Genomic DNA, 212,990 nt, shown 5'->3' with positions numbered 1-212,990 from the left:
ACGACATACGATCTTTGTTTAAATTGAGCTATTTCCACAGGCAAAGAAACGAAGTGTCTTGTTTCAGTAGATGTCTTTAATCATCAGAGATTGAATGCCTTTCGTGTATTTATTTCCTTCTTTCTTACTTACTTTTTCTTTTCTTAAAAATTTCAAATAACTTTTATTTATTGCTTGTCTGTTTTTTATTATTATTGCCAGGACTTCACCAACTCCAGGTCTACTTTTTCAGCTAGGAAAAGAGAGAAGAGACAGAGAAAAAAATAAATAAAACAAGATAAAAAAAAAATACTACAACATTCAAATTTCCCTCAGTGAGCTGGGGCCAGACTTGAACCTGGGTCACTCAACAATGCAGACACCTTCCAAGTGAGTTGTCATTTTGCCAGCCCTATTTTTCTTTTTTTAATTGAAACATTTGACATTCAAAATGTTATTTGTATTTCTTCTTTTGTAACTTTTTTTTATATCCTTCACCCACTTATTTTTCCAATGGCAGAATTATTAATTCAGTGAAAAATCTAGAAAAGTAAATTAACCAATTTATGGTGTACAGATTCATCTTGGAGCTTGTGAGTTCTGTTTCAGACCTTCACAATGAAACAGATATTTAGAGGGGGAAAATAACAGTCACATGAAAATATTTGCTTCCCAATGCACTTATGCCATAGTTTATTAACCAAGGGTTAGTGCAGTAGCATGACAGTGGAATAGTCCACAGTCCACACTTTAACGAAATGTTATATGGAGTCATGAAGTGAACAAATGCTATTAGAAAAATGCTGCCATGCAGGGATAGTTTCCACAATTTGTAAAAATCATCAGTTTGTAGGGGGCTGGGTAGTAGCGCAGCGGGTTAAGCGCACATGGTGCAAAGGGCAGGGACCGGCATAAGGATCCCGCTTCGAGCCTCTGGTTTTCCACCTACAGGGTGGTCACTTCACAAGCGGTGAAACAGGTCTGCAGGTGTCTATCTATCTCTCTCCCCCCTCTGTCTTCCCCTCCTCTTTCGATTTCTCTCTGTCCTATCCAACATTGACAGCAATAACAAAAATAATAATAACAACGATAAACAACAAGGACAACAAAAGGGAAAAAAATGACCTCCAGGAACAGTGGATTCATAGTGCAGGCACCGAGCCCCAGCAATAATCCTGGAGGCAAAAAAAAAAAAAGGAAAGGAAAGGTAGTAGCAACAAATACTGGAGAAGTTGTAGGGTCAAAGAAACTCTCCTGCACTGCTGGTGGGAATGTCAGTGGGTCCAACGTCTGTGGAGAGCAGTCTGGAAAACTCTCAGAAGGCTACAAATGGATCTACCCTATGATCCCGCAATTCCTCTCCTGGGGATATACCCTAAGGAACCCAACACACCCATCCAAAAAGATCTGTGTACACATATGTTCATAGCAGCACAGTTTGTAATAGCCAAAACCTGGAAGCAACCCAGGTGTCCAACAACAGATGAGTGGCAGAGCAAGTTGTGGCATATATACACAATGGAATAAAAATGGTGATTTAACAGTTTTCAGCCCACCTTGGATGGAGCTTGAAGAAATCATGTTAAGTGAGGTAAGTCAGAAACAGAAGGATGAATATGGGATGATCTCACTCTCAGGCAGAAGTTGAAAAACAAGATCAGAAGGGAAAACACAAGGCAGAACTTGGACTGGGTTTGCTGTACTGCACCAAAGTGAAAGAGTCTGGGGTGGGGAGAGGGTTCAGGTCCTGGAACAGGATGGCAGAGGAGGATCTAGTGGGGGGTGAATTGTTATGTGGAAAACCGAGAAATGTTATGCATGTACAGATTATTGTATTTTATATCAACTGTAAACCATTACTCCCCCAATAAAGAATTATTTTTAAAAAGGGTGTGTGTGTGCCTGAATACAGTCAGATTCAACAATATGAGTGTCAGGTGACTCAGTGAAGTGTGTTATTATTGAAAAGTCAGGAGAATGTCTAAATAGAAATACGGTTTTTCGTGAAATAACATTATGTGGGAAAAAAAAGCCTAGGAGATAATATAATAGTTATGCAAAAGGCCTTGATGCCTGGCATGACACTCCAAAGTCACAGGTTCAGCCCCCAACACCACCACAAGCCAGAGCTGAGCATTGTTCTGGTTAAAAGATAATATAATAAAAATAAATAAAAAACAAAATTGAATGTGATGTATAGGTTCATACGTGCAGTTTTAAGGGATCTAAATAGAATTTGATTTATCTAACTATTGAAAATGTTGTGATCTTTACAATTTCTTAATAAAATAATTGAGGTAGGAGAAATCATTATACCAGAAATTTGGAGTGATAAAATCTAACACCAAAACTTGGCCCTCAGTTTCTTGATCATTAAAACAAAACAAACAAATAAAAATCTATGACTATTTACATGGATTCTGTTTACTGACCAAAGAGAGTTAAGCATTTTACCAGGGAAGAACAAGATTCTTTCTGGCAGTAAGTTCTGTTTATTTTCCTTCTGGGATTTTATGTAAGAGTCGGAGTTTGTGAACACATTGGCTTAAAGTTCACAGAAGATGGGGCTGGACTTCTAAGAAGTCCCATTTGAGGAGTTAAAAATGGAGAGCCCCCCCCCCACACACACACACACACATCACCACCTCCATCTGAACCCCAGGTCCAGGACAAGATGACACACACACCCCCTGAGGTCCTGCTCCAAACAGGAAGTCATTCATTATGTCCCACGGTGACAGTCCACAGTTTTCTCCTATCCAGAAAGCGGAGCAACTGGTTGCTTCCCCCCATAACAAATAGCTCTCCCGTTGTTTGAAAAGCCTTTGTTGGCCTCCATGGACTGTTTTTCTCCAAGTCACAAAATAAATGATCCTGTGGTTCTTGGATGTGGTGCTTGAAACCCTGGGTGGTTGGCTGTTGGCCCACCCTTCAGACACACCTCAGTCACACATCCCTCTCCCCTCACTAATGGCAAGCCAAGCCCTTCCACAACACCAAGAACACATGAGCAATCTCCTCTCCCTCCCTGCCTCTCTGCTCAGCTGCTTCCAGCCTGTCAGTCAGGTTTGGGCCTGGATGCAACCTCTCCAGAAAGTTTTTCCTGCCCAGTGTGCCAACAGGAATGCCAGGCCTTAGTTTTCTCCTTGTGGAGGGTCCATCAACTTTATGAACTGTTTCTCTCCTCGTGCTCCTTTATTTCTCTGTCCTGGCTTTTTCTCCTGCTATTAGACTGAGGGCAAGGCCGTGTCTGTTCATTTTTGGTGCTCAATTAATGCTCGATGGGTGTGAATAGAGATATTGGCAGTGTCAGCTGCTGGACGTGAAGAATGGCAGAACACTGTCACCACTGAGAGGCACCTTCCCTTTCCACATGATGGCTGAGTGGATCATAGGCTGGGAAGGTGGCAGAATAGGGCCCACGAGTCCAGCAAGTCCCTGACAGCTCGCTACCCCCTGTAGGCCAAGAGCCCACTCATCATCCCTTCCACTCCTACTCTAAGGACCACTGTGTGACTAGGGTGACATGTGTAAAGAGAATTCTGTGCCTTCAAGTGGGCTGCTGAAATATCAAAGATTCCATTCTAGGCCACATGCATAAAACATGGAGACACCTGGTTCTTGAAATCTTCCGTAAGGCTCTGCTCAGATCCCTACAGCCTTGAATCTGTGAACCCACTCTGCTCAATGCACAGGAGGTGGATATGAAGTGGTCAGGTGGCTCAAACACACCTCCTCCTGCCTGAGACCTCTCTACAGGCAGTGACAGCCCCATGTCAGCAGGGACTCCCTATCAAGGACCTTTACACGTCTGTCTTAATTAAGTTAATATTGTGTGTCCAGAGCCCTGATCTCATAACTTCCTTTCACACAGCACAGCAAGAAGACAGGCTCTCCCCACTATGTGACCCATGTCACAGTGACAGAAACAGGGTCATAACAGAGGAAACTATCAGCCTCACATGGACCAGAGGCAGAGTCAAGATGCCACCAAGGCACACCTGTTTCAGGTACGTTTCTCACCATCTTCTGGTGTCCACTCAGTACACTAGCAGATGAGTACCTAATGCTAGAGACTCGAACCACCTCCCCCAGTTCACTCCCACAGTTCTCCCTTCCTCTGAATTCACATGTTAAAGTCCAAACTCCCAATCCCAAAGAATGTGACTGTACTTGGAGAGAAAGTCTTTTTTTTTTTCTTCCCCCTCCAGGGTTATTGCTGGGGCTTTGTGCCTGCACTACAAATCCACCGCTCCTGGGGGGTATTTTTTCCCCTTTGTTGCAATTGTTATTTATCATCATCGTTGTTGTTGTTGCTGCTGTTATCATTGCTGTTAGACAGGACAGACAGAAATCAAGAGAGAGGAGGGGATGACAGAGAGGGGGAGAGAAAGACAGACACCAGAAGACCTGCTTCACCGCCTGTGAAGTGACTCCCCTGCAGGTGGAGAGCCGGCCGGGGGCTCGAACAAGGATCCTTATGCCAGTTCTTGAGTTTCACACTATGTGCGCTTAACCCACTGCACTGCCGCCACCCCCCAGGGAGGAAGTCTTTACAGAGGTGATTTGGGTGAAAAGAGGTCACTGGGGCCAACCAGTCAGACAAATGTTTTTTTTTTTTCTTTCCCTCCAGGGTTATTGCTGGGCTCAGTGCCTGCACCATGAATCCACTGCTCCTGGAGGCCATTTTTCCCCCTTTTGTTGCCCTTGTTGTTGTAGCCTCCTTGTGGTTATTATTATTACCATTGTTGATATTGTTCGTTGTTGGATAGGACAGAGAGAAATGGAGAGAGGAGGGGAAGATAGAGAGGGGGAGAGAAAGATAGACACCTGCAGACCTGCTTTACCGCCTGTGAAGCGACTTTCCTGCAGGTGGGGAGCTGGGGGCTCGAACCGGGATCCCTACGCCGGTCCTTGCGCTTTGCACCACGTGCGCTCAACCCACTGCGCCACCGCCCGACCCCCAGACAAATATTATATAAGAAGGGGAGATCAGGGCACAGAAATGCAGAGGGGATGACCACAGGAGGCCTTAGGGAAAAGATGGCGCCAGCAAGCCAAGAGAGACCTTGGGAGGAACTCAGCCTTGATCATATCTGGGTCTCTGACTCCAGTCTGCAGACTCTACGAGGGTAACTTTCTTTTGGTTAAACTACCCAGCCTGTGGGCACTTTGTCACGCAGATGTGGACTAATCCAGGTAGAAAGAAGAGAGAGATGAATGGTGTGTGTGTCTGTGGTCTGGGACACCAGAAAATAGGTAGTGAAATCAAGGAAAGAGTGATCTGGGGGGTGGTGCAGTGGGTAAAGTGCTCGACTCTGAAGCACGAGCTCTCACGTTCCATCCCTAGCATCATCAGTGCTAGAAGAGTCCTCTGATTCTCTTCCACAAATAAATATTTTACTAAAAAAAAAATCAAGGAAGGAGAGGAAAGAGAGAAAATAAACCATCCCAGGGCATTCTAGAACCTTGGTTATCCTGAGATTCCCTATAGAAGAAGACATTTTTAATTATCAGTACATACTCAAAACCACATATATTCTTCAGTGCTAACAGCTAGTTCTTGGTGGATGGGTGGAGAATGTTCTCTGCTTCGAACTGTACTTTGGCACTCCCGAACCTTCCACACAGCAGTCCAGCAGACAAAAAGGCAGGATGGGATTCTAACTTTTGGTAGATGGGGCATGATATTTGGTTAACTAAGAGCAGTTAAGTAATTGCCCGATGAAGAATTTTTTTTTTTTCAAAAGAGCAGTTAAATAGCCAGGGAAAAGTGATTGTAAAAAGATTACAAGAGGGAGCCAGGCAGTGGTGCACCTGGTTAAGTACTCACATTACAGTGCACAAGGATACAGCGTTCGAAGCTTCATGAGTGGTGAGGTAAGGCTGCAGGTGTCTCTCTAGCCTCTCTATCTCTCCCCTCCCCTCAATTTCTCTCTGTCTTTATCCAGTAAATTAATAAATAAAATATTTTTTAAAAGATTACAGTGGTCCGGGAGGTGGCACAGTGGATAAAGCACTGGATCCTCAACCATGAGGTCCTGAGTTCGGTCCCTGGCAGCACATGTACCAGAGTGATGTCTGCTTCTTTCTCTCTTATCTCTTCATGAATAAATAAATTTAAAAAAATTACAAATGTTGAAGCATACATGATTATTAAAATAAGGGAGGGAGGAAGCAGCCTTTCCCTAGCTGGAAGCAAATGTAATTTTATTTTGATAAAGTCAGAGAACTCTTAGTCCACGTTGCAGAAGAGTGAATTCTCATAGTGAGTACCTACCCTTTTCCAGGGAATTTTTTTTTTTTTTTTTTAAGGAGTGGGACATTAAGCTGCTTCTTTTTTCCCTCCATGGAATCTCATCCCTGGATGCTCCCATGTCAGCCTTCCTTGAAGCAAGAAACTGGTCTTTGACTTAAGTGAGTTGATCCCATGGTCCCAGTCTTTGTAAGAGGAACTGGAAAGAAGCAGTATTGGCAACAAGTCAATTTTGGTGGCCATGAGAAGCAGCAGCAGCAGCAGCAGCAGCAGCAGCAGCAGAAACATGAAACTGTTGGGCTTGGGACTGGCAACAAAAGAAGCCATTCATCCAGGCATATGTGGGGGGACGGGCGGGGGTGGGGGGAAAGCAGTGACATCACCTGATGGGTTTATGGTCTGAATGTGGCTTCCGTCCTAACTTTACAAGTGTCTGTGCTCTTGTTCATTCTAGGTTTGATGTGTGTTCCTGGAGATTCTATGGCCTGCCCAACACCAAATCTATCAATCTCTATTTATCCCAGTAACAGTCAGTCTCCAAGGCAACTTAGAGTCATGACGTATCCTGGGACTGTTATCAGAATTAGAAGAGGCCTGAACTTTGCTCTAAAGGCAGTGAATAGACAGTGAGAACAGTGGCACTAAATTCATTGCTTCTGGGTCTTCCCCCCCCCTTTTTTTTTACTTATAAAATGGAAACACTGACAAGTCCATAGGATAAGAGGGGTACAATTCCACACAATTCCCACCACCAGAACTCCAGATCCCATCCCCTCCCTGATAGCCCTTCTTTATCCCTCTGGGAGTATGGACCCAGGGTCATTATGGGGTGCAGAAGGTGGAAGGTCTGGCTTCTGTAATTGCTTCCCTGCTGAACATGGGTGTTGATAGGTCGATCCATACTCCCAGCCTGTCTCTTTCCCTAGTGGGGCAGATCACTATTCAGCTCTGGCTATTGTAGTGCAGAGGATTGAACCTGGGACCTTAGAGCCTAAGGCATGAGAGTCTTTTGCATAGCCATTATGCTGTCTCCCTCACCCCTTCATAGTGTCTGAGCTTGACTCCCAGGAAGAGGGTTGAGAAGTTACTAACTTGGTAGCTGCATGTGAGATAGTTGAATTCATACAAGCTGTGCCAGGGGAACTCCACGGTTGATGAAGTGGTGCTTTGGTGTCTCTTTCTTTTTGCCTCTCTGCATTTCCCCCAAAATAAATATAGAATTAAAAAAAAAAATTGAGCTGAGAAAGTTACTTAGCACTATCACACAGAAAGAGAGGAAAGGAAGGAAGGAAGGAAGGAAGGAAGGAAGGAAGGAAGGAAGGAAGGAAAAAATGGGAGAAGGGAGAGAAGGAAGGAGGAGGAGAAGGAAAGCAGAACTTAAACATATACTAGGCATTCTTAAAATGTAGATAAACACGAAGAAATACTGTTTTTAAAGAAAGAACTTTTCATTAGTGACACTTGTAAATCTTTCTGCATTGAATATTATTTTACTCCTAAGTGTTTTTGATAAAGCATAAAATCTAAAGTAGGTAATACTGGTGGTTCTGCTGAATTTTTTTCAAATGAAGTCAGAAGTTCTATCACACCCTGAGGAAAGCTAGCTATTGTTGGCTCTTTCATTGTTAGGCTTGTGGTATACTTTAACTATAACCACACTGCAGAAACTGGGAAAGGAGAAAAAAAAAAAAAAAACAACTCTGCTCTTTATGTCATCTTCTTGCAGTGTATTGCTTTTCAGTGTTTTACACACCCAGTTTGCATAGTTTATCTCAGGGTGTGTGGTTTAGTGACCTGGTTTGTTTAATCACAGTTTTACCATCAACAGGCTCTGTGCTGTTGTGAAGACTTCCCTGCCGTCCCTTGGGGCAGTGGAGTGGGCAGTAAACAACACAGACGTGGGAGATATTGTCAACTCATTCCTCTGTTTGATAGTCGGGCCAGTTCCATTTTCTCTGCTATTACAAACAATACTGCAAAGGTACTTGATTTCTCCATGAGCTTTCCATATTTGGGTTTATTTCTTTAGGACAGATGCCCAGAAGTCAGATGAACAGGTCACAGGGTCCTCCTGCTCTAATGAGCTCCTCTGTCTAAGGGGGCCCAGCCACCTGCCGGTCTCTGGAAGGACAAATGGTTCTAATTAAGGACGAGAAGTTTCTCATAGCTTGCAGCTGCATGTGTCAGGGCAACACTGGGGTCTCTGCAATCAGAGCCAACTTGCTAAATTGTCAGGGGGTGGGGGTGTAGTCTCCATCAAAGGTGTTTTTCTAAAAGAACTCAACAATCTTTTGTATTGAGTCATGCTTTCAGAAAACCTTTATGAGGCCACAAGCTTAAAAGTGTTTAGCAAGGAACAGGTCAGCTAGGCTTCCCCATCCAGGCTTGGGACCACAGCCCCTTCTTGACACCCTCCTCTCCTCTTTTCTTCACCTCCTCCTTCTCCTCGTCCTCCTTCTCCTCCTCCTCCTTCTCCTTCCTCTTCCTCCTTTTCCTCCTCTTCCTCCTTCTTCTCTTCTCTCTCCCCCCCCCCCCCGAGTATGTGCCTGGCCTAGAGTTAAGCATGAGTTTCAAGAAGTGGGAAAAGATTTGTTTTAATTACAGAAAAACTCAGTCCAATCCCTAGGAATCCAGAGACACTTCAGAATGAATCCACATAGCTGAGACACACACTTCATGAATGCTGAGAACAGTCCGCTTCCTGCATGGCCACTGTTTCAGTCCCAGGAGAACTGTGTAATCTTTGCGTGGGGGGAGCTGCCTACCCCTCCCCTGCCCCCTGCCTGGCATGGAGCAAGGGCTTCTCACTGCCACCCGGCAGACATGTGCAGGAGGGTAGGGAAACAAGGGGGAAACACACAAGACTGTGCCTGGTGCGTTGATGCTGGGTTGAGGATGGGGAGGGTGTTTGCAAGCCTGAGTCTTCATTTCTAGAAACCAGTTCTCTGTCTCTCAGGTGGAGACAAGTGTGTAAAATAAAGTTGAAAGGAAACTGATCTGTGCCCACACAGAAAGCCAAAGGGCCATGGTAAAGGCCATTTCTCCTAATGACTAGGAGCAAGCTTAGTGTGCAGACCTGAGTTGGAATGCTACCTCTGCCCCTCACTGCTGGGTGTCTACAGGTCACTTACCTGAGTCATAGTGGATTCTTTTATTTCAAAGAGTACTAAGAAGAGGAGAAGTAATGGAAGGCCAGGATAGATGATAGCTTACCCAACAGGGCGCTCATTTTACCATGTGCAGGGACCCAAGTTCAAGTCCCCAGGCACCCCATGGGAGCATCACACAAAAGGGAATCTTCCCAAGTAATGAAGTAGTGTTATGATGTCTCTTTCCTTTTCCTGTCTTTTACCCATTACCTGAAGAAAAGGAAAAGAAAAAAAGTTCAATGGTACCAGTAGAATCACGCACACACAAAATCCCAGCAAACACTGGAAAAAGAAAAAAAAGAAAGAAAGAAGGAAAGAAAGAAAAAAGAGGTAATGTCACCTTCCTACAGTGTCAAGAGGACTAAATTGGATCACACATATGAAACTTCTCAACGCAGGCTGAGCACAAAAAAGCAAACATACAAACAAATCCTCTTTGATAAATGTCCCTGGGGAAGGAGGAAGATGAAGTGTGGGGAGGGAGCCTGAGATCTGATCTGGGAGGAGCCGGGAGGGGAGAGGTGTCCCAGGCAGACACAGGTCTGGAGTAGGGCTGTGATGCTCCCGGTGGCCTGGCCTTGTCATTGTTGTTTTGTGGAGCCATGGTCCAGGTGTGGCTGAAAAAAGCCGGGCCCACAAAAGGCACCAGGCAGGTCCCTGGGCTGTCCCAGAGGCTGTGCCGTTTGTGGCAGTGGCAATACTTGGGGCCTCCCAGTGCTGCACCCACCCCTCCTTCCTAGAGTGCCAGGGACTGTTGGGTCACAGGAAAGGGTTCCTGCTACCTCTCTGCTGGTGTCCCGTTGTCTGCAGCCCTATCCAGGGTGTCAGGTTGTCACAGGAAGCCCCTCTTCCTGCCTGTTTCCTTCAGTTTCCTTCCTGGACTCTCCTCTCTGTACACCCAAAGACTGTTCATACATCCACCTATTCAGTGGGTATTTTGCTAAGCACTTACTTTGTGGCAGGCATCGTTCAAGCTACCCAGTGAACCAACAAACAAACCCTGCTTCCACGGGGTTGACACTGGGGGACAGAGTGTCTGTATAAATGTGTGATACCTTTTATCACCTCCCTTCTGTTCCTGGGGCTGCCTCATGCCCCACCACCACCACCAAGGCTCACCCTCCTTTTGCCTCTCCTCATAGAATTGTTTGCCTACTACCCCTCTACCCTGATCACAAACAGAAGCTTCCAGATCTGAGAGGCACAGCTGGTGGGGGGGTGGGGGGTGGGAGTGGTTACATCTTGCCCCAGAATGGGGCTCCCACTTTATCTTTGGTTTTAGTTTCAACCTAAACATAAAATGTGCCGTGTTTATAGAAGAGTCAGCCTGTGCCTTGGTTTTCATGGTTTATGAGGCTGACTTCATTTATAACGGTATTTTGTGTGTTCTTGTGTTTCAGACCACCAGACTTCTCTTTCTCTCCCTGGAGCTTAGTGGGTTTGACACTGAGTTCAGATTGGGTGGTCTTCAGAGTTTGTTGGGCTGCAGACTTCCATCCCTCACCATCTTCTGAGGTCCCCTGGGTCCTTCTCCCCGGGTGGGGGCCACTCTCTGTTCTTCTCAGTTTCCCAGCTCAGAGCATGGGGGGTGGGGAGGGAGATACAAAACAATGGAAGGTACTTTGTTCAAAGGGGAATCAGGGAAAAAAAATCTAATTGACTTTTTAAAAATTAAAAAAAAAAAGTGAAAAACTTTGAGGGAAGATCTAACAAGAGACCAAGGCACATTGTCAGTGTGGGAAATGCATGCATGCATTGTCAGCCGGCATTGCCTCCAGTGTGATCAGCCATGCATGTGCCCCTCAGCCACTGACCGGCCTGCTCACACCTCTGCCATCACCAGCTGCTTGGACCTGTGTGCTCCATGGCTCAGATGGAGACTCAGCTGAGTTCTGGCAAGTGGCACGTGCGTGACCCTGAGTCCTCTCACATCATGTGAGATGGAAATACCATTGTCCTTGACAAAGGGAGGGATACTAGGTTCAGGAAGCTCAACAGAAGATATGCAGCCCATTAGAGGCTAGTGCCTTCCCTTCCCTGGCTGCCCGGCTTCTGACAGGAACCCCAAAGGGGTCAGCCTGGTTAAATCTCCTCAACTTTTGTGGGACTCTCTGAAAGAGGAAATCACTAGGTGGGATTCAGAATAGGCAGAGTGGGGTCACAGTGGCCCGTTTATAAGAACCCAGGTCTACAGGAGGAACTGTACAGCCAAGCCTAGGTTTCCAACTTGATGTTTTTGAAGATTCCACAAGCCACATTTTAATCAGATTAAGAAAAATCAAAAGCATGAAGAAAAAAACCCCAACGATTTCACCATCCCAACACATTAGGCTCATTTTTCCATGTTTCTCTCCAGTTTTTATTTACTTGCATCAAGAGTTTTTGCAGCTGTAATCATGTGTAGGTACAACTGTACATTTAATCTTTTCATGTAAACATGATATATTTTTCAAAAGCAAATACATGGAAAAACCCTGTCGGAAACATTCCTTTCCTGCTTCTTAAATTGAAGTAAGTAGATCATTGCAAGTCAAACGTTTTAGCGCATCAATTAGAAAGGGCTGGGTAAATTGCAAAAAGCATATTTTAAAAGGCACCAGAAAGCTGCCAAGGGGCCAGGAAGGTAGCTCAGCCGTACAACTCATGCTGCCTGTGACTGAGGACTGGGTTCAGCCCCAGGTTCCTCATAAAAGCAAACAAGGGGAAAAATGTGGAGTCTTGTAAACATTGGAGCCTTGTGCTGTTTCTGCTTTTCCCTACCCTACCCTCTCCCCCGCTTCCCCTCTCTCTCTGTCTCTCTGTGAGCAGTGAAACTTCTCTATTAGAGTGAACTCTAACGTTGAGAGACCCCAGGGATTGCTGATCATCTCCAGTCACTGCTTTTCAAATATTTATTTATTTGTTTGTTTATTTTTGCCACCAGGGTTATTGCTATGGCTTAGTGGTGGCTACATGATGAATTCACAGCTCCTGGTGGCCAATCTTTCCTTTTTTTTTTTTTTTCTTTTTGGAAAAGACAGACAGAAATTGAGAGTGGAAGGGAGATAGAGAGGGAGAGAGACAGAGAGATACCTATAGTCCTCGCTTCACTGCTCATGAAGCCCCTCCCTTCAAGAGAGGCTTGAACCCAGGTCTTTGCACACCGTAGTGTGTGCGTTCAGTCGAGTGTACCACCACACAGCCACACCACTGCTTTTTTTTTTTTTTTTTTTGAGGATTGTCTCAGGCTGCTCCTGGCTGGGAGCCTTTGACAGGGGAAAGAAGCCAGGAGATCCTGGAATGGGTACAGGAACGAGGGTAGAAGGTGGTGAAATTGAGTCTACATGCCCCGCTCATTTCTCCCGGAGATGCATTTACTCGGTGCTATGAGAGCTGGGGAGTGAGGAGTCTTCCTAAGGGCTGAGCGGGGCTGTGAGTCCAAGGCACAGGCATAGAGGAGATCTGCCTCAAACTCCCCATTTCACATGCTTGCCAGGTGTTGGAGCTACTTAGGCAGAAGTTAGGAGGGTTAGGCTGGCACTACCGGGGTTTGTCAGACCTGAAGGGATGAAGTCCCACCAGGTTCTCAGTCAAATGCCTACAAAGTCATAAGCTGGGGGTCTAGCGGTCGCGCAGCAGGTGAAGCGCACATGGCACAAAGCACAAGGACCGGCGTAAGTATCCCGGCTAGAGCCCCCCGGCTCCCCACCTGCAGGGGAGTCACTTCACAGGCGGTGAAGCAGGTCTGCAGGTGTCTATCTTTCTCTCCCAGTCACTGTCTCCCCTCCTCTCTCGATTTCTCTTTGTCCTATCCAACAATAACAGCAATGACAATAATAATAATAATAAGAGGGGGTCGGGCAGTGGCGCAGTGGGTCAAGCGCATGTGGCGCAAAGTGCAGGGACCGGCGGTAGGATCCCGGTTCGAGCCCCCGGCTCCCCACCTGCAGGGGAGTCGCTTCACAGGCGGTGAAGCGGGTGTGCAGGTGTCTGTCTTTCTCTCCCTCTCTGTCTTCCCCTCCTCTCTCCATTTCTCTCTGTCCTATTCAACAACAAACAACATCAACAATGGCAATAATAATAACCACAGCAAGGGCAACAAAAAGGGGGGAAAATGGCCTCCAGGAGCGGTGGATTCATGGTGCAGGCACCGAGCCCAGCAATAACCCGGGAGGGGAAAATAATAATAATAATAATAATAATAATAATGGTAACAACAACAACAACAAAAAAGGGAAAACTGTCTTCCAGGAGCAGTGGATTTGTAGTGCAGGCACTGACCCAGCAATAACCCTGGAGGCAAAAAAAAAAAAAAGGCAAATAATATAAAAACAGGAACACTCAGTATGATTAAAATGACAACCCAGCCCCTTCTCTGCTCAATTCCTGTCAGATTGAAGTGCAAAATTTCTCTTACTACTTATCCAAGAGTCAGTTTTGTCCCTCTTCATTCAAACATATATTTTCTAGGAGGTGAAGAGAAATCTACAATAGAGGAGAAAAAAAAAAAAACACCTGGAGTTTTCTGGCTTTCTTTAATATTGCATTTCATTAAAAATTTTAGACAAAAAGAGGAAAGAGTAGGGCCAGATGGTGGCATACCTGCTTAATTGCACATGTTACCATGTGCAAGGACCCAGGTTTGAACCTCCACTCCCCACTTGCAGAGTGGGCACTTCATATTCTGCAAGTGTCTTTCTCTTTTCCTCTCTATCTCCCCTCCCCTCTCAATTTCTCTCTGTCCTATCAAGTATAATAGAAAGAAGGGAAAAAAGAATGAAAGAAAGAAAGAAAGAAAGAAAGGAGGAAAGAAAGGAAAGGAAGAAAGAAAGCAAAAGGAATAAATGGCTGCCAGGAGCAGTGGATTCATAGTGTTGGCATTGAGCCCCAGCAATAACCCTGGTGGCAATAAAATAAAAGAGAGAGACAGAGGGAGAGAGGGAGACAGAGAAAAACAGAGAAAGACACACACACACACACACACACACAGAGAGAAGAGAATAAGACTAAGAATGTAGTGAAAATAAAGGCAGAAGATGCATAACCACAGTTGATCCAGCTATTGAAGTTAGTTGGCAAGAACTTTAAAATTGTGATTTACATGTCAAAAAAAATAATAAAGACAAAACCATGAAAAATAGATTTTTAACAGAAAAGTGGATTATTTTTTAAAGAAAGAAGAACCTAATTACCTTTCTAAAAATTAAGAATTCAGAAGGAAAGCGTAACCACAAACACAACAGGATAGAAGAAAAATGAAGTCAAAAACAAGACCATAGAAAAAGCAGACATTGAAACAAGGGAGGGGGTGGGGGGGGGAGAAAGAAAGAAAGAACAAGAAGAACGGATTGAAAACAGAGAGTAAAAGACTCATGGGGCAGAGTCAAAAGGTCTAACTAGCATGTAATTGTAGCTTCAGAAAGAAAGAGACAAATGCAATACAAATAACAGAGCCAAGAATTCCCCCCCCCCCAAACAATGAAAGATGCCAGCTCACAAAAAGAAAACCACATTCTGAGCACCGCCAGTCAAACTATTGGAAAACAAAGACCAAGAAATATCTTAGAGGCAGGAGGGATAGAATAGAAAGGGGTGGAAAGGAAGATACATTATCTTCAAAAGAACTTTGGTCAATTTGGTTAACAGCAGAGGTGAGCTTCACAGATCACTCTTTGTTGGCGGAGGAGACCCAAAGATACATCCAACATGGCCCCACCCAGAGCTTCTCACAGGTGGGGGCCCGAGGGGGGGGCGTGGTAATATTGTGTGATTTACTTGTGCTGATGGATGCACAGGAGGAGAGAAGACCAGTAACCCAGACCAGGCTTCCCAGAGAGAGCACTTCCAACTGCAGCTTGGAATAGCTAAGAATCACCTAGAGTTCTGGTAAGAAGCCACCAGCCAATCCTAGATAGGGCTGCCCCACCCCATAGTCTTGGCCTCTCCAACAATGTGAGAGCCTCCCCCCCACACACCTTTCAGGATTCACCAGAACAAACACCTCATCACAGACCCCTGCGAGCGTCAACCCGGCTTTGACCTAGCACGTTATGATTGGGCCCTCCTCAATCGCTATTGAACAGGCCATGGCCGGTGCGCCGCTATGTTCCATCGCTGGGGAGCCAGAGACGACCCGAACTGCCCCTGCGGCTCCAGACAGACTATGACCCACATGGTCAATGACTGCCACCTCTCCAGATTCAAAGGAGGTCTCGAAACTTGACGTCAGGCTCAACCTGACGCTGTTGACTGGCTACGGAAGAAGGGCAAACGCAAGAAGAAGAAGAAGGATTCACCAGAGCTCATTCTGGGAGTCCCTTACTCTTGGCTCTTTCTGAAGCAGGCACAGGGAGCTGGGCATATGCCCTTGGCAAGAACTAGAGAAGTCATACTCACCCCATCTCTCTGTCCCCTCTCCAGAGTCTCTCCCTTCAGACAAAGCAGCTTCTTGAAATTCAGGCTAGGGCCTCTGCTTGGTGGCCCCAAAGTCCATTTTAGAAGTGAAAAGCATTGCTGTTTTTGTTTTGTTTTTTTACCAGAGCACTGCTCAGCTCTGGTTTAGCATGGCATGGGAGATTGAACCTGGGACTTTGGAGCCTCAGGCATGAGGTCTCTTTGCATAACCATTATGCTATCTACCCCAGCCCAGCATTGCTGTTCTTTCAAAGTTAAATTGTTGAGTCTCTAGGGATCTGTCCATTTAACACAGATCTTATCAAGAATTTTCCTTCTTTCCTTTCTTCCTTTCTTTTTCTTTTCTTTTTTTTTTAAGGAACCTATTTTTTTATTCTTTTTTTTTTTTAATTTAAGAAAGGATTAATGAACAAAACCATAGGGTAGGAGGGGTACAACTCCACACAATTCCCACCACCCAATCTCCATAACCCACCCCCTCCCCTGATAGCTTTCCCATTCTCTATCCCTCTGGGAGCATGGACCCAGGGTCGTTGAGGGTTGTGGAAGGTCTGGCTTCTGTAATTGCTTCCCCGCTGAACATGGGCGTTGACTGGTCGGTCCATACTCCCAATCTGCCTCTCTCTTTCCCTAGTAAGGTGTGTCTCTGGGGAAGCAGAGCTCCAGGACACATTGGTGAGGTCTTCAATCCAGGGAAGCCTGGCCAGCATCCTGGTGGCATCTGGAACCTGGTGATTGAAAAGAGAGTTAACATACGAAGTCAAACAATCTGTTGAGCAATCATGGATCCCAAGCTTGGAATAGTGGAGAGGAAGTATTAGGGAGGTACTCACTGCAAACTCTAGTGTACTTCTGCTTTCAGGTATATATTTTGCAGTAGTTTATGGATAGGTGTGAACATAAGCTCTCTCTCACAGAAACTGGTGTATATCTAGGTTATGGGACTTTGTTAGAAAGTGAACCACCTGAGATGAAATTAGAGTGTACTATAAAAGGAAAGGTCTCACCCGAGTAATGAAGCTGAAGTGTTGTCATTCCACACGTGAAGTCTCTGGACACAATCTGAGGTGAAGCATGTTGAGGTGGCAATCGTTGTGTTGGTTAGGTTGTGATCGGCGGATGCAATATTATTTGGTTTGAATTGGGAGACGCATACGGGAAAGTGGGCCCTGTCCAAGGGTTCCAGGACTGGGGGAAGTAGGGGCTCTATAGTGGAGATGTGAGGTTCCTGCTATCTTAGGGTTCAAAAAGACAATCGATAGTTAATGTTATCATCACATTATTTGGTAATTGGGTTAACTTTGAGAAGTCCCTTTGTTATGGTTTGCTGTACAGTATCCAGTATCTTGTATATAGCTGTGCTATTGGTTGCTTCTAATCTACTTGGTCTAGGCTTTTGAGAGAGTCCGCATATCAAATACACAGCCTATATATTAAAAAGATTCAGTTTGTGTTTTGAGAAACTTTGAGACATACAACTGATTTTCCCCCTCTCATATTAATTAACTACTGATTTATATGTCTACATTTTGCTAGGAGTGTACATAAACACCATTCCCACCACCAAAAGACTGTGACCCATCCCTCCCGCCCACTCCCACCCCCACTGGCCCAGGAAGCTGCATGTCTACCCCTCACCACTGGGTTTTTACTTTGTGCCCTACCTTCCTTCCTTTCTTCCTTCCTTCCTCTCTTCATTTCTTTCTCTTTCTTTTGAAATCCCACTGTTCCCAAAGAACTCTCCCTCCCCCCCTTTTAAAATTTCAGATAGAGACTGAAAAGGATAAAGACTCAACAGCACTGCTCCATCAATCGTGAAGCTTCTCTTCATGCCTTGCGTGGCATTCCTGTGTGTTATCTAGGACTCAGACCTGGGTCCTCGAGCATTGGTAAAGTATGCACTCTACTGGGTGGACCCTTTTTCACACCCTCCCACCTCTTCTTTTGACTCCAGCCCAACCTCCTCTCCTCAGGTAACCTCAGTTCTGTTGTCAGTGTCCACTGGTGTGTGAGTGTCCATTAATTTTGTTTCACTTTATCCCCAATATAAGTGAAGTAATCCAACACTTGTCTTTTCCCTTCTGATATATTTTGCCTCACATAAGCTGCTTGAGCTCCTTCCAGTTTGTTTTAGATGGCGAATTTCCATCTTTTTTTTCCTAAATAGCTGAACTGTATTCTATTGTACTAATGTCCCTTGTCTCCTTATTCCATCAGAGGGCACCAAGGTTGTTACTTCTTACCTATTAGGAATAACACTGCAGTGAACACTGAGGTGTATCTTCAAGCTGATATTTTTGTCCTTTTGGCGTCTTGCACAGAAAGGCCATTGCTGGGTCTCAAATGGTAGGTTCTAGTTTGTGTGAGTGGGGGTGGGGGTGGAGGCAGGGGGGAGTTTGGTATTGCTTTCCAAAATGGTTGCACCAATTTCATATTCAGCAACTGGGCATGGGGGTTCCCTTTTCAGCACACCCTTCCTAGCAATATGTTGTTTTTGATGTAAGTCTTCTAAAAGGTGTGTGTGTGTGTGTGTGTGTGTGTGTGTGAGAGAGAGAGAGAGAGAGAGAGAAAAGACTGCAAATTATCCATGCAGCCAGTAAGTATTAAATGCCCAGCATTGCTGGACACTGAGCTAAGGGCTAAAATTAAAGAGGTGTGCTGAATCTGCCCTGGGGAAGATAGTAAATGAGAATCATTTGGGGGTCAGCTGAGGGGTTAACTGCTTTGAAGTTAACTTGCTGCAAGGCTGTTTCTTTCTGTCCTCTAATGGGTTAGCTTTGGAAGTGTGCTTGGCAAGCACTTTAACAACCTATGCTGTTCTCAGCATGGAGTCATTATTGGCCCAGAAGAACACTGAGACCACGACCATCCAAAATTCACGGAAAAAAAAAAAGGAGGTGAATGAAACCTCATAAATGTGTGTTTAATCTCCAGGGCCAGTTTTACAGGTTTAAATGTGAATGATTTAGAGTCATAGTGAGAATGGAGACAAAGCAAACAAAACAGACAAAACTCAAACTCAAAGAGAAAGAAGAAGAAAGGAAAGGGAGGGGTCACTGCACAGGCGGTGAAGCAGGTCTGCAGGTGTCTATCTTTCTTTCTCCCTCTCTGTCTTCCCCTTCCCTCTCAATTTCTCTCTGTCTTATTAAAAAAATAATAATAATAAAAGAAAAGCCACAGGAGCAGTGGATTCATAGTGCAGGCACTGAGCTCTGGCAATAACCCTGGAGGCAAAAAAAAAAAAAAAAAAGAAAAAAGAAAAAGAAAGAAAGAAAGAAAGAAAGAAAGGAAAAAGACATAAAGGAAAAAAAGAAAGCGATATGAATATATGTGAGTGAAAACTATATCTGTGGACCCTGGAATCAAACCCTGAGGTGTTTGCTAGAGAGCTGTGTACTTTTTATGGCATATTCTTCTGGATGCCAAATAATTTTCTACACACACATCATTTCAATAAACCCACCCCCCCACTCCCATACACACATACACATATTCACCTTCTAGAAAGAGCATCTGTAGGTAATTTTGAGGTCACGTGATTTCGTTCTGAAGCCAGGGGTAATATATTTTTTAAATTTTCATGGAAAATGAAACAGACCATAAAGCTATAAGCTCTACTTCAGAGAGACAAGTAAGAACTTGTTCATAATGGCAAGGCTTCATAAGACTTTAGGACTGAGCTCTCCACCAAACTGTGATGCTGACCTCACCACTTAGACTCATAAGACTGAACCACTGGTCTGATCCCCTGTTACAACAGAATAACATTTTAACACATCCACCCCACCCCTTAAACACCATGATGCAGTCAGGGCACACTGATGAAGAAATTTCAGAAGAAAAAGTCAGATACACATGAAGAATCCTATACTGAAGGATGTCTCTTCCAATGAAAAACCTTTGCTTTTTTTTCACTATGAAAGTTTTGACTGGGAAGATTCCCAACACTGAAACAAAGTACAAGCTTGTCTTACTGTGCTTTTCTTTGTTGGTTCCTGGTTATCACGGAGCTGGAACTCAATCCTGAGTCTTCCTGGACAGGGCTGTGTTGGTTCATACCTGAGTGTCCAGCCTACGTCCCAGCCCAAGACAAGCAAGAAGAGATGTTCCGATATGGCCGTTCTCTGTGTGAGACTCAGAAGAGGAGGATGCAGGGAGAGGGACTTCTGTAGAAAGGGAAGAAAGATGAGAATGAAATGATTCCTCAAACCCCGGGGGATACATGCAGAAGCTATCAGGACAACTTGGAGACAGAAAGGGAGTGAGAGAGAATTCCACTGTGTGCAGCTTTGACTTGCCAGCCAGAAAATGTTCCTGAATATGGTGCATTGCCGTAGAGAACTTGAGCCTCACCAGCCTTTTTCTGTTTGCCTGAACCTTTGGGTTACAGGTAGATGCTTAGTCTCTTCCTAAGCAGCTAATGCATCATTAGAAAAGTTCATTAGAACTATCAAATACTTAGAGGACAATATTGGCAGAACTCTTTCCCACATAAATTTTAAAGACATCTTCAATGAAATGAATCCAATTACAAAGAAGATTAAGGCAAGAATATACCATTGGGACTCAAATTAAAAAGCTTCTGCACAGCAAAAGAAACCACCACCCAAACAAAAAGACCTCTCACAGAATGGGAGAAGATGTTTACATGCCATACATCAGACAAGAGGCTAATAACCAAAATAAAGAGCTCGCCAAACTCAACAAGAAAACAAATAGGGGGTCGGCGGTAGCGCAGTGGACTAAGCACACGTGTCGCAAAGGGCAAGGACGTAAGAGTCCTGGTTCGAGCCCCCGGCTCCCCACCTGCAGGGGAGTTGCTTCATAGGTGGTGAAGCAGGTATCTTTCTCTTACCCTCTCTGTCTTCCCCTCCTCTCTCCATTTCTCTGTCCTATCTAACAACGAACGACATGAACAACAACAATAATAACCACAACAAGGCTACAAGAAGGGCAACAAAAGGGGGAAAAAATGGCCTCCAGGAGCAGTGGATTCATGGTGCAGGCACTGAGCCCCAGTAATAACCCTGGAGACAGAAAAAGAAAGAAAGAAAACAACTCCATCCAAAAATGAGGAGAGGACATGAACAGAATACTCACAACAGAAGAGATCCGAGGGGGCCGAGCGATAGCACATGGTGTGAAGCACGGGTGCAAGGATCCTGGTTCTAGTCCCCACCTGCAGGGTTTAAAAGCGGTGAAGCAGGTCTGCAGGTGTCTTTCTTTCTTTCTTTCTTTCTTTCTTTCTTTCTTTCTTTCTTTCTTTCTTTTTTTCACATTTTTACTGGATAAGACAGAGAGAATTTGAGAGAGGATGGGAAGATGGGGGGGGGGAGATAAAGATAGACACCTGTAGACCTGCTTTGCTGCTTGTGAAGCACTGCCCCGCCCCCTGCTGCCCCACAGGTTCAAACTGGGATCCTTGTGCTGGACTGTGTGCTTCTTTTTTTTTTTTTAATTTTTATTTATAAAAAGGAAACACTGACAAAAACAATAGGTTAAGAGGGGTACAACTCCAAACAATTCCCACCACCAGAACTCTGTATCCCATCCCCTCCCCGATCCGATAGCTTTCCTATTCTTTAACCCTCTGGGAGCATGGACCAAGGAACATTATGGGGTGCAGAAGGTGGAAGGTCTGGCTTCTGTAATTGCTTCCCTGCTGAACATGGGCGTTGGCAGGTCTATCCATACTCCCAGCCTTTCTCTCTTGTTCCCTAGTTGGGTGCGGTTCTGGGGAAGCAGGGCTCTAGGACACATTGGTGGGGTCATCTGTTCAGGCAAGTCCAGTTGGTATCATGTTAGCACCTGTAACCTGGTGGCTGAAAAAAGAGTTAACATATAGTGCCAAAAATGTTGTTGACTAATCATGAACCTAAAGGTTAGAGAAATTCATATATAAAGAGTTGGGGGGAGGTCTATGTTTTGTAGATAGTTAGTAGTTCTACTTTAGTCATATTCCAAAGGGCCCATACTAGTTTTTTTTTTCCTGAGCCTGACATCTGATATGCAGGTGGATCTAAGTTATTGTCTGGAGAAATGATGTCATGGCTGGAAAAAAGACCAGAAAGCTGGATCAGGGAAGAGAGTAGCTCCCACATATGGGAAAAGTGTATAAATATTGTTGACTGTAAACCCCATCAATTTGATCTGATCTGGGCCCCAGGCTTAGGAGCCTATGTGACCTCTGCATCCCTGTAGATCTATCTGAGCTCACATTCTGTGGTCATGAGTAGGATCCTTCCAAGCTACCCCAATTTCAGGACCCATCTTCCTCACATGGAATAGAGAGTATGTTGTTCAGCCTCCCTTCAGAGGATGGAACATTCTCTACCATTGTTGGTCCACATTGAGGGCAAGGTCTATGGGGGCCCACAAAGGGGTCTATTGTGTTGTTCCTGATAGAGATGACCAGTAATAATGGAGAGAGGGATTTATTTGAGGTCTAGGCTCATCATGTCTGTTTGGGAATCTCAAGACTCCCCGACTAGGACCCCAGCTGATGGGGTGGCCTGATAGTGACTAAAGAGTCATCGTTAAATTATGCCAGTCTCTTGCCCTTATTCAGCTTTTGTAGTCCTTGCTTTGATAAGGTTAGCTTTGGAGTGACTGAGGGAAGTATAATAGGAAGTAGGTGAGGAGGGTATCTAAGTAGACATTATTTCATTAGGAACTTTATGGTGTGTTTTTAGGTCTTTCTACTTGCTTGCAGCTTATATTAACTCACTGCAGACTATTGTGCACTTTTGCTTTCAGGTATATATTTTGCCCTAATTTATGGATATATGTGAACATATGCCCTATCTCATGGGACCTGGTCTATATCTAGGTTTTGGGACTTCGTTAGGAAGTGAACCACCTGAAATGGAATTAGAGAATCCTATCAAAGGAAAGGTTTCACCTGAGTAATGAGCCTGAAGGGTGAACATTCCACACCTGATATCTCTGGACACAGTCTGAAGTGAAGCGTGCTGAGGTGGTACTCGTTGTGTTGATTAGGTTGGGATCAGCAGATGCAATATCATTAGTATGAATTGACAGAGGCATGCAGGAAGTGAGCCCCACACTAGAGGTTCCAGGACTGGGGGAAATATAGGCTCTATAGAGGAAGCGGGAGGTTCCTGCTATCTTAGGGTTTAAGAAGGCAATAGATAGTTATTGCTGTAATCAAATTATTTGGCAATTGGATTAACTTTGAAAATCCCTTTGTTAGGATTTTCTGTATCATATACAACATCACCATAATTTATGTCCTTTGACATTATTTGTATATAGCTGTGTCTTATAGAGTAATGCCACCGGTTGCTTCTGTTCTCCCTGGTCTAAGCTTTTAAGAGAGTCAACATTTCAAAGACTCAGCCTATGGTCTGTGCATTAAAAAGTTTGAGACATTCAATCAGTTTTACCCCTAAATAGTGATTTATATGACTATAAGTTAATAGGAGTGTACATAAACAACATTACCACCACCAAAAGACCGTGTCCCATCCCATCTTCCCCCCTCACCCCCAGTGAAGCCAAACATTCACCCTCACCCTCCACCCAGAGATTTTTACTTTGGTGCCCTACTTGGTGTCTATCTTTCTCTCCCCCTCTCTGTCTTCCCCTCTTCTCTTGATTTCTGTCCTATCCAACAACAATGACAGCAACAACAACAACAATAATAATAACAACAACAATGATAAACAACAAGGGCAAAAAAAGGGAAAAATGGCCCCCAGGAGCAGTGGATTCGTAGTGCAGGCACAGAGCCCCAGCAATAACCCTGGAAGAAAAAAAAAAAAGAGAGAGAGTTCCAAAAGACTGAGAAATATATGAAAAAATGCTCTAAGTCATTGATTGTCAGAGAAATGCAGATAAAGACAACAATGACATACCACCTCACTCCTGTGAGAATGTCACACATCAGAAAAGGTAGCAGCAACAAATGCTGGAGAGGTTGTGGGGACAAAGGAACACTCCTGCACTACTGTTGGGAATGTCACTGGGTCCAACCCCTGTGGAGAGCAGTCTGGAGAACTCTCAGAAGGCTAGAAATGGACCTACCCTATGATCCTTCAATTCCTCTCCTGGGGATATATCCTAAGGAACACAACACACCCATCCAAAAGGATTTGTGTAAATCTATGTTCATAACAGCACAATTTGTAATAGCCAAAACCTAGAAGCAACACAGGTGTCCAACAACAGATGAGTGGCTGAGCAAGTGGTGGTCTATATACACAATGGAATACCACCCAACTATCAAAACAGTGATTTCACCGTTTTCAGCCCATCTTGGATGGAGCTTAAAGAAATCATGTTAAGTGAGATACGTCAGATAGAGAAAGATAAATATGGGATGATCTCACTCACAGGCAGAAGTTGAAAAACAAGATCAGAAGAGAAAACACTAAGCAGATCTTGGACTGGAGCTGGTGTGTTGCACCAAAGTCAAAGTCTCTGGGGAAGGTGGGTGGGAGGCTCAGGTCCTGGAACATGATGGCAGAGGAGGATCTAGAGAGAGTTGTGTTGTTATGTGGAAACCTGGGAAATGTGACACATGTACAAACTACTATGTTTGCTGTCAACTATAAAACATTAATCCCCCAATAAAGAAGTAAAAAAAAGAAAAGAAAAGTTGCCTAGCTCAGTGAATAAGATTGAAGGAGAAGTAAGGTGGTGGGGAGGGTACATTAATGTGGAGAAAGCGAGACATAGGCCCATGCAAACCTATTTTTAACTTCTGAAAATGATGGGGTTCATAAAACGTCCTCTCGTCTCCTTGTCATAATAAAACATGAACGTGCAGTTGTTTTTCAGGGTTGTGTCCCAAAGATCTGTATGCAAGATCCACAGAGAAGTTGATTGTTTAAATGTTTAGTTTTGCATGCTTTGCTCTCTAGCCTCCCTCTTATGTAGATTTAACTGTCGGATCTATTTATGTTAGGGAACCAGCCTTAGACCCATTTGAACTTGGCAAGCCTTGATCTGGAAGCAAAAATTCATTCATGTCACTGGTATCCAGAAGCTAACAGCTTTAGTAGAGGAACTGAGGGCTAAAGGTAAGATTCAAAAATTAATAGGTAGGTGTAGGAGAGATAGTATAATGGTTATACAAACAGATTTTCATGCCTGAGGCTCTGAAGTCCCAGGTTTAATCTCCTAGACTACCACAAACCAGAACTGAGCTGGTAAAAAAAAAAAAAAAAAAAAGAAAAGAATGGACTGGCATAAGGATCCCGGTTCATGCCCCCGGCTCCCCACCTGCAGGGGAGTCGCTTCACAAGTGGTGAAGCAGGTCTGCAGGTGTCTATCTTTCTCTCCCCCTTTCTGTCTTCCCCTCCTCTCTCCATGTCTCTCTGTCCTATCCAACAACAATGACACCAGTAACAACAACAATAAAACAATAAAGGCAACTACAGGGAATAAATAAATATTTAAAAATAGAAAATAGTAATTGGTGGATTATAACACACATTTCAGAAAAAAAAAGTTATGCAAATCCTTTCAGAAAATAAAAGAGGAGAGAGTACTTTGCAAGCCATTTTCTAAGGCCAGTGTTATTCTTTTACCAAAACTAGACAGAGATACTGGTAGAAAAGAAAACTTAGGACTGGGGAGACCTAACCACATGGTTCTGCAAAAGACTCTCCTGCCTGTGGCTCTGAGGTCCCAGGTTCATTCCCCAGAACCACCATAAGCCAGAGCTGAGCAATGCTCTAGTCTCCCTCTATCTTTCTGTATCTCTTGTTAAAATAAATATTTTAAAAAAAGAAAGAAAAGTGTATCTTAATTTCACACATGAATAGAGACAATTATTTATTTTTTTAAATATTTATTTATTCACTTTTGTTGCCCTTGTTGTTTTATTGTTGTAGTTATTATTGATGTAGTTGTTTTTGGATGGAACAGACAGAAATGGAGAGAGGAGGGGAAGACAGAGGGGGGCAGAGAAAGATAGATACCTGCAGACTTGCTTCACTGCCTGTGAAGCGACTCCCTTGCAGGTGGGGAGCTGGGGGGAGCTGGGGGCTCGAACCAGGAGCCTTACTCAGGTCCTTGCCCGACTCCCAATTTTTTATTTTTTTAAAAAACAACCTGGGAATTGGGCTGTAGCACAGCGGGTTCAGTGCAGGTGGTGCAAAGAGCAAGGACCGGCGTGTAAAGATCCAGGTTCGAGCCCTGGCTCACTACCTGCGGGCGAGTCGCTTCGCAAGCGGTGAAGTAGGTCTGCAGGTGTCTTTCTCTATCTCTCTGTCTTCCCCTCCTCTCTCCATTTCTCTCTGTCCTATCCAACAATGACGACAACAATAATAACTACAACAATAAAAGGGCAACAAAAGGGAATAAATAAATAAAATAGATATTTTTTAAAAAACCAACCTAAAGGGAGTCGTGCTGTAGCACAGCGGGCTAAGCGCAGGTGGCGCTAAGCTCAAGGACCGGCATCAGGATCCAGGTTCGAGCCCCGGGCTCCCCACCTGCAGGCGGATCCCTTCACAGGCAGTGAAGCAGGTCTGCAGGTGTCTGTCTTTCTCTCCCCCTCTCTGTCTTCCCCTCCTCTCTCCATTTCTCTCTGTCCTATCCAACAACAGTGACAAAAATAATAACTACAACAATAAAACAACAAGAGCAACAAAAGGGAATAAATAAATTAAATAAATATTTTTTTAAAAAACCAACCTAATGTACTGAGGAAATGGTGACTTCTAAGACAGCTGTTGTCTCATGGCAGGCGGCTAGGGGTGTGGGGGGTGAGCTGTACAGTTTCATTTCTCCCCAAGATGAACATCAACACACTTCGCCCACCAGCAAATTCTCACCTCCCTCCACCAGAGGACATTGGACCCCTCGGTTCCCCCCAGTTTCCTGCAACCTCCTGCTTTGGAGTTCTTGCATCTGTTGCAATAAATCACAGTTTCTGAAAGTTTCATCCTGTATTTTCCCTGAATTTGTTTCATATATCCCACCTATAAGTGAGATCACCCTTCCCCTTCTGCTTTATTTCACCTAGCATGATTCACTCCATTCCCTCCACAGATGGAGAAAAAAAGAGATTTGTTTTATAAGAAACTGCCAAGTTCTTTTCCAGAGTGACTGTACTATTTTATAATTCCATCAGCGACGTGGGTGTGAGACTATTGGTCCACACTCTCAGAGTTTTTGGTGTGTCACTACTTTCTTTTCTTTTTTTTTTTTTTTCTTTCTTTTTTTAACCAGAGCACTGCTCAGCTCTGGCTGATGGTGGTACAGGGTATTGAACTTGGGACTTTAGAGCCTCAGGCATGAGAGTCTCTTTGCAGAACCATTATGCTATCTACCCCTATCACTAGTTTTTTTTTTTTTTTAAGGGTACTAAAAGGTCTTTATTGTCCACCAGCCACCAACAGTTTCCCAGCAACCTGCTGAGCCCGCTGAGTCTCTCCAGTCAATTCTTACGACCCATAAAATTCACCCACCACCCAGCTGTCTCCTTCTGGGGGCCCAAAGTGCTCTCTGAAGCAGACAACACAGCAGAGACAGGGGCAGGAGGACTGAGCAGCATTTCCTGTGGGGGACAGGATCGAGGGACCCTCTGGGCCTCTCCCATATGGAGTGAGGAACGGGTAGAGTGAAAGGGGTGCCCTAAGTTGGGGTGGCACCAGTGGCAAGAAAGCACAATGAAGAGAATGATGATGGACAATATGGCATGGAGAAGGACAATCGTTCTCACATTCTCCCGCCAGAACTTCTGAGACAGCTTCTGCAGTGTGGTCTTGAAGTGTTCAGATATAGCTTCCAGATCTGGCCTTTGAGTCATTCTGATAGATGGGTAATTAACCACCCCACCAGGCCTAATTTACTAAATCATGCTTACTAGTGCTGTGTTGAGAATTTTTGCAGCTGTATTCAAGAAGGAGATTGATGTTTATTATTTGTTTCTTTATATTGCTTTGATGTCATAAAACATAAAAGCTTAAATAATATATAATAATAAAAATAAAATAAAAGGAAAAGAAAAGGTTTCTTTTTTTTAAGAGATAGAGTAGGATTCATGTGAATTCTTCTTTAAATCTTTGGTAGAATTCTTAGTAAAAACCATCTGGGTCTGGAAACTTTTTTTTAAATTTCTTTATTGGGGGAGTAATGGTTTACATTCGACAGTGAAATACAATAGTTTGTACATGCAGATCATTTCCACATAACAATACAATCCCCACTAGATCCTCCTCTGCCATCATGCTCCAGGACCTGAACGCTCCCCATCCCTGCCCCCAGCACACTGGAAACTTCTTGCCTGGGAACTTTAACTTAATGATTCAAGGACCCAGATGTGACTCAGCTGTGAGCACCTACCGTGAGCACAAGAGGCAAACGAAGACAAAGCAAGTGGAATGACATGGGCACTCTGTTTCTGCCTCTTTGTCTCTGTCTCTCTCTCTCAGCAAAGAAAAAGAGAACATTTATTTTCAAAATTATAAACTCAATGTCCTCAGAAGTTAAAGGACTGCATTTCAGAATGATTATGCTGTGATATTCTGTTGTTTTTTTTTTAAGTATTTATTTGTTCCCTTTTGTTGCCCTTGTTGTTTTATTGTTGTTGTAGTTATTATGGTTGTTGTTATTGATGTCATTGTTAGATAGGTCAGAGAGAAATGGAGAGAGGAGGGGAAGACAGAGAGGAGGAGAGAAAGACAGACACCTGCAGACCTGCTTCACCGCTTGTGAAGCGACTCCCCTGCAGGTGGGGAGCTGGGGGCTCGAACTGGGATCCCTACACCGGTCCTTGCGCTTTGTGCCATGTACGTGTAACCCGCTGCACTACCACCACCACCACCCTTTTTTAAGGTGACCCATTTCACCTAATGTGTCAAGTCTGTATGGGGAGACTTGCTCGTAGAATTTTTATTACGATTTGTATGTCTGCAGAATCTGCAGTGATATTTATTCCCTTGCACTTTGCACCATGTGTGCTTAACCCACTGTGCTACTACCCAACTCCCCCTCCATTGATTTATATATATATATATATATTTATTTTATTTATTTATTCCCTTTTGTTGCCCTTGTTGTTTTATTGTTGTAGTTATTATTGTTGTTGTCGTTGTTGGATAGGACAGAGAGAAATGGAGAGAGGAGGGGAAGACAGAGAGGGGGAGAGAAAGAGAGACACCTGCAGACCTGTTTCACCGCCTGTGAAGCGACTCCCCTGCAGGTGGGGAGCTGGGGTTCGAACCGGGATCCTTATGCCGGTCCTTGAGCTTAGCGCCACCTGCGCTTAGCCCGCTGTGCTACAGCCCGACTCCCTCCATTGATTTTTAAAGAAGTTTTTTTTTTTTTTTAGAAATTTACATTTAGGGGCCAGGTGGTGGCGCACCTGGTTGAGCGCTCGTATTACAATGTGCAAGGACCTGGGTTTCAGCCCCTGGTCCCGTGCTGCAGGTGTCTGTCTGTCTCTCTCCCTCTCTATCACCCCCTTCCCTCTGGATTTCTAGCTGTCTTTATCCAATAAATAAAGATAATAAAAATTTATTTTAAAGAAATTTACATTTATTTATTTATTTATTTATTTACCTCCAGGGTTATCACTGGGGCTCAGTGCCTACACTATGAATCCACTGCTCCTAGAGGCTGTTTTCCCCATTTTTGTTGCCCTTGTTGTTGTTACTGTTATTATTGTCGTTGTTGGACAGGACAGAGAGAAATCGAGAGTAGAGGAAGACAGGGGGAGAGAAAGATAGATACCTGCAGACCTATCTCACCGCCTGCAAAGTGAACTCCTGCAGGTGGGGAGCTGGGAGCTCAAACTGGAATCCTTATGCAGGTCCCTGTGCTTTGTGCCATGTGTGCTTAACCCAATGCACTACTGCCCGGCCCCTAAAGATTTTTTTTTTTTTTACAGTGTTATAGAGACAGTTGGCTTTATTTCTTCACAACAGAAAGTGTCTGTTGATTATGATGATTACTTATTAAATATTTTAGAGTTCCCCTTGCAACCAGAGCTGCCCGTGATCATGACATCTCCTTTCTTTCTTTCTTTCTTTCTTTCTTTCTTTCTTTCTTTCTTTCTTTCTTTTTTCTTTCTTTCATTTTCCCCCTTTATTGGGGAACTAATGTTTTACAGTTGACAGTAGATACAATAGTTTTCCACATAACAACAACCCCCACTAGGTCCTCTGTCAGCCTTCTCCAGGACATGTACTCCCCCTGCCACCCCGCCCCAGAGTCTTTTACTTTGGTGCAATACACCAACCCTAAAGAATTTTTTTTTAAAAAATTTATATTACTGGGAGTCGGGCTGTAGCGCAGCGGGTTAAGCGCAGGTGGCGCAAAGCACAAGGACTGGCAGCGTAAGGATCCCGACTGGAAGCGCGGCTTCCCACCTGCAGGGGAGTCGCTTCACAGGCGGTGAAGCAGGTCTGCAGGTGTCTGTCTTTCTCTCCTCCTGTCTGTCTTCCCCGCCTCTATCCATTTCTCTCTGTCCTATCCAACAACGACAACAACAGTAATAACTACAACAATAAAAACAACAAGGGCAACAAAAGGGAATCAATAAATAAAATAAAATAATATTTATATTACTGTTTTCTCTCTCCTATCATTCTGTGGGTCACCTGAATTTTTCTTAGAATTCCTTTTTGATTTGTCTATAATAGTTCTTTCTTAGATTTATTTATTTATTTATCAGAAAGACGAAGAGGGAGTTGGGTGGTAGCGCAGCGGGTTAAGCGCAGGTGGCGCAAAGCACAAGGACCGGCCGCGTAAGGATCCCGACTCCAAGCACGGCTTCCCACCTGCAGGGGAGTCGCTTCACAGGCGGTGAAGCAGGTCTGCAGGTGTCTGTCTTTCTCTCCTCCTCTCTGTCTTCCCCTCCTCTCTCCGTTTCTCTCTGTCCTATCCAACAACAATGACATCAATAAAAACAATAACTACAACATTAAAAAAAGAGAGAGGAAAAAAGGGAAAGAGTAAAACAGAAAGAAGGAGAGACACCATAGTGCCACTCCACCACTCATGAAGCTTCCCTTGCAGGGCCCCCATATGGTGACTGGGGGGTGGGGAGGCTTCATACCTTGGCCCCAGGTCCTTGTGGATGATGAAGTGTGTGCCCTACCTGGTGCCACCAGTATTTTTCACATGTTTGCATAATGGCTTTAAAAATTGCTGTAGATGTTTCATGATATATACATAACATCACAGTCAACTGGTGTCATTTTACCAGTTGGGGTGAAGTATTAGAATCATTTCTCCATTTCTATTTATAACTGACTTAAATATTTTTCAACTATGATTAGAACCATATCACTGTTATAATTGTTGCTTCAATGTCGGAATAACTTCAAACACTCAAGAAGAAGAGGAAGACCCCATAGTTCCTGCTTACTTTCCCAGTGTTCCAAGTCTCTTTGTTTTGTTGTTAAATTTCTAGTCCTTTGACTAGAGTGTCAGTTTTTGTTAGGTCTTTTTTGAAATTTTTATTTATTTATTTGATAGAGACAGAGAGAAATCAAATGAAGGGGAGATAGAGAGGGAAACAGACACCTGTAGCACTGCTTCACCGCTTGCAAAGTTCCTCACCTGCAGTTGAGAATGGGGGGGAGGGGCCTGAACCCAGGTCCTTTAACACTGTAACATCTGTGCTCAACCAGGTGTGCCATCACCTGGTCCCTTTCGTTAAGCTTTTTTTTTTTTAATTTATAATAAGGAAACATTGGCAAAACCATAGAATAAGAGGTGGCACAACTCCACACAATTCCCACCATCAGAACTCTGTATCCCATCCCATCCCCTGATAGCTTTCCTATTCTTTATCCCTCTGGGAGTATGGACCCAAGGTCATTATGAGATGCAGAAGGTTGAAGGTCTGGCTTCTGTAATTGCTTCCCCGCTGAACATGGGCATTGACAGGTCGATCCATACTCCCAGCCTCTCTCTCTCTTTCCTTAGTGGGGCAGGGCTCTGGGGAAGCAGGTCTCCAGGACACATTGGTGGGGTTGTCCAGGGAAGTCTGGTTTGCATCGTGCTGGCATCTGGAACCTGGTGGCTGAAAAGAGAGTTAACATATAAAGCCAAACAAGTTGTTGACTAATCATGAGCCTAAAGGCTGGAATAGTTCAGATAAAGAGTTGGGGGGGGGGGTCCTCTGTTTTGTAGATAGCTAGTAGTCCTATTTTAGTTATATTCCAAAGGGCCCATGGCTATACTCGTTTTTCCCCCCTGAGCCTGAAATCTGATATGCAGGTGGATCCAAGTTACTGTTAAGCTTTTAAACATCTGAGCCTGTTGCCATTTCCTTTTTTTTTTTTTCCTCCAGGGTTATCACTGAGTGCCTGCACTATGAATTCACTGTTCTTGGGGGCCATTCTTTCCATTTTATTGAATAGGACAGAGAGAAATTGAGAGGGGGAGGGGGAATTAGAGAAGGAAGGAGAAGAGAAACACCTGCAGACCAGCTTGACTGCTTGTGAAACGTCTCCCCTGCAGGTAAGGAGCCGGTGGCTTGAACCTGGATCCTTGTGTGGATCCTTGCAATTTAACCAGGTGCACCAGCGCCTGGTCCCCAGGTGGCCATTTCCAATGCTGGTTTCCTTACTTTCTATTTCAAGTAGATGGGGCAAAGAAAACTCACCACTGCACTGTTCCTTGAGTCTTGGGGTGCTTGCCAATACATGTGCTGCTTCTCACCTTTCCAAATCTCTTTGACTGGGCTCTCAGTCAAATGCACAGCATCCTTAACTGCACTTAGCAGAGAGAACAGGGAAAGCATCCATCTGCTCTGTCCTCTCAGAACCAAAGGTGTCTGTTTGGGCAGCTTCCTGAGAATCTGTATTGGTTGTAAAATAAAAGGTTAAATAATTCCCTAGCTCATTTGGGTAGTGTGCTGATTAACCATGTGTAGGACCCTGAGCCGGGTCCCTACCACATTAAAGGAGGCTTCAGTGCTATGGTATCTCTCTCTCTCTAATAATAATAATAATAATAAAGAATTTTTTAAACAAATTCCCACATGGGAATACATCAACCACTTTAAGCATCAGAAGCCAACAAAGAGTGAATTCAATAAGATGATGCGTAGTCATCAATTCAAGTCAGTGTGTGCTGAGTTCCAAGGATGGCATCTCAGAGGCAGAAGGAGGACAGAGGCTGACCTAACGAATAATGTCAGCAGGGCACAAGGCTGTGAGCAGTGCCCAGGGAGATAGCATTGACTTGTGTGGGACAATGTCTTTGAAGACAGTGAAGCACTTTTCACATTAAAGGCATCATTACTGCTCCCCCATGGGCGTACTTGAACATCTGACTTTGATTCTGAGAACTCTGCCAGCCCAAGGGGTGCACAGTTATAAAATGGTAGAGTCAGAAGGGTCCTGGGGGACCTGGCCTTCCTCTAGCAGGAAAGGCGGTCACAGTCACACAGCTGGAGCCAGGCGACAAGGATGCTGGCCCCAAAGAGGGCCGTCTGGCTTTGAGGGAAGCTGGACTGCAGGAGGAGCTCACAGCAGAGACCCAGCTGGCCAGCCGGACTTCTGGATGGAGATGGAAGCATCTGGAAAATATCATTCATGTCAACCAATCAGTGTTTAAAGACAAACAAAGCACAGTGAGCCCAGTTGTGTGTGTGTCTCTGTGTGTGTGTGTGTGTGTGTGTGTCCTTCTTTCTTCTTCTTTTTTACTCTTCCAAGTAGAGCAGCAAGCCCAACTGTTTCATTACAGCCTGCCAGCGTTTGCCATGGACTTGTCCTGGGGCGGGCCAGAGTCTCTGGTGATCAAAGGACATCTTTACCCATCTTTGACTCCCAGAGAGTAGGCGGCTTTTATGAAAACAGAAATCCACAACTTCTTGGGAGAAAAACCAGGAATGATTATTTCCATATTTTATATTTGACGGTTGCGGTAAGGTCTGGGGACCAGGCCAGTCTGCTCCAGGTTGCCCACCACTCTGTTGGTGGCGTGAAGCAGAATGTATACCAGGTAAAAACCGAGGCATCACCCTCCGCACGAGGGTGCCCCAGCAGTGACCCCTCCTTCACTGTCACAGCAGTTTCCTCACTGGGGGTCCCTTCTGTGAGTCCAGCCTCCACTGAACCTTCTCCTGTCCCGACAGCCATAGCTTCCACCCACACTTGCCTTCTCCAGTCTCCCTTCCTCTCTCTCCTAGGGCCACTCCTACAGGACTGTGTCTCCACTGACCATCCCCCTGTCTCTCACACCTGGACTCACAGCCCCAGTCAAATCCCGCCTTCAACCCAGACATATGCAGCCAATGCCAGGCTGTGCTCAGGGTGCCGAGGTCGGTCCCATGATCCCTCAGTAGCAGTGCCTGTCTCCCATGGCCTGCTGTCAACTGCAGGTGGATGCCAGGTGTCCCATGACTATTCTGGGGGGAACAGCAGGACCCAGAGTAAGAGAAGTTGTTCTTGAAAAGAGATCCAGGGATGGGAGTAGATAGCATAATGGTTAAAGAAACTCTCATGCCTGAGGCTCCAAGGTCCCAGGTTCAATCTCCTACACCACCATAAGCCAGAGCTGAACAGTGCTCTGGTTAAAAAAACGCAACGAGTGCCACCCCAGCACGCTTCACTTCAGACTGTGTCCAGAGACTTCAGGTGTGGAACGACAACCCTTCAGCTTCATCACTCAGGTGAGACCTTTCCTTTCATAGTATTCTTTAATTCCATCCCAGGTGGTTCACTTCCTAACAAAGTCCCAAAACCTAGATATAGACCAGGTTCCAGGAGATAGAACATATGTTCACAGGTATCCATAAACTAGGGCAAATATATACCTGAAAGCAGTAGTACACTAGAGTTTGCAGTGAGTGCCCCCCCAACACTTCATCTCCACTGTTCCAACCTTTGGGTCCATGATTCTTCAACAATTTGTTTGTATGTTAACAATTTGTTTGTATGTTAACTCTCTTTTCAGCCACCAGGTTCCAGATGCCATCAGGATGCCGGCCAGGCTTCCCTGGACTGAAGACCCCAACAATGTGTCCCGGAGCCCTGCTTCCCCAGAGACTCACCCTTCTAGGGAAAGAGAGAGGCAGACTGGGAGTATGGATCGACCAGTCAATGCCCAGTTTCAGCGGGGAAGCAATTACAGAAACCAGACCTCCCACCTTCTGCAACCCACAACGACCTTGGGACCATGCTCCCAGAGGGACAGAGAATGGGAAAGCTATCAGGGGAGAGGGTGGGTTATGGAGACTGGGTGGCGGGAATTGTGTGGAGTTGTACCCCCCCCATCCTATGATTTTGTTAATGTCTCCTTTCTTAAATAAATAAATAAATAAATTTAAAAACAAACAAACAAACAAACAAAAGCCCTCTTATTCTAAGAAAAGAGATCCAGGGCTGGGTGGTGGCACACCTGGTTGAACACACATGTTACAGTGTGCAAGGACCCAAGTTTGAGTCCCCCATCCCCACCTGCAGGAGGAAAGGTTTGTGAGTGGTGAAGCAATGTTGCAGCTCTCTCTCTCCTTCTCTCTCTCTCCCTCTCCCTCTCCCTCCCTCTCTCTCTCTCTCTCTCTCTCACACACACACACACACACTCTCCCTCTCTATATCCCCTACCCTCTCAATTTCCAGCTGTCTCTATCCAATAAGATAATAAAATTTAAAAAAGAAAAGAGAAGGAAGAGGAGAGGAGAGGGACATATGAAGGAAGTAATGTCAGGAGTGGCTTGGAGGGGAAGAGAGGATCAGATCAGGAACAAAAAGGGAGCAATTATGTATAAATGTAGACAGATAACTGTAGAGATGATGGTTGGCCCATGTCTATAGCCTTAGGGGAATTGTGGTGGCTTGCAGTGGGGAGATTAAAGATTCAGAATTCTTGTGGTGGCATGGTGTGGATTTAAACCCTGCTGACATATAATTCTGTAAACTAAAAAATTAATAAAAAATTAAAAACTAAAAAAAGAAAAAGAGATCCAAATGCCCGGGTTTCACAGATTGACAGCGTCAGATTTATTTTGAAAATGAGTCCCACCCCTTGGTCCCTCTAGTCTCAAAGGACAACTACAGTTTCCCTATCTGTTGATGGGGGATCATAACGGAACTCACATCATCGGGAAGTTCAGATTCAACAACTTAACACAACAGAAAGTGCTGAGCCCAGTGCCTGGTGCATATGGGGTGCCCTGTCAGGAGGACCTGTGCTGTGGTCCCCATTGTCCTCATTCATTAGATGGCAAGTTCTGGGAAGTGTGGCCTGAGTCCTGTGGTTGCCAGCCTCCTTGCCGAGAGGAGGGAGGTCTGCGGGGTGATGCTGCTTGTTGCACACGGTGCCAGGCCAACAGGGGCAGCAGGGCCTGGATGCCGCCCTCTGTTGGTCTGCTTCTAAAACCCCTTCTGTTTCATTGATTTAATCCCCCCTGTTTAACACTGTATTCTATTTACATAAACCACTGTTAACTAAGCACCGCCCTGCCTGCAGGGCATTGGTTTAATCCCCATTGGTTCATGATGTCTTTTTGCTCCGCCCCCTCTCCTAGTACACCCTGATTTCCACCAGTCTTTTTTCACTCCACCCTCTCTATGTCACATCTTGTTTCCACCCTACTTGGCGAGTATATATAAGGACAGGATTGTGATTAGCTTAGCTTAGATTGCTCTGCATTCCACACGAATAAAGACTGAACGGCGTACCACTCAGCCATGAGTCCCTGGTCGTCTCTCTCTCCCACCTGTGAAGCTTGCCGGGCAACCCTCTGCAAGCTGGTCAAGCTGTATGAGAGGTGAGGGACATGCCCACCCAGGCAGCAAGCACTTCTTTCAATTTGCCAAGGCCCCCAGAGGGCGAGAGGGCTGAGGGTGAGGCTTCCTAATCCAAGCATGAATTTCAGGGGCCCCTGGGAGCATAGAAGAGGACTCCATTGTCACTTCTATCTGGAGGTGTGGACTTCTGAGTGTTGGGGGGTAAGGCATGAATTAAGAGGACAGCCCTCTGTAGAGCCCACCTCTCTGCACAGAAGTGAGATGTCCTGCAGAATGCCACATTAAAAAGAAATCTCCAGGGGGCTGGGCAGTGATGTCATTAAGCACGCAAATTATCAAGCTTGAGGACCCAGGTTCCAGCACCCCCTCCCCTCCTGCAGGTGGGGAGAAGCTTCATGAATGGTAATTCAGGTCTGCAGCTCTCTTCCTTTCCTTCTCCCTCCTCTATCCAGCCCTCCCCTATCAATTTATATCTGTCTTATCAATTATTAAAAAAAAAATCTCCAGAGTAGCTGGGGTGGTGGCTCAGTAGGAAAAGCACTTACCCTGCACACCTGAGGTCCTGAGTTTGATTCCTACCACTGCACCTGGTCAGAGCACTGCTTGGTTTCATATTTACATAAAAGAGTCTAAACATAAAGGTCTGGGGAGACAGCACAAATCACTAATAAATAAGGTAATTCAAAAGTCGAAAAGACTTTCATGCCTGAGGCTCCAAAGTCTTAATCACTCCCAAAAGCTAGATCTGAGCAAATAAATACATAATACATACAACAAAAGTCAATGAGTAAAGTGAAACCTGTGGGAATTTAGAGGTCAATTCACCCCTCACCCCTACCCCTACCCCCAGCCTCCAATCTGAGCATGCTGTTACAACATAGCTCACAGTCAAGTCAGACTGGACTCAGATCTGTTTCCCTGCTGTGGGGCAGTGGCTGCCCTCATCCTCCACCCCCCTCCCAATTTCCTTTTCTTATCTGGGATAAGATGACAACTCCCACGGTCCAGCAGACCAGAGCCTGGACTGGGCGAGCATGGGCTGGCAATTGCCTTGGTGCCTGGCAGAACAGACACCCCAGAAAGATCTGCTAGCAGCTGTCTGTCTGAAGAGGGGAAAACATTCTCCAATCCTTTCCACCAACACCTCAAAATACATTAGAAGGTCATACTTTGGCCAGAGCTTGCATTAATTAGCCAGTAGTGGGGGGTGGGGGGTTTGATTCAGGAATGTGCGACTTGATGATCTTCCCAGGTGGAGGAAAAAATATTAAATGACAAAAACAAACCGAGAAACATTCTTGAGGGGAAAAAAGAGAGTCCTGTTAATAGCGCTGCCTAAATATAGCAGTGGGTATTTTTGTAGATGGCAGAAGCAGTGCCCAAGCTAAGGACAGATAGACTGCTTCTTCCCAAATGTTCCCATCTAACTCTTTTCTGGAGTCCAGGTGCCCAGCCCCTTCTGGACATGTGCAGCTGAGTATCAACTCCATAGATCTGGGTGCTGAACTCAGTCCATGTGGAGGGGTAGGGTTTAGCAATATTCCAGCTCTTCCCCTTTTATATCTGTTCTGTGAGCCACTGAAGAAGATATTGCACATTCTCACCCCCTTCAGGGGGCTTTTGCTCCTGCTTGTGTTTTTCAAAGGAAGAGAGAACTGCAGTTCCACAGAGGCCCCTAGAGCTTTGCAAACAAAAGCAAGGCCCTGACTGCTCCCCACACCCTAATAGGGAACAGGTTAAAGGAGGCATCTGAAGGGAGTCAGTCATGGGGGCCAACAGCGGCTTCCCCACTGAAGTATTTTGTTCTAATTGCAACATAGACCAGACCAGCACCATGCCGAATCGATTAAGCCTCATGCTTCATGGAGAAGGCCCCGACTCCAGGAAGGGAGGGCTGGACAGGGACACAAGAGAAAGGCCTCCTCTTCAAGCCAAGGGTCCACCCCACTGATTCTGTGGCCCCCTTTGCCCACAGCCTGTACCTGCCTTCCCAAAGGAAAACCACAAATGGCTTCTTGGGAGTTCACTGCAGCATCTGAACCTGTTGTGGGCAGGCAACAAATCGCGAGCCACCACGGCGCTGACCACTGACTGCAGGAGCCACAGTGCCATTAACATTTGGAAAGGGTGGGTGGGTCCATGCTTATTAAGTGAATGGGGAGTGAGGCTCCCCCTCTCAGATAATAATTTACAGCTGCCCAAGAACTTTCAGTAGCAGAATCCAAGAGGGACTCTGTCTTAGAGGGGTCTGGCTTGGAGGGAGGCAGTGGAAGCTTTGCTGTAGTGTGTGCAACACCCCTCTCTTTCTGCGCTCACAGCTCCCAGGGTCAGTGTGACCTGTGCAGGGAGAGGGCAGAGAAGGCAAATGCACAAGACATGTGCTAGGCAAGTCTGTGCAATGGTAGCATCACCTGTAACTTGGGGGCTGCTGGCTTTCTGGTATGGGACTGCTCTGGGCAGTGACTTCGTCGCCCTCAACCTGGGCTTCTCATTCACTAGTGGGCACAGTCAGTGTGTAGCTCGCTGGTTCCTGTCAGGACTGCAGGAGACAATTCAAGCTCGGGCTTTATAGGGGCCCCATGAGCAAGAGCCGTCATTCTGCTGGAGAGCTCACCAAGCTACCGCATGCTAGCTTTGTCCCCTCACCCTTGCCCCCCCAGTGTCTCAGGGAAGGTGGGTCTCAGAATGATTTTAGAAGCAGAGACACTAAGCATTCATCCTAAACACTTTTATTTCTTGGTTTCTTTCTCCTTTTCCTCTGCTTCCTTCTCCTTCTCTTCCAACTTTTCCTTCTGCCTGAATGGCTATTGCTGGGGCCTGGTGCATGCATGAACCCACCTCTCCCAGTGGCCATTTTTCCCCTTTTATATTTTCCTCCTTTATTTGATAGGATTCAGACAAACTGAGAAGTAAAGGAAAGACAGAAAAAGAGAGAGAAAAAGAGAGATACCTGCAGCACTGCTTCACCACTCACGAAGCTTCCCCCTACCTGCAGGTTCTTCCTACTGTAATGTGTACCCTCAACTTGGTGTACCACCACCCAACTGACGTTTCCTTTTGAATGTACTGTTCAAGTGGAAAAATCAGTGGTTCAAGTCCCAACTCAGTTCTCACAATAATCTGCAGTCAGGTGGGGGCTGGGGTTTTCCAAAGATGATTCTGGCTGGAGATGAGCTTGGAGGAGTCATTAGCTAGCTGGTGGGGGCAGAAAAGAAGAGACGATTTCCATAGCCCAGACTCCAAAGGAAGATCCCAAGCCAGGTCAGGGGCCAGGGCGTGGGGGCAAAAGGACCAAGTTAAAGGAGGCCAGCACTTGCTCCTGTGGGAGCAGCCTGTGCAATGGAGGGGGAGTCTGAGAATGACGTCAGGATTTCTTGCTCAGAACCAGGTGGTTTCTCCCCATCAATGTGGGACTTGTGGAGAGGAAGAGCAGGGTTTTTTGGGGGGTGATGGGTGCGGTCTGGACATGCTGAGTTTGAGACGCCTGTGGGGCATGCAGGTGGAGAGTTCTAGTAGCTGGAAAGGAAGAAGCTCGGAGAAGAGCTGGGGGCTGGAGGTTTAATTTATTACCAGCTGGTGGATGCTTGCCTGGGACTCTTCCCCGCCTTCCTGGTGAGGCCTGGAGAGGGGGTGAGGCCGTAGGCCCCAGTGTCGCAACATCCTGAGGGATTTATAGAGAAAGCGTCTTGTGTGTTTGTTTCTCGGCTCTGCCTGCCAACAGGGAATCTAAAACCTCACATTCTGATCTTACGTGTCATTTCCAGTCATTTCCACCGGCAACATTTGGTTCTTATTATCAAAAGATACACACACACACACACACACACACACACACACACACACACACACACACATTAAAATCTTGGCTTTTGTGGGTAAAGAAAACAAGATAATCTCAAGTGTTGCAGCAATCCTTATTTATGATTCCAAGAAACAAATGGTTGTTGGATAGGTCTTTGAGAATCTCCATTTTCCAGAGTGTTCCTATGTGGAAGAAAGCCAGTCATTGGGTCAGTTTTAGATTATTCATCTGAACTTTTGGCTGGAAGGTGCAGAGACCTCAGACAGTCAGCTCCTCAGAGACAGAGACTGAGGTATTTTCTCCTGGCATTCCCGACCAGGCACCTAGATCGTGCTCAATAAGGGTTTGTTGAGGTGTGTGTGTGTGTGTGTGTGTGTGTGTGTGTGTGTGTGTGTGTGATGGTATCTGAATACCACAACTCCAAACAGTTTTTCTTTTTATTTATTTATTTGATAGGACAGAGAGAAATTACAAACAAATTGTTGAACAACCATGGGCCTAAAGACTGGAATAGTGCAGATGAAGTGTTGGGGGGTACTCACTATAGACTATTGTGTACTTTTGCTTTCAGGTATATATTTGGCCCTAGTTTATGGATACATATGAACATATGCTCTCTCAAATTTAACTTTAAATGATAGTACACAAGCTTAGGCTAGGGAGAACAGAAGCAACTGGTGGCAAAGCTATATACAAATAATGTCAAAGGACATAAATTATGGTGATGCTGGGTATTATACAGCAAATCCTAACAAACGGATTTTTCAAAGTTAACCCAATTGCCAAACAATGTGATTATAATAATAACTATCTATTGTCTTCTTGAATCCTAAGACAGCAGGAACCTCACATTTCCACTATAGAGCCTATATTTCCCCCAGTCCTGAAACCTTAGGGTGGGGTGCACTTTCCTGCATGCTTCTCTCAATTCATATCAAATAACATTGCATCCACCGATTCCAACTTAATCAACACAACAAGTACCACCTCAGCATGCTTCACTTCAGACTGTGTCCAGAGACTTCAGGTGTGGAACGACAACCCTTCAGCTTCATTACTTGGGTGAGACCTTTCCTTTTCATAGTATTCTCTAACTCCATCCCAGGTGGTTCACTTCCTAACAAAGTCTCAAAACCTAGATATAGACCGGTCCCGTGAGATAGAGCATAGGTTCTTCTCTTCTTTTCTTTCCCTTTCCTTTCTCTTCTTTTCTCTTCTTTCTTTCTTTCTTTTTCCTTCAGGGTTATTGCTGGGGCTCGGTAACTACACTATGAATCCACTGCTCCTGGTAGTCATTTATCTCTTTCTATTGGATAGGACAGAGAGAAATTGAGAGGGGAAGGGGAGATAGAGAGGGAGAGAGAGAAAGAGAAATACCAGCAGCCCTGCTTCACCACTCGTGAAGTTTTCCCCTGCAGGTAGAGAGCAGGGATTCAACCCTGGATCCTTGCACATGGCCTTGTACTTTGCGCTATGTGCACTTAACCAAGTGCACCACCGCTCAGCCCTCTGGACCAAAATTCTTTACGGAGTGTAGAAGGTGGGAGGTCTGGCTTCTGTAATTGCTTCTTTGCAGGACATGGACATTGGCAGGTTGATCCCAGCCTGTTTCTGTCTTTCCCTAGTGGGGTTAGGGCTCTGGAGAGGTGGGGTTCTGGAGTACACTGGTGAGGTTGTCTGCCTAGGGTGGTCAGGATGGTGTTATAGCAGTGTCTGCAACTTGGTGGCTGAAAGGCGGTAAGATATAAAGCAACTGTTCAATAAACAGGAATACAAAGGTAGGAATAGAGCAGATGAAACTAGAAGTTTTTGTGAGAGGAGAAGCTAGGATGCCTATTTTAGGTCTGTTCCATGTGGCCCATGACTTTAGTAATTCTTGCCTGAGCCTGACAGCTAACATGCAGGTGGACTAAAAGTATAGTCTGGGAAGATGGTATTAGAGTTGAGAATAGGACTAGAAAGCTGGATTAGAGCAGAGAAGAGTAGCTCCCAAATATGAGAAAAGTATATAAATTCCTGCCGTAGGGCCCATGTCTGTTCATATTCAGTACAGGAGTCTGTGTGACCTCTGAGTCCCTGTTGGTCTGAGCTCACAGTCCATGGTCACAGCTGGGAACATTCTAGGCTGCACTCATTTCAGGACCCGTCTTCCTTGAGTGGCAGAGTAGGCTGACCCAGCCTCCCTTTGGAGAGTGAGGCTGTCCGACCATCGCTGCTCTACAGTGAGGACAAGGTCCTGGAGAGGCCCACCAAAGGCCTGATGATGTTCCCGATGGCAGTGGCCGGTGACGGTGGAGAAGAGGTCTACTAGAGATCTAGAATACATAGTACTCATGAAGTTCATCCTGTGTGTCCAAGGACCTTAGCAAATCTTGTCTAATCCTCCCGACAATTCTGGAAGGATGGTATTGTCTTACTGCTCTCATTCCATAGCTGCAAAAGTGTGGTCTGGAGAGTTGGGTGGTAGCGCAGGGGGTTAAGTGCACGTGGCACCACACACAAGGACCAGCTTAAGGATCCCGGTTCGAAACCCCAGTTCCCCACCTGCAGGGGAGTCACTTCACAGGTGGTGAAGCGGTCTGCAGGTGTCTTTCTCTCCCCTCTCTCCATTTCTCTCTGTTCTACTCAATGATGACATCTATAACAACAACAATAATAGCTACAACAACAATAAAAAACAACAAAGGCAACAAAAGGGGAAATAAATAAATAAATATAAAAAAATTTTTTAAAGTGTGGTCTTCTGTTGCTGAGGAGTTATTCTGATGCAGTCTCCGCCCCCAGGTTTTACTTCGCCCCGTGAAATCCTAGCAGTGCCCCCTACAACCAATCCTGGCCCTACACATCACCCCTGGTTGTTGCCCTATAAAAAGCCCCCTCACCCCCCCCCTCTGGGCTCTCAGCTCTCCCTCTCTGAGGTCTCGCTCCCTGCTCTCCCCCCGTGGTCAGGTAGTGGGGACGGCCGTTGCCGGCTGGCTCCACGTGGTCTGAACCAAACCCCCCCCCCATCCTATAATAAAGATTTGTGTACCCCTTTGCTCTGGACGTCCGCTCTCTTCTCCGCGGTGCAGCCCCCAGACCGCCACAACAACAGTCTTCTTCCCCCAGGGGGAAGAAGGGCTAGTGAGAGATGAAAGAATGGATATTTTAACCCAAAGAATGTGACTCCACAGCCCACTCATCCACCATCTCTGGTGCTTTGAGGGTCAGTTTTGAGCCAGGGTAGGTGCATGCACTTCCCCTATATTCACCTGCTTATTCTTCTAAGTGACCCTACCAGATAGGTCAGTGCTCACATCCCATTTGGCATCTGGGGAAACTGAGCCTCATAGTGGAAATCTGTTTGTCTGGGCTAGGGGTATGGAATGACCAGCCAATGTCCATGTCTAGCAGAGAAGCAATCATAGAAGCCAGAACTTCTTCCTTCTGCACCCCAAAAGGAATTTTGGTCCACAATCCCAAGGGGAAAATGTTAGCAGAAGATGACCAGAGGGCTCTGAACCCCCAGTTCCACTGGAAACTGAAACTTTTTTGACAAGCAACCATCAATGAGAGGGAAGAGCTCCACACCTGAGGAAATCAGGTGCTGTTTCACTAATCTGAGAGGAACGAGGAAAAAAGAACAACTAACTATGGGATGATTTCACTCATAAGTGGCATATAAAGAATTGAAATATATCAACTTAAAAAGAAAATATATAGTCAACCCATCAGTATGATCTTGGGAGAGCTATGGCAGTTACTGTTGGGGGACACACACACAGAATTTTGGTGGTAGGAGTGGTGTGGAATTATACTATCATTTTATAATCTTGTAGTCACTGTTAGATCACTCATAAAAATAAGATAGAAAGAAAAGCCACTTGTTTGAAGTCATGTGAGCTGACGGAGCCAGAGCGCCGCTCTGAGTGATGCCACCTCGCTCCCACATCTTCCCATAGGCACCAGATCTCTTGCTTCTCTCTTCAGCCTCAGACTCCCTATGTACAGAATGGGCCCCATTAGCTCCTCTGGGACTGAGAGGGGACTGCAGGGAACCTTCAGGACTACCTGTGGTCTCGGTGTAATTGGATCTCTTCAGGCGTCAAGTGGAGGGTGAAAGAGACACAATGCCAACTGCTGATTCTGTGTGAAGCAAGCCCAGATCCAAGTACCTCTGCTTTCCTGCTGATACCTTCCAGCACTTGTTCATACACACAACCAGCTAGAGAAAAGAAAGACTGGTCCATTTCTGCCCTTCTTCTGGGGCTTCTTAGCCAAGCAGGTTTGCAGTACAGTTTGTATGTAAACCACTCTCTTCCTCCTTTTTACATTTTTTTTTATTGGGGGGTTAATGTTTTACAATCGACAGTTTGTAAATTTCCCAGTTTTCCACATAACAATACAACCCCCACTAGGTCCTTTTTTTAAAAATAAAATTTTTAATTAGTGATTTAATAAAGATGAACAAGATTGTAGGATAACTTGAGAAAATGTCTTTTTAGGAAAATGTAGTGGTCAGGAGTCCCTGCTCCATACTCCCATCTATATTCCCAGGTAACCAGGCATGGGGATGAGTCACCTCACTGCACCAACACTCTGAAGTGGCCTCCACATCACTTGCTTCTGGCCAGGGAGACCAAAGAGACGCCTAGAAACAGACCCGGGGAACTCTGAAGCCTGGCAGGGGGCTGGTGCCACCTGCTGGTAGACTTCACAGGCGGTAAAGCAGGTCTGCAGATGTCTGTCTTTCTCTCCCCGTCTTCCCCTCCTCTCTCCATTTCTCTCTGTCCTATCCAACAGCAATGACATCAATAACAACAAAAATGGCAGCAACAAAGGAAATAAGATGGCCACCAGGAGCAGTGGATTCATAGTGCAGGCACCGAGCCCCAGCGATAACCCTGGAGGCAAAAACAAAACCAAACAAACTAAAAACAGTCAGGGCAAGGTAATGAAGCAGATACATCAAAATACTGGTTGCAGAATCTAGGTACTGGGTCTATACTTTGAAAAGTATAGACCTAATACCAGGTCTATAGTTTGAAAGTTTTCAATAATAAACTATTAGGGGGAAACTGGTACATAGACTTCTTGACTGCATCTGGAGCAAGGTCCCTGCCTGAATCCTTACTCTCTTCTCATGTTCTCTCTCTTTCTCTGTCTCTCTGTCTCTCCTCCCTTGGAGCTGGGCTCACACATTCATGAATTTATTGCTTTATTGCTCTGGGCCACAGTTTTATTCAGACAGAGATACGGAGAGACATCCCCAGTACTGAGGGTCCCTTAGCACTACAGCCCCTCCCATAGGGCACACTGGGACATGACCCTGGGCTGCAAGCTTGGCAAGGCACACACACAGTACCCAGTGAGCTACATCTCAGGCCCCCCTGCCTTCTAGGGGGAAGCTGGGTACTTAACCTTTACGACAATATTCACCAGGGATTACTGAGAGAACCTGAGGGAATAGGCTTGCAGCTGGTCACCAGAAGAGGGTGCGATTTAATGCAAGCAAGGATCCTCAGTTGTCAAACCTGACCTCCCATCCTGATGATGCTTACTTCAGAACTCCAGTGTGCCTGGCCATGTTGAGCCCACAATTCTAGACACGTGGTCACTACTGGTGGCTGCAGTGGGTTCGGAGGCTTGTATGACCTCACTTTGTAACACTCTGTAAAGATCTAATTTTTTTTTTTTTTGCCTCCAGAGTTATTGCTGGGCTCAGTGCCTGCACCATGAATCCACTGCTCATGGAGGCCATTTTCCCCCCTTTTGTTGCCCTTGTTGTTGTAGCCTTGTGGTTATTATTGTTATTGTTGATGTCGTTCATTGTTGGATAGGACAGAGAGAAATGGAGAGAGGAGGGGAAGACAGAGAGGGGGAGAGAAAGACAGACACCTGCAGACCTGCTTCACCGCCTGTGAAGCGACTCCCCTGCAGGTGGGGAGTTGGGGGCTCTAACCGGGATCCTTACGCCAGTTCTTGCGCTTTATGCCACGTGCGCTTAACCCACTGCGCTACTGTCCGACCTCCAAGATCTACTAATTGATCTGTATTCCCCCATCAGACTGTGGGAGCATCCAGGACTTCAATGTAGCCTGAGTGAAGGGAACAGGCCTCTGGGGGAGGGGCATCTCTGTATGCTTCCTGTCTCTATGGGTCTCACTCAGAGTAGCACCTGGTGTGGAAGTTGCCTCCGAGCCTCTTGGTTCCCTCGGCAACGGGAACACTGCACACCAGGCAGGTCTGGGTTTGGAGGGTTTGCAATGGAGAGAAAGCCATTTGGTAGGAAATGTACTTGCCATGGGGGCATCCCTACCACTTCCCCTGCAGCCAGGAGTTAAGTCTTAGAGGGTTCCTAGCTGCCAAGAGGTGGTAGCAAGTCCAAGGACATCCCAGAAGCAACTGTGTGAGGAGGCCCCACACTCCCCAGCCAAGCCTGTAATGGAGCAGGTGTCCGTGCGATCTTCTACCTGGGCCAGGTACCGACAAAGCCGCGTGTCCGCGCTCCCTCTCTGGCAGAGAATCCCAGCATCTCCATCCAGCCCCTGCTAGCAGCACCTAGCCTGCCCCACCTCAGTGCAGGTGGCTGCAGGACCCAGTTAGTTCTGGGATTGAACGGGGGATTAGTTCCGTCACCAGTTCAGATCCTCTGGCTTTCTGGGAGCGACTGGTGAGGTTGGGCAGTTCCTGTGTAACCGCCTCCAGTCAACTTGGGGATCCCATTGCAAAACATGTACACTTGAGCCTTGAGTTCTTGGCTTCTTGAGTGTTCTTGGTTCAAGTCTAAGGCCTCTTCAATCTGGCCTTGGGTCTCAGACACCCCTGTGCTTTCCCCAGAGCAGATGTTGTCTCATGCCCGTGTTCTTGTTTATTCCAGCTAAAAGGCCAGTACCAACTGAGCCACCCAGGAGCCCTCACCAATCCTCAGGCTCTAGGTAGCATTGACCAGTGAAGGGCTGTGTGCTTGGGGAGAACAGAGTTGTGCTCGGATCAAGACAGGAGGTGAGCTAAGCAGTGTGGGCATCTAGTTCTATAAAATGCCACCAAGAGAAGCACTGTCACTGGTCCCAGGCATGTCCTCCGCTCACGAAAGAGGGAGAGGTAACTGGGAGAATTCAGCCATCCTGGGCCACAGAGCTGCAATGCCCATTACCGTTAGACACAGCTTCCCCAGTGTAGCGCCTCCTACTACCTCCTTCCCCTGCCCCTTGCTGTCAACATTTTATTTTTGTAATTGCCTCCAGGGTTATTGCTGGGGTTTGGTGCCAGCACTATGAATCCACCACTCCTGGTGGCCACCGCCCTGATCCCGTTTTTAGAACAGAGAGAAATCGAGAGAGGATGGGGAGATAGAGGGAGAGAAAGTTAGACACCTGCAGACCTGCTTCACCAGTCATGAAGTGGACCCCCTGCATGTGGGGAGCGGGGGGCTCCAACCCAGGTCTTTGTGTTTGGTAATATGTGCACTTAACCAGGTGCACCACCGCCTGCCCACACCTCACCCTCTGCCAAATTTCAAGTCACTCTCCAGGACTCTGGCAGAATGCTGGTTGTCTTCTATTAGTTTTTTTTTTTCCCATTTTTACACAAGTGTAAAATTATTGGCAGTTCAAGTTAGTCAGCCCAGCTCCCAGCAACCACTAACTGCCAGCCAACTGGATGTGAGCAGAGGTGAAATATACACTGCCATGGGGCCAGATGGTGGCATACCTGGCTGAGTGTGCTGGGAAACTGTGCAACACATTACAGTATGCAAGGACCCTGGTTCAAGCCATGGGTCCAAGCCCCAGGCCCCCACTTGCAGGAGGGAAGCTTCATAAGCGGTGAAGCAGGGCTGCAGGTCTCTTTCCCTCCCTCCCTCTCTCCCCCTTCCTTCTTGATTTCTCTATTTCTATCCAAGATAGGTAAGATAAGTGTACCCCGCCCTTGACAGGCATCACGACAAGGAGTATGCTATCCCCGCCTTTCTGCGCAGAACGTGGCTGACGTAGGAGGTGGTAGAGCAAGCCAGCAGAGCCTCAGCCTCAAGCACTGCTCAGCATGGGCTTGCAGACAGGGCACCATCGCACACTGTGCGAACCAACAGGAGGGAGGAAAAAGAAGGGCCAGGCAGCGGCACATCCGGTTAAGTACACATAGTACCAAGTGCAAGGACCCGCACAAGGATTCAGGTTCAAGCCCTTGGCTCCCCACCTGCGGGGGGTGGGGGGCACCTCACAAGTGGTGAAGGAGGTCTGCGGGTGTCTGTCTTTGTCTGTCTCCACCTTCCCTCTCAATTTCTCTGTCCTGTCCAATAAAATGGAAAAGTGGCCACCAGGAGCAGTGGATCCATAGTGCTGGCCCTGAGCCCCAGTGGTGACCGTGCTGGCAACATAAAATAAGCTTCCATCTTGCTGAAGCCACTTTTGTTTGCCTGGAACCTTGCCAGGGACCCAAGCTCCACCCCGGTTCTGCCATGTCCATCAGCATGACCTCGGTCAGGCGAGCGTCTGGATCTCAGGCTCTGCACGGGGAAGCTATGAGCGACAAGAACACCCACACTTGCTAGTGTGAGCATCAGAGCAGTGAACTCCGCGAGCAGCATTCAAAGCGACACTCAGCACACAGCACTTGTGAAGGTAACAGCAGTGGGGTCCAGAGCCTAAGTGAGGCTGAGTCCCCCCTCCTGTGTCATTCTCCCTTTTGAAACCTCTTTAGCAGAGTCCTATCCAGCTACGTTCTACTCCACAGCATGCCCTCTGTGCAGACCTGAACAGAAACCAATTCTCCTAGAAATCTGGGGGAAGGGGCTTTCACAGGCACTCAGTCCAGAGTGTGAAAAGGAAGTCGAAGGGCATTTCTGGAACTGGAGCAAGTGTATTATTATTATTTTAATAAATGTGATTTTTTTCCAAGATCACCACACTTTACACATAAATGATTTTGGAGAAGAGAGGTGCCTGGTGTTAGCGACTTTTTGTATTAAACTGTGAGAAATAATCTTCGGTGTGATGATTTGTATAGAGTTCTTTCAGAGACTTTTCCCTGATAATAGAACAAAAGAAAAAGGTCAGAAAACACATGATGCCCTAAATATTCTAATATATATATATATGTCAAAGCCCATGAAATTTCTGTCATTATCTCCAGGACACAGAGCATATCCCAGTCCTAATGGACTCCAAGGTAAGGGAGGGGGCATTGTATCATTGCCAGGTGGTTATACTAGGATGTGCCAACTAGAGGAATTGGGGGAGGGGAGCTGCATTAAAATTAAACCTCCATAGAGGTGGTAGTAAAAGACCTCATCCCAGCTCCTTTGATAGCTGTCAACTTCTTTTTAAATGTTTTTTTTAAATATTTATTTATTCCCTTTTGTTGCCCTTGTTGTTTTATTGTTGTAGTTATGATTGATGTCATTGTTGTTGGATAGGACAGAGAGAAATGGAGAGAGGAGGGGAAGACAGAGAGGAGGAGAGAAAGATAGACACCTGCAGACCTGCTTCACCACTTGTGAAGCGACTCCCCTGCAGGCGGGGAGCCCGGGGGCTCAAACCGGGATCCTTACCCTGGTCCTTGCGCTTTGCGCCATGTGCGCTTAACCCGCTGCGCTACCGCCCAACTCTCAACTCGTCAACTTCTTAATGTCCTTCTAGGCCCCCCAACAAGGTTACAAACCAATGATGGACCCTTTGGAGAAAAATACTGATGGGCCCCTTCTGAGTTCAGACCGAGGTCTTGATGAGCGGGTAAAGAGGGAAAGGTGGGGAAATAGTTTGTCGATTCCAAGTTCTCTAGCTAGTCTAGATTTGACCTTTCTGTAGCTGAAACTATGAACTACTCTAACGGACTCTATAACAAAGACTCCCAAGCTTGTTCTTGGTAACCTGGGACCCTCCTCCCACCTGAAGAGCCTCCTTGTGGTGGGTGGCTGGCCTATCATCTGAGTCTGGGCATGACGCCTCCTCCTGGAAGCTCTCCCGACTCCCCCAGGTGCACTCAATGACCCCCTACCCCAGAGCACCCAACACTCAAGCCACTAGCACCCTTTTCTGAGCCTGTTGGTAGGTGCCAGTGCCCAGCTAAAGACCGCTCAGGGGAGGGTGACTCCAGGAGGTGGCATGACAGAATGTGCCATGTGGCCTGTGTGGAGTCAGTGGTTTCCAAGCACTAAGATTCTGGTCTCCTGGCTCTGAGCGCTTCTCCCCTTTCTGTGTGAATTCAGGGGCCATGGACAAGGCAAACCACAGTTGCAAAGAGGCTTCTGGTGAACTATGAACCAAGGGTGTTGAGCCCTTAGCAGGGACAGATCTGGGGAGGGAAGGAAACCTTACTCTGTGAGCCCTGCAGTCAGCCCTTGTCCTCTGACTGACACCCTTTCTCTGTCTAGCACCCCAGCCCCCTGCTCCCCCTTCCTAGCCCCCAACTTGTAGCTCATCCCTGCTGGGCACTCACCGCAGAAGATGCTCCTCGGCCAGTCTGAGGTTGTTGCAGTCCAGGGCCTTGCGCAGCTCTCGCTGCTGCCGCTGCTGCTGCCGCTGCTGGAGTAGGGTTGCATGGGCATTCTGAACCCTCTGCCGGTCCCAGTCCAGGTCTCTCTGGCGTGCTTCCTCCTGGAGTCTCTGGAAGGAGAGAGGGAAGGAGGGAGACAGACTCATCACCACCTGTCCTGAGTGCAGAAGAGCCCGTCATCTAGGACTGGCCTCTCAGTACTTGTGGGGGAACTGAGGCTCAGTCAGGTGCAGGAAGAAGAGTGGCATCACTGTAAGAGGGCAAAGGAGACCCCTCTCTCCCCCCAGACGTACGCTAGCTGCTTCCCACTATCAGGAGTCACTGGCTAGTCCTCTGGGGCTTGAAGGAACAGTAGAGATTTGATTCCAGTAGTGAGTCCCAGTCTGGGGCCCCAGACGCAGGGTTTGCTCCAATCAGGACTTGTACATTTGGGGTGCTGCTCTCCCTGGCAAGGGAGCCAGCTGGTCACTTCCAGCACAGTGGCTGCAGCAGCCCCACCCAGGGACGGAGGGGCATGCTTGTCTTTGTCCCGAGCACTCACTACCCCAAGCTACCTTATAGGCCCAGAAAGGTTGTCTCCTGTCTTCCTGCTAGAATGGCTCCCCCTTGGGGGTGGTTTTAGGGCAAGAAGTTGACTGTCACTGGCTGTACTCAGGAGGTGGCACTGAGCTGCCTGTGGGCCCAGGAGGGGACGAAGCCGGCAGGGCACATACTATCTTTTCCTGGATTTGCTGCTTCTGAACCAGGCGGATCTGTTCCAGCTGTGCCTGGCTCATGCCCTTCCAGCGGTCAGGGGTCACGCGGTGAGGCCCGAAAGAGCTGGCTGCCTGGTTTGGATTCTCAGAGAGCAGGTCCCCATGAAGCAGGTTGGATATCTCAGTCAGGTTGTCCTCTTGCTCTTGTTTTTTCTCATGAATTTTCCTATCAATTGACTCTGCAGCCTACACAGAAAAGATACTCAGGAAGATGCTTTGAGTGAGTGCAAGAGAACTGAGGCAGAAGCTGGCAGATCTTTCCGGGAACTTTGAAGCTAAGAGGGCACCAGAGGTGCCACGGAAGGGTGGGTGGGAGCGGTCTCTCTGTCAATTGCTGAACATGGTGACTGAAACACGCAGCTAATGGTTGCTGAGAGGAACGATAACAGCTATTGTTGACGAGTCCTGACATTGTGTCTAGTGCGGTGCTTTACCGAGAGCAGTCCCACAGTGACCTCCATGTGAGTGTATAAAGGTCATGCCTGCCAGTCAACAACTATGGTCGGTACTTTCTGGGCTTATAGCAGAATTACGCTTCCCTGCCTCCTCCATGTGTGAACAGGGAAATGCGAGCTAAGGTGACGAGGGCACTTTTAGAAGAAACCAGGGCTGGGGTGTTGGATGAGGAGGGGACGGCGAGCTACATGCATTCTGTGTTGTGATTCCAGAGTCTCCAGGTTGGTAGCTACTCCGTTCAGGGGGCCTGGGTTCCAGAGTGAGGCCAAGAAAGAACCGAACCCTTCACCGCCTACCCCCGTGCCCAGTACCAACCGAAGGTGGACACCAAGCTCAATGAATGTGCTCAGCTTTGTGGTGTTCTCATCCGAGTGGCCTGGAAGGTATCACTATCCCTGTTTTCCAGATGGTAACCCTGAAAGTCGTAATTGACTTCCCAAAGCTTTAGAGAAGAGCCTGGTCTTGCATACTGAAACCCAACTCCACGTCTCCAAAGAAAGGAGCACCCCTCAGCAGAGATGGGGACTCCCTCCTCCTACTAAACAGACTGCCTGGTTGGAATTCTCTTGAGGACGGATCTTTAGATCCATGTATAAATTAACTAGGCTGGGGCCAGGCGGTGGTGGACCTGGTTAAGCACCCACACCACAGTGCCTAAGGACCCAGGTTTAAGCCCCAGGTCCCTAACTGCAAGGGGAAAGCTTCACGAGCGGTGCAGCAGTGCTGCAGGTGTCTCTCTGTCTCTCTCTCTCTCTCCCTCTTTATCTCCCCCTTTCAGTTTCTCTGTCTCTATACAATAATAAATAAAAATATTTTTTAAATGAACTAGGCTAACAAAGTTTGTTTCTAGTAAAGAATAGAGTACCCAAAGCCAAAAGTGACTTTCCCAGCACTGGGGACATTTATTATGACACTTTTCAGTGCTCCCGTGGCAAAACAGGGGACCTGGAGGTGTTAGCAACTTATAGTAGCCCCTTCAACTGTATTATGATCAATGACTGCAGAAAGACTGATTTAACAAACTTAAACTGGGCTTGAGCAGAAGGACCAATAAATATCTATTAAAGCATCTAGATGGTGATGAACCAATAATTCACTAAGAATCAAGAGCCCTATTCATGCCATTAACTCAGACAATTGATTTTTTTTTATTGCCTCAGGTTATCACCAAGGCTCGCTGCTTCCACAACAAATCCACTGCTTCTAGCAGCCCTTTTTTTTTTTTTTTCCTTTTTGATAGTGACAGAGGAAAACTGAGTGGGAAGGGGAAAATAGAAAGTGAGAAAGACAGACACCTGATGCACTGCTTTATTTCTCATGAAGCATCCCCCATAGGGAGAGGCTTGAACCCTGGCCCATGCACACAGTAATGAGTGCGCTCTACCACCCAGTCCCATGTCGCTGCATCAGAAAAACAGCCTGAAGAGGGTGTCTTATTTTTTTTTAGCTTGAAGCCACCTCAGCATCAGGCTGGCAGGGCGGGGAGCATCTGCAAGGAGGAAGTGGGGCAGAGTGGAGAGAGAAGGGAGCTATCAGAAGAGAAAGAAGAAGAGAAGAAGTTCAGAAGAAGCTATCAGAAGTTGAGAGAGAAGGAGGCTTCCGACGTTTGCACTAATCACCAATATGGTAGTTACTCTTATTAAAGATAGTCCCTGGGTGTGGGAGATAGCAGAAAGGTTATGCCTGAGGATCCAAGGTTCAGTCTCCCATATTACCATATACCAGAGGTAAGCAGTGCTCTGGGGGAAAAGAAAGAAAGAAAAAGATGAGAAAGGAACAGAAGGAAAAGGAAGGGGAGGGAAGGGAAGGGAAAAGAAGGGAACGAAGGGGAAGTCGAGTTGAGTCTCTGGACTGTTCTTGGTAAAGAGAAATGCTGAAATTAGAACCCAGACCAGGCATCAGAGCAGCTCTGAATAGGACCCAACCAGGTGTGTGTGTGTGTGTGTGTGTGTGTGTGTGTGTGTGTGTGTCCACGTCTGGAGATCACATGCACTCTTACGCCTTCCCTGCCTCACTTAGGACACAGAAGCGGGGATACACATCCTTTCTGGCCAAAAACAACTCCAGGGGTTACCTGGCATTTGTTGAATTCCTTCACAGCTGCACACACAGCCTTTCTGGTGGCACTTTCCAGATTCTGAATGTGCTGGGCTGTGCTGTCAAACTGAAGTCTTGTCTTTGTGTGGAGGTCCTCTGAAAGAAGTGAAACAGTCAGACAGAGCGAGCCCGGCCACAGTTCCTGCTGAGCTGCGCAGGCGCCCTCCGTGCGCGCCCACCCACCCACCCACTTCCTTTCTTTTATGTTTCCTTTCTTTTTATTTGACAGGACAGAGAGAAACTGAGAGTGGAAGAGGAGAGATCTAAGGAGAGTGAGTGAAAGAGACCTGCAGCATCATTTCACCACTCATAAAGCTTCCTCCAGCAGGTGAAGTCCAGGGGACTCGAGCCCAGGACTCTGCATAATGTGTGCACTCAACCAGTGCACTAAGGCCCACCTACTTCTTTTTTTTTTTTTAAATTATTTCCTTTTTTGTTGCCCTTGTTGTTTTTTATCATTGTTGTGGTTATTATTATTGTTGTTATTGATGCCAAATAGGACAGTGAGAAATGGAGAAAGGAAGGAAAGACAGAGAGGGGGAGAGAAAGACAGACATCTGCAGGCCTGCTTCACTGCTTGTGAAGTCATACCCCCTACAGGTGGGGAGCCGGGGGCTCGAAACGGGACTCTTACGCAGGTCCTTGCATTTTGCACCATATGCGCTTAATCTGCTGTGCTACTGCAGGACTCCCAGCCCACCCACTTCTTATGGACCTCTCACCTCACACAACTATGATGCCTCTGGGGGATGATGGAAGAGTTCACTGGTTAATTCAGATGGAGTTCTTAGGGGCCATGAAGTGATTGCACTTGGTTGCACACACACATTACTGTGTGTAAGGACCCAGGTTCAAGCCCTTACTCCTCCCTCTGGGCAGAAAGGAAACTTCATGAGTGGAGAAGCAGGTCAGCAGTGATGACCTTCTATGACTCCATTACTATTGGAACTATTCAGCTCGTCAACGTATATAAGCCTCCCAGTGCCTCATGGGATAATGAGGTCCTGCCTAGCCCAAATCACCCAGCCGTTTACGTTGGAGACTTTAATAGTCATCACCAAGACTGGGGATATTCCTCCACTCGTGCTGATGGCTCTATCTTAGCCGACTGGGCTTCAGCGAATGACCTCTCCCTATTATACAATCCCAAACAGCCAGGCTCTTTTCACAGTGCTAGATGGAATAAAGACTCGTCACCCGACCTGTGCTGGATTAGCACAGTCAACGGCCAAGCCTTTCCCGCTATGAGACAAGTTCTCAAGATCTTTCCGCACAGTCATCACCGCCCAGCTATCATCCACATTGGTCTCCAGCTCCCACTGATTCTGTGCTCGGAAAAACTAAGATGGAACTTTCGGAAAGCAAACTGGCGTCTGTTCAGTGATCTTACCAACAAATCTATTCCTGCAATTCCAATTAACTCTATCCCCTCTGAAGATTCCTACAGGCGCTTCCGCCAAGCCATCCTCAAGGCAGCTTCCCAAGCCATTCCTCGTGGGAGACGTGCTAACTATACGCCTTGTCTTGATGCTGAATGCGAGCAACTACTAAAGCAGTATGATGAGTCGGGCGACCCAGATGTGGCCAACCATCTCATTGCCTCCCTGGATGCAGCACGCCAAGCCCGCTGGCAACAACTCACGGAAAGTCTGAACTTCACCCACTCAAGTAGGAAGGCCTGGAGGCTTCTTCACAGTCTGGGTGCCGGTAGCCAACCCCCTCCCGTCTCCCATCCTCCCGTGTCTCCAAACTCAGTGGCCAGTCACCTAATTCAAGTTGGATGTGCTAAGATCGACCCAGTCTGGAAAAGAGAAATTTCCCATGAGTGGTCATCCCACTTCTGGTTATCTTGTCCATCTCCAAAACTCTCTCCCTTTACACTGTCTGAACTGGAAGACGCTTTGAAGAGGGTTAAACTGGGAACAGCTGCTGGCTATGATAACATCACCCCAGAACTCATTCTTAACCTGGGTCCCGTGGCAAAGAAGTGGCTCGCTTCATTCCTGTCCCACATCTTGGAATCTGAGTCTATGCCCAAAGTTTGGCATCGTGCGAAGATAATAGCGGTTTTGAAAACAAAGAAAGACCCAACACTGGCCGCCAGCTATAGACCAATTTCTCTCCTCTCCGTGTGTTACAAACTGCTTGAGAGGCTGCTTCTGTCACGTATTTCTCCTCTTACAGAGAAATTCCTATCACCCGCCCAAGCTGGTTTCCACCCAGGAAGATCTACCTGCGAACAAGCCCTGGCCCTCTCAACTTACATTGAACATGGATTCCAGAAGAATTTAAAGACGGGTGCTGTCTTTGTTGATCTCACAGCAGCCTATGACATGGTCTGGCACCGTGGTCTCCTAGTCAAGATCTCAAGATGCCTGCCTCCATGGGTGGCCAACACTATATCGTTTCTTCTCCAAAACAGAAGATTCCGGGTGCATCTGGGTGACAAGTCTAGCAGATGGAGACTTGTCTCAAGTGGCCTCCCCCAGGGCTCTGTTCTGGCTCCTACGCTATTTAATATTTACATCAATGACCTCCCAGAAACTTCTTCAAGGAAGTTCATCTACGCCGATGACATCTGCCGTGCAACTCAGGCATCCAAGTTCGACATCCTCGAGGAAACACTCACGAAAGACATGTCTCTGATATCTGATTACTGTAAAAAATGGCGACTAATCCCTAGCACTGCAAAAACGGTATCATCTGTTTTCCATCTACACCATGCCTCGGCCTCGCGTGAGCTTAATGTGCAGCTTGGCGATACGAGAATCCGGCATGAAGCCCAGCCAGTCTATCTTGGCATTACTCTCAATCGCACCCTGTCATTTCACGAACATCTCATAAAAACTGCAGCAAAGGTGGGCGCGAGGAATAACATCACTGCAAGACTGGCCAGCTCCTCATGGGGCGCGAGCGTTTCCACACTACGATCATCATCTCTGGCATTATGCTATTCCACTGCAGAATACTGTGCCCCAGTATGGTTCTGTAGCCCCCATGCCCACTTGGTCGATTCCAAATTATATTCCTCCATGAGGATAATTTCTGGAACCATCCGTTCCACCCCGGTTCCATGGCTGCCAGTTCTTAGCAACATCGCCCTGCCAGATATTCGTCGGGATGCAGCATCATCTAAGTTCATTTCCCACCTCTATGCTCGACCGGACCTGCCAATATATGCGGATATCTTCGCCCACCCTGTCCAACGCTTGATGTCTCGTCACCCAATCTGGTCCCCTATGCCTACACTGAACTTCTCTGTTCCAGTCTCTTGGAAACAGAGTTGGCAGTCAGCTGAGGTAAAGAACAAACAACTCATCACAGACCCCTGCAAGCATCAACCCGGCTTTGACCTAGCACGTTATGATTGGGCCCTCCTCAATCGCTATCGAACAGGCCATGGCCGGTGTGCCGCTATGTTCCATCGCTGGGGAGCCAGAGCCAACCCGAACTGCCCCTGCGGCTCCAGACAGACTATGACCCACATAGTCAATGACTGCCACCTCTCCAGATTCAAAGGAGGTCTCAAAACTTTACATCAGGCTCAACCTGACGCTGCTGACTGGCTATGGAAGATGGGCAAACGCTAGAAGAAGAAGCAGTGATGAAGCAGTGTCTATTGCTCTCCCTCCCTCTCTGTTTCCTCCTCCTCCTCTCTCATAAAACAAAAACAAAAAGAACAACAACAACAACAAAACAGAAAGGAAAAAATGGTTGTGGGGAATTCTGGATTCCCCACACTGAGTAACAGCAATGACCCTATTGACAATAAAATACGAACACTAATACTAATACTAACACTAATACTAATGCTAATAGTTCTTAGATGGGTGCAGAAATACTGATCCTCAGTTGAGTCTGCACTTTCTGCTAGGAGAGAGGGGTTGTTTCATGCCTTGGAGTCTTTGCTGAGATGCTGCCTTGTTGGGCAGTATGCCAGCTCCCCCCTGCTTAAAGCTGTGGTCTATTTACATAATCACTGTTTTACCTGAGAACCGCCCTGCCTGCAGGGCACTGGTTTAATCCCACTGGTTTGCACTCTCTTTTCGCTCTGCCCCCTCTCCTAGTCACACCCTGTTTTACACCCTACCACTTCCTTCCTGGAGAGTACAAATGCAGATGAATAAAGCCAGCATGGCACTGCATTGCATCCCAGCTCAGCCATGAGTCCCTGGTCATCTGTCTCCCGCCTGTGAAGCTAGCCTGGCATCTGGCACCTGAACAGAGACCGGCACTGCCTGGCTCTGTAGACTCACAGTTCGCAGGGTACTTGACTGGACCTATGAATTAATTTCCCACTGAACACACTATGGGAAGGGATTGCTTCTGAGTTACTCTGGCTCTGGGACCTAGAGTTTCCCTGAGTGACTGACACGCAGAAGATATTTCACTCTGAGGATGCAGTCCCTGGTGTCTCTTTCCCCACACAGTCAATGTGGTAAATCAGGAGGATGGATAAACAAGAGGAGATGATGAAAAATAAGGTGAGGGGGGGACTACTTGTTAGAGAAAGTATTGAAACCGATCTGCCTGCTCTGTCCATCACCTGCACACTTCTGCTGGGCAAGGGCATCCTTCCACTCCTGCTGCTGCTGCAAGGACCATTCTCGGTTTTGTTCCTCTTGGAATTTCTTCCTCTTGTGGAAGTTTAAATCCTCTCCCATGAATTTCTGCATTCCCGATATTGTATTCCGAATATCATTATCTGACTGCCGGGCTGGAAGAGCCTTCCTAAGGGCCAGAGGGTCAGACAGATCAAACTCACGGCGAGTTTCCGGCCTCTGGACGCTCTGCTGGAAGTCATTTATAGCCCTGCAGAGATTTCTCCTGTCTCTCCTGTCCCGCTCTTCTAATATGCACAGGATCTTGTCATTTTGCCTCATTTCAGAAGCTGAAAGAAACGGGGCATATCCGTAAGTGTCTTCATACGTGTTAAAATTCATAGCCGCAATAAGCAAGTTTGGACACATTTGTGGGAGATGCAGCTTCCCCAGCCTGGGCAGAGGCCTGTCACTTCTGCATTGAGTCTTGAGGAAGCCTGGCTGAAAGGCACATCCCTCCTCAACTCTGTAGGCTGAGCTGGCACCGAGCTCAGGGACAAGGGAGCCGCCTCCTTACACAACATACCCTAAAGGTTCCCATTTCTCGTGCGTGACCTGTACGTGACCTCCCTTTATAAAGCTATAACTTGGGTCCTTAGAGGCTGGTGACTTGCCTTTGAGCCCAAGCTGGATATGAGAAGTGGGTGTGACCTAAGAACACGAATGAGGTGCACCTGGGGGTAATTGACATGGAGTGAGTGTCACGGGCTTTCCTCGTTGGGTCCTCCATGCTTCCCCTGTGTTCCTATTGGATGGTGATCAGTATATCTAACCCTGTGTATGAACAATAAATGAGCTGTCTCTCTGAAGCCCTGCAGGAAGTGGGTCCTTTCCTCCTCACCTCACCCTCACCGCTGGTTCCCAGTTCCCTGTGTTGCTGACACTTCTCCGCTGGCCACATTTTAAAAAGTTAGTTGGGGGGAGGGGGGTGGAGCGATAGCTCAGCTGTGGGGCAGCTGCATTCTTAGGTGTGCAGCCTATGTGTGAGCCCCTGCACACTGCTTAGCAGCACAATGGTTCCGGGGTGGGTTCTGGGGCTGTGCTGTCTGTCCCTGTCCACCTGTCTCTCTTTCTGAAGCTGAAAACATTGGCCTGAAGTGGCTGCTCATGTACAAGGCTCCAGTATTGTCAGATGAAAATTTTGGTCACCAAGAAATAGTTCATCTGGTGGAACATATGCCTAGCTGAGGGTGAGGCCTTGAGTTCAAGTCCCATCACCACATAGGAGCATGATGGTAGCACGGATGGAGCACCATGGATGGTGGGGCAGGGCTATGATGGTTCTCGTGTGTGTGTGTGTGTGTGTGTGTGTGTGTGTCTTCCTCTTGCTCAAAAGATTTTTAACCAATTGAGCTGGGAAGCTTGCCCCGTGATGATGGCATTTAGGTGTGAGCCTCTGGGTTCACTCCCTGGCACAATAAATAAGAAATTCAGTGACTGTAAAAGTATTACAACCCTCCAAAAAGATTTGAATCTAACCTCATGCATGGCAGTGCATGCACATTACACAACAAGCTGTCTGACCTAAAAAAGATTAATTTTTTTTATGTGTATATACCTATGTTTGTAGCAGCACAGCCGAGAAAGTTGTGGTCTATATACACAATGGAATACTGCTCAGCTGTGAAAACTGATGAATCCATCTTCTTCACCTCATCTTGGATGGAGTGTGAAGGGATTATGTTAAGGGAGGTAAGTCAGAAAGAGATGGATGAATATGGGAGGATCTCACTCATAGACAGTTGTTGAGAAATAAGAACAGAAAGAGGAAACACAAAGCAGAACTTGGACTGGGTTTGACGTATTGCACCAAAGTAAAGGACTCTGGTGGGGTGTGGGTTCAGGTCCTGGTGCACAGTGGTGGAAGAGGACCTAGGTGGTGGGTTAAAGAGTTTTACAGGAAACTGAGAAATGTTACATATGTACCAACCACTGTATTTACTGTTGACTATAAACCATGAATCCTCCCAATAAAAATTCTTTTTTTTTTTTCCTCCTCCAGGGTTATTACTGGGCTCGGTGCCTGCACCATGAATCCACCGCTCCTGGAGGCCATTTTTCCCCCCTTTTGTTGCCCTTGTTGTAGCTTCGTTGTGGTTATTATTATTGCCCTTGTTGATGCAATTCGTTGTTGGATAGGACAGAGAGAAATGGAGAGAGGAGGGGAAGACAGAGAGGGGGAGAGAAAGACAGACACCTGCAGACCTGCTTCACCGCCTGTGAAGCGACTCCCCTGCAGGTGGGGAGCCGGGGGCTCGAACCGGGATCCTCACGCCGGTCCCTGTGCTTTGCGCCACGTGCGCTTAACCCACTGCGCCACCGCCCGACCCCCATAAAAATTCTTAAAAGGTTGACTTTAAAAAATGAAAAGAAAAAAGAAAAAAAATGAAATGAATATATTCTAATGTGGATCAGTAATTTATTTAAAAATATGATGGGTCTACAATAGATTCTAGCAGAGAAGCAATTACAGAGAAGCCAGAACTCCCACCTTCTGCACCCCAGAAAAGAACTTTGGTCTGTAATCCCATAGGGGTAAAGGAGAGGGAAAGTAAACCAGAGGGCTCTGTACCCCCAATTCCACCAGAACCTGAAGCACTGGTCACCAGGAATCTTGTTTTTATACTTCTAGTGAAAGGGAAGCGGATCTGGAAAACACCACAGCAAGCCAGGTACAGTTTTGCTTATCAGAAAAAGGAGAGAAAGAAAGGAAAGACACTCAGAAGTAGTAATAGGTATAGGGGTGAATTAGAAAGGAAGTGAAGGCAGGGATGTTGAAAAAATGAAGGCAAAATATTTATAAATACATACATATAGACAGACAGATAGACAGACAGATAGATAGATAGATAGATAGCTTTAGAATCAGCCTGTACCAGTGACCTTGGGAGAATTACTACAGTTTCCAATGGAGGGGATGGGACACAGAACTCTGGCTGTGGGAACTGTATAAAATTATGCTCTTACTACCTTACAATTTTGTAAATCAATATTACAACCACTAATATAAAATAAAATAAACGTTGACCTGGTTCAGCGAAGCCCCCTGAAATAACACAGAAGGAGGAGGAGGATGAAAAGGAAGGAAAGCAAGATAATAAAAAAAAAATGGGAAAAAAATATAAAAATGGAGACAGACAACAATAATAGTCAACTCATATCTGTGATCTTGGCAGAACTAATGCAGTTTCCAATGGAAGAAATGAGGACACAGAACTCTGGCGGTGGGAAAGGTGTGGAATTGGACCCCTTTAAATTTTGTAAATCAGTATTAACTCACTAACAACTTCTTCAAATGAAGGATGGGGACCATACTGAAGGTTTGGCATGCCCCAAAATGTTCATTTTCCAACATGTCCAGAGTAGACTTTTTTCATTATATGCCATCTTAGTATGTGAAAGTGAGGCCGATGAAGTCCTATGGGCCTTGAAAGAAACTGTTACTACAAATTTAAAGAATACAGATATCCCCCTAGATTTGGGGGAAAGGGAATTATTTCTGTGGAAATAATACTTTCTGTTGGAGAAACCTATCTTAAGGTAGTAAAAACGTGGGGGGGGGCAAGGTTTTGTCACTGAAGTCATACTCTCTTCATCACTTAGACTGCTTCCTCTCTGCTTTTGCTTGGGGGCCTTGGTCCCTATTCCATTCCTTATCACAAGATACAAAACCCAGGCTTCTCCCATTTACATAAAATTGGCAGCCTTGTAAATTCTCCATGTGTATTAGTAATTTTTTTTAATACTTAAAAACAGAGAGATGTCCATTATACGCTGTTAGAAACACATGTATAGGGGCCAGGTGGTGGTGCACTGGGTTGAGCACACACATTACAGTACACAAGGACCCAGGTTCAAATCCCTGGGTCCCCCTAAGGGAGGCAGCTTCATAAGTTCTGAAGCAGGGCTGCAGTTGTCCCTCTGTCTCTCTCCCTTTTTATGACTTCCTCCCTATTCAATTTCTCTCTGTCTCTATGCAATAATAAATCAATAAAAATTAATAAAAGAAACACATGTATAACTAGTAAAGTACTAAAGCTTTCAAGAACTATATATAATGGAAAACTTCAGCTACAAGAGACGAAACTGTGTTATTTGCAAACAAACAAACAAAAAAAAAAAACTTTCAGGGGATTTTGTTGCACAAACTAAACCAGGAGACCTAGTTTCACTGGCCCAGAAATCATATACTTACCCTTAAATATATTTCCAACAGAGCTTCCTTAAAATTCAATAGTTGACTGAAGAGAAAGTTAATTGAGCACCAGGAATTGTGGACCTTTAAAAGGAGGAAGATCTTGAAAACTAGATTCTACTTATGTGAGGCAAGCAAGACTGGGTTTTGAAACCCTACACCCCTAAACCACTAGATAGGATGGTCAGGAAACACTCACCGAAACTTTCGTGTCGAGCTTTGTCAGTGGCATCTTTAATCTTCTGGTCATGAACCTGAATATCCCAGGCTTTTGTGTCTCCCTGGGAATGAGAAACAAGAGGAGTTAAGAGCCAAGGTAAGTTTATTTGGTTAAAAAGAATCCTACTTATCCTTTTTAGACATCGCTCACTATTAATGAGTAGTCTTATGTACACACAGTGTCTTCCTATTTGCACGCTTTGTTTACTAGGTGGCTCTTCAGCTGGCCTCTCATCCTCTTAGTTACCAAACACTTCTTGGGCACTGCCTTCTCTGGGAAGCCACACATTTTCCTGTCTGCCTCTCCTTCACGGGACTACGAACCCTGTAGGGACAGCAGGGATTTTGCCTTATTCCTCATCTCTTGGGCCTCGCTCCAGCCTGCCACAAAACAGGAATTCCAGGGTGAAGGCGATAGGACAGTAGTTATGCAAAATGACTTTCATGCTCCAACTCTGAAGTCCCAAGTTCAGTCCCTAGTATCTGCATAAACCAGAGCTGAGCAGTACTCAGAAACAAAGGAATGAAAAGACAAGGAAAAGGAAAGAAAAGAGAAGAAGAAGAAAAAAAAAAAAAGAAAATAACCTTTAAGGAGATAGCACAGTGGCTATGCAAACAACTTGTCTGCCTGAGGCTCTGAGGTCCCAGATTCTATACTTAGTGCCATCAGCCAGAGCTGAACAGTGCTCTTAAGAAAGAAAGAAAGAAAGGAGAGAGGGAGGAAGGGGGAGGAAGGAAGAAAGGGAGGGAAAGAAAAATTTTAAAAAGAGAAAGAAGCAAACATAATCCAGTAGCTGTGCCAACTGAATCAACTGAAAGCAACAGCCAGCAGTATAAAATAAAACCCAGGATGGGGGGTGAAGGGGTAGATAGCATAATGGTTATGCAAACAAACACTCATGCTGGAGGCTCCATAGTCTCAGCTTCAATCCCCCACTCTGGTAACATAAAATAAAATTAAATTAAAATAAGTAAAAGCAGGTGCAGAGGAAGGTAAAAAAAAAAAAAAAAAAAAAGAACCACCGGGTTTGAGTTGGTGACTCCTTCAAGACTCGTGTCTGGCAGGTGGAAGATCTATTAAGGTTCTTTCTCTCTCTCTCTCTCTCTCTCTCTCTCTCTCTCTCTCTCTTTGCCTCCAGGGCTATCACTGGGGCTCGGTGCCTGCACTGCAAACCCACAGCTCCTGGAGGCTATTCCCCCCCCCCTTTTTTTTGCCCTTGTTATTATTGTTCTTTTTGCTGTCGTTGTTGGATAGGACAGAGAAATCAAGAGAGATGGGAAAGACAAAGAGGGGGAGAGAAAGATAGACACCTACAGACCTGCTTCACCGCCAGTGAAGCCCCCTCCCCCGCCACTGCAGGTGGAAAGCCCGGGGGCTCGAACCGGGATCCTTAGGTTGGTCCTTGCGCTTGGCGCCACGTGCGCTTACCCCTCTAGGCTGCCGCCGGCCCTGCTCTGGTAAGGTCTTTGGCCCCCAGCGAAGACAAGTGCACCGAGCTACTCTGCAGCTGCACCCAGACCAGAGGTTTGCCTGCAGGCTCTGGCCCCTGTGGGACCCTTCCCGCCCCGCACCCCGCACCCCCCACCCCCACCCGCGCCCCCCACCCTCCCCACGCCCACATCCCCCCGCCCGCACCCCGATGATCCTGTCCCGGGCGTTGAAGACCCGGCTCCTCCTGCACAGCTCCGCATGCGACCTGTTGGCCAGCGCCAAGTGCTGCTTCAGGTCCTTTGGCTGCGCCACCTCCATGACTGGCAGCTGCTCAAAACCCCAAGAGGCCTTTAAACAGGAGACAGGAAAAAAAAAAAAAAAAGACAGCAGAAAGGAGACCAGTCCCAGCCTAGGAGAAGCGGGCTGGGGCTGAGGAATCCGAACGGGCTGCGCCACCAGGGTCCAGCCGCGCAGCCCGACCGCCCGCGCAGGCGCAGTAGCCTAGGCGTGGATTCAACGGTTACTATGTAAACAGCTCCGGTTGCTAAGGGACGGCGGGTGGGTGTGTGTGTGTGGGGGGGGGGTTGCCCCGCGCTCTCGCGAGACTTGGCGAAGCCCTTCCCGCCTTTTCCCGGCGGCGTGTGAGGCCGGACTCTGAGGCGCAGAGGCCGCCGCCATGGGCCTCCTGCAGCTGTTGGAGGTGGAGAACTTCAAGTCCTGGCGAGGCCGCCAGATGATCGGCCCCTTCCGAAGGTTTACCTGTATCATTGGCCCCAATGGCTCCGGTAATTGGGACGCTCCCCACCCCCACCCTCACGCCCCCCCACGCGCCGGGTCGGCGCCTCGCTGAACCTGAGGGGACGTGGGGGCGGCCATGCTGCGCAGATGCCGGGTTGGCGCCCCGGGGCCACCCCACCCGTGTCCTGCGCGGCTGAGCACCCTCCCCACCGTCACCCCCACCCCCGGGCGCCCCCAGACTCAGCCCTGCACCGCAGCTCCAGGTCCTCAGACGGCCGCGGCCAGACCCGGGCGGCCCTCGTGTCGCGCAGTGGGTCGCAGCTCCCACACCGCGCCCAGGCCTCTCCCACAGACCCCGCCCTCGGGCCTGAGGGGTCCGCTGCTGCCCCCAGTGCTAGCGACACCCCAAGACCCACAGACACCCACCAGGACCCACAGACACCCCACCAGGATCCACAGACACCCCCCAAGACCCACAGACACCCCCAAGACCCACAGTCACCCCCAAGACCGACAGACGCCCACCAGGACCCACAGACGCCCACCAGGACCCACAGACACCCACCAGGACCCACAGTCACCCCCAAGACCCACAGACACCCCCAAGACCCACAGACACCCCCAAGACCTACAGACACCCCACCAGGACCCACAGACACCCCAAGACCCACAGACACCCCCAAGACCCACAGACACCCACCAGGACCTACAGACACCACCAGGACCCACAGTCACCCCCAAGACCCACAGACACCTCCAAGACCCACAGACACCCCGCAAGACCCACAGACACTTACCAGGACCCACAGACACCACCAGGACCCACAGTCACCCCCAAGACCCACAGACACCTCCAAGACCCACAGACACCCCGCAAGACCCACAGACACCCACCAGGACCTACAGATACCCCGCAAGACCCACAGACACCTACCAGGACCCACAGACACCCCTCAAGACCCACAGACACTCACCAGGACCCACAGACACCCCGCAAGACCCACAGACACCCCGCAAGACCCACAGACCTCAGTGGGGTGAGGCCCGGAGGAAGGACGGGCTGGGGGCCTTCTGCACAGGTGCCTTCCCCTGGGACGGGGTTTACTTATTTATTTACATATTCAGTATGGGGGGACTTAATGGCTTACAGTCAGCAGGAAATACCGTAGTTGGTTCATGTGTGAAATGTCTCAGTTTTCTTGTTTTTTAAATTAATTTATTTATCTGACAGAGTCAGTGAGGAAGAGAGGGTTGGATCAGGAAGGAAAAGGGGGCGATTGTGTGTAGATGTAGACAGACCGCTGTAGAGGCGATGGCTGGCCTGTGGGGTGGCTTGCAGTGGGGCGACTGAAGATCCAGAACCCTAGGGTGGGAATGGAGTGGATATAGACCTCCGACGACCTGTGATTTTGTCAGTCAATATTAAAGCACTAACAAAAATTCAAAAAGAAACTGAGAAATGGAGAGCAGATGACACAGACACCTGCAGCCCTGCTGCACCACTTGTGAAGCTCTCCCCTGTAGGTGGGGACCAGGGGCTTGAACCTAGGTCCTTGCGCACTGTGATGTGAGAGCTTAGCTAGGTGCGCCACCGCCTGGCCCCAGATTTCTCCGTTTTCTGCTAAACATTAACACACACACACACACACACACACACACACACACACCACCACCACCACCACCACCACCACCTAGGTCTTCCTTCACCATCGTGCACCAATTTCCTGTAGGCACTGACACCACAAAGCAGGTGATCTGAAACTAAAACATGTTAGATCAGAACAATTGAGACCTGGGATCATGAGAAAGCTGGGGGGAAGCTTTGCAAGTGGTGGAGCAGTGTTGCAAGTGTCTCTCCATCTCACACTTTCTCTATCACCTTCTTCCCTCTTGACTTCTGGCTGTCTCTATCCAATACATACGTACGTACATACATACATACATACATGAATTTGCAAAAAAAAAGGAAAGGAGAGAGACAGACACCTGCAGACCTGCTTGACTGGAAGTGACAACCCTGCAGGTAGTGAGCTGGAGGCTTCAATTGGGGTCCTTGTGCAGGTCCTTTCTCTTCCTGCTCTGTGCGCTTAAGCCAGCGCACTACCTCCCAGCCCCCTCAGGCCTGATTTCTTTACTCAGTTCAGAATCCATATCTGAGTTCAAAGCTGACTGCCTCAGTTAAATTATTTGCCAGAACCGAGCCCCAGCAATAACCCAGGGGGCAGGAAAGAAAAAAAAAAAAGATTTGCCAGGTAGGAAAGGGGCACTTAACTAGGTGCCTTCCGGGGGCTGAGCGGTGGCACATCTGGTTGAGCACACATTCCCATCTGCAGGGGCCCAGGACGGAGCCCTCAGGCCCCACCTGCAAAGGGGAAAGCTTCACAGAGGTGTAGCAGCGGGTGTCTCTCTTCCCGTGTCTCCTCCCCTCCCGATTTCTCTGTCTCTGTCCAACAAATAAAATATTAAAAAAAAAAATAGGTGCCTTCCCACCATACCAAATGTGGAACGTAGTTCTTTCAGTGTGGGAACTTTTGTGAGATTTCTGTGGCCTCCTGGAAAAAAAAAAAAAAAAAAAGCTGCTGCTTAAAGATAGTTACTGTGAGTACAAACTATTGTATTTACTGTCGGCTGTAAAACATTAATCCTCCAATAAAGTAATTTAAAAAAAAGATAGTTACTGTGAAATACCAGAGTTCAGAAGTGTTCACCTATCTAAAGAGCTCCTTGCCTCTTCTATGTAATGCATTTCTTTATTCACACTTTATTCACTTATCAAAAAACAACAACAACAACAACACAATTAGCATGATTGTTTTCTTGTCCTGGATAGCCTCCACTCTCTTATCAGATCACTGGGCTAGTGACCATGCCGAGGGTTGCTAATTACAGTTGACCAGTGGACAACACGGGCACTCACCCTTCTTCCTGGATAAGGGCTAGGAGACAACTCACCTGAGAATGCACACCTCTCCAGTGAGGCACTGGGCTTCAGGAAGCCTGCCACCACGTGAGAGCTCTATGGACAGCACTAGAGGATTGGATGATGGAGTAGTTGGTACTCTCGTCTCTCTCCCTCCCACCCTCTTCAATAATGAAAATATTGGCAAGGCAGTTAGTTGTATATCCCATGGGGAGAAAAACTTGCCTCCCCCCCAAAAAAAAATTAACTCTTAGTACCCTGCTTTTGATCAGAAGCCTTATTGATAACATACTCAACTAATGTGCTTATTTGACATGTTATATGCATCATGCATTGTGTTCTAACAATAAAGTAAAATAGAGAAAATGCATTTACTGTACTGTGTCATTACCCAAGTTCACATGGGATCTATTTGCAAGAAAGTCCAAATACACCTGGGCCGTTGAAGTGTCGTTCAAAGTGTTGAGGGTTCAGCTGTTTAGTTTGTAATTCTGACAAGGCAGTATTCAGAATAAGTGTCTGCAAGCTCTTGAGCTTAAAGTACATGCCCGTTATCATTCAAGATCTTGTTACAGTAGTACTTTTAACTTAAAAAATTGTTTTTGTTCTTTTTATCAATATTTTGATAAGAGAAATTGAGAGAGGAGAGGAAGATAGAGATAGGGAGATAGATATATAGAGAGAGACCTATAGCACTGATTTGACATTTGTGATGCTTCCTCCTGCAGGTGGGGACCGGGGGCTTGAACCTGGGTTCTTGCTCATGATAATGTATGTGCTTAGTTGGGAACACCACTGTCTGGCTTCTCTGAACTTTTTAAAGCACTCCAACTTGTCTCAAAATAGTCTTGTTTTTCTCTTGATTTGAAAAATGCATATTATGCAGACAGGAAGAGAGGGGACCAGAACATTACTTTGGCACATAGGGTGCCTGGGATTGAACTTGGGACCTCATGCTTCCAAGGCTTCCACTGTCCTACCTCCTGGGCTCCATAGAATTTTTTTTTAAAGATTTTATTTATTTATTAATGAGAAAGATAGGAGAGAGAGAAAGAACCAGACATCACTCTGGTACATGTGCTGCCAGGGATTGAACTCGGGACCTCATGCTTGAGAGTCTAGTTCCTTAGCCACTGCGCCACCTCCCAGACCACTCCATAGAATTTTTTATAATCAAAGGAAATTGGAAAAAATGGATCTGTTCAATATTGAAGATTGCTTTAGTAAACAGAATGTCCCTTCTATGGAATACTGAACAGTTGTTTTAAGTGAGACCTAAATAACAGATTTCTTTATGGCACTGGGAAGTGTGCGATATAGCAAAAAATAGATCAGCAGCGCAAGTTAAATAATAACCAAAGTCATACAGTGTGTTCTCAAAATATAAATGCATAGAAAACTGAGATGGCATATAATATTCTAAATGTTAAGAATGTTGTTCCTTCTAGGAAGCAGAATCATGTGAATGCATTGTTCTGTTAGTCAAAGAAAAAAGAGAAAATGCATATTGTGATTAAGAGCATCTCTCTCAGAAGGTTATTGTGAGCATGTCTTTACAATTCCTGCCACCCCTCCCTTATCTATCTGTCCTAGAAATTCACACCCCCTCTTGAAACTGGCTGGCTGCCTAGCAGATAAGTTTTGAACTACCTAAAGTCAGTTCTGAATTACTTCATCATTGCTTTTTTGCCATCAGGTTATCACTGAGACTCCGTGAGAGATCATTATGGAGTTTTGCTGTTCCCAGTGGTGCTGGAGATTGAACCCAGAGCCTCACACATGTGAGAAGGCACTCCATCAGGAGCTGGCTCCTGGTCACTACTATTTTCTTACTGAGATATAATGGAAATACCATCAAAATCATCCTTTTAAAGTATACATTTCAGTGATGTTAAATATATACAGAGTTGTAAACTGCCATCATTTTTAAATTTCAGAACTTGAGGTCACCCCCGCCAAAAAAAAAAAAACCCTTTTGTAACCACTAGCAGTCATTCTAACTCTTGGCAGCTTCTAATGTACTTTCCATTTCAGTGGATTAATGGGTTTGACATTTTATATAAAAAGAATTTGTAAACTACGTGACCTTTGTGTCTAAATTTTTTTATTTAGTTAGCACAGTTAAGTAAACAACCATGCTATTTATAGTGTGTAGTACTTAGTTCTTTTATTTTTTCTTAGTTCTTATTGACAAATAGCATTCTATCATAATCAATACATATCACATTTTGTTTATCCATTTATCCATTGATAGAAATGTGGGATTTTGCAACTGTGTGCTTATTTTGAATAATGCCACATTAACATTTAGATAGACTAGTAAGATACAGGAGAATGAATAACCCTTTCCCTTTTCTCTTCTCCAGGGAAATCTAATGTGATGGATGCACTTAGTTTTGTAATGGGAGAGAAACCATCTACTTTGAGAGTGAAAAATATTCAGGAACTTATTCATGGAGCACATATTGGAAAACCTGTTTCATCTTCTGCAAGTGTAAAAATTGTTTATGTGGAGGAAAGTGAAGAAGAGAAGACATTTGCAAGGATTATTCGAGGTAGTTTTTTGTAGATGTTTGCTTATTATTTGACTTTTCAAGTATTAAGTCAGATTATAGTTTTGTTCCTTTTTTGAAGGGTGTGATTTATTCATTGGCATTGTTAGTTCTAGAAATTCTTTTTTAAATGTTTATTTATTTTATTATTTATTCCCTTTTGTTGCCCTTGTTTTATTGTTGTAGTTATTATTGTTGATGTCGCTGTTGTTGGTTAGGACAGAAATGGAGCAAGGAGGGGAAGACAGAGGGGGAGAGAAGGATAGACACCTACAGACCTGCTTCACCACCTGTGAAGTGACCCCGCCCCCCCGCAGGTGGGGAGCCAGGGGCTTGAACCAGGATCCTTACTCTGGTCCTTGTGCTTCGCCACCTGTGCTTAACCCGCTGCGCGGTCCAGGCACAAGCATGCTGGGCCTAGAACTCAGGACCATATGCTTCAGATTCAGCGGTTTATTCACTGCACCACTACCAGACTCCTAGAAATTCCTTTTTGTTCCCTCTTGGATAGAAAATATCAGAATCTATTATTATTATTCTATAATAGAATAGGTAATATTCTGTTATTATAAGAGTATTAGTATAACTGTATAGTAAATTATGATTAATATATAATATAATATAATAATATAGTATAATATAATAATATGATATAATATAATACAATACAATATAATATAATAGGTATAGAACATGTTTGATGCTTTACTTTTTCCTCTTGTCTTTTACCTGCTGTGGGGCTGGGGTTGGGTGGCAAGAACTCACTGGAAGTTATAGAGTTATGTCTGCACAAAGCTGCCATGAAGTCCGGGCAGAAAAAAATTGCAGTGTCAGAGATTAGGGAAATGATTCAGGTCATGAGGGCCCAAGATTGTGCACCTTAGAAGGAATGTAACTACTTTGGTTAATTAATAGTTACATTCCTTCTAAGGTGCACAATCTTGGGCCCTCATGACCTGAATCATTTCCCTAATCTCTGACACTGCAATTAATTAATTAATTAATTACTGCATAGAAACAGAGAAATTGAGAGGAAAGGGGGAGGTAGAGAGGGAAAGAGACAGAGAGACACCTGCAGCCCCGCTTTACTGCTTATGAAGCTTTCCCCCTGCAGGTGGGAACTGGGGGCTTGAACCTGGGTCCTTGCACACTGTAATGTGTGTAATCAACCAGGTGTGCCACTACCCAGCCTCCTGCTTTGTATGTGTGCTCTCTTCTATAAAAGGAAACAAAATAAAATTGAACCATGGAGGTATCTCAAAAGTCCATACTTAAGACCCTGGACCCAGCCTTTTGTCTGTATAGAATCACTTTGCCTGTTACTCTGTACAGAACTTCTGTGTCCCCTCTCCAGTTTTGTTGTACTCCTTAGCACTGAACACTATCTCACATATTTCTTTTATTTACATAACTCAACTTTGTCTATCTATAAGACTTGAGATCAGATTTTTAAAAAATACTTATTTTCCCTTTTAAAATTATTATTGTTGTAATTGATGTCATCATTGTTAGCACAGAAAGAGAAATGGAGAGAGGAAGGGAAGACGGGGAGAGAAAGATAGACACCTACAGACCTGCTTCACTACCTGTGAAATGACTGCCCTGCAGATGGGGAACTGGGGGCTCGAACCAGGATCCTTACAGTGATCCTTGCGCTTTGCACTATGTGCACTTAACCTGCTGATCAGACTTTTTTGTCTGTTTTGTTCATCGATGTTGAATTCTTCTTCACATATGGGAGCTACTCAGTATTGGTTAGCTGATAAGGTGAATTAATTAACATGTATATTGCATAGCTGGTTGCCTCAATAGGAAAATAATTTTATTCAACTGTTTATAGTTGTTGATGTATGTATGGTATTTATTATTTTTATAATGGTCTTAATTCTTTTAGGAGGATGCTCAGAATATCGGTTTAATGATAATCTTGTGAGTCGTTCTGTTTACATATCAGAATTGGAAAAGATAGGCATAATAGTCAAAGCACAAAACTGTCTAGTTTTTCAGGTAAGTAACTGTAGCTTATTTGACTGATGATCATGAAAATCCATAACTACATTTTATGTGTTGTATGCTTTATTGTTTTTAAAAGGGGACTGTAGAGTCAATTTCAATGAAAAAACCTAAAGAAAGAACCCAGTTTTTTGAGGAAATCAGCACTTCAGGAGAACTTATAGGAGAATATGAAGACAAGAAAAGAAAGCTACAGAAAGCTGAAGAGGATGCACAGTTTAATTTCAATAAGAAAAAAAATGTAGCTGCAGAGCGCAAACATGCAAAATTAGAGAAAGAAGAGGTAGGTATCATAAAGATTTAACTAAATTTTGGATACAGAAACTCGATCTTACTAGGTATTTGGCTTTGAGTTAGAGAATATTTTAATAATTTAAGACAAATCATGCTCAACATTCATTAAAGGTAAGTTTTTTGACATATTTCCACTACAGAAATGCCTGCTTCTCCCCAACTAAAAATAACGTCAAGATCCTGTATGTCAAAGCCTCTCAAGCTTTGGATCTTGTCCCATTATACTCTGCAAACTTACTAAGGATGCCAAAGAGGTTTTTTTTTAATGTGTATTATAGCCTATCAATATTAAAATTGAGAAATGTAAAGAATATTTTTAATGTTAACTAAAGTTAAAAATTGCAATAATGGGAGGTGAGAGGCAATTTTCAGGTCCTGATGTACTGTGGCGGAGAAAGACATAGGCTGGGGGAGGGTGTGAGATTGTTTTGCAGAAAATTGAGAAATTTTGCACATGTATCAAAAACTATATACTGTAAACTATTAATTTAACTCCCAATTAAATTTTAAAGCTGAAAGGAAAAATGACAATAGAATTAAGTGAGTATAAAACTGATAAAAAGGACAGATAAGAACACTGAAGAAACTAGTAGTATTGCATTTGCTAATTAAAAACCACTCCAGCTGCCCTGCTGAGCAGAAGCAGTACTGCAGATAACACTAACTAGAAAATATAACTAGTGAGATCTGAGATCAACTAGAAAAGTTCAGAATTATTTCTGGTTCCAGCTTAGGATAGAGAAAAGGAATACAACAGCAAAAATCAACATTGGGATGACAAAAATGTACTGAAGTCAAAAATCAGTGACTTGTTTATCATGTGTAAATTTTATGTGAAATAGGACCCAGGCAGTGGCACACCTAGTTAAGTGCTCACATCACAGTGCACAAGGACCCGGGTTCAAGCCCCTGGTCCCCACATACAGGGGGTAAGCTTCGCAAGTGGTAAAGCAGGTCTGCAGTTGTCTCTCTGTCTCTCTCCAATTCTATCTCCCCCATCCTTCTCAATTTCTCTCTGTCTCTATCCAACAATAAATAAATAAAAGCATTTAAAAAATTATAGGCCAACAAAATTGTTGCCAAAAAGTAAATCTTCCTAGGGTAAAAAAAAATGCAGTTAATAAACTACATATTAACATAAAAACATTTTATGAAAAATAGCTGCATTTTCTAAAAGAATTAGAAGGTTGACATTGGTTCAATTGTTTTTTTTTTGTTTGTTTGATTTCAGTTGATTGGATAATGATTGACAAGATAATAGGATAAGAGGGGTACAAGTCCCACCACCAGAGTTCTATATCCCATCCCCTCCATTGGAAGATTCCCTGTTATTTATCCCTCTGGAAGTATAGACCCAGGATCATTATGGGGTGTAGAAGGTGGGAGGTCTGGCTTCTGTAATTGTTTCTCCACTGGACATGGGTGTTGGCAGGTGAATCCATATGCCCATCCTGTTTCTATCTTTCCCTAGTGGGGTAGGGCTCTAGAGAGGTGGGGTTCCAGGACACATTGGTGAGGTTGTCTGTCCAGGGATGTCAAGTTGGTGTCATGGTAGCAATTGCAGCTCGGTAGCTGAAAAGCATTAAGATATAAAGCAGAACAAATTGTTTAGTAATAATCAGGAATCTAAAGGTAAAGATAGCAGATGAGATTTAGAGTCTCCATTTTGTAAAAAGCTAGGAAGTCTATTTTATGTATATTCCAAAGGGTCCGTGACTTTATTGATTTTTGCCCGAGCCTGACAGTTACCATGCAGGTGGGCCAAACGTTATTGTCTAGGGACATGGTGACAGAGTTGGAAATAACATCTGACTTAATATAAGCAGATTCTTGTATCTATTTTTGTATTAAATATCATTTGCGCTAAGGCCTAGCAGTTATACTCACCATTGTACTTTGTACCATCAGTGCAGATGTCAACACAATAAAGAAACCAAATAATAGGTGGGGAAGACAGCGTAGTGGTTATGCAGCCAGACTCTCATGCTTGATGTTCTGAGGTCCCAGGTTCAGTCCTCTGCATAAGCCAGAGCTGAGCAGTGTTCTGAAAAATAAAATAGATAAGTAAATTTTAGAAGACAAATAAAAAGTCTTAATTAATGTGAAGATAGATAGTTTTAATTTTAGTGACTCTGAAAAGGAGTATTGGGAGACCATACCATGACCACACTTTGCAAATGCTATTTTGTGTGTGTGTGTGTGTGTGTGTGTGTATCCTTCACAATACCTAGTATGTTGCCTTATATGTGGGTGATTATATTTGCCTTTAGAGTGTTCTTTGTTAAGCTCAACTGATCCACTCTTTCTTTACATACCACTGTACTGAGAATCTAGTCTCCCTATACAGCCTATTTATCTGATTCCCTTATTGAATTCTCTAACTTTGATTTCCTCTCTCTCATACTACAGTGACTGTTACTATTTGTTAAACATACCAAGATAAATTTGCTGTTTATCTGCTGAATAGCTAGATGCCTCATTTTTTTCAGAATAGATTTTTTCTTCATATTTTCTTTAAAAAGCCATTTCTTAAGCAGGCAATTTCTTCCCAGGCCTTCTGTAGAAGTCAGCACCCCCTTTTTGTATTACGGCACTGATCTCTGTGTTTTTTAATAGCATATAAAAGAAACTGTATGAGATCTCACTGTCTGCAGTTATCTTAGTATCTGCTTTCTTGGACTCTCTGACTTTTCTTCTTTTGCCCCTATCAGAATAACTAGATAACACACTTGTAGAAAACAGACGGTCTCTGTTTTGCTTTCTACCATATTTCTCGCACATAGAACACATAGTGGGCAATCAATAAATATTTGAATAAGCTAGTGCAAGGTAGATTTGTTCCATGCTGCTGGTGATACTTTTTTCTTCTTTGTCTTTTCTGTGTGTATTTGTCCTCAATTTTGTCAGTGAACAAAAAATGTTACCTGGATATCAAACAAACTGTAATATTCATGATATAATGAAACCATTTACAGAAATACAGAATTGTAGGCTAAAGAGATAACTGACTGGTAGAACACAGGACTGGTATGCATGAGGTTCCAGGTCTGATCCACTGTGATGCATTTATGGGAACTGAGCAGCGCTCTTTTGTCAGAAAGAAAGAAAGAAAGAAAGAAAGAAAGAAAGAAAGAAAGAAAGAAAGGAAGGAAGGAAGGAAGGAAGGAAGGAAGAATTGTGGAATTTTTTTTAACATAAGGACAGTTAGAATAGTCATTATTTTTATGTCATCCTGACATGTAACTGTTTACTTTGTCACTTGGAATGCTTTATTGATTATAAATTTATGACAGCCCATTTCTTTATTAGTTCACTAATAATAGTATAAATACTAAAGAAAATTCATCTTCACAGTTGCATCCTTTAACAGGCATTGATCTAGAATTACTGATTTTAAACTTGCTAGGGCCCTTTCAAGTCATAATTTCCTTGAGTTTACAATGAGACTACTTATATCAGATAGCTAATGAACTTGCCAGACTCTCATATATAAACAGAAATGGGACAGACTCTGGCAAGTGGATATAGCTTCAATATTTTTACCACCATAACACTTAAGTCTTTGAATACAAAATCAGTTCCTGGGATGGGAAGATAGCACAATGATTATATAAGACTTTTATGCCCAAGGGTCTGAGATCCCAGGTTCCCAGCACTACCAAAAACCAAAGCTAAGTAGTGCTCTAGTCTTTAAAAAAAAAAGAAAGAAAGAAAAAAGAAAGGAAAGAAAGAAAGGAAGAGAAAGAAAGGGAGGAAGAAAGAAAGAGAAACAGTGGTCCGGGAGGTGGCACAATGGTAAAGTTTTGGACTCTCAAGCATGAGGTCCCGAGTTCGATCCCCAGCAGCACATGTGCCAGAGTGATGTCTGGTTCTTTCTCTCTCTCCTATCTTTCTCATAAATAAATAAAATATTTAAAAACAAAAAAAACAAAGGTTACCAGTTTACTGATTTATTTTAGAAGTAGATCCAGAAACCTTCTTAAAGTACTGCTGCTTTAGTCTAGAATATTATTATTTTTTAAAATTTCTTTATTGGAGGGATTAATGGTTTACAGTCAAAAGTAAAATACAGCAGTTTGTACTTGTTTAACATTTTCCAGTTTTCCACTTAACAATTAAACCCCCACTACATCCTCCTCTGCCATCATGTTCCAGGACCTGAAACCCTCCCCCCAGTCTTTTACTTTGGTGAATACAAGAGACTATTATTTTTAAGGGTACTTTAGTTAAGGTAGAGAGACAGCAAGGCAGAGAGACAAAGTAAAACACCACAGCACCAAAGCTTCCTTCAGTGTGATGGGAACTAGACATGAACTTGGGTGCTGCACATGACAAAGCACTGTACTAGCCAATTGAGTTATTTTGCTGGTTCTAAAGATATAATTTTTAAATAAGAGCAAGCTAGAAAGATCAGAGCACCATTCTGGCATATGTAGTTCCAGGGATCACACATGAAAAAGACCTGCATTCTACGTGCCTAGCCACCTCCCCTGCTACAAGAATAGTTTTTCTTTTTTTTTAAATTTTTTTTATTTTTTATGTTTTTTATTCCCTTTTGTTGCCCTTGTTGTTTTATTGTTGTAGTTGTCGTTGTTGGATAGGACAGAGAGAAATGGAGACAGGAGGGGAAGACAGAGAGGAGGAGAGAAAGATAGACACCTGCAGACCTGCTTCACCGCCTGTGAAGTGACTCCCCTACAGGTGGGGAGTCGGGGCTCGAACCGGGATCCTTATGCCGGTCCTTGTGCTTTGCGCCACCTGCACTTAACCCGCTGCGCTACAGCCCGACTCCCCCCAAGAATAGTTTTTCTTAATGACACAAGTGAAAATTTAGGGGCCAGGAGAGAGCTTACACAGTAAAGCATAAACTGCCATTTGTGAGGACACAAGTTAGAGCTCCCATACCACATGGGAGCACCTGCACCAGCTTCATAAATGATCTGAGATTGAAAAGGGATAAAAAGACTCCTGCAGGAGTGGTGGAATCGTGCAGACTCAAAAGCCCTAGCAAGGAAGGAGAGATGGAGGAAGGCAGGGGTGATAGATCACTACAAATGATCTGTTGGTGTGACGGTTGAGTTTTTGAAGGATCAGTATAAATATATTCCCTTTCGATTACTGCTAATTATCAACCACTTTACTGAATTGTACTGTTTTATAGGCAGAACGTTATCAAAGTCTCCTTGAAGAGCTGAAAGTAAAAAAAATACAACTGCAGCTTTTCCAACTATATCATAATGAGAAAAAAATTGATTTTCTGAACACTGAGTTAGAGCATGTACATAGGGACTTAAATGTCAGAAAAGAGTCCCTTATTCATCATGAAGACATCATTAAAGCCAAGAAAAAGGAAAATGGAGTGCTAACCAGACAACTACAACAAACAGAAAAAGAATTAAAGTGAGTTTTTATTTATTTTCTTTGTAATTTTTATTAGTGATGTAACAGTTGTTTATAAAATTATAATATTTCAAGGTGCAGTATCATACCAATATATGTAAGTACCATCCCCATCCCCAATCATTACCATAGTTCTAAGGGGGAGTTTTTCAAAATAAATATTAATAATTGGATTTTATATAGATTGAAAGAGAAGTAAAAATGCTAATGACACTTCGGAAAGTTTATTTTTAAAACTTTTTATTCTATAATATTTTTATAGATAATAGCATTGTATAGATGATACAGAGTTCCCATATTTATAATACTCATTTTCTCTTGTTGTATAACATTATTGATACATTTGTCAGAATTAATGAACCAAGACTGATGCTAAAGTTCATGCTTTATTCATATTTCTTAGATTTTACCTAATTCTTTTTCTAGTCCAAAATGCCATCTTGAATTAGTCATCCTTTCTTCTTAGGTTTCACTCAACTGTGGTAGCTCCTCAGACTTTCTCTGATTTTGATGATCTTAAAAGTTTGGTAGTGTATTGGTTAAGATTTCTGTGGAATATCCCTCAGTTGGGATTTATCTTATAGTTTTTGTATAATTAAACAGTTTGAGTTTTGAGGTGGAAGATTACAGAGGTCATTACTCATCATGTTGTATCAGAAATGCCAGCATACCGTAAATATTATACAGCACGATCATCTAATATATCATGATATCACTGCTGGTCTTTACCGTAATCATCTGAGATGTGTTTGTCAGTTTTTTCTACTTTAAAGTGGTGATTTTTTTTATTCCTTTCCACACTTAACTCTTTGGAAAGAAGTCTCTGTCATGATGCATGTATTTCTTTCTTTTTTACTTGATAGAACTGAGAGAAATTGGGTGGGGGAATTAGAGAGGGAGAGAGAAGCAGAGACACCTGCAACACTGCTTTGCCACTCATGAAGCTTCCCATGAAGAGTCCTTGCACATGATAATATGTGTGCTCCATTGTGTACACCACAGCCCAGCCCCTTGTGGCCCATACTTAAGTGGTGGGGAGAATATCTACATAAATTATTTGGAATTCTTTCGCAGAGGAGATTTGACTCTTTTTTTTATTATTATTTGATTAGCCCAATCTTTTTTTTTTATTTAAGAAAGGATTAATTAACAAAACCATAAGGTAGGAGGGGTACAACTCCACACAATTCCCACCACCCAATCTCCATAACCCACCCCCTCCCCTGATAGCTTTCCCATTCTCTATCCCTCTGGGAGCATGGACCCAGGGTCATTGAGGGGTGCAGAAGGTAGAAGGTCTGGCTTCTGTAATTGCTTCCCCGCTGAACATGGGCGTTGACTGGTCGGTCCATACTCCCAGTCTGCCTCTCTCTTTCCCTAGTAGGGTGTGTCTCTGGGGAAGTTGAGCTCCAGGACACATTGGTGGGGTCTGTTTGGCTTCGTATGTTAACTCTCTTTTCAATCACCAGGTTCCAGATGCCACCAGGATGCTGGCCAGGCTTCCCTGGATTGAAGACTCTTTTCTTTATTTACAATTATTGGATTATTATTTATGTTACTTTGAAATTAGAGTTTTTTTCAATTTTATTTATGATTAATAGTGGATTACAAGATTGGAAGTGTACCCACCATCAAAGTTCTATATCCTCACCCTCCCACTGACCAAAGATAACAGATAAGCACCATAGTTCTCACAGAGTCTTAGAAACAATTTGTCTTTTTTTTCTCTTCTTTTTTACAAGTTTATGTATCTTTTCAGTTATCTAGATACATGAGTGAAACCATCTGGTTGTTGCCTTTAATCTCTACTTATTTTATTAAAAATAATCAATTCCAATTCCATCCATTTTGTCCCAAAGAACACAATATCATCTTTCTTGATAGCAGAGTAGTAGTCCATGGAGTAGATATCTCATAACTTCTTGGCCAGTCATCTGTTGGTGGGTATTTAGCCTGCTTCCACTCTAGCTGTTGTGAATAATGCACACAGGCGTGCATGTGTCTCTTTGAATTAGTGATTGGGTGTCTTTTGGATAAATGCCCAAGAGTGGTATTACTAGGCCATAAGGTAATTCTATCTATTAGTTTAAGGGCTCTCTCTATACAATTTTCCAATTGACTGTACCAGTTTGCATGCCTGCCAACAGAGTCCTCTTCTCTACAGCCTGTCATTTTTCATTTTGTTGCTGTAAGCTATTATCACAGGTGTGAAATAGAATCTCTGTGTGGTTTTAATTTGCATTTCTATAATCATAAGTGAAGTGGAGTATTTGTTGATGTCTATGGGCCATGCCCATGTCTTCTTTAGAAAACTGTCTAGTTCTTTGGCCCACTTTTTTTATTGGATTGTTTTTCTTCTTTTGTTGAGCTGTACCAGTTTCTTTTTTATATATACTTTTAAAAAATATTTATTTACTTTTTGTTGCCCTTGTTTTTATTGTTGTTGTTGATGTCATTGTTGGATAGGACAGAGAGAAATGGAGAGAGGAGGGGAAGACAGAGAGGGGGAGAGAAAGATAGATACCTGCAGACCTGCTTCACTACCTGTGAAGTAACTCCCCTGCAGGTGGGGAGCTGGGGGCTCAAACCAGGATCCTTGCTCCGGTCCTTGTGCTTTGCGCCACGGGCGCTTAACCTGCTGCGCTACCGCCTGACTCCCATACCAGTTTCTTATAGATGGTTGATGTCAGTCGCTTGTTGGATGTGCAAATATCTTCTCTAAGGGGATGTTTTTACTTGTAGTTCTAATATACATTATGTTATTCAGATTGTTTCAACTATATCTATTGAGAGCTCTTGAGTCTTGAGTTGGCTTTTGAGTTGCTCTGGCATTCCTGTCATTGTGATTTGGGCAGGGGATACTTCCTTACTTTCCTAGCTCATCTTGCTTATATAAGGCAGCCCTAGAATCAACCTGCCTCAGACTTAGAATCATCTATTTCTCCCAAGACTCCTGGTTCCTTTTATTTGAAGATGTTGTTAGAAGCCTAGATCTGAATGCTAGATGTACTCACTTCTGAGGCATCTTTGCTTCTAGGATTTCTCAACAGACAGAATAAGGAACTATGTATGTTTATATACTAACCTTTGTACACACATATCTATAAATACTTCTATTGTAATCATTTGCATATTAAGTAACCATGAGTTCACACTAGTTTATTACAGCATGGGTTGTTATAGTCCTTTGCTTATCTGTAACCTCCCAGAATAGTTTATCTGTCTCAAAAAATCTTACTATGCTTCATCCATATGGTCCCTCCTCCAATTGTGCCCATCTTCTGCCAATTACATATCTGTTTATAGTTTCTAAAAATCAATCTTTATGTGTCATCAGGGAATGCCTTATACAGTACTCTGAGTCCATTTTTTCTCACTTTTTATTTAGAGACAGAATAGAGACATGGAATCACTCTCCCCTCTCTTTTTCACTCATGGGACTCTCACATTACTGTTCATGACACCTTCATGTGCCAGGGACTGAAACCAGTGTCTCGTGCATAGTAAAGCATGAGGCAAGTTGTCTTCCAACCCCTGAGAGTCAGTTTTTAACTTAATTTTAAATGTATGATCTAACCCAAAGGAATTCATTTTTTTAAAATTTATTTTATTTATTTATTCCCTTTTGTTGCCCTTGTTGTTTTATTGTTGTAGTTATTATTGTTGTTGTCGTTGTTGGGTAGGACAGAGGGAAATGGAGAGAGGAGGGGAAGACAGAGAGGAGGAGAGAAAGATAGACACCTGCAGACCTGCTCCACCGCCTGTGAAGCGACTCCCCTGCAGGTGGGGAGCCGGGGTTCGAACCGGGATCCTTATGCCGGTCCTTGTGCTTTGCGCCACCTGCACTTAACCCGCTGCGCTACAGCCCGACTCCCCTAGGAATTCATTTTTATAAATTATAAAATGTAGTTTCCTTTAAAGCACATTTCCTTTCTCTTTTTAGATCTATCGAAGCACTTTTAAATCAGAAGAGGCCTCAGTATATTAAAGCCAAAGAGAATACTTCTTACCACTTCAAGAAGTTAGATATGACTAAGAAATCAATGAAGGACAGTGAAAAGCAATGTTCTAAACAAGAAGAAGATATCAAAGCCCTGGAAACAGAGCTGGCTGATTTAGATGGTGCATGGAGAAGTTTTGAAAAGCAAACTGAGGAAGAACTTTTATATAAAGGAAAAGACATTGAACTAGAAGCCAGTCAGGTGAAAAAGTCAATGTAGAGGAGATCTTTGCTCTACTGTTTCAGTTTCCCCTATTAATTAGAACAAAATAGAAATAAATGCATCTTATATTGATACTTTAAGATCTTGTCTTCAGTCTAAATTTAGGGATTTAAACTATTTAGCCTGTATATGAATCTCAATGTAGTCTTTATGGCCTATTTTTCTTTAAAATGATTAGATGGCATTGTAGCATTTATGCATTAAAGTGATAGAAAATATCTTTAAGATGCCATGGTACCATTTTTATAATAAAAGTTAGGTAATTACATTTTATTTTTAAGGCATCATTTTCTCTCATGGGTTTTATGAAAGCTATTAAAAATTATTTGCTGATTTTGATTAGAGAAGAGAGAAACAAAGCATGATCCTGGTATATGCAATAGTGGAACTTGGACCTCCTGCTTGCCGGCCTGGTGCTTTATCCACTGTGCCAACTCCTAGGTCACAGTGGGTGAATCTTTTTTTATTTTAATTTCCACCAGGATTCTTTCTAGGGCTCAGTGCTGACACTATGAATCCACTGCTCCTGGAGGGCATTTTTATTCCTTCTTCCTTTTTAAAAATTCTTTCTAATTTATTAGGGCAGAAAGAAATTGAGGGGGGATGGACACCTGCACACCTGTTTCACCACTCATGAGTGGCCCCACTATAGGTGGGGAGAAGGGGCTGGAACCTGGGTCCTTGCACATGTTAATGTATGTACTTAACCAGGTGCATCACCAACCAACCCCTAGTGAATATTTTTAGTTTTTTTTTTTATTAATAGGGGATATTAGGTGGGAGAAAACCAGAGAATCACTATCACATTTAGTGCCTGGGATTGTGGGACTGAACTCAGGAACTCACTGCCATATCTACTATGCCACCTTCTAGTCCAGAAAAGATGGAGAGAGAGAACCAGAGACTCACTCTGGTACATTAAACTCCAGGAATTGAACTCAACACTTCTTGTAAGCCCAGCACTTTAATCAACTGCACCACTTCCCAGGCCTCATAAAAACTTCTAATTTGGGGGTCAGGCTGTAGCACAGCGGGTTGGTTAAGTGCACATGATGCAAAACTCGAGGACCAGCATAAGGATCCCAGTTCGAGCCCCCAGATTCCCACCTGCAGGGGAGTTGCTTCACAAGCAGTGAGGCAGGTCTGCAGGTGTCTGTCTTTCTCTCCCCCTCTCTGTCTTCCCCTCCTTTCTCCATTTCTCTCTGTCCTATCTGGCAACAACAGCATCAATAACAACAATAATAATAACCACAACAATGATAAAAACAGCAAGGACAACAAAAAAGGAAAATAAATAAAATATTTATAAAAAAGCAAAAAAAACCCTTTTAAGTGACATAATCACTTGACAAGAGGTGACTGTGTATTTGACATGAAATTGTTAAGATAATTGGATGTTAATATCCAATTAAGTATCTGAGTTTAACTATAAAAGTGATAGGTATCCATAAATGTATATATAATTCAGAGTTTTCACTCAGTGAAATTTTTATTATTTATCTCTTTTATTAATTTTATATTATCTTAAATCACACCATATATTCTACAATGATTAAGGTTACATAAATAGGAACACTGTAATTTCCTGTGAGTTGTTCTTACTTCTGAACTGTTCATGAGTTTCAGTGACCTTTTTCTTTCAGGAGTTTCTTACAGAGGACTTAGAGAACTAGTTTTGAATACTTAGTTGATCAACATAGACAGTTTTAAATAAGGAGGTAATTCACTTTATGTTCATATGATTTTACCTAAATATGGCCAATTATAATTTAATTTATATAAAACAATTTTGATGCAGTTATCAAGTAAGGTAATTTCCTTTGTTCACTACTGAGTCAGCAATAATTTAAGTGTTCTTTATACAGATGGAACATTATAAAGAACTTAAGGAGCAAGTTAGAAAGAAAGTGGCTTTAATGAACCAGCAACTAGAAAAGCTACAGTGGGAACAGAAGGCTGATGAAGAAAGACTGGCATTTGAAAAGAGAAGGCATGGAGAAGTGAAGGTATCATATTTTGTGCCATAATGACCTAGAATCATATTGAGTGAGATTTGCTTCATTTCTTCTTTTTAATCATTTCTACTGGGCAGTTAGTGGTTTATAGTGCAGTTGTTGACACTAAATTTTTCATCTCCCTGTGAGAAAGTTCTTTGTGAAACACTCTCATCCACTTCTATATTAAATTTTTAAGATATAAATGGATCTATATCAGAAATCATCGATAAAAATTATATGAATTGTTCTTATGCTGTGTAGTGTCTTTTAGGTGTTCCTTCATGTCTCAGGTATTGACAGTGCTTTCATACATGCATCCAATAAGCCTGTCTCTCTCTGTATGGATAGGGATGAGGAGATGAGTCTCTGTTCCCTATGTACTCTATAGTCCAGAGTGTATATGAAGAAAATAGATAGAGAAGACAAATAAGTATAGAAGAGTTGAATGCAAAGCCATTGGCAACATTTTACCCAGAGAGGAATGTAATGGTTTATATCAGAAGTGACCATCAGCATTAAAACATTTTGCCGTAGAATAAAGGCAGATGTGGTTTCTAGCTGGTCTTATTTTGTTACTGGTCTGTGTAGTATTGTTAAATAACTAAGTTATTTAACTTTACTGTATTTTGAGTTATTTGTACATTGAGAATATGATGTATGTCTACGTCATAGTGATAGTCAAAATGAGAGAGAGAAAACCAAGTGTGATGATACTCCAAGCATCTGCGCCTCTTGTTTTCTGCTTCTTGGTTTTAATGACCTATTATCATAGCCTTGAGTTACATCTGCTAATGCTCCCCAAGTTGTATTTCTAGTCATACCTTCTACCAACATAATGTATCCTGCTGCTTCATCAGCATCTCTTCTGGATGTTGAGTGGACTTCTCAAACTGAAATCTCAAATTGACGCTGTGATTTTTACACCTCAGTGTGCCTCGCACATACTCTTTCCCACCTCAGATGACAGCAATTCAATCTTACTGATAGCCCAGGAAACCTTGGTGTTTACCTTTCTTTCCCCCCTCCCTCTCTCACTCTTTCTTTCTCTATCCTTTTGGTACAGGGGATTGAACCTGAGACTGCACAGCCTCAGACATGAAAGATTTTTGCATAACCATTATACTGTCTCGCTGGACTAATATTTACCTTTAACTCTTTTAAGAGTTATGCTGGTTTCATTTAATATGTAATATTATATATATACCAGAGCAGTGCTCAGCTCTGGCTATGGTGGTGCAAGGAATTTGAACCTGGAACTTAGGAACCTCAGGAGTGAGAGTCTCTTTGCATAACCATTATGCTATCTACCCTAGAATTTTCAAAATATATATTTTTTAAATCCCATCACTGTTCAGTGGAGAAGCAATTACAGACCTTCTTCACAAGTGGTGAAGCAGGTCTGCAGGTGTCTGTCTTTCTCTCCCCCTCTATCTTCCCCTCCTCTCTCCGTTTCTCTCTGTCCTATTCAACAACAACAGCATCAATAAACACAACAGTGTTAAACAATAAGGGAAACGAAAGGGAAAACAAACAAATAAATATAAAAAAAGAAGCCAGACCTTCTACCTTCTGCACCCCATAATGACCCTGGGTCCATGCTCCCAGAGAAATAAAGAATAGGAAAGCTTTCAAGGGAGGGAATGGGATATGAAACTGGTGGTAGGAACTGTGTTGAATTTTACCCCTCTTATCTTATGGTCTTGTCAATATTTTTTATTTTATAAATAAATTTTAAAAATCCCATCACTGGGAGTCAGGTGGTAGCACAGCGGGTTAAGCGCACGTGGCTCAAAGCATAAGGACCGGCGTAAGGATCCTTGTTCGAGCCCTTGGCTCCCCACCTGCAGGGGAATCGCTTCATAAGCGGTGAAGCAGGTTTACAGGTGTCTTCCTCTCCCCCCTCAGTCTTCCCCTCCTCTCTCCATTTCTCTCTGACCTATCCAACAACAATGACATCAATAACAATAAAACAACAAGGAGAATAAAACAAAAGGAAATAAATATTTTTTTAAAAATCCCATTACTTCTTTCCACTTCTATTACTGCCAACTTGGTCCAAGTCATTATTATTTTTATTATTATTTTGCTTGTTTAGAGCCATGTAGTAGATTTCTCTTCTACTCTTAACCTCCTTCACAGTAGTCTAGCACAGCAGTCAAAATGATGCTTTTTAATATCTAGGACATTCACTAAACATGCTCTTTTTTAAGTCCTCCAGTGACTTCCCATTGCATATAAAGTTTGTCAGAGTTCTTAAATTCTCTGCATAAGTCTACCTATTGTGCTTACCCCTTCCACTGCAATTTAACATTCAAATTTCTTCTTTTTCTTTTCTCCTTCTTACGCTCTAACCTAGCTATATTGGCCTCCTGGAATATATCAGATATGTTTCTACCTTAGGGATGGTGCACTGGTTATTTTCTGCCTGGAAGAGATTGTCCTTACTTTTTTTTTTCCATGCAGAAACTCCTTCTGTTCCTGAGGGTCTTTGCACAGATGTTACCTTTATGATAAGGCCTACACTGAGTACCCTATTTAAAATTATAATTTTGAGAGGTTGGGACAAGATGACTGACTGGTAGTCTGTTTTCCTTTGCCTCCATAATAGCAAAACCAAAGCATACATGGGAAAATCCCACATAGAAACAAACTGTACATTAGACATGCTTCTGTAGTAAAGGGCTAAAAGTTAGCATCCAGGTAACAAGGACCCATTTATCAGTGATAAAAGGAAAGCTGCTGTGAGTCACCTTCAGCCACAGTTGATAAAAGATACACAAAATACAGAACTTTAATCAGATGAGCAGAGAACAGGTTAAACTGAAATCCTGGCTCCCTAATCCTACTAGCTTCGTGCCTGTAATTTTTACAACAGTGGGAAATGGGAAGTAAAAGCTGTAAACCATGTGAGAGTTTCAACAGTAACCTTCCCAACTACCAAAACAACTGAGAAACAGCTATTGGAACTTGGCTTTCATAGCAACGACCTTGGGAGCAAAGTTAGGGAGAAGCCCACTGTTTACAGCACAAAGCCTATAAAAATTGGTTCTTCCACCAGCCTATGGTGCACCTATAACCTCAAACTTCTGATCACTGTCCAGGTTGGTACATTCTCAGTTCTACAGCCTCAGCCAAGCATTTGACTGCAAATCCTTGATCACTGCTAAGAACTGCTCAAACACAGACCCCTGGTTCTTGTCCCCATAGAATATATAACATAATAGGAAAACAAATCACCCTCAATGATAAACCAGGACACTAGCCCGAAGAAAACCCCAAGTTCAGCAGAGCTATATGCACTTCCTAAATATTCCAAAGCTATAGGGCAGATAGTATAATGTTTATGCAAAAAGTCTCTCATGCCTGAGGCTCCAAAGTCCCCAGGTTCAATCTTCCATACCACCATTAGCCAGAGCTGAGCAGTACACTGGTTAAAAATTCTTTTTCCAAAGTTGTGGTATTTAAATATACTCATCAAATGAAAAATTCAAAGGAAGAAATTTTGATCAAAGCAGAGAAAGTATGAAAGAAATCCTAACAAGAATCAGCAAAGAATACAGTAACTGATTACATACATATGAAAGATAGAAGCCAGTGGTCGAAGTGGTAAGCTGGAAGATATGGTAGAGGAAGCCATCAAAAATAATTAAAACAAATGAAGATAATAGAAAGTTATGGAGCAACACCAAGAAAACAATGTTTGCATCATTGGATTGCCAGATGGAAAAGAGAAAAGAAGGAAATAGAATTATTTGAAGTATTACTAGTTGAGAATTTCTCCAAATGAAGGAAGGAGGCAGACAGACACTATGATCTAGGAAACTCAAAGAGTTCCAAACAAAATCAACCCAAATAGGCACACTACAAAACACATTATACTTAAAATAGAAAGAAAAAGAAAAGAAAAACATACAGCCTGAGAGGTTATACAGTAGCTAAAACACCAAACTGACAGGCATGAGATCCCAACACATGCCAGAGTGAGACCCTGGTTTTCCTTTATCTCTCATTAATAAATCAACCAACCTTGGGGTCAGGTGGTATCACATGCAGTAGAGCACACGTTACCTTGGGTAAGGACCAGGGCTCAAGCCCCTTGCTCCCACCTACAGGAGGGAAGATTCGTGCTCAGTGGAGCGCTATTGCAGGTGTTTCTCTGTGTCTCACCCTTGTCAAAAAGACCACCAGGAGCAGTAGAGTTGTTGTGCCAGCACAGAGCTCCAGCAATACCCCTTTTGGTGAGAATCCTAAAAGCAACTGGAGAAAAGTAAAGAGTTATCTGTTAGGAAACTCCCATGACTCTCATCTAACTTCTCAACAGAAACTCAAAAGTGTGGAAAGGACTGGCATGATATATTTATAAAGGTTCTAGTGGAAAAACCCTTCAATGAACCATGAGTACTATATCCAGCTAAATTACCAATCAGGTTTGAGTAAGGGATGAAGAGCTTTTCAGACAAACAACAGTCAAAGGAATTCAGTATTATCAAGCCAGCCTTATAGTAAACACTAAGGGGTTTATATAAAAGAGTAAGACTGAATAATCTCACTTATGTGAGTTATATAGAGAAACAAAGCAAGGTAATAAACAAAGTCAAAGGAAAACAGATCTTTAATTGCAAACTGCCAAACTGAAGTTGAGGTTATCAGAAGGTTAGTGGGCTACAAGGGATATGGGTAGTTTAGTGGTAGATGGGTTGGCAGTGTACTCTGAAGGGATATAAAATTGTACTTTTTTATCGCTTCTTGGCCTTTTGGCTAAGATCAAGTGTAGTATCTGTTCTTATCAGTTTAATATCTATTACGCCCTCTATCCGAGGACAATATATTAAATAGATTTTTAGAATTAGGAGATGGGATGGGGGCTTGCTCCATCCACTCCACGCATCGACCTGGTATTGCAGTACTTCCAGGAACAGTGCATCAAAAATAAATAATAAATAATAATAAATAATAAATAAATAAATAATAATAATAAATTAAATAAATAAAATTGTACTTGTAGAACATGTAGCCTTGTAAGGCAGTGTTACCACAAAAACAAACTATTAAAAAGTAGTTTTAAGAAACCATTTAAGGAGTTGGCAAAATAGCTCATTGGGTAGTGTACTGATCTGCCATGCCTACAACCCAGGCTTGAACCAGGCCCCCACCGCATTGAAGGAAGCTTTGGTGCTCCCATGTGAAACTGGGACTTGAACCTAGGCCCTCATGTATGACATGTGTGTTCTGCTAGGCAAAGGATCTCCTAGCCCCCATGTGTAGAATTCTGATGTGAGGCAGTAAGACTTTAATATGGGAATCATAATTTCTGAATCTGAATTCCTTCAGAAAAGGATCTGCATCTTGCTCATTTTTATGACTGTAGCATTTAGCATTGTAGCTATTTATGTTCAGTGAATTTGCCTGATAAATGAGTAAAATGAGCCCACTGTGTTCATATAATAAATCCTTCCACTTGAAAACTGGTGTTTCTTTTTCTGGGTGTTCCATATTGAAGTAGAAATGTGTTTTACTTTTGCTTTGGACACTCTTGTTTTTAAATATTATAGAATCACAAGTAAAGGAATAAAACATTAATTTTACTATACTACACAGGGTGAAATAGGGATAGGGTAAAGACATGAGACCAATGGAAAACTACCATGGTACTTGATTTAGTGATAACATGAGTGGAGCAAGACTGAGTGAGTTCTTCTTCCTACAAGGCTTTTGTTGCCTGCAAAGTTCTGTACTATTACAACACTAAGCAGCTCTACTGATATTAGGTACTTGTTTCTCATCAGACCTTAGTCCTGGTAGGCAGGGACTGAACTAATTATTTTTATTTTTATTTATTTTTAAAGATTTTATTTATTAATGAGAAAGATAGGGAGAGAGAGAGAGAAAGAACCAGACATCACTCTGGTACATGTGCTGTGGGGAACTGAACTCAGGACCTCATGCTTGAGAGTCTAGTGCCTTAGCCACTGTGCCACCTCCCAGACCACCTAATTATTTTTATATCTTGCCTAGCATGTGATTGTTGCCAGTGAAGAAATAGTGTATGAATTCATTTGAGGGGGAAGTCAGAACTGTATATAGGTATTTGAAATTCTGATAAGAGTTTGAAGTTTTTACAATAAATAGCAACCAGGATTTGACCTGATTCTTACACTAGGGTTCATAAAGCCTTATACTACACTGCTTTTTTCCAGATTAAAATGTAATTTTGATTACTTTTATATTGTCATATTTTATGTTTTTTAACAGTTTACAATATAATAAGTTTAGATTTATAGTGAAAATAATTGCATTGGTTCAGAATAACTGTAATTGAATTCAGGTTTAATTTCCTACTTTAGGAAAATCTGAAACAAATAAAAGAACAAATAGAAGATCATAAAAAGAGAATAGAGAAGTTGGAGGAGTATACAGAATCATGCATGTAGGTATAGTTGTAAAAATAGTCTTCAGATTTCTTATATATCTTTAGGGTCTTTTATAGTTCTGGTGTGTTCAGTAAATGAATGTTCCTACTGTAGCATAATGTTCTTATTCTCTGTTGTTGGTTTTTGCTTTTGTTTTTTTTCATTTCAGTGTAGATAGTTAAAAATTATACCGAGGGTGGTCTGGGAGGTGGTTCTGTGGATAAAGCATTAGTCTGGACTCTCAAGCATAAGGTACCGAGTTCAACCTCTGGCAGCACACGTACCAGGTTCTTTCTCTTTCTCTCCTCCTATCTTGTTCATGAATAAATGAATAAAATCTTTTTTAAAAATTATACCGAGGACCAGGTGATGGCAAGATTGGTTGAGGACCCAGGTTCAAGCCCCGGGCCCCTACCTATAGGGGGAAGCTTTATTTATAATTGGTGAAGCAGTGCTAATGGGTGTCTCTCTCTTCCTAGCTTCCCCTTCAACCTTAGTGTCTCTCTGTCTCTGTCCAATGGATGAATAACTAAGTAAAATATCTAAAATTATACCTCATCATGTAATAAATACATTTTGAAAATTGAACATTTACCAGTTGTGAAAATTAAAGACTCTTGACATTAATATTTAGTAATAAAATTTATGTCATGAGAACTATGTAATTTAAACATTCGACCACTATTATTAAGTTCATGATAATTACTTTTATTATAGAGAACTAATGTTTTCTTTTTCACTATTCAGAAATATATATTATTTGAACTAACAGAGAATGACCAAAAGCTTTTCTGCCCATGTTTAATGTTGTTTATTTTGTGTATTTTTAATCATTTAATATTAAAATGAGTTCTCTTTTCTCCTGAAATGCCAGATGAGACCATATATTGTGTATTGCAATCCCTAAAGCTTGCTTTTACTTTTTACTATTTAATATTGTTGTTGGTGTTGATGGTGGTGCTGTTATTTAGGGATTGTTTGAAAGAGAAAAAACAGCAAGAGGAAACCCTAGTGGATGAAATTAAGAAAACAAAATCAAGAATGTCTGAAGTTAATGAAGAGTTGAACCTTCTTAGAAGTGAATTGCAGAATGCTGGGATTGATCATCACGAGGGCAAACGTCAGCAAAAGAGAGCAGAGGTTCTGGAAAACCTTAAAAGACTTTACCCAGACTCAGTGGTAATTAGAAATTAATGTTTACTTATAAAAGGGCTAATATTTTATATGAGATTTAAAATTTTACCATTACTAAGAAGTAAGATTACCTTTGAAATATTTTATGTTTTATGTTTGATCATTTTATCTTTACTTAAAGCATGAAAATAAGAGTAAAATGCAAATAGCTGCCAGTAGTATCTATAGATAAGTAGTATACTATGTAAGTATACTGTAGATAAGTAGTATACTATGTAAGTATACTATAGATAAGTAGTTATTTGGGAGAAATAGTCCATGAACTCATTACCCAGAAAATCCAAGCTGTGGTCAGTATTCCCAAAGTCCCTGGGTGCCATGGAGAAGTTGGAGTCTCAAGACTCACAGCTTTAAACTTCATGTTTTTTGTAGTATTAAAATATTTAAGTATCTTTTAGTAGATATCATGGACATACCAATGGATTTTTACTTTCTTTATATGACTGCATCCAGGGTTGCTAGTGCATTTTATTAACAGAAATGCAAACTAAAAAAATAGAAGCAAACAAATTGTCTCTAAATCTTGATGAGAACTGTGGTGGTTATGGTGGTTATGGTTGGGGAGGTGAGGGCATAGAACTTTGGTGGTGGGTGTGGTGTTAACTATACTCTAATCTGAGAATCTTGTAAACCATAGAGAGCTATCAGGGGAGGGGATGGTGGTGGGAATTGTGTGGAGTATACTGTATACCCTCTTATCCTGTGTTTTTTTTTTAAATATTTATTTACTTATTTTTCCTTTTGTTGCCCTTGTTTTTTTATTGTTGTTATTGATGTCATTGTTAGGAAGGACAGAGAGAAATGGAGAGAGGAGGGAAAGAGTGTACCTTGAACTTCTTTTTTTTTAAGTTTTTTTTTTTAAATATTTTATTTATTAATGAGAAAGGAGGAGGAGAGAGAAAGAACCAGACATCACTCTGGTACATGTGCTGCCGGGGATCGAACTCAGGACCTCATGCTTGAGAGTCCGATGCTTTATCCACTGCGCCACCTCCCGGACCACAGAAGTAAAAATTCTGAGGCGCAGTCACTGCTCTGGGCAGGCTTCTTTTACTTTATTTTTCAACTGAGAAAAACAGAGAAACAAAACAAGAGAGAAGTAGACACCATAGCACTGCCCTGCGGCTGGTAAAAAGCTTTGCTTGTGCTGAGTGGTTCTTCCATATGGTTCTGGGGCCTTGAATCCAGGTCACTCTGGTACATGTGCTGCCAGGGATCGAACTCAGGACCACATGCTCTAGAGTCCGATGCCTTATCCACTGCGCCACCTCCCGGGCCACAGAAGTAAAAATTCTGAGGCGCCTTAAGTTTATTTTTGCTTGTTTGTGTGGTTCTGGGGAACAAAACCAGAGTTTCATGCATACAAGGCATAGCTACTGCTTACCCACCTGATCAAACCTACCTGCTAAAATTAGAGCTCAATTTAAAGTCCTCTCCCTAAAATGGTATTGGTCCCAAGATGGATAAACTTTGATATATTAATAATAATTTTTACAAGCTCAGGTGGTCTAGTGGGGTGGATAAAGTACTGAACTTAACAAGCTTAAGGTCTGAGTTCCGTTCCTAGCATTGCATGTGCTAGCGTAATGTCCCCAACCACCAGGGGCTGGGAGATAGCTCACCAGGTAGGGCATGCACATTAGCAAGCTCCAGAACCCTACCACCGTGCTTCAGAGCTCAGCAAGAATAACAGTTGTTTGTGGGCAGCCTGGTCACGTTATATACTCAGAGAATCTACTCTGTCCCCTGCGTGTGCCTGTTGATTATTTCAGGCTTTCTTCCCTATTACACTTAAAGCTCTGTGAGATCTATTCTGTTTAGTGACATTTACTTTGTTTTTTTTTTTTAAATGCATATATACTTATTTTTTATTCAGTTTTTTAACCAGAGCATTGTTCAGTTCTGGCTGATGGTGGTGCAGGGGATTGAACTTGGGACTTCAGAGCCTCAGGCATGAAAGTCTCTTTGTATAACCATTATGCTATCTACCCCTGCCCGACATTTACCCTATTTAAGCTCAGTACTTGCCTGTAGTAGGTATTCATATGTTCTATTTAATAAAAAGAATGGGTAGGTAACATTACTGTAACTTTATAGAAATATCTTGATAGGACTAGTCTGTGTATCTATATTTGTGTGAGAGCAAATATGATCTAGCACCCACAGGTTTCTACTCATTTTGTTTCTCACTCTCATATGGTACCAAGGATTTAACCTAAGGCCTCAGTTCATACAAGGTGGGCACTCTACTACTGAGCCACCTATCTGGTCCCCTCATTACTCTTACTAGATGAAGTGTGATACACTTAGGTGGACAACATATAATTAAAGTGAGAGACATTTGAATGTGCTTTGTTAGGTTGTGTTTATAATTTTTTTTAAAAAAAATAGGTTTTGATGTCGCTTCTTTGTTACAATTAGAATGGAATGAATTGGGAGTCGGGTGGTAGCGCAGCGGATTAAGTGCATGTGGCACAAAGTGCAAGGACCGGCATAAGGATTCTGGTTCAAGTCCCTGGCTCCCTGCCTGCAGGGGAATCGCTTCACAAACGGTGAAGCAGGTCTTCAGGTGTCTGTCTTTCTCTCCCCCTCTCTGTCGTCCCGTCCTGTCTCCATTTCTCTCTGTCCTATCCAACAACGACAACAACAACAATAACTACAGCAATAAAACAACAAGGGCAACAAAAGGGAATAAATAAATAAAATTAAATTAAAAAGACATCTCAAATTAAAAAAAAAAAAAAAAAGAAGAAGAATGGAATGAATTCTGTCTTCCGTACTAATGTATTTTCTTTTCTCTCCTTTTTTGAACCATGCCAAGTTTGGACGGCTGCTTGACCTGTGTCATCCGATCCATAAGAAATACCAGCTGGCTGTTACTAAACTTTTTGGCCGGTACATGGTTGCCATTGTTGTATCTTCTGAAAAGGTAGCAAGAGATTGCATTCGACTTCTGAAGGAAGAAAGAGCTGAACCTGAAACATTTCTGGCTCTGGATTACCTTGATGTAAGACATTTGTAATGTTTAGTATTTAGCTATGCTAGTCACTTGCCTTTAAAGTATACCTTTAGTGCCTAAAAAATGGAGGCCAGGAGAAAGAAGAACTAGGAAGAGATTGTTTTTCTTTTACAAAAATAACATCATACTTGCTCCTTTTCAGTAATACATTGAACTGTTTTTATCTATTTATAGGTCCAACTTAAAAATCATGTCAGAGAAGGTCTGAAGGCTTTCCTGATCACTTAACCCTAGAATGATATATATTTTAAATTTTTAAATCTTTATTTTGAATAGAGACGGAGAAATTGTGAGAGGGGGGAATAGTGTGGGAGAGAGACAAAGAGACACCTGCTGACCTGCTTCACCACTTGTGAAGCTTTCCCCCTGCAGGTGGGGACCAGGGCCTTGAACCCAGATCCTTGCATGCACTTAATGTGTGCACTTAACCAGGTACGCCACTGTCTGCCCCCCCCAAAATGATATTTTGAATTACGTAATGTGCCACTCTTTTTTGCCATGTGTCTATATGAGTGTTGACTCCCGGTAGATTTTATGATTTTGAGAGTATAGAGAACTTGTCATGAGTTGCTTAGCTCCAACTAGTCACTGACAGAATCGAACCTGAAAATGGTATCTTCTGGGGTTTGGTGAAGTTGTATGTGTGTTTTTAATCTTACATGAACCTCTGACCTGGAAGGTGGCTCCATGGATAAAGTGTTATACTCTCAAGCATTTAGTCCCAAGTTCGGTCCTTGGCACTGTATGTGCTCTTTCTCCACCCCCCCACCATTTCTCCCATAAATAATAAATAGACTTTTAAAATATTAGTACATGAGCCACTAGTGGCATGTAATTCATAAAGTTCTTGTCAAGTTTTTATTGGTTGTAAGTGCATGCTATCAATTTGTACTGTCACGTTTATATGTGTGTGTTTTGTGAGAAAATGTATTGAGCATTGGGTTTTTATTTTACTGTATCTAACATACATTTGTAAACCTTCTAGATCAAGCCAATCAATGAAAGATTGAGGGAGATTAAAGGCTGTAAAATGATGATTGATGTCATAAAGACTCAGTTCCCTCAGCTGAAGAAAGTAATTCAGTTTGTGTGTGGAAATGGCCTTGTTTGTGAGACTGTGGAAGAAGCAAGGCATGTCGCATTCAATGGACCCGAAAGGAGGAAAGTAAGAGACTTAGACCACACTCTCGGGTGAACTGAAGCTGTGTTTGCAAGGCCGACAGAGAGTACAAGCACGGGCAGTGCTACAGACTGTCACATGCTCACTTTATAAGTAGAAACAGCACAGAGCCCAGGTTTGGGTGTTGGTAGTTTTTTGTTTGTTTGCTTGTTTTTAAGATTCATAATTTCACATGAGGCAAAGAGAAGAGAGAGAGAGGTTGAGAGACAGAGCTAAAGCACCACTTCAATATACATGATGCTGGGGACTGAACCAGGAACCCTAGGCATGGAAGTCAGATGCTCTGGCTTTGATAGATTTTTTTTCAGCTAAGAATACAAATGAGTGACTATTTTAGCATTTCCCACTATTAGAATTTATATTTTTAAGTTAGATTTAATGTAATAATAGCTGAAAGTCATTAATTTTTTAAATTTTATGTGGGATAAATATCCTTGCTGAATCTTGAAATATATATATATATGTTTCTGAATACCAGCAAAGATTTTTAGATGCATACTTTGTACCCCAGGATAATTCTTTTTCAGAATTTATTTATAATTTTTATTATCTCTATTTATTTATTGGATAGAGACAGCCAGAAATTGAGGAGGAAGGGGGTGATAGGGATAGAAACAGAGAGATAGATACCTGCAACACTGCTTCACCACTTGTGACACTTTCCCCCTGCAGGTGGGGCCCAGGGGCTCAAACCTGAGTCCTTGTGCATTGTAACATGTTTGCTCAACCAAGTGTGCCACCGCCCAGCCCCCAGGTTAATTCTTCAATAGATTAATGAAAAATACTTGGTTTTCAGAAAAGTCATGATGCCTTTTTGGATAGGGAGACAGAAAAAATACATTATGAGTTTTCTGACAACCCAGTACTAACTGGCCCTCTTATAAATTCAAGGTTTGACATACTTGAAGTTACAAAGAGCAGAATTGGGAGCCTGTTTAAGTGCTCACATTACAGTGTATAAGGGCCTGGATTCAAGCCCCTGGGACCCCACTTACAGGAGGAAAGCCTCATGAGTGGTGAAGGTGTCTCTCTGTCTCTCTCCCTCTCTATCTCCCCCTCCCCTCTCAAATTCTCTCTGTCTCTATCCAATAGTAAAAAAATAAAATAAAAAGAGCACAATTGAAATGAGGTTACCAAATACTAATCTCTCAGGATATAAGTTTTACTTTTAAAATGTTTGTAGTCTCAGTCTACCAGTTTATATTTGCTTAAGCAATGTTCACTTGTTCCAGTTACCCAATGTAGTTTGATAACGTGCATTTGTGATACAGTGCAACATGGCATAAGCTATGCAATCAGATCAGTAATGCTACCTAGTAATCAATTATATTACTTGAGACAGGTTTTTTAAACCTCTAATTTTAGTTTTCTTACCTAAAAGCCTTTTATAGAGTGTAAGGATTAAATTAAGTAATAACATGCACTATGCTATTACAGTACCTACTAAGTAGCTCTCAAAAAGTATTTATTCAGTTTTTAAAGATTCTGTTTATTTATTCATGAGAAAGATAGGAGAGAGAGAAAGAACCAGACATCACTCTGGTACATGTGCTACTGGGGATTGAACTCGGGACCTCATGCTTGAGAGTCTAGTGCTTTATCCACTGCACCACCTCCTGGACCACAAAAAGTGTTTATTTTTATTTGTTGTTCAATTAACATATTTGATTTAGAATGTCCATAATTGCACAGTGCAAAAAAAAAACCAGGCTATTCTAGTGAAAGATAGAAATTTCTAGTGCTGGAGGCATGGTGGTGGCACACCTGGTAAATGGCACATGTTACCATGTGGAAGGATCTGGGCTCAAGCCTCCAGTCCCTACTTGCAGAGAGGAAACTTCATGAATGGTGAAGCAGTGCTGCAGGTGTCATCTTTCTCTCTCCCTCTCCCTTCTCTCACAATTTCTCTCTGTCTCTATCCAAAATGAGTAAATGAATAAATTTTAAAAAGATACTTCTAATGCTAAGTTTACTGACTCATCTAACATTATCAAGTTCTCATACATTTTAATATTTTAATCTAATTATAAAAATGCAAAAACTGTCTTAGTAATCACTGTCAGTGATTTCTTTTTATTTGTTGGGTAGAGGAGTTGAGGGGGAAGGGGAGTAAAGGATCGAGAGAGACACTGCAGCCCTACTTCAACACTTGTGAGCTTCCCCACACGCACACACATGGGGAGGGGACTGGGGGTTGAACCTAGGTCCTTGTGCATTGTAGTATGTGCACTCAACTGAGTGCCCCACCACCTGTCCCCTAATTTCTATTTTTTATACATTTAATATGGCACTAGAGAATAAACTAAGCCTGCACATGTGTTTTACCACTGAGCCACTTTCCCCAGCTCAATTTTTATTCTACCCTTTTTAGATGGGAGGAGGCCGTGTGGAGGGACACACACACACACACACACACACACACACACACACACACAGAGAAATGCTTCATTATTTGTGAGTTCCCTCGGTGTGCTGTCCACAATGCTCCCATTGGTGCTGGGGATCAAACTCAGGCTTCCATCTTGATGAAGATGCTCTCTAACCCCTGCAACATCTTCTGACCTCACTGTCACTAATTTCTGTGTACTTAATGTAAGCCAGTAATAAACGAGCTGTTAATTGTTCCTTATTTTTCTTATGAACTGCTACATTGATATTTGAACACTTACAAGTTTGATTCTTGAAGAATTTAAAGACTAGCCCTTCCTTCATTAACAAATAATCTGGGCGGGTTAGCAAAATGTATCAAGTGTTTTCCACATCTACAAATTATTAGTCATACAATTGCTATGTTATGTTCTTATTTTTATCTTGATGTACATTTCTCTGAGATAAAACATTTAATTTTTCAGACAGTAGCTCTTGATGGAACATTGTTTTTAAAATCTGGAGTGATCTCTGGAGGATCAAGTGATTTAAAATACAAAGCTCGATGCTGGGATGAGAAAGAATTGAAAAATTTAAGGGACAGAAGAAGCCAGCTAATCCAAGAATTAAAGGTAAATTCATGTCATAAAGGTCACAGGATACTATGTGGAGTGATGATGCTTTTCAGCTAGTTTTTTTGGTAACAGAAATGCCATGTCTAGAGTTAAAAAATTTCAAATAATATAAAATTGATTCATGGAAACCACTGTGCTAAGAAAGTGAAGTGAGAGCTAGCTGCCATTGATGAGGAACTGTACCACCTTGGACTACTTTTGTCTGAAAAAATAAAACCATGTTTGGGAGGAAGTGTTTGAGATTTAACCCAAAGTCTCATACATATGTGCTTTTTAAAATTTTTTTTATTTTTATTTTCCCTTTTGTTGCCCTTGTTTTTCATTGTTGTTGTAGTTATTGTTGTTGTTACTGATGTCTTAGTTATTGAATAGGACTGAGAGAAATGGAGAGAGGAGGGGAAGACAGAGAGGGGGAGAGAAAGACACCTGCAGACCTGCTTCACTGCCTGTGAAGTGACTCCCCTGCAGGTGGGGAGCCAGGGGCTCCAACTGGGATCCTTATGTCGGTCCTTGCACTTTGTGCCATGTGTGCTTAACCTGCTGCACTACCGCCCTACTCCCTCATACATATGTGTTACACCACCCAGCTACATTCCTGGCCCCATGCATTTTTTAAAATCACTGTTAATGATCTGTTGGGGGAAAAAAGTCCCAGGAATGTAAGATGATGCTGCAGATACGGATAGAAAACAGTATAGTGACTACTCAACAAATTCAAAAGAATTAACGTTTGCTCTGTCGGGGCCCAGGCAGTGGCACACCAGGTTAAGCACATGTAGTGTATTTGATTGTCAATTTCTTCTTCCTCCTCCCCCTTCTCCTCCTCCTCCTCCTCTTCTTCTTCTTCTTATTTATTTATTGAATAGAGACAGCCAGAAATCAAGAGGGAAGGGGTGATAGAGAGGGAGAGAGACAGAGAGACACCTGCAGCACTGCTTCACCACTTGCAAAGCTTTTCCCCTGCAGGTAGTGACCGGGGGCTCGAACCTGGGTCCTTGAGCATTGTAATACATGCATTCAACCAGTTGCACCACCACCCAGCTGCCTGATTGTCAATTTCACTTCTGAGTATACACCCCCAAGGAGTTGAAAACAGGTCTCAAAGGCATATTTGTACACCCATGTTCATAGCAGCATTACTCAGAACAACCAAAAAGTGGAAGCAACCCACCAACAAATGAGTAGACAAAATGACACATACATATGGTGGAACAGTGATAATGTCTTACTTTGGTAGGAAAAGGCTTATACAGTAAATGGTCATAGCACAGCTAGAAAAATTAATTTTGCACATCATCTGATGAAAATTCCAAATATACTAAACATTTGAATGTAAAGATTTTTAAATGAAGGTAAAATTATGTACACATTTTTTAAAGTTTAAAATGAAGACTGTAGGTCCTATACTATCAAAGAGCTTTGGACAGATTGACATGAATAATATTTAATGATTAAACAAATCCAAAGGTTTGGAGAAGCAGCATAGTGGTATGGCAAGACTTTCATGCCTGAGACTCAAGTTTCCCTGTTCAGTTCCCAGCATCACCATAAACTAAAGCTGAGCAGGGCTCTAGTTCAAAGTTAAGTATGTGGACAAAGGGTAGGATTGGGCATGTCACAGAAAGAAATCCCATGTAGTTAGTAACATGAAAAAAATGGTTGATTTGAGACGTGCTCAGGGAAATACAAGTGAAATTAGTCACTTCATGCCCATCAGTAGGACCTGGAAGGAAAAGGATGTATGTGCTGCTAAAGACAAGAAAACAAAGGAGTGGGGAGGGAACATAATAGTCATGCAAAAAGCCTAACATGCCTGAGGCACCAAAGGTCAGTTGAACCAAAGGTTCAGTCCCCAATACCACCACAAGCCAGAGCTGAGCACTGCTCTTGTAAAAATAAAATAAAATAAAACAAACAAATGAAGTGCACATTCAGGGCTGGAGAGAGAGCTCACTGAGTAGAGCACGTGCTTTGCCAAGTGCACACCATGTTCAAAGCCCAGCACTACATGGAAGTAAGGGAGTGCTGTCACCCCATCTCTTGTTGCCTGTCTGGATGAAAAAGCAGCCCAGGAGCGGTGACCTCATGCACATGCAAACCTCCAGCTCTGCTGACAGCAAAAAGGAAACACGTACGCATACATCATAGCCTTGGGAAAGCAATCAGTACCAGCCACTGGCATAAGAGCATAAATACCTTTAAACCATTGAACTCACCCTGGAGAATCTCTTACATGGATAGAAAAAAGCACTATACTTACACATACAAGTATATTGTGGAGCATTGTTTGTGGTGGCAAAACCTGGAAACAGTGAGTGCTTATCATTAAAATAAAATAATAGCTGAATAATTTTGGCACAGTCACACTGAAATAGTATATGGTCATTAAGAGAATAAATTTATTGTTTGGATTTAAATCTGTGCTGTAGCATAACTGCATGGGTGAGGCTCTTGGCTCAGTTTGTCGCACCCCCAAAACAAATTCATTTAAGAAAATTCATTTAATATATATATATATTTTTTTAACTTACTTATTCATGAAGGTTCGAGAGAGAAGGAAAGAGAGACAGAGACCCAGACGTCACTCTGGTACATGTGTTGCCAGGGATTGAACTCAGGACCTCACACTTGAGAGTTTAATGCTATATCCACTGTACCATACCACCTCCTGGACCACTCTTAAGGTTTTTTTCAGTTGATTTTTGGAAGTAACTGAATGAGAAAAATAGTCATGAAAGCATACGCATTATGATTATAAATTTTCAAAACAGGATTACAAACACAAAATATATACTAGGTGTTAAGAGGATTCAGCGCTCGGCTGAGTGAAGGGAGTGGATAAGGCAAGCAAAGACTCAAAGCAAAGCAACACGTATCAGAATTTTTAGTTTCTTTGTCTTGAGTAGGATGCAGTCTCTGTTCCTCACTTTTTGTTAGGGAATGTGTTAGCTATTTGCCATGGCATTGAAGTTATTCCAGATTTTTACTGTGCTTATTTGCAAGGTCTTTCATCAGAAGGGAAGGTGGAAGGTGTTGGTGGATTATGATATGAAAGCACTTTGAAAAGTAAAAGTGCTTTTGTAAAATTTTCTCTTTTTCTCTTCCTTTATAGGATTTAATGATAGCACTCCGCAAAGAAACAGAGTTGAAACAAATACAGGCTCTAGTACAAGGAACTCACACACGACTCAAATACTCACAAAATGAACTAGAGATTATTAAAAAGAAGCACCTTGCTGCTTTTTATCGGGTAATATAGACTTACATAAAATTTCATATAAATTAAAGACATAGAATTTCAGAAATTCCATTTATGTAGCACTATGTACCTTTGATACTTGACCTCATGATTAAAATTTCTATTGGGGGGCTGGGAGATAGCATAACAGTTATGTAAGAGACTTTCATGCCTGAGGCTCCGAAACCCTAAAATCAATTACCGGCACTTCCATAAGCTAGAGCTGAGAAGTGCTTGGGTAAAAAATAAGTGATAATTGTTGTTGTTGTTGTGCTGTACCTTCTTTTTGTGCCTGTTAGTCTTGTCACTGAATTTGTGTCTGAATTTAACCTTACCTCATGTATTTTCTTTTTATTCCAAAGAATGCTTATTTCATCTTTACTATAGGATGCTAAAGTTGCCATATTAAAAGAATGTTTTTTCTCTTGTAAATAGGAACAATCTCAGCTACAAAGTGAACAATTAAATACTGAGTCACAGTGTCTTATGCTGAGTGAAGGAATCAAAGAACGACAACAAAGAATCAAAGCACTTCAGGAAAGGATAAATAAGGTCATGAATGTTATACTTACTACTAACAGCATATCAAATAGAGGCCAGATACCAGATTTCATACCTTTTGAGTGTGTGCTAAAACCAAGTTAAACTTTATTGGTTTGCCTAACAGTGGATTTCCTTGTGTCTCTTGAGAACCACTACAGCCCATGTCAAAAGACAATGACTGATGCATAAGTACTTTCTTCTGCCATACACACTCTTCTCATCTGTTCTCAAAATACAGCTTCTTTATTTCTTTTTCTCCACTGCCCTTGACACCAGGAAAGAAATAGCTTTGGTGCTTAGGTTATTTATGTATGTATGTATTTTTATCAGAGCACTACTTAGCTCTGAATTGTGGTATCTAGGATTGAACCTGGGTCCTTGGCACCTCAGACATTAGTTTTTGAATATCCTCTATGCTGTCTCCCCTGCCCCAGTGAGGTTATCTTTTAAGGCTATGTATTCATTCAGTAATGACATCTTGAACATGTATTCTATGCCAAGCACAGTGTTTGACTCTAAGGCAACAAAGATTTAGTCTTCGCTTATAGTGGCAAGAACTTTATGGTTTAGTTCATTTCACTGCTACTTAAGTCTAATCTTTAGAGCCATAGAAAGCTGTGATAGCTTCACTCAACAATTTCCACTCATTGTGATAAGTGCTTTTTATCACATGATTTATAACAAAAATTATCTTAAATATTCTTACTTATCTGTTTTTCAGTTTGAATGCCCTTTTTTTCCCCCCTTCTAGTTTCCTTGTTAACATTTTACCTTAAATTTCAAGCAAGTCCAGTAACTATCCTCTTGGTGCTCTGTAAGTTAGTGCTCCAGAACTGACAATAATGTCAAAACACTGTCTGGCCAGTACTGAAAACAGTAACACTCTCTACATATACCTATAGCTCTCCATGCTTTGGGGTATCTGCTGATTACTGTTGTGTCAGCTGTATCAAATTCATGTTGAACTTATATTCAGCTAAAATAAAAAGGGTTTTTTATTTTTTTATATTTATTTTACCTTTTGTTGCCCTTGTTTTTTTTTTGTTGTTGTTGTTGTTGTTGTAGTTATCATTGTTGTTGTTGATGTCATCTTTGTTGGATAGGACAGAGAGAAATGGAGAGAGGAGGGGAAAACAGAGACAGGGAGAGAAAGATAGACACCTGCAGACCTGCTTCACCACCTGTAAAGTGACTCCCCTGAAGGTGTGGAGCCGGGGGCTCGAACTGGGATCCTTAAGCCGGTCTTTTGTGCCATCTACGCTTAATCTGCTGCACTACCGCCCAACTCCCATAAAAAGGTTTTTAGTGAGTCCTATTAGAAAAAAGTGACTTCTTATCTGATAGCTGTACATAGCAGAATGCTTAAAATAGAGGTTAGAATTTATCTTGTTATATTTGGTTTTTCCCAGATTGTCTAAACTTTTTGAGTCTTAGTTCTATCAATTTGTTCTAGTTATCTTGGTTTTATAGTACAAATATTATGGACCATATTGCATAAATAAGGAACGTTTTATCTGATTATGTAGAATGATATATTTCTATGTGGCTAGTGTACATGGAATACTTACACTTTATATTAAGATTCATAAAGTCTGAATACTTCATAAGACCAGTTATGAGTATTCTTACTTTGTTTTAAGAACAAGAGAAATGAAAAGGGGGGGGACCTTGACTCTTCAGAGTATTATAATGCTTGTAGGCATTAAGTTTTGGTCTAATCTAGATATTTTTGGTAAGAAAAACTTTAGATTTTAGCACTGTCTACATAATTTCTTTAGATAGCAAACTAATTGTTTTTGAAATGCTACATAATTTCTTTAAATATTAAACTAATTGTTTATGAAATGCTACATAATTTCTTTAAATAGCAAACTAACTGTTTATGAAATGCTTGAAAAGGTTGAGGATGAGATTTTCCAACACTTCTGTGAAGAAATCGGTGTGGAAAATATTCGTGAATTTGAGAAAAAACATGTGAAACAGCAACAAGAAATTGATCAAAAAAGGTATATTTATTTAAAAATGTACAAACATATATACAAGTATAGCTGGTATTCATAATTTGAAGGTATTGTGTGTGAGGTAATTTAAAAAGCATTTTTATGTATTCGATAGACACAGAAAAATTGAGAGGGAAGGAGAGACAGAAAGAGAGAGAGACCTATAGCATTGCTTTACTGCTTGTGAAGCTTCCTCCCTACAGGTGGGGGACCAGAGGCTTAAACCAGGGTCCTTGCACATTGTAGCATGTGTACTCTACTGGGTTTGCTACCACTCAGCTCACAGCATAGGTAGCTTTTAATCTTAGGTCAAGAAAAATCTGGCAAATACTCATGCTTTACTTTTTTAATGTGGTGCTGGGAATGAACTCAAGTCCACATGTATGAATGATAACTGCTGAGTAGCCTCCCACATTAAACGTGTTTATTTTCTATTTAAAAGAAAAAAAGTAGAGAAAGGGAGATACAGTGAGGGCAGCAATAGCACAGCACCACACCACCATTCGTGGTTCTCCCCTGATACTTACTGTTCACGGTCCTTCTGCAGCTTGAACCCAGGGCACCAGAGATGGTGAAGTGTATGCTATACCAGCCCCTTATTCTTATAAAGACATCTCATTATTTTACTTCATAATTTAGTGTAGGGTTTGGAAATTATCCAGGGCCTCACAAAGTGCTCTACCATTCAGGTACCTCCCCAACTCAATATTTATATTTTTATGGGGCAAGATGGTGGTGTGCCGGGTTAAGCACACACACACACACACACACACAGTGCTCAGGGACCAGGGTCTTGAGCTTTCCAACCTGCAGGGGGAGCTTTACAGTTGGTGACGCAGGGCTGCAGGTGCCTCTCTGTCTCCCTCCCTATCTCCCCCACCCCTCTCAATTTCTGTCTCTATTCAATGGTAAGTAAAAAGATTTGAAAAATTCTATTTTTATGAGAGAGGGAGAGACACCAGAGTACTAGTCCACCATCCTTCAGATTTCACCTGTCTCTGTCCTGGGTGCTTCCATGGGGCTGCAGGGATTGAATTCAGGGTCTCAAACATGGAAGCAAGCACTTTAACCACTGAGTCACCTCGTAATTGTTTTAGAGAGAGAACATAATTATGGAGCATAAGAGAATGGGGACATACACTATGCACAGTGATTTCTGAAAAGGTAATAAGACACTAGTTTTCTTAATCTCTGAAGTATCCATACATGTGAAAAAGGTTAATAATTCTCAAAAAAGATTACATTATCAAAATTACCTCAAACGAGATATAAAATCAAGAAGCCTATGGTAATATCATAGGAAAAGAAAAGAAAAATGCTTTATACCTACTCCCATTTACCAGGCACATAGGATTTCACGTTGAATTATTATCCCAGAAACCTTTAGAGATATAGGTAATGTCAATGCTCAGTACTTAATCATAATGTAAAGTAAAAATTTCAAATTTTAAATAAGTGAACATAATACTGAAATCAACATACAAAAAGCACACAGATAGTAGAAAACTGTAAATCAGTCCCATCTACAAATCACAAAATACGATTAAATGAAAATTAGCAGTACAATCACAACAAAAAAGTAATGGACGTGATGTGGGAACTATAAGGATGTTTTAGCATTAGGAATTACGATTGTGTGCATATTTGTGATCAAAAGATATGAATTATATGGTGGATTCTTTAGATGATAAAAAGGACACTTGGCAAAATTCAGAATCCATTCTTTTTTTATTTGTTTATGAGAGAGAAAGAGAACCAGACATCATTCTGGGACATGCACTGTCAGGGATCAAACTCAGGACCTCATGCTTGAGTGTTCCACACTTTATCCACTGTGCCACCTCCCAGACTGCTAGCAACCATTCTTGATTAAAAAGTGCATCAGATACGGAGAGGCTTATTGAACACAGGACTTGCATGCATGAAGTTGTAAATTCCATTCCTTCCACTACATATGCTGGAATGGTAACGTCTCATTCTCCTCTTTTCCCCTTCTCTCTCCTTCCCCCCCCCTCTTTCTCTCTCTCTCTCTCCCTCTCTCTCCCTCCCTTCCTCCCTCCTTGCCCCTCCCAGTTAATAAGTAAGTAAATCTTAAATAAAAATGTAACAGGAAATTTAGAATTTGTGAATTAATAGCATTTGAAAAGACTGTCTTGTGTGGAAAACTGAGAAATGTTATGCATGTACAAACTATTGTATTTACTGTTGAATGTAAAACATTAATCCCCCAATAAAGAAATGTAAAGGGCCAGGTGGTGGTGCACCTGGTCTAGCACACATGTTATAGTGCACAAGGACCCAGGTTCGAGCCCCCAGTCTCCACCTGCAGGGAGAATGTTTTGCAAGAAGTGAAGCAGTGTTGCAAGTGTCTCTCTGTCTCTCTGTCCCAGGAGCACATGGGAGTTACAGTGACACTAGAGGGAGCTCCAGTACTGTGGTGTCTCCCTTGCTTTGCATCTGTCTGAATGGGAGGGAAAAAAAAAAAGGCCTGGGCCAGTGAAATCTCACACGCCCAAGATCCCAGCTCTGCAAAGAAATAAAAAAAACTCCAAAGTCCCAGGTTCAATCCTCTGCACCACCATAAACCAGAGCTGATCAGTGCTCTGGTGAAAAAGAAAGAAAAGAAAGAGAAAAGGAAGGAAAGAAGGAGGGGAAGGAAGGAAGGAAGGAAGGAAGGAAGGAAGGAAGGAAGGAAGGAAGGAAGGAAAAGAAAGAAAGGCCATATCAAGATGTGGATCCTGGGAGTCAGGCGGTATAGCACAGTGGGTTAAGCGCACGTGACACAAAGCACAAGGACCGGCGTAAGGATCCCGGTTCAAGCCTCCGGCTCCCCACCTGCAGGGGAGTCACTTCACAAATGGTGAAGCAGGTCTGCAGGTGTCTGTCTTTCTCTCTCTCCCTGTCTTCCCCTCCTCTCTCCATTTCTCTCTGTCCTATCCAACAACAACAACATCAATAATAACATCAATAATAACTACAACAATAAAGCAACAAGGGCAACAAAAGGAAATAAATAAATTTTTTTTTTAAAAAAGATGTGGATCCTGATTCTGATTTTCAGTTTTGCTTTTAATAGTGGGACTTGGGAAATTTCTCAGTTGTCATGATTGCAGATAATGCACGCACTAAAATATTTACAGATGCATTTAAATGGTGTCTGAAATTTGCTTCAAATAATTGAGTAGTGGGAAGTGATGAGTGAGGTTATAGATGAAACAAGATTGACCATGAGTTGAAAACTAGTAGAGCTGAGTCAGAGCTGTGTGGGTATTCACTATAGCATTCCTTACACTTTTTGTATTGTTGGAAAATGCTCATAATACTCTTAATTGAAGGACTTTATCAACTGTAATGTCTGACTTTTTTATACTAGATTAGAATTTGAGAAACAGAAAACTCTGCTTAATACTCAACTTGAATATAGTAACAATCAGCTGAAGAAGAAATTAAGTAAGATCAGCATATTGAAAGAAACTATCCAGAAAATTGGAGAAGACATTGATAACCTAAAGAAGGTAACTAAGGGTGGCTCAAGTGCCCTGTCATTTGAAATGATTTCCTTCACAGAAGAAAACACTTGATGAGCTCCTGAAATAGCCTCATAATGACAGAATGGGTGGGGTAAGGAAATGGTCTGAGAAATAAATTAAGTAAATTTAGCACTACTTCATGAATTGTTGCATGTTGAAGTGGAAAGGAAAGCCAAGAGGGATGCCATGCAAGAGTTTCCCTTGAGCAGCTAAGAGATAGGAGGAGTAGGTTAAGGAAAAAGAGAAAAGAAAAAAAAAAAATGCAAGCTGTGTGACATCTGCTGGTAGCAATTTCCAGCCAGTTTTAGAGCGCATAGATACCAGGATACACGTAGGTTGTTTTACAGGAGTAAGTTGAAACAACATGCGAATGATTGAGACTCCCAGGCAGTGGTAGGTAGGCAGTAAGAAACAGTGGAGCAAAGAGTGTTGAAGGAATTACTCCTTCAGTTACTCCACAGAAGTTATGAAGAGAGCCAGGAGTGGTTTCAAGAAGCCCCAGAATTTTAACAAAGGAGGTGAGGAAAATTGTTGAATAGGAGTTGGGCAGTAGCACAGTGGTTTAAGCGCAGGTGGCGCAAAGCACAAGGACCGGCATAAGGATCCTGGTTCAAGCCCCCAGCTCCCCTCCTGCAGGGAGGTTGCTTCACAAATGGTGAAGCAAGTCTGCAGGTGTCTGTTTTTCTCTCCCCCTCTCTGTCTTCCCCTCCTCTCTCCGTTTCTCTCTGTCCTATCCAACAACGACATCAATTAACAACAACAATAACTACAACAATGAAACAAGGGCAACAAAAGGGAATAAATAAATAAATATTTTTAAAAAAGAAGAAAATTGCCGAGTAGGTAAGGTCTAGAAAATGTATGTTTATGTATGGGGAAATAACAAAACTTATGCAAAACACTTCAGTGCCTGAGGCTCTGAGGTGAGACTCTGAGGCCCCACGTTTAATCTGATGGTCCCAGCACCATTAGAAGCCAAAGCTGAGCAGTGCTCTGGTATTTGTCTATCTTCATCTCTATCTCTTTCATTAAGACAAAATATTTTTAAAAAGAAAATGTATGTTTAATTGCCAGTTAGTAGGTCATAGTAGCAAGAACAATGGGGATAGAAGTCAGGTGGCAGCAAGCAGGGGACTGAATGAGAGGAAGTGGTGTCTACTTCGTACCGAGTGTAGAATCAGAGTGATCACATTCTATGATAGAGATCTAGACACTACACAAAATAAAGGTTTATCTCCAAATGACTGATTTGACGTTATTGATAAAAAGATGTACTCACCTCATTTATATAAAAGATTATATACTTCCAATGCAAATCATCATTCAGGTAGAAGAAAATTGCCTGCAGGTGGTAGATGAACTCATGGCAAAGCGGCAACAACTTAAGGACACGTTTGCTGCTCAGAATTCTGACATTGAGAAAATTCAAGTTCAAATTGAAGAGGAACGGAAGAAGCTTTTGGCTGTTGATAAGTAAGTTTGTCAATTTGAAGAAGTATAGCCAGAGTCTTAAAGATGTTCATCATTCATTTGAAGTCAATTAGAGAATCTTACTATTTGAATATCTACCCAAATTTGAGATTTTTTGGAATTACATCACAACCCTAGGTGTTCTATTTTAAGGAAAAAGCAAGATACATGCTTAGTTATCTAGAGTAAATCTTTTGCCAGATGAAAACATGGACCTCACCACATATGGATTACATGGTACTCTTTAAATTTCCTTTTTTTTAAAAGAAAGGATTAATTAACAAAACCATAGGGTAGGAGGGGTACAACTCCACACAATTCCCACCACCCAATATCCATATCCCACCCCCTCCCCTGATAGCATTCCCATTCTCTATCCCTCTGGGAGCATGGACCCAGGGTCATTGTGGGGTGCAGAAGGTAGAAGGTCTGGCTTCTGTAATTGCTTCCCCGCTGAACATGGGCGTTGACTGGTCGGTCCATACTCCCAGTCTGCCTCTCTCTTTCCCTAGTAGGGTGTGTCTCTGGGGAAGCTGAGCTCCAGGACACATTGGTGGGGTCTTCAATCCAGGGAAGCCTGGCCAGCATCCTGATGGCATCTGGAACCTGGTGACTGAAAAGAGAGTTAACATACAAAGCCAAACAAATTGTTGAGCAATCATGGACCCAAAGCTTGGAATAGTGGAGAGGAAGTGTTAGGGGGGTACTCACTGCAGACTCTAGTGTACTTCTGCTTTCAGGTATATATTTTGCAGTAGTTTATGGATCCGTGTGAACATATGTTCTCTCTCACAGAAACTGGTGTATATCTAGGTTTTGGGACTTTGTTAGAAAGTGAACCACCTGAGATGAAATTAGAGTATACTATGAAAGGAAAGGTCTTACCCGAGTAATGAAGCTGAAGGGTTGTCATTCCACACGTGAAGTCTCTTGACACAGTCTGAAGTGAAGCATGTTGAGGTGGCAATCATTGCATTGGTTAGGTTGTGATTGGCGGATGCAATATTATTTGATACGGATTGGGAGAGGCATACGGGAAAGTGGGCCCTATTCAAGGGTTCCAGGACTGGGGGAAGTAGGGGCTCTATAGTGGAGATGTGAGGTTCCTGCTGTCTTAGGGTTCAAAAAGACAATCGATAGTTAATGTTATCATCACATTATTTGGTAATTGGGTTAACTTTGAAAAGTCCTTTTGTTATGGTTTGCTGTACAGTACCCAGTATCTTGTATATAGCTGTGCTATTGGTTGCTTCTGATCTACTTGGTCTAGGCTTTTGAGAGAGTCCCCATATCAAATACACAGCCTATATATTAAAAAGATTCGGTTTGTGTTTTGAAAAACTTTGAGACATACAATTGATTTTCCCCCTTCATATTAATTAACTGGTGATTTATATGTCTACATTTTGCTAGGAGTGTACATAAACACCATTCCCACCACCAAAAAACTGTGACCCATCCCTCCCACCCACTCCCACCCCCCACTGGCCCAGGAAGCTGCATGTCTACCCCTCACCACAGGGTTTTTACTTTGGTGCCTTTTTTTTTTTTACATATTTTTATACTTTATTTATTTATTGGCTAGAGACAGAGAGATTGAGGGGAAGGGGAAGATAGAGAGGTAAAGAGAGAGATAGCTCTAGCACTGCTTTTTTCACAGCCCCCCCCCCAGCAGCTGTGGAGTCTCTTAACTTTCTTACAGTACTCATAGGAAAAATATCCTAAAGGTTAGAGTCATTTTATTTACTTCATATGAGACAGAGGGAGAGTTTCATATAAGAGAAAGAGCACAGAGTACCACGTTGGTACATTCAACACCAGGGATCAAACCCGCAGCCTTAAGCATTCTGAGGCAGTCTTCGGTTTTGCCAGTTGAGTTATTTCCCTGACTAGAAATATTTTAAAACATAAGGTTATAATGCATATGTATTTTCTTCCTTTGTACAACTTTGTATGGTGAGTAAAATGTAATCACTTTATCATATCTGTATATTTACAGGGAAGTAGGAAAATGGCAAAAGGAAGTTATAATCCTTCAAAGTTCTCTGGAACAGAAGCGGCTTGAGAAGCATAACATGCTTCTTGATTGCAAAGTTCAAGATATTGAAATAGTTCTCTTGTTGGGGTCATTGGATGACATCATCGAAGTGGAGGTATTCTAGAAAACTAGTTAAAAATATGTAATGTTCTAGGGAAAAAAATATGTAAAGTTCTAGTCAGGAAGTAGCACAGAGGTTCAGAAGTTTGAGGTTCAATTCCCAGGACCAACCAAAGCTCTGGTCAGTCTTTCTCTGTCTTTCTTCTTCCTTCCTTTCTTCTTCTCCTCCTCCTTCCTTTTCTTCTTCTCTCTCTCATCCCCTGTTATTAAAACAATAAATGATTCCAATTTAAATAAAATATAGCTTATTTTCAAAAATAAATAAATGAATAAATGACACAGCTGAAAAGGAAACAGTTTTTTAATGACTGGCACCTAGGTGGATATTGTCAGCCAAATATCCGTGCTGGTGCTTCAGTTCCAGTGTTCCTTTAGTTAGTGAACCTTCAGAGTTATTCTCCAGCATGTTCCCTATGAGCAGGAAACTACTATTTAGTAGCTTTAGAAGCCTTTCCATTTTCATGTCATGGTGTTTCCAGCAGGTATTAAGAAGGTCTTTAGCTATTGGGTCCGTGGGGTAGCTCTTCTGGGAAGGCAAATGCTTTGTCATGTGTCTGGCCCAGGTTCAAGCCCTGAGTACACCACATGAGGGGTTATTACAGTGCTGGGGGAGTTCTCAGTGCTGAGGGTGTGTGTTTTACTCTCTCTTATCTGAAAAAGCTTGCCCAGAGTGTGTGTGTGTGTGTGTGTGTGTGTGTTTTACTCTCTCTTATCTGAAGAAGCTTGCCCAGAGTAGTGCAGTCCTGATAATAACAGCAAAAGACCTTAAAGCTAAAGTGATAATGAATCATTATCTAAAAAGAAAAAAAGGATAATTTTTTCTACTTTGTGCAGGTCAAGTCACAGTTATCTTTTTTACCCTCAGAGAAACAGACTGAGAAAAAGCAAAGCTTTCTCCACTAAATTTTATTTCCTCTTTCTTGGTTTTGTGAAAATGAGAACCAAACCCAGCATATCAAGCATGCAAGGCATATACTGTTATCACTGAGGCACCTCACTGGTCCCTACAGTGACTTAGAAAAAATTAAGATTTATTATTTATAAGAATGAGTGTGTGTGAGAAAGAGAAATCAGAGCATCACCCTAGCACAACTCAGGGCTTCATGTTTGAGGGTCCAATGCTTTATCCATCAAGCCACATCCCAAGCTGCTGCAGTGGCTTTTTAAAGCATGCTTTTGAAGAGTAAAGTGTCCAAGGTAGCAACCCATCTAAGAAAAGATTTGGGGAATAGTATAATTCTTCTTGGACAGAAGAATCATTTTGTTATTCTGGTCCTAAGGAGGACACCAGGTTTTGAGGTAAGATCAAGGTCAGATTTCTTCCGCTAGAAAACTCTTTCTGCAGATAAGATAGAGAGCGAAGCGTCGGATTAGAATTTCATAAGCAGTTTAGATACTGACCATGCAGTGGAGATGTTGTCACAGATATTCTATAAAGCCCAAAATAGGAAGAAAAAAGACATTAGGTTTAAGTCATCTCTTTTCAGAGGGCTAAAAAGGAATCATTGGGTAGAAATTACAGTGTTTTAAAGTTGCCTTCCAACAATTATGAGGAAGTGCATGACTTTCCCTTCCATGCAGGTGTTCAGAGGTATCAGTCTTGAGTTTGACCAATCTAAAGGCCAGCCTACATCTAAATAAGTCCTCATTTATTTACAAATCCTTTATTAACCATTCCTACATCTGAATAATTGTTCATCACTTAGCAATCCCTCCTTTGTTTAGAGAGTGATATATATTGAAATTGAAGTATTTGTTATCATTTGTATTAAGCACAGAGAATACAGTAATGAATATAACTACCAAAAAATCCCTTCCTTCACATTCTAGTGAGAAGCACACAAACAAAATAGTAGGTATAACATTTGTGTTTGGTCATGATTCAGGCTAAATCTTAAAGCAAAAGGGGAGGGGGTACTGGGCAGTGGCACACCTGTTAGAGCACACACATTACCACATACGGGGGCTTGAATTCAAATCCCCATCTCCACCTGCAGAGGGAAATAAACTTCATGCGTGCGGAACAGTGTTCAGATCAGTCTCTCTCACCCTCTTCTTTCTCCCTCTCTCTTCCTCCCTTTTTCTCTATACCTCTTTATTTTTCTCTAGCAGAAAAAAAGAAGAAGAAAGAGAAACGAAGGGGGTGTGGAATGGCCACTAGGAATTACGGTGACTTTGTAGGCAGAGGACCTTAGCCAGTTGCCAGGGCCCTGAGATTAGACACGTCTCAGGGTGGAGAAAGAATTACTCCAGTCAACATACAGCTGATCAGAAGAGGTCAGACGAGGCACACATAGGACATCCTGAGCTGGGACAGTGTCAGGTGTGAGCCGTCTATCCCAATATTCCAGGAGTACTTATTGATAAAGTACGTATTACATCAAAAAAAAAGAACAAGGAAGATTAATGATGTTTTTCTAGGTGAAACATAAATCAGGAATAAATGTCAAGGCACAAATAATAGGTGGTTATACGTCACATAGGTAAAGATCAGAATATATTTCTAAGGGTAAAAACATCAGAATATAGGTAAGGGTGCTTAAAACTGCCACTGTCCAAATGTCATTACATCAGGTACATTCTTTTGATGCCATAAGAAATCGAGTTTACTCCAGTTATCCAATGCACAGTCTCCAGACACTCAGGGCAGAAGCCAGGTGTCAGAGTTATGGGTGAGTGCACTTGGCCATCACACCACTAGCCTATGGTTCCGAACAGTCCCTGACATACATACCCCAGACCTCCCCCCAGAGCAGGGTTTTGTAATAAGGAACACACCCTGAAAAACAGGTCTCATGGTATTTTCAGTCAAAGGAATGTACCTGGCACACAAGTAAGCTAATATATATTTAGCAAGCATAGAGGCAAAGGACCTCTAATAAACAAGTCTCTGGAAGTCTGGGGTCAGAAACAGGAAATATTCAGTAGGGAATGATGGAGTCATTATGGACACATGGAGACCCAGTGATAACCCTAGTGGAAAAAAAGAAAGAAAGTGGAATAAAGAATACTGGAGTGAATATAGGAGTGAATTTTCTGTCTGGGAGGGGCCATGTGTGGTATAAGAGAAAGTAGCTGAGTAGAGATGAGGGGCCAGGTGGCCGAGCACCGGGTTGAGCGCACGTTACAGTGCACAAGGACCCATGTTCGAGCTCCTCGTCCCCACCTACAGGGGGAAAGCTTCATCAGTGGTGAAGTAGGGCTGCAGGGGCCTCTCTGTCTCTCCCTCTCCATCTCCCCCTTCCCTTTCAATTTCTAGCTGTCTCTATCCAATAAATAAAGATAACAAAAAATGTTTTTTAAAAAGCTGTCTTTATTAAAGTAAGGACTGCAAAAGCTGAATAAGGGCAAGAGACTTGCATTATTTATAATTTTTTAATATTTATTTTCCCTTTTGTTGCCCTTGTTTTTTACTTTATTTTTGTTGTAATTGATGTCGTCATTGTTGGATAGGACAGACAGAAATGGAGAGAGGAGGGGAAGACAGAGGGGGAGAGAAAGATAGAAACCTGCAGACCTGCTTCACCACCAGTGAAGCAACTCCCCTGCAGGTAGGGAACCAGGGGCTCGAACCGGGATCCTTAGTCAGTCCTTGCGCTTAGTGCGCCCTGCGCTTAACCCACTGTGCTACCGCCTGACTCCTTATTTATAAATTTTTATTTATAAAAAGGAAACACTGACAAGAACCATAGGATAAGAGGGGTACAACTCCACACAGTTCCCATCACCAGAACTACATATCCCATCCCCTCCCTTGATAGCTTTCCTATTCTTTATCCCTCTGGGAGTCTGGACCCAGGGTCATTATGGGGTGCAGAAATTGGAAAGTCTGGCTTCTGTAATTGCTTCCCTGCTGAACATGGACATTGCCAGGCCAGTCCATACTCCCAGCCTGAGACTGGTATATTTTAACAATGACTCTTTAGTCACTATCAGGCCACCCCATCAGCTGGGACCCTAGTCGGGGAGTCCTGAGATTCCCAAACAGACATGATGGGTCTAGACCTCGAATAAAACCCTCTCTCCCTTGTTACTGGTCATCTAAATCAGGGCCAACACAATAGACCCCTTCTTGGGCCCCTATAGGACCTTGCCCTCAATGTGGATCAACAACGGCAGAGAATGTTCCATCCTCCGAAGGGAGGCTGGACAATATACTCTGCTACACCTGAGGAAGATGGGTCCTGATACCAGAGCAGTGTGGAGTGTTCCTACTCATGACCACAGAATGTGAGCTCAGATCTACAGGGATTAAGAGGTCACATAGGCTCCTAAGCTGAATATGAGCCCCAGATCACATCAAATCGATGGCGTTTATAGTCAACAATATTAATACACCTTTCCCCATATTTAGGAGCTACTCTCTTCCCTGATTTCAGCTTTCTGGTCCTTTTTCCAGCCATGACATCTCCCCAGACAATAACTTGGATCCACCTCCATATCAGATGTCAGGCTCAGGAAAAAAAAAACAAAAAATTAGTATAGTCACGGGCCCTTTGGAATATAACTCAAATAGGACAACTATCTACAAAATGGAGACCCCCCCCCAAACTCTTCTTCTGAACTATTCTAGCCTTTAGGGTCATGGATTAGTCAACAACTTGTTTGGCTTTATATGTTAACTCTTTTTTTCAGCCACCAGGTTCCAGATGCTAACATGATTCCAACTGGACTTCCCTGGACTGACAACCCCACCAATGTGTCCTGGAGCCCTGCTTCCCCAGGGCCCCACCCCACTAGGGAAGGAGAGAGACAGGCTGGGAGTATGGATTGACCTGGCAATGCCCATGTTTATCAGGGAAGCAATTACAGAAGCCAGACCTTCCACCTTCTGTACCCCATAGTGACCCTGGGTTCATACTCCCAGAGGGATAAAGAATAAGAAAGCTATCCGGGGAGGGGATGGGATACAGACTTGTGATGGTGGGGATTGTGTGGAGTTATACCCCTCTCATCCTATGGTTTTTGTCATTGTTTCATTTTTATATATATATATAAAAGTAGAGATGAGGGACAGGGTGATCCAGGCATCAAGGAGAGGGTTGTCCAGGCAGAAGACAGTGTTCTGGCCCTAAAGTGGTTATGTGCCTGCTGAGTTCAAGGATGTCACTGTGATGTGAGTAGATTGGACACTGAACAGAGTGAATGGAAAGGGGGCAGCAGATCTCTGAGGGCCAGATCTCTGAGATTAGGTGACCTTTTGACCTTGCTCTTGCAGGCTAGTGGGAGAATTTTTAACTTTTTTTTCCCTACCAGGGTTACTACTGGGTCTCCGTATCGATATGATTTCTCCCCTCCAGGTGGACTGTTTAAGTTCTTTATTTTTACAGAAAGGGTCAGAGATAGACACCACAGCACTGTTCCACTTATGAAACTCCCCGTCTTGGTGCACTCGCGTGGTAGCTGGAGGCATGTCCTTGTTTGTGGTAAACTGCACTCTACTGGGTGAGCCCTCAGTACCCCCTCCCGATTTTAACTTTTAATCCAAGTGAAGTGGCAGTCAGCTGGAGGACTTGGGCAGACAGATGAGTAGAGTCCACCATTTCAGATAATAAGGAAACGGCATCTTTTTTCCAGCTGGGAACTGAAACAGAAAGCACTCAAGCAGCAACTGACATCTATGAAGAAGAAGAAGTGATTCAGATAGACTACAGCTCTCTAAGGGAAGACTTGAAGGTAACTGAAACGTGTATAGTGCGCGCAACTAACTCATAGTGCTAAAATGTCCAGCTAGTACAGAGTCATCTCTAAGCAGTAGAGGACAACTTTAACTTTACTTATTTATTTTTTATTTTTCCAGAGCACTACTCAGCTCTGGCTTATGGTAGGCGCAGAGCATTGAACCTGTGGTTTCGGAGCCTCAGACAGGAGAATCTCTTTGCATAACCATTGTGCTATCTGATCCCCTGCCAGAGAACAACTTTAGGAACCAAGTAGATTTACTAATTTTTAAAGAAATAGTGTGATTTAGATGAGTTGTAAATGTTTGCATTAGCATTTCTCACTGTTATGCAGAACATTTGTACATGAGGTGTCTCGCTAAAGAAGAAATGTTTCTGCTGCTAGAAGATGGCCCCTGGGTAGGGAGCGTCCCTTGTCATGCATGTGGCCTGGAGTTGAACCCTTGTAACATATCAGAGCACCACAACACAGGGAAATCTCCAGTTCTGTGGTCTCTGCCTCTGTCTCTGTTCATATGTATACTGGGGATGATGATTATTATCTTTATCTTTGCCTCCAGGGTTACCACTAGGGCTCGGTGCTGGCACTAGAATCCACTGCTTCTTGTGGCCATTTTTTTTATATGTTTTTTTATTGGATAGGACAGAGAGTAATTGAGAGGGGAGGGGAGATAGGGAGAGAGACAGAGAGACACCTGCAGACCTGCTTCAGCACTTGTGAAGTGACCCCACCCTCCCAGAGGTGGGAAGCCAGAGGCTTGAACAGGGGAATTAATTTTTTAAAAAAATTGTGGTCTGAGAGGTAGTGCAGTGGATAAAGCACAGAGTCCTGAGTTCAATCCCTGGCAGCACATGTACCAGAGTGATATCTAATTCTTTCTCTCTGTGACTATATTTCTCATTAATAAATACATGGAATCTTAAAAAAAAAATTTTAAGTTGGTGTAGGAGCAGGGAAATAGCTCGTGTGGGGCCCGTTTCTGAGGTTGACCAGTTTCCCTTCTGTTCTCCCTCCCTCCCTCTCTCTCACTCTCTCTCTCTCTCTCATTCCCTCTTAGAGATGCACAGTAAATCAGTAAATACTAAAATCTTGAAAGTCTGACAATAGACAAAAATAGGTGACATCTTCCAGGATGCTGAATTTGACCTGACAGCATGCCAGTGTGGTGCTCTCAGTAAAGCGCACGACCTTCCTAGAGGAAGAGCACAGGCCTCACTCTGCCTCTCAGTCATCCCAGTAACCAGCCGTGCACTTGGCGTCGCCCTGAGGCTTCCCATGAAAACAAAATGACTGTGCTTGGCTTTCCAGTCACACAACCACAGCCTTCAGACTTCATACTGTTCTTAAACAGACTTCATACTGTTCTTAAACAGACTTCAGACTTCATACTGTTCTTAAACAGACTTTTCCTACACAGCTCCAGCAATTGTCTTTTCATCTAAGTGGCCTGCATTGATTCACATGCTTATTCCTGACCAGTTACTACAAGTATGGACTCAAACCTTAAAACTAACCCACCCTCCCCAGGCCTCCCCCCACCTACATGCATGAGACTCATGAAGTAAAAATGGTCAAACATGATCTTTGTTAGGAAGGATGAAATAAGGCTGCGGAGGTAGCATAATGATTATACAAAAAGACTTTCATGACTGAGGCAGCAAAAGTCCCAGGTTCAATCCCCAGCACCACAGCCAGACCTGAGCAGTGCTCTGGTAAAATAATAATAATATAAAATAAAGAAGGAAAGAATGGTTTCCAAGTAGTTACATCTACTACATCTTCTCATTTCAAATGTTAATTTTGTTTAAACCAGTGGAATTTTAAATTTTATTTGTGGTACTTTTGGCAGTCAGAGAGTCTTGTCTTTTCTTTAATCTGTTTAATGCTTTCAGATTTAGAAAGTTCTTACTGGGGAGATAGCATAGTGATTATGCAGAAAGACTAGCATGCCTGAGGCCCTGGATTCAGTCCCCAGCACCACCAGAAACTAGTGATTAGAAAGTCCTTACTGAATAAATAATTTTTTCTGTTTATATTTTCCTTTGCCTATATACTTCACCTGAAATTTATTTTAGTATATGGCATGAGGCATATTATATATATATAATATTTGCCTCTAGGGTTATCCCTGGGGCTTGGTGCCAGTACCATGAATCTGCTGCTCCTGGCGGCCATTTTTCCCTTTTCTATAATTTGCTAGGACAGAGAAATTGAGAGGGGAGGGATAGACAGAGAGGGAGAGAAGAGAGAGAGAGACCTATAGACCTGCCTCACTGCTTGTGAAGTGTCTCCGCTGCAGGTGGGGAATAGGGGCTTGACCCGGGTCCTTGTTTTAGTACCTTGCACGTTTGACCTGCTGTGCCATCGCCCCCCCCCCCCCAAGAATGTTTTTAAGAAGTGCTTAGTGAGCGCAGTAGAGATAGCTCACTCTGTAAAGCACTTACTTTAAAATACATGAGGCTCTGGGTTCTAGCCCCAGCTCAATATGGGAGTACTACATACAGCACTATGGATGGTGGCCTGGTGTTGGAACATCTCTCCCTCTCATTTCTCTCAAAGAATAAAAAATTGGTCCAGACAGGAGACCACTGAGCCATGGAATCAAACCTGCATAAGGTCCACAGTCAGCCTGCCTTCTCCCCCACCCCTCCTTTCCTCCCAGCACCATGCTGGTGCACGCACTGCCAGAGGCTGAATCAGAAACCTGCGGCATGCAAGAGCAGTGGCCCACCAGTTGAGCTATTTCCCCTGCTGCCCCTGTGAGCTCTTGACATCACTGACTTCTGTATCTAATATGCAGTGGATGGATGGTCCATTTTTAAAGCTCTTTTCCTTCTGTTATTTACTTTACTTAAGCTAGAACTTTAATCTGGCACACGTGATACAGGGGATCAAACTCAGGACCACATGCCAATAAATAGGGCTCTCTAGCTACTGTACCACCTCCCAGACTGTATCAATCTTTTTAATGAGCAAGCAAAGGAAGATTATGATGAATTCTTGTTTTTTAGCCCGAGTAAGACATCTGAAGGCAAATTATATTCCACAAGAGCAGTACCTCTAACACTTAAGGTTGTGAGAGAGCACAACCAACGGGAGAGGCTACAAACAGTGTAGACTGCAGTTAGGCTCAGAGAGGACTTTGAGGGAGGAAAGGGATGGTTCCAAGTGCCCTGTCCTACCTGAGCAGTTGGGTTCTAAAAGGCACGATAATTGCTTTTCTTTGCCAAAAATAGGCTCTAACATCTGATAAAGAAGTCGAGAGCCACCTTAGTCTCCTGCTGCAACACCTAGCATCCCAGGAAGACGTCATGTTGAAAACAGCAGCCCCAAACCTCAGAGCCCTGGAAAACCTGAAGACTGTTAGAGACAAGTTTCAAGAGTCAACAGATGGTGAAACTGGGTTTTAGTTGTTAATGAGATCTTATGTCCTGGAGGGGATGGGGGCCCTGGGGGGTCTGGGCTTTGATTTTCATAGCATCAGCTTTTATTAGATATTTTCTGTGGTCTTACATTAGTTTTTACTTTTTCTTTTTTGTACAGTTTTAAACACTGACTCGGTAACTGCTTCCTTTTTGAAAAGTGTTCTTGCTTTAAGTTAAAAATGGGAATTTTGGTCACTTTAGGACAGATAGCAATTTTTTTCATGCCAACATAGTAAGCATATAGATGTTCTGTCACACACTGTCATATTATGAAAACTAGCCCTCCTAAAAAAAGGGCTTATCAATTCTTAAAATCCAGGTTCTTGGAGTTAATAATAGCTGAGATATTTTGAACATAGAGTTTACTCAAGACAGTCAAACTCAATAAGATGGTTTAAGCTTTAAATTTTAAGTAAGTCAAGGCAGTTGTTTCATACTAAATTCACTGGTGTTTGCAGCATAAGATCACAGAAAATGTATCCATACCTTTTTACATTGTTCTAGTAAGTATATAACTTTGCTAAAACATTCTCACAGCGGGTTAAGCGCAGGTGGCACAAGCACAAGGACCGGCATAAGGATCCCGGTTCGAACCCCGGCTCCTCACCTGCAGGGGAGTCGCTTCACAGGCGGTGAAGCAGGTCTGCAGGTGTCTGTCTTTCTCTCCCCCTCTCTGTCTTCCCCTCCTCTCTCCATTTCTCTCTGTCCTATCCAACAATGACGACAACAACAATAATAACTACAACAATAAAACAACAAGGGCAACAAAAGGGAATAAATAAATAAAATTTTTTAAAAATCTATAAAAAAAATCATTCTCCATAAATGATTAACAATGTAATAATAACTTCCCTCTAAAAAAAAAAAGAATTGAAGTAAGAGAAGCCCTTTGTAGTTTCTAAAGTAAAGAACATTGATTCTCTCTTAGCTTTTGAGGCCAGCAGAAAGGAAGCCAGAATGTGTAGGCAAGAGTTTGAACAGGTGAAAAAAAGGAGATACGATCTTTTCAGCCAGTGTTTTGAGCACGTCTCAATCTCAATTGATCCGATCTACAAGAAGCTCTGCAGAAACAACAGTGCCCAGGTATGTATTTCTCACCCCTCACTCACTATGAGTAGGAACTTTGTACTGTTGGTGGTATTTTTCTCTTGGTTGAAAACAAGTAACTACCACATTATTTGAGTGGCCTACTTATGGGGAACAGTCAGTTCTTGAAGATTGTTCATCATCGTGCCCTGTGTTCCAGGTTCCACTTGCTGTGTCACTGCCAGCCCATACAAATCCAAATCTCTCTGGTCCTGTTGCTTCATCTGAAAAATGAGTGGGTCAGCTACTTAGTTTCTGAGTTCTGGAATTCTGTTATCTGCCACTATTTTGATTTTACAGAACTGCTGCTGATCACTATAGTAGGGCTATACAGGGCACCATTGGGAAATGGAGGAAGAACTGAAGTTGGGATTTGGTCCCAGTCATGTCCCTTGTAAGGCTGGTCTCTGCTAGCACCACTCTCTCCCCATTCCACTGTCAATGTGCATAGATAGCACTGTGGACTTGACTGTGGAATAAAGACGTAGAACCTATCTTAAATATCTGCTTTTACTTTTCTTGTATTCTTTTATAACTGTATTTACTTTTCTTGTATTCTTTTATAACTGGATCCAATATTTAGAATTCCAACTGACAATAAATCCATTAACTCCTTGAGGGTAGGATTCATCTGTCTACAGTACCTGACATATAACAGGTACTCAATAAGTATTTGATGACTAGAACAATGAGTAAATTGAACGAAGACTAACATACGATGCTGAGGTTTTGAATGTCAGTCTGGGGGGAAGATCTGATCCCTTATGTCTGTGATTTTTTTTTTTTCCTCCATACCACCCAGACAACCCTCTTGTCTACAACTAAATGTATAGTTAAATAACACACTTTAAAGGAAATGGTATTTTTCCATCAATAGAGAATTTTGCAATTAAGCTTTGTTGCAATCCCAAGTGAAAATTACTGGTTGTTTTTCTGATATTGATGGGTAATTAACATATGTTTCAGGCATTTCTTAGCCCTGAGAACCCAGAAGAGCCTTACTTGGAGGGAATTAGCTATAACTGTGTAGCCCCAGGCAAACGATTCATGCCTATGGACAATTTGTCTGGGGGAGAAAAGTGTGTGGCAGCTTTGGCTCTCCTCTTTGCTGTGCACAGGTAAGGACAGAGTGGGATACTGCTTTGCTGTCAGGGTGGAAACTAAATGCAACATATATATTAGCTAGTGGTGTAGTAGTGATGTACAAGGTTATTAGCCTATAGGACTGTAGCTCCATACCACACCCACCACCAACATCCTGTGTTGTCCTCCCAAATGGCAACCACTGTAGTTGTCAAAAAATCTTAGTGATGGCAACTAAATGCATTTTTCTGCAAAAGACCAGTGAAGCCCTTCTATTGAGTAATATTTAGCATATATGATATATAACTATTTTTCTTCTGCCAAACAATTCTAGTTAGATTTAAGGCCACAGTAAATCTAAGAATTCAATCTTTCCAGATTTTTATTCAGTTTGTCTTTGATAAGAAATTAGTGACATTAATATTCCAACTTTATAGAACAGAAAAATAAGGGACTGGGGATTTAGCTCAGTAGCAGAGAACATGTTCTTCATGAGTCTGAGGCCTTGGGGTTGACCATCTTGCCTCAGATAGGATTTCCCTTTGAAAGAAAAAAAAATATCTGAAGTGGCTAGTTTTAAGATTATAATTTTTTAAAACTTAATTTGATAGGACAGACAGAAATTAAGAAGGGGAATAGAGATGCAGAGAGACATCTGAAGCACTGATTCACCACTTGTGAAACCAGGAGCTTGAAGCCGGGTCCTTGTACATGGTAACCTGCACTTAACTAGGTGTGCCACTACTTGGCCCCTAAGATTATAATTTAAAAATAAATAATAAGCCCCCAAACATAACAAAAACACCCAACTTGTGTAGATTTATCTAGTCAGTGTTCAGACTCTGCTAATTAGCAAAGATTTAGCAATTGGTGGGGGGTTAACTTCCTCACTTCTACTAAGGATGATGACACTGTAAAATAAATCAAGAAAAACTCAGCTAAAATGAAGGCATTTAATAACTTTCAGCATTCAAAACATTAGACAAAGACATACATGATGCTTCCTCTATTTTCATGCTCAGAACATTATCAAAGGCTTTTTATTGTTGCAAGGAAGAAAAAGAAAAGGCTGCTAGAGGGAACAGTCAGTAGCACGAAGTGAGGCAGGAAGCAGGTCTAAACACACGCTTGAGCTGGCTCAGTCTTGGCTGATGGAGACAGTGATAAGATGTCATACACATTGTTTTTTCAGGAAATATTTAACAGTTACCCACTGTATACTGGCTTGTGGTATAGGCATTAAAAAGACAGCAGTGAACAAAACTATAATACCTTCTGCAAAGATACTTAATCTCCACTGAAGAAGGCAGATAATAAATATATTATTAAACCTATTCTCAATGTAGAGACATTGAGAAAATAACAAATGCTGTTGGGGGTGGGGTGAAAGCAGGGATGGAGATTTCACCTATGTGAAACTGAGGAAGCTGCTGGTCATGGGAGGAAGAGTACAGGACAAAGGCCATAACTATCAGTAGAAATGCAGACACCATCAGTACTGGGTTATAGCTGAAAACCTGGCCATCTCATGGAATCACCAAGGGAGCTAGTCTTCTTCTAGCGTTTGCCCTTCTTCCGTAGCCAGTCGACAGCATCAGGTTGAGCCTGATTTAAAGTTTCAAGACCTCCTTTGAATCTGGAGAGGTAGCGGTCGTTGACTATGTGGGTCATAGTCTGTCTGTAGCCGCAGGGGCAGTTCGGGTCGTCTCTGGCTCCCCAGCGATGGAACATAGTGGCACACCGGCCATGGCCTGTTTGATAGCGATTGAGAAGGGCCCAATCATAACGTGCTAGGTCAAAGCCGGGTTGACGCTTGCAGGGGTCTGTGATGAGGTGTTTGTTCTTTACCTCAGCTGACTGCCAGCTCTGTTTCCAAGAGTCTGGAACAGAGAAGTTCAGTGTAGGCATAGGGGACCAGATTGGGTGACGAGACGTCAAGCGTTGGACAGGGTGGGCGAAGATATCCGCATATATTGGCAGGTCCGGTCGAGTGTAGACGTGGGAAATGAACTTAGATGATGCTGCATCCCGACGAATATCTGGCAGGGCGATGTTGCTAAGAACTGGCAGCCATGGAACCGGGGTGGAACGGATGGTTCCAGAAATTATCCTCATGGAGGAATATAGTTTGGAATGACCAAGTGGACATGGGGGCTACAGAACTATACTGGGGCACAGTATTCTGCAGTGGAATAGCATAATGCCAGAGATGATGATCGTAGTGTGGAAACGCTCGCGCCCCATGAGGAGCTGGCCAGTCTTGCAATGATGTTATTCCTCGCGCCCACCTTTGCTGCAGTTTTTATGAGATGTTTGTGAAATGACAGAGTGCGATTGAGAGTAACGCCAAGATAGACTGGCTGGGCTTCATGCCGGATTCTCGTATCGCCAAGCTGCACATTAAGCTCACGAGAGGCCGAGGCATGGTGTAGATAGAAAACAGATGATACCGTTTTTGCAGTACTAGGGATTAGTCGCCATTTTTTACAGTAATCAGATATCAGAGACATGTCTTTCGTGTTTCCTCGAGGATGTCGAACTTGGATGCCTGAGTTGCACAGCAGATGTCATCAGCGTAGATGAACTTCCTTGAAGAAGTTTTTGGGAGGTCATTGATGTAAATATTAAATAGCATAGGAGCCAGAACAGAGCCCTGGGGGAGGCCACTTGAGACAAGTCTCCATCTGCTAGACTTGTCACCCAGATGCACCCGGAATCTTGTGTTTTGGAGAAGAAACGATATACTGTTGGCCACCCATGGAGGCAGGCATCTTGAGATCTTGACTAGGAGACCACGGTGCCAGACCGTGTCATAGGCTGCTGTGAGATCAACAAAGACAGCACCCGTCTTTAAATTCTTCTGGAATCCATTTTCAATGTAAGTTGAGAGGGCCAGGGCTTGTTCGCAGGTAGATCTTCCTGGGCAGAAACCAGCTTGGGCGGGTGACAGGAATTTCTCTGTAAGATGAGAAATACGTGACAGAAGCAGCCTCTCAAGGAGTTTGTAACACACGGAGAGGAGAGAAATTGGTCTATAGCTGGCAGCCAGTGTTGGGTCTTTCTTTGGTTTCAAAACCGCTATAATCTTCGCACGACGCCAAACTTTGGGCATAGACTCAGATTCCAAGATGTGGGACAGGAATGAAGCGAGCCACTTCTTTGCTGCAGGACCCAGGTTAAGAATGAGTTCTGGGGTGATGTTATCATAGCCAGCAGCTGTTCCCGGTTTAACCCTCTTCAAAGCGTCTTCCAGTTCAGACAGTGTAAAGGGAGAGAGTTTTGGAAATGGACAAGATAACCAGAAGTGGGATGACCACTCATGGGAAATTTCTCTTTTCCAGACTGGGTCGATCTTAGCACGTCCAACTTGAGTTAGGTGACTGGCCACTGAGTTTGGAGATACAGGAGGATGGGAGACAGGAGGGGGTTGGCTACCGGCACCCAGTCTGTGAAGAAGCTTCCAGGCCTTCCTACTTGAGTGGGTGAAGTTCAGACTTTCCGTGAGTTGTTGCCAGCGGGCTTGGCGTGCTGCATCCAGGGAGGCAATGAGATGGTCGACCACATCTGGGTCACCCGACTCATCATACTGCTTTAGTAGTTGCTCGTATTCAGCATCAAGACAAGGCGTATAGTTAGCACGTCTCCCACGAGGAATGGCTTGGGAAGCTGCTTTGAAGATGACTTGGCGGAAGCGCCTGTAGGAATCTTCAGAGGGGATAGAGTTAATTGGAATTGCAGGAATAGATTTGTTGGTAAGATCACTGAACAGACGCCAGTTTGCTTTCTGAAAGTTCCATCTTAGTTTCTCCGAGCACAGAATCAGTGGGAGCTGGAGACCAATGTGGATGATAGCTGGGCGGTGATGACTGTTCGGGAAGATCTTGAGAACTTGTTTCGTAGCGGGAAAGGCTTGGCCGTTGACTGTGCTAATCCAGCACAGGTCGGGTGACGAGTCTTTATTCCATCTAGCACTGTGAAAAGAGCCTGGCTGTTTGGGATCCTATAATAGGGAGAGGTCATTCGCTGAAGCCCAGTCGGCTAAGATAGAGCTAGTGAACTGGAGGAACACGCCTAGGCACTGAGCCCTGAGGGGGCACCTTGGAGTTAAATTAGAAAGGAGGAGGGTGGGGGTAGAGAGCAGAAAAGCTATGCAAAGAGACCCTCTTGCCTGAGGCTCCAAGGTCCCAGGTTCAGTCCTTCTCCCCCCCCACCCCATAAACCAGAGCAGAGCAGTGCTCTGGTAAAAAGTAAATAAATAAATAAATAAATACATAAATGGAGGAGGGAGTGGTATGCAGACACCTGTCACAGAAATATAAGAAATTTTACCTTTATGACAACTGTCTTATAATCTTTATTTCCCTAATAAAACAATAAGAATAAGTTGCTCTGGCAGAGGAGAGTAAGAAAAAGCAGTGAGTTAGGCGAGAGGAGTGTAGACTGGATTGTCCTTTGTATTCCAAACATTGGGAACAGGTTGGGAGGACAGTCCCAAATGCCTCTTATGGAAGTCACGTGGGATGTGGACTGAGAATGGGACTTTGGTTTAGCTGCATAATAACCACTTGGTGACTCAGACAAAAGCATGTGTCCTAATGGTATTACTGTTCTTTTCCAAAACTCTTGTAAAAACAAAGAAAATTACAATTTACTTGACTGTTTGTTTTTCTAGTTTCCGGCCTGCTCCATTCTTTGTTTTAGATGAAGTGGATGCAGCCCTGGACAACACTAACATTGGCAAAGTAAGTTCCTTTCTGCTTTTAATTTCCTATAGAATGTCTGTAATTCAGGGATCGCACTGCAACCAGAAGGCAGTTAACCCTGAAAAAGAGTTTGATAATTGCTGAGTATAAATAAAATCTAACTGTCTAAAAACAAAATGGTTCAGTGTAGTAGTTTCTGATTGTTGCTTAAGAGACCCTCCTGAGTTATTAAAGTATCTATACTAGGACTTGGGAATCTAGGGAGTTCCTAGTAACAGGACTAGGGACAAACAGAACTAATTTTTTTTTCTCAGAAAGGTTCAAAAATAATGTCACTACATAAAATTCCAAAGAAATTAAAAATTCAAAATCTTGCTCCCTCAGTCCATCTATTACAATCCAGTTATTATACTTGCACATGATCCTGTCTTCAACATCTGAGACAATGAGTTAAACTAAAAAAAGTTTAATTCTTGAGTTCAGTAAAGTCAGTCTTAAAAACCAGGACATGAAGTCACCCACAAGAGACACACTCTCAGGGCACACATTTCTTTCTTTTTTGTATATATATTTATTTTCCCTTTTGTTGCCCTTTTTTTTCATTGTTGTTGTAGTTATTATTGTTGTTACTGATGTCGTCATTGTTGGATAGGACAGAGAGAAATGGAGAGAGGAGGGGAAGACAGAGGGGGGAGAGAAAGATAGACACCTGCAGACCTGCTTCACCGCTTGTGAAGCGACTCCCCTGTAAGTGGGGATCCAGGGGCTCAAACCAGGATCCTCATGCCAGTACTTCCACTTTGCTCCACGTCCGCTTAACCCGCTGTGCTGCTGCCTGACCCCCTAGGGTACACAATTCTTGACTGAAATTTTTTGATATGAAATGCTGGTCTTGGGGGTGGGTGAGCAGAGTGTTATGCAGACATCTATCACAAGGAGATAAGAAATTGTACCTGTATTTCAACAACTGTGCTGTAAACCATAAACCCCAAAATAAAATGATAGGGAAAAAATCTGGTCAGCCATGAAAGCCTGACCAAAGAGCAGATGACAATACTAGCAGAGTCCGTCACTGCGCAGGGAGAAATGGCTCTCGTCTGCGGCTTTCTGGTGTCAAGGAGCTAGGGCCGGGACTACCATTATGGGAGACAGAAGAATTAAACTTGAGGTTCTGACCGCAGACACAGCCCAGCTCCCAGAAATGAGAGGGCTTTGCATTCATGGCTGTATATAGAGGCTGCTCTCAGTGGACTAACAAGTGCGTTTCCTACTATTGGTAAATTGGCATTCTGGTTTATACCTTAGTCTTGTGGGGTTGCCCCTAAAAGATATATTCACCTCCTTTTCTTTTTCTTTTTTAAAACTAGAGCACTGCTCAGCTCTGGCTGTGGTGGTGCCAAGACTCTGCCTTTGCCATGAAAGTCTGTATAACTAAGCTGTCTCCTAACCAGCCAAGATGTCTTTATTCACTTTTAAGGTGTTGCCTAAGAGGTCCTGAGTCTCTCATATTGGCCCGCCTGACTTTGCTCTGTGTATTTCACCTGAAATGTCTAAAGAGTCAGGGGGTGTTTACTTATCTATTCACTCATTTTACGTATTTTATTTATTGCCGCCAGGGTTATCACTGGGGATAAGTGCCTGCTCGATGAATCCACTGCTCCTGGCGGCCCCTCCCTCCTCTCCTTCCTCCCTTCCCTCCTTCCTTATTTTCTTTGAAAGAGACAGAGATAGGGGGTCTGGCAGTCGTTAAGTGCACATTGCTCAAAGCTCAAGGACCTGCGTAAGGATCCTTGTTCGAGCCCCCAGTGAAGCAGGTCTGCAGGTGTCTTTCTCTGTCCCTCTCTGTCTCTCTTCCTCTCTCAATTTCTCTGTCCTATCCAGCAACAACAACAGCAATGACAACAATAATGATAACAATAACAAGGGTAACAACAAGGGCAAAAAAATGGGAAAAATGGCCTCCAGGAACAATGGACTGGTAGTAGGCATAAGGATCCTGGTTCAAGCCCCCGGCTCCCCACCTGCAGGGGAGTCACTTCACAAGTGGTTAAGCAGGTCTGCAGGTGTCTGTCTTTTTCTCCCCCCTGTCTTCCCTTTCTCTCTGTCCTATCCAACAATGACATTAATAACAACAATAATAATAACCACAACAGTGATAAAACAACAAGGGCAACAAAAGGAAAAAATAGCCTCTAGGAGCAGTGGATTCATGATGCAGGCACCGAACCCCAGCAATAACCCTGGAAGCAAAAAAAAAAAAAAAAAAGTGATTCTTTGCTTATTTTAAAATTGTGTCTCGTCTTTTGTCAATTTAGTTAGTGCGTGCCTAGGTGAGTTTGGGTTTGGATTCATTTTTCTTGGAGCTGTTAGGGTTTATGTCCTGAGATTAGAGAAATTCTCAGATAATATTTATTACAATAAGAATGTTGCCCCTTTCTCTCTGTTCTTTCTGGCACCTGCGTTACAAATGTTGCTCTTGATACTGTCCTGTAACTCCCTGTCTTTTCTTCAGTTTTCTCTGTTTCTTCTGGGTTCTCTTGGGTTTCTTCTGCCCCGTCCTCCAGCTCACCACTTCTGTCTTTGGCTTCTTTCTGCTCGGGGCCTCTGCTGTGTTTTCCTTCTTTCTGTCCTTCCTAAGCTCAGCTACTGTATTCTGTCTGCTTTGCAGTAGATTCCCTTACGCTGTCTCTGATGTTGCAGGTGTTTTCTCTCATTGAACTCCTTACAGTGAGCATCCTTGGGCCTAAGTGCCCTTTAGGTTAACATAGTCCTGTTGTAGCTGGTGTTTTCTTCCTAACAGTGTGGGTGCTTACTTGTGTTCCCATTTGATCTCATGCCTTGAGGGGGCCTGGGTCCAGGGGTCTGCTTGAGTCAGGGCACGGCAGTAATAGTTCTGTGCAGGCTTTGGGCCTGGCAGCGCAGACTGTAGCAGCCTGCGAACACAGCCCTAGCATGTTTCTATGGGAACTGAATTCCAGTACAGTGTGTTCACGAGAGCTCTCACCAGCTTCAGTGGGTGGCTGGGGAGAGCTGAGTCATGGTTTACTCACTCCCACTCAGGGCTTCAAAATTCTCTTTCCTGGTTTTATAGTTGTAGGCATAAATAAGGAGCACCGGCTGGCAGGCTGAGCTGGCTGTGGAGGGAGCCTCACTGAACGTCCCCCAGCTCAGGTGCTCTGGAAACTGACTTCTGATACGGCAGTGCCCATCAGGCCTGGCAGTCTTCTGTGGGTGGTGAGAGAGAACTGCTGTGCAGCTCACCCTCTCCCTCTTTTTTTCTTTTTCTGTTTTGCATTTTAGCTGAATTGTAAGAGTAGGGTTGGGGAACCAGGGACTTGACACATCCTCTTCCATAGTCGCCAGACCTGAGCCTCGAGCCTTCTAAAATCGTTTTTGCTTCAGGCTTGTCGTTGCACACCAGGCCTTTATCTTCTTGGGAGGTGGCATTTTTGTGTCTTGCATCCTGAGTGTTGAGCTTAAAATAGAAATAGTTTCTTAAAAGAGAAAGCCTATCTGTCTTTTCTCATATGGTGTTGTTCTTTGCTACTGATCCTGAGAAAAGGGATAGTCAGGCCTGTTCTGCTGGTTCATCTTGACCCTGCCTCCTTAAAACTATTCTTATTAAATTGTCGGGTCAGACATTTAATGGGATTTCTTTTTTTTTTTAATAGCTCTTACTTCTGAATGAGCTATAAACCTCTCGACTGTAGTGGGTTTGTTGCCTTGCCAAATAAGGAAGGAAGTGCCCTGCATATGAAGTGGACAGACTCAGAGACAAGCAGGGTCTGTCCCCAGAACCAAGACCTTTTCTTACAGATACATGTGCTTTTTATTTCCTCCCAGGTATCAAGCTATGTGAAAGAGCAGACTCGACAGCACTGTCAGATGATAATCATCTCTCTAAAAGAGGAGTTCTATTCCAGAGCTGATGCGCTGATAGGCATCTACCCTGAGGTAAAGCTGAGTAGAAGGGGAGAGCACGATTCCTATTGCAGAAACCAACTCCAGGTGGTTTCTGCAGCAGATAAATACAGCTTTAATGACTTACTCAAGTATTTTCCTTACGACAACATACAGAGATTTTATATCTTAAATGGAAAAGCAAGTCAGGGAGCGGAAAGTAGCTCCCTGGTCGGGCACATGCCTTGCCATACACAAAGCCCCAGGGCTCAGGCTCTGGCCCCGCATGGGAGCACCACGGCGTCGGGGGAAATTCCACAGGTGGCGGAGCAGTGCTGTGGCGTCTCTGCCTGTTTTTCTTTCCCTCTTTTTACCTGCAGAGTTCTCACTGGAGAGCAGTGCCTGCACAGTGACACTACTGCTTCTGCTCATCTTTTTTTGTTTGCCTTCTTCCCTTTTTTGATAATGGAAGACAGAGAGGAGGGAGAAATACGGAGAGGGGAGGCATCCACAGCAGTACTCCCCTGCTATGAAGCTTTCCTCCTGCAAGTGGGGCTGGTGGCTTAAACCCAGATCTTTGAACAGAGTAACATGTGTACTCTACTGAGTGCGCCACTACCAGGCCCTAGTCTCTGTTTTTTGCTGTCTGAAATAAGCAAAATGAAAAAGTCAACCCAGAAACAGTTGGATTAAGACTGTGCGCCAAAAAGAAAATTGAAAACCAGTATGATAGTTTATTTGTAAAAATAATAGTACATTGTTTTATAATAAAATGTTAATATTGCATCTAGTATATCTTAATGTTTGAGTATTAGGAGCAAAAAATAAATCCACTGTGTTAGTACCAAGGAACCCATTACCTTCCAAAAATAACAACAACAAAAAAAATTGGCCAGAAGTTTCAACTTCTGTAATAGTTTTTAGAATTTTTTTTTTTTTTTTTTTTTTTGCCATCCAGGGTTATTGCTGGGGCTCGGTGCCTACATCAAGAATCCACTGCTCCTAGAGGCTGCTTTTTCCCCTTTTGTTGCCCTTATTTTTTATTGTTGTGGTTATTATTTTTATTGTTGTTATTGATGTCATTATTGTTGGGTAGGACAGAGAGAAATGGAGAGAGGAGGACAGAGGGGGAGAGAAAGACGGACACCTGCAGACCTGCTTCACTACCTGTGAAGCGACCCCCCTGCAGGTGGGGAGCAGGGGGATCAAACTGGGATCCTTAGGCCGGTCCTTGTGCTTCGCACCATGTGCGCTTAACCCGCTGTGCTACCTCTGGACCCCCAGCTTTTAGAATTTAAGCACACTTCTCTGAAGCCATTCAAAACACTTGCCTGACGGCTAGAGAGAGAGCTCAGGGTCAAGCCCCAGCACCATAGAGGAGGTTCTGTGGTACCCTGAGAAGTTTTGGTGCTGAGGTGTCTGTGTGTTTGTCTGGAGATGCAGCCTGGCAGCAGTGGGTCGCGTATCCGAGAAGCCCGGGCTCTGTATCTGCACATCCACAGCCGCCTCTCAGCTAGTGGAGCAGGGCAACTAGTTCCATTTCGGATAGTGAAAGGTTTTTTTTACTTCCTTAATTTTCCTTTAAATTTAGCTTAAAATCAATTTCCCTTTCTATGCAAGTTATGCTAGAAGGTCACTAGAAATAATGCTTCAAGAGAAAAATGAAAATTCTCCAGAGTGTAGGGAAGGGGGAAAAAAAGTCGCATTCCTCTGCCTAACTTAGGTTCTAAGTTCCTGTAAACCGGACAAGACAGATTAACGGGAGACACAGAACAGAGCACCCAGTGATGGGGAAACCCCTGGGTTGATGCTGACCTTACACTAAACTAAGAAAAAGGAAATGGGGACTTTTGAGTGAGGGAGCCAAGTATAGGGGAGGAGCCAGCGAAGGTGCGGACAGAAACTGAGAATGTCAGCCAGGTGCAACATGTAGGCCGTGGTAGGGCCTGAGTGAAGAAGCATCTCGCACTGAAGTAGAAATGCCCTTTACCAGAGAAGAAAGCCTGTACCCCGTTTCTAGAGCATGTCCTGCATCAAAACTGCCTTTCATTAAACCAGAGGCATATTTTGTGAGGTTCCTTTTAAAATGCAAATTCAGAGCCCTGATGGTGCTTATTTAGTGCATGTTTAACATGTTTCCTGAGCAGGAGCATTAACCATCTTCTCTCCACTTTAGCAAGACGACTGTATGTTCAGCCGTGTTCTGACCTTGGACCTTTCTCAGTATCCAGACACTGAAGACCAAGAGAGCAACAAGAGACACAGAAAGTCCCATTAGGACTGATTGGCCTACATAGCTGCCGGCCAAGAGGACAGGCCCAGGGTCGGGTCACCACCACTGGGTTCTCTCAGTTCCAAGCAACTGTTTAATGACAAGCCTCTGGGGAAAATAGGACAGCCTGGATGCCATTTAAGAAAAAGCTTAGTTGTTATAGCCAAAGATACCAGTTTTCTGTGAAAGGCAGCTTTGAAATGAGTAAAAAAGAAAAAAAAAAAAAAAAAGAACGAAAGTCACAATTTTGTGCCATAGTTTTCAGTTCCATTTAGAAAAACCTCAATTCTCTATCAGTATTACTCTGCTCTTATGTGTTTGGCTAATCTTTATGAGAAGCCCTTGGTTCCTAATTAAAGTTAGTTTTACAGTGTTGAACCTGAATTTGAACTGTTAGCAATAAAGATAATGAAAATATCAATAAGACTTATTTCAAAGGTCTCCTGTCTGAGATACAAAAATGTGTTACTTTTGTTAGTGATTTAATAATGGTTCCTGACTTACATTCCACATGGGCAGAGCCATCCAGTAATTGTCTTTCACTTCATTACGCGCTAAGCACAGTTACCTCCAGTTGCACCCATCCATGTTGTTGGAAAGGACAAAATGCCATCTTTTAATTGCAGAATAGTGCTCCATTGAGCACATGTCCTATAACTTCTTTACCCAGTCATCTGTTGTTGGTCATTTAGGTTACTTGGTAATTGTGAATAAAACAGTTACATAGGGGTGCATGTGTCCTTTTGAATTTAAGAGTTTTCCTGTCCTTTGTATGTGTGCGTGATATTGCAGAATCATAAGGTGTTTCCGTTTTCATGTCTTAGAAGCCCCCCATACCTTTTTCCACGGAGGCTGCACCAGTTTGCACTTCCAACAGTGTAGCCGAGTTCCACATCTTCCCCAACACGGTCGTTTCCTGTTTGGTTGATGTAGGCCATTCTCAGGGGTGCGAGGTGGTATCTCATTGTGATTTTATTTTGTATTTCTCTAATAAGTGAGTAGAGTATTTTCTTTCATGGTCTGTGAACCATCTATTATATATTCTCATTAGAAAGCTTGGGGGTCAGGCAGTGACACAGCCAGTTAACACACATAATAATGCTAAGTGCAAGGACAAAGGTTCAAGCCCCCGGCTCCCCGCCTACAGAGGGGATGCTTCATAAGCAGCTAAACAGATCTGCAGGTGTGTCTTAATCTATCTTTTTCTCCCCTGTTTCTCTCTGTCCTATCCAATAAAATGGAAAAAAATGGCCACCAGAAGCCCAGTCATAACCCTAGAGGAAAAAAAAAAGTCCATTTAAATCTTCCCCTTTTTAATTGGGTTATTTTGTTGAACTGTATGATTTCTTTATAGATGTTTGATTATCAATCTCGTGTCAGATTTGCAATGTGCAAAATACCTTCTCCCAGTCGTTGGGTTGCTTTTTGTATCCTTGAAGGGTTTTTCTATATATAGAAAGCTTTTCAAATTGATGTAGTCCCATTTAATCATGTCTTAGTTTCACTTGCCTTATGGGGCTGAGTCTCCAAACACATCCTAGATATTCAGGTGTGCATGTCTGTTTCCTTCTGTGTGTTCTATAGTTTCCTGTCTAATAACCAGATGGGTCCATTTTGAGTTGATTTTGGTGTAGAGGGCTAAGTGGTGGTTTACTTGCATTTTTCTTGAGGGACTCTTTAATAGCTCTTGCAAGGTTGAGCTGGTGGAGTCAGATTCCTTTGATTTCTCTGGATTTGCAGTTTAATTTCTCCCTCATATTTGAAGGAGAATTTTTCAGGATGGAGTATTTGTAGCTGATGGTTATGTTTTTAGTACTTTGTATTGTTCCAGTCTCTCCTTGCCTCAAGAGTTTGTGGTGAGAAATTGGGTGAAAGTCTGATAGCCTTACCTTTATATGTGATTTTCTCTACCACTCTGCCATATTTTATGATTTTTGAGTTTTATTATATATCCTGGTGTAGGTGTTTTCAGATTCAGAAACTTCGGTGTTCTTATCCCTTCCTGGATAGGTGTTCTGAGCACTGTCCATGCAAAGAAAATTCATTTTTCAATGTGGTTTCTGCTTTTTTTTTTTGCCTCCAAGGTTATTATTGGAGCTCAGTGCCTGCACTACAAATCCACTGCTCCTGGAGGCCATTTTCTCTATTTTGTTGCTCTTGTTTATTGTTGTTAGTTATTGTTATTGCTGCTGCTGTTGGATAGGACAGAGAGAAATGGAGAGGGGGAGATAAAGATAAGACACCTGCGGACCTGCCTTACTGCTTGTGAAGTGACTCCCTGCAGGTGGGGATCTGGGGGGCTTGAACCGGGATCCTTACTCCAGTCCTTGTGCTTTGCACCACGTGTGCTACCACCAGGCCCCCTTCCCTGACTTCTCATTCTGGCAGACCAATAATTCTCATGTCTAAAAGAGTCTTCTGTTTCAGAGTTGCCTCATTTTTCTAAACCTTTCGTCTCCAGCATCTTTGAATTCTAGTGTGTCCACTGTATCTTCTAGTTCTGGCTTTTTCTCCTGTCTCGTTGACTCTACTTCCTAAACTTGTCATTTGAATCTAATGTGCTAAGTGTCCTTCACATCTTGTAATTGCTTGAAAATTTTCTTGAACATTTCCTACTTCTCTGACAGAATCACTCAAGTCCTGAATAGATTTGTCTATCTTGAGATTATTGGATTTCCCTCCTAATAAAGGTCTTCAAGTCTTTCTGGTAGGTCCCCGAGTTCTGTCTGTTCCTGGAGTTCTGTAGCCAAGCCCTGGCAGCAGTCTTGGAGAGTTGTGTTTATCCTGTTTGCCACTTAGTGTGGCTGTCATTTCCAGGCCAGCAGGTGGTACTCTGGCTCCTATTGGTTAGGATATTGTGAGGCAGGGGCAGCATTGCAAGCTGGGTAATTTCAGCTGTATTGATACCTGAGGAGCAAATAGGGCATGCCCGACCCAAACTCCTGTGGGCTTCTATTTCTGTGAACTTCAAGGATCACAGCACAGCCTGCTTCACCCTCACTTCTCCATGAAGTGAGCTCCCTGCCACGTCTGTGAGTCTGAATGATCCATCTGATTCTCCTGAGATCACTGGGTGAAAAGCACAGAGTCTCAGCTCAGCCACAGCTCTCTGCTGCACTGTACACTGAGCCCAGCAGGCGAGCACACTTCCTCCCTAGCTGGGATTCCCCCTTGTTCCCCCTTTCCACTCACTGGCCACAAGCACTTACCTCTGGCATCCTAGTTTCTTCAGGAGTCTCAGCTGGAGTTGATGAGATCAGTGTGTCCACTTGTTAAGACTTCCAGTTGTCTAGGAGGACTCCAGAGTGGCTACTGTTACCCCATGGCCACACCTCCGAAAGTCCCAGAAGTGAAGGTGCAGTTGATCTGTATTTGCTTTAATGTGATCTTTCTTATTTTTCTTACTGCAGTGCTGGGGCCTCCCACTGCCAAGCCGACTTTTTTATTTTAAGAAGGAGAAATAGGGAGAGTCGGGCCGTAACACAGTGGGATAAGCGCATGTGGTGCGAAGTGTAAGGACAGGCGTAAAGAGCCTAGTTGGAGCCTAAGTAGACACTGTTTCAGCATGAATTTTATGGCGTCTTTTTAGCCCATTGTCACTGCTTGTACTGTTCCCTCAGTACCAGGACTCATTGTCAATGAGAATTTTTTTACATAGTTTTCCTTTAAAAGTATAGTCAGTTCTGTTATAGTACACACTGTGTGCGCACTTCTGAAAACCACTGAGCTATTTAAAAAAAAAAGTGTAACTTGAAAAAAAACAGGAAACAGAATTGAAGCACCAGAATCCACAAGAAATAAAGGTGAAAGTCCATCAAAAATAAAAGCCATGTTACATTAAGTGGTTCAGAAAACACTACAGTGGTTTGGGAGGTGGCGCAGTGGATAAGGCATTGGGACTTTCAAGCATGAGGTCCCAAGTTCCATTCCCCGCAGCACATAGACCAGAATGATGTCTGGTTCATCTCTCTCCTTTCTTACTAGTAATTAAATGAAATCTTTAAAAAACAAAATGCACTAATACATATATTTATAGCACCTGAGCTACAATACCAACTCAGCTGCACATGAATAACCTGGTTGTGGTGGTCACGGGAGGGTCATGGGGAGCCAGAGGGCACTGGTGGGCAGAGCAGCGTGTTTCTGTACTCTGCATTCCAGTCCTGTTAGACAAGTTCTTGCCTACAGCAAGGTCAGCCAACTTCTCCAATGGCAGGAGCATTTCAGGGCTTGATGAGACGGTACCTGTATAATTATATAACCATCTAGAAATGTAAGCTGGGCGCCAAGTTCATGCTGCCTGATCTGAGTCCTAGTGCCAGGGGACATGGTCATGGCCGGTGGAGAGATTGTGTGGGGTCTCCTCTCTCTTCCTCTAGATGGGGGGGGAGGGGAGGGGGCTACACAGTGGTCTCATTCATGCATAAGGCCCTGATTCACTCCCTAAGGTTATATACTTACAAAATATAAAAAGAATCCAGCTCCTGGCAACAAGCAAACTCTAGGACGTGCTTCATCTCTCCCTGACCTAGTGTTTCTCACAGACAAAAGTACAGAGTACAGGAAGCTACCCAGGAGATGGCACAGTGGATAAGCATGAGGGCCTGAGGTCAAACCCTGGCATCGCAGGTGTCAGTGATGTTCTGGTCCTCTTTCACTAATAAATTTCTTTGGGGCAGGGGTAGATAGCATAATGGTTATGCAAAGAGACTTTCATGCCTGAGGCTCTGAAGTCTCTTAGTTCAATCCCCCGCACCACTGTAAGCCAGAGCTGATCAGTGCTCTGGTTTAAAATAAATTTCTTAAGTATTACATGTAAGCAAATGTTATGCTCAAATTGTGTCTAATATCAATCATGTTAGAATAAACTTGCATTTAAAATAAGCATTCTACCAAAACAGACTAAAATTAACTATTACAGTAGAAGGCATTTGTCTAGCCCTTCGGTGTGGAACTCAAGGCTTGGCTTTAACTGGGCTCGACTTCCCAGCTGCTGGGGCTCCGTGCCGGCACCACGAATCTGCCGTTCCTGATGGCCATTTTATCAATTTTATTGGATAGGACAGAGAGAAATTGAGAGGGATGGGGAAGACAGGGAGAGAAAAAGATAGACATCTGCAGACCTGCTTCATTACTTATAAAGTGACCTCCCGCTCCCCATGCGCAGGTGGAGAACCGGAGGCTTGAACCGGGATCCTTGCGCTTAGTACTGTGAGCACTTAGCCTCGTGCTCACCACCTGGCCCCCTCTTCCATTTCATTTCCATGCCTGTAACTTTGCTGGACTCTGTCTAAATAACTCACAGATTCAGATAACCACTCCTGACTTTGCTTTATAAGTGTATATTCAAAAACGATTTTTTATGTTTGCTTTTTAAAAAACTGCAACAGTCAATAATCCCCTAATTTCATAATCTAGTGGAAACTGGGTTAAATTTTTTGACTAAATGCAAATAATATATGCCAACTCCAATCATAACGACAACACAGTTAAAATTTTATTTATGATCAGGTAACATATAAGATTTGTTTTCCATGCTTTAAAAAGACAAAAAAAAAAAAAAAAGTATCAAGCAGATAAGTCTCTCTAGCTTATTTATTTCTCATTTTACTCCCTAACCTAATATTTCTTATTCTCAACCTTATGTCTGTGGGGTACTCATGCCAACAACGGGGAATGCCGTAGGACTTGGCAAGAAATGTCACATCACAAAACAGGCGTCCTTTGAAAAGGACACTAAGCAGGGTCTCTGTCATGATCACGGAGCAACTGCAGGTGGCAGCCCTGGACCCGCTCAGACAGTCTCGCCAGGGCAACCCTGGAGGCACTGGCATACGGAAGGGCCTATGCCAGCCTCGCCTACCTCAGTCTGCAAATGCCCTTCCTGTGCAGGCCGGGGGAGGGCTGCAGAGAAAACCAGAGAGAGAGGGACTTATCCTGTCTAGTGGAAGACTTGGTGGGTCTGAGGCTTTTACATTAAAGCCTTGCTCTTGTGCGTCACTTACAATTTCTCACTTAGTCACAAAATGGACTTGGACAACACTGAGCCACAAAAAGGGCCCTCTGGTTCTCCCTCGTGACTTCACACTTCTGACCTGCCATCTCCCTGGGAAGGAACTCCAAAAATCCTGTAACCCCAAGAAAGCCTTACATACGTCCCATATTCTCACTAGCAGACTGAGCGCTTGGAGTATCCATTAACTGTTTAACAAACATACTTATAATTTTTTTCCTACAGTAACAGACATTTCCAAAAATTACAGAATGTGTCTAGTTTCCTTTTTTCTCTTTGGCAACTACTGTTGCTTGGACAGTCTGCATTCTCCCCTTTATTAGAAAAAGCCACCTTGACAAGAGAGCTTATCGACTGGGCGTCAGGAAGAGTTGGCATAGGCCTTCCCCACTGAGTTTGGTGCCTGAGGTAGTGGTCCATCTGCTAAAATCACCTGAAGCGGGTATGTCTCACCTCCTGAGAGCTGAGCACTCAACGGTCGGGCTCTACACCCAGCCTCCGAGGGCCACGCGCCCACATGGCTCTTTCGGGTGCTGTGTGTCGTCTGGTGTTAGAAGCGAGAGGTGCCGTGTGGACTTCTCTGAACATTCCTCATCGTTTGGGTATGGCACTGTGGTTACTGAAGGCTGGCTTTCAAGTTGCAAGTTTTATTGGTTTTAAAGATTCAAGACCCTCCAGCATCATCTGTTTAGGCAAAAAATAAAACAATACCAAAATGTTAAAAGCAAAACTGAAAATGTATCTGTAATAGAATTTCTTTTTAATTTATTTCTGTATTGGGGAATTAATGTTTTACATTCAACAGTAAATATAATAGTTTGTACATGCATAACATTCCCCAGTTTTCCCATTTAACAATACAACCCCCACTATGTCATTTATCATCCTTCATGGACCTGTATTCTCCCCACCCACCCACCCCAGAGTCTTTTACTTTGGTGCGATATGCCAATTACATTTCAGGTTCTACTTGTGTTTTCGTTCCTGATCTTGTTTTTCAACTTCTGCCTGAGAGTGAGATCATCCCGTATTCATCCTTCTGTTTCTGACTTATTTCACTTAACAGAAAATTTTCAAGCTCCATCCAAGACCGCTAAAAATGGTGAAGTCTCCATTTTTTACAGCTGAGTAGTATTACATTGTGTATATAGACCACAACTTGTTCAGCCACTCATCTGCTGTTGGACACCTGGGTTGCTTCCAGGTTTTGGCTGTTACAAATTGTGCTGCTAAGAACATATGTGTACACAGATCTTTTTGGATGGGTGTGTTGGGTTCCTTAGGATATATCCCCAGGAGAGGAATTGCAGGATCATAGGTAGGTCCATTTCTAGCCTTCTGAGAGTTCTCCAGACTGCTCTCCACAAAGGTTGGACCAATTGACATTCCCACCAGCAGTGCAGGAGGGTTCCTTTGACCCCACACCCTCTCAGGCAGAAGTTGTAATAGAATTTCTAGTTCAGGCAGTGATTCAATTTTCTTATGTGCTAGACTGAAAGTGTATCCGCTGAAGCTAGGTGAGAGCTCGCCTCGTAGAGCACTCACTTGGCTTTGTGTGAGGACCCAGACACAACGTGGGCGCCAAGCATGAAGCTTGGGGCAGTTCCGTGAACAGTGGGGCCAGTGCTGTGGTGGGTAGACACCACATCCCCACTGTCCTTCAAAAATTTAGAGAGATTGCCAGGAGCGGTGTGTATTAGGTCCCAGGAGTGTTTTGTTTTTTGTTTTTTTAAAGGTCCATTAAGAAAATCATAGCCAGTGGTCCAGGAGGTGGTGCAGTAGATAAAGCAGTGGACTCTCAAGCATGAGGTCCTGAGTTCAATCCCAGGCAGCACCAGAGTATACCAGAATGATGTCTGGTTCTTTCTCTCTCCTGTCTTTCTCATTAATAAATAAAGTCTTTAAAAAAAGAAAGAAAATCATAGCCAGTGTTTTAAAATGGCTCTAAACCGTAACTATAAATGAAGACATCAGATGTGCAAAGATCTGGGGAGAGACAGAGACACCAGCAATACTGCTTCACCATTTGTTAAGCTTCCCGCTGCAGATGGGAACTAGGGGCTTGAGCCTGGGTCTGTGTGCGTGGAAACATGTACCACCGCCTGGCCCCTATAAAGTTCCTTGCTAAGCGGACTGAGGAGGGGGTGTTGCCACCAGCAAGGAGCCTGTTAAGACGTATAGGAAAATCAGGCACCACCAGCCCGCTGTGTGTAGGGAGCAGCCATAGTGCTACGCCTGCCGACCTGCAGCAGGAAGATACATCCTGTGCGAAAGAGCAAAGCCTCCTGCCGGAAGGAACCAAAGGACTTGTAAGTAAACAGGCCACTGGTGTGGACGCCTCGCTGGCTGGCTCACTCACTGCTCTACAACAAATCCTCGGTGGTGGGCCTGACACACAGCACCGCTCAGACAGCCACCAGGGGCGGGGAGGAGCCGTGCAGCGACCTCCACCGACCTCCACCACCGCAGAGGAATCTCGCTGGCCTGCTTCTCATAGACTGCAGGCGGCTGTGGCATCCTGGGTGTGGAGAAAGTGGGGGCTGGTTTATTTTTACTTGGTTGTCCTACTAGCTAAACTCAGAATCCAAGTATCTACAAAAGTTTTTTTTTTTTAAGAATTTTGTCAAAATGGTAAAATTCTCTTTTCCCCCAAAAGAGAAGCCTGCAGTTCTATCCAAGCCATGCTGCCAAAGGCTCGGCCACAGGACTCCCCAATCTTTACCCCACAGCCCACAGTGAGAGGCCCCCTCTGACTACAGTCCCCCACACTCTGCTAGCAAGCATCTTTTAAACCTTTTTTTTTTTTCCAAAAGCTGCTTCATTTTATTCCTTTTCAAAGTACATCCTTGCTTTTTTTAACCCCAGAATAACCCCTCTCTCCCCCAAAACACTCACAAACTGTCCTCACATCCCCAGGAAACTATGAGCATAAGACAAAAGAATGTGAAGAACACTTTAGAGAAAACTGACATTACAGGCTTCCCTAAGTCTTTTTACTAGATGGTGAAAGATGTGCCTGCCTCATGCTTGGCCAGGTTTACTTGTGTGATCCTAACGTACCAGCTGATAACACTGGAGCTTTGTTCATAAAAATCTGTAATTTTTCACTCTTCTGGAAGTGCCTGTTACTTAATATCCCTGGTTATATAGCCAGACTTCCAAGAGAGCAGGTTGGGGGAAGTCCCACTCACTATGAAGCGCTTGCTTTCCTGTAATGGGGAATTTTTTTTTTCCTCCATCCAAAGGGATTAGAGTTATTAAGATAGTTATTTGAAGGAACTGAAATTAATTTTATGTGACACAGCTAAAGCAACCAGAAAATACAGCAATACCCTAGGTGAAGCCCCACATACCAGATACAGTAACAACCTTTAGATGCAGCATGTTGATTGTGGCAGACATTTATTGAGGGGCTCTTCACTATCCATGTCCGGCTTCTCAAACTCAAGGATTCTGATTTTTTTTTTTTTTTTTTCATTCTGGGAACTCATCCCCTCCACACTCATGGTTGGGGTGGGAATTGCCATCTTCCTGCTCCTGAGATGGCCCTTGATTGGTCTAAACCAGTCAGAGAAGCCCGCAATCACTTGCAGTGATTGGCTGAGAGATGTTCAGCATGTGACCCATTCTGGCCAATAGCAGGGGAGGGAACCTAGGGTATTTAAACCTGTCTTGATTTACCCTTGTGACAACAATGCTCTTGTAAATAAATCATTTTAAAAAAAAAATCTTTTAACTTCCTTATTTCATCAACTGCTGTCTGCAGTCATGGTGGATCTTTGCATCTCCAACAGATGACTTCAGCTCAACTGAGCGTGTGTCCCTGTGGTGGTGAGGAACCATGTTATGTGGCTGCTGCTGCAGCATGCCCAGAGGCAGAGTCAAATAAGCAGTATAAAATAAAATCTCTAAACATCATAGAAAAGATCTTGGAAGGCACCGGGAAAAAAAAAAAGAAAAGAAAAGATCTTAAAAACCCCAAGAGGGGGTCGGGCGGTGGTGCAGCATGTTAAGCGCACGTGCTGCTAAGCGCAAGGACTGGCAGAAAGATCCCGGTTCGAGCCCCCGGCTCCCCACCTGCAGGGGAGTCGCTTCACAGGCGGTGAAGCAGGTCTGCGGGTGTCTGTCTTTCTCTCCCTCTCTGTCTTTCCCTCCTCTCTCCATTTCTGTCTGTCCTGTCCAACAACGAACGACATCAACAACAACAAGGGCAACAAAAAACAAAAGGGGGGGGCAATGGCCTCCAGGAGCAGTGGATTCATGGTGCAGGCACTGAGCCCCAGCAATAACCCTGGAGGCAAAAAAAAAAAAAAAAAAAACAGAAAGGGTGGTCCGGGAGATGGCACAGTGGATAAAGTACTGGACTCTTAAGCATGAGGACCTGGGTTCAATCCCAGGTAGCACATGTACCAGAGTAATGTCTGGTTATTTCTCTCCTACCTTTCTCACTAATAAATAAAATCCTTTAAAAAAATTCAATGTAAATAAAACAATGCTATCCATGTCAAAATAAATAAATAAGATCCTTACCAAAAAAAAAAAAAAAAAAAAAAAAACCTTCCAAAAAGGAAAACAGATGTATTGCAAATTACTGAGACAGGGCTGGCTCCAAGAATCTTCCATTCCAACAAAGAACACCTGGAAACCACACCAGCGCTTGCGACCTGGCCATCCACACACCTGGAGGACTCCAGGAGAAACCTCAGAAGGTTCTAGAACAATAGGGCTGAGGGCTGGAGGGTCAGATGGAAACTAAGGAAGGGGCAACCGAGGTGAGATGTCTCGCGGGACCAGGGTTAGATGGCTGAGGACGGCACACGTTCAGAGACGTATGACGGACGCTCTGTCCACATGGGGAGAGAATGTGGAAATCCCTCAAACACTAAACCAGGGCCGCAGTTCAGACCCAGCAGCACTAAGGAAGTGCAACTGCACAGGGGGCAGCTCTGGTGCTGCGGCATTTCTAGCTGAAGAGGGAGGCAAAGACGTGACCTGGAGGCAAGGCAACTGCATATGAGAAAGCCGTCAGCACCACTAACAATACTTTAAAGATACATTTAAGATCCTTTTGTAGTTCATAAGTGTTATGATTGGGTTATCATGTGACTACGTGAGATGTGCCACCCACAAACCTTGGTACGACGTTGGCACATTACCCGTCTGACAGAAAAAGAAAAAAAAAAGATATTTTTAAAATTTTTTAAAATGGCGGGAGACAGCATAATGGTTATGCAAACAGACTCTCCTGCCTGAGGTTCCTAAGTCCCAGGTTCAATCCCCCGCACGACCATAAACCAGAGCTGAGCAGCGTGCTGGTGTTTCTCTCTGTGTGTCTCTCTCTGCATCTCTCTCAAAATAAATAAAATAAAAATTTTTTTAAATGAAAAAAGGGAGCAGGGCGGTGGCGCAGCGGGTTAAGTGCACATGGCATGAAGTGCAAGGACCGGCATAAGGATCCTGGTTTGAGCCCCCAGATCCCCACCTGCAGAGGAGTCGCTTCACAGGCAGTAAAGCAGATCTGCAGGTGTCTGTCTCTCCCCCTCTCTGTCTTCCCCTCCTCTCTCCATTTCTCTCTAACTTATCCAACAACAATAAGAACAATAAAACAACAAGGGCAACAAAATGGAAAAAATGGCCTCCAGGAGCAGTGGATTCGTGGTGCAGGCCCTAGAGGCAAAAAAAAAAAAAAAAGGAAAAAAATGAAAAGCAGCACAAGCATCTTGAGGTCCCAACAAGCATTAATAAAATTAAAAAAAAAAAAAAAAAAAAAGGGAGAGAGAGAGAGAGTATAACTGATGAAATGGAAGAAAAACACATTTCTGTGACTGGCATGGGAGCTGTGCAGACAGCCACTAACAAGTATTTAACCAGAAAAAAAAAAGGAGGGGGGGCTCTTTGCATTGTTTCAGTAAAGTATTTGTTCTCCAGCTTTTACACTCAACCTCGAGAAGACTGGAGGGCTTATTTCCTCCCATTTGTAACCATCGTGATCACCTGCGGGTAAGGGGGGGGGGGGGGCATGCAGCCAGTCTCAGCACTGGGAGTCAGAACGCTGTAAGGAAGGAGCTACCTAGTGAACTAGAAATAGGGGCCGGGTGGTGGCGCACCTGGGTGAGCGCATGTTACAGTGAGCAAGGAGTCGAGCTGAAGCCCCCAGTCCCCACCTGCAGGGGGAAAGCTTTACAAGTGGTGAAGCAGGGCTGCAGGGGTCTCTGTGCCTCTCTCCCTATCTCCTCCTTCCTCTTAATTTCTGGCTGTCTCCATCCAATAAGTTAAAATAATAATAAAAAAAAAATTGGGGTGAGTCAGGTGGTAGTGCAGCAGGTTAAACATACATGGCACAAAGTGCAAGGACCAGCATAAGGATCCTGGTTTGAGCCCCCAGCTCCTCACCTGCAGGGGGGGTCGTTTCACAAGCGGTGAAGCAGGTCTACAGGTGTTTATGTCCCCCCCCCCACACCCCGTCTTCCCCTCCTCTCTCCATTTCTGACTTATCCAACATCAATGGCAACAAGATGGGGAAAAAAATGGCCTCCAGGAACAGTGGATTTGTAATGCAGGCACCAAGTCTGGGCAAAAAAAAAAAGTCCATTACGCCAGGTCTGCTGCATTGCTTGATGCTGTGGTCTATTTACATAATCAGTGTTTTGCCTGAGACCTGCCCTGCAGGGCATTGGTTTAATCCCCACTGGTTAGATGGAAGTTTGCTACTTTGGTGCTCCGCCCCCTCTCCTAGTCACTTCCTTTTTCCTTCGCAGGAGGTATAAAGGCAGATTCTTTTCTGATCAATAAGAGACAGTTGCATTGCATTCCCACTCAGCCATGAGTTCCTGGTTGTCTCTCTCCCGCCCGTGAAGCTAGCCCCGCAAAAAAAATAGTAATTAATTAATTAAAGCACTAGAAATAGGCCAAAGAAACCTAGAAAGAGAGGGAAACTGAGCTGTACCACCTTTCTTCAATGGTTGCTACTTAAATAAAACAGTATAGGGTAAGTAGGTCCCTTCTGACAGAGGTGACAAAATGGTTTTCTCTGGAGACTAAGGTGAAGGAGTGACAGAAGTGTCAACTTAGGAGCCAGAAGACAGTGTAACAGCCTGAGGCACTAAGGTGGACTCCCAGGTCCAATCCCCAGAGTGTAGCCAGAACTGAGCAGAGCCTCCAGGGTTATTGCTGGGGCTCGGAGTCAACTGCTCCTGGAGGCAAATAATAACAACAACAACAACAACAACAACAATAATATAAAATTGAAACTGACTGGAGTGGCAAGTTAACCGCGTTCAGCTTCTTGAGCTGTGTGTTTACAAGGGGTAGAGGGGTTCCTTCTGTGGAAACTGACTGTGCTGGCCTAACAACTGGAGCACTTTCCTCTGCTTTTCTTCACTAACCTGCTCACATCAACTTCAGATGAGCACTGAAACAATGTTCACCATTCCTCCCACCGAGGTCATTAGAACAAAGCACTGAGCAAGGACAAGGCAATGAGTCTGCCCCCACCCCCACCCCCCCGTAAGGATATACCCCATACCGGTATCTGGTTGTCTCAGTTTTTTTGAAACATCAACGCCATTTTCTTCTAACTTCCGCTTTGCACAGTCCTGACATGCATTACCTGAAAAGGAGAAAGAGTTTATCTACTGCAGAATCCCCCTCCCAAAGAACAATTCACCTACCTCAGTTTACTGACGCGCTGGCTAAATACCCCTGCTATACACTATGCGTTGTCTATCAAGTTCGTGCTTTGAAGAGGAAACAAATTAAATGTCCTCAAAGTCCTTTTTTTTCCTTTGCCTTCAGTCGCTGAAGCTCAGAGCCAGCCTTATGTATCCACAGCTCCTGGCAGCCATCCTCCCCACCCCACCCCTTTTTTTTTTCCATTTTATTTGATAGGACAAAGAGAAATTGAGAGGGAAGAGAGATAGAGAGGGAGAAAGACAGACACCTGCAGCCCTGCTTCACCACTCTTGAAGGCTTTCCCCTTGCAGGTGAGAACTGGGGCCTTGAGCCTGGGCCCTTGTGCCTGGTAACAGTGTGCTCTGCCAGGCACGCCACCACCTGGCTCCCTGAGTCACTTTCAGCTGAAAAATAAACTATAATAAATATGGCCTTCTACACAGAAGAAAGGGTAAAATGAAAAGTCACATGCAACTGTTTGAGAATTCCCCAAGAGAATCTACCCTATGGATTTCCTATCTGCGCATCAGCTGAGTCAGACAGGCAGGAAGCCAGGCTCTGCCTAAGGCCTTTGCTGCACCCAGTCCCGCCCAGGCCCCTTCTAGCCCAGCTGACTGACCAAAGTGGAGAAACAGTGTCAAATTCATGCAGGGGACACCATGGCTCCTGAGGACATTCACGTTTCAATCAAATATTAAGAGAAAGATTTTCTATGAAAGCTCAGGCCATTTACAGAATTCCTGAAGGAGTTGGGTCATTTAAAGGGACTACGTACGAGGCCAAACGGTCTGACACAACACAAACAGAATCATGTTATGACTCCCATGTAATTTTTGGTTTGGGGCCAACAGATTACCCGGATGCCAGCAGCTGGCCCAGGTTAGACTAAGCTGTGCCACCTAACTGAAGGGACGCCTTTCTGATCCCTTCAGGGAGTCAAAAAACTGTTCAGGTCTCTCCTTCCATACAGACTGAACACGACTGTGAGGAACTCTCGATTTTACAAAGGCAACAGGTGTGGAGGGGAAGCATGCTGGTGAAAGGAAAGGTCTGCTTTACCCAACAGTGTGGTGCTGTCCACTCGGTCAGCATCTGGAGAAGAAAGGAAGGCGGTCAGCAGCAGCCAGACTTCTGGGCTGGGGTGTTTGCGGGAGGCCAGCTCCTCAGGCAGCGGCAGTGCTAGGACCGCTGAGCAGTGGCGGCAGATGCTGCTCCTCCCGCTCCTGGGGCTCAACTGGGAACGGACTGACACACGGAGCACAGGGGTGTGGGGGACGCTTATCACACTTACAATCTTGTCACTGTGGACAGCAACCCCGGCCAATCAAACGTCCTTCCAGGAGGTCACAGATGACCAGTCTAAAAGGTGTTTCAGTTCCCCCACAGCTTGTGAAACCCTCAATTCAGGCAGGCAAAGGCACCTGGAGTCACCTGGGGTTACATTAGGCTGCAGTCCCCTGGGCTGCTGTGCATGGGAGGCGAAAGGCTCAGTTCCAGGCGGGTGTAATGAGGAGCGAGGAGACCACCAGCCATGCAGAGGGTGCACAGGGGCCAGGCAGGGTGCTGGGTGGGCACTTTCCTCTCAGTCCAGGGCCCCAATCCTCGCTCAGAGACCCAGGCATCAGCGGGGACAAGCCGTTTGCCCCTCTGAGCTCACCTCGTCCTCATGAAACGCATCCATTTTAGTCAAGTGGATACTGTGACCAAAAACTCAATCAGGTCAAAATGTGAAATCATGAGGCCAGGGAGATGAAGCGCAGTGGCTCTGCAAAAGATTTTCATGCCTGAGGCTCTCAGGTCACAGGATCAACTCCCAGCACCACAAGCCAGTATTCTGGTGGGGAAAATCGTGAAAACAGTGCATAACAGTAAGATCCTCCTAGTAAGAGACTGGCTGCTGCCCTAATTAGATTTTTAAAAGATGTTTAATACAACACCAGAGAATGAACCCAGGAGGGGGAGGGAGGGAGGGAGAGCAGGAAGGAAGGAGGGAAAGGGAGGAAGAGAGAGAGAGAGATCAAGCAACTTCCCCAGCCTCCACCCCCACCCCCAGGGGAAAGAAACAGGAGAAAGAAAAGCACCTCTCCTGGTTCCATCCCTGATGCTCCCACTGGTTCTGGGACTTGAACCCAGGATCTCACACACAGCAAGGCGTATGGCTATCTCGCCATCTCCCCTTACCTTTATGATTTGTATTAAGGGCACTGCAACTTAGATAGGTCTACTTTATGAATTATCAGTGATGGGGGAAGCTAAGGGCTAGGTTGCCTGAGCGGCCCCATGATTTCAGCATTCTTCAGTGTTCCAGCTCACAGCCGGCCAAAGCCAGCCAGCCGCCTCTACAGTTACCCCAACTCCACCATGCGTCTGGGTTTCCCGTTACAATGAAACGAGAGTTGATACAGATCTTCTCAACTCTACCATCATCCATGTTTTATGACACCAAACTCAAAAGTCATTAACTGTCCTTATATCTAGATGACCAATTTAACAATGTTTCTGTTATAGTCATTCCTGGCAGATGGATAAATCCCCAAGAGAAGGGGGGGGGGAGGTGATGCTATTTGGGAGAGAACTTAAAAAAAAAAAAGCCAAACAAACAAACAAACCAGCAGCCTGTAGGTAGTGGTACAATAAAAAAAAATTTAAATAAATAAAAGATGGTGAAAGTCTCCTCACATGCTGTGCGCCTCTGCATCCTAACTTTGAAAGCGCATGTGGGTGTGGCATGGAGCCATATACGCTGCTATCTTGTAGTGCTGTAAAACACTACTGGTGCCACCAAAACAAGTCAGGAAAAAAACAAACGTAAGCTTGCAACAAAATAGAATCATAAATAAAATGGAGAGACAGGATAAAGGCATGAGAAGCTACTTGGTTTTGTTTTGAGGTTCTGGTATAAAAATAGGGAAGGCTAGCTGGGCAGTTTTCTCTTTCAGTTAAGGAAAGTTGAAGACATCATCTGAAACATGAACAGATGTGCAAAACTATATGCATACGTGGTTTTTTAAAATAGAATTTTAAGGAAACTTTAGATTTTCTTTAAAATTCAATTTATATATTATTATCATGTCAATTTTTGTCTCGTATTTCGGACATCTTTGAAAATAAACATAGGGCTGGGTGAATTTTACGGCATGCAAAATCACATCTCAATTTGATTTTATGGTATGTAAAATATAGCCCCAGGAAAAAACAAGCTGGAAGGACCCTGCCAGTTCAGTTTTATATACCAAAGAATGGGGGATACCCTGTACCTGGACTCCGCTGCTTGCAGATCTGAGTGGCCAGGTCCTGCATATATCCTGGGAAGTAGTCGAAACAGTCCCCATAGGACACTACTTTGATGCCATGCAATAGCATGTCTGCTTGGTGTTTGAAGAAGTGGTCCTCATTCTCCTTGACCACAAGCATATAGTGCTCCAAGTCCACCTTATTCGGCACTGAGTAGAGGAAGAGGGCCTGGAATATCTGGTCACGAAGGGTCTCTCCACAGCCCACAAACAGGAAGGACTTGGTGCGATACAAGTTCTGGAGAACTTCCTGTGAAAAGAAATAGGAATGCTCAGCTGAAAGGCAGCAAGATCTGTGGCGAACCATAGTCCTGCACACTGGAGCTTCTGTATATTCACTTGCTTAGTCAGGTGCCTGGAGCTGTCTTCATTTATTTTTTGGCTGTGGTGCCGGGAGTCAACTCAGGCTTCAGTATCCCATGTCTCTCACACAGAACACTGCTGACGGGCCCCCAGCCAGTCTTGACATTGTGTTTCTTAGAGAGAAAGGGAATCACACAAAGCACATTCCACCTAGAGGTCAGTCCCCAGTCCTTGATGCGCTCAGGTGGTGCCAGCGATTGAGGCCAATGCCTGACACAAGGACCTTTCCAAGCTGACTGTTTTCAGAGTATGAGAGAGACCACGGCACTGGCATCTCCCTGCAGTATGCTGCAGTATTCCCAGGAGGTGGACCAAGACTGTGTACATGCAGAAGCAGGTGCCCTGTCAGGTAAGCTCTCTTGCTGGGCCCCTGTAGTACTTCTGAACTGGCCTTTCCCAAGAACTGTGCTGAGGAAGCAAAAACTCTGGACAGGCCCCCAGAGCTACCTAGAGTAGCACTGTGAACTGATAAGGCCAGAGCTGAGTCCACTCTCACAGTCATGGAAGCTCTTTTCCAAAGTCCGGGCACAGACACTGCCTACCCCACCACCAGTCTTGTTAGTGCAGTCACTCAATTCAAATGTTTTAGAATCAGGAACAATTTTTCACTGTTAAAATATAAACAAAGGGCATTAATAAATCACGGAATACACAGTAGGTTCTAAGCACTACAATAAAAACTTCACCGAAAGCCATGAAGTGCTACCACTGCTCACTTTGTCTAGGATGTCAATTAAGAAAAAAGCTTCACAGAGAACACAATGTTAAAGCCAGACTTTCCTTTGTTTTTGCAGTGAGTGGTGGGAATCCGCACATGTGGGATCTCAAAGCCTCCAAGCCTGTTTTTTTTCTTTCATTTTAAGTTTCAGACAGAAGGAGACACTACATTCACCAGAGCTTCCCCCAGCACATAAGCACTCCCACACGCTGCAAGCCATATGCGCTACTGGGGAAGCTACCTTCCGGCTCTTAAAACCAGTTTCTCAACACTAAACAAGACTCTGAAGCAGAGAAAGGAAGGGGTGAGAATTTCAGATAGGAAGATACCAAATGACCACGGGGGTGAGTGGAGAGGACAGGACAGAGGAGAGCAGTATAAGCCATGCAGGCCCTAGGTGTCGTGCTGAGGAGCTTCAGACTTCCTGAGCTGAACTGCTGAATGGCTGGTGACATGAAGTACAGCCAGACCTTGCTTTTCAAGGATTCATGCCAAAAAAAAATGTTCAGTAGTTTATGTAATGAGCCAGATATTGTGTGGGCTCCAGAGCGGGAGCTGAGAAGTTGAAGCGTGTCCAGTACCACAGTGTGGGCTCCCTGTAGGCAGGGACCCCAAAAGAACCTAGAAGACCAGTCAGACTGCTGCCAAATGGCTAGTGACCAAAACCCCATGGATGTGACTGGTGCGGGTGCAGGAGGGGCATACCATTACTTCTGGGTCTTGAGTAACATCTCTGTATCCTGATGGGTCCAAGACCATCCCGCAGGGATCTGTGTATAAGCCGTGGATATGAAGAACACCGTATCTGATGTGTCCCTTCGCCCACTGAAGTACCTACAGAAATGAAGCCAAAGCAAAAGGGGAGGGGGGAAAAAAAAAGCTGTTGTGATTTAAAACAGAAATAAGAGGAAAACATATAAATCAGATTTGTGATTTTCTAAACCTATCTTGGGAAGACTGAGAGAGGTCTCAATTTATGATCATATCTTTGAATCGTATGAGAGCGGCAAGATGGCAGACCCACTTCCTGGCTGCCCTTCCTTCCTCGGGGTGCACCATCCCTTTCTAAGAAACTTTCTCTTTGTGTGATGAGAGGGGAAAAAAAAAGGAAAACAAAGAAGAAACTGTGAACCTCACTTGCCGGAGCTATTTATATCTAGCATACCGTGTCAAAAAGAATTTCTTTAAAGACAGCTCTGTAGAAATTTCTTGACCATCTGAGATTACAGTTAATTACTAAGCTTGATTACCTTAGGGAGATTACGTGGCTCTTCATTCCTTTAATTACTGCCAAACATTCACTGCCTTTACACTCGGGAAATAATAATTGGCCAAGCAGCACTATAATTTCAAGAGGAGATGAACAGCATAACAAAGGTGCTCTAAGAGGAGCATACACTCCACTTCATCCTCGTGGCAAGGGCTCTTGGCAGCAGGCAGCACTGTCAACTCTGGACAGACAGGCAAATGCACATTTGTGTCACATGCTAAGTGAGGGGAGATTTCACACTAGGAAGTAGGTCTCACGGATGGGACACAGGACAGGGGCGCTACTGCATGCCTCAGGTGCAGAGCTGTGTCCATGCCACCTGCAGGCTCTCTTTGCCAAGCTTTCTGAGGCTGCCGGAGACCGAAGTTCTAGCTAGGGGTTGAGCCCTCGTTTATCCACCAGCCCTGAATGAGGCACGATCTCTACATGCTTTGGTCCCCGCACATAACACAGGGTCAAAAGCCTCCCTCAGATAATGGAAGGTAACGTGACTCCACTTAAGGCCTCTATTTCCTTATTAATTTTTGGTCCTGATGGTCTGTCTCTTCCTGTGAGTGGTGTGTTAAAGTCTCCTACTGTTGGGAGTCAGGCGGTAGCGCAGCAGGTTAATCGCAGGTGGCGCAAAGCACAAGAACCGGCGTGAGGATCCCAGTTCGAGCCCCCAGATCCCCACCAGCAGGGGAGCTGCTTCACAGTGAAGCAGGTCTGCAGGTGTCTATCTTTCTCTCCCCCTCTTTGTCTTCCCCTCCTCTCTCCATTTCTCTCTGTCCTATCCAGCAACAATGACATCAATAATAACTATAACAATAAAACAAGGGCAACAAAAGGGAATAAATAAATATAAAAAAATTTTTTTTGAAGTCTCCTGTTACTGTGCTGCTACTGATGTCTCCTGTGAGGTCTGTTACTCCTCACTGTATGCACTTGGGTGTCCTCATATTGGGAGAATATATGTTGATGATGATTAAATCTTCTTGTTTAAGCCATCCTCTGACCAATGTGTAGTGTCCTTCTCTGTCTCTTATTATCTTCTTTGTCTAAAGTCTGTATTACCTGAAAGCAGGATATCTGTTCCTGCCCTTTTCTCTACATTGTTGGCTTGCATTACCCTGTTCCATCCTGTCACTTGGGAGCTCTGTTTGTCTTTCCTTCAGATGTAAGTTTCCTGGAGACTTAATACTAGATGGATCTTGCTTTTTAATGCATTCAGTCACTCTGGTTCTTTTAACTGGTGAATTTACACTATTTACATCCAGGGTGATTATTGAGCTATGCAGTTACTTATAGCCATTTTGATTTGTTTTGAAGTTGTTTTATGTTTTCAGTGATTCTTTTCCTGTTTGTCTTCTTTTTAAAATTCATTTATTACTGGAGAGACGGAGAAAAATTTAGAGGGGTGGGGGAAGCAGTGAGGGAGAGAGACAGACCTGCAGACCTGCTTCACTATGACACTTTTCTCCTGCAGGTGAGGACCAGGGGCTTGAACTGTAGCGTGCGCTCTGAACCAGGAATACCACCGCCTGGCCCCTTCTTCCTGTTTGTTTCTACTTGGGTTGGTGTGTGTGTTGGTGTGTGTGTGTGTGTGTGTGTGTGTGTGTGTGAATGGTTTTATATGTTGGTCTTGTGTGCTGCCTATTTTTTCCCTGTCTCTGTGCTATATATTGCTTTGTTGTTAGCGTGAGCACTGTCTAACTTACAGCACCTACGATGATCTATTTTAGGTTGGCTTTGACTCACCAACATTTGATTGTACTGCTCTATGTTGCCCTCCCCTTTACTAGCTATTTTGTTTTTCTTTTTCCCTGTTGTTGCTTTTTGTCTTCCTAGTTCTAACCTACCCAACTACTTCATTTAACTGGAATTCTTTTTTTTTCATGTTGTAGCTTGTATGAGTACTTTACTTTTTAAAAAATATTTTATTTATTTATTCCCTTTTGTTGCCCTTGTTGTTTTATTGTTGTAGTTATTATTGTTGTTGTTATTGATGTCATCGTTGTTGGACAGGACAGAGAGGAATGGAGAGAGGAGGGGAAGACAAGAGAGGGAGAGAGAAAGACAGACACTTGCAGACCTGCTTCACCACCTATGAAGCGACTCCCCTGCAGATGGGGAGCCGGGGGGCTCGAACCGGGATCCTTACACCGGTCCTTGCTTTTCACGCCACGTGCGCTCAACCTGCACTACCACAGGTCTCCTGAGTACTTTATTTTTTATTTTACTTTTTTATTTCTTTATTGGGGAATTAATATTTTACATTCGACAGTAAATACAATAGTTTGTACATGCATTTCCCAGTTTTCTATATAACAATACAACCCCCACTAGGTCCTCTGTCATCCTTCTTGGACCTGTATTCTCCCCACCCACCCACCCCAGAGTCTTTTACTTTGGTGCAATACGCCAATTCCATTAACTGGAATTCTTTTGCTGCTTCTTTACATGCGGGGCAGAATTAGTGATGGCAAATTCCTCTAGCTTCTGTACATTTAGATTTTCATTTCTCCCTCATATTTGAAGAATAATTTTGCAGGATAGAGTATTTGTAATATTATCTTCTCATAGTATAAATATATCATTTACTCTCTCCTTGCCTCAAGGGTTTGAGTTGAAAACTTTGACAAAGCCCCGATATACCTCTGCATATGAATTTCTTCCTTTCCCTAGAAACATGTATTATTTTTCCCTTGTCGTTGCTTTTGGATGGTTTTATCATGATGTGTCTTGGTGTGGGCCATTTTGGATTTAGGAAGTTGGATGTCTGCTTAGCTTCCTGAATTTTAAAAATCAAATGAACCAACATTCCATAGCAATAAGACTGATTTCACTTTTCCCAACCATTTCCTACAATGTCTCCCGTGCCGTGAGTGCATGCAGATGGGACTCTAGTTAATCTGCAGGACAAATGAAAGAAGAAAAGCAGAGCAGACGACACAAATCATGAACAGTCGAGTTCACTACTCTCCCTGCTTGGTGCTGCCCTAGAAAAAAATGACAGTGTTGAGGACAAGCTTCAGTGTCTGTCGCATGTAGAAAACAGCATCTGAGAGTGATGGTCACCTCTCCCAATGTTCTGAAGACCCTGCTAGACAGCAGAAGCCTCTGCACCCACCCTCAGCAACACCAAGACCCCACATTCCCCCCGCCCCTCGTGAGCTGCACCCAGACCTTAGTCTTATCTTTCAAGTCCAAAGACTCCATGGGCCTGTTCTGTTGCTGCCCAAAGATCTCCAGCAGATTGTCATAGTTGGTGGTCAGGACCATGGTGCCCTTCTCCATCAGGCTGAGGATGGACTGCAGCACCAGTGGGTTTTGGATATGCTGCTCCAGGCTATCAAATACCTCCATCAGGCAGTCCTGGAAGAAGTTGGGCTTGGTGTCGCCTGTACGCTAGAGGAAGTGGAAGGGGAATTACAAAAAATGCATGGAGCGCTGGAGCTAAAGACATCTCTAGGAACTATGTAGCATTTATTTGAGCAGGCAATATATGAAGTGGCCAAGATGCTATAAATTAAAGAAAGAAAGCAAAGGAACAAAACGCCTTGATCTTACAGAGCTTATGAAAGGAAGCTGGGAGAACAGACAAGTCAGTGGTAGATGCTATGGCGCCAGTCGGGGGAGGGGGATACTCAGCTAGAGGGTCAAAGACACCAGGGGGTGAGGGGACCTCGGAGCAAGACTTGAGGCAGTGAGAGGTTCTAGAGTCAGTTCTAAGCAGAGAGAACAACAAACACAGATGCACTGAGGTAGCAGCACAGCTGGGTCCATGTGGCCAGAGCGTGGTAAGAAGTGCTAACAGTCAGTCAAAAGACAGACCTAAAGGCATTTTCCTGTTTGGTTTTGTCTGTTTTGTTTTTTAATGTGTGCTTCATTCATTCATTCATTCATTCATTTTTACCAGAGTACTGCTCAGCTTTGGCTTAAGATGGGGGAGGAGGGGCTTGAACCTGGGACCTCAGAGCCTCAGGAATCAGTCTCTTCGCATAACCATTATGCTATCTAACCCTGCTCCTTGTTTTGTTTTTCAATAGCAGCTGAACTCTCCTGTCTCCAAGAGCTAAGCTAAGTTTTTTCATACTTTCTCAGTTAGCCCTCCAACATCTTCCCCAACCCTGACTCTCAGGTAATCATTGAGTTTCTTCAGTAAATATAAAAATGATGAGAAGAAATCTGCCAGGAGCCTCCGCAACATGGTCCGACTCCCCAGCATCCCCCCAAACCCCCAGCTGGCCTAGCTGATGACAATCCAGCCTGCCCGTACGCGCCCGACTCCTGCACCGGCCCCGCTGATTCAAGAACATCATTCCGCTGTCTTGTCTCACCAAGTGCTTCTCCTTCCTCTCCCCCAGCCTCTCTGCTGCCCAGCTCTGGCTTCTGGTGATGCTGGAGATTGAACCTGGGGTCTCAGAGCATGAGGCATGCAAGTCCTTTGCACAATAACTGTGCTCTCTCCTTGGCCTTTACCAAGTGCTTCTCTCTGACAAGACCTTTGTTTTTCACCAGATCTTTCCCACCTGTAGACAAAGAAGCTGTAGTTCTAACTTTCACCTGAAGACCTGTGCTAGTCTGCTTAGACCAAAAACAAGGCTATGGCCTCACTCAATGAATAAAAAAACATGGGGGGGGGGGCAGTAACACAGTGGTTTAAGCACATATGGCATGAAGCACAAGGATCCTGGTTCAAGGCCCCGGCTCCTCACCTGCAGGGGTGTCACTTCACAAGCAGTGAAGCAGGTCTGCAGGTGTCTGTCTTTCTCTCCCCCTCTCTGACTTCCCCATCTCTTTCCATTTCTCTCTGTCCTATCCAACAACAACAACAACAACAACAACTACAACTACAAGGGCAACAAAATGGGAAAAACGGCCTCCAGGAGCAGTGGATTCACAGTGCAGGCACCAAGCCTCAGCAATAACCCTGGAGACAAAAAGGAGAAGAAAAAAAAAAAAAGTAACATCGAGTTTGTCTCCACTGCGCAATGAGGACCTTCCTAAGACAACCTCACACCTTCAAAATATTAAATTCCACAAGCTTAGAACTAATTCTGTTTAAAACAATATCCTGAAGAAATCAATGCACATGTTGTACCTGGTTGAGTGCACATGTTACAATGAAATCAATGGTGTACCTGGTTGAGTGCACATGTTACAATGCACAAGGACCCAGGTTCAAGCCCCCAGTCCCCACTGCAGGGGGGGAAGCTTTGCAAGCGGTGAAGCAGTGTTGCCTGTCTCTCTCCTTCTCTATCCCCTCTCCTTGATATCTGGCTATCTCTCTCTATCCAATAAATAAATAAATAAATCATGTTCTCTCTTTGGGATAGATAGATAGACAGACAGACAGACAGACAGACAGACATTTTAAAAGCTTTCCTGGCTCATCACTTCACTCTGCTGAGAAGCTGACCAGATGTAAGCTAGTAGAAACTTCAATGTTGGATTTACAGGTGCGTTAGCCTGGTCTGGAACTACGTTATCCCCGTGAAATGTGAGCACCTGAGGAAGACTTACAGGGGACATCTTCCGGATCAGATCGTGGGCCACCACCAGCAGGTCCCGGTCCTTCATCACTTTGCTCCGGAACTCGGCGACATCCCCGGGGTGAAGCACCTCCAGCTGCTCGGCAGCCGCGATGACGGCCTCGATGCAGCTGCGCCAGGAGCAAAGGGCAGGGACTCCTGGAGCCACGGCTGCACTCACGCCAGTCCCGATGACCAGGAGCAGCTCCTGGGGCTGCTTCCGAATGAGGCTTTTTAAAAACTTTCTACTTGTGAACAAGGGTGGGAGAGAATGAGAAGTCAAGGAGGGAGGGAGTGCTGTGGCCATACAGGCAAAGCTGCGGGGTGGGGACGTGTGTAAGCGTCAGGGCAGCCCGCCTTGTCCCTGCTCTCTGTCACTGCAGGAGAGTCTGGTCTTTACTTTTTGGGGACCGATTCTACATGGTCTGCCCTCATCCCAGGAAGGACTCGAGGACGGCTCTTACTTATCCTGAGCCCCTGTCAATGCTAAGCATGTATCTGTGAACAAAAAAAGTTCAGTGATTTCGTTTCTTTTGAAGCTGCCAGTCATTTGTGAAAATATAAAGCATGATGACAATGATCTTGCTTGTAAGGAGACACAAAACATTCTGGCAAAGTGCTGACTCTAACTACAGGGGGGGGGGGTCCAATGCTAGTTGCCACTTGAGAAGCCTAACTGTCCCACAGTGAGCAGGTTCCTTATCTTTCATGGCCAGACAACAAGCATAAGTAGCTATTTGTATATATTCTGGGAATTCCTTCTGGTGAAGCAGGACACTCCCCCTCGAATCACTAAGGCTTTCTTTGAAGACCAGGATGTAGTTACCTCCTGGGCAGAAAGAGAACTGCCTTCTAGAACATTTCTGATGCTCCATGTTGAAGCAAATGGTGAGAGGTTTCCATACTCCTTCCTTACCCAGCAATCTCAGCTTCCTTTCCCCTTACAGACCCTAAATAATCTAAACGGGACTTGTGACGGGTGCTGTGCACTGCAGGAAGGCGTCGCTGGCTTTACCTTGACTTTTGTTCACTTCTATTTGTCGTCTTTTCCACTGAGTCCATCTGTGAAGCCTACCGAGAGAATTTGATAAAAGTGACAGTGATTTCCCAGATTAAAGTTATTGCATTAGTATCCTGAACAAAGAATTAAGGCTAGAATAAAAATAAAAGATTCCAATTGTTTTGTTTGTTTGTTTTTTTAACCAGAGCCCTGCTTAGCCCTGGCTTTTTTGGTGGTGCAGGAGGATAGCACCTGGGACTTCGGAGCCTCAGGCATGAGAGTCTCTTTGCATAATCATTGTGCTGTCTCCTCCCCCCCATCCCAACCTTTTATTTAAATAAGATACCTGAAAAATCATATACTAAAAATATATATATGCTCATATATATACACATCTATGGGATGTTTCCAAAGCCACTGTTTCTAAGTTATGTGACTTCCCAGACCAGGCAAGCTTCAGATTCTCAGTGCTTCTACACTGAACAGAACAGGAAGGGAAAGTAATGGTGCATAGATGATTCAGTGCTGGGTGCTCGGTCTTTTCATACAGGCCCCTCTATGAATCATCCCGGAAAAGCTTCCAGTTGATATCAACTCAGTAACTTATCAAGACAGGACAAGAATGAAAATGGTTTAACAAAGGTCAGTCTGTCTTCACCCACTAGCTATCTTCTAAGCAATGAGCATCAGGGCTTTTCACTACATCATACAATAGCTGTTAGCTACTCTGGCCCCCAGCCCCAAGATTTCAGTGACTAGATGAACAAATACCCAATCCAGTTTGAACTGAAATTCTTGCTAACCGATCCAAGTTTCGAAAGACTGAGTCTCTCATATGAAAAGTATTCTGGAAGTTCAAGTTGCTGAGTTGAGCAGGTCAAGTTCTGACTTGCTGGTGGGGCACCCTACCCCCTAAACGTCCTTCCCTTACCGCCCGATGGCGACAGAATTAGAAGAGCCATACTTATTACTCCTGTGTGGAAAAGGTCACCTGATGCTTATCAACTGACTAATCCAACTGCCTGCCTCCCTCCACCCTCAAATAATCCACACTAAAAGAGCAGTGTTCTGTTCTCTCCCTTCCATGCTCATTAAACAAACAAACCTTGGGCCAACAAAACAGCTCACTTGGGGCAGGGGTGGGGGGTGGTGAGGTGGTGGCAGACAACATAGTGGTTATGCAAACTGACTCTCATGCCTGAGGCTGGCTCCAAAGTCTCAGGTTCAATCCCCCGCACCACCATTAAGCCAGAGCTGAACAGTTCTCTGGTTAAAAAAACCCTCACTTGGCAACATGTGAGCTCAGTCAGGTGGATCATGTCCAGCCCCTTGGATAGCGTGCCCACTTTACCAGTCTGTGAGACCCAGGTTTGAGCCCACAGCCTACTGCACTGGAGAAGCTTCAATGCTGTGGTGTCTTTCCCTCTCTGTTGCTACAGGAAAAGAAGTCCTAGCAGCAACAAAAACAAGTATTGACTACATCAGAGTAAGGGTCAGTGGAGTGTGGAGTGCACACCCTACCATGTGTCAGGACCCGGGTTCAAGCCCCTGGTACCACACAGGAGCAGCATGCACAGCACCAACAGGTAGCTTCCTGAACTGCACAGCAAGCAGTGCTATAGTATCTGTCCTCTCTGTCTCTCTCCCAGTCTCTTTCTGACATGGAGGGGAATGAAGTCCTTGCAGCAATAAAAATAAATACATAAAACTGGGCTGGTTAAAGAGCTCACCTGGCAAGGTACCTGTTCTACCATGCACAAAACTCAGGTTGGAGCCTGACCTCCACCGCACTGGAGTAAGCTTCAGTGCTGGGGGGTCTCCCTCAGGGCCCCTCCTCTCTCCCCCCCCACCTCTGTCTGTTTCTAACTGAAAAAGTCAGCCACAGTGCTGAAGGCCCAGCCATGACAAAAAATAAAAAATAAAAATAGTAGCTACTTCTTTCTATCTATGGAAAGGGATCTATAATCTCAGTTTTCTCTACACTGTAGTTGGAACATTACTTTAAAGTCATCAGCCAGTGACTTAGAAAAAAATCACATGGGGCAGGGGTAGATAGCATGATGGTTATGCAAAGAGACTCTGATGCCTGAGGCTCCAAAGTCACAGGCTCAATCCCCGCACAATCATAAACCAGAGCTAATTAATGCTCCAGAAAAGAAAAAAATACACACACACACATATACATATATAATATGCCCAATATTAGTACCCTAAGACAGCAGGAACCTTCCCCATTCTCTATAAAACCCAAATTTCTCCCAGTCCTGGAACCTTGGGGTGGGGGATGGGGCTCGTTTTCCTGCATGCTTCTCTCAATTCATACCAACTGACACTGCATCTGCTAATCTCAACCTAATCAATGCAACCAGTACTACCTTGACATGTTTCACTTCAGACTGTGTCCAGAGATGTCCGACATCGCCCCGCCAGATATTCGTCGGGATGCGGCATCATCTAAGTTCATTTCCCACGTCTACGCTCGACCAGAACTGCCAATATACGCGGATACCTTCGCCCACCCTGTTCAACGCTTGACGCCTCGTCATCCAATCTGGTCTCCTACGCCTACACTGAACTTCTCTGTTCCAGACTCTTGGAGGCAGAGTTGGCAGTCAGCTGAGGTAAAGAACAAACACCTCATCACAGACCCCTGCGAGCGTCAACCCGGCTTTGACCTAGCACGTTATGATTGGGCCCTCCTCAATCGCTATCGAACAGGCCATGGCCGGTGCACCGCTATGTTCCATCGCTGGGGAGCCAGAGACGACCCGAACTGCCCCTGTGGCTCCAGACAGACTATGACCCACATAGTCAACGACTGCCACCTCTCCAGATTCAAAGGAGGTCTCGAAACTTGACATCAGGCTCAACCTGACGCTGTCGACTGGCTACGGAAGAAGGGCAAACGCTAGAAGAAGAAGAAGGCCTGGAATGTCAACCTTCCAGCTTCATTATGCTGGTAAGACCTTTCCTAGCTCCTGGGACTCCTTAATTTCATTTTGGATGGTGCACTTCCTAACAAAACCTCAGAACCTAGATACAGACCAGGGCCCATGAGATAGGGCAGATGTGCACATGTATCCACAAGTTAGGAGAAAATATATACCTTAAAGCAAAAGTGCACAATAGTTTGCAGTAATTCAAAAAGTGCAGTGAGCAAGTAGAAAGACCTAAAAAAAAAAAAAAAAAGACACCATAAAGTATCTAATTAAATAGTTTCTACTTAGAGCAAGATATCCTCCTCACCTATTTCCTATTACACTTCCCTCAATCACTCCAAGGCTAACCTTGTCAGAAAAGTAAGGACTACAAAAGCTGGATAAGGGTAATAGACTGGCATGCTTTAATGATGGCTCTTTTGCTTACTACCAGGCCACCCATCACAAGGGGCCCTAGCCAGGGAATCCTGGGATTCCCACACAGACATGATGGGCCTAGACCTCTAACAGATGCCTCTCTCCACTGTCACGAGTCATCTCCATCAGGAACAATATAATGTACCCCTCTGTACATTATAGGACCTCTATAGGACCTCCCCATTCTCCAAAGGGAGGTTGGGCAACATACTCTCCACTCAAGGAAGATAGATCCTAAAATTAGTGCAGCCTGGAATGTTCCTAATCGTGACTACAGAATGCAAGCTTAGACCTATAAGGATGCAGAGGTTACACAGGCACCTGTGACAAATATGGGCCCCAGATCAAATCGATGGGGTTTACAGTTAGCAATATTTATATATTTTTCCCATATTTGGGAGCTACTCTCTTCCCTGGACCAGCTTGCTAGTGCTATTTCCAGCTCTTAACACCATCTCCCCATGTCCAGTGGAGAAGCAATTACAGAAGTCAGACCTTCCACCTTCTGCACCCCATAATGATCCTGGGTCCATGCTCCCAGAGAGATAAAAGAATAGGGAAGCTTTCAATGGAGGGAGATGGGATATGGAATTCTGGTGGTGGGAATTGTGTGGAACTGTGCCCCTCTTATGGTCTTGTCAATATTTCCATTCTATAGTTAAAAAAAAAAACTGGAAAAAAATCACGTGGTCCAGGAGGTGGCGCAGTGGATAAAGCATCAGATTCTCAAGCATGAGGTCCTGAGTTCAGTCCCCAACAGCACATGTACGGGGTGATGCCTGGTTCTTTCTCCTCCTATGTTTCTCTAGATAAATAAAATTTAAAAAAAAAAAATCACTTGCCCAATATTGGCACCATGATAAAAGAAACTCTTTAAAAAAAAAGATCTATGCTTGATTACTGACATTTCAGTTACTGCTTACCACTCTGACTTCATGTGCACATGATTCTAGTTACAAAACTGAAAATCTAAATATATTATTTGTATATCCTCAAAACTCTAACAAAATAAGCTTTTGTGAGAGGGGCTAAACTCTAGGATGAAGTGATTCCAAGGTTTTCTAAAAGAACACGATACCAATCAATTCTGAGCATTTGCATTGCCGGCTGAGCCCGAACTCCTGTGTGGCCCCTTGCTGGAGAATGCAGACCTCAGACTGGCTCTTCAGACCACACTTCCAACAGAACCACTCAGGCTCCAACCCCAACCCCAACAGGCAGCCGTGCCCAGACTTTTAAGCGCATGTGCACCTGTAAGGATCAAAAGTGGCCAACACAAGACATGCCTGGCTGTACTAAACCACAAACAAAAGCTCCACAGAGGAACTGCACAGCTGCCCAGACTTACTCATTTACAGTTGTAACAGCACGTTTAACAATATTACCTCATCTCCTGCTCTTTCAGCAGCAGAACCCTCACAATAACCTAGAAAGTCCCCTAAACCTCTTGGGTTTGAACCAAGAGCCAAGCAGGATAGTTCCAAAGCAGCTAATACAGATCCTGAAGTTTCAGCAGCACAGTGAGCTTCAGCCTTCTACTCCCATCCCCAAATATATTCTTGAGTCAGTCAGTCCGTCCACACAACAGTAACAAAAGCCTTCAGAGACCTTGCAGAAGCTGCAGCTCTGGTTTCCTTGGTGATCATGTCGTCACTACAGTTTTCAGGCCCAAAGCCAAGTCATCATAGCAAACCCTTTTTTTTCTAAACACTTCTGAAAGCAAAATCAGGCCCCAACACAGATCTGTGCAAGCAGTTTCTGCCCCTGCTCTCCCCCTTTTAATCTAAAGTTATGAGTTAAAGTCTAATCAGGGGAAGAGGGCAGGCTGTGGTACTCCTGGTTAAGTGCACATGTTACCATGCACAAGGACCCAGGTTTAAACCCCAGGTCCCCTTTTGCAGGTCCCCAAAGCTTCACAATCTGCGAAGCAGGTATACAGGTATCTCTTTTTCTCTCCCTCTCTATCCCCCTTCCCTCTTAATTCCTCTCTGCCCAACTGAAATTAAATGTTTAAAAAATCTTTTTTTAAAAAAGTCTGATTAGTGTATTTTCTGCTTAAAATGTTGAGACTGTGAGGATTTATGAATGAATTTCAAAATAGTCACAGGCTGCCTTACACTTGGAATCCTAGCATCCAACCTAAATAAATGGTCGATCATCAAGCTGAGTCCAGGGCAAAACAATAAGCTACAAGCACCAAACCTATACTTGTAATTGTCTTTTTTTTTCCCGCCAGGGTTATTGCTGGTGCTTGGTGCCTGCACTATAAATCCACTACTCCTAGAGGCCACTTTTCCCATTTTGTTGCCCTTATTACCCTTGTTGTTATTATTATTGTTGTCACTGCTGCTGTTGTTGTTGGATAGAACAGACTAGTTGTTACCCTTGTTGTTGTCATTATTATTGCTGTCATTGCTGCTGCTATTGTTGGATAGGACAGACAGAAATAGAGAAATGAAGGGAGACAGAGGGGGGAGAAGACAGACACCTGCAGACCTGCTTCACCACTTGTGAAGCGATTCCCCTGCAGGTGGGGAGCCGGGGGTTCAAACTGGGATCTTTACTCCATCCTTGCACGTTGTGCCATGTGTGCTTAACTGGGTGTGTACCGCCCGACCCCCAAACCTCTAATAGTTTACAGTTAGCCAGAAACCCACAACTCCCTAGCCCCACTGCATTTGAATGAACTCTTGACCCCTGAAGTCTCCTGGTCCCCTCACTTCCTGACTCTGGACTGAGTCATCTGACTTCTCTAGCCAGTGGGGTATGACTGCAAGCAATTGAGAGGTTGACAGGCAGTTTGACACTGATGCCTCTTGGAGTTCAACTTAGTGAAATGCAGTCTAGCCTCCTGGAAGGGTGAACAGCCAGCCAAAGGCACACCAACCGATAGCCCAGGACCATCCTCTCAATACAGAAACCAAAGTAGCTGGACTACTCAGTGCCAGTCAAGCTAACACAAGAGTAAGGTCAGCTGAGAGCTGCAAAGCCAGGCCCAGGTGATGAGAGTTTAAAACATTCATTACTAGGTGAGGGAGAGAGCATAATGGCCATGCAGAGACTGTCATGCCCGAGGCTCCAAAGTCCCAAGATACACACTCAAAATACTGCAGGGGTGGAGGAACCTGACAACTACTCACCAATTCCCACAGGCTGCTTTAACTCACCTCTGTGGAGCTAGTGGGGATGGAGTAAGATGGGCCTAGACTTTGCGGGCAAAGTCAGACACACGTTACAATGACTACAGATGACTTTATTCATGCAGGGCTGTGCCACCAGTGCAGTAGTATCACTCTGCCACTGTCACAAATGTAAACCACACAAAGAAACAGGTCAAGCTGCTGCACGTCGAGTCAAGACAAGAGTGGAATCTGTACACAGTGTGGTGCCTAAGGACCGTCAACATATTTCAGCTACACTCAGGGAGCCCTGAGCTGGGGACCCACGACAGAGCAGAGCATGAAGCAGCAGGCATAGCAACGAGTAGCTGTGGCTGTTACAGCTAAAGCCCCTGGCCTAACACAATCTGGTCCTCACCACCAACCCCTCCTTTTAATCCAGCTGATCCCAACAAACTGCCATGCCCACAGCAACCTCCCATGAGGATCTGACAGACGCAGAAGTGACAAGACAATCAGAGCACAGGACTTGCAAGTGTGACATCCCTGGCCCTGCACAACACGAAGTAATGTTCGATTATCTTTCTTGTTAATAAGTAAGTGTTTAAAAATTAATTACAAGTCTGGAAAAATGTTCAATAACGTAATGGTTATGCACAAAAACTTTCATGGCTGAGGCACCAAAGGTCCCAGGTTCAATGTCCAGCACCAACATAAGGCAGAGCTGAGCAGCGCTGTAGTAAGGAAAAAGAAAAAAGAATCACAGTAGGAAACACTTACTTTGTAATGATCAAAATGTATTTATTTGCATACACACACACACACACACACACACACACACACACACACACACACACCCCAAACAAGAAAACAGTAAAATATACCAAAAATAAAGGTCATAGTTCGACTCAGAATAGGAGATAGGGAACAGGAGACAAGCCAGTGGGTAAAGTGCACACCTTACCGTGCGCAAGGCCCTGAATCTGATCCCTGGCATCATGTGAAAGAAAGTGCCGAGAAGAACTTCAGTAGGTAGGGAAAGGAGTTTTGGTCTGTCTCCCTCTCCCGTTCTCTCTTTCCTCCCTACAACTATAAGGAAAAAGAAATGGCAGGGGAGGCTACTCAGTGATATCAAACATGCACCAGGCACTACATAAAAAACAGCGTAAGTTATCACTTTTTGTGCCCTAATTAGAGTCAAGGCAAAATATTAAGCACTTTACCTGTACTCAATCCTCTAAATAAATAAATAGGGGCCAGGTGGTGGCACACTGGGTTAAACTCACATAGTACAAAGCTCAAGGACCTGCGCAATGATCCCAGTTCAAGTCCCCAGCTCCCCACCTGCAGGAAGATGGGTGCTTCACAAACAGTGAAGCAGGTCTGCAGGTGTCTCTCTGTCTCTATCTCCCCCTACCCTCTCAATTTCTCTGTCCTATCCAATAAAAATGAAAATTGGCCACCAGGAACAGTGGATTCATAGTGTCGGCACTGAGCCCCAGCAATAACCCTGGAAGTAAAAATAAATGAATTAATCAATAACTTCAGTGATGTAGCTATCGTTATTCTGATGTGGCCAAGGTGAATAAAAACTCTTTTTAAAGGGTAATCACAGTACTAGGACAGCTCAGAATGGGAAATATAATTGACATTTTACTAGAAACCCAGCCACGTTCACTGTTGTATAGCTTAGTCACTGGACCTGCCAATATGTGTAACTCAAACAGATACGCCAATACAGAGGCCAAGTGTGAGCCACAAGCATTTAGGCATCCCAAGAATAAAGGATGGCTTAGAAAACAAGCCTGCAATGAAACAAAGTTACAGAACTTTAGGAGGGAACGAACTTAAAGGCTACTGGACATCAGAAATCCTAATTCGATGAAGTGAAAATTGAAACTGAGAGTTGAATTGAGATTTGCTGACGGTCCCACAAGAAGTTAGGGGCAGATTATAAACTCACTCCTGGCTCACACCCCCTCACACCTGACTGATGCCCCTAGGCCCTGCCTGATTCCACTGCGGCTCCAAAACTTTGTCCTACTTCGTCTTACCACCAGATCTGATTTACAGGAAACAAGCTAGGCAGTTTGGCTGTCGTGCACTTCACCTGCTTCCTTACTCCATCCATCTTCCGAACTGCCTAGAGAAGCAGAGGCTGGGAGGGAGGTTTGGAGGCAGCAGGAAGAAGCCTCAGGCAAAACAAGCAGCTCACAAGCTTTCTGTCTGGTCTGTGCTGTGGAAGTTAACTTTGGCAGCAAACAAGATAGGGCGAGGTAGCCAGGGGAAAAGCTGCCACTCAGACCCAGGCTCCCTAGAGGACAGAGCAGCAGATCTAGTAAACTGAAGCCCAGCCTTAGAACAAGCAGGTCGGTCGCTCACTCTTGGCCTCTATGTCCTGTATCTGTAAAGCAGGACAGGAGCCAGTTGTTGGAGATACTAGAAGGGGTTAACATTTTAAAGAGCAAAAGCTAAGTAGAGCAGGACTTGAATGTGTGAGGCCGCAGGGTACCTCCCCCTCACCGCACAAGCAAGGGTCTTTCTCACTCTCGTTTTTTTTATCACTAGGACTTCCTTCCACTGCTCCCCAGCAGACGCTCTTTCTCTTTTCCCCAGAGGAGGGTGAGAGACAGAAAGGAGAGATAACATGACACCAAGCATGAGGCCCCAAGTTCAATACCCAGCATCCCACGCGCTAGAGTAACACTCTGGTTCTTTCCCTCTTTCTATAATTAACAAATAAGTAAATCTTCAAAAATTAACCGAGCAGGGTAGGAGCAGATAGCATAACGGTTATGCAAAGAGGCTCTCACGCCTGAGGCTCCAGAGTCTCAGGTTCAAACCCCACCACCACCACCCCCACACCATAAACTACAGCTGAGCAGGGCCCTGATAAAAAGAAACTAAGTAAAAATACACCGCAATAATAATATCAGAGCAAATGCCGGAACACGGTGCCTCCCATCACACATCATGGACATAAGCAATCGGATTTTTATGAAGCCAATTCTGCAGTCACACAAGTAGGAAGCCAAACAAAGGCCGCGGCCCACCCAGCGCCACAGGCAGTCGGAAGGCCTCAGCTTTACGGGGCTGTTGAGCTGTGCACGTGCTCGGTCTTTGTTCCGGGGAAGAGTCACATAGGCCGGAGACGTGGCTTTGGGGGTAAACAGGCTGGGCTTGGAAGTTTTTTATTTTTTTATTTATTTTGGCAGTCTTGAGTATTAAGCAAAAGACAAGGCAGAGCAAGGATCTTCGGGCCTTCTGCTTCCTATCGAGTCACCAGGCTTGGCAGCCCTGTCCTCCCGGGCCGGGGGTTCAAGAGCCTAGAGGACACAGGCCATTTCAAGTCCCACTGCCCAGTGCCACCCCCGGGGTCTCCCTCGCCTACATCCACACCCCAACCGGCATGAACCCTACAGATTTACTCCTGAATCTCTGCCTGACTGTGGGGAGCACACACCCCTCAACCTTTCGTGTCCCCTTGGCCTACAAGGGTCCCCGCAAACTTCAAGTGTCAGCTCCCCTGCTCCTGGTCACATTTTTATTTACACCAGAGCACGACACAGATCTGGCTCATGCCAGTGCCGGGGATTGAACCCGTGACCGCGGAGCCTTGAGCACGATTATATTATTATTATTTTTCCCCCCCAGAGCGCAGCTCCGCTCTGGCTTATGGTGGAGCGGGGGGGGGGTGGGGATTGAACCTGGGACTTTGGGGTCTCGGGCAAGAGAGTCTCTTTGCATAACCACTGTGCTGTCTCCGGGTCTTTTGCTGCTGCATCTCCGCGGGCCCTCCCTGCAGTCCTTCTTTTTCTCGGGTTGGTGATGAGACCAGAGATAAAGAGAGAGAGAGAGAGAGAGAGAGGAGAGTCGCCGGCAGCACTGCTCCGCTGGGGCTCGAGTGTGTGCACTCTACTGGGCGCTGCACGCATTCAAGTGTCTTTCATCTTCTGAGAACTGAAGGGGCGGGTGGTGGCCCACGTGGTAGCGCGCAAGGTCCCGGGTTCGAGCCCCCAGCGGCCCCGCCTGCAGTGCTGAAGCAGGGCTGCGGTGTCTCCCCTTCTCTCTCCCTTTCTGGCCGTCTCTGGGCAATAAAGATCATTTAAATCAATGAAAACCTGGTTCAAGCCCCGAGTCCCCCACCTGCAGGGGGGAAGCTTCACAACTGGTGAAGCAGTGCGGCCGGTGCCTGTCTGTCTGTCTCTCTCCCTCTGTCCCTACCTCCCCCGTCCGTCTGGGTCTCTTATCTTCATCCAATAAATAAGCAAATCAAACATTAACAAAATAAATAAATAAAAAGTTCCTGGGGCCAGGCGGTGGGGGGCGCACCTGGTGACGGGCTCACGTTACAAGGACGCGGGTTCGAGCTCCCAGTCCCTCACCTGCAGGGGGGAAGCTTCGCGAGCGGCAAAGCAGGGCGGCGGGCGTCTGTCCGTCTGTCTGTCCCTCCCTCCCTCCCCCGCCCCTGTCAGGGTCTCTCTGTCCTGTCAGATCAAAACATAACAACGTATATTTTTAACTCCGCACAGAAAATGCGCCGTGAATGGAAAGCAAACCAACCGCCAAGCGGAGGCGGTGCCGCCTCCTCCAGGCCGCCCGCGGCCCCGGCCCGGGAGCCAAGGGGACGGTTGAGGGGCCCTCAGGAGCTCCCCGGGGAGGACGCGGCGGAGGCTCGGGGTTCGAGTCCCGAGGGCGGTGCGACTCACGGTTTCGGGGTCCCCGAGTCTGAAGGATGAGCGGCCCGGACCTGAGGGTCTGGGGGTCCCCAGGCTGCTCCCCCGGCCGCCCCGCCGGGCCCGCTCACCTGTGGCGCCACCGCCGCTCCTCCGCCTCCTCCTCCTCAGCGGCCCGCGGGCTCCGCGCCCCCAGCGACCGGCGGGCCGGGGCTGCGCGCGCAGCGGGGCGAGAGCCGGAACCGCAGGCGCCGGCGGAGCCCGAGTTCAAGCGGACCCCGCGCCGCTCAGCCGCGAGTCCCACGTTGGCCCGGCTCGGCGTCGCCGTAAAGCCTTCCCCCGCGCGCCCGCCCCTACCCGCGCGAAGGTTCCGCCCTAAAGCCCAACGGCTCGGGCACCGCCCCGGAGGAAGGCGGAGTCAGAGCGCTCGCCCCGCCCCGAACCTCTGGTCCCGCCCCCTCCGCGGAGGCTCCTCCCCCGTGAGTCGCCGGCTGAGTATAAAACCGGGTGGCGCGCCTCGTTGAGCGCAGAAATCGGGTTCTAGGCCCTGGTCCTCACCTGCCGGGTGAAGCAGGGCTGCAGGTGTCTCTCTGTCTGTCTCTCTCTCTCTCTCTCCCTCCCCTTCCACTCTCAATTTCTCTGTCCTATCTAATAAAAATTAGAAGAAGAAGAAGAAGAAAAAAAAGAGGAAAAAAAGCTGGCCTCCAGGAGCAGTGGATTCCCAGTGCCCGCACTCAAGGCCCAGCCATAACCCTGGAGGGAAAAAAATATATAAGTGAAACAGCAGTATGAGGTTAGTGATGATAGTAGGGTATAGCGTAAAGTAACTTCCCCTTCCTCTCGATTTCTGGCTGTCGCCACCCAATAAATAAAGATAATAAAAAATTAAAATTAATAAATAATGGTTTGGGGAAAAAAAATATAAAAGCCAAGCAGAGCTCAGATTTGAACCTTCCGTATACTGGATGCTGCATGGCGGCTGCCATGCTGTGGTGGTGGAGGGGGCGGATGGATGTGTTGCAAGCCAGTGGCTGGTTGTTAGAGCTCAGACAGCAGCAGTATCCACCACCCACCCCCCAACCTTCAGTCTTCCAACCGAGATCAGGACAGACTTTGGCTCCTGCCTCCCCGCCCCCAGCCCCACCCCTGCTAAAGTCTCCGGTGTTCTCCTCAGCCTTGCTCTCTGGATTGGTATCTTTCTCAAGGACCGGGTAAGAATCCCAGTTCAAGCCCCCCGCTCCCCACCTGCAGGGGAGTCGCTTCACAGGCGGTGAAGCAGGTCTGCAGGTGTCTATCTTTCTCTCCCCCTCTCTGTCTTCCCCTCCTCTCTCCATTTCTCTCTGTCCTATCCTACAACGATGACATCAAGAACAACAATAATAGCTACAATAATAAAACAACTGAAAGGAAAATAAATAAATATTTTTTTTAAAATCATCTTTCCTAACCTGATAGGTGGAGCAGTTCTAGAATTTTGGACTGCCAAGTATGAGTTTGATTCCTGACATCGTGTATGCCAGAGTGATAGACTAACCTGCTCCTTCTCTCTCCCTTTCTCCCTCTCTCTAAATTAATTTTTTAATAGAAATCGGTGGCCAGCTGGTGGCTTACCTATTAAGAACATACACATTACCATATGAGAGCATCTGTGTTCAGGTCCCCGTCCCCACCCAGAGGGAAGCTTCATGAGCTGTGGGACAGTGCAGCAGATGTCTCTTCTTCTCTCTCTCTCTCATCCTCTATCAAAAAAAAAAAAAAGATGGTTACTGGAAGCAGTGGAGTCCTTATGCATTGAGCCCCAGCAATAACTGATGGGAAAAGGAAAAAAGAAGGAGGAAAACGAGGAGGAGGAGAGAAAAAAGGAAGGAAGGAATTTTCTTCCCTGAGTCTGATATCAGTTAAGGATTTGCTGGGTTCTGTGCTTTTGAAACCCTGTGGCCTGTGACCAAAATGTGCCCCAGTTCTGTGCAAAAAATGGGTGATCCTGGTGCCCGTTTCCCGGGGTTCTTGAAAGGAATAAATTCATACATAGGCAGGTTTGGCACAAAGTTAGGGAAGTTTGGGGGCCAGATGGTGGCACATCTGATAAAGCCTTTGTACAATGTACAGAGACCTGGTTCCCCCCCACCCCCACCTGCAGGGGGAAAGTTTCATTAGCAGTGAAGCAGTGCTGTGTGTGTGTGTCTCTCTCCCTCTCTACCTACCCCTTCTCTCTCTCTCTCTCTCTCTCATTTTCCTTTCAACTCTATAAAAATTAAATATTAAAACATAATAAACATAAATAAAACAGAGGCATGATGTTGGATTAGTGTCTGCTAGTGACTTCATTATACAGACATCCCTCTTCCTCAGCCCCAGGATAGAGCTCTAGAAATCTTGTCCTTCTCCAAACAAGACTCACTCAGGTCAAAAGCCACATCCGTTTGCCCAACCTCCCAAGGTCAAGCCTTCTTGGCCTGCCCAAGCCAATTAGAACTCAAGGCCGTATGCTCTGCTCAGTGCACTTCTTTTTCTGGCTGGCTTTAATCTGGGTTTTTCACATCCTCTAGCTCAGCCTTGACCTGCACAGAAGCCTCCTATGCGTGAGAGAAAATAGGCATGTGAATCTCAGCACCCTTGTAATCCTTGCGGTGCTCAGAGCCCAGAACACTGCTGGGGTGGGGAGGGGGTCATGGCTGGGGACTAAATGAGGCTGTGGCAGACGTTCTAAGTGGTGCTCGAGTTCTTTGCACTCCATCCTTCCCTTCGTCCATGCAACCGCCCTAGAGCAGTCGCCAAGCCAAGTGGACTAGATGCTGTCAGAAGTCGGACCCGAGGTGGGAACCCGCACGAACCGTCCAGTCTGGGGAGCTGGAGTTGCCCATTCAACATACCCAAGGCACAGACTGGAAATACCACTCCTCTGCCCCCAACCTCAACCCAGCAGCCTTCTGAGAACAAGGACAGCAGGGCCGCCTCAGGAATAGCTTCCTTATCCTCTCCCCCTTGCACAGAGGAGGTGGCTCCTCTCTCCTGGAAAGTTACAGAGAAGCACCGCCTCCTGGCCGCCTTGAGCTTTCTCACGGTAGGTGAGGGTCATGTGGTGCCGGGTGCCCGGGGGTATCAGTGTCCGCTTTCACCCAATGGGCACAAGCATCTCTTACTCAGCGGGTTTGAACAAAATGGTCAATATTTGTTTTAGTGAAACTGCAAGGCTCAACTCCTCAAGACGAGAAGCCAGAAGTGAATTGTTTCTTTTCCTTTCTTTTTATTTTTGTATTATCTTTATTTGACAGAGACGGCCAGGTATCAAGAGGGAAAGGGGAGATAGAGAAGAAGAGAGACACAACTGTGCTGGTCATTCCGCCAGCTCCCCTGCATTGCTCGATACTGTTGTCTATTTACATAATCACTGTTTTGCCTGAGACCCGCCGGCAGGGTATTGGTTTAATCCCCATTGGTTAGAACTTTTGCAACAGCTGCTATGGAAGCTTGCTACCTTCCAGCTCTTTTTCTCCACCCCCTCTCCTAGCCATTTCCTTTTCCCACTTGCCACTTCCGGTTAAAGAGATATATATATTGTCTCTGATCAATAAAGGCACTGCATTGCGTTCCCACTCAGCCACGAGTTCCTCGGCTCTCTCTGGCGAAGCTAGTCTGAAACAACTGCACACCTGCTTCACCACTTGTGAAGCTTTCCCCATGCAGGTGGGGACTGAGGGCCTGAACTCAGGTCCCTGTGCATTGCGACATGTACGCTCAACCAGGCATACCGCCACTCAGCCCTCTTTCTTTCTTTTTTTGATAGAAGCGGAAAGAGAGAGGAGACTACAGCACCAAAGCTTCCTTCAGCGCTGTGAGGGCCTGGCTCAAACCTGGGTCACACACATGACAAAGCAGCACATTACCCAAACAAGGTATTGACATCTTGCCCACTCCAGCCCACCTTTAAGTGGCGATAGATGGGAACACACGCTTCTTCAAAGAATATATGCAAACTGTAAGTAAGGACCTGAAAAGATGCTCTGCATTAGTATTCACTGGGGAAATGTAAACCAGAGCTGTAGAGAAATACCAGAGCATTAGAACAAGTAAGTAGATAAATAGATAAATAGATAATGGGTAAAGCGCTCTCTCTTTTTTTTTTCTTCACCAGAGTATGGTTCAAGTCTGGTTTATGGTGGTGTGAGGGATTGAACATGGAGCTTTGGAGCCTCAGGCATGAGACTTTCTTTGCAAAACCATTATGCTATCTACCCTGCCCTAGAATGGGTCATAGTACAACCACTGTGTGGCAAAAATAAGTGTAAGCATCAAACATAGGTGAGAGTGCAAAAACACTAAATCGCCCCCACATTGCTGGTAAGTTTGTTAAATTGCAAAACTCCTCCTGATCTCACCTCATGATTGGTATGGCAGGCAGCAGGCCAGCTAGCAATCAGGTAAGTGCTCTGAGAAGCCGTCCCTGTCTGAATGAAATGGGTTTATAGGTAGGAGGAAGGTGAAATAAAGCAAAGGGATAGTTTCAGGTTCAGGTAGCCTCACTATGGGCATGGACAAAGGTCTAGTGATTTGTTATCTCATGATCCTTTTGAGAATGGATAAGATTACCTCACCTATGTTGACCAGAAAACTCCATACTAACCAGTTAAGACTGCACGCCTGCAGGAGATTAAAATTACAAGAGGCTTGAAACCACAGTTAGGTGTTAAGTCCTGGTGAGCTTAGCAAAAGAGCCTCCATTTGGGGCCTGCCGTTTTCTTTTTAACAGAATATAAAATGATATCTAACCACTCTGGCAAATAGTTTGTGGATGTCTTTGAAAAAAAAAAAAATCAACAGGCACTTACCCTGCAGCCCAACAAGAGCATTTCTGGTTATTTATCCCAGGGAAAAAAAAAAATAATGAAAACTATGTGTAAACCCCTCCATAAATGTTAAGAGTAGCTGCATTAGGAATAGCTCTAAACTGGAATGTCCCTTCTTGGGTGTTTGCTTTAGCAAACAGCAATACGTCATGTCATGGAGTACTGCTCAGCAATAAAAAGTAATGCAGGGGCCGGATGGTGGTGCACCAGGTGGAGTACACACACTGCCATGCGCAAGGACCCATGTTCAAACCCCAGATGCCCACCTCCAAAGGGGGAGCTTCACAAGAGCTAAAGCAGTGCGGCAGGCATCTCTCTTTTCCCGTTTCTATCTCTCTGTCACCTCTCAATTTCTTTCTGTCTTGATAAATAAAAGGGGCGGCCACAAAAAGCCGTGGATTCGCTGTGCAGGCATTGAGCCCCAGCGATCATCTCGGGGACAATAAAGTAAATAAAGTCATTTAAGATGAAATGATCTCAAGAGAAGGGCACTTTTAAGAGCTTGTTTGGAGGTTCTAGCAGGGGAGCACAGCTACTCGTATACCCTCAAGCAAAAACCAGTCTGTCTCTATTCAGAGAAGAGAAAGAGAGAGGGAGTCGGGCGGTAGGGCAGTGCGTTAAGCGCATGTGGCACAAAGCACAAGGACCGGCATAAGAATCCCGGTTCGAGCCCCCGGCTCTCCACGTGCAAGGGAGTCTCTTCACATGTGGTGAAGCAAGTCTGCAGGTGTCTGTCTTTCTCTCCCCCTCTCTGTCTGCCCCTCCTCTCTCCATTTCTCTCTGCCCTATCCAACAACAATGACAATAATAACTACAACAATAATGTATGCTTTACATTGGTTTGTTCTAGCCCTCCCCCGCCAAGAGAATTGGATCAGTCCTGTTAATTTCGCGGGCCTGCTTGGCCCCGCCCCAAGGAACCCCGAGAGAGGGTTCCTGAGTCCGAGAGTTCCTGAGTTCCTGAGTTCGAGGGTAAGGGAGAGAGTTCCTGAGTTCGAGAGTTTCAGAGTTACAGAGTAAGAGAGAGTTCCACAGTGGAAGAGTTTGAGAGGGTTCCCCAGTACGAGAGTTCCAGAGTTCCAGAGTAAGGGAGAGAGTTGCTGAGTTCGAGAGTTTGAGAGTTACAGAGTAAGAGAGAGTTCCTGAGTTCAAGAGTTTGAGAGTTACAGAGTAAGAGAGAGTTCCTGAGTTCGAGAGTTTGAGAGTTACAGAGTAAGAGAGAGTTCCACAGTGGAAGAGTTTCAGAGGGTTCCCCAGTACGAGAGTTCCAGAGTTCCAGAGTTGGAGAGTTCCCGAGTTACAGAAAAGGAAAGAGTGCTTGCGCCGCCGCAAAGAGACAGCAGAGTTCTGTTTGGTGATTAGTTTGTCTTAGTTTGTGAATCGTTGTTCCTGAATAAAGAAATACAGCTTCCCTGCCCAGCCGTTGTCTCCGCGTCTCTGTTACCCGCCGTGAAGCTAGCCGGCCTGGCAAGAGCCTCCGAAGAATTTTAACAACAGGCAACAAAAGGGAATAAATAAATAAATATTCAAAAAGAGAGAGTGCGCAAGAGAGAGCTGCAGATCTGCTTCACTGATCATGAAGCGTCCTCCCTGCAGGTGGAGAGCCAGTCCTTGCACAGGGTAATGTGCGTGCTTAGTTGCGTGTGCCATCACCCAGCCTGCCTTCTTCATCTTCTTCTCCTTCTCCTCCTCCTCCCTCTCCTCCTCCTGCTTTTTTAAACAGAAGCAGAGAAGGCAAAAAAGGCAGAGAGACAGTGAAAGAGACCAGAGCACTAAAGCTTCCTTCAGTGCAGTGAGACATGGGCTCCATTCTGGGCTGTACACATGACAGAGTGGCACACAGCCCAAGTGAACTGTCTTACTGATCCAATCACAGCTCGACTTCTAATACCCCCAAACTGGAAACTACTCAAACATTCAATAACAGGTGGACCTGACACTTTATAGACTATCTACAATATGTGTATAGGGGAAAACTCCTCGGCAATAAATAGGATTTGTCACCAATGCTTCCCACAGACCTGTGAGGTAATAAGTAAACAAGAGTTTCCGTTTAGGGCCTGCCATTTTCTTTTTAACAGAATAAAAAACGATATCTAACCACTCTGGCAAATAGTTTGTGGATTTCTTTGAAAAAGTCAACCGGCACTTACCCTGCAGCCCAACAAGAGCATTCCTGGTTATTTATCCCAGGAAAAAAAAAAAAAGAAAACTATGTGTAAAGCATACAGACACACAGACACAAGGCAGCAGTGGAAAGCATAATGGTTATGCAGAGACTCTAATGTCTGAGGCTTCAAAGTCCCTGGTTCAATCCCTGCAGCACCACAAGCCAGAGCTGAGCAATGCTTAGAAACAAAAAGACAAACAAACAAACAAGAAAGTACAGAGAGAGAGAAAGAGAAAAAACAGGCAGATGACCAGTTGGTTTTCTTCCCTGGATTGTTCATGTGCTGACGATGCACCAGACTAGAGACAAAATGTGTTCCCCCAACTCCCCCGCTTGTGCCCAGAGACCTGGGGTTTGTTGAGGGTGGGAAGGAAGGCTGTGAACTTTGGAGAAGAGCCGGGGTCTCACTGGAAGAATGGGCGAGCAACAGGGCCTGAGGAACACTGCTCAGCTCATTGGATGTTCTTGAACTCTCAGGGTCAGAGCTGTCCCCTGTTCTTCCCTCACATCCCTCCAAAAATGACCGATGTGAGGAGAAACTGGGTGACTTAGGCACCTAGGCTGCCCAGAGTTCCACGCCCCTCCTCTGGGCAGTTTCCACATTCACCAGTCACATGACCTCAGAGGGCGTAGGAACAGTGACAGCAGGGGGACCACATCATCCATTGGGCTGCAGAGACAGTTCAAGAACTCCGTGAGTTTGTCCGTGTCACTAAGGAGACAAAGGCAGGGAGCGTCCCTAGCCTTGTGCTTTGCTTCTGAAATTTAGAATGAATCCTAGAAAGTGGAAGGCCATGAAAGACACATGACAGCCCCAGGATTTGCTGAGTACTTTTTAAAAGCTTAGTAAATTAACTCAAGAGAAAGTGAGCAAGAGAGAGCACATGGCTCTGGCACATGTGAAGCTGAGGATCAAACTCAGGACCTCACACTTGAGAGACCAGTGCTTTACCCAGAGCAGCACCTCCCAGGCTACTGCTTGGCTGGGTAAGTAGTTATCTACCAGTGACAAGGACAAGGGACATGACCTCTGAGGGCAGGAGCTCTGTAGGGGCCAGGAAGTAGCACACCTGATTGAACGCATACGCTACCATGCACAGGGTCCCAGGTCCGAGCCCCAGTCCCCTACTTATAGGAAGAAAGCTTCACAAGTGGTAACATGAGTAGCTGCAGATGTCTCTCTGTGTCTCATGTCTCTCCCTTTCTCTCTGTCCCAGACATATGAAAAAATGCTCCAAGTCACTGACTGTCAGAGAAATGCAAATAAAAACAATGATATACCACTTTACCTCTGTGAAAATGTCATACATCAGAAAGGATAGTAACAACAAATGGGGCTGGGGAGCTATAATGGTTATGCAAAAGACTTCCAAGCCTAAGGCTCTGAGGTCCCAGGTTCAATCCCCAGCACCGCCATAAACAGGAACTGAGCAGTGGTCTGGTCTCTCTCTTTCTCACTCATCAAAATAAATAAAACAGGGTGGGGGTAGATAGCATAATGATTATGCAAAGAGAATCTCATGTCTGAGGCTCCAAAATCCCGTGTTCAGTCCCCCTGCAGCACTAAAAATCAAAGCTGGGCAGTGCTCTGGTAAAAAGAAAGATAGATAAATAAAAAATAATAAATAGATAAATATGCTGAAGAGATTGTGGAGGCAAAGTGTAAATTGGTCCAACCCCAGTGGAGAGCAGTCAGGAGAACTCTTAGAAAGATAGAAATGGACCTACCCTGTGACCCAGCAATTCCTCTCCTGGGGATATACAGTTGTCCCTTGTTTATTGAGATTAATCAGTTCTAGACTCTATCTCAATAAGTGAATTTCTATGAAGCAGGAGTCTTTATAAATTAAAATTTTTTTTGTATTTAGAGCATAGAAAACTGTCGGGTTCCTCGGAATCTTGGGCCAGATGCGGCAGGGGTGAGTTTGCTGAGGGGTCTTTCCAGCGTACCGTGGCAGCGGACTATACAACAAACCTCCTCAGGATACCGTGATGTTGGGACTATGTGATAGCTTGATAGAGCTTAGGGAGAACTACCCCCATCCTTGGATGGAGGTCTGAGAAGATGCCCTCTTGGTGAGTCCTCTCTCTCAACCGAGGTGAGCAAAAGGGGGAAACTCAGACTTGGTTCTTTCCTTCTTGACTCTCAGGCCCACAGAAACCCCAATACTTCCCTCCATTAACTGCAGGCCACATGGCCGCCTACCTTTTTTTTTTTTTCTTCCTTCCTTCCTTCCTTCCTTCCTTTTTTTTTTTTAATGTCTTTTTTTAATTTTTTTATTTAAGAAAGGATTAATTAACAAAACCATAGGGTAGGAGGGGTACAACTCCACACAATTCCCACTGCCCAATCTCCATATCCCACCCCCTCCCCCGATAGCTTTCCCATTCTCTATCCCTCTGGGAGCATGGACCCAGGGTCATTGAGGGTTGCAGAAGGTAGAAGGTCTGGCTTCTGTAATTGCTTCCTCGCTGAACATGGGCGTTGACTGGTCGGTCCATACTCCCAGTCTGCCTCTCTCTTTCCCTAGTAGGATGGGTCTCTGGGGAAGCTGAGCTCCAGGACACATTGGTGGTGTCTTCAATCCAGGGAAGTCTGGCCGGCATCCTGATGACACCTGGAACCTGGTGACTGAAAAGAGAGTTAACATACAAAGCCAAACAAATTGTTGAGCAATCATGGACCCAAAGCTTGGAAAAGTGGAGAGGAAGTATTAGGGAGGTACTCACTGCAAACTCTAGTATACTTCTGCTTTCTTACTTTGGTATGGCCGCCTACCTTAAGATTCACTTACTCAACGTTCACAGAGAACACACCTTTTTTTTTTTTTTTAACTAAATTAATGATTTTTATTTTTCGAGAACACAACTTTTGATGTCCTCAATTTGCATCAAACCTTGCTTATCTTCTCTCTATATTGCCTTAACTGGTTCAACCCCTCTCCTCCCCTCAAACACATTTGAGTAATTAAATGCCTGCATCAGGAGGCTAATTATCTTGACCTTTATGTATCTGCATCAATTCTTGTCATACCAGCCCCCTACCATAGGGGCAAGCTGACCTTTAAGAAACCTGTAATTTCTGACATATTTCAATAATAATTCCCTTTGTTTGGTTTTCTATTTTACTTATGTCCACCTTCTAATAAATGAGATCCGAGCACGCTGCAGGTCTCCCCGGTGTCTTTACTCAAGAAAGAACCGGTCCGTTACCTTTCCCCTGGAGATCACCCTGCCAGAGACCCCGACACCGTGATGGTGGACAGAACCTTTTATTGTCTCAGTTATAAGTTTATAAAGGGGTAGCTGTGCAGGGGAAGTAGCCAAGCTGGCCAGTGAGACCAATATCTCCTTATAAGGGAAAAGAGAGCAAGGCAATGAGAAGGTATGGATGGTGATGCAGGAATAGGGAAATAGAAATTTAAAGAAGGTGAAGCCCACCAGAGGGAGGAGGGGTGGGTGATGCGGCAAGGCTGATAGGAAGGTTGGAATTCCCCCACGTACTCTGGCCACATCTTGCTCAACCACAAGGCTGGCATGCCAAGGGGAGTCTGATAGACGAGCTTCCCGGGGGGGGGGGGGGACAGCCATCCATGCTCAAACACTCATTAGACCCACAGAAAACCATTAAACCATTCATCTCGCCAATTAAAAAATAATAATAATTAAATGAAAAAGCAGAAACTCTGGGCTTGTAAGTAAGGACTTAAGAGAGACACGTTCTCCAGGAAGACTTCCTGACTATTCCAGTCCTCCAGCATGAAGAAGGGCCCCTACCTCTAGATTCCGGTAACTCCTGTAACCCGACCTGTTCTTCTGACCAGGTGAGAGCTTCCAAGATGTAAGGGTTCTGTTGGATTGGACAAAATGACATTTTTTTTGTGATTGGTTGGACTAAAACAACCACCACCATCAATTGTCGGTCAAAGTTCAGTATATCAGTCAAACTTCACGGTGTCAGTCTGCCGGGCTAGCTTTGCGGCAAGAGACAGACGACCAGGGACACAAGGCTGAACGGAGAGACAGTATTTCTTTATTCACGAGCGAACGGTTCAAAAAACTAATCTAATCTAATCACCACACAGTTCTGTCCTGCCTCTCTCTCCTCCACAACACAATCAGGAACTAAGGAAGTAGGTAGGATAGGGGGCGGGGAGAAGCAAGAAGCGGGAAAAGGCAGAGGCAGGGGGAGTGAGACCAAACCAGTGTACCAGAATGACCATGTAAACAGACCACAACGTCAAGCAATGTAACAGAAGGGCTCTCAGAAGCAGAACTAGAAGCACGCCGACCATCAGTCACCTGTTTTGGAACAGCTTTCCCAAACATGCGGATGTTCTTTGCATAGATGAGGTCAGGGGAGCCCAGAGAGGTCATTTCCTGACTCTGAGTCACACAGCATGTCCGCTATGACTAGCTGGTTGATGACTGGGGTGAGCTGGGGTGGAGCAGCATCTGTTAGAGGTAGAGAGCTCAGCTCTGAAGGCCCTGCCATTGCAGCTATGGGGGTGGCAGGAAGTGAGGAGCCTTCGGAAGCTGAGGAGGGGACGAGCAAAATCATTTCTGTGGGTGTTTCCAATTAGGGGTTTCTGTGAAGTCTGAGTCCAGCTATGGAATCTGTTTGCCAAGACCGGTATCTTACTCCCACCCACCAGCTTGGGTTCTTCTGCTCAGATGGGTTAGAGCTGGCAGGAAGCAGGCACAGGCTGGGCCTCCCCTCTCAAAAACCCAAACTCGTGGTCCAGGAGGTGGTGCAGTGATAAGTCTTTGGACTCTCAAGCATGAGGTCCTGAGTTCGATTCCCGGCAGCACATGTGCCAGAGTGATGTCTGGTTCTTTCTCTCTCTTCCTATCTTTCTCATAAATAAAATAAAAGTCTTTAAAACACACACACACACAAAACAACAACAAACAAAACAAAAAAAACCCAAACTCACCCCTCCTGAAAGCTGACAGGTCACTGTTTTTCCCCAGGGCCACCTTGGAAGAATGTGGGAGCCACAGCAGACGGGGTCCCATCAAAGGAGGGACTGTCTTGATTGCAGAAGTAAGGGGGTGGTGGCTAGGGAAGAATGAGGGTGACAGGGAGGTCCCAGGACTGAGGAAGAGAACAGATGACAGAGACAGTGATGACACAGAGGGGAAGCTGTGGGCAGGGCTTGGCTTCACAGAGCTACCTTCCTGAGTTTTTTAAAACTTTTTTTTTTTTTTGTCTCCAGGGTTATTGCTGGGGTTCGGTGCCTGCACCATGAATCCACCATTTTTCCCCCTTTTGTTGCCCTTGTTATTTTATCATTGTTGTGGTTATTATTATTGTTGCTGTTGTTGCTGTCGTTGGATAGGACAGAGAGAAATGGAGAGAGGAGGGGAAGACAGAGAGGGGTAGAGAAAGATAGACACCTGCAGACCTGCTTCACCGCCTGTGAAGCAACTCCCCTGAAGGTGGAGAGCCGGGGCCTCAAACTGGGATCCTTACACTGGTCCTTGCACTTTGCACCACGTGTGCTTAACCCGCTGCGCTACCGCCCGACTCCCTTTTTAAAACTTTTAAAAAATGTTTTTATTTATTTATTATTGGATAGAGACAGAGAGGAATTCTGAGGGGAGGGGGAGACAGAGGGAGAGAGAGAGACACACCTGTAGCCCTGCTCTACCACCTGAGAAGCTTTCCCCTTGCAGGTGGGGACCAGGGGCTTGAACCTTCGACCTTGTGCACTACAATGCGTATGCTTAACTAGGCACACCACTGCCTGGCCCCCCTTCCTGCCTTTTAAGTTGTCTTTCTGGCCCCCTTTCTCTCCTTTCTGACCCCTCCATGTTGAATGACCTCAGCTGATCCCATGGCCTCAAGCACAGTCTTGGCATAGCAGAACGCCCTGTTATGGTATGGCCCTGCTCATCAAAGCCAGGCTGACAAATTCAGGTGCTGAAAGAAAAAACAGATTTGCAGGGGAAAAACAAAGAGCCCTCCCAGAGGACAGAGGAGAAGTGGGCAAAGCTGCTTCCCATCACCCATAGCTGACACTAAAACAAAACGGGTGGGAGGAACAGGAGACCCTGGTGCAGATCTTTTGTCAACTTTTTTTTAAAAGCAGTCATTTGATCAGCAAAAGTGAGTTTACCTGAGAATGGTCAGAGGAACCCGCAGGTTGGGGAATGCACACTAAGGCTGACCACAGGCAAAAACAGAAGGACAAAGTGAGGAGAGAGGCTTGCCTTCAGAAAGAACAGTGAGTAACAGAAGAGGCTTCTTTTTTCTCTTTTTTTTTGAGATTTTTTTTTATTTCTTTATTGGAGGATTAATGTTTTACAGTCGACAGTAAATACAATAGCTTGTACATCCATAACATTTCTCAGTTTTCCATATAACAATACAACACCCACAAGGTCCTCTGTCATCCTTTTCCAGGACCTGTACTCTCACCCCCCCACACACACCAGAATCTTTCACTTTGGTGCAATACACCATATTTTTTTTTAATTTACTTTATTAATGAGAAAGATAGGAGGAGAGAAAGACGCAGACATCACTCTGGTACATGTGCTGCTGGGGACTGAACTCAGGACCTCACGCTTGAGAGTCCAGTGGTTTGTCCACTACGCCACCTCCTGGACAACCAGAAGAGACTTCTTCCTGTTTGATAACGTTAAAGACACCCTCCTTGCATTTGGGGTATGAACATCTAGGTGAGTATATGCAAATAAGGGCATGCCCATGCAAATTAAGGTGACTGTATGCAAATACACAGGAGAGGAGACAAATGGTGGCAAGGGCTGAGAGCTCCCTCTCCAGGCTTCCCGCCTCTGGCTTCAGTGGAGACTGCTCATTCATTTCCCAACATTCTTGTTGCCGTTAAGCAGCTTGGCAGCCTGAAGCCGCATCCCTGAGAGGAGTAAAGACTGGGGCTGGAAACGGCCAAGATCATCAGAAGTGGGAAGCTCTGCCTTTCGCTTCACTACAGGCAGGCGTTCCGGGGGAGAAGAGGGGAGGTGAGACAAGGATGGGTCTGTTGAGGGTGATAGGACGGGACAGGAGACCATGGTGTCTTCCCCATCGTGTCTGGTTCCTCACAGTGTGTTCCACAAAGAATCAGGGGGTGTGTGGTCAGGCAATACACACTTCATTTAGGAACATGAAAACACGTATACATGCACATACATATGCATGGTGCACAGCTGACAAAGCTGGGCTCGCTTATTCTGACCTGTCTACCTGGAGTGAACATCTTTTATTTACTTATATTTTATTAATGAAGATGATGAGATAATAAGGGTATGGTTCAACAGCCCTCCCACCACTGAATTACTGTGTCTTCCCGGAAAGATAACCACCACTAACTCTCTCCAGGTCTTAGCTGTGGACTGAGGGTTTTGTTGTTGTTTGTTTGTTTTCAAGTTCATGTGTTTCAACTCTGTATCTGGAATGAACTTCTCAATGGTCTGACTCTTCTATGGGTCCTGTCCTCCACGTGTGTGAGGCTTTCTAAGGTCCCACCTTCTTGCTAGCCACGCCCACACTGAGCCCCTTCTATTTCCTCCTTCCTCTCCTCTCTCAGCCATGGAACCCAAAACAAAGGGTCCTAGTGAAAACAAGTTCTAAGCCTCAGGTCATTCTGTAACGTCTATGTCTTACCCTACCAGGATGGAGGGAGTTGAATTCCTTGGCTGATCAGGCCTCTTGGAAGGGAGCAACACCTCCACTTCCTCCCCCCTTCCCCACCACAAAGTGACTCCATTCCTCTCCACTACCACCCCTACCCCAACCCCCCCTGACTGCCTGACTGCTCTGGTTTCTCTTGACCCTCCTGCCTTTTGGTTTCTACTCACAGCTTTGGTTTTCAGCCTTCTGGGTGCCAGGGAGTTTGTGTTTGTGTCTCTGTCCTACACCCTGGACGGTGTCCTTGGGGGACCCCAGCACCCCGCTATAGGGCCTGCTTTATGTCTCCTGTTCTAACAAATCTCTACTTTCAGGGATGGGAGGTGGGATTGTGGCTTGCTTCAGACACATCTCAGAAAGGGATTCTGGCCCAGACCCAACTCACACACAGAACAGGGAGCAGAGACCTGAGACTGGGAAAGTCCCACTGCAACTGCCCCCTCACTGCTGATTCAGTGCCCCTCTTCTGTGCTGTTCTGCCCCCAACCCCACTTCAGGGTCCTCAGGGAGAACTGTGAAGGGATGCCGGTGTGCAAGGTCTTGAAGTTGAATGTTGACATCTGTTCATTTTACAGATGAGGACGCTGAACCCCAGAGAGAGTGGGCAGAAACGACTGTTAGGTGGCAGGACAAGCAGAGAGCACTCCCTGCTCAAACGTGCGCGCGCACACACACACACACACACACACACACACACACACACACACAAACCCTACAGGGCCCAGCAAATGGCAAACCCTAATAGTCAATGCAGTTCTACCATGCAACTGCACCCTTAAAGTTCACAGGAAGGTACTGACTACCCCATATTCCTAAGGAGACCCACATACAGAAGCCAGCCTATCAGCAGGTATCTGCTGGCTTTCCTGCCTTTTGCTGTGGCCTTCACTTTGGGTGACACATAGCCCCCTCCAGCCCATTCCACCAACCACCCCAGAGAAACAGCTCCCATTAAGGGGCCAGGTGGTATCACATCTGGTTAAGTACACACACACACAGTACAAGGACCTGGGTTCAAGCCCTGGTCCCCACCTGCAGGGAGAAAGCTTCATAAATGGGGAAGCAGGGCTGCAGGCCTCTCTCCGTTTTTTTTCCCTCTCTATCTTCTCCTCCCCCTTTCAATTTCTCTGTCTTTATCCAATAATAAATTTAAAAAATTCAAAGAGAGAGGGGGGCAAGTCCCCTTAATACACACAGATTCACTCATTCATCCTTATTCATTCTGTACATTTTTAGTGAACAGAACACCTTTGGAGATTTTTATTAAAAGTTTCCCTGTGATTGGTCCAACAGGCCCTTTTTACCCCTTGGGGATGTCAGGGGTGGGGAAGGGTTGTGCCAGGGGTTGACCACAAGCTGCCCACAGCCCCCTGGGCTAGGTCAGCAAGGAGAAGCTACCAGGTGAGGATGGTGCAGGGCTCAGTCCTGAAGCTTGCTGGCAAACACTTCTGCCCTGTCCAGGGGGGTGGCCCTGTTCACAGACGTGTAGGAAAGCTCAGAGGTCCCCAGCGGCTTGGGGATGGCCTCCTGTGTGATCTGGGAGTCGTGTGTCACTTCCCCGTCAGAATCACTCATGTTCCTGAGCAAGGGGATGGAAAGAAACAGAATCAGGTAGGCAGGCCAAGCCCAGCCCTGCAGCTGCTTGGGCTTTGCTTCCACAGAGCCTCCTAGGTGTTCACTCCGTGGAGCGGATCTTTGGGGCACGCCGACCACATGCCAGGCCTTGTGTGCCAACAGATAAGAAAAATGTTACTGGGACACAGTGCAGAGGGAGGCAGGACAAAACACGTCCAGACGGCTCCCTGGTCCAGCCAGCCAGACCAGTTTCTCAGTGGCTAGTCCCATCTATTATTTGTATTTTATTAACTTAAATGTCAGAGGGTGATCTGATTTCCAAATTCACTGCTCTCCACCCCACCCCCTCACCTACTCCACTTACCTCTTCCTGCCTGACTCACTTCTACTTGTCCACTTGACTCCACCTCCTGCAGTGGGATTTTTCTCTCTGCTCCCCCAACCCCACTTGTTCCTGAGGCTTCCTCCTGCTACTAAAAAACACACTGAATGTGACTTTCTTTTCTTTTTTAATTCATTCTTTTATTTGACAGGACAAAGAGAAATTGAGAGGGAAGGAGAGAGAGAGATAAAAGAAAAGAGAAGAGAGAGAGAGAGAGGGAGAAAGGCGGCTGAATTACAGCTTCGCTGCTTGGAAAGCTTCCCCCCCGTAGGTGGGAACAGGGGCCTTGAACCTGGGTCCTTGTGCATGTTAAGGTATGTGCTCCAGCCCCCTCAATGTGTGTTTTTTTTTCATTTTTTTTAATTTTATTTATTAATGAGAAAGAAGGGGGGAGAGAGAGAGAGAGAGAGAGAGCCAGACATCACTCTTCTACTGTGCTGCTGGGGATTGAACTAGGGACCTCACACTTGGGAGTCCAGTGCTTTATCCACTGCACCACCTCCCAGACCACTGAATGTAACTTTGTATTTATTTATTTTCCCAGAGCACTGCTCAGCTCTGTCTTTTTAAATTTTTTAATATTTATTTATTCCCTTTTATTGCCCTTGTTGCTATATTGTTGCAGTTATTATTGTCGTTGTTGGATAGGATAGAGAGAAATGGAGAGAGGATGGGAAGACAGAGATGGGGAGAGAAAGACACACCTGCAGACCTTCTTCACCGCCTGGGAAGCGACTCCCCTGCAGGTGGGGAGCTGGGGGCTCGAACCGGGATCCTTACACCGGTCCTTGCACTTTGTGCCACCTGCGCTTAACCCGCTGTGCTACCACCCAACTCCCCAAGAGAGTGAATTCTAATGACTAAAGTAGCTAACACTTGTTGAGAAGCACAGCAGAAGACTCTACAGAAAGAATCTCACCAGTACTTTACTCTCCATGGGCTGGATGATATTCATCCGTTGCTCCATTGTCTAAATGAGGAAACTGAGGCACAGCAGGATAAGCTGCACATATGAGTTTGCACTGCTGCACACATCAGAGCTTGGACCTGCCCAGCTGCACTTGACCTTGGACATACCAGGACTCTGCTCTCCTCTCTCAACCCTTCTCCTCCCTGGGGAACAGCTGCTCCTGTCTCACCTCCTAAGGTCTGCCTGGGCCTGGAGCCCCTCCTGGTGGAGTAAGCCCCAAAGCCCATCACACACCTCACGCTGGTACTCACACGAGGCTGAGGATGATGGTTCCAGCAAAGGCCACGAGCAGGAAGAAGGGCAGAGAGCCCAGGATGGACGTGATGACAATCATGCCCCCGCTCCTCCGGCCAGGCCACGTGTCGATGGCTGAGTAAGGGGTGGCTAGGGGGAAGCACCCCGTGTTATTACCCAGACGGGGTACCCCCTCAGTCTCCCCCAGGGATGCACAGGGATTGCCCCCTGCCCTGATGACCGAGACCCCCAGAGACGAGGTGGGCCCCGGTTCCTTGACTGTGTCCCCGGGTTTGAGGTGCTCACCCCCACATCCCACTTCTAACTTCCATGTGTACATCCATTCTCCTCCTTTAACAATCTCTGAATAATTTAAAATTCCAAATTGTCTATGCCTCGAATAGAGCCCTCTCTCCATTGTTACCAGTCATCTCTATGAGGAACAACACAATAGGCCCCTTTGTGGGCCCCCATAGGACCTTGCCCTCAACGTGGATCAACAACGGTAGAGAATGTTCCATCCTCCAAAGGAACCTGAGGAAGATGGGTCCTGATATTGGGGCAGCTTGGAAAGTTCCTACTCATGACCACAGAATGTGAGCTCAGATCTACAGGGATGCAGAGGTCACATAGGCTCCTAAGCTGAATATGGGCCCCAGATCACATCAAATTGATGGGGTTTATAGTCAATAATATTTATACACCTTTCCCATATTTGGGAGCTACTCTCTTCCCTGATCCAGCTTTCTGGTCCTTTTTCCAGCCATGACATCATCTCCCCAGACAATAACTTGTGTCCACCTGCATATTAGATGTCAGGCTCAGAAAAAAAAACCCAAAAAACTGGTATAGTCATGGACCCTTTGGAATATACCTCAAATAGGCCTTCTAGTCTTCTTCAAAACAGAGACCCCAAATCTTCATCTGCAATATTCCAGCATTTAAGTTCACAATTAGTCAGCAATTTGTTTGGCTTTATATGTTAACTCTTTCTTCAGCCACCAAGTTCCAGATGCTACCATGATGCCAACCAGACTTCCCTGGACAGATGATGCCACCAATGTGTCCTGGAGCCCTGCTTCCCCAGAGCCCCACCCCACTAGGGAAAGAGAGAGACAGGCTGGGAGTATGGATCAACCTGCCAACACCCATGTTCAGCGGGGAAGCAATTACAGAAGCCAGACCTTCTACCTTCTGCATCCCACAATGACCTTGGGTCCATACTCCCAGAGGGTTAAAAAATAGGAAAGCTATCAGGGGAGGGGATGGGATATGAAGTTTTGTTGGTGGGAATTGTGTGGAGTTGTACCCCTCTTATCCTATGGTTTTTGTCATTGTTTCCTTTTTAGAAATAAAATTTTTTTAATTCCAAATTGTGTTGTATGGCATCAAAGCAGGGAAGGGTAGGGAAGGTGTAGGGAGAGGTCCAGGGGGTGGCACAGTGGTGGAAAAGGACCCAAGTTGTGGGTAAGAGTATTCTGCAGCCTCTTACCAGGGGGAGATGAGAAATATGCCAACAGCTGCGCTGTAAACCAGCAATCCCCCAATAAAATAAATAAATGAAAATAATCAATAAAGTTACAAAGTGGGTGATTGTGGGGAAAACACTAAAGTCTGGTGGTTCAGTATGGAACTGGACCCCTGTAATCTTATCATCTTGTGAACTATTCTTAAATCACTAGTGCAAATTATAGTAAACTTAAAATAAATAAATAAAATGATAGACTGACTCAAATCTTCTGGTAAGATGGATGGGGTACAAATTCTACACAATTAAAATATCAATAAGCTGCTGTTCTGGTGTGATAGAGACCAAGGGACACAGTGCTCCCTCTGCTCTGGCCATGCTACCCTCCGGGGACTCAGTGGGCCATTTTTCTTTCCTTTCCTTTTCTTTTCTCTCCTTTTCTGTTCTGTTCTGTTCTTTCCTTTCCTTTTTTTTTAATTACTGCTCAGTTCTGGCTTATGGTGGTACAGGGGACTGAACCTGCGACCTTGGAGTCTGAGGTATGAAAGTCTCTTTTTGTAGCCATTATGCTATCTACCTCTGCCCCAATGAGCAATTTTTCTACAGACGGCACTGTGAGTGGCCACTTTCCAGCTTTCCCTTCTGTTTCCAGAAGGTCCCAGTTCTGCAGATGGCTCCTGGCAGCCTAAGGAGACCAAGATCCTGCCAAGGGCATTCGGACTCCAAACTCAAGCCCAGATCTGTTTTAGGCCAGGGCACGCTGTCCTCAGGGAGTTAAGCCCTGTGAGCATCAGAGGCTCCGCTGAGGAGCAACAAGGATTCTTCTTCCCATTTCACAGAGGCAGAAACTGAGGCTGAGAAGGGCTTTCACGCAGTGATGAATCTGAGCCTGAAGGCAGCCGTGGGCAGTGCTACCTCAGTGCGTGGGCATGTCAGAGGAGGGAGCGGGGCGGGAAAGAGTCCCCCACTTTCCTTAGACACCTCTTCAGAGTTCCTATATGCTTGTAAGGTCACTGTGAGGGACAGAAGGCTCTGCAGGTAAAATGATAAGCCCTTTGGGCCTATCTTGGGGGCCAGTTTCTCTTCATCTCTCCCTTTCTCTTTCCATCTCTCTCTCTTTTCATCTCTCTCTCTCTCTCTCTCTCTCTCTCTCATCTTTTTAGATAAAGAGACCGAGAGAGGGGACCAGGTGGTAGAACGCCTGGTGGAGGGCACGTGTTACAACGCACAAGGACCCGAGTTCAAGCCAAAGGTCCCCACCTGCAGGGTGAAAACTTTACAAGTGATGACGCAGTGCTACAGGTGTCTGTCTGTCTGTCTGTCTCCTCCTTCCTCTCAATTTCTGGCTGTCTGTATCCAATAAATAAATAAGATAATTTTTATATAAATAAATAATAAAAATAAAAGAGACAGAGGAAGTATGAACGACACCACAGCACTGAAACTTCCTTCCATGCAGTGGCGGGGCCAGGCTGGAGCCTGGGTCGCGCACATGACCAAGCAGTGCACTATGGAGGAGAACAAGCAGTCTCATCTTAAGGACCAAGGCACAGTGGTGAGGGAAACTCTAAAATTAGGGTTTTGTGTAGCCAAACTCCCTTTGGGGATTTCTTCCGTCACCCCCATGATGAAGTAAGGGTGTGTGCAAACCCTTATGGGTGTGGAGAGTTTGCATGGAGGCATGAGGGACACACAGGGCAGGATCACCAGAGGCCTGGACCTGTGAACATCTGGCCTTTCCATCCATGCTGGGGGGTGGCGGTTGTAGAGCTCTACCTGCCTCCCTGGCTCCCCCCTTGTAGTTATGTCAGGTCAAACTTCCTCTGTGGCAAATTACAACAAAGGTGGGAAAAAGTTGGTTACATTTTGATTCTACTCACTTCCATATGGCTGAACCAGAGACCCCCTTTCTTCCTCTGTCATGACATCCACTCTCCACCCCCAGAAAGGATAGAGGAGGGTGTCGAGGCCTGAACTATGTAAGAAGTATTTTCCTCCACTCAAAGAGCAGTGTAGAGGGAGGTCTTCCTAGTGGTAAGGTAAGTCTGCTTTCCCAGGTGCCCTTGACAACCTTCTGCCCCCCCCCCCACCCCGAGCCTCACCCCTCCACACACGACCCCTGGCCGCCCCCACCACTTACGCTGGTTGGTGCGGATGGAGTCGGACCATAGGGTCTGGTCATCTACCAAACCTGTAGACATATTGACCAGCACGTACTTGAACCTGGAAGGAAACAGAGAGAAGCTGACTTCTATTCACTCTGTGAATTCCAATCACATAGAGAAAGGGGTTGGGAGTGAGGCAGGAGGTGGCGTGCCTGGGTAAGCACACACATCACAATGTACAAGGACCAGGGTTCAAGACCCTGTTTCGGACCTGCAGGGGGAAAGCTTCATGATAGGTGAAGCAGGGCTGCAGGTGTCTCTCTGTCTCTTTCCCTCTCTTTATCTCCCCCTTCCCCTCTCAAGTTCTCTCTGTCTCTATCCAATAACAAGTAAATAAATAAGATTTTAAAAGGTGGCATAGGATAGCTAGGGAAGGGGTGGCACAAGGGAGTATTCTAGGAGACAAAAATCTAGTTGGACATAAGTTGTGTGGTCACAGGACAGTGCTGAATTTGGCATGGGCACCTCTGCCCCATTCTTGCCCTGACCCTTCCCCTAACTCAGCTGCACGCTCCTTCACTGCCTTCACAGCAGTTATCTCTGGAAGCCCCTGTCATCTATGACACAGAATATTTGACCCATTTGTTCTCCCTGAATTTTGTCTTCTCTCTCAGCTTGGTCCTCGGTGCTACAAATGGAAAAAGAAAACTACGGTGGTCCGGGAGGTGGAGCACTGATAAAGCTTTGGACTCTCAAGCATGAGGTCCTGAGTTTGATCCTTGGCAGCACATGTGCCAGAGTGATGTCTGGTTCTTTCTTTCTCCTCCTATCTTTCTCATAAATAAATAAAATACTAAAAAAAAGGAAAAGAAAAAGATAAATAATTTTTAATAGCCAACAAAATAGCTCACCCAGGAAGGTAGACACCTTTTTCATGTACAAAAATCCAGGTTTAAGCCTGGCTTCTACCACTCTAGGGAAAGCTTTGGTGGTGTGTGTGTGTGTGTGTGTGTGTGTGTGTGTGTGTGTACCAGAGCTCGGCTCAAGCTTATGGTAGTGTGGGGGACAGAACCTGGTGCTGAGGGCAGAAATACAGGAAGTACCTTGAAGAGACACAAACACCACTGCACCATGCCGGAACACATGTTCCCCAGGCACTCCTGTATGCCTGGGGGAAGAAAACTGCTGCACAGGAAATGGGAGTGGTGACAGGTGTGGCTTGGAAAGGTGAAAGGGGGTGGTGGGCTTGGGTGTTATAAGCTAGAAGTGTGGATGTGGCTTCAGTCTCTGCCTAGGTGAGCACCCAGTCCAGATGTGAGTAGAGCCCCCTGCCCCTCCCCCCCAACATGTGAATGTTCTCAATTTCCTCGAATAAAGTTTAAAATTACTGAAAATCATGCTCTCCCTCAATTATTTGTTGAGATTATGCGTGAAGAACTTTTAATGTTGGGAATAAATTCACTGGTTAATTTCCCCCAATACACTGGGACTTTGGAGCCTCGAGCATGAGAGTCTCTTTATATAACCATTATGCTACCTACCTATGCATGCGCTGGTGTTTTTCTTTGTGTGTATGTGTCTATCTCTCTCTCTCTCTTTTGCCTCCAGGGTTACTGCTGGGGCTTGGTGCCTCCACTGCTCCTGGAGGCCATTTTTCTCATTTTTGTTGCCCTTGTTACCCTTGTTGTCGTTTTTATTATTGTTGTCATTGCTGTTGTTGTTGGGTAGGACAGAGAGAAATGGAGAGAGGAGGGGAGACAGAGGGAGGGGAGAGAAAAACAGACACCTGCAGACCCACTTTCCCACTTGTGAAGTGACTCCCCCTACAGTTGGGGGTGGGCTCAAACTGGGATCCTCACGCAGGTCTGTATGCTTTGTGCCATGTGCACTTAACCCACTGCACTACTCTCTCTCTCTCTCTCTCTCTCTCTCTATATATATATATATATATATATATATATATAATTTCCTTTTTGTTGCCCTCATTTTTATTGTTATTGTAGTTATTATTGTTGTTGTTATTGATGTTGTCGTTGGATAGGACAGAGAGAAACGGAGAGAGAAGGGGAAGGCAGAGAGAGGGAGAGAAAGATAGACACCTGCAGACCTGCTTCACCGCCTGTGAAGCGACTCCCCTGCAGGTGGGGAGCCAGAGGCTCAAACCAGGATCCTTACCCGGTCCTTGCGCTTTGTGCCACGTGCGCTTAACCCACTGTGCCACCACCTGAATCCCCCCCTATCTCTCTTTTTATCTGAAAAAGTTGGCTCAGACCATTGAAGCCTTGGGAGTGAGGAGGAACTGGGGCTGGGAGATAGCTCACCCAGCAGAGTGTACACTTTCCTGTGCTCAAGAACTCAGGTTCGAGCCCCTAGTGAGCATATAGGTGCAGCATGTAAAGGGGAAGTGTCGTATGTTTTACATTGGTTTGTTCTAGCCCTCCCCCGCCAAGAGAATTGGATCAGTCTTGTTAATTTCGCAGGCCTGCTTGGCCCCGCCCAAAGGAACCCCAGAGAGGGCTCCTGAGTTCGAGAGTTTCAGGGTTACAGAGTAAGAGAGAGTTCGAGAGTGCCAGAGTTTCAGAGGGTTCCCCAGTACGAGAGTTCCTGAGTTCCAGAGTAAGGGAGAGGGTTCCTGAGTTCGAGAGAAAAAGAGAGAGTGCTTGCGCCGCCGCAAAGAGACAGCAGAGTTCTGTTTGGTGATTAGTTTGTGTTAGTTTATGAATCGTTGCTCCTGAATAAAGAAATACAGCTTCCCTGCCCAGCCATTGTCTCCGCGTCTCTGTTACCCGCCATGAAGCAAGCCAGCCCGGCTGGAGCCATCCGGAATTTTAACAACAGGGAAGCTTCACATGTGGTGGAGCAGTGCTGTGGTGTCTGTCCCTTCCTGTTTCTGTCTGTGATTGAAAAGGACTCTATCCATTCCTAGTCGCTCTGTACTGGGGCTGTGTTTTACATACAGATCAACCAATCAGTGCTGTGCACAGTAAAGGAAGATCAGGAAACCCAGAGCAAAGCACTCATCACTTAACACACATAGTCAATTTAAAAAGCTGGAGGTGGTGAGTCAGGCAGTAGCGCAGTGGGTTAAGCGCAGGTGGCACAAAGCACAAGGACTGGTGTAAAGATCCTGGTTCGATCCCCCGGCTCCCCACCTGCAGGGGCGTCGCTTGGCGGTGAAGCAGGTCTGCAGGTGTCTCTCTATCTTTCTCTCCCCGTCTCTGTCTTCCCCTCCTCTCTCCATTTCTCTCTGTCCTATCCACAACAACGACATCAATAACAACAACAATAACTACAGCAATAAAACTACAAGGGCAACTAAAGGGAGTAAGTAAATTAATTAAAAAAAAACAGCACCTCAAAAAAAAAAAGCTGGAGGTGGGCAGGGGAGATGACATAATGGTTATAAAAAAGGCTTTGGGGAGTCGGGCGGTAGCGCAGTGGGTTAAGCGCATGAGGTGCAAAGCGCAAGGACCAACGTGAGGATCTGGGTTGGAGCCGCCGGCTCCCCGCCTGTAAGGGAGTCGCTTCACAGGTGGTGAAGCAGGTCTGCAGGTGTCTGTCTTTCTCTCCCCCTCTCTGTCTTCCCCTACTCTCTCCATTTCTCTCTGTCCTATCCAACAACAACAATAACTACAACAATAAAGCAACAAGGGTAACAAAAGGAAATAAATAAAAATATATATATATTTTTTAAAAAAGGCTTTGGTGCCTGAGGCTCCAAAGTCCCAAATTCAGTCCCCCAAACCACCATAAACCAGAGCTGAGCAGTGCTCTAGAGGAAACAATAAAATACTGGAGATTCTGAGAGCTTGAGAAATTGGCCACCTCTCGTTTAACACTTGAGAAAGAAGACGCTTCAGACCCCTGAAGTTAGTTAAAATTCACTAATTTTAATGAAGGAGTGATAGAGAAATCAGAGCACTGATGAGTTCTGGCTGATGGTGGTACTAGGGACAGAACCCTCTGCACCTCAGGTGTGAAAACCTTCTGCATAACCATTATGCTGCCTCCCCAGTCCTGGACCCCAGATTTTTGCTAAGTGGCCCCTTTCTTCTTTGGAGCACAGTTTTCCTTCTAAGAGAAAGTAGTCTGTGTGGGTAACTGCCACATGGGTAACAGGACCAGGTGCAGCTGTGGGAACTTTGGTGAAAATAAATCAATAAAATCAAAAATTTCCAGATGCCTAACATTAATCAAACCAGGTCCTTATGCACATGGGTTCCTGGGATTGGTCACATGGCCAGGATGCTTTGTGAATGGAGTATAAGAAGAGTGTCCCCATCTGGTACTGGGCAGTAGATACCTGGCTGAGCATACGCATTACAGTGCACAAAGACCCAGGTTCAAAACCTCAGTCCCGGGGGAAACCGTCATGAGCAACGAAGCAGGGATGCAGATGTCTCTCCTCTCTCTCCCTCTCTATCTCCCTTCTCTCTCAGTTTCTCCCTAATCAATAAATATTTTTTTAAAAAGGGGGGAGGGGCAGGCAGTGGTACTCCCGGTTTACTGCACACATTACAGTGCTCAAGGATCCAGTTTCAAGCCCCCAGTCCCCACATGCTGGAGGAAAGCTTCACAAGTGGTGATGCAGGGCTGCCAGTGTCTCTCTATCTTTTTCTCTATCTCCCCCATCTCAATTTCTCTCTGTCTACCCAATGATAAATAAATAAAATACGTTAAAAGAAGGGCGTTCCCTCGCACATCACCTATCCAGATTCCCCCACACACACCCCAGGTAGGATCGGGCCACAACTGCCTCTCACAACCACTCAAACCTACCTGTATTCTGTAGCCGCCGACAGGGGTGGGTTGCAGAGGCCCCTGAAGTTGGGGTCTGACAGGCAGGACCCATTGGCACCCACCCTGATGAGGTACGCATTCAGTATCTCCGGGACCCGGGACACATCGCTGACAGCATCAAAGCTGGGCAGGTCACTGCAGGGGGCCAGGTCAAAGGCAGAGGCCTTGTAGGGCCCAGTCCGCCCTCCTTCCGTCTGCTGGAATGTGGAACTCAGTGGGGTCTTGTCCAGGTCCTGCACAGAGGCATTCCTGGTGCTCACTGTCGAAGCAGGACTGGGAATGAGGTCCTGGCCGCCATAGTACACTTGCTAGCTCGCTCGCTCGCTCGCTCACTCTGCTCATCATCAGATACCTCTGATCATCCTCTGTGTGCTGTGCCCCGGAGAGTGGGACGTGGAACCAGCTCTGTCTCTGCCCTCAAGGCTTTCCCATGAAAGGAGGCAATGGTTAGGGAGCTTTGGGTGCGCTGTCTGATAATTCACCCACCCCAACTGACTCTTAACTATTTTCTTCCCCAAGAGCTCTGGATTCCCTTTTCTGTGAAGTGGGAAAGAGAAACGTTATGGTGCAAGGAATCCAAGAGGCAGACACACCTATGGGGCCTTGGATTTTTATTTTTTTATTTTTTTACCACAGCACTATTCAGCTCTGGTTTATGGTGGTGTGGAGGCTTGAACCTGGGATTTTGGAGCCTCAGGCATGAGAGTCCGTTTGTATAACCTTGTTCTATCTACCCTCCACCTGGACTCTTCTTTACTTACTGGGTGACCTGACCTTTTGTCTTTCTAGACCCAGGTACTATGTAGGGAAATGAAGCAGGGGCCCACTGTGGGAGGGTGGGCCACAAAAAGAGACCCTGCGGGGATCGGGTGGTAGCACAGTGGGTTAAGCACACGTGGCTCAAAACACAAGGACCGGCATAAGGATTCTGGTTCAAGCCCCTGGCTCCCTACCTGCAGGGGAGTCGCTTCACAAGCAGTGAAGCAGGTCTGCAGGTGTCTTATGTTTCTCTCCCCCTCTCTGTCTTCCCCTCCTCTCTCCATTTCTCTCTGTCCTATCCAACAACAAACGACATCAAGAACAACAATAATAACCATAACAAGGCTACAACAACAAGGGCAACAAAAAGGGGAAAAACAATGGCCTCCAGAAGCAGTGGATTCATGGTGCAGGCACTGAGCCCCAGCAATAACCCTGGAGGCAAAGAGAGAGAGAGAGAGAGAGAGACCCTGCAATAAGATGGGGGGAAGTGGAGGATCAAACGGTGGTTGAGAAAGACTCCGGTGAGGCTCTAGCTCATGCTGGATTCCAAATGGTTTGCTAAGTAGCCCCTTTGGTCACTTGAGAACCCTACCGTGCCCCCAGATTGGTGATCAATAAACTCTGATAAAAAAATAAAATGACAGCACTAGACAGACTGTTGAAAATGCTGGCAGTGGGGCCAGGCGGTGGCGCACCTGTTTAAGCACACACAGTGAGCAAGGACCCAGGTTCAAGCCCCTGGTCCTCACCTTCAGGGAGAAAGCTTCACAAGTGGTGAAGCAGGCCTATAGGTCTCTCTCTGTCTCGCTCTCTCTCGACCTCCCCTTCCCCTCTCAATTTCTCTCTGTCTCAGTCCAACAATAAATAAATAAAATGTTTAGAAAGACGAAAAAAGAAAGAAAATATTGGCAGCGTGACTGGTTTCAAGCTTGGAGTGTTAGCTGTAGGAGGCAACCCTCACAGCACTTGAAGACGCTCAGAGATTGGAGCTGCTGCAACTATTTCCTTCTAGATGAGAGATCTCTCCTGCACAGGGACCTGCAACCACAGTACCCGGCCCAGAGCTGGCACAGAACCGACGACAGTGTGGGATGATGTGTAAATAGTTCAGTACAGGCAGGGCACCCTCTACACGCCTCCTTCCCCTGTCTCCAACCAGCCTGAGGGAAGCCGAGCCTCACCTGAGTCAACCAGGACATAGAGGTAGACCTCATAGGAGCCGTGGAGGACAGCCAAACTATCAAACATGCAGAGAGGCTTTTCCAAGGCCACGGTGGTGAGGGTGGGATTGTTGGTGGCGAAAGTCACACTGGCCAGTTGGGGCTGGAGGTCCACACCTGGAGGAGACAATGTGACCCCCATCAGAAGTCTGCATACCCTAAGCGGGGGCAGCGGCACACCTGATAAAGTGCACGTGTTACCATGTGTGAGGACCTGGGTTCAATCCCCAGGTCCCCATCTACAGAGAAAAAACTTCACAAGTGGAGATGTGGAGATGCAGTGCTGTAGGTGTTTCTCTTTTTCTTTTCCTCTCTCTCTCTCTCTTTCTCTTTCCCCTGCCCCTCTCACTTTCTCTGTCCTATCAAATTAAAGAAAAAGGAAAAAAGAAAAAGAAAAAAAAAAAAAAGGAAGGAAAAAATGCCCACTGGGATTGGTGGATTCATCATACAGGTACCAAGCCCCAGCAATAACCCTGGTGGCAATTTATAAAGAAGGAAGGACAGAAGGAAGGAAATAAAGAGAGGAGGGAGGAGAAAAGACCAGAGGTGTGCACACCCACCATCTCCCTCTGCTTCTCTCTGCTCCCCACCCATGTGTCTGTGTACAGCTGCTGAGCACTGGCTTCTTCTGCCCCTCCACTCTGCCATCCCAGCCAGAAACTGAGCAGTCCAGCCTAACTGCTGCCCTCCGTCCTGCATGGAAGCTGTCCCACCACCAAGAATCCCACTGCCCCTTCTAAACACCTCTCCATGCTCAAATGCCCAATCTCTGAGTGCCTCCCTCCTCCCCAGCACCCTAGTTACCAAGCCCCCCCAGCACAACCTCAGCTCGCTGCTCCAGTTACTCTGCTGCACCCCTTCACTGCCATCCTGCCTCTGCTGGGCCCTGCTCAGCCTCACTCATAGCCACACCCCCTCATGGCCGGCTCCAGTTCCTCCTCAAGATAGACCCTGCTCTCAACTTCCCCTTGAAGCTGCCCAGACTGCTTCTCCATCTGACATATCACCCCCATCTGTGTAAGTCTTATCTCTCCTACAATCCTGATGTGTTTTTACAACATTTCTCTGTGCCCTGGGATCTTTCCTCAGTGATCTTGTTAATAAAAGTCGACTAGTATCCTCAATATCTATGTCCCCAGCGCCAGCACAGAGCCTAGCTCAATGCAGACATCACTGCCCTTTTCCACTTGAAATGAATAAGTGAAATTCCTATTCCCAGCCGGCTCCCCATCCAGGCTTATCTCTGGACTCCTCCAGAAAGATCAGGAAGACAGGCAAAAAACAGGTGTCCAGACGACGTATGCACACCCCTTTGGACTAGTCTTCCCCCTTACCGGAGCCGAGTCGCAGGCAGCCGAGGGCTAACAGGGCCCAGAACAGAGGCATGGCCCGGGCTGGCAGACTGGCGCAGCGCGGCCTGGAGACTAACCTGGGGAATCTCTGGGTCCGCTCACCTGTGGTACCTGAGCCATGGGCGCACTCCGCCCACACTGGACCAGCCAATCGGCGACTTCCTCACAGGCTATTTGCATAAGTCCCGCCCATCCCTGCCAAAAGCTGCTACATTTGTGGTGCCTGGAGTTGTTTACAACAGAACCCAGGCCTTCACTGTGGAGATTGTGGGGGAAAGCAGGGTGCTTCCAAAGCAACTGTGGGGTTCAGGCAAGCTGCTTCCAAAGCAACTGTGGGGGTCCCCTAGCTCAGGTGTCCTCGCTACACAATAAAGGAGATGCACTCTATGGTATTTTTTGCTTTTAATCACTGGCATCATTATGAAAAATAACAACTGTCTGATTGTCTGCCCTGGGAGGATGCAGAAGCAATGATGTCACTTGCAAGCGCTGCAGGATTCAAAACAGCATCCTCTGTAGAGGTTCGAGGGACTCCTCGGAAAGATGGCAGTTCTTTTGCTCAGATAAAAAAAAGTCTAGAGGAAGCTAGAAATCAAAGTGTTCAAGCTGGTGAGATGATAACAAAGGCATCGGCACAGAAAGGACTTAAAGGGAACCCCACGACCAGACTGGAGAAAATTTGAACACAGAATCAATAAGGGCATTTGGATAAAATATAAACTCATGAGTAAATATCAATGTTTTATTATTTTTTAAATTGCTACTAGGGTTATCACAGGAACTCCATGTCTGCACTACCAATCCACTGTTTCCAGTGGCTATCCTCCCCCCGCCCCTTTTTTTTTACTTGAGAGAACTTGAGAGGGAAGGTGGGGATAGAAAGACATCCACAGCCTTGCTTCACTGCTCAAAGAGTTTCTCCCTCTGCAGGTGGAGAGCAGGGGTTTGAACCCAGATTCTTGAGCAAGGTAACATACACTCAACTGGGTGTGCCACTGCTCAGCCCCTCGCAATATCAATATTTTTAAAATGGTGTGAGGGGCACATGGTGCAAAGCGCAAGGACCGGGTAAGGATGCTGCTTCCAACCCTCAGCCCCCCACCTGCAGGGGAGTCCCTTCACAGGCGGTGAAGCAGGTCTGCAGGTGTCTTTCTCTCCCCCCTCTGTCTTCCTCTCCTCTCTCCATTTCTCTCTGTCCTAGCCAACAACAGTGGCAGCAATAACAATAATAAACAACAAGGGCAACAAAAGGAAAAATAATAGCCTCTAGGAGCAGTGGATTCATAGTGCAGGCACTAAGCCCCAGAAATAACCCTGGAGGAAAAAACAAACAAAGAATGGTTTGAATAAGAAAGGAAAATGGAAATTTTTTTTCTCACCACTCCCATCACCAAAGAGCTGTGTCCCAATACCCACCCCCCCACAGATAACCATTATAGTTCTCCCGCAGTCTTAGATGCAGGTTGATTTTGTTTTCACATTCGTGTGTTCAATTCTCTATATTCCACATGAGTGAAACCATTTTGTAGTTGTCCTTACTGACTTCACTGAGCATCATCTTCTTCAATTCCATCCACTTTATCCCAAAGGACACAATGTCATCTTTTTTTTTCTGCTGAGTAATACTCCACTGAATATATGTCCCATAACATTTTAATCCAGTCGTCTGTCAAAGGACATTTTGGTTGTTCGTAAGTTTTTGCTATTGTGAATAAAGTCGCTAATGAACATGGGGGTGCATGTATCCCTTCAAGTCAGTGTTGTTATATCTTTTGGGTAAATGCCCAGAGGTGGAATTGCTGGATCACAAGGCATTTCCATTTGTATTGGTTAAGCAGTCTCCATCCTGTTCTCCATAATGGCTGCACACATTTGCACTGCCACCAGCAGTGTGGTAGAGTTCCTCTCTCTCCACATCCTCTCCAGCACTGATCTTCTCTTGTTTTATTGATGGAGCCCATTCTCACAGGTGTGTGTGTGGGGGGAGCAATCTCAATGTGGTTTTAATTTGCATTTCTCTAATGAGGAGTGAACTGGAGCATTTTGGCATATGTCTGTGGGCCATGTGTATCTCTTCTTTAGAGAGCCATCTATTCATATCTTCTGCCCACTCTTTCACTGGACTGTTCTTTTTCTTTTGGTTGAACTGTATGAGTGTATATATATATATATATATATATATACATATATATATATATATATTGATATTGATATCAACCACTTGTCAGAAGTGTAGTGTGCAAATATCTTTTCCCGTGTCTTGGGTTCCATGTTTATCCTTATGGAGTTTTCTTTTGATGTGTAGAAGCTTTTCAATTTGGTATAGTCCCATTTGTTCAATCTTGTTTTAGTTTGCTTGCCCACAGGGTGGAGCCTCCAAATAAACTTTTTAATGTTAAGGTCCTGAAATGTTTCATCGAGGTATTCTTCTATGTATTTTATAGTGTCAGGCCTAACATCCAGATCTCTGATCCATTATGAGTCAATTTTGGTGTGTGGTGTTAGGTGGTGGTGGCCTAGTTCCATTTTTCTGCATATGATTGTCCAATTCAGCCAACACCATTTGTTAAAGAGACTTCCTTTTTTCATATGAGCGTTTATTTTTTTATTTATAAAAAGGAAACATTGACAAAACCATAGGATAAGAGGGGCACAACTTCACACAATTCCCACCACTAGAACTTCGTAATCTCAAATCCTCCCCTGATAGCTTTCCTATTCTTTAACCTTCTGGGAGTATGGACCCAAGGTCATTGTGGGATGCAGATGGTTGAAGGTCTGGCTTCTGTAACTGCTTCCCCGCTAACATGGCTATTATTTATTTATTTATTTATTTATTTATTTATAAAATGGAAACACTGACAAGACCATAGAATAAGAGGGGTACAATTCCTACCACCAGAGCTCTGTATCCCATCCCCTCCCATGATAGCTTTCCTATTCTTTAACCCCATGGGGGTATAGACCCAGGATCATTATGGGGTGCAGAAGGTGGAAGTTCTGGCTTCTATAATTGCTTCCCTGCTGAACATGGGCATTGACAGGTCTATCCATATTCCCAGCCTGTCTCTCTCTTTCCCTAGTGGGGTAGGGAAAAAGGCGTTAACATATAAAGTCATACAAATTGTTGATTAATCATGAACCTAAATGGTTGAATATTGCAGATGAAGATTTGGGGTGTCCGTTTTGAAAATAGCTAGTAGGTCTATTTTAGGTATATTCCAAAGGGCCCATAACTTTATTAGTTTTTGCCTGAGCCTAATATCTGATATGCAGGTGGACCCAAGTTATTGTCTGGGGAGATGATGTCATGGCTGGAAAAAGGGCTAGAAAGCTGGATCGGGGGAGAGAGTAGCTCCCTAATATGGGAAAGCTGTATAAATATTGTTGACTGTAAACCCCATCGATTTGACCTGAGACCCATATTGAGAATAGGAGCCTGTGTAATCTCTATATCCCTATAGGTCCGAACTTGCATTCTGTGGTCATCAGTAGGAACATTCCCAGTTGCACCAATTTCAGAACCCACCTTCTTCAGGTGGTAGACAGAGTATGTTATCCAACCCCCCTTCAGAGGATGGAACATTCTCTATCATAGTTGATCCACATTGAGGGCAAGGTCCTATTTCTTTTCCCCATTGTATATCTTTATCATATGTAATGATAGGACAGAGAGAACTTGAGAGATGACAGAGACACAAAGAGAGGGAGAGAAAGACACCTGCAGACCTGCTTCACCACCTGTGAAGCGGACCCTGTGCAGGTGGGGAGCAGGGGCTCTATCTAGCCTGGCTCCTTGCACTTGGTAATAGGTGCATTTATCAGATGCTCCACTGCCTGGCCCCCAGGGGACAGTTTTTAAAGAATACCATCTAATGTGGTCCAGGAGGTTGTGCAGTGGGTAAAGCGTTGGATTCTCAACCATGAGGTCCCGAGTTCGATCCCAGGCAGCACATGTACCAGAGTGATGTCTGGTTCTTCCTCTCTTCCTATCTTTCTCGTGAATAAATAAATAAATAAATTCTATATAGAAAAAAAAGAGGAGCCGGGCAGTGGCACACCTGGTGAGTGCACATGTTGCAATGCGCAAGGATCTGGATTTGAGCCCCCATCCTCCGTGCCCACCTGCATGGGGAAAGCTTTGAGAGTGGTGAAGCAGGGCTGCAGGTGTCTCTCTGTCTCTCCCTCTCTATCACCCCCTTCCCTCTCGGTTTCTGGCTGTCTCTATCCAGTAAATAAATAAAGATTTAACATTTTTAATTAAAAAAAGAATAGCAACTAATAAGTGTGGGAAAAATGACAAGACAAAAATCAACATGCTCCAGTCATCCTGGTAAAAACTGAGTCAGACTGAAGTGTCTCAGGACCCAGGAGATAGCGCACCAGCTAAACATCACTCTTTTTTAAAATTTCTTTATTGGGGAATTAGTGTTTTACTTTAGACAGTAAATACAATAGATTGTACATGCATAACACTTCTCAGTTTTCCATATAACAATACAACCCCCACTAGGTCCTCTGTCATCCTTCTTGGATCTGTTTTCTCCCCACCCACCCACCCCCGTGTCTTTTACTTTGGTGCAATACGCCAATTCAAGTTCAGGTTCTACTTGTATTTTCTTTTCTGATCTTGTATTTCAACTTCTGCCTGAGAGTGAGATCATCCCATATTCATCCCTCTGTCTCTGACTTATTTCACTTCACATGAATTTTTCAAGGTCCATCCAAGATAGGCTGAAAACGGTGAAGTCACCATTTTTTATAGCAGAGTAGTATTCCATTGTATATATATACCACAACTTGCTCAGCCACTCATCTGTTGTTGGACACCTGGGTTGCTTGCAGTAAAACTCACTCTTTGCCATATGTAAAGAGCTGAGCTTGAGCCCCAGCCTGAATATGCACTGGGAAGCTTCACAAGCAAGAAATCAGTGCTGTGGTCTTCTCCCGCTCTCTCTGTGTGTGTGTGTGTGTGTGTGTGTGTGTGTGTGTGTGTGTGTGTGTGTGTGTAGGAGGGTGGGAGTCCATTAGGAGCACTGGAATGAAGGGATGAAGTTCCAGAGATAACCCTGGTAGGGAAGGGAGGGAAGGGAATGAATTATCTGGTTTATTGCTGGGGCTCTATGCCAGCACTATGAACCCAATTGCTCCTGCTGACCATTTTTTCCTTTTTTTTTTCTTTCTATTTTATTTGATAGACAGAGAGAAATTGAAAGGGGAGAGGAAGCTAGAGAAGGAGAAAGAAAGAGAAACACTTGCAGCTTTGCTTCATGGCTCAGGAAGCTTCTCTATCGGCAGGTCGGGAGCGGGGAGTTGACAGAGGTCCTTATTATCATGGTGCACTCAGCCACATGTGCTGCCACCCAACTCTGGAATGAATTGTTGCCGGGCTGCCCCGTGGGGGAGAGAGAAGAGACCTGATCGGAGAGGGAAAACAAATCTTTATTCACGTGGGCACCTCAGAGTTAGGTGAGAGCACAGCGGTTCCGGCCATGTGGAGCTAGCAAAATGACCGCCTCCGGGTATGCAGCAACCCTTCTCTGTCAGGTAGCCGAGGTGAAAAAGGGGCAAAGAGGGCTAAGCTGGAACAGCACCGGGGTTTACAGGTTAAAAGCCCGAAGTGGCAAGTCGGGACTCTGAAGTGCCCGCGTGAATAAAGATTTGTGTTTCCTCTCCCCTTGCGTCTCTTCTCTCGCCCCCCAGGCAGCTCAACAAATTGTCTTAAAAACTTTAACTTGGGGAGTCAGGCGGTAGCACAGCGGGTTAAGCGCACATGGCGCAAAGCACAAGGACTGGAAGGAGGATCCTGGTTCGAGCCCCTGGCTCCCCACCTGCAGGGGAGTCGCTTTACAGGCAGTGAAGCAGGTCTGCAGATGTCTGTCTTTCTCTCCCCCTCTCTGTCTTCCCCTCCTCTCTCCATTTCTCTCTGTCCTATCCGACCATCAACAGCAATAATAACTGCAACAACAATAAAAACAACAGGGGCAACAAAAAGGAAATAAATAAATAAGGGAGTCGGGAGGTAGCACAGCGGGTTAAGCGCATGTGGCGCATGTGGCTCAAAGCCGAAGGACCAGTTAGGATCCCAGTTCAAGTCTCCAGCTCCCCACCTGCAGGGGAGTCGCTTCACAGGCGGTGAAGCAAGTCTGCAGGTGTCTCTCTGTCTTTCTTCCTCTCTATCTCCCCCTTCTCTCTCAATTTCTCTCTGTCTCTATCCAGTAACAAATTTAAAAATTTTAAAAATTAATAAATAAGTAGTTTAAAAAATGACCATAGGGCAGAAGAAATATATTTTAAAAAACCCTTTAACTTGAAAGGATATATATACTATGTCATAACTATACTATTCACAGTAGCCAAACCATGGAACCAACCGAATTGTCCATCATCAGGTGACTGGGTAAACAAGTGGTAGTGTATATACTCACTGGATTCCTACTCTGCAAGTAGAAATGGTGATATTGTATAATTTAGGGTGAAACCATCTTCTATCCAAGTACTAGCCAGGCCCAACTCTGCTTAGCTTCTGAGATCAGACAAAATCAGGTGTGTTCAGTGTGGCATGCCCATAGGTAGTTTGGAACAAAAATAGATGAAACTGAAGGTGATTACGCTTAGTGAAATAAAATTTTAAAAGGTGAAAGACAGCTACTGGGTGGCTTCACTCATATGAGTGAATGAACTTGCAACACAAATTGTAACAAAGCTGTCTCTTAGACTTTGTGAAAACTGTGGTGGTGGTGGGCAGGGGGGAAACAGGAATCTTGGGGTGGGGTTTCCAGTAAGTTACACACACACACACACACACACACACAAGCTTAAAACTATGCCCCTGAAATATTTTGTAGTTGTTTAAGTCAATACTAATTTTTTGAGTATAAAGGATGAATGCTCTCAGTAGATTTGAACACACAAAAGGCTTTTAGGAAACGAGCTATGCAGAAATCCAGGGGCACCAAGTTATTGAAATAATCCACCCTAACATCTCCACCAATGGGTGGACTGATCATACACTTTCTGGTGTCACAGCTTTGACTAGTGCTCAGCCACCCTGCCATCCTCCTGCCAGTAAAGTTTAACCCAAATGCAACCAACAGGAAACAACCAGACACATTCAAATTGAGGGGCTTTCTCCAAACCAAGTGGCCTGGGTGCTTTTAGAATGTGATTGTGGGGAGTCGGGCTGTAGCGCAGCGGGTTAAGCGCAGGTGGCACAAAGCACAAGGAACGGCATAAGGATCCCGGTTCGAACCCCGGCTCCCCACCTGCAGGGGATTCGCTTCACAGGCGGTGAAGCAGGTCTGCAGGTGTCTATCTTTCTCTCCTCCTCTCTGTCTTCCCCTCCTAACTCCATTTCTCTCTGTCCTATCCAACAACGACAACAACAATAATAACTACAACAATAAAACAACAAGGGCAACAAAAGGGAATAAATAAAATTTTAAAAAAAAAGAATGTGATTGTGAGGAGCTGGGTGGTAGTGCACCTGGTTGAGAGCATATGTTACCATGTGCAAGGACCCAGGTTCAAGCCCCCAGTCTCCACCTGCAGAGGGAAAGCTTTGTGAGCAGTAAAGCAGTACTGCAGGTGTCTCCCTCCCTCTCTGTCACCCCCTTCCCTCTAGATTTCTGGCTATCTCTAGCAAATAAAGATATATAAAATTGTTATTATTGTGAAAAACATAGGCAAATATAAACAAACAAAAAGGTTATAATTGTTGTAGATTGAAGGAAGCTAAGAAGACATAGCATTTAAATTCACCCAATGACCCTGATTAAATTCTTGGCAATAAACAAATAAACCAGAAAGAGGACCACTATAGTTAGCATGACTGTGAGAAGGATTTGAATTGTAGAATGTGTATTAGATATCAATTAGACATTAAATTTCCTAATAGTGAGGGCTGGAGAGTAGCTCACCTGGTAGACCACACACGTTACCATGTGAGGCCCCAGATTCAAGCCCCAGGTTACTTGGTGAGAATCCCTGCTGCTAGGAAGCTTCATGGGGATGGAGTGCTGCTGCTGTGTCTCTCCTCTCCTTGTCTCCCTCTCTATCTATCACTGCCTTTCAGCAGGAAAGAAAGGGGAAAAAACCACTGGGAGCGGGGCGCCAGGTGGTGGTGCAGCGGGTTAAGCGCACATGGCGCAAAGCATACAGACAGGCATCAGGATCCTGGTTTGAGCCCTCAGCTCCCCATCTGCAGGGGGTTTGCTTCACAGGTGGTGAAAGCAGGTCTGCAGGTGTCTATCTTTCTCTCCGCCTCACTGTCTTCCCCTCCTCTCTCCATTTCTCTCTGTCCTATCCAACAACAACAACAGCAATAACAACAATGATAAACAAGGGCAACAAAAGGGAAAAAACAAAGTCACTGGGAGCAGTTGAGTGGTGTAGACACCAAGCCCCAGTGTTATAACCCTGGTGACAACAGGGGAAAAAATCCTAAGTGCTGAGTTGCAGTATTATGAACAGACAGAAGATGTATAGTGTGGACAGTATGCTGGCAGGAAATGTCATGACATCTGACAGTAATTCATCCATGCAGATGGCAAGAAAGTAAGAAATACCAAAGCATAGTATAAGGACCAGTTGGTAACATGGTACTTATTATACTTCCCTTGCAATGTCCTTATGGATTTGAAGTTTTGCAAAGTAAAATAGTTGTAAAAACAAAAGCACTGTTCCTATCTCTGGGCCTCAGTTTCCCCTCTGTCAAATGGGAAAGTGTTAGATCTGAAGGTATCAAGAGTCAGACCCTCACCTCCAGGGAGCAGAAAATCTCCCAGAGATAAGGGACTTTTAAGCAAGGAAAACAGTGAGGTTTTCCTCCAAGAACTTTTACAGACTGATATTCCTCACTCAACAATTTTTCATAAGCCTGGAGTTGGTCAGAGGCTGGTAGATTTGATCCTGCAGGCTCAGCTTGGCACCGCCCATGAGAAGAGGGAGAAATCTTCTCCAAGATGCCACAGTTTCTTTTATTATTATTATTATTATTATTATTTGCCTTCAGGGTTATTGTTGGGGCTCAGTGCCTGCACCATAAATCCACCGCTCCTGGAGGCTATTTTTTCCCCCTTTTGTTGCCCTTGTTGTTGTAGCCTCGTTGTGGATATTATTGCTACTGTTGATGTTGTTCCTTGCTGGATAGGACAGAGAGAAATGGAGAGAGGAGGGGAAGACAGAGAGGGGGAGAGAAAGACAGACACCTGCAGATCTGCTTCACCGTTTATGAAGCAACTCCCCTGCAGGTGGGGAGCCGGGGGCTCGAACCGGGGTCCTTACTCTAGTCCTTGCGCTTTGCACCACGTGTGCTACCGTCAACCCCTGATGCTACAGTTTCTTTCTTTCTTTTTTTTTTCCTCCTTTCTGGGTTTTTTATTATTATTTCTTTATTGGGGGTTTAATGTTTTACATTCAACAGCAAATACAATAGTTTGTACATGCATAACATTTCCCAGTTTCCCATATAACAATGCAACCCCCACTAGGTCCTCTGTCATCCTTCTTGGATCTGTATTCTCCCTTCTATCCACCCCAGAGTTGTTTACTTTGGTGCAGTATGCCAATTCAAGTTCAGGTTCTACTTGTGTTTTCTTTTCTGATCTTGATTTTCAACTTCTGCCTGAGAGTGAGATCATCCCATATTCATCCTTCTGTTTCTGACTTATTTTACTTCACATGAATTTTTCAAGGTCCATCCAAGATCGGCTGAAAACGGTGAAGTCACCATTTTTAACAGCTGAGTAGTATTCCATTGTGTATATATACCACAACTTGCTCAGCCACTCATCTGTTGTTGGACACCTGGGTTGCTTCCAGGTTTTGGCTATTACAAATTGTGCTGCCAAGAACATATGTGTACACAGATCTTTTTGGATGGGTGTGTTGGTTTCTTTAGGATATATCCCCAGGAGGGGAATTGCAGGATCATAGGGTAGGTCCATTTCTAGCCTTCTGAGAGTTCTCCAGACTGTTCTCCACAGAGGTTGGACCAACTGACATTCCCACCAGCAGTGGAGGAGGGTTCCTTTGTCCCCACACCCTCTCCAGCATTTGCTGCTGTTACCTTTTCTGATGTATGAGATTCTCACAGGAGTGCAGTGGTATCTCATTGTTGTCTTGATTTGCATTTCTCTAACAATCAAAGACTTGGAGCATTTTTTCATGTGTTTCTCGGCCTTTTGGATCTCTTCTGTGGTGAATATTCTGTCCATGTCCTCCCCCCACTTTTGGATGGAGTTATTTGTTGTCTTGTTGTTGAGATTTGCAAATTCTTTATGTATTCTTGTTATTAGCTGCTTGTCTGATGTATGGCATGTGAAGATCTTCTCCCATTCTGTGAGGGGTCTCTTGGTTTGGGTAGTAGTTTCTTTAGCTGTGCAGAAGCTTTTTAATTTGATGTAGTCCCATAGGTTTACACTTGTCTTAGTCTTCTTTGTAGTTGGATTCGTTTCATTGAAGATGTCTTTAAAATTTATGCGGAAAAAAGTTCTGCCAATATTTTCCTCTAAGTATCTGATAGTTTGTGGTCAATGCTACAGTTTCTAATGAAATAACAAACAAAAATTCTTTTCTGCTCTGCCTTGCCCAAATATGGAACAAACATTTGGGAGGAAAAGTTAAAATAATAATCTGCTAAACCCCAAAAAAGTCCTGAAAGAAAGAAAGAAAGGAAGGAAGGAAGAAAGAAAGAAAAAGAGAGAAAAGGTCTTGGATATCTACACAAAAGTCTTCACTGTATATTTGCTGACTTGTGCCTGATGTGTTAAGAGGGTTGAAGTACAGGAGAAATGAGTCACTGTGACGACCATCTGGGGACATACCAGAGTGGAGTCTGGGGGAAGGGAAGTGCAGAAGGTCTGACACCTGTTCTGTGTGGACAGTACAAAATAGAGTTTTTTTGTTTTGTTTTGTTTTTTTTGTGAAATGTAGATTCTAGATTGACAACTTCACTTTTGATCGAGTGAATTGCAGAGAACTGAGATTCAGTCTGATGTAAGATGTTTATGTTTCTTGGTCCACCAGACTGTCTTGCTGAACCCTGGCCCAGATGATGTGCTTGTTGGGAGAACAAGAACCAGGAAATTCTGGGGTGGGAAAGGTTAAGTATACTCCAGCCCTTCACAGGCCTCCTTTGAATTTGAGACATGGGGATTTTTATGGGTTGGAAATATTTGACCCAGAACTTTTCTCCCAGCCCCAGAGAGGCCTGACCTAGTTTCCACAACTCTTTTCTTTAGCAGTCAGGGAAGTCAGAGGCCATCCTCACCACACCCATTGGTGACTTTCAGTGTTGGTTCAATACTGTTAGGTTGTCCAAAAAAAAAATCATGACTTATTTTTCTCTTCTTTCTTTCTTTTATTTTTTCCTCCAGGGTTATTGCTGGGGCTCAGTGCCTGCACTATGAATCCACTGCTCCTGGTGGCCACTGTTTCCATTTTATTGCCCTTGTTGCTGTTACTATTATTGCTGTTGTTGGATGGGACAGAGAGAAATCGAGAGAGGAGGGAAGGACAGAAAGGGGAAGAGAAAAACAGACACCTGCAGACCTGCTTCACTACTTTTGAAGCAACCCCCCTACAGGTGGGGAGCCAGGGCCTGGAACCGGGATCCTTGCACCTGTCCTTGCACTTGGCGCCTATGTGTGCTTAACTCGGTGTGCTACCACCCGGCCCCCATAACATTTTCTATATATAAAAAAAAATGTGTCATGGATTTTTCTAGAAGCCAAGTTATTCAAGAGCTTGAGATTCACAATCACTTTTACAAAAGTTTAAAGATTTATTTTTTAATGAGAGAGAGTAGAGAGAGAGACCAGAGCATCATGCTGATAGATGTGATGCTGGGATAGCAGCTAGGACTCCATCTTGTAAGCCCAATGCTTTATTCATTGTGTCACCTCCAGACCACTTAAAAAAACATTTAGCTC

General features: G+C 44.7%; 4 protein-coding genes and 2 non-coding genes across 10 annotated transcripts; 3 read left to right on the top strand and 3 right to left on the bottom strand.

Annotated features, from left to right (window-relative positions):
* Positions 1-49,090: 49,090 nt before the first annotated feature.
* On the bottom strand, positions 49,091-65,003 carry RIBC2 (RIB43A domain with coiled-coils 2). Its single transcript, XM_060188762.1, has 7 exons — positions 64,696-65,003; positions 63,040-63,121; positions 58,591-58,935; positions 54,022-54,140; positions 51,450-51,677; positions 50,680-50,846; positions 49,091-49,269 (listed from the first exon to the last, which is right to left on the bottom strand). Exons 1-7 carry the CDS (start codon positions 64,807-64,809, stop codon positions 49,191-49,193), a joined length of 1,134 nt encoding a protein of 377 aa, XP_060044745.1. The 5' UTR covers positions 64,810-65,003; the 3' UTR covers positions 49,091-49,190.
* A 141-nt stretch (positions 65,004-65,144) lies between these two features.
* Positions 65,145-134,953, top strand: SMC1B (structural maintenance of chromosomes 1B). Its single transcript, XM_060188760.1, has 25 exons — positions 65,145-65,276; positions 70,516-70,704; positions 72,596-72,708; positions 72,794-72,997; positions 78,170-78,408; positions 82,352-82,610; positions 84,497-84,637; positions 90,973-91,055; positions 92,010-92,217; positions 95,054-95,239; positions 96,237-96,416; positions 99,284-99,430; positions 102,546-102,683; positions 103,107-103,223; positions 105,114-105,220; positions 108,588-108,729; positions 110,072-110,217; positions 112,214-112,367; positions 117,950-118,048; positions 121,291-121,447; positions 122,408-122,562; positions 123,532-123,683; positions 128,321-128,390; positions 132,195-132,305; positions 134,428-134,953. Exons 1-25 carry the CDS (start codon positions 65,168-65,170, stop codon positions 134,527-134,529), a joined length of 3,708 nt encoding a protein of 1,235 aa, XP_060044743.1. The 5' UTR covers positions 65,145-65,167; the 3' UTR covers positions 134,530-134,953.
* On the top strand, positions 89,367-89,557 carry LOC132538363 (U2 spliceosomal RNA). The gene has a single exon (XR_009549757.1). It is a non-coding gene; the product is annotated as a U2 spliceosomal RNA (small nuclear RNA).
* Positions 134,954-140,010: 5,057 nt separating the features above from the next.
* Positions 140,011-183,493, bottom strand: FAM118A (family with sequence similarity 118 member A). Of its 5 annotated transcripts, none has more exons than XM_060188758.1 (10): positions 171,647-171,872; positions 166,888-166,927; positions 160,380-160,435; positions 159,357-159,612; positions 157,017-157,238; positions 153,287-153,415; positions 151,465-151,750; positions 149,267-149,299; positions 148,062-148,145; positions 140,011-141,220 (listed from the first exon to the last, which is right to left on the bottom strand). In XM_060188758.1, exons 3-10 carry the CDS (start codon positions 160,424-160,426, stop codon positions 141,201-141,203), a joined length of 1,077 nt encoding a protein of 358 aa, XP_060044741.1. In that variant the 5' UTR covers positions 160,427-160,435; positions 166,888-166,927; positions 171,647-171,872; the 3' UTR covers positions 140,011-141,200. The 5 variants fall into 5 exon arrangements, with proteins under 5 accessions (XP_060044741.1, XP_060044742.1, XP_060044740.1 ...); XM_060188759.1 differs by having other exon boundaries at positions 159,357-159,609; positions 171,647-171,871; XM_060188757.1 differs by lacking the exons at positions 166,888-166,927; positions 171,647-171,872 and adding an exon at positions 183,470-183,493 and having other exon boundaries at positions 159,357-159,609.
* LOC132538544 (small nucleolar RNA U13) lies at positions 145,599-145,702 on the top strand. Its single transcript, XR_009549892.1, has one exon. It is a non-coding gene; the product is annotated as a small nucleolar RNA U13 (small nucleolar RNA).
* Positions 183,494-187,434: 3,941 nt separating the features above from the next.
* On the bottom strand, positions 187,435-201,130 carry UPK3A (uroplakin 3A). The gene is made up of 6 exons (XM_060188755.1): positions 201,040-201,130; positions 199,667-199,822; positions 197,703-197,982; positions 192,959-193,041; positions 189,368-189,500; positions 187,435-187,768 (listed from the first exon to the last, which is right to left on the bottom strand). Exons 1-6 carry the CDS (start codon positions 201,089-201,091, stop codon positions 187,609-187,611), a joined length of 864 nt encoding a protein of 287 aa, XP_060044738.1. The 5' UTR covers positions 201,092-201,130; the 3' UTR covers positions 187,435-187,608.
* Between the last annotated feature and the right edge of the window lie 11,860 nt (positions 201,131-212,990).

Source organism: Erinaceus europaeus, chromosome 4 (assembly GCF_950295315.1).
Source record: "Erinaceus europaeus chromosome 4, mEriEur2.1, whole genome shotgun sequence".
NCBI lineage: Eukaryota > Metazoa > Chordata > Mammalia > Eulipotyphla > Erinaceidae > Erinaceus > Erinaceus europaeus.
Note: the sequence above shows the minus strand (reverse complement) of the source record. Positions and strands in the feature narration are given on the sequence as shown.

What these genes read in the sequence shown, in the direction of transcription:
- RIBC2 (XM_060188762.1), bottom strand. Translation starts at nt 64,809, where the DNA reads ATGGAGGTGGCGCAGCCAAAGGACCTGAAGCAGCACTTGGCGCTGGCC. An exon ending in CCCGGGACAGGATCATCGGG is followed by an intron (nt 63,122 to 64,695) that starts GTGCGGGCGGGG and finishes TCTCATTCCCAG; the next exon opens with GGAGACACAAAAGCCTGGGA. An exon ending in AGCTCGACACGAAAGTTTCG is followed by an intron (nt 58,936 to 63,039) that starts GTGAGTGTTTCC and finishes CGTTTCTTTCAG; the next exon opens with CTTCTGAAATGAGGCAAAAT.
- SMC1B (XM_060188760.1), top strand. Translation starts at nt 65,168, where the DNA reads ATGGGCCTCCTGCAGCTGTTGGAGGTGGAGAACTTCAAGTCCTGGCGA. An exon ending in ATTTGCAAGGATTATTCGAG is followed by an intron (nt 70,705 to 72,595) that starts GTAGTTTTTTGT and finishes TAATTCTTTTAG; the next exon opens with GAGGATGCTCAGAATATCGG. An exon ending in ACATTGATAACCTAAAGAAG is followed by an intron (nt 108,730 to 110,071) that starts GTAACTAAGGGT and finishes ATCATCATTCAG; the next exon opens with GTAGAAGAAAATTGCCTGCA.
- FAM118A (XM_060188758.1), bottom strand. Translation starts at nt 160,426, where the DNA reads ATGGACTCAGTGGAAAAGACGACAAATAGAAGTGAACAAAAGTCAAG. An exon ending in AGAAGTGAACAAAAGTCAAG is followed by an intron (nt 159,613 to 160,379) that starts GTAAAGCCAGCG and finishes CTTGTTCACAAG; the next exon opens with TAGAAAGTTTTTAAAAAGCC. An exon ending in CTGCAAGCAGCGGAGTCCAG is followed by an intron (nt 149,300 to 151,464) that starts GTACAGGGTATC and finishes TTTCTTCTCCAG; the next exon opens with ATGCTGACCGAGTGGACAGC.
- UPK3A (XM_060188755.1), bottom strand. Translation starts at nt 201,091, where the DNA reads ATGCCTCTGTTCTGGGCCCTGTTAGCCCTCGGCTGCCTGCGACTCGGC. An exon ending in TCGGCGGCTACAGAATACAG is followed by an intron (nt 193,042 to 197,702) that starts GTAGGTTTGAGT and finishes GTTTCCTTCCAG; the next exon opens with GTTCAAGTACGTGCTGGTCA. An exon ending in ACCATCATCCTCAGCCTCGT is followed by an intron (nt 187,769 to 189,367) that starts GTGAGTACCAGC and finishes CCCCTTGCTCAG; the next exon opens with GAACATGAGTGATTCTGACG.